The 204,944-nt window shown below is 34.1% G+C and overlaps 27 protein-coding genes and 2 long non-coding RNA genes across 62 annotated transcripts; 19 read left to right on the top strand and 10 right to left on the bottom strand.

Moving 5' to 3' along the window:
- The first annotated feature begins 1,113 nt into the window (after positions 1–1,113).
- LOC132799113 ((S)-coclaurine N-methyltransferase-like) lies at positions 1,114–3,699 on the top strand. Of its 2 annotated transcripts, none has more exons than XM_060817033.1 (8): positions 1,114–1,384; positions 1,778–1,886; positions 1,992–2,216; positions 2,366–2,465; positions 2,566–2,676; positions 2,817–2,921; positions 3,116–3,174; positions 3,312–3,351. In XM_060817033.1, the coding sequence occupies exons 1-8, from the start codon at positions 1,147–1,149 to the stop codon at positions 3,316–3,318; spliced, it is 954 nt and encodes a 317-aa protein (XP_060673016.1). In that variant the 5' UTR covers positions 1,114–1,146; the 3' UTR covers positions 3,319–3,351. The 2 variants fall into 2 exon arrangements, with proteins under 2 accessions (XP_060673016.1, XP_015884429.3); XM_016028943.4 differs by lacking the exon at positions 3,312–3,351 and adding an exon at positions 3,372–3,699 and having other exon boundaries at positions 1,120–1,384.
- A 351-nt stretch (positions 3,700–4,050) lies between these two features.
- LOC107420078 ((S)-coclaurine N-methyltransferase) lies at positions 4,051–7,353 on the top strand. The gene is given in 5 exon segments (XM_060817082.1): positions 4,051–4,071; positions 5,814–5,991; positions 6,094–6,487; positions 6,823–6,922; positions 7,006–7,353. Coding segments are annotated over 5 exon segments (834 nt in total). The 3' UTR covers positions 7,147–7,353.
- A 2,632-nt stretch (positions 7,354–9,985) lies between these two features.
- LOC107420043 ((S)-coclaurine N-methyltransferase) lies at positions 9,986–12,583 on the top strand. The gene is made up of 8 exons (XM_016028901.4): positions 9,986–10,340; positions 10,485–10,608; positions 10,722–10,946; positions 11,115–11,214; positions 11,343–11,453; positions 11,597–11,701; positions 11,929–11,987; positions 12,125–12,583. The coding sequence occupies exons 1-8, from the start codon at positions 10,115–10,117 to the stop codon at positions 12,315–12,317; spliced, it is 1,143 nt and encodes a 380-aa protein (XP_015884387.1). The 5' UTR covers positions 9,986–10,114; the 3' UTR covers positions 12,318–12,583.
- A 32,973-nt stretch (positions 12,584–45,556) lies between these two features.
- LOC107435521 ((S)-coclaurine N-methyltransferase-like) lies at positions 45,557–47,986 on the top strand. The gene is made up of 8 exons (XM_060817641.1): positions 45,557–45,805; positions 45,953–46,076; positions 46,201–46,425; positions 46,594–46,693; positions 46,820–46,930; positions 47,038–47,142; positions 47,353–47,411; positions 47,550–47,986. The coding sequence occupies exons 2-8, from the start codon at positions 45,964–45,966 to the stop codon at positions 47,740–47,742; spliced, it is 906 nt and encodes a 301-aa protein (XP_060673624.1). The 5' UTR covers positions 45,557–45,805; positions 45,953–45,963; the 3' UTR covers positions 47,743–47,986.
- Positions 47,987–51,455: 3,469 nt separating this feature from the next.
- Positions 51,456–52,611, bottom strand: LOC107420083 (uncharacterized protein At4g33100). Its single transcript, XM_016028948.4, has 3 exons — positions 52,452–52,611; positions 52,154–52,238; positions 51,456–52,000 (listed from the first exon to the last, which is right to left on the bottom strand). Exons 1-3 carry the CDS (start codon positions 52,544–52,546, stop codon positions 51,908–51,910), a joined length of 273 nt encoding a protein of 90 aa, XP_015884434.1. The 5' UTR covers positions 52,547–52,611; the 3' UTR covers positions 51,456–51,907.
- A 152-nt stretch (positions 52,612–52,763) lies between these two features.
- On the top strand, positions 52,764–53,959 carry LOC125423025 (uncharacterized). Its single transcript, XR_007241570.2, has 2 exons — positions 52,764–53,073; positions 53,362–53,959. It is a non-coding gene; the product is annotated as an uncharacterized LOC125423025 (long non-coding RNA).
- A 6,255-nt stretch (positions 53,960–60,214) lies between these two features.
- On the top strand, positions 60,215–66,341 carry LOC107420117 (aminopeptidase M1). Its single transcript, XM_016028999.4, has 19 exons — positions 60,215–60,526; positions 61,432–61,577; positions 61,787–61,889; positions 62,127–62,313; positions 62,386–62,479; positions 62,675–62,828; positions 62,937–63,041; positions 63,138–63,254; positions 63,325–63,438; positions 63,781–63,963; positions 64,087–64,420; positions 64,516–64,637; positions 64,717–64,814; positions 64,912–65,089; positions 65,174–65,288; positions 65,373–65,440; positions 65,532–65,606; positions 65,714–65,791; positions 65,931–66,341. Exons 1-19 carry the CDS (start codon positions 60,311–60,313, stop codon positions 66,114–66,116), a joined length of 2,673 nt encoding a protein of 890 aa, XP_015884485.3. The 5' UTR covers positions 60,215–60,310; the 3' UTR covers positions 66,117–66,341.
- A 684-nt stretch (positions 66,342–67,025) lies between these two features.
- LOC107420119 (protein phosphatase 2C 50) lies at positions 67,026–71,537 on the bottom strand. Of its 4 annotated transcripts, none has more exons than XM_016029000.4 (5): positions 71,312–71,537; positions 69,324–70,633; positions 68,914–69,231; positions 68,633–68,738; positions 67,026–67,730 (listed from the first exon to the last, which is right to left on the bottom strand). In XM_016029000.4, the coding sequence occupies exons 2-5, from the start codon at positions 70,230–70,232 to the stop codon at positions 67,396–67,398; spliced, it is 1,668 nt and encodes a 555-aa protein (XP_015884486.3). In that variant the 5' UTR covers positions 70,233–70,633; positions 71,312–71,537; the 3' UTR covers positions 67,026–67,395. The 4 variants fall into 4 exon arrangements, with proteins under 4 accessions (XP_015884486.3, XP_024930514.3, XP_015884487.3 ...); XM_025074746.3 differs by lacking the exon at positions 71,312–71,537 and adding an exon at positions 71,084–71,151; XM_016029001.4 differs by lacking the exon at positions 71,312–71,537 and adding an exon at positions 70,841–71,051.
- A 3,388-nt stretch (positions 71,538–74,925) lies between these two features.
- On the bottom strand, positions 74,926–81,142 carry LOC107420106 (uncharacterized). Of its 3 annotated transcripts, none has more exons than XM_025074831.3 (12): positions 80,734–81,142; positions 79,515–79,689; positions 79,297–79,380; positions 78,949–79,109; positions 78,563–78,806; positions 78,168–78,247; positions 77,794–77,878; positions 77,191–77,322; positions 76,991–77,104; positions 76,451–76,498; positions 76,081–76,168; positions 74,926–75,573 (listed from the first exon to the last, which is right to left on the bottom strand). In XM_025074831.3, exons 1-12 carry the CDS (start codon positions 80,877–80,879, stop codon positions 75,482–75,484), a joined length of 1,449 nt encoding a protein of 482 aa, XP_024930599.1. In that variant the 5' UTR covers positions 80,880–81,142; the 3' UTR covers positions 74,926–75,481. The 3 variants fall into 3 exon arrangements, with proteins under 3 accessions (XP_024930599.1, XP_024930598.1, XP_015884463.1); XM_025074830.3 differs by having other exon boundaries at positions 78,949–79,190; positions 80,734–81,139; XM_016028977.4 differs by having other exon boundaries at positions 74,926–75,570; positions 78,949–79,190; positions 80,734–81,138.
- Positions 81,143–85,096: 3,954 nt separating this feature from the next.
- On the top strand, positions 85,097–88,791 carry LOC107435525 (RNA-binding protein 1). 2 transcript variants are annotated; one of them, XM_025067981.3, is made up of 7 exons: positions 85,099–85,324; positions 86,056–86,148; positions 86,221–86,321; positions 86,406–86,715; positions 87,006–87,067; positions 87,942–88,023; positions 88,395–88,791. In XM_025067981.3, the coding sequence occupies exons 1-7, from the start codon at positions 85,282–85,284 to the stop codon at positions 88,502–88,504; spliced, it is 801 nt and encodes a 266-aa protein (XP_024923749.2). In that variant the 5' UTR covers positions 85,099–85,281; the 3' UTR covers positions 88,505–88,791. The 2 variants fall into 2 exon arrangements, with proteins under 2 accessions (XP_060673630.1, XP_024923749.2); XM_060817647.1 differs by lacking the exon at positions 86,056–86,148 and having other exon boundaries at positions 85,097–85,324.
- A 1,444-nt stretch (positions 88,792–90,235) lies between these two features.
- Positions 90,236–92,248, bottom strand: LOC107420105 (protein ALP1-like). The gene has a single exon (XM_016028975.4). It carries the CDS (start codon positions 92,055–92,057, stop codon positions 90,501–90,503), a length of 1,557 nt encoding a protein of 518 aa, XP_015884461.2. The 5' UTR covers positions 92,058–92,248; the 3' UTR covers positions 90,236–90,500.
- Positions 92,249–95,567: 3,319 nt separating this feature from the next.
- Positions 95,568–99,691, bottom strand: LOC107420107 (peptidyl-prolyl cis-trans isomerase CYP57). Its single transcript, XM_016028979.4, has 10 exons — positions 99,332–99,691; positions 98,961–99,139; positions 98,731–98,832; positions 98,498–98,601; positions 98,243–98,378; positions 97,661–97,880; positions 97,402–97,441; positions 96,614–96,809; positions 96,097–96,240; positions 95,568–95,921 (listed from the first exon to the last, which is right to left on the bottom strand). Exons 1-10 carry the CDS (start codon positions 99,549–99,551, stop codon positions 95,781–95,783), a joined length of 1,482 nt encoding a protein of 493 aa, XP_015884465.2. The 5' UTR covers positions 99,552–99,691; the 3' UTR covers positions 95,568–95,780.
- Positions 99,692–99,880: 189 nt separating this feature from the next.
- Positions 99,881–103,960, top strand: LOC107420108 (U-box domain-containing protein 51). Of its 2 annotated transcripts, none has more exons than XM_025074828.3 (9): positions 99,881–100,838; positions 100,990–101,063; positions 101,146–101,267; positions 101,386–101,565; positions 101,717–101,990; positions 102,076–102,177; positions 102,377–102,805; positions 102,909–103,694; positions 103,821–103,960. In XM_025074828.3, exons 1-9 carry the CDS (start codon positions 100,670–100,672, stop codon positions 103,836–103,838), a joined length of 2,154 nt encoding a protein of 717 aa, XP_024930596.2. In that variant the 5' UTR covers positions 99,881–100,669; the 3' UTR covers positions 103,839–103,960. The 2 variants fall into 2 exon arrangements, with proteins under 2 accessions (XP_024930596.2, XP_048331328.1); XM_048475371.2 differs by having other exon boundaries at positions 100,703–100,842.
- A 1,201-nt stretch (positions 103,961–105,161) lies between these two features.
- On the top strand, positions 105,162–106,202 carry LOC132803830 (extensin-1). Its single transcript, XM_060817444.1, has one exon. The coding sequence runs from the start codon at positions 105,463–105,465 to the stop codon at positions 106,042–106,044; it is 582 nt and encodes a 193-aa protein (XP_060673427.1). The 5' UTR covers positions 105,162–105,462; the 3' UTR covers positions 106,045–106,202.
- A 1,090-nt stretch (positions 106,203–107,292) lies between these two features.
- Positions 107,293–111,785, top strand: LOC107420104 (conserved oligomeric Golgi complex subunit 8). The gene is made up of 12 exons (XM_016028974.4): positions 107,293–107,714; positions 107,830–107,982; positions 108,562–108,710; positions 108,922–108,999; positions 109,104–109,197; positions 109,303–109,377; positions 109,533–109,829; positions 110,178–110,245; positions 110,347–110,401; positions 110,655–110,793; positions 110,932–111,116; positions 111,206–111,785. The coding sequence occupies exons 1-12, from the start codon at positions 107,592–107,594 to the stop codon at positions 111,512–111,514; spliced, it is 1,725 nt and encodes a 574-aa protein (XP_015884460.2). The 5' UTR covers positions 107,293–107,591; the 3' UTR covers positions 111,515–111,785.
- Positions 111,786–112,136: 351 nt separating this feature from the next.
- LOC107420064 (uncharacterized) lies at positions 112,137–116,034 on the top strand. 2 transcript variants are annotated; one of them, XM_016028929.4, is made up of 13 exons: positions 112,137–112,290; positions 112,376–112,498; positions 112,623–112,684; positions 112,942–112,992; positions 113,099–113,125; positions 113,255–113,359; positions 113,625–113,732; positions 113,882–113,953; positions 114,088–114,138; positions 114,297–114,359; positions 114,460–114,584; positions 114,678–114,855; positions 115,117–116,034. In XM_016028929.4, exons 2-13 carry the CDS (start codon positions 112,396–112,398, stop codon positions 115,831–115,833), a joined length of 1,662 nt encoding a protein of 553 aa, XP_015884415.1. In that variant the 5' UTR covers positions 112,137–112,290; positions 112,376–112,395; the 3' UTR covers positions 115,834–116,034. The 2 variants fall into 2 exon arrangements, with proteins under 2 accessions (XP_015884415.1, XP_048331330.1); XM_048475373.2 differs by having other exon boundaries at positions 112,190–112,498.
- A 2,034-nt stretch (positions 116,035–118,068) lies between these two features.
- Positions 118,069–119,757, bottom strand: LOC132803863 (uncharacterized). The gene is made up of 2 exons (XR_009639110.1): positions 118,894–119,757; positions 118,069–118,607 (listed from the first exon to the last, which is right to left on the bottom strand). It is a non-coding gene; the product is annotated as an uncharacterized LOC132803863 (long non-coding RNA).
- A 9,289-nt stretch (positions 119,758–129,046) lies between these two features.
- Positions 129,047–132,401, top strand: LOC107435539 (eukaryotic initiation factor 4A-9). Its single transcript, XM_016047173.4, has 5 exons — positions 129,047–129,258; positions 130,183–130,252; positions 130,360–130,466; positions 130,870–131,300; positions 131,482–132,401. The coding sequence occupies exons 2-5, from the start codon at positions 130,185–130,187 to the stop codon at positions 132,115–132,117; spliced, it is 1,242 nt and encodes a 413-aa protein (XP_015902659.1). The 5' UTR covers positions 129,047–129,258; positions 130,183–130,184; the 3' UTR covers positions 132,118–132,401.
- A 6,456-nt stretch (positions 132,402–138,857) lies between these two features.
- Positions 138,858–139,604, top strand: LOC107420071 (uncharacterized). The gene has a single exon (XM_016028935.4). The coding sequence runs from the start codon at positions 139,037–139,039 to the stop codon at positions 139,394–139,396; it is 360 nt and encodes a 119-aa protein (XP_015884421.1). The 5' UTR covers positions 138,858–139,036; the 3' UTR covers positions 139,397–139,604.
- Positions 139,605–141,851: 2,247 nt separating this feature from the next.
- LOC107420016 (uncharacterized) lies at positions 141,852–144,954 on the top strand. Of its 3 annotated transcripts, none has more exons than XM_060817418.1 (6): positions 141,852–143,010; positions 143,250–143,445; positions 143,552–143,746; positions 143,876–143,941; positions 144,102–144,278; positions 144,387–144,954. In XM_060817418.1, the coding sequence occupies exons 2-6, from the start codon at positions 143,296–143,298 to the stop codon at positions 144,600–144,602; spliced, it is 804 nt and encodes a 267-aa protein (XP_060673401.1). In that variant the 5' UTR covers positions 141,852–143,010; positions 143,250–143,295; the 3' UTR covers positions 144,603–144,954. The 3 variants fall into 3 exon arrangements, with proteins under 3 accessions (XP_060673401.1, XP_060673402.1, XP_060673400.1); XM_060817419.1 differs by having other exon boundaries at positions 143,547–143,746; positions 143,876–144,007; XM_060817417.1 differs by having other exon boundaries at positions 141,854–143,010; positions 143,876–144,007.
- Positions 144,955–145,112: 158 nt separating this feature from the next.
- Positions 145,113–149,718, top strand: LOC107420015 (probable magnesium transporter NIPA9). Of its 2 annotated transcripts, XM_016028876.4 has the most exons (9): positions 145,113–145,397; positions 145,871–145,969; positions 146,390–146,519; positions 146,873–146,961; positions 147,622–147,678; positions 147,766–147,824; positions 148,109–148,229; positions 148,567–148,715; positions 149,044–149,718. In XM_016028876.4, exons 1-9 carry the CDS (start codon positions 145,287–145,289, stop codon positions 149,261–149,263), a joined length of 1,035 nt encoding a protein of 344 aa, XP_015884362.1. In that variant the 5' UTR covers positions 145,113–145,286; the 3' UTR covers positions 149,264–149,718. The 2 variants fall into 2 exon arrangements, with proteins under 2 accessions (XP_015884362.1, XP_048331883.1); XM_048475926.2 differs by lacking the exon at positions 145,871–145,969.
- Positions 149,719–150,958: 1,240 nt separating this feature from the next.
- LOC107420079 (cytokinin riboside 5'-monophosphate phosphoribohydrolase LOG8) lies at positions 150,959–154,070 on the bottom strand. Its single transcript, XM_016028944.4, has 7 exons — positions 153,415–154,070; positions 152,814–152,911; positions 152,647–152,677; positions 152,152–152,251; positions 151,972–152,042; positions 151,747–151,890; positions 150,959–151,187 (listed from the first exon to the last, which is right to left on the bottom strand). The coding sequence occupies exons 1-7, from the start codon at positions 153,526–153,528 to the stop codon at positions 151,095–151,097; spliced, it is 651 nt and encodes a 216-aa protein (XP_015884430.1). The 5' UTR covers positions 153,529–154,070; the 3' UTR covers positions 150,959–151,094.
- A 2,150-nt stretch (positions 154,071–156,220) lies between these two features.
- Positions 156,221–159,568, bottom strand: LOC107420034 (uncharacterized). Of its 16 annotated transcripts, XR_009638910.1 has the most exons (8): positions 159,059–159,229; positions 158,873–158,968; positions 158,700–158,776; positions 158,470–158,525; positions 158,300–158,363; positions 157,527–158,221; positions 157,122–157,243; positions 156,563–157,031 (listed from the first exon to the last, which is right to left on the bottom strand). XR_009638910.1 is itself a non-coding variant. In XM_048475242.2 (6 exons), exons 2-6 carry the CDS (start codon positions 159,074–159,076, stop codon positions 156,981–156,983), a joined length of 510 nt encoding a protein of 169 aa, XP_048331199.1. In that variant the 5' UTR covers positions 159,077–159,123; positions 159,474–159,568; the 3' UTR covers positions 156,563–156,980. The 16 variants fall into 16 exon arrangements, 8 of the variants coding, with proteins under 8 accessions (XP_048331199.1, XP_048331205.1, XP_048331204.1 ...); XR_007241369.2 differs by having other exon boundaries at positions 158,300–158,525; XR_007241370.2 differs by having other exon boundaries at positions 157,527–158,363.
- A 662-nt stretch (positions 159,569–160,230) lies between these two features.
- On the top strand, positions 160,231–164,045 carry LOC107420134 (mitochondrial carrier protein CoAc1). The gene is made up of 7 exons (XM_016029022.4): positions 160,231–161,229; positions 161,575–161,660; positions 161,745–161,952; positions 162,484–162,616; positions 162,859–163,043; positions 163,462–163,590; positions 163,758–164,045. The coding sequence occupies exons 1-7, from the start codon at positions 161,038–161,040 to the stop codon at positions 163,854–163,856; spliced, it is 1,032 nt and encodes a 343-aa protein (XP_015884508.1). The 5' UTR covers positions 160,231–161,037; the 3' UTR covers positions 163,857–164,045.
- Positions 164,046–166,720: 2,675 nt separating this feature from the next.
- On the top strand, positions 166,721–170,813 carry LOC107435537 (IQ domain-containing protein IQM1). 2 transcript variants are annotated; one of them, XM_048476297.2, is made up of 10 exons: positions 166,721–166,843; positions 166,977–167,154; positions 167,714–168,270; positions 168,379–168,493; positions 168,616–168,681; positions 169,126–169,214; positions 169,337–169,424; positions 169,528–169,758; positions 169,853–169,954; positions 170,111–170,813. In XM_048476297.2, the coding sequence occupies exons 3-10, from the start codon at positions 167,771–167,773 to the stop codon at positions 170,576–170,578; spliced, it is 1,659 nt and encodes a 552-aa protein (XP_048332254.2). In that variant the 5' UTR covers positions 166,721–166,843; positions 166,977–167,154; positions 167,714–167,770; the 3' UTR covers positions 170,579–170,813. The 2 variants fall into 2 exon arrangements, with proteins under 2 accessions (XP_048332254.2, XP_048332255.2); XM_048476298.2 differs by lacking the exons at positions 166,721–166,843; positions 166,977–167,154 and adding an exon at positions 167,272–167,399.
- Positions 170,814–172,310: 1,497 nt separating this feature from the next.
- LOC107420144 (protein IQ-DOMAIN 6) lies at positions 172,311–175,440 on the top strand. Its single transcript, XM_016029034.4, has 5 exons — positions 172,311–173,132; positions 173,254–173,499; positions 174,053–174,280; positions 174,393–174,506; positions 174,596–175,440. The coding sequence occupies exons 1-5, from the start codon at positions 173,067–173,069 to the stop codon at positions 175,241–175,243; spliced, it is 1,302 nt and encodes a 433-aa protein (XP_015884520.2). The 5' UTR covers positions 172,311–173,066; the 3' UTR covers positions 175,244–175,440.
- A 218-nt stretch (positions 175,441–175,658) lies between these two features.
- Positions 175,659–179,330, bottom strand: LOC107420143 (cytochrome P450 711A1). Of its 2 annotated transcripts, XM_048475549.2 has the most exons (6): positions 178,811–179,330; positions 178,666–178,701; positions 177,580–177,732; positions 176,376–177,168; positions 176,179–176,274; positions 175,659–176,076 (listed from the first exon to the last, which is right to left on the bottom strand). In XM_048475549.2, the coding sequence occupies exons 1-6, from the start codon at positions 179,074–179,076 to the stop codon at positions 175,747–175,749; spliced, it is 1,674 nt and encodes a 557-aa protein (XP_048331506.2). In that variant the 5' UTR covers positions 179,077–179,330; the 3' UTR covers positions 175,659–175,746. The 2 variants fall into 2 exon arrangements, with proteins under 2 accessions (XP_048331506.2, XP_015884519.2); XM_016029033.4 differs by lacking the exon at positions 178,666–178,701 and having other exon boundaries at positions 178,811–179,329.
- Positions 179,331–192,080: 12,750 nt separating this feature from the next.
- On the bottom strand, positions 192,081–194,639 carry LOC107420051 (heat shock factor protein HSF30). Of its 5 annotated transcripts, none has more exons than XR_003056364.3 (3): positions 194,054–194,638; positions 192,819–193,796; positions 192,081–192,595 (listed from the first exon to the last, which is right to left on the bottom strand). XR_003056364.3 is itself a non-coding variant. In XM_016028908.4 (3 exons), the coding sequence occupies exons 1-3, from the start codon at positions 194,348–194,350 to the stop codon at positions 192,547–192,549; spliced, it is 1,182 nt and encodes a 393-aa protein (XP_015884394.2). In that variant the 5' UTR covers positions 194,351–194,639; the 3' UTR covers positions 192,081–192,546. The 5 variants fall into 5 exon arrangements, 1 of the variants encoding a protein (XP_015884394.2); XR_001581652.4 differs by having other exon boundaries at positions 192,081–192,754; positions 192,873–193,796; XR_001581654.4 differs by having other exon boundaries at positions 192,081–192,751; positions 192,873–193,796.
- A 7,148-nt stretch (positions 194,640–201,787) lies between these two features.
- On the top strand, positions 201,788–203,164 carry LOC107420156 (glutaredoxin-C6). Its single transcript, XM_048475532.2, has one exon. It carries the CDS (start codon positions 202,156–202,158, stop codon positions 202,582–202,584), a length of 429 nt encoding a protein of 142 aa, XP_048331489.1. The 5' UTR covers positions 201,788–202,155; the 3' UTR covers positions 202,585–203,164.
- The last annotated feature ends 1,780 nt before the right edge of the window (positions 203,165–204,944 follow it).

Raw genomic sequence — 204,944 nt, 5'->3', positions numbered from 1 at the left:
TAATAATATTGATGATAGTTTTTTCGAAAATTATTATTTCTGTAAATATTCCTATTATAAAAATATCATATATAATGAAGAAATTTATAACACATCTTACCAAAAAAATTTTAAAAAAATTAAATAAAATAAAAACACATCTATAGTTGTATATAAGATAACCAACGTGCTTGTTGACCCTCTAATGACCAATAGTAAATTCGGCCAATGTTATGTTTGATGTCAAATTCGACATTAAATTTGCAAATTGATATTTTATAATAGTGAATCGTATTCATTAAAATATTGTAAAATTATGTAAAAATTTGAGAATAGATTCCATTTTATAATAGTGGGCCCAATTAAAAAGGAAAAACAACTTAATTAAATATTTAAAATTTGGTATTGTTATTTTTTTAACATTTGTAATTAAAAAGCCAATACTAAAATTTAACATTGGTATAACATCTGTTATTAAAGGGATCATGCGAATGCCAAAAATTTAAAATAAAATTTATTATTGGAAATCAATTATACATTTGTTAAAAAAAACAAAAAACAAAACATACGAAAAATCCAAACCTTCGGCTTTTAGAGCGTATCAATACCAGTCAGTTGAAATTATTCTCAAATTTTGATCCCCTTCCATTTTGAAATACCAAATAATAAAGGTCAGGGTCGTTTATCTTCAAATTAATTTCCCAACTATGCATCATGCTTTCTCACATAATATGTTCTCCACCTCTGAATAATAACTATTTTTCTATTCTAGACAATCAAAAGTAAAAGAAAACCGATGCACAAGTAGAATATATAGAGCTGATAATCGGTATCGATCGTTATTCATTTATTTATTTTAAATAAGCTTATACCAGTATTGATTGGTATTGCTGATAAAAGAAATTCGAGAGATAGTGATTTCTCTCTCATTCTTTGTTTCAATATTATTCTATTTTTAAGTTTTATCTGCACGCATATTCCAAACCCACTTAAGTGGACAAAACGTACCAGTTACACTTCGAAAATAACTGTAGCTGGTGGGGCTGTAACCTATATTGGTTTGGTAATATTCTCCACCATTAATTTGATGTGGGCTAGCTTTTCCATGGAAACAGCACTGGGATATCAGTTGGTTCATTTGGCGCTATAAATACCAGTGTGACAGCTATGGAGGAAAACCAAACGAAACTAAATAAAAGAAAAGCCATGGAATCAACAATTTATAGGATTCTACAGGGACCCTACGATTCAACAATGCGGCTGGTGTTAACTTCACTGCAGCGCAACATTGTACCCGACGTCATCATAAGAAGGCTTATACGCATGTTGTTGGCCAGTCGTCTTCGCCATGGTTATAAACCTTCATGCCAACTGCAACTCTCTCAACTCCTCCAATTTGTACGCTGTAAACTCTCTACTCTTACTTAATTGTATTCACACACTTTAAGTGCTGGTTTGTTTTTTTCCTTTTTAAATTGTGTGTAGTTTGTTACTTTAATAATAATATTATTTAATAGATTATTAATATTAGTTGATAGTAATTAGATTCTGTTAATTATAAATGCAACAACATATATATATATAAATAGAAAATGAAGTACAATTTATTTAATTTTTTCTTTCATATTTGTTGTTAATTGATATGTCTAATAAATTCTAACTACCACTGGATAATACTAAAAAACAATTTAGAAGAAGGAAAAAAAAAAAAAAAAAAAATCTGAATATATCAACAAACGGCACCTTATAAGTTTCGGTTCTCTACTGCTAAATGTGTATGTAAACAATTGTCGCACAGCTCTCAAAGAAATGCCTATACTCTTGAACACGGATCAGCCAACGTCTGACCCTTATGAATTACCACCATCTTTCTTCAAGCTGGTGCTAGGAAAAAATCTCAAATTCAGGTACTTCATATGATTAATGTTTAATGTGATGATTAAATTGAATCCAAAAGCTGTTTTTTTTTAAACTCTCATTTGTTCCTTATCATATTATATCCAAAATTACAGTTGCTGTTTATTCAAAGACAAGACCACCACCTTAGAAGATGCAGAGATAGCAATGTTGGAGCTCTACTGTGAGAGGGCCCAGATTAAAGATGGTCAAACTGTATTAGATATTGGATGTGGATGGGGATCACTCTGTTTGTTCATTGCACAAAAGTACAAAAACTGCAGAGTTACCGGGATTACCGATTCAACATTGCAGAAAACGTCTATTGACGAGCAGTGTAGGTAATGTTTGATGCACATATATCAGCTTAATTATTTTGAGATTCTAAATAGATATTTTTGTGGAAGTTGTCTTTGAGTTTGGGTTCGGTTCTTGCATGGTTGCGTCTTGGAAATGACTCAGAAAACACTTCTTTCTTACCATTTCTCAGGGATCTTAAGCTAAAAAATGTAGATATCATCGCTGCAGATGTTAGTACATTGGAAATGGAGGCATACTATGATCGGATTTTTTCTATTGGAACATTCGAGGTACATAGTTAACCTTAGCTCTGTGATTAATTGGTATAATAATTCTCATGTATATTGTTTCCTTAATTTGGTTGAAGAACTGGTTTTGGTGGTTGAACAGCATATGAAGAACTATAAAGATCTTCTTAAGAAGATATCAGGGTGGATGGAACAGGATGGTCTTTTATTTGTTGATCATATCTGCCATAAAATATTTGCATACCACATGGAGGTATACATTTTTCATTGTCTAAGTAGTGTGTATAAATATATAGGATAAAAAGCATAGCCATTTACTTTAAATGGAAACTTCATCAAAATCAAAAATTAATTTACAAAGTGGTTTTTGGTCCTTTGTGTGTGCAAGTATAGAGAGTAATAGAAGATGATTGGATCAGTAAGTATGACTGGCTCACCAAGAACTTCTTTGATGGAGGATGTACGGTGCTTTCAGCAGGTCTACTACTTTATTTCCAGGTGCTCATATTTCTACTTTCCACTCTCAAGCTTGTGATATATTTTCTAATTATTTCAAAAATCATAACTAATCAAAATGATAATTACATAAACTTTAAACTACATGTATAAATGTCTAAAAATATATATGGGGTTCAATAAGTTCAACTCTTGCTTAATTTAGAATGATCATACTGGTGATAATTTCGCTGCAGGATGATGTTTCTGTAGTAGATCATTGGCTTGTGAATGGGAAGCATTTTGCTCAAACAAGGTAAGAGTACAATGCTCTATAAATTGACTTCAATTGAAGTTAACTAAGAAACATCAATGAATTCACTGAGGAGGGAGGTCTGCTCTAGTTTAACTCATACTCACAGAAACACTTTGATTGGTTTTACATGCATGCAGTGAGTGATAAATTATAAATTAAAGAGATCTCTAAAAAGTAAAAACCAATTTATGTTGCAGTGAAGAGTGGCTGAAAAGAATGGACCAGAATATTTCTTTCATAAAACCAATAATGGAGACGACTTATGACAAGGATTCAGCCGTGAAGTGGACAGTTAATTGGAGAACATTCTTTATATACAATACTGAATTATTCGGATACAACAATGGAGAAGAATGGATGATTTCTCATATCTTATTCAAAAAGAAATAAAGCAACCAAGGCTAGCTAGCGGGCTTCACTTCAATCTAAAAAAGATGGCCAAAAAAATAAAATAAGAAACAAGCTAATATACAAACCATCATCTCTAATAGTTTTTTTTTTTTTTTTTTTTTTTTTTTTTTTTTTTTTTTTTTTTTTTTTAAATATAAACCAAGTTTGTATGCTAGTTTACTTTATGAAACTATTTACTGAATAAATAAAGAGGCTTAAATATTTCATCCTTTTTAGACTTTTAAAGGCATTATTAATTTAAGAAGAGAAGCGTATGGGAAAAGCGGGATCTATTTTGTCAAACCAAAGAGCAAATCGAAAACTTTATCGCCTTGAAATGGCTCCGTAATCTAATAGTTTCCTTTTCTTACCAAGCTCACGATGAAAACAAAAAAACACATTAGAGATGTAATAAACTGTATCGTAACCGCAAAATTAATTGGTTGAGAATTCAGTTTAAAATGGTGATGATTTTGTTGCGGGATGATGTTTTCGTTGTCATCATTGGTTTGTGAATGGGAAATATAATGCACAGACAGGGTAACGGTAGGTTGTTGATCTCCTTGTATCTTGTTAGTGGTAATAAAAAACTTAGGTGTCATTTGCTAACATAGTTGTTTTTTAGATTTTGTTTTTTATTTTTCTTTACTTAATTGTGTATAATTTATATACATTTATATGTGTGTGTGTGCGCACTTTCTTATTTATATCAAATCACTTATACATTTATATCAAATTAGCTTATATAAAATAATAAACTCATTTAGAATGATTATATTTCATATATTTATGCCACATGCAAACTCCCTTATATTCAATTTAAAAAATTAATAATATCTCCATCCAAAAGCCATTATATATATTTAATTCGACTTTTTATTTTTTTAATATATTAATTCACTGATTGAGTAAAAGGGTCCAAATTCTAAAAGAGTATGGCTAGGGAATTGTTTGTGGAGACATGATAAGATTGAAGGGAAAGACAGAGATGGGAGTGGGAGACAGCAAGGGAACAGCTCATTCTAAATTTCTCACTAAAAAAGAATGTAATATATATATATATATATGTATATATTATCTTCTCAAGAAAATTATAATCACACATTTTATCCAAAATAATAAAAGTAATAATAATAACACATCTACTGTGTCAAAAATAAAAAAATAAACCTTCGAAATCCACTGGCTTTTAGTGGGTATCAAAACCAGTTAAAAGATCCTCAAATTTAAATACCCTTCCATTTTGAAATATCAAATGTTGCATGTGAGGGTGGCTCGTCTTCAAATTAATTTCCCAACTACGCATCATGCTTTGTCACAGAATATATTCTCCACCTCTCGATAATTATTATCATTATTTTCTAGAGAAACAAAAGTAAAAGTTAACTAATGCACAAGTAGAATATATAAAGCCGACAGTCTGCATCCTCCTTTGATTAGTAGAAGAAAAGAATTTAAGGCTCTAAACAATCCTAAGACATATATCATCTTAAATGAAAATTTTCTTTAAAATTTAAGTAAAATTACACTGTTAGTTACTATTGTAAAAGCTTGTTTGTTTCCGATTGCCGGATATTTGACCTCATACTCAGCCAACCACTCCAATTATATAAGTTATATATATTTTTAATATTTATGAATTTCATTTACAAAAGAAACCTGTAAACCTAATCTTTCATTTTTTTGGCAGCCGCCACCCACTAACCCTTCATTCCTGCCATTCTTTAATTAATTGACATGTGTATTCTTTTTTCGACATCGAAAAGGCTGCACTTTCCTGTGTTTTTCACCGTTTGTTCCCTTTTCGATTGTTGCATAACATATCGTATTAGGTGAAGAAAAGTTTCAAAAGTAGTGCATGCCAAGTTCAAATGTTATTAATAATAATAAAAAAATAAATAAAACAAACAAAACAAGACAAAACAAAAAAACAAAAACTAGTGCCCAAATTAACCGACCTTAAGCAAACACAGAAGCAAACGCTTGAATTTCTTTCACCGTTACCAATTCAATTTGAGCTCTGCGTTGCTGATCGATCCTCTAAAATTTAAGGGCACAGGCACTCCGCTTTCCTAGGCATTCCCAAACCCAAAATTCAGCCTTTTTATACCTCAAATTGAGGGGACTCTGCTCCGTCCATCTATCCATAGTCCATTTGTGAAGACCAAAATTTTCGTTCCGCTGGGCTGCCGAGAAGGAGAAATTGGAATTAGCAATAATAATAATGATAATAAAGTATAAAGTATTAGATTCTACAAGCACCGCGCGATGCAACCATGAGACTCATGCTAAGTTTACTGCAGCGTAACCTTTTACCTGACGCCCTCGTTAGAAGCCTCATACGGAGGTTCTTAGCCAGTCGGCTTCGCTACTCTTACAAACCTTCATGCCAACTCCAACACTCCGAACTTCTCCAATTTATACATTGTATATATATATATATATATACATCTATATATTTAGCAACTCCATTATATTCACATTATACATATGTAATACATTCACTGAATCACTCTGCTTAATTTACAGCACTGAAAGAAATTCCTATGTCACTTATTAATATAACCGATCAGCGCGCCAACATTATGGTCTCTGGAGACAATATCAAATTAAGGTTTTCTCATTCTTATCATCTACCATACATTATTACTATCATTTCCTACTAATTCTCATTTTTGCTGATTCTTAATAAATGCAGTTGTTGTTACTTCATCAATAAGTGAAGCACCTTAGAGGATGCTGAGGAAGCCATGTTAAAGTTGTACTGTGAGAGAGCCCGGATCAAAGATGGTCAAACCATTCTGGATGTTGGATGTGGACATGGATCACTCTGTCTCTACATTGCACGAAACTATAAAAGCCGCAGGGTTACTGGGATTACCGATTCGACATCACAGAAAGCATATATTGATAAGCAGTGTCGGTAGTATCATTTTATACATACTTATCTACCAAATATGCCTCTCACCTCAATTTACCTTGATATTTTCATTTAGTTTCGTTAGATATTGGATTTCAGCAACTTAATAGTTATTAATTAATACAAATTAAACTTAATTTGCATAATATGTCCATGACTTTTTTATTATAGCATAACATTAATGGAAATAATTGATGTACTATGCGACCAATTAAATAAAAATATTTTTAACTTTGCTTATTTCCAAGAAATTTTAATGTAATATATTATCATTGAGTTTGGCTTTGCTCTTACAAGAAAATGAACCACAAAGCACTAATCTTCTTACCTTTTGATAGGGATCTTCAGTTACAAAATGTAGAGATCATCGCTGCATATATTAGAACATTTGAAAATGAAGCGACCTATGACCGAGTATTATCGGTCGAAATGTTTGAGGTAAACCCATTTAAGCTATATGCGGTAAGTAATGTTTTCTCATTGTTTACTTAGTAGAAGAATCACGTTTTGTTGTTGCACAGCATATCAAGAACTATAAAGATCTTCTCAAGAAGATATCAGGGTGGATGAAGCAGGATAGCCTTCTATTTTTTCATCATATGTACCATAAAACATTTGCCTATCATTTGGAGGTGCCCTTCATTCATATTGCTAATTTTTAAATGGAGCAATAGTTAAGCAGTACTATTAACTTAATACTTCAAATGAGAAATGCATAAAGAACAAATTTAGTAAAATGGCATTTCTGGCCCTTGCCTAAATATACAGAGACTAATTGAAGATTACTGGATTAGTAAGTACGATTGGCTGACCGCAAATTTCTTTGGCGAAGGTGTAATGCTTTCGGCTGATCTACTGCTTTATTTCCAGGGGACCTCTAAACTTTTGATCGCTCCCAAGATTCTGACTCTAGACTATTGAAAGTGAACTAAAACTCAAGATCTATTACTGATACTGACAAAAGAAACTATAACTAAATTATAGAAATAGTTAAGAATTTAGTTTATTAAGTGATTTGATTAGTGCTGTGAGAGTATCTAGGTGACAAATTTCCTGCAGGATGATGTATCTGTATTGTTGATCACTGGCTTGTGAGTGGGATGCATTATTTGCGGACAGGGTAAGAGTGAACTACTTTATAAATTGATTTTTCAATAATTAGCAGAAATGTATTCAAAGCTTCTTATTAGGTTATGCATTGAGTGCCATAAATTCTGAAAAAAATCCGGAAACCATTTCACTGATACAGTGAAGAATGGCTCAAAAGAATGGACCGCAATTTGCCTTCCATAAAACCAATTATGGAGTCAACTTATGGGAAGGATTCAGCTACGAAGTGGACTGTCTACCGGAGAACATTATTTATATATATTGAAGAAATGTACGGATACAACAATGGAGAAGAGTGGATGCTTGCACATTACCTATTTAAATAGAGATGAACAGACAAAAGCTCCATTCTGCGACTAGTGGTTTTTATTTTAGAGAGAAATAACTTGTATGTTAGTCTACTTTATAAAACAATAATTGTTCTTAAAACTCCATTTTATTTATGCATATCAAAGTACGAATGATTTCAACCAATTATTTCAAATAATATTATTGTTAACAGACGAGAAGAGTAAACTGATCTATTTTTCTTTTCAAAATGAAAACATGACAGAAAATATAATTATATGGTTATAGCTGTTGCCTATTCATGATAAAATCCCGTTCTGTCTTGATTACCATAGATAAGAACCCTTTCTTATAACATAATTGCTTTTCAGCCATCAAAATCTTTCCAATGCGTAAAAACTTTAATAAATTGGCAATAATAAAAATACCTAGACTAATTAAAGCCGTCAAAGTACACAATGTTTAATAAAGCAACAAAATTTTGCAACCTATCAATAATCACTAGTATGATATTTTCATTCTCTGCAAATACTATTGGAAATCTCTAGATAATTAAGGTGGCAGGCCATTCTTCCAGTCTTTTCTTCTTTGACAGCGACGAGGTTCTTCTATATATAATTGAATGTTAGGTAGAGTGTATGCTAGCTTTATCGTCAATAATATCAACCTCTTTGCAATATTTTTCATTTTGAATGATCTTTTTTGGAGAAATTAAAGATTTGCATCCTCTTTTAGGTGAAAGAAATTTGAGCATGGTGATAGAAAGCTTGATAATGCTGATCATATTAATTGGCATAGATAAACCTTTGCTTGTACAGCTATTAGCTCTTTTATTCTTTGTGTGACACCTGTACAGATATTTTCTACAATAGTCTTTTGTAATTGTATAACACAACTCACTTTGTGTTCTCCTTGGTATAAGAGCCTCTGTCACAGAGCTCTTTTGAATCCTTATGGCATTTTGCTGGTGGAACTCCGATTAATACTCTTAGTGAAACTTCTTCTACTACCAACCCCCAAATTTCAATCTTCAGCTGGGCAAAAATCAATCTAATGGTACAGATCAGATTTTTTTCTCAGTTTCAACTGCTGCCAACTTTTGCGCTCTTAATCTTAATTCCACCTTCTCTATTAAACTTGACAGCAGTAACCGTCTTCTTTTGAAGCTTTCTTTCACATAGTAAGAAAATACTAATATGGATTAGCATTGATGATTAAAAAAATTGGAATTACAATATTCCATGCCATTCAGTAGTTAACTTTTTGGTCTATGCGTGTTTAAAAATACGAAATGAGTATGTCCGATAAGACAAAAAGAAAGGACAGCAAATTTACCAATAAATAAATAAAATAACAGAAGGATTGATGAGACATAAGAGTAACCGAGTAAGAGATCTGGACAGGCAATCTTCAACTTGGTTTTTAACTTAAAAATACTATCTGTCTTTCTTCCCAAAAGAATAAATAAATAAATAAATAACAACAACAACAACCATCCAATTAACATAGTTACCTTAAAAACACAAAAATGAAAATTATCTAAGGAAAAAATAAAAAATTACATACACAATTGTTATATGGAATATAATTATATGATGCAAGAAATGACAAAAATCACAAATTTCATAAAATGACACCACTGACACGGTATTAATAATGCCGACACGATACCATTATGGCTGGTGGGGTATTCAGGTTAGAAAATGTTCTCCATTATTGGTAGTCACTTACATATGGGTGTATCGTTACACTTGACATTATAAAATATAATATAATCCTGAGACATATATCATTTTAAATGAAAATTTTCTTTAAAACTTAATAAATCATGAAGAAGAATAAAAATTAAAGAAAAAAAAAGAAAGTAAAAGCATGAACAAAAACCATGAAAATAAAAATTAAAAAAAAAGAAAAAAGAAAGTAAAAGCATGAACAAAAACCATGAAGTTTTTCCCTAAAAAAATGAAAATTCGTTGAAAAGAATTTTCATATAAAATTCAATCAATGAATATTTTTAAAAATCTTGCACATTGTATAATCATAAACATATTTATTTAATTATATATCCACTCAGGGCCCAAGTCCCCAAAAAAAGAAAAAGGAAAATCCGAAAAAGCATTGCCTCTCGAATATTCCTATCCTTATCTATCCAATTCTATATAGCTTTGTATAATTGCGAAATATTTGTGCTATTAGTTTTGTTTTTGTTTCTAGTGAGTAGGCGGAAGTACCATGCGTATGTCTGGAGCGAATAGTAATGCAACCATGTCCATGAATGGAATATTTGAAGCACCACGCGATGCAACAATGAGAATGATGTTAAATTTACTCAACCGCAACCTTCTACCGGACGCCCTCATAAGAAGGCTCATCCGCAGGTTCTTAGCCGGTCGTCTCCGCCATGGTTATGAACTTTCATCCCAGCTCCAACTCTCTCAACTCCTGCAATTTGTTCGCTGTAATTTAATTATATACTACTACTTTTTTCTCTATTTCTCTCCTTTTTTTATTTTTATTCTTCTTTGTATTTTTTATTTGATGTGCATAATATGATGTATATATATATATATATATGTACATCTCTCTGCCCTGCACTGCACAGCTTTGAAAGAAATGCCTATAACCTTGCGTAATTCTACTACTACTACGGATCAGCCAAAATCTGACACTTATGAATTACCAACATCTTTCTTCAAGCTGGTGCTTGGAAACAGTCTCAAATTCAGGTACAATATCCTTAATATAGATATTAAGCTCTCCTTTCTTCTCACTAATATTTTGACTTTAATATTATTCACTTTCCTTTTTCATATCTTTTTTGTTTCTAATGAGAGTGCAGTTGCTGTTACTTCCCCGATAAGTTAACGACCTTGGATGATGCTGAGAAAGCAATGTTGGAGCTGTACTGTGAGAGGGCTGAGATAAAAGATGGTCAAACTATTCTAGATATTGGATGCGGATGGGGATCACTCTGTCTTTATATTGCACAGAAGTATAACAATTGCATGATTACTGGGATTACTGATTTAATTTCGCAAAAAGAATATATTGATGAGCAATGTCGGTAATGATCCACCTTTGGCGCTTAATTACAATCTCAGATTCTACTTTTAATTTTGTGGGAATTGAATTGTCCTCTGAGTTTGGCTTAAGCTATTCTTGCTTAGTTTAATTGTAGTGTTCAGGAAATTATCCACATAAGCACTAATTAATTTCTTTACATTTATATAAGGGATCTTCAACTACGAAATGTAGACATTATTGTTGCTGATGTTGGCACATTTGAAATGGAAGCATCCTATGATAGAATATTTTCAATTGGAACATTCGAGGTATAGAATATATCTATCTGTACATAAACTGTCCTCAGCCTGGCCTAGCGCGCCATGTGATAGATGTAACTTTGTATATTGTTTGCTTAACTCGGTTGAAGAATTGGGGTTTGTTGTTTAATAACCAGCATATGAAGAACTATAAAGCTCTTCTGAAGAAGATATCAGAGTGGATGAAGCAGGATGGTCTTCTGTTTGTTGATCATATCTGCCATAAAACATTTGCATATCCTTTAGAGGTACACTTTCCGATTGCTTTTTTTTTTTTGGATTAAGCAGCACTTAGGCACATATTAACCCATTTTAAATGCAAAATTTACATATACATATATATATATATATATGTATATATTTTTTTTTTCTTGTTCCTGCATAAATGTAGGCTGTAGTTGAAGATGATTGGATCAGTAAATACGATTGGCTCTCCACAGAGTTCTTCAATGGAGGAGGAGTAATGCCTTCAGTAAATCTTCTACTTTATTTTCAGGTGATCGATTTCTACACTTTTCCAACTTCAAAACTAGTGATATTTTAGTTCTGCTCTGAAATTGGAGATTTTTTTTTTTTTTTTTTTTTTTTGGGCTTTTTATCCATAACATATACACATATTGCTAAATTTAAGGTTAAGTTGTGATCATAACTCAGACCGCAATTGATCTGCATAGGTGCATATATACCTAATTTAAAGTTATTATATTCATGATTTTTGTGCAGGATGATGTTTCTGTTGTCAATCATTGGCTTGTGCATGCAAAGCATTTTGAGCGGACAGGGTAAGAATGAAGCACTTAATTGGGAAAAATATTTTCAGTGAGAAAGTGTTCCAGTCCTACCATTATCCCTTGTTAGTTCATACAGTGAGTGCACCAATTCTTTAAGAAATCTCAAAATCATTAAACTTGACTTACAGTGAAGAGTGGCTGAAAAAAATGGATCAGAATATGTCTTCCATAAAACCATTGACGGAGTCAACTTATGGCAAGGATTCAGCTGTGAAGTGGACGGTTTACTGGAGAACATTCTTGATACATACCGTAGAATTCTTTAAATACAACAATGGAGAAGAGTGGATGGTGTCTCATTTGCTATTCAAAAAGAAATGAAGCAAGAAAAGCTTCAATATTTCAATGTGATGCAATGTCAACAGAGAGAAGATAAAAGCAATATATGGCATATCTTTGTTGTTCAAGGAGCTATAATATTACTACGGGCCACTAGTATAACTTTTGCTTAACTTTTCTCTACTAAAATTTCATGTAGTAGGTATAAGAGATAATGACTTGTATTGTATTGTTTGTTATAGTCTACTTTTTCAAAATTATATATGTTCTCTCAATAATAATAATAATTATAATAATAATGGCCTTCACCTGGTGAGCATGCAAAGCACGAAAACCTATTTATAATATATATATATATATATATATTATATAGTTATTTCATCTTTATAAGCCTTGAGGCAGAGCAGGGTAAGAGAAACCTATTTTGTTAAACAAAAAAACAGAGCCAGAGTCCTAGGCATGATATTTCCGAAGCTTTCTTGCTTTAAATTGTACAAAATTTTCTTATAATATAATATATATATATATTGTGGTAAACTGGTAGTTTTGAAATGGTTAAACTATCCGTTTACCTTATCAATCAACTAAAATAAAATAAAATAAATCAATGTCACACGTCATTTGACACCACCACAGTTTACCTTATCAATCAACAAAAATAAAATAAATAAATCAATGTAACATGTCATTTGACACCACCGCACCAACTTATTGAAAGCTTTCAATTTTAATTTCCTCCATCAACAAATAATATATTTTACTCAGTCCAAAAAGAAGAAGAAAAAAAAAATATTTTATTTTTATTTTCTTTCATTAACTAGGCATTTAATATATCCAGCAACGTATGTTCATTGGCCTATTGCACAGGATACAGGAGGTTGCTGATGCAAAGGAACGAAAAAAATTTGTTTTACAATATTTATTTATTTATTTATTTTGTTTATTAAATTTGTTTTGCCATATTTGTATACGCAAATAAAAACCCAAAAGATAGAATGAAAAACCATGTATCAAATAAAGAACTTCAATAATTTCCCAAGGACAAAGTTCAAAGAAAATGAAACTCAAATTCCATCAGAGCGAATTATCCAAACTATCCCCATAACCTCTTTTTATTCACAATTAGAGCCCGAATTTAATACTCCGTATACAATATGGTATTTATGCACTTTTGCTAAAACATGTATGGTTTTAACTTTATCGTCCGAGATGATTCCTCGGTGATTGATCCAGTTATCTGTATAAAGTTTTGCAATTATTTTGTAAACAAGTCCTCACATAATAAACTTTTACCCAAAAAAATAAATAAATAAATAAAATTCCTTGCATAACAAACAGAGTCCAATGAAGTCACTCTCTAACGAAAAAATTATAAAATGACAAATTTTAAATTATATTAAATAAAACTCGATGAGTTCAGTTGCTAAATTATTTTTATCTATATGTAAAATGTTTTGCGGTAAACCCATTTAAGCTATTGGCGGTAGGTATAGTTTTCTTATTGTTTACTTAATGGAAGAATCGTTTTTTTGTTGGACAGGATATCAAGAACTATAAAGATGTTGTCAAGTATGATATCAGGGTGAATTTAAAATATTTAAAAAGTTATGAATTTAAAATGTTGAAAAGAAAAAAAGAAAAGAAGCAAACAAACCAATTATAATGAATGGACAAGCGTGTGGGACGCGATATAAGATTGATACGATGCACACATCTTATCTTATTTATTTCTTTTTATCTAGCTCCTATTACTTTCTGAGTGTCGTTTTTCTGGATGAATAAAAACAAGTGTCTCCGAGTTGATGTCGCACTAAAACTCCTGCAATACGTGACATTATTATTTTCGCTAAGTTAACATCATCGGTGGTTAGCATAGGGTGTCATTGATTTGTCGAATAGCCAATAAGAGAAGAGAACCTGCGACCACCAAGTACCTACCCACATAATTGTCACATTATATGAGGTCTTACACAAGTTTGTAAGTAGGGACTTGGTAGCCTAGGTGAATGCAATTTTTTTTTTTTTTTAAAGAAAATAATTGGTAATATGAGCATAATAAAAATAAGTAATCAGTCACCACCAGTCACCACCAACGCAGGCGTGAAAGGGCAACCAGATTCAAGTCCTCCATAACAATTAATCTTTTTCTAATAAAAATAAATAATTAATCCCTTTATTTTAGGTGGAGGGTGCGTGTTGTATATATATATATATATATATTATATAATTATATATCAGTCAGTCGTTATAGCTTGTCGTTGGAAATTAATTAAGGTGTTGGGCGATTTGTCTTTATATATCCAGCTAAAAATCTATTCCCCCGTGACTTTTTATTTATTTATTATTATTATTATTATTTTTTTATAACTAGAGATTACAAGGTCCCGGACCATTCAATTTTTACTCTATATATCCTTGCAATTAATTACAGCCTTTCTCTTTTATACATAATATCCTTGTATTATTGTTGACCAAAAACATCGATATTGGAATTGAAGTGATCATCTCAGATTATTAGAAATTGGAATTGGATTTGGAATTAGCAGCAGCAATAATAAAGAATATTAATGTATAGGATCTACAGGCACCGTGCGATGCAACCATAAGACTTATGCTAAGTTCACTGCAGCGCAACCTTTTACCAAACGTCCTCATTTACTATGCAAAAATTAAGATCTAGCGACACAATAAAAAAAATACATTTAAAAAAATAAAATCACGACTTTGAAATTAATGCATCAGTAAAAATTTAATAAATAGACGGCGCATCTGAAAGTTGTCGTCGTCAAGAAGTCACTAGAAACAACAACACACGACACATCTGAACAAAATCGCTTTCAATAGCGTGCATATATTTGCTATGAATTGTATTATTTAAATGCTACACTAATAAAAAATTATTAACCAAACACTTATCTATGTTTACATAACAACAAAATTTAATTATACAATATTCTTGTTCAAATATATAATTTGTCACATACAGTTTATTCAAGCAAATCTCATAAATAGTATGTTATGCATATATTTTTTTTGTTTTTCTTTTTTTGTTACAATATCAATATCCGGAAACACATAATCATATTTTAGGTCGCCTATTACCATATATAATTTTTCTTTTTGATTTTTTGTAAATATTAATCAATCTGATTTTCTATCAACTTTAAATAACCAGTGAAAATATTAAAGGAAAATAACTGAGTTGTTCTTTTTGTTACAAGATCGATATCAGGCGACGCATAATCACCTATTGCGTTGCCTATTAACTTATTAATTTTTTTTTTGGTTTTTTGAAAATATTAATCAATTTGATTTTCTATCAACTTTAAATAACAAGTGAAAATATTTAAGCAGCATCACAGAGCTTTTTTTGTTCTTTTTTTTTTTTCAAAAATATTTATATCAGGCAACTCACAAGCATATTTTGGGTCGCCTGTTCCCAATTTATTTATTTATTTTTTTCTGTAAATATTAATCAATCTGATTGTCTTTCAACTTTAAATAACAAATGAAAATATTTAAGAAAAACAACTGAGTTGGAATTTTTTGTTTTTTTTTTGTCACGATATTATTGATATCCAGCGACGCATAAGCACCTATTGCGTCGCCTATTAATTTATTAAATTTTTGTTTTTTTTTTTTTGTTTTTTGTAAGTATGAATCAATCTAATTTTCTTTCAATTTTAAATAACAAGTAAAAATATTTAAGCAGCATCAAAAACCTTGTTTTTGTTTTTTTCTTCTTTTTAAGTTCAAAGATATCTATATCCGGCGATGCACAAGCATATTTTGCGTCGCCTTTTTCTTTTTATTTATTTATTTTCTTTTTACATAAAATATTAATCAATCTGATTTTCTTTTAATTTTAAATAACCAGTGAAAATATTTAAGCAGCATCAAAGACCTTGTTCTTGTCTTCTTCTTTTTTTTGGTTCAAAAATATCTGTATCCAGCGATGCACAAGCATTATTTACGTCGCTTGTTCCCCTTTTATTTATTTATTTTCATTTTGCATAAAATATTAATCAATCTGATTTTCTTTCAAATTTAAATACCTAGTAAAAATATTTAAGAAAAATAAATAAGCTGGATTTTTTTTCCCCATATTGTTGATATCAGGCGACGCATAATCAACTGTTGCGTCACCTGTTAACTTATTAATTTTTTTTTATTTTATGTAAATATTAATCAATTTGATTTTCTTTCAAATTTAAATAACAAGTGAAAATATTTAAGCAGCATCACAGAGCTTGTTTTTGTTTTTTTTTTTTTTAAATATTTGTCTCAGGTGATGCATATGCATATTTTGCATCGCCTATTCCCCTTTTATTTCTTTATTTTTCTTTTTCATAAAATATTAATAAATCTGATTTTCTTTCAACTTTAAATAACCAATGAAAATATTTAAGAAAAATAACGGAGGTGGATTTTTGTTTCCATACATTATTGATATTAGGCGACGCATAACCACCTTTTGTGTCTCCTGTTAACTTATTAATTTTGTTTTTTGGTTTTTTGTAAATAATAATCAATCTAATTTTCTTTCAACTTTAAATAACAAATGAAAATATTTAAGCAGCATCACAGAACTTGTTTTTTTTTTTTTTTTTTTTCAAAAATATTTGTATCAGGCGACGCATATGCATATTTTGCGTTGCATGTTCCCTTTTTATTTATTTATTTATTTTTTTTATAAAATATTAATCAATCTAATTTTCTTTCAACTTTAAATAAACAGTGAAAATATTTTAAAAAAATAACTGAGCTGGATTTTTTTTTTCACCCCCACATTATTGATATCAGACGACCCATAATCACCTTTTGCGTCACCTTTTAACTTATTAATTTTTTTTTTCTTTTTGTAAATATAGATCAATCTAATTTTTTCTTAATTTTAAATAACAAGTGAAAATAATTAAGCAGTATCACAGAGCTTGTTTTTTTTTTTTTTTTTTCAAAAATATTTGTATCAGGCGACGTACAAGCATATTGTGCTTTGCCTGTTACCCTTTTATTTTATTTTATTTTATTTTATTTGTTGATTCTCTAAAAATATTAATCAATCTGTTTTACTTTTAACTTCAACTAACTAGTTAAAATATTTAAGGTGCATAACCGTGCTGGTTTTTATTTTTTTTGCATTATTTGAATCAGGTGATGCATAGACATATTGTGCGTCGCCTATTCCCCTTTTATTTATTTTTTTTTTTGGTTTTCTAAAAATATTAATCAATCTGTTTTACTTTTAATTTCAAATAACCAGTTAAAATTTTTAAGCAGCATAATTGTGCTTTTTTTTTTTTTTTTGCAATATTTGTATCAGGCGACACACAAGCATCTTTTCCATTTTGTGTTTCAACTCTTTTAATTATTTTTAATATTGTTTGAATTTTTATAAAATTGATACATTTAAAACCAAAGTTTATGCAAAACAAATATTACCTTACGTCCTATTTTTACAAATTGGTCTACTATATTTTATATGTAGAAACAAAAACTATTAAATATTTTCACTGCATATTTGATGTTCCAGAAAATCAAATTTATTAAAAAACTAAAAAAACTAAAAAAACTCATTTATGTTGCTTAAATATTTTCACTGGATATTTGATATTGAAGAAAATTGATTAAAAAAAAAAAACTCATTTTATGTTGTTTAAATATTTTCACTGGATATTTGATGTTGAAGAAAATCAGATTGATTAAAAAACAAAAAAAATTAAAAATTCATTTACGTTACTTAAATATTTTCTCTCAATATTTAATGTTGAAAAAAAATCAGATTGATTGAAAAAAAAACCAAAAAAAAAAAAAAGTTGCTAACAGGCAACTCGAAAATATGATTATGCATCACCTATTATCAAATTAAAAAAAAAAACTCACTTATGTTAAATATTTTCACTGGATATTTGATGTTGAAGAAAATTAGATTGATTAAAAAAATAAAAAAATAAAAAACTCATTTATGTTGCTTAAATATTTTCACTAAATATTTGATATTGAAAGAAAATCAGATTGATTGAAAAAAAAAAAAACCAAAAAAAAAAATATTGGCTAACAGGCAACGTGAAAATTATATTTTCGCATCGCCTGTTAACAAATATTTAGAAAACAAGAAAAAAAAATCATTTATATTACTGAAATATTTTCACTAGATATTTGATGTTGATAGAAAATCAGATTGATTGAAAAAAATCCCCAAAAAAAATAAAATATTTGCTAACAGGTGACGCAAAAATATGATTGATGCATCGCCTGTTATCAAATTTAAAAAAAAAAAAAAACTCATTTATGTTGCTTAAATATTTTCACTGATGATTTGATACTGAAAGAAAATCAGCATGATTAAAAAAAAAGCACCCAAAAAAAAATTGCTAACAGGAGACACGTAATAATGAATATGCATCACCTGTTACCATGCTTTTGTACCAAAAAAAAAAAAAGGTTCAGTTAATAAGTTACTTAAATATTTTCACTAGATATTTGATATTGAAAAAAAATCAGATTGATTGAAAAAAAATCAAAAAAAAAAATTATTTGCTAACAGGCGACGCGAAAATATGATTATGCATCGCCTTTACCAAATTTTTTTTATTAAAAAAAAAAAACTCATTTATGTTGCTTAAATATTTTCATTAATGATTTGTGCTAAAAGAAAATCAGATTGATTGAAAAAAAAATTAATTGCTAACAGGTGACGTGAAAATATGCTTATGCATCGGCATTTACAAATATTATTAAATATATATATATATATATCTCATTTATGTTGCTTAAATATTTTCACTGGTGATTTGATGTTGAAAGAAAATCAGATTGATTAAAAAAAAAAACCAAAAAACATGAATAAATATCTAACAGGCGCTCTTAATTAAGCTTATGCGTCACCTGTTAGTAAAATTTTAAACAAATAAAAAAAAGAAAAAAAACTATATCATTTATTTTGCTTTAATATTTTCACTAGTGATTTAATGTTGAAAGAAAATTAGATTGATAAAAAAAATAGAAAAACAAAAAAAATAATGTTTAACAAGTGACGCGTAATAATGTTTATGTGTCACCTATTAGCCTTACGAAAGGGTCGCCTTAAATTATCTAGCGACCCATGTATCATTTAATGCGTCGCTTCTTATTTCAAAAGAAGAAACAATGTAATCTATTATTTTATTTGAGTTCAAATAAACTATCATTGATAGCCAAAAATATGAAAGTTCAACTCGTTGAACATACTTACATCGAGCAATTGGACTATGGGTCTTTGTTGCGTTAGATCAATTTACAATTGTTATATCCTATCTCAAATTATGTCGTGAGATGTGTTTTTATGTTTGTGTATACACATATATGTGAATAATTGAAAAGAGCATTGACAAAACTATTTTCTATTTTTAAATCAATTGAATTGATGCTCATTGGAATGCTATGTGAAAATATTTGTAGATGAAATTTAAAAAAAAATAACTAAAATTAAAAAATAAATTTTAAATACTATTGGATAAGGTGACCCTTTTATATGTAACTGCATCGTCTGTTCTTGAAGAGACATGACAGTATCATTTATGAGATTTGCATATTTTAATAGCAAATGCAAATTTTAAACTCAAATAAAAAAGTAAAAAAAAATCCTATTTTAAGGGTATAAAATCTTATATAAATGAACAGGCGACGCTATCTGAAGACAATGCGTCGCTAGTTTATCTAGTTTCTTAAACAAAAAATTACAATTTTAGAGTTATTGCCAAAAGTTTAAGAAGGAAATACACAGTACTTGGAGAAATTTTCTTTTTTAAAAGAATTAAAAAAAAGGGGCGACTCTAAAACTGTTTAACCTTTAGCGACATAATTTATTTGAATACGTTGCCTGTTTAGCCATTTTCTTAAAAATTTTGGCCTATTTTAAAATTTTATGTGGGATTTTGAATACCATTTCTTTTCACAAAATATATGTTAGTACACTACATAATAGGTGTTAGAATTGGAAGCAATCTAAAAGAGACTTGAAGAGTGGGATAGTTCGTGTTTAAGTTTCCATTTGCATGCGTTACTGTCTGGAAGTTGGGTTTCTCTGTGGCGCCCTCATTGTTAGCTTGGCTTCTTCTTTCTTCGTCTCTATGGTTTTGATGAGTTTCTTTTCTCTTTATGATTGGCAGTGACATGTGGTAGGTTGGGTTATTTTTTATTTATTTATTTTTTCATTATAACCGAAAGTTAGGTTAACTGGGTTTTCTTAATCTTACTTTTGTCGATAATTTTTTTTGTAATATTGTTTGACATTGTTCTGCTTAGATTGTTAGGGAAATGAATAAATCGTGGATAACAAAAGATAGGACCTCAAGCGATTTTGCTAAGGGGGTGAATGAATTTTTGAAATTTAGCATGGAGAATGCCAATGATTGTAATGTCATACGGTGTCCTTGCATGCAATGTGGGAATATGAAAATCCATACTATTAGGGATATTAAAGGCCATATATATTGGAATGGGTTTGATGTCAACTATCGGCGATGGATTTGGCATGGTGAGTCATGTGCTGATGGTATTGGACCATCTTCTCATTTTGGGAATATTAATGTAGAATATAATGAAAATGATAGTGCTAGTAAGGAAGACGTGGCTTTCAATAGCTTAGAAATGACTCGTGCTACATTAGAAACTTTTGATAATGATCCTAATGAATTTGCTACATTATTGGAGGATGCGGAGAAACCTTTGTTCCGAGGTACGTTGTACCGAATTTACCAAGTTGTTGGTCTTGATTAAATTGTGCAACTTAAAGACAAGATATGGATATTCTGATAAGAGCTTTGATGTACTGTTGCAATTGTTATCCAAAATGTTGCCAAATGACAATGTGTTGCCAACATCCATGTACAATGTTAAGAAGACTTTGAGTGCTTTGGGAATGGAATTGTTAGCAATATTCCAAATAAAGTTTTATGGTACTTTCCTACTATTCCTCATTTTAAACGCATGTTTCGTAGTGTTGAAACAACTAAGAATTTGAGAGTGACTATGTTCGTAATGACTGTGAGAGGATATGGATAAACAATATCTTATAAATAAATTTGTATGTATATTTATTAACTTATGTTTTAAGTAATATTTATTTATTCATTAAATTATTTTTTTCTTATATGTTTTCCACTTTTAATTAGGAAAAATGTGTCACGCCAAATCTTAAGAAGGTAATATTTATTAAATTTTTATTTACCAAATTATAAATTTAATAATGATTAAGTTTTTATTAATTTATTTTGCATAAGTGTTAACAAATTTTTTAATTTTTCCATATGCAGTATGAGAGTGTAATATCGTCAACATGAGGACGTCAACTTCCTATCTCAATGAGTATGCATATGTAAAAATATGTCAATGAGATGATATTTAATTATATTGATAATTATTTTGTTATGAACAAATATTTATTTTAAATTTTTGTATTCTAATTATTTTGGACGAAGCTAGTTTTGGTTTTTTTTGTATTTTAATTATTTTTATATTTTAACTATTTTAATCAATTTTTAAAAATTTTAAAAAAACAAAATTAAAAAAAAAAAAAGAAATGGCGACGCATTAAAAATATTACAAAGTCGCCAAAAATATATAGCGACATATAATTAGATAATTTTAGTGACTCATAAATTTCGCGACTCTTTAGAATATGTCTTTAAAAGAATTTCTTCCCATTTTAGCGACATAAATATCTAGCAACTCTTAACGACAATGTCGCTAATGAATTTTTAACAACTCTTTCATAAAGAGTCGCTAAATATATGAGTCGCTTTAAGTTAATTGGTCAATGTGTCGCTAAATGAAAACATGGGTCGCTAAAAACATACAAATATGCGACTATTATAATTTGTCGCTAAAATAACTATGGGTCGCTAAACCGACGACACATAAAATTTGTCGCTAAAATATAAATACGTCGCTAAATAGGTGACAAATATAATGCATCGCTAAAAATAGGTGCGTCGCTAAATAGGAGACTTACATAATACGTCGCTAAAAAAAAAAGAGTCTCTAAATAGGCAACAAATATAATGCGTCGCTAAAAATATGTGAGTCGCTAAATAGGAGACACTAATAAAGAGTCGCTAAAAATATGTGCGTCGCTAAATAGGAGACTCACATAATGCATCGCTAAAATAAAAAGAGTCACTAAATAGGCGACAAAATAATGCGTTGCTAAAATATATGATGCATCACTAAAAGTTTTGAATAGGCGATTGTTATGATGCGTTGCCTGTTATCTTATGTATTTAGCGACAGGATATTAGGCGACTCCGTCAAATGTATCGCTGCTTATTTTGTGCGATGCAGTAGTTGCATCATTTATCAGTGCGATTCTAATAGTGATTAGAGGGCTCATAAGGATGTTCTTAGCCAGTCTGCTTCGCAACTCTTACAAACCTTCATGTCAACTCCAACACTCCCAACTCCTCCAATTTCTACTATGTATATATGTATCTATATATATATACACATTTATACATCTTGCTACTCTTCCATTGTCACATACATATTTATGTAATACATGTACTAAATTACACTGCTTAATTTACGGCTTTGAAAGAAATACTTATGGCACTTATCAGTCGGACGGACCAGTCCAACACTAACTTGTATGACTACACTTGGTGTAACAAAAGGAGTGGTAAGGCTAATATCAGGGAAAGACTAGACAGAGTGATTGTCAGCTCAGAGTGGAGACTCATGTTTGATCAAGCGGGAGTTCTGCACTTATCCAATGAACTTTCAGACCACTCACCTATTCAGCTCAAAATCTATTTGGACCACCCTCCTAAACCTAGACCTTTTAGGTTTCTGGACGTTTGGACTCGAGACTCCCTGTGTGAGGAAGTCATGTACGAGGCCTGCAAAAGCGCTGACTTTCGAGACCGTCCGGCATCAGTTAGATTTAAAACTCACAGTACGGCATTGGCTTTGAGAAAGTGGAACAAAAATGTATTCAGCTTCTGTCAAACTAGAGTGAAGGAACTGGAAAGGCATCTCCAAATGCTTCAAGGGAAAGCTCCCACCGAGCAGAACATATCCAAGGAAAGAAAAGTGCAATTGGATCTAAACGAATGAAGGACAAGATTCGAAATTTTGTGGCGTCAGAAATCCACAGAAATGTGGCTTACTGCAGGGGACAAAAATTCCAAGTTCTTCCATGCTGCTAGTGTAACTAATAGAAGAAAGATTTTTATCCCCGCTCTAAAAGATAGCAATGGAAAATGGAAAGAGAATTGTGAAGACATTGGCAACCTCTTAATTAAGGAGTTTTCAAATCTGTTCAAAGCTGATACTCTTCAGAGAAGCAAGCATCTTGGACATTTCATTACTAATTGCATCTCCAACAAGGATAATGTAAGTATGGAAGTAATTCCGACAGGCTGTGAAATTTGGAAAATGATACAAAGTATGCACCTAGACAAAGCTCTGGACCAGACGGGATGACAGCATTGTTTTATCAAAAATACTGGAGCATTGTTGGTAAAGATGTGGTGAACATGGTTCAAAACGTGTTTAGATTAGGATTGCTCCCAAGAGATATCAATAAATCATTTGTCATCCTGATTCCCAAAGGAAATGGGGTGTCCAAATTTAAGCATCTGTGGCCAATAAGTTTATGTAATACCACTTATAAAATCATTTCCAAGATTCTCATTGATCGGATCAAACCTCTCCTGGAGAAATTGGTGTATACGCACTAGTCAGCGTTTATGTCAGGGCAATGGATAGGTGAGAATGCTATTATAGCAAATGAAATAGTCCATTCTATGAGATGGAAAAAGGGCATCAAAGGCATCGTTGGAATAAAAATGGACATGCAAAAGGCATACAATATGATTGATTGGGTAGTGCTCACTCGTATCCTTACCTTGTTCGGATTCTCAGACAGATGCATGAAATTGATCCTTAACTACATATCTTCTCCTTCCATGGAGTTAATGCTTAATGGTAATGTCTTCGGGAAAATCCCAATGGAAAGAGGACTCCGACAAGGAGACCTTTTGTCTCCTTTTCTGTTCATCCTTGTTATTGAATTGCTGTCCAGGTTACTGCACTCTTGGGAAAGTGAAGGCAAGTTCAATGGAGTTAAACTAGGTCGGTTATCCCCTTCAATTACGCACTTACTATTTGCGGATGACATATTAATTTTCTATCAAGCCAACTTAGAGGAGGTTAGAAACGTTCTCAAATGCCTTCGAACTTACTGTAAATGGACGGGATAGGCCATGAACGTCGAGAAGTCAGGTTGCTTTTTCTCGCAAAATGTGGTTGGCAAGTCCAAAGTTGTGATCAAAAGCCTCCTTGGAATGAAAGAGCTTAATAAAGATTCTAAGTACCTCGGCTTCCCTCTATTCTTGGAAAGGAATAACGTGTGTGCGTTTGAAGAGCTGAAAAGAAATTTAGAGACTAGAATTCAAAGGTGGAAGGCTAAGTTGCTGTCCCAAGCAGGTAGGGCTACCCTCATTAAGCACGTAGCAACATCGATTCCTGTATACACTATGTGAACGTTTCTCCTACTGAAAGTGTGGTGTGATAATTTCGAAAAATTAGCAAGATCCTTTTTCTGGAATAATGATCATAAGGTAACTAGAAGTTTCATGCTGATTGCTCGGAGGAAAGTTTGTTCTCCTAAACAGTGTGGTCTTGGTGTTAAAAGGATTTGGAGTTTCAACAAGGCTTTGATAGCTAAGCTTGGGTGGAGTATGGCTACTAAACAAGACAAATTTTGGATGAAAGCCCTCAAGGCCAAACATTTCCCAAACACCACTTTCCCGAAATGTAAAAAGAAGAAAGGTTGTTCATGGCTTTGGTCTGGGGTCTTGAGCACTAAATCCCTTTTAGCTAAAGTTTTTTGCTATCAAGTTGGCAAGGGAGATACTGTAAATTTTTGGGAAGACCCATGGATTCCAAACTCCCCGAGGTTCCTGCCTAAACCTACCCACCATGGTCAACTCTCTAAAGCTGAGTAATGGTTGCTGGAATGAAGCCTATCTGGCTTCCCTTTTTGATCTAGCATCGGTGGAGAATATTAAAAGAATCTTCTGGGCTAAAGATGAAGAGAAGGATAAGATAGTGTGGTTGGGATCCAAGACAGGAGCTTTCACTGTTAAGTCAGCTTATAGCCTTGAAGAGGGGTTTATTGAAAACAATTGCGCATGGTGCAAGACTGTCTGGAGAAGCAGACTACACGAGAGGTCTAAATTATTCCTTTGGTTTGCTAACCCTTGGAGTATTAGATGGGAGAGAACAACCTGCAATAATTTGGAATCTTTCCTAAATTGTATTGTGGAGCCGCAAGGAGTTCTTCCAATGCATTCAGATGACAAAGAAGACTTTTTTTATGTTTAGCAGCATCCTTTTGGAACATATTTGGTGGATTTGAAATCGTGTAGTGCACGGGAAAGACATTGAAAGCCTGGAATTTTCCGTGCAGACAATCACCATCAGGTTTAACGAAATTAAAGACTCCATATCGCAATTTTACGGGCCGTCCAACTCTTTCATCCATTAATAGTAGACAAGGTTGGAGCAGACCGACAATAGGAACAATCAAAATCAACACCGATGCTGCTTTGAGCAAACGAGGAAGCTGTCTGGCCATGGTTGTGAGAAATGCCGCAGGAAACATCCTCCTCATCCGACCCTTCAAATCTAAGATTGATATTCCTGAGGTGGCGGAGATGGAAGCTATTCTGAAGGCTTTACAGGTGGCTTCTAGTTACGGATGGAGTAATATCTGCTTAGAATTTGATGCTTCCGCTGTCATTGATTCCTTAGCTACCAAGAATAGAAAGGCTCTTCATTGGCAAGCTGAGCACCTTGTGAATCTTATATTTCAGTTGACTCCCTTGTTTGCTAATGTGTCTTTTGTCTGGATTGCGAGAGAAAACAATAGGTGTGCTCACCTAGTTGGGCAGTGGGCTAAGAAATTTAGTTTTTTTTGGAGAGGTGGATTTATATTCTCTGCCTCCTTATTTTGTAAGTCTGTTGATTCAGGAAAGCGATCATGGTGTAGCTACCTGAATCGGGATTTGTCTGTTTATGACCCTTTCGTTTGGTTTCTCAATGAATCCCAGTTTAAGTAAAATAAAAAATAAAATAAAAAACTTTTATGAATTGCCAACATTATTCTTCAAGATGGTCTTAGAAGACAATATATCAAATTCAGGTTTTCTCATTCTTACTATCTACTATATATTATCACTTCCTATTAATTAATACTTTTCTAATAAAAATAAATAATTAATCCCTTTATTTTAGGTGGAGGGTGCGTGTGGTATATATATTATATAATTATATATCAGTCAGTAGCTTGTCGTTGGAAATTAATTAACGTGTTGGGCGGTTTGTCTTTATATATCCAGCTAAAAATCGTATCCCCTCGTAACTTTGTGATCCTAGATACAAAATTATGTACAATACCTATATATATATATATATATACAGAGATTACGAGGTCCCCGGACCATTCAATTTTTGCTCTAAGGAGTATGGCGGGATATATATAGAGATTACAAGGTCCCCGGACCATTCAATTTTTGCTCTGAGGAGTATGGCGGGGAATAGTTTGTGGTGATAAGAAAGTATAGAAGGGAATGACAGAGAGTGGAGTGGGGCACAACAATTAGACAACCAGTCATTCTAAATTTCTAACTAAAAGAAAAGAAATATATAAACATATATATTAGAAACAAGCCTTTGGTGTGGACGTTATTATGATTTGATCGTGCAAATATCTATAAAGATGATGGTTTTTAAAAAAATTATTTTTGTATAATAATATTGATAATGTTTTTTTTAAAAATTATTATATTTATAGATATCTACATTATAAAAAAAATATAAATAAATAAAAAAAAACTATGTATATATATATATATGTATTTGAGAAATTTATAACATATTTTATCAAAAAAAATTTAAAAAAATAAAATAAAATAAAAACACATAATTGATATTTTATAATAGTGAATCGTATTTGTTAAAATATTGTAAAATTATGTAAAAATTTGACAATAGATTCCATTTTATAATAGTGGGCCCAACTAAAAAGAAAAAACTACTTAATTAAATATTTAAAATTTGGTATTGTTATTTTTTTAAAATTTGTAATTAAAAAGTCAATATTAAAATTTAACATTGGTATAACAGATCATCTGAATGCCAAAAATTTAAAATAATGTTTATTATTGAAAACCGATGATACATTTGTTAATGTGTGCCAAAAAACAAAAAATCCAAATCCTTGGGCTGTTAGAGCGTATCAATACAAGTCAGTTGAAATTATTCTCAAATTTTGATCCCCTTCCATTTTGAAATACCAATAATAAGGTCAGGGTCGTTTATCTTCAAATTAATTTCCCAACTATGCATCATGCTTTCTCACATAATATGTTCTCCACTTCTGCATAATTATTATTTTTTTTATTCTACACAATCAAAACTAAAAGGAAACCGATGCACAAGTAGAATATATAAAGCAAGGGTTGCTGTGGCAGCTCACGTGCCTTGGGGCCATGCCACACTAGCCAAAAAAAACAAAAAAACAAAAAAACAAAAACAAAGTAGAATATATAAAGCTGACAATCGGTATCGATCGTCACTTATTTATTTATTTATTTATTTTAAAAAAGCTTATACTTGTATTGATTGGTATTGCTAATAAAAAAATTCGAGAGATAGTAATTTCTCTCTCACTCTTTGTTTCAATGTTATTCTATTTTTAAGTTTTATCTGCACACATTTTTCCAAACCCACTTAAGCGTACGAAACGTACCAGTTACGCTTTGAAAAAAACTGTAGCTGGTGGGCTGGGCTAGCTTTTCCATGGAAACAGCACTGGGATATCATTTGGTTCATTTGGCCCTATAAGTACCAGTGTGACAGCTATGGAGGAAAACCAAACGAAAAAAAAAAAAAAAAAGCCATGGAATCAACAATTTATAGGATTCTACAGGGACCATAGATGCAACAATGCGACTGGTGTTAACTTCACTGCAGCGCAACCATGTACCCGACATCGTCATAAGATGGCTCATACACATGTTGTTGGCCAGTCATCTTCGCCATGGTTATAAAGCTTCATGCCAACTGCAACTCTCCCAACTCCTCCAATTTGTAAGCTGTAAACTCTCTATGTTGAATAAATTAATATTTGTGGATTTGACATAATCAATTACTCACTTACAGGACCTATTTATGCCATTAATGGGATTGATTTATTTTATTATTTTGTAGTAGGACCCTTGATCACACACTTTCTATAAGACTCCAGTTGGTCCATTAGACTGGAGGACCAACTCTCTTTAAAAGCCTAATGACTTACTCATATTTTTCCTAGTATTATTATATTATTAAATTATTAGTATTTTGTATGTGTCAAAATTAATAGATAAGTTTGACTTGCAGAGACTATTTAAAGGGTCTAGGGCAAGTAGACATTATAAATACCATACGGTATTTTGATATTAGGGTTTTCAGAGATCTGAGAGTGGTTTGAGAGTAGTGTATCCATAGGCACTACTTTACGTTGTTTCTATTTTGTAGGATTAAAGATCTAATTTATCAATGGCTGCGTTTGGAGGTTAGTAATTTATGATTTATGAAATTTATTATGTATATTTAGATCCATAAAATTTCTAACAATTGGTATCAGAGCATGGTTAATATGTATAATAAATTTCATGTGATTATTCGGATTATTACTGTATGATCGGCCATTGAATAATCTATACATGTTTTTTGTTTATTTTTCCTTCTTCTCTTATTCAAATACATGTGTAGATTAAGAGAATCAAAATTACATATCTTGTGAATATATAAGATTCATGCCCGATTGTGTTTGTGATGTTTATATATTTGCTGGAATCTGTGTGATAATACTTTCGATTATGTATGCATATCTATATATAACCCGATTGCTATTTCTTCATAAAATTAAAAAAAATAAAAAAAAATCAAATCCTTAAAATCCGAATAATGGTTATTGATGCTATTTGAAAACTGGGCTATGTTTTATTGGAGTTTATGGATTGCATGTAGTAGTTTAGACTAATCAATTTGGTTCAAAACCTTATAAAATCGGTTGATTTTGAAACTTCCTTGGCCGAATATAAACCTTGCTTAGATGTTTATTTTGGGTTGATTTTGAATCAAATTAATTTGTGGGAAACGTTGCCCAAGGGAAGACAAAACTATCGCCGCTGGTATTGCCGGAAACGGAGTCCGGAACGGCGAGATAGAGCCGGGTAAGAAATCGGGTCACAGGACCCGTACAGGTAGGAATCGGGTCAGACCCGACCCGGCTAGCTGAGGAAGAAGGTGCGAACGACGTGCCGTTTTGGGCTGATTGCTTACATCATCTGCTGATGTCAGCAGATGATGTCAGCAGGCCAAAAAAAAAACTTATTTTTTTATTGATTTATTTGTTGTTTATTTATTAATTAATTTAATGATTCAATTGTTCAATTGTTCAATTTATTTATTTATTGTTTATTTATTTGTTTAATTATCACATTCCAATTTTATTAAATTAAATTAAATATTTGTGATTGGAAAATTGGATTGTATGAGCTTACCCAAAGAGGCTTTGTGCCTAGTTGGTATAGTAGTGTGGGAATTTAGGTACTCACCTGTCGTGAGACTTATGTTATCTGCATTATGTGTACTAATGTAATGTGTGTTGGCATAGTGGATGGGTTATCTTTTATTTACCTATATTATGAAATTGCCAATATGTTATTTTTCTCCCACTTATTAACCAGGGTCTATACGGGTAACTAGGCTACCCTGTTAGTAGTTTTAGTTGTTTTGTATGACACCTGAAATGGCAGTGGAAGTTAATTAAATGCCATGTATTGCAGGTTCTGAGTTGCCCTGCTGGTGATTCAGTTCAATGCATTTGATTGTGGTTATTTGGTTGACTGTCCCTAGCCCGCGTAAGGGTATCTTTAGTGCTACAAAGACCCTAAGCGATATTTATGTTTGTGTTTTTGTGTTGAGGGGCTGGAAAATAGTAACTGGATTGTCTTAAATTTTTTGAATGTCTTGTTGTTTACTATTTTTGGAGCTAGTAGCACCCCAAACCTTCTGCCCATGACTGCCATGATGAAATTGGATGGGACAAATTATCAGAAATGGAAGAAAACCTTAGTTATGAATTTGACATTTATGAAATTGGATTTGCCTTTGGAGATAGATTCACCCAAGATACCAACTAATGATAGTAGTGCAGTAATTAGGAAACTTTATGAGGATTGGAAGCATTCTAATAAGTGCTGCAAAATGATGATGGAGAATTACATGGATGAAGTTATATATGCTAGTATTCCTAAGGTTGATATAGCAAAAGAACTTCTCGAGGAGATAGGAAAGAAATTTATCAAGTTTGATATGAATGAGAAACATCATTATTTGGACCTTTTGAATAATACTGATGATGCTTATTATATAGGAGAAAAGAAAGAGTACTTCAATTAAAGGTGTGGCTACTGCAATAAAATTAGACACAAGAAGATAGATTGTTGGCATTTGAAGGGAAAGCAAGAAAAGAAAGGGGATGATAAGGCAAATGGTGCCAAGCAATCTTGAGCAGCATGTTTATATGGGAGATAACTCGAGAGTGAAGGTGAATATCATGGGAACAATCAAGTTAAAGCTTGCCACTGAATATGTTTTAGAATTATAAGAAGTTTCATATGTACCCTCAATTAGGAGGAATGTATTATCTATTTCACTTTTGGATAGTCAAGGTTATAGTTTTTTGTTTGGAAATAACAAAGTTGAATTATTTAAGGATGGTAAAGTTGTTGGTTTTGGAACTTTATGTGGAAATTTATATAGACTTGGTTTATTTAGTAATGGTCTCAATTCTTCTATTAATTCTGTTGTTGACCTTGTTATTGTTTCTAAACGTTCAAGAGTTAATGATAATTCCTCAATGTTGTGGCATAACCGTTTGGGACATATTTCTAGGCACAGAATAGAAAGGTTAGTGAAGGATGTAATTCTTCCTAATCTTGATTTCTCTGATCTGTTGACTTGTGTTGAATGTGTGAAAGGGAAGTTAACTTCTAAGGTTAGAAAAGATAAGATAGCCAGATGTGGAGATGTTTTGGAGTTAATTCATACTGATATATGTGGACCTTTCACTCCAATTGCTTTGAGTGGTTACAGGTATTTTATTACCTTCATTGATGTTTTTTCTCGTTATGGACATGTTGAGCTTATCCGTGAGAAATCGGATTCTTTAGTTGCTTTTATGGAGTTTAAATTAAAGATGGAGCTTCAGAAGAATAAGAAAATAAAAGTTGTGAGGTATGATAAAGGTGGTGAATTTTATGGTAGATATGATGAAACTGGAAGGAACCCAGGGCCTTTTGCTATTTATTTGCGTGAGTGTGGCATTGATGCGCAATATACGATCCTGGTACACCTCAGTAAAATGGCATAGCTGAGAGAAGAAATAGGACTTTGTTGGATATGGTGCGGTCTATGTTGGCAAATTCTAGGTTGCCAGATTATTTGTGGGGAGAGGTTTTAAGGACGGCGGCTTATATTTTGAATCAAGTTCCAAGTAAGTCCATTCCTAAGACACCTTTTGAGTTGTGGTCAGGAAGAAAGCCTAATTTGCACCATTTTCGAGTATGGGGTTGCAAAGCTGAAGTAAGGATTTATAATCCCCAAGTTAAGAAGTTGGATCCTAAAACCATTAGTGGATATTTTGTTGGCTATTGTATAGGATCTAGGGATTCAAGATTCTTTTGTCCTTCTCACACCACCAGGATCGTGGAATCAGACAGGGCCATTTATTTTGAAGATGATTTTGGATTTGATAATAATAATGGAACAAGGGTGCCTCAATTTAGAGAAGAAAATGTTTTCATTCCCAGTATAGTTGTTCCTGATAGAGATATTATTAATCCAGTAGTTGATGAACCCGTAGTTGATCAGGATGAACCCATCATTGAAGAACAGAATACCCCAGCTATTGTAGATGCTGATGTGCCTTTAAGAAGGTCACAAATGACTAGGAGATCAGCTATTCCTGATGACTATGAGGTTTATTTGCAGGAGCATGAGTTTGACATAAGTGATGATTCAAATGCAGTCACTTATGAGGAGGCCATAAGCAGTTCAAACTTAAATTTTTGGTTGGATACAATGGAAGATGAAATGAAATCCATGGCATCAAGTGGAGTTTGGAATTTGGTTGAGTTACCTGAGGGTAGCAAGCCATAAGCAGTTTAAGACTAAAAAGGACTCCAATGGTCAAGTGGAGAGGTATAAGGCTAGACTTGTAGCCAAAGGGTTTAGCCAGAAGGAAGGAATTGATTACACAGAGACATTCTCTCCTGTATCCACAAGGAATTCTTTTAGAATCACTATGGCGATTGTGGCGCATTATGACCTGGAGTTGCATCAGATGGATGTCAAGACTGCTTTTCTGAATGGTGATTTATATGAGGATGTATATATGGTTCAACCAGTTGGTTTCCAACAAACAGGGAATGGTAATTTGGTTTGTAAGCTTAAGAAATCTATTTATAGTCTTAAGCAAGCTTCAAGACAATGGTATCTTAAGTTTGATGAGGTTGTCACCAAAATTGGCTTTAAGGAGAATGTTGTTGATAGATGCATATATATGAAGGTCAGTGGGAGCAGTTTTATATTTCTGGTGTTGTATGTTGATGACATACTTTTGGCTACTAATGACACTGACCTATTAGCTGAGACAAAGCAGATGTTGTGCAACCATTTTGATATGAAAGATCTTGGTGAGGCTTTTTTTGTTTTGGGCATCAAGATTGTTCGAGATAGGACTAATTATGTGTTGCAATTGTCTGATAGAGCTTATATTGATAGAATCCTTAAGAGATTTGATATGCATAATTGTTCTCCTGGAAGTGTACCGGTTACGAAAGGTGAAAAGTTTTCTAAAGATCAGTGTCCCAAGAATGATAGAGAAAGGATGGCAATGAAGAATGTTCGCTATTCTTCAGCAGTGGGTAGTTTGATGTATACTCAAGTTTGTACACGGCCTGATATAGCTTTTGCTGTGGGTGTGCTTGGTAGATTAATGAGCAATCCTGATCCTATTCATTACCAAGCAGTTAAAAAGGTCTTTAGGTATCTTCAGGGTACTAAAGATCATATGTTGACATATCGTCGCACCAACTCTCTTGAAGTATTGGGTTATAGTGATGCAGACTATAAAGGTTGTGTAGATGATAAGAAATCTACCACTGGTTATATATTTATCATGGCAGGAGGTGCTGTGTCTTAGCGGAGATCCAAGCAGTCAGTGACAGCATCCTCGACTATGGAGGCAGATTATGTGGCGTGTTATGAGGCTACTCGTCATGCAGTTTGGCTACTGAATTTTATCCGTGATTTAGGAGTAGTTGATTCCATTGAGAGGCCTATTATGATGTATTGTGATAATACTGCAGCGGTGTCTTTCTCCAATAATTTAAAAGGTACTCCTGGTGCGAAGTACATTGATGTGAAATGTTTTGTGGTAAAGGAGAAAGTTGAAGAGGGCTTCATTACTGTTGTTCACAGGTCGACTTATAGCATGGTGGCAGATCCACTGACCAATGCTTTACCGGTAGGCATATTTGAGGAGCATGTGTCCCGTATGGGATTGTTAGGTAGTTGAGACTGCTGTGGGTCAGTGGGAGTTTATTTCTTTGAATATTTTAATACATTGATGTATGTGGATCATTATTTATTTATGAGATGATTTATTACACATATTATTGCTCCTTGTATTTACAGGCCTGTTGAGACTATTAGTCTATGTATATGTGTATGTTGATCCACAGGTGCCATGGTGAATCCCTACTACCTAGTTTGGGTATATTGTTGTATCCTGTCGATACGCAATGTGCTTGAATGAAATGGTTTTGTGTGTTGGGGGATTGCACATGGTTAGGTAAATCTCTACTATCTAGACTGAGTTTATGGCATGCAAAGTACTCAGTTGAAATGGTATAATGTTTTGGGAGATTTACTGAGATAATCTCTACTGCCTAGTCTAGTATATTGTTGTGCCCTGTCGGTATACTATATATTTGGATGAAATGGCATTATGGTTCGGGAGATTCTATAGTAAGTGAGTTTGGATTTTATATGATGATGATTATGCAGTCCAAGTGGGAGAATGTTGAATAAATTAATATTTGTGGACTTGGCATAATCAATTACTCACTTACAGGGCCTATTTATACCATTAATGGGACTGACTTATTTTATTATTTTGTAGTAGGGCCCTTGGTCACACACTCTCTATAAGACTCCAGTTGGCCCATTAGATTGGAGGACCAACTCTCTTTAAAAGCCCAATGACTTATCCATATTTTTTCTAGTATTATTATATTATTAAATTATTAGTATTTTGTGTGTGTCAAAATTAATGGATAAGTCTAACTTGCAGAGACTATTTAAAGGTTCTAGGGCAAGCAGACATTATGAATACCATACGGTATTTTGACATTGGGGTTTTTAGAGATCTGAGAGTGATTTGAGAGTAGTGTGTCCATAGGCACTACTTTACGTTATTTCTATTTTGCAGGATTAAAGATCTAATTTATCAATGGCTGCATTTGGAGGTTAGTAATTTATGATTTATGGAATTTATTATGTATATTTAGATCCATAAAATTTCTAACACTCTACCCTTAATTAATTGTATTCACACACTTACTTTTTTTCTTTTTAAATTGTGTAGTTTACTTACTTTAATAAGTTGTTGATATTATTTAATAAATTATTAATATTAATTGATAGTAATTAGACTCTATTAACTATAAATGCAACAAAAAAAAATATTGTTACGAAAATAGAACAAAACAATAGCAATAGAAGAATAAAATTTACACACAGATTTGTGGAAAATCCTTGATGGGAAAAAAACCACGGGTAAAAAAAGGTAAAAACTTTTATTGATCAAGATTAGTATAAAATGTGAGCAAATAGAGTGGCTAAAAACACAATACAGCCGAAAACCCCTCAGAAGCATAAAAATATATTGTACGGAATAAACCTTAAAACTAAACAGGTTCCTAGGTCTCGGGCCTACCACCATAGAGCTCCAAATTTTTTCACAAAATAAATTTCACCAAATGGGTCGCACCGTAAGCTTTTCGGGTCGGATCAATAAGAATTTAGGTTATAAACTCTAACAATCTCTACCTTGACATGAATTCCATACAAGGAATGAACAACACAAAACTCCAATCTTTGATAGAAGCTGCCATCCTTTTCCACAAAAGCCCCTAAGGGCAAAGCTTAGCAACGAACACCAACCAAGTCCAAGCAATGCTCAAACTTGGCTACTGGAAGTGTCTTGGTCATCATGTCAGCAGGATTATCATGAGTACTCACCTTACTGACACAATATCACCACGAGTAATAACATCACGCACAAAATGATATCAAACATCTATGTGCTTCGTCCTCTCATGAAACATCTGATCTTTCGTGAGAAAGATTGCACTCTGACTGTCACAAAAGACTGTGGTAATCTGCAAATCATCACTAAGCTCACCAAATAGTCCTTTCAACCAAATAGCTTCCTTACAAGCCATGTACTTTGCCTCAGTAGTTGACAACGCAACTGTATTCTGTAAAGTGGCTTTCAAACTAATAGCACAGCCATCAACGGTAAACACATACCATGTGAGAGATCTTCTTTTATCCAAGTCTCTAGCAAAATCAAAATCTACATACCCAATGACTCCATCTCTAATCCTCCCAAACTGCAAACAAACATCAAAAAAGCCACGCAAGTATCTGAAAATCCATTGAATTGCTTTCCAATATTCTTTACCAAGGTTTGCCATGTATCTACTAATTGCACTCACTGCATATCCTAAATATGGACGTGAACAAACTATAGCATACATGAGAGATCCCATTACACTAGAATATAGAACTCGAGATATATAGTCAACATCATCATTTGATTGTGGAGATAAAGCAGATGAAAGCCTGAAATGAGCTGCTAATGGTGTACTAACCGGTTTGGCATTCTGCATATTGAATCTACTAAGAACTTTCTCAATATACCCTTTATGACTTAAATACAGTTTGACTGTCTGTCTATCTCTAAGAATCTCCATTCTAAGAATCTTCTTCGCTACTCCCAAATCTTTCATCTCAAACTCTCTACTAAGTTGGGCTTTAACTTTTCTTATCTCTCTCTTATCCTCGGCTGCTACCAACATGTCATCCACATACAAGAGTAAGTAAACAAATGATCCATTATCACTCCTTTTAAAATAAACACAGCTATCATAATTGCATCTCTTAAAACTGTTAGAGATCATAAATAAGTCAAACCTCTTGTACCATTGTCTGGGAGACTATTTCAGGCCATAAAGGGACTTTTTCAACAAGCACGCATAATCCTCTTTACCTGAAAATACAAAGTCCTCTGATTGTTGCATGTAAATGTCCTCCTCAAATTCTCCATGTAAAAATATTGTATTCACATCTAACTGCTCAAGCTCAAAATCATGCATAGCTACAACACCAAGCAAAGCTCTAATTGAGCTGTGCTTTACAACTGGTGAAAACACATCTGTAAAGTCAACACCTGGAACCTAACTATAACTCTTTGCAACTAGTCTTGCCTTATACCTGGCTTCTTCAACTACAGGTGTCCCTTCCTTCCTTTTGAACACCCATTTGCAACGAACAACTTCTTATCCTTCGACAATCTCACTAATTCCCATATGTCATTCTTATAAAGAGACTTTATCTCCTCCTGCATAGCGATCATCCACATGCCAGAATCATCACAACTAACTACCCCTGAACAAGTAAAAGGTTCTTCACTTGAATCAATTCTCTCTGTTACATTTAAAGTATAGGCAACCAAATCAACTTCAGCATACCTTTGTGAAGGTCTAATATCTCTTCTAGGCCTGTCTTTAGTGATAGAATACACAATGTTTAATAAAGCAACAAAATTTTGCAACCTATCAATAATCACTAGTATGATATTTTCATTCTCTGCAAAATACTACTGGAAATCTCTAGATAATTAAGGTGGCAGGCCATTCTTCCAGTCTTTTCCTCTTTGACAGCGATGAGGTTCTTCTATATATAATTGAATGTTAGGTAGAGTAGGGTATGCTAGCTTTATGGTCAATAATATCTACCTCTTTGAAATATTTTCCATTTTGAATGATCTTTTTTGGAGAAATTAAAGATTTGCATCCTCTTTTAGGTGAAAGAAATTTGAGCATAGTGATAGAAAGCTTGATAATGCTGATAATATTAATTGGCATAGATAAACCTTTGCTTGTACAGCTATTAGCTCTTTTATTCTTTGTGTGAAACCTGTACAGATATTTTCTACAATAGTCTTTTGTAGTTATATAACATAATTTACTTTGTGTTCCCCTTGGTATAAAAGCCTCTGTCACGGAGCTCTTTTGAATCCTTGTGGCATTTGCTGGTGGAACTCCGATTAATACTCTTAGTGAAACTTCTTCTACTACCAACCCCCATATTTCAATCTTCAGCATGGCAGCAATCAATCTAATGGTACACATCAGATTTTTTTTCTCAGTTTTTCAACAACTGCCAACTCTTGTGTTCTTAATCTTAATTCCACCTTCTCTCCTTGACAGCCGTAACTGTCTTCTTTGAAGCTTTCTGTCACATAGTAAGAAAATACTAATATGGATTAGCATTAATGATTAAAAAATTAAATTGGAGTTAGAATATTCCATGCCATTCAGTAGTTAACTTTTTGGTCTATGCGTGTTTAAAAATACGAAAGGAATATGTCCGGTAAAACAAAAGAAAGGACAGCCAATTTACCAAAAAATAAATAAATAAATAAAATAACAGAAGGATAGATGAGACATAAGAGTAAGAGAGCTGGACAGCCAATCTTCAACTTGGTTTTTAACTTAAAAATATTATCTGTCTTTCTTCCCAACAGAATAAATAAATAACAACAACTACCATCTGTCTTTCTTCCCAAAAGAATAAATAAATAAATAACAACAACTACCACCCAAGACACCTAGTTACCTCTGAAAATAAAAAATGAAAGGCATCTAAGGAAAAAATAAAAATCATATACATAATTGTCATATGGCATATAATTATATGATGCAAGAAATGACAAATAATCGAACATTTTTCATTCATTTTTATAAAATCACAAAATTAAGAAAATGTCACCACTAATCAGTGATAAAAATATCGTTATCGATAAAAATATCAAAGATATGATTTTATAGAAATATTGATAAAAATATCGATAAAATTATAGAAACTGTAAATAGTTAATTTAGAATATAAATTTTTGCATATGATATAATTAGTGTAGTAAAATAATATAAAAAATATAATAATTAAAATACAATGATGATAAAATACTTATCCAATTAGACATATATACTAAAATCCTATATATTATATAACACAAAAACTAATAAGATTATTTATTTATTTATTTATTTATTTAAATAGATAAAATCAAATTAAACATAAAAAAATAAAAAAAAAATATGTATTAATATACTACAATCATACAACCTTTAAAAACTTTAGATTTTCTAAAAAATCCATTACTACAACTTAACCAGCCATAAATTTGATATTTGAGCATATGAAAAAATCCAATATAATATTATCATATTATTATTTTATATTATTTTATTTCTTTTTATTTTTTTCCTTCTTTTTTCTTTTTCCCCTACGTGGGAATAAAGATATTTTTGTTCTCCTTTCTTCTTTTTCCTCCCTCTCTTTCTCTTTCTTCTCTCTCTGCATTTCTCTCCCACTCGTTCTGTTTCTTTTTCTTTTTCTTTTTCTTTTATTTATTTATTTATTTTTATTTTTATTTTTTGCTTCTTCTTCACCTGTTCGGACAGCTCATCTCCCACACAAATACACAGAAACCGATCTCTTCGCAGACCATGAAAGAGGGCCGATCAGGATTTCCACGGACAATTTCATCGACAACCAGCTTCTCCACATCGTTTTCCACCATTTTCCACCCTAAATCCGGAAATTCTTTCCGATATTCGACGATTCAACCGACATCCTTTGATTCCAGCAACATTTCTCCGGCACTGCATGGTATTAATAATGTCGGCATTTTTACCCAAAAAAATAATAATAATAAATAATGTTGGCACGATACCATTATGGCTGGTGGGGTATACACGTGTTAGAAAGATACCATTATGGCTGGTGGGGTATACACGTGTTAGAAAATGGTCTCCATTATTGGTGGTCACCTACGTACGGGTGTATCGTGCGTTACACTTGACATTATAAAATATCATATAATCCTGAGACATATATCATTTTTAAATGAAAATTTTCTCTAAAACTTAATAAATCATGAAGAAAAATAAAAATTAAAAAAAAAAGTTTTCTTCTAAAAAAATGAAAATTCGTTAAAAAGAATTTTCATATAAATTTCAATCCATGAATATTTTTAAAAATCTTATACATTGTGTAATTATAAACATATTTATTTAATTATATATACACTCAGTGTGAAGTCCAGCCGTACCACCACTGCACCGACAGTGTAAAGACTGCACAGCCACCATCTTTGACAATGGTTGCTGCATTTAACACCGAACTCCAACTTGCTCAACAATTGTGGGCTAATGTCAGAAGCTGTTCAAGATTGTGGCCATGCAACCGACCTTGTAAGCCTATAAATAGGCTCCATCCCGGTGCATGCAAGCCAAGCCAAGAGAGCAAGCTCAATATTATCCCAAGTGAAGAATATTGAGAGAAAACTCCGAGAGAGAGAGTGTTTGAATTCCAAAGAGAGCTTGAGAGAAGAGTGAGCAATTCCAGAGAGAATTTGACAGTGTAGAGAGAGGTTCCACGTGAGAATCTCCACGAGAGAAGTTTTTTATTTTTGTATTCTATTTCCAAGAGAGTAATAGAATTCTTTTTATTTTTCTTATTATATTTCTTCTCTAAAGTGGTCAGAGAACCACAATAAGTGGTATCAGAGCTCCAGGTCGAGAGCTTGGGTTCAAAATTTGAAGAAACAGAGCTACTGTTCTTCAAGTTGGTGTTTCGAAAAGTTGCTCAAATAATTAATTTGACAATACCAGGTGAAAGTAGTAGACGAGACGAGAGCACACAAGTTCGCCAGAGAGAAAGACAGCGGCTCACGCGCCCGCACGCACCGTCTGAAATTTTCTGCAGTAGTTCACGCGCCTCACGCGCCGCACGAGCCGTCTGGAGGTTGAAGACGACCACGTCAGCAGACACGTCAATGCACCCTGCCACGTCATCTGCCACTCGATCCGACACGTCGTCAGCCACGCAATCGCCACGTCATCTGCCACGTGTTGACACGCCAACATAATATGCCACGTCATCCGAAGTTTCTGAAATTACGGAACAGCCCCTGAATTATTGGAAATTACAGATTGACCCCTGTAGTTTCTGTATTTGCAGGTTGACCCAAATTTTTGTGAAATTACATTTTTACCCTAAAATTTCTGGTAATTATATTTTGACCCCGGAAGAGTCAAGTCCACCATTTTCGGCCGTTCCGGACGCAACGGTTAACTCCGTTTTGCCAAATTCGGCTCCATTTTTGGTCAAGCCATAATGTCAATGGAAGAATCATCTTCGGGAGCTATGGTTAAGCTCACTGCCACAAATTATACACTTTGGAGACCTCGGATGGAAGATCTCCTCAATTGTAAGGATCTGTTTGATCCTATAGAAGCTAAAGGAGAAAACCCCGATCCCAGCAAAGAAGCAGAATGGAAGAAATTAAACAAGAAAACGATCGGTCAGATCAGGCAATGGATCGACCACAGTGTCTTCCATCATGTAGCGAAGGAAACGATGCATATGCCCTCTGGACAAAATTGGAGGACATGTACCAGGCCAAGACTGCTCGGAACAAAGCCCTGTTGCTTAAGCGATTGGTAAATCTAAAATTACAGAGTGGAAGTAGCCGAGCATACCAGTGAGTTCCAGAACTTGGTAAATCAACTATCTGCTGTGGATTACCAACTAGGGGATGAGGATCAAGCCCTCCTACTTCTAAGCTCTCTTCCAGACAGTTGGGAGACATTGGTAGTCTCTCTCAGCAATTCGGCCCCGAATGGCAAACTTACTATGTCTATGGTTAAGGATGCCCTATTTAATGAAGAGGCCAGGAGAAAGGACATTGGCATGGATCAGTCACATGCCCTCGTCACAGAGAGAGGAAGACAGCAAAGAGGTGGTCGAGAAAGGGGGAGAGGCAGGAGCAAGAGCAGAGGCAGATCTACAGACGGCAGAAAATCATCATATAAGTGCTATCATTGTGGCTTGGAGGGTCACATGAAGAAGAACTGCAGAAAGTTGTTGAGAGAGCAGAGGCTCCAAGGTAATCAACCGAAGAAAGATGGAGAGACACTAGTCACTGTTACAGGAGAAGTGGTGCTCTGCTCCACCGAAGAAGAGACATGCCTTCATATATCAACCCAAGATGTTGAGTGGGTAGTCGATACTGCAGCATCCTACCATGTCACTCCACACAAAGATTTCTTCAAAACGTACAAAGCAGGAGACTTTGGTACGGTAAAGATGGGAAATTCCAGTTTCGCAAAAATTATGGGAACTGGTGATATTCAGGTAAAAACGAATGTTGGTTGTACAATCACTTTGAAGGATGTCCGTCATGTTCCAGATCTTCGGCTTAATCTACTTTCGGGAGCAGCCTTAGACAAGCAAGGCTATGACAACTACTTCAGCAAAGGCACATGGAAAATGACGAAAGGTGCCATAGTTGTCGCCCGAGGACATATTTGTGGAACGCTGTACAAGACTCATGTGAAGATATGTGCAGATAGCCTCAATATTGCAGAAGGAGAGGCGTCTCAAAATCTGTGGCACCAGAGACTCGGTCACATGAGTGAAAAAGGATTGTCCACTTTGACAAGGACGAAGCTTATCACTGTTTGCAAGGATGCTGCGCTAGATCCTTGTAATCACTGCTTGTTTGGTAAGCAACATAGAGTCTCCTTCAGTTCCTCTGCATCGAGAAGATCAGAGTTGCTTAGTCTGGTGCACTCTGATGTTTGTGGTCCCATGGAGGTGGAATCATTAGGTGGCAACAAGTATTTCCTGACCTTCATTGATGATGCTTCTCGGAAGGTGTGGGTATATTTCTTGAAGACAAAGGACCAGGTATTGGATTACTTCAAACTGTTTCATACCATGGTAGAGCGTGAAACAGGAAAGAAGCTGAAATGCCTCCGCTCAGATAATGGAGGCGAGTATACTTCCAAGGAATTCGATGCCTACTGTAGAAGACACGGCATTCGATATGAGAAGACAGTCCCTCGCACCCCACAACATAATGGAATAGCCGAAAGAATGAACCGAACCATTATGGAAAAGGTCAGAAGTATGATCAGTATGGCTAAGCTGCCAAAGCCATTTTGGGGAGAAACTGTTCGTGCCGCCTGCTATTTAATCAACAGATCACCGTCAGTACCGTTGAATTTTGAAATTTCGGAGAAAATGTGGTCGGGTAAGATTCCCTCCTACTCTCATTTAAGAGTGTTTGGTTGTTTAGCTTATGTACATGTATCCAAGGAGCTCAGACAGAAGCTCGATGCAAGATCTACTCCATGCATCTTTATAGGATATGGAGATGAAGAATTCGGATACAGGTTATGGGACCCGAAAACAAAGAAGGTTATTAGAAGCAGGGATGTAGTATTCCATGAAAACCAGAAAATGGAAGACATTGAAAAGCCTAGAATGTCTCCTAATTGTAGTTCTAGTGCCGAGAATGTTTGTCTTCATCCAGCACCAGCACAAATAGCCACAGAAGATAATGAGGTGCATGAAGATATACCAGAAGCAGACCAGGAGGAAGAAGGGGATATTGAGCAGGGGGAGACTCAATCCTCTCAAGCAGCTGTAGGGCCATCACAGCGGTCAGATGATGGTACACCTCCTGAAACTAGTGGTTTACAAGTTCGGAGATCTGAGCGAGGCCGAATTCCATCAAAGAGATTTCCAGAATCTGAGTATATTCTGCTTACTGAAGAGGGGGAGCCAGAGAGTTTCCAGGAAGCTGTTTCTCATCAAGAGAAGGAAAAGTGGCTGCAAGCAATGCAAGATGAGATGGAATCCTTGCAGAAAAATCATACTTATGAATTGGTTGAGCTTCCAATAGGAAAGAAGGCACTAAAGAATAAATGGGTGTTCAAGCTCAAGAAAGATGGCAGCGGAAGGGTGGTGAAACACAAAGCTCGATTGGTGGTCAAAGGATTTCTTTAGAAGAAAGGAATTGACTTTGATGAGATTTTTTCACCAGTGGTTAAAATGACTTCAATTCGAGTCATTTTTGGTTTAGTAGCAAGTCTAAACCTAGAGCTTGAACAGATGGATGTGAAGACAGCATTTCTTCATGGTGATTTACATGAGGAAATCTACATGGAGCAGCCAGAAGGATTTGAGGTTTCAGGGAAAGAAAACCTCGTATGCAAGCTGAAGAAGAGCTTGTATGGCCTCAAGCAAGCACCAAGACAATGGTACAAGAAGTTTGATTCGTTTATGGTGAGTCAAGGCTATAAAAGGACTGCAGCAGACCAGTGTGTTTATATTCAAAAATTTTCAGATGGAAACTTCATTGCACTTTTGCTATATGTGGACGACATGTTGATCGTTGGATAAGATGCAATGAAGATTAGTCAGCTGAAGAAAGAATTGTCTAAGTCCTTTGATATGAAGGATTTAGGACCAGCTCAACAAATTTTGGGAATGCAAATAATCCAAGACAGGAAGAATAAAAGGTTATGGCTATCTCAAGAGAAGTATGTTGAACGGGTGATAAAGAGATTCAACATGGATAAAGCCAAACCGGTCAGCATTCCACTTGCAAATCATTTCAAGTTGAGCAAGAGATTGTGCCCCTCATCCAAAGAAGAGATAGAGGAGATGGCTTCAGTACCATATTCTTCAGCGGTAGAAAGTCTGATGTATGCAATGGTGTGTACCAGACCAGATATTGCTCACGCAGTAGGTGTTGTGAGCAAATTTCTTTCAAATCCTGGAAAGAAACACTGGGAAGCAGTCAAATGGATTCTCAGGTATCTTAAAGGTACATCAAAGCTGTGCTTGTGCTACGGGGTAGGTGCTCCAATCTTAGAAGGCTATACAGATGCAGATATGGCTGGAGACCCTGATAATAGAAAGTCTACATCAGGTTATCTCTACACTTTTGCAGGGGGAGCTGTGTCATGGCAGTCAAGATTGCAGAAGTGTGTTGCTTTATCCACTACTGAAGCAGAGTACATAGCCGCAGCGGAAGCGGGTAAGGAAATGTTGTGGTTAAAGCGTTTTCTCACAGAATTGGGCATCAGGCAAGAAGACTACAAGATACATTATGATAACCAAAGTGCCATGGATTTGAGCAAAAACTCAATGTATCACTCCCGTACAAAGCACATTGATATCCGCTATCATTGGATACGCGAAGTAATAGTTGCTGAAACTGATGAAGATCCACACAAAAGAGAATCCAGCAGATATGCTAACAAAAGTTGTTGCTCAAGAGAAGCTGAAGCTATGCAGAGACATAGCCGGAATAGATGGCAGATGACCATCGGTTTAAATGCGGCTGGAGGGGGAGAATTGTGAAATCCAGCCGTACCAACACTACACCGACAGTGTGAAGACTGCACAGCCACCATCTTTGACAATGGTTGCTGCATTTAACACCGAACTCCAACTTGCTCAACAATTGTGGGCTACTGTCAGAAGCTGTTCAAGATTGTGGCCATGCAACCGACCTTGTAAGCCTATAAATAGGCTCCATCCCATTGCATGCAAGCCAAGCCAAGAGAGCAAGCTCAATATTATCCCAAGTGAGGAATATTGAGAGAAAACTCCGAAAGAGAGAGTGTTTGAATTCCAGAGAGAGCTTGAGAGAAGAGTGAGCAATTCCAGAGAGAATTTGACAGTGTAGAGAGAGGTTCCACGTGAGAATCTCCACGAGAGAAGTTTTTTATTTTTGTATTCTATTTCCAAGAGAGTAATAGAATTTTTTTTATTTTTCTTATCATATTTCTTCTCTAAAGTGGTCAGAGAACCACAACACTCAGGGCCCAAGTAACCGGAAAAAAAAAAAAAAAAAAAAAAAAAAAAAAAAAAAGCATTGCCTCTCGGATATTCCTATTCTTATCTATCCAATTATATATAGCTTTGTATAATTGCGAAATATTTTGTGCTATTATTTTTGCTTTTGTTGCTAGTGAGTAGGCGAAAGTACCATACGTCTGGAGGGAGTAGTAATGCAACCATGTCCATGAATGGAATATTTGAAGCACCACGCGATGCAACAATGAGATTGATGTTAAATTTACTCAACCGCGACCTTCTACCGGACGCCCTCATAAGAAGGCTCATCCGCAGGTTCTTAGCCGGTCGTCTCCGCCATGGTTATAAACTTTCATCCTAGCTACAACACTCTCAACTCCTGCAATTTGTACACTGTAATTAATTAAATACTACTACTCCTCTCTCCATTTCTCTCCTTTTTTTTTCTTTTATTTAATTTTTTGGTATTTTTTATTTTATGTGCATAATATGATGTATGTATATGTATATATATATACATCTCTCTGCCCTGCACTGCACAGCTTTGAAAGAAATGCCTATAACCTTGCGTACTTCTACTACTACTACGGATCAGCCACAATCTGACTCTTATGAATTACCAACATCTTTCTTCAAGCTGGTGCTTGGAAACACTCTCAAATTCAGGTACAATATCCTTAGTATACATATTAATTGCTCTCCTTTCTTCTCACCAATATTTTGACTTTAATGTTATTCCCTTTCCTTTTTCATATATCTTCTTTTCTTTTTTTTTCTAATGGGAGTGCAGTTGCTGTTACTTCCCCGATAAGTTAACAACCTTGGATGATGCTGAGAAAGCAATGTTGGAGCTGTACTGCGAGAGGGCCGGGATAAAAGATGGTCAAACTATTCTAGATATTGGATGCGGATGGGAATCACTCTGTCTTTATATTGCAAAGAAGTATAAGAACTGCATGGTTACTGGGATTACTGATTCAAAATCGCAAAAAGAATATATTGATGAGCAGTGTCGGTAATGAACTGCCTTTGGCGCTTAATTACAATCTGAGATTTTACTTTTAATTTTGTGGGAATTGAATTCTGCTCTGAGTTTGGCTTAAGCTAGTCTTGCTTAATTTAATTGTAGTGTTTAAGAAATTATCCACATAAACACTGATTTATTTCTTTACCTTTATAAAAGGGATCTTCAACTCCGAAATGTAGACATTATTGTCGCTGATGTTGGCACATTTGAAATGGAAGCATCCTATGATAGAATATTTTCAATTGGAACATTCGAGGTATATATATATATATATATATAAACTATCCTCAGCCTGGCCTAGCTTTCCATGTGATAGATGTAACTTTTTGTATTGTTTACTTAATTCGGTTGAAGAATTGGGGTTTTGTTGTTTAATAACCAGCATATGAAGAACTATAAAGCTCTTCTAAAGAAGATATCAGAGTGGATGAAGCAGGATGGTCTTCTGTTTGTTGATCATATCTGCCATAAAACATTTGCATATCCTTTCGAGGTACACCTTTTATATTGCTTTTTTTGGATTAAGCAGCAATTAGGCACATATTAATCCATTTTAGACTCAAAATATATTTATATTTTTCTTGTCCCTGCATAATGTAGAGTGTAATTGAAGATGATTGGATCAGTAAATTCGATTGGCTCTCCGCAGACTTTTCCAATGGAGAAGGCGTAATGCCTTCAGTAAATCTACTACTTTATTTTCAGGTGATCGATTTCTATACTTTTCCAACTTCAAAACTTGTGATATTTTAGTTTTTCTCTGAAATTGGAGGTGTTTTTTTTTTTTTTTTTTTTTTTGTCTTTTTATCCATAACATATATACAAATTGCTAAATTTAAGTTGTGATCATAACTCAGACCGTAATTGATCTGCATAGGTGCAAATATAGCTATTATGTTTATAATTTTTGTGCAGGATGATGTTTCTGTTGTCAATCATTGGCTTGTGAATGCAAAGCATGCTGAGCGGACAGGGTAAGAGTAAAGTAATTGGTTAGCAAAAATATTTTCAGTGAGAAAGTGTTCCAGTCCTACCATTATCTCTTGTTAGTTCATACAGTGAGTGCAACAAATTCTAAAAGAAATCTCAAAAATATTAATTTTGACATACAGTGAAGAGTGGGTGAAAAAAATGGATCGGAATATGTCTTCCATAAAACCATTGATGGAGTCAACTTATGGCAAGGATTCAGCTGTGAAGTGGACTGTTTACTGGAGAACATTCTTCATACATACTGCAGAATTCTTTAAATACAACAACGGAGAAGAGTGGATGGTGTCTCATATGCTATTTAAAAAGAAATGAAGCAAGAAAAGATTCAATATTTCAATGTGATGCAATGTCAACAGAGAGAAGAAAAAAACAATATATGGCATATCTTTGTTGTTCAAGGAGCTACAATATTACGACTGGCCACTAGTATAACTTTTGCTCAACTTTTCTCTATTAAACTTCATGTAGTATTTATAAGAGATGAATGATTTGTATTGTTTGTTATGGTCTACTTTTTCAAAATTATATATGCTCTTTTAACAATAATAATTATTATAATAATAAAGGCGCCTTCAACTGGTGAGCATGTAAAGTACGAAAACCGATTTATATATAAATTTTATATTTTTTTTATGTAGTTATTTCATCTTTGTAAGCCTTGAGGCGGAGCAGGGTAAGAGAGATCTATTTTGTCAAACAAAAAAACAGAGCTACAGTCCGAAGCATGATATTTAAGAAGCTTTCTCGCTTTAAATCGTAAAAAAATTTCATATAATATATATATATATATATTGTGGTATGAAATGGTAAACTATCAGTTTACCTTATCAACTAAAATAAAATAAAATAAATCAATGTAACATGTCATTGGACACCACTGCACCAACTTATTGAAAGTTTTCAATTCTAATTTCCTGCATCAACAAATAATATATTGATTTTCTTTCATTAACTAGGCATTTAATGTATCCAGCAACCCATGTTCATATATTTTCTTTCTATTGATTTTCTTTCATTAACTAGGCATTTAATGTGTTCAGCAACACGTGTTCATATATTTTTTTTCTATTGATTTTCTTTCATGAACTAGGCATTTAATGTATCCAGCAAAACATGTTCATTGGCCTATTGCACAGGATACAGGAGGTTGCTGAAGCCAAGGAACAAAAAACTTTTGTTTTGAAATATTGATTATTCATTTATTTGTTTATTAAATTTGTTTTGTCATATTTGTGTACCCAAATAAAAACACAAAAGATAGAATGAAAGACCACGTACCAAATAAAGAACTTCAATAATTTCCCAAGGACAAAGATACAAAGAAAGTGAAACCCAAATTCCATCAGCGCAAATTATCCACGTAACCTCTTTTTATTCACAATGAGATACCGAATTCTATACTGTATTTTTGCTAAAACATGTATGGTTTTAACTTTATCGTCATAGATGATTCGTTTTTTCGGCTAAAACATGTATTTTTGCCAAAACATGTATGGTTTTAACATTATATGAGTCTTATACAAAGTTTGTAAGTAGGGACTTGGTAGCCTAGGTGAATGCAATTTTTTTTTAAGAAAATAATTGGTAATATTAGCAAAATGAAAATAAAAAATCAGTCACCGCCACCAAGGCAGGAGTGAAAGGGAGACAATACATACAGGACGGCCAATCAGACTCGGGGCCCTCCATGACAATTAATCAAAATAAATAATTAGTCCCTTTATTTTAGGTTGAGATTGCTTAAGGTGTATACATTACATAAAGGTGCTTGGGGTGTATACATTTTATAATTATATATCAGTCAGTCGCTACAGGGTCCCGGACCAATATTCAATTTTTGCTCTATATATCCTTGCAATTAATTACAGCCTTTCTCTTGTACAAATAATATCCTTCCATTATTGTTGACCAAAAACATCGATATTGGAAGTGAAGTGATCATTCTCAGATTATTAGAAATTGGAGTTGGAATTGGAATTAGCAGCAGCAATAATAGAGAATATTAACGTATAGGATTCTACAGGCACCGTGAGATGCAACCATAAGACTCATGCTAAGTTAACTGCAGCAACCTTTTACCTGACGCCTTCATTAAAGGGCTCATAAGGAGGTTCTTAGCCAATCGGCTTCGCTACTCTTATAACCCTTCATGCCAACTCCAACGCTCCCAACTCCTCCAATTTCTACATTGTATGTATATATATATATATATATATACACATTTATATATCTAGCTACTCTTACATTGTCACATACATATACATGTAGTACATGCACTAAATTTGGCGGCTTTAATTTACAGCACTGAAAGTAATACCCATGGCACTTATCAGTAGGACGGATCAGCCCAACACTAACTCGAATGAATTGCCAACATTATTCTTCAAGATGGTCTTAGGAGACAATATCAAATTCAGATTTACTATCTACTATACATATAATTATTACAATTTCCTATTGTTTCTCAGTTTTGCTGATTCTTAATTAATGCAGTTGTTGTTACTTCACGGAGCACCTTAGAGGATGCTGAGAAAGCCATGACAGAGTTGTACATTGAGAGAGCCCCGATAAAAAATGGTCAAACTATTTTGGATATCGGATGTGGATGTGCATCACTCTGTCTCTACATTGCACGAAACTATAAAACTGCGGGGTCACTGGGATTACGGATTCAACATCACAAAAAGCATATATCGATGGGCAGTGTCGGTAATATCATTTTATATATCTACTAATCTACCAAATATGTGTCACCTCAATTTACCTTAGTATTTTCATTTACTTTTTTTAGGTATTGGATCTCTTAATTGTTATTAACTATCACAATTTTAACTTAATTTGCATACTACGTTGATGACTTGTTGACTAAACCATAACAGTAATGGAAATAATTGATATACTTTGCAACCAATTAAATAAAAATAGTTATTACTGTGGTTATATCCAAGATATGTTATTGTAATGTTATCATTGAGTTTGGCTTATGTTCTTAATATGAAATGACCCATGCACAAAGCACTATCTTCTTATCTTTTGATAGGGACCTTCAGTTACAAAATGTAGACATCATCGTTGCAGATATTAGAACATTTGAAAACGAAGCAACTTATGACCGACTATCATCCATCGAATTTGTTTGAGGTAAACCCATTTAAGCTATACACGATAGGTATAGTTTTTCGCTTTGTTTACTTTGTTGAAGAATTAGGTTATGTGGTTTTGTTGGACAGCATGTCAAGAACCATAAAGATCTTCTCAAGAAGATATCAGGATGGATGAAGCAGGACAGCCTTCTATTTGTTCATCATATGTGCCACAAAGCATTTGCCTATCATCTAGAGGTACCCTTCATATTGCTAATTAGTTTTGATGGAGCAATAGTTAAGCAATAGCATTAACTCATATTTCAAATGGAAAAATGCATAAAGAGCAGATTTTGAAAAAATGGTTTATCTGGCCCCTGCCTAAATATACAGAGACTAATTGAAGATGACTTGATGAGTAAGTACGAATGGCTAACCACGGATTTCTTTGGTGGAGAAGGTGCAATGCTTTCGGCAGATCTACTACTTTATCTCCAGGTGATCTCCAAACTTTTGATCACTCCCGTCTCCCTGTATTCTGACTCTAGATTATCGAAAAGTTCCTGTTCTTAGAAAAATTCAAGATCTATTCATGATAATGACAAGCATAGAAATAATTAAAAATCCAGCTTATTAAATGAATTGACTAGCGCTTTAAGAGCAACCTGGCGATAATTTTCCTGCAGGATGATATTTCTGTTGTTGATCACTGGCTCGTGAGTGGGAAGCATCATTTGCGGACAGGGTGAGAGTGAAATACTCCATAAATTGACTTTCAATAATTAGCAAAAATGCATTCATGGCTTTTAGGTTATGCATTGAGTGCCACAAATTCTAAAAGAAAATCTGGAAACCATTTTACTGATACACTGAAGAATGGCCTTCCATAAAACTCACTATGGAGTCAACTTATGGAAGGATTCAGCTATGAAGTGGACAGTCTACTAGAAAACATTATTTATATATATTGAATAAATGTTTGGATACAATAATGGAGAAGAGTGGATGATTGCACGTTGCCTATTCAAAAAGAAATGAACAAATATAAGCTCTCCATTTTGTGACGAGTGGCTTTTATTTTAGAGACGAATAATTTGTATGTTAGTCTACTCTATAAAACAATAATTGTTCTCAAAACACCACTTTACTCATACATATGAATTTGTCAAATTATAAATGATTTCAACCAACTGTTTCCATAAAGAAGTGTTAACAAAGGAGAAAAGGGTACATTGATCTTTTTTCTGTTAAACAAGAAAACAAAACACAAAATTTAATGATATGGTTATAGCTATCGCCTATTCATTATAAAAATCCCCTTTAGTTTTCATCACCATAAATAAAAAACACTTTTTTTTTTTTTTTAATAACATAATTGCAACTGAAAATTACTACTAGCGTTTTCCATCGGTAACAGGAATGGAAGGCTCCAAAGGCCCTTCATCAGCTTCCAAGAATCGACTGAGATGTTTATCTTCTAAATGTTCCTGCCCTCAAGAAAGTTAAATATTAATGGAAAACCAACACCCCCACAAAGATGGAAACCAAATTAACAAATTTATCAAACATATTAACAGTCAGAACGATTAAAGACAGAATTTTGGAAGAGTTTGTAAAGAGAAACAAATCAATAAACATACAGAGAGACAAGCTTTGTATTTTCGCCATTCAGAAACACAATCCTCCTTGTCCCATTGACCTTTTACAAACTTTTCCGAATACCACCTGAACATAAATAATCAATAAGTACCCTTTAATTTCACAGCAACTAGTACAACATAAACCCGTTAAAATGTTAACGGATTAGGGGGGGGCAAAAAAAAAAAAAGCATAATTAGGGTTTAAGGATCTGGAAATTAGAAAAAGGAAAATTATATAAATGAGAGCCGCATAGAAAGCCGGCGGGAAAGGAAGCAAGCGAGAGACAGAGAGTGTGACCTGTTGAAGCAGTTGTGGTAAGCAGCTCTGAGATTGGCGCAAGGTGATGTCGAGGACGACGGGGAGCCTTTTTTGTCTTTACCTAGGATCCCCATTTCTTAAACCCATCCAAAAAAAAAAAAAAGCGACAGTCCAAATTTATCATCTTTCTCAAAGCAATATGTTTTTGGGCCTTGAAGTTGGGTTGGTAATGGACTGTTTTAAAATTGGTAGTGCTTCTATTTGCATTAGCTGAATTTCTCTTTCCACACGTGATTTTCAAGATAAATTTAAATTTACAAAAAACCCCTTGATTTTATCTTATGCTGCCTTTTTTTTTTCCTATTATTTATTGGATTGGATTTTATTTTCCCCAGCCGGCACAGGATTGGCAGCTTCTTGTGGGCAAACGCGGGGATGGGTTGAAGAAGAAGGATTTGAGGAAAAAAGAAAGTCAGCCGCTTCAGAAGTTCTATTCGTTGAAGCCGAGCTTAGCAGGGTCAAGCTCTCTAGTGCCAAAGAAGTTGGCTTCGTCGTCGATGGTGGTGCGGCGAACATGAAGAAGGTGTCTCCTGTGTATCCAATTCTGGCGTCCTCGCTTGGTTTAAATATGATAAAGACGATATCCGGGTCGCTGCATTAGGTGAGCTTTTCCCGTGATAAAGTGTCAAGAGCTAGGGACAAGCAAGCTGTCGAGGTATGGTGGTGGTGCCGGCGGTGGATGAATATTTGGGAACGACTAAAACCCTACAGAGAAAAAAAAAAAAAAAAAAAAAAAAAATGACTTGCTCTTAGTAGGTGTGACTTGCGCTTGTTTCACTAATATACATAATACATAATCCAAAAACTTGATCATACTTCTAATTGGAGATTGCCTTTTTTTTTTTTTTGGTTTTATTTTATATATACATAATAAATACTCATATTGCAGCAGCACAAAAAGCTTTGTTTGCTGTTTCGCTCTCGTCCATGGCGGCCATGGTCTGAGCTTCCAGAGGAACTGTTGGAGTTGGTCTTCAAAAGAGTTGGTTTTGTTGATATATTTCGTATGAAATTGGTTTGTTGCGCCTGGAATATAGCCCTGCGATCCTGTACGGCCAGCTCCCGATGTTACACTCTATGGCTGATGTTTCCTAATGATCGGCACGCCAAAATTCGCCCCTTTTTCAGTCTTGCAGAGAATAAGTTTTACGACATCGACAACCTCCGTCCATACGACGACTCTAATTATTCTAATGATTATGGTGTTGTGGGATGGTTGGTGCTTTACACCGTATTAGGAAAGCTATATATTATTAATCCATTTTCATCATGCATAGTCCCACTTCCAAATAAGATCATCATCTCCAAAGACAAGATGAGAAAGCAATTCGTTCAGTTTCTAAAGCCATTATCCCATTTGATTTATCATATGGTGGCAAAAACAACTTTTGTGTTGTGATAATTTATGGACAATGTCCAAAAAAACTAGGACTCACTATTGCAATTAATGCTGCACATTTCTAAAGAGAAATTAAAAATAAATATTTTCTATAACTATTTAGATGGCAAATAAGATATGGAGTTTGATGAAGATATTTTGTATAAGTGTTTAAGTTTAACTTAATTTTTGTATAAGTATTTAAATTTAACTTGACTTTTGTATAAGTGTTTAAGTTTGATTTGACTTTCTCATGTGTACAAGTGTTTAAATTAAACTTGACTTTCTAGAACCTAAAACATTTATAAATGGTTTTGTTGGTTAAAAACTCACATTGTACTTGTATAAATAGGAAGCTGTTGCTTCCACAACATATATTGCAATTACATTAAAAATATATATATATTAGCCATTTTCCTTTCTCCACCGAGAGTATCCCACCTTTTTACTCAAATAATTCAACTTATTTCTATCTTACCTTTTTACTCAAATAATTCAACTTATTTCTACCTTCCTTTGTCACCTAAATCAAAATACTCTTCAACAAATTCCATCAACTCGTAAAGCATACAGGCAATACATCCTGGACTCACATAGATGGTGGATATGAAATATACATTGATGCATATAATATGTCACAATGATCTGCTGATCTATTCATGCATTACTCTGTGGAGGCCTGATTGAAGTTCGGGATTTTCTTTGTCCTTTTCTCAACAAAATTATGGATCTTGAATTTTCTCCAACAGTAAGTCAATTTTGTAAAGCAATATGTTTCAGTAGTACATACAAAAGCATTTTTTGTGGAATCAATAGGAAAGCTTTTGTTTGTTTTACCATTTAATATTGAATCATTGAAAAAAAACATTTGAATTTGTTGTCTATAATCTAGATTACGGTGTAGAAAGATAGGTAACCACGGAAACTAGATTAGATCAAGCTCTTTTTTCTAAGCGGAAACGAATGTATTTCAGTATTCACTCGGGATGTGAGAGAAAATTCAATACACTTGAAAACAGTGCGATTTGACCGGGGATTACATTATTGGAATTTAAATCTTAAAAGAAAGAAGGATGCTCAACGAGACTTATCCTTCGGATAAATATTGTCTGGCTACTGGTGCACCAATTTAGTTTGTCCTTAATCCTTGGATCCTGCATGGTGTAGATCATCTAACTTTTAGGTAAAATTTCATTAATCTCAAATAATTTTATAATATATATATATATATATATTGTTCCATTATTTTCTTTTACGCGTTAGAGTTGCATGTAAATATCATTTTTAAAATGAATTATTTGACTTAATTTAAGTAGGGTATTTAATTAGGTATAATAATTAACTTAATTATTTGTTTCAAAGAATAATATTACTACTCTTTGGATATAATACCCAGCTATATAAACTTACAAAAGAATGTAAAACTTATTTAACATAACATATATACATATATAATCTTGTTATTATTTGTTATCATAAGTAATAATTACTATTTTATATAGTAAATTTTAATTGAAATATTTATTTATATTATTTTTTATTTTAAAACGTTAAAAGATAATTTCTTAATTATAATAATTTAAATTGTTATTTGGTGTATAGGTTTACTGATGATCATTCATCACTAATGACAAATATAATATTTAAAAAAAAATAGCAAAGACTAATAAAAAGTAATTAGTCCTATACAAAGGGTAATTGCTTAATCAAAAGATCAAGACAATCTATACATACTTCGGTTCGCAAAGATAAATGAACAAGTACAATAATTTACCAAAAAGAACGTACAACGTAAAGAGAAAGACTAAGTATGCGAGCATAATAATTTTTGCAGTTCCAAACTATATGGACGTTCATGGTTTGCTGACTGGCTAATACTTAAATCTTTGAGTAATTTCACATCAATTCAAAAGTCATATATACATAATGAGGCATGCATACATGTAACAGCTCAGTCTACCCGCATGCGATATTATCCGTTTTGGGCCCAGCCCGCACGGTTTTGTCAAAACGCATTGCAAGGGAAAGATATCTACACCCTCTTTTAAGGCATGCTTCGTTCTCCTTTCCAACCGATGTGGGATCTCACAATCCTCCACCCGCATGCGATATTGTCCGCTTTGGGCCCAACCCGCACGGTTTGGTCAAAACGCATCGCAAGGCTACACCTTCTTCTTTTAAGGCATACTTTGTCCCCCTTTCCAACCGATGTAGGATCTCACAATCCTCCCCCTTGGGGCCCAGCATCCTCACTAGTACACCGATCTGGGTACTGGCTCTGATACCAACTGTAACAGCTCACTGATACCAACTGTAACAGCCCAGTCCATCCGCATGCGATATTGTCCGCTTTGGGCCCAACCTGTACGGTTTTGTCAAAACGCATCGCAAGGAAAATATATCCACACCCTCTTTTAAGGTATGCTTCGTTCTCATTTTCAACCAATGTGGGATCTTACATACATGTATAGTGTAAATGTGACTGGAGTTTAAGTTTTGTAAAATAATAATAATAATAATAAGGACTAATTGACATATAAAGCTAATTGATTGTGATCTAGTTTCCCAGTCTCGATCGGCTGCTAAGTTATTTTGATTGTGATACAGTTGCTTTTGCCCATATGTTATATATGATGAAAAAACATAAACTATAATAGTATAGCAAACTCCTAGCCACAAATGAAAACTCAGTTGCCGAGGCCGTGTGGTAACCTGTGGTAAGAGGCACCAACAGCCCAATTTATGAGCTGGGTTTAAGTCTCACCAGCCACAAAAAAAAAAAAAAAAAAAAAATGAAAACTCAGTTGCCAATGATAGAAGAATACTTGCAGCGGTAGTCATTTTTTTAGCCAATACAAATTATTAAACTTTTGGGGTTGAAAATAGTTTGGGCAGGCACCAACAAGATTCCTCCTTTTGCATATGAGTCGGCGGAAAGGTAATTGGAAAATGTCAAGAATCTATCAAGAGACTCATCAAAACCGTCCCAGGAACATACTCATGATCGGGCAAGAACCACCCTCCCTACATCAACAAAAGGGAGAAAACCTTTTCTTTTTCGCTATACCACAATAAGTTTAGGTTCAGAGTCTAAGTCCAGTGTTTCAAGCCCTACTCCAGTCATTAAATGATTTTGTCGTTATTAAATATCCTTTGAGCACTCCATTAGAATACTACAAGATGTGGATGCTTTTAAAAGATGCGACAGAATTAGCACAATTGTTTTGAAGAGTACTGGTTATTGGAAAACTTTTTAGACAAAGGGTACATATGAGAAAAGTAGTATTGTCCCTCACATGATTCACAACATTAGCTCAAAGATACTGGAGAAAGATAATTACATATTCGTCTAAGCTCTTTGTTTAATGTTTAAGAGACATGTAGGAGGATGTATTCAATTTAGAATTTGAAGGATTTTAAAAGTCTTTTAAAGTTTTGAGGTATTCGATTTAGATTTTAAGATAATCCATACAAGTCTAATGATATTCAATTCAGATTTTGATGGATTTTATAAAAGTCCATTAAAATATAGATGTATTCAATTAGGATTTTATAGAATTTTTTTAAAATCTGATAGTATTCAAAAAGTCATTGATTTTAAAAGATTTTAAAAAATGATGGATTTTAATGGATTTGAAAGGATTTTAACAGGGAAATTGTGAAGAAAATTGTCAATATGAAATCCAGCTTTAAATCCAAAGATTTCATTGGATTCTTATAAAATCTTTATGGAGTCTGTAGAATTCCATAACAATCCATCAAATCTTTTAAAGTCTATAATTCATTTTAAATCCATCAAATTCTAAATTGAATACATCCCTCGTAGTTTCTAGCTGCACACTCCCAAGTGTAAAATCAACAAATGGTTTTCATATAGCATATGCCTCCACCCTCAAAAAATATAGTCTCTAAGGTATTTATCGGACAAGTAGAAGTGATATTAAGAAAACTGGGTATAAAGGTGATACTAGTACGACTTTAATTAAGTTCATGTGCGGAAAGCACGCGGAGAGCTTTTGGCTATACCGGCCATGACAATAGCTGAAGAAATGTATAAATGGACTGGCTTTCCTCTTGATGTGTTTGATACCACTCTGTTCCACTTAAACTTGTACTAGTTTTATCATTAGGAGTGAATTTTTTTTTTTTTTTAATTGACCTATGTGACTTTTTTAATCTACAGCAATGAAAGCACCAAATGATATACATTCTTTATAACCCCAGTTTATTTGTTGACCCAAAAAAATGCACAATTTACCATGTTTGGCACCAAATGATGTACATTCCTTATAAACCCAGTTTATTTTTTGAAAAAAAAAAATGCACAATTTACTATGTTTGGCATAGCTTTTTTTAGGTTTAAAAATTATCTATAGAAGTATTTAGATAATTTTTAAAAAATATTTTTTTATTTTTAAAAGTATTTCTAATTAAAATCATTTGAAAATCGTTTTTATAAAAAAGAATTGAAAAGAAAAAGCAAAAACTATGTCAAACAGAACCTTATCTTATTTTAAAATCACTTTAATTTTTAAAAACAGATTACTTCAAGTACAATTATTCCCTTGGTAATTTATATTATATATATAGTATGAATTTTATTTAAAAGAAAACTCAGCTGCCAAACATATGTTTGTGACAATTTTTTATTCAGTAACTTTTGTGGTTGATAGGAGAATATTTGTAACTGTAGTCATTTTTTTAGCTACAAACTATTAAAATTTTGTGGTTGAAAATCTTTTGATCAGGCATCAACAAGATTCCTTCCTTTTGCATATGAGTCCGAAGGAAAGTTAATTAGAAAATGCCAAGAATATGAAGAATGAACATGCAAACATAATACAAGATTGGCTTGTCTGAAATCTAAGAATGCTGATAATGCTTGAAACATAGGAAAGTAATATGCTGAATCAACAAAGAAAACTATTCTAGGAATCCAAACTAGGAATCATGGTACACAAAATTCCATGCGGATAAGGTGCTCCATTTTCATGGTTAAATTTTTTTTTTACCTCTTTCTTCTACTTTAAGCATTCCATTTAAAGCAGTAAGCACCAATCAAAAAATTATACCATTTGGCCTCTAATATTCTTATCTTGCCTTCAAGAGCTACAAGATTACTTTTTAAGAGTAAATTACTATAGTACAATTATTCGCTTGCATTGATAGTTTTTATATATAGTTTGAATTTTATTTTAAACAAGGAGAAATATAACAAAACTTTGCAGTTGTGTATTTATTTATATTTTAAGAGAAATTAGAATTTACATATCGGTTACGATCATATTGCTCAATATTTTTTTTTTAAAAAAAAGATATAAAATAAATAAAATCAATTAGAAGTTTTATCTTTTACTTTTTTTTTATGTTGATAATGATATTGAGAAAATAAATAAATATTATTCAGTTCATCTTTATCCGTTTCAGGCTATAATCCAAACTAGGAGTTTATTATTTGAGATTAAGAAAAAAAAAATAATAATCAAGTTAAACAGTTTAAAGAACGAATGCAAACAAAAACGGCTTGTTTGAAAATTTAAGGAATACAATGCCGATAATGCTTGAAACATAGGAAAGCAGTATATGCTGACCCAATATACAAAACGATTGAAGCAATCCAAACTAGGAAGCTTGGTACATAAAATTTAATGAGTACAAGGTGCTTAGTATTAAAAATAATAATAATATAGTTTGAAATGAGGTTAACTGGATTGATAAATGTTTTAAAAAATAATAATAATAACAATAATAAGGTGCTTTATTTTTATGGTTAAAATGTCTCATTATCATTATCATTATTATTATTACCTTCTTTTTTCCCCCTATTTTAAGCCTTCCATATGGCACTTTACCGAGCAAAACATTCCATTAAGCACCAATCAAAATAAATTATTCCATTTGGCCTAATATACTTATCTTGCCCCCAAGATTCCTTATTAAAAAAAATTTACGAGTACAATTTTTTATTAAAAAAATTACGGGTACAATTATTCCCTTGCATTGATAATTTATATTATACTTTATAGTTTGAATTTTATTCAAAGGAAGGAGAAATATAACTCAGCTATGCAGTTGTTTATTTATTTATTTTAACAAAAGTTAGATAACATTGGTAAATATCTTTTCTGAAAAAAATGTAAAATAAATAAAAAAGATTTTTTTTTTATTCTCTCTAATTGTTGATAATGATATAAAAATAAATAAATAAATAAATATTATGCAGTTCAGCTTTATTCGTTTCAGGCTACAATCCAAACTAGAAGTTTATTTGAGATTTAATATGAATAATAAAATTGAAGCTGCGTCGTTTTAAAGATTTTCAAAGGGCCAAAGTCCTCCTAATCCCTCTCTTTAAAACGGTTACGAGTGTCACCCTCTTTTCTCAGTTTCACTCATAGTCTCACTGGGTCGCAGAGATATAGGGCACAGAGAGAGATCCAAAATTTGAAGCTTAACAGAAATGGAGCAGTTCAAAGGTCAATCTCGGCTACCGAAATTCGCCGTCCCCAAGCGATACGATATAAGACTCAAACCGGACCTCATCTCTTGCAAATTCGCCGGTTCGGTCAACATCGACCTCGACATCGTCGCCGATACTCGCTTCGTCGTTCTCAATGCCGCCGACCTTTCCATCCGATCAGGTTCCGTGTCGTTCAAGAGCAAGGACTCCTCCAAGGTACCTCTGATCTGTTTAATCTTCGCATCGGTTTCCTGTTCTATTTTCTGAATTTTGAATCGCGGTTTGGTGGTGGGGTTTTTTTTTTTTTTTTTTTTTTGGGGGGGGGTTGTTCTGAGAGATTTTGTTTATGCTTGGAACTTAGAATCTGCTAAGGAAATAGAAAAAAAAGTGGAGAGATTCTGTTTTTCCATGTTTGAATAAAAGAAAAAAGCAAGAAAAAAAAAATGCAATCGAAACTTAGGAGGAAAATGCGGTGCTTTTGTGGATTTCCGTTTTCCCTTCAAAACAAAGAAGAAAAGGTAGGGAAAAACTTCTCTGCTTTACTCTCATCTTACTCTCAGCAAAAATTAAAAAAATAAACATTGGATGATTTTCAATTGTCAATTTGCCTGACTCGATTCCTTCTTAGGCTTTTGTAGTTTGATGTTTTTATCCTTATGACGTAAAACACATTTTCAGTGGTCAGATGGAATGGAATGTCTTTGTTATAACACTAAGAGATTTGTTGGTTTCATTGCTCATTTTTTGGCTGCTGATCAATTTCTTCGAAAGAATTGATGAAATTTGTCATTTTGTTTTTGAACCTCAGCCTCTACGTGATTCATTTCATTGTACAACTATTCGAATTCCATGTACCCAGTGAACGACTGAATTCCTGGCTCGTGGTTTTTTGTCTATATCACTGTTGCTTTGTTTCCTTGTTAAAAAGTGTGTATTATTGAAGTATAAATATTTAGCATCTTGACGATGGTTATTTTTTGCTTTTCAAATGATCCATTATTAGTAACAGTCGTTCCGATAGTGAACCCTATTGTGACTCAGCAATTTTGTTTACCTTTTTTCGCGAACCTCTACCGACCATTAGAATTTTTTGCTTACTTAGTTAATGAATGCTGGTGCAGGTCTTCCAGCCTTCAAAAATTGAGATTTTTGAAGAAGATGATCTTTTGGTCTTGGAGTTCTCAGAGACACTGCCAATCGGGCTTGGAGTTTTGGCTATTGAGTTTGAAGGGATTTTGAATGACAAAATGAAGGGTTTCTATAGGAGGTAATAAGAAAGTGGGATATAGTAATACAAGTTTTCTTTATTGACCAGTTCTATTGAAAACCAATTTTGAGGGTGACTAGTTGCTGATTTATTAGATTTTAAGGATATTTTATTTATGTAGCTAGGTGTGCTTTTGACTTGTTCCTTTTTTTTTTTTCTTTTCTTTTCTTTTTTTCCCTTTTTTTTTCTCTTTTCTTTTTCACGTACAGCACTTACGAGCATAATGGTGAGAAGAAAAATATGGCTGTTACACAGTTTGAACCTGCTGATGCAAGGAGATGCTTTCCATGTTGGGATGAACCTGCTTGCAAGGTCCTCTCTCTCTCTGCCCTGTTGTCTCATCTCAGTTCCTACCATCGACCAGTTTTCTTTTTTCCTTTTTTTTTTTTTTAAATTTCAGAGTTTGGTACTGGATACTGTTGTAAAAGCTTTTCATCTTTTGAGAAAATTTAGCTACATTACTTTGTGGTAGGCAGTCTGGTTTAAGTAATTGCAAGTTCAAGCTTATGGCTGCACCTCCCTCTTTCTAAGTGGCGCTTTTGTACACAGGCTATGTTTAAGATTACATTGGATGTGCCAGTTGAACTAGTAGCCCTTTCCAACATGCCAGTTATTGAAGAAAAAGTGGATGGACTTCTCAAGACAGTTTCATATCAAGAATCACCAATTATGTCTACATATTTGGTGGCCATTGTTGTTGGTTTATTTGATTATGTGGAAGATCATACATCTGATGGTATATTCACAAACATATCTGTTCTCTTATACAAGTATAATCCTTGAGTTGAAAGTGGTATGTTTGTCTCAGGGGTCAAAGTTCGAGTTTATTGTCAAGTTGGCAAGGCAAACGAAGGAAAATTTGCATTGCATGTTGCTGTCAAGACCCTCAAATTATACGAAGAGTATGTTCTGCAATAATAAAATTTAGGGAGATTACCAGTCATTATAGGGCCTTCCTTCTTCTAACAGACAATTTCATTTTGTGAATGCTGTTGGACTATATAACTAGTAGTTACTCCATAACATTTTCCCAGTTTGGTGTTTTTCATTAATTTTCTTTTTTGCATGTTTTACACTAAATGCAACACAATCTTCAGATACTTTGCAGTGCCATATCCTTTGCCCAAATTGGATATGATTGCTATCCCTGATTTTGCTGCTGGGGCCATGGAGAATTATGGTTTAGTTACATATCGTGAAGTAGCTTTGCTCTATGATGATCAGCATTCTGCAGCTGCAAATAAGCAAAGGGTAAGCTTATGGGTATTGATTTTTGTCTGTCAGAATTAGTTTACAAACTTGTATAATCACACCTCACTCAAATGTTTAATCCTTTATTTTCTGCTGTACTTGTAAAAGGTTGCGATTGTTGTAGCCCATGAGCTTGCACATCAGTGGTTTGGAAATCTGGTAACCATGGAATGGTGGACTCATTTATGGCTGAATGAGGGATTTGCAACATGGGTACATTTCCTTTGTTCATTAGTTTTCATGTCAAACCTGCTAGAATACATGCTTGTAGTCTTAATTTTTTATTATTATTTTTTTAAAAATTTCTAGGTGAGCTATTTGGCTACTGATAACTTATTCCCTGAGTGGAAGATATGGACTCAGTTTCTTGATGAATCCACTGAGGGTCTCAGGCTGGATGGACTTGAAGAATCCCACCCTATTGAGGTATGTCTGACTAAAAAAGTTTGTTTTTACCCCCTCCTGTTTCTTTCATGTTAATGTATTTTTCCCCCAGGTGGAGGTAAATCATGCTCGTGAGATTGATGAAATATTTGATTCGATAAGTTACAGAAAAGGTGCTGCTGTTATTCGGATGCTGCAAAGTTATCTTGGTGCTGAATGCTTTCAGGTTGGATACTCAGTTTGTGATCTCCTATGGTTTGAAGCTCCTATTATATTCTATGAGAATTTTTCTTGAAGATTTTTGCCATACGAAGTGCAAACTTTGAAAGACCACAGCTTTCATGCACACACTAGTTTTGGGGCTCACTGATGAGCTGAATAGCATATTATTCGTTCAGCAACTAGTGAAATATTTAAGCATTGTTAATTCATAGAAGTTTCGGTTGCACTTTATGTCCCATATTCTTTGTTTTCTTTTCTTTTAAAAATTCGTTAAATACATTTATTGAAGCCATCCCTCTCAAAAGATTGCATAATTAGTTACTTTTGTGTTATTTCATGTAATCAGAGGTCTCTTGCTTCATATATAAAAAGACATGCATACTCAAATGCGAAGACAGAAGATTTGTGGGCTGCCCTTGAGGAGGGGTCTGGTGAACCTGTGAACAAGTTGATGAATTCATGGACAAAGCAAAAAGGCTATCCAGTTGTCTCCGTCAAAGTCAAAGATCAAAATTTGGAATTTGAACAGGTTTTCTTGTGTCTGATTACCCTAGCTATAGTGAAAACTCACTTATTAAATTGTTATTTAATTTTTTAATTTTATGATGGTAAATTTTTTTAGAGTTCTTACTGAATAATTTTGTAATGGCAGTCGCAATTCCTGTCAAGTGGTTCCCATGGGAATGGGCAATGGATTGTCCCAATAACAGTCTGTTTTGGCTCATATGATGTCCTCAAGAATTTCTTGTTAGAAACAAAGTCTGAAACTCTTGACATAAAGGAATTCCTTGGTAGCTCAGTAGCTAAAGACAAGCTTTCAGGGAGTGGAAGTGGATGCATTTGCGATAGAAACAATGGAATAAGCACTTGGATAAAACTTAATGTGGATCAGGCTGGTTTCTATAGGGTGAAATATGATGAGGTCCTCGCGGCTAGACTTAGATATGCTATAGAGAACAAATATTTATCTGCAACCGACAGATTTGGTAAAAAAAATAAATAAATAAATAATGTATTTCATACTTGATTATATTCTTCATGGTGGAATTTAGTAGATTTACATTATAGATTCCTTAACCAGGTATCTTGGATGATTCATTTGCCCTTTGTATGGCTCGCCAGCAGTCTTTAGCCTCTTTGCTTACCTTGATGGGTGCTTACAGGGAGGAACTTGAATATACCGTGCTGTCTCATTTGATTACGGTATTATTTCCTCTATATCTTTTACAATGTTTATTTCAATTATTACATGAATCCTGATTCCATTCCCTACATTTTACAGATAAGCTATAAAATAGCAAGAATTGCTGCTGATGCTGTACCTGAGCTGCTGGATTTCATTAAACAATTTTTTATTAGCCTTTTCCAGAATTCTGTAGAGTAAGTTTATATTTTTATACCATCTATTTGTCTCATGTTTTTATTTATATCCTATTGTTTTATTGATAACCCGTTTACTATGTTGTGATTTATTCAGGAGGCTTGGTTGGCAACCTAAAGCAGGTGAGAGCCATTTAGATGCGATGTTGAGGGGAGAAGTTTTGACTGCACTTGCTGTATTCGGACATGATCTGACACTAGTTGAAGCGATAAGGCGTTTTCATGCATTCTTAGAAGACAGAAATACGCCACTTCTTCCTCCTGATATAAGAAAGGTTGCTGACTGTAAAGCATTAATTGGCACTAGTACTTATCTATTTAAAACCCCATTGATACTTATTATGGATTATGGTTTGCAGGCAGCTTATGTGGCTGTAATGCAGAAAGTAAGTGTGTCGAACAGATGGGGCTATGATTCTCTTCTGAGAGTTTATAGAGAAAGTGATCTGAGCCAGGAGAAAACACGCATTCTAAGTAATTAACAATCATTTGTTGAATTGAGATGGTATATTTGGATTTGTTTAGTTTTTGGCAATCTTATATATTTCTGTCTTGTAGGTTCTTTAGCAACTTGTCCAGATCCCAATATTATATTGGAACTTCACAACTTTTTGTTGACTTCTGAGGTACTACTGAATGAAAGTTAATAGTCTATACAAGCAGATAATTAATAGCAGCTTGAAGCTGAAGTCTGAGTTCTTTCCAAATTTCATGTAGGTTCGTAGTCAAGATGCTTATTTGGGACTTGCTGTTAGCATGGAAGGGCGTGAAACTGCTTGGACATGGCTGAAGGTATAATACTCAAATCCACTATACTATGTGGAGGAGAAATATAATCTAATATGAACTGAATGATTTTTTTTTTTTTTTCCATATTTTTGGATTTTGTTAAAATATAGGATAACTGGGAGCACATCTCAAATACCTGGGGTTCTGGACCTCTAATAACTCGATTTGTTAGTGCAGTGGTCTCACCGGTTCGTCCTATCCCTCTCTTGGTTCAATCATATATATTTTTAGTTCTTATTAAATTCTTTCCTCTTTTTTTTTTTTTTTTTTTTTTTTTTGCCTTTTTCTTTTTCTGGACTTATCTTTTGTGGTCATCTTCTTCTATAGTTTGCTTCATTTGAGAAGGCAAAAGAAGTTGAAGAGTTCTTTGCAAGCCGGAGTAAGCCCTCAATCGCTAGAACATTGAAGCAGAGCATCGAGAGGGTTTGCATCAATGCAAAGTGGGTTGAGAGCGTTCGGGGTGAGAAAGATCTTGCTGAAGCTGTGAAGGAGTTGGCACATAGAAAATGCTAGTCGCATTCTTGTTTTGCTTTTAATATATCGAAGAAGAAATCCTGAGAGGGAATTTCACCACCTATGTGACTAAAAAATAAAATACAAATAATTTAAATTAAAGATAATCTCCTTTGGTGATAATATATATTTCGTGCTATGATGTATCCTTTTCTAAATTCCGGTTTGATGATGTTTGTGTAATTGTTTTGTTAGTGAACGAGTACCAAGTATTTCCCTTCTCCATCAACATCCCACTCTTGTGCGTTGCATGTATGTTTACTTGACAAGTGGATAGGTCCGAATTTATAATGTTTCAAAAGTGAATCAGCAACACAATTGGGGATATTCCCAATCCTCTTCGTATTCCCAAGAAAAAAAAAAAAAAAAAATTCCTTCTTGATAATGGGTCTTCTGGTCCTATGATGATAAGCACACAATGCTTCCACTACTCATCTCTCATATGATAATAGCACCTAGGAATAGATATACATATGTTGCATTTTTACTATGGATTGTCTATTTCAGAGAGCATTACAAGAGAATCAGAAAAATACGAGACGAGTAAAGGAACGCATCCTCATCCACTCTGGCTCAGCACAGCCTCCATTGTTTGCCTCCTCGGCGACAAACTACTTTGTGCCCCAATCCGCTGCTGTTTCCACCACTCCATTACTGCCCACATTGTCGCTCCACAATTGCCACTTCCCATAATTTTTATCAACCCTCGTGACTGTTGGCAGTGCCACCACCATGAACTGTTTCAAGACTAGTCAGCTCACTTCCATCTACCATAAACACCACCACCATCTCCATCATTGCGCCAGATATTTTTGTAAAACTGCAACCACACAAATTAAGCAGAAGAACAACCTACAAAAGCAGAAGTCTTTACAGTAGGATTGGAAAGATTATGGCTACTCACAACACTAATCTTCAAGTTTTGCTACTTTTATAAGCACCACGTGGTCGAAATAATACCAAAGTAACTGCCTCACAGAGCCTTTTTAACTCGGAGGCATAATGAATACAATTTGCCATCAAGTCAAGAGCTTCATAAGTGTCACCATCTCCTATTCCTACAACAACCATCTAAAAATTTACACAGCCAGAACTGGACATGGTATACAACTAGACACATCAGTGAATGGTTCCAGAATGGCGAATGTTTTTCTATAGTACATACAGCCTGCGGTTTCCAATGAAGAGATATAGCCCCAGTGAAAAACAAAAAGGGCAAAAACTATATCAAGTTTATATCGAACCAGCCATGGGTTAATACAGAGCAGAGGATTGAACTTCACGTTTTGCTCTTAAACTTTCTTTGAGCTTTCAAATCCACCACGATCACTGTAATGTTGTCCTTGCTGCCTTTCTGAAGTGCGCGGTTCGAAAGATATTCTGCTGCTGCTTGAGCTGCTGGGTCAATTCCCTCTCCCCTTTCTGAGGGAAGTGAAACACCATTCTTTTTGTGCCAAAGAAGTATTCTTCTCCGTGCCAGCTCACAAACTTCCTCATTTGTCATGACATCCCACAGACCATCACTTGCCAGAATGAGGCATTCATCATCTTTTGCCCGAGGAAGAAACATCACTTCTGGTTCAGGAATGATCCATGGTTTCAAGTATCTATCACCTGCAAGTCACAATCATGCTAAAAGTATTAATTAAATTCAATTAGCATGCATTAATTTCTTCCGCTGCCTGACATTAGAATGGTTTCCGTAGAATGACAGATGCTTAAATGTATACAAACCAAATGTAATTTACAAGTTTTGACATAGCTATGTCCAACACTAGCGTGAAAATAATTTTCAAAATGACATTTCTTGAGAATACGAAGTATAACAAGATTCCATTAAAGAAGCAACTCTTGCCATGTCTGCATAAAACCATTAGCTTGATGAAAGGAATTCTGCAACGCTTTGCACAAATAGCATGCAAGTTCGATTTCAAAAAAGTGTGCACATCCCAAGCCAATTGAATCAATTATTTAGATCCTTAACCAGAGGCCTAAATAAAATTCCAAAAAAAAAAAAAAAAGGACTCGATTAAATATTACTTATATAATCACAGAATAGTCAAAATACAACAAAATGACAGTTTCGTTGATCCACAGGCCATAGCTTTTCTGCTGTTGCAATTAAAGAGAAAGACATATACTCAATCAGGAATTTTAAGCTGTAAAATGCTAACTGTTAAAAGTCCTTCAGTACATTCCCTTTTTCATATATATATATATATATAAAATATATTCCTGATCTTTAAGTACATTCCCGAGTTGTACATATTAATCATGTCTATATATATTCCTGATCTTTAAGTACATTCCCGAGTTGTACATATTAATCATGTCTATATATATTCCTGATCTTTAAGTACATTCCCGAGTTGTACATATTAATCATGTCTGTTAAATTTAACAAAGAAAATTCCAATGAGGGGGCATTCCCTAGGAAGATTATGTCCATCCAATTCAAGCTAATACCACTTAAAAGCAGGCAGATAAAAATAAAAAGTTCATGTTGAAGCACATACCAATAGACCTTGACATAGCAAGAACGCCAAACACACGATGCCCATTCCACTGTATGACCTTGCCTCCAGCTGCCTCAATTCTTGCATATTCATCTTCCCGGTTTGGCTGAAATCAGATGTGCATAATCAGTTATTACATGAAAAATATAACAAATGGAGATCAGTTCCGTAGAGCCAGCCAAGAACTCCGTCTATTTCTTTTTTATTTTTTATATTTTAGTTCTGGATAAGAAGAGAAGAACTATGTCATGAAATATAATTTATAATTTGAGATCTCTTACTTTATGATCCACTGACAATGCCATGGGTTCTTTCCCCCGACACAGAACTGCCCTTGAATCTCCACAGTTTGCAACTATGATATGTGAGGAACAAATAATGGCAACAACCGCGGTAGAACCAACAGTTTCAGGGGCAACAGGATCATGACTAGCTTTTCCTCCAACTTCAGCATCAACTTTAAGAAAACAATTGGTGAATGCCTTTCTCCACTGCTCTTGGCAATCATCCTTTATACCACCATCAATCAACCCTTGCTTAACCAATTCTATCTCCTCAGCCAAAGCCAAATGGACACGATCACGACAATAATTAGCAACCTGAACAAAGAAAGGCCAATCACATGAAAATGGAGTTACTTGCATGGAGATACATTATTTACAAAAAGGCCTTAAGAAATAATGAAAGATACCTGAAAGCCTCCATGACCATCATATACTCCAAAGAAATGAAGAGTCTGATGAGGCAAACCCTTGCTCATGCCATCAAGTACTCGATCACCAATCAACATTTGAATAGGAATCTTCAAGAACCGGGGAACAGTTGCAAATGCATCTTCCATCTCAGGTCTTCTTCCACACATAGATGTAAATCCCCAAAGAGGCACATAATCCACCTCAAAAACACTTCGGCTGACTGTTCCACTGACCACTTTTTCCACAGGCAACTCAAGAAGAACAGCGGATGGCTTTGAGTCAGACCCATCTCCAATTTTTTCAAGACTGACTGCTACAGAAAGGGAATCACTTGCTATATCTGTCTCCACATTCGATCCCTCCAAGTTAGCAGCAGCCTTAGCAACAACATCAACATTGTATATGCTTTTGTCTACGTCTACAGAACGCGATGTTCCTACATCAAAAGTGGCCTCAAAACCCAACAAATCCTCCCCGCATATGCTACCATTCTCACTGGCCACAGAAAGAGAACAAGAGCTATCAAGAATCTGATCACCATCCAATGACAAAGAATCATCTTCCTCACTTTCCCGAGCTATCAAATCATCACCAGCAACCCAATTGCTTTTGTTTTGAGATATCATATCCAACAAAGGAGCTAATTCTCCCTTGTCCTGTTCGGGAACCGCTATAGCAATATCTTCATTCTCCAACACACTACTACAATTATTACAATCCTCGTCACCAGCCGCAACAACAGGGTCAGTGGAAGAAGCTTTAGGCAGAGAATCGGATAACAAGCCAGCCGTGTCGGTCATTAGCTTAAGTCTTGTGATATCCATGTGGGCAGCTATGGTTGGGTTATCACAGACTGAATTACCTACTCTAAATGGCACCGCGACCGCCGGGGACATCTCCTCCATGAAAATCCTTATCTGGGCAGTACAAAAAGTTACCCTCCAAAATCACACAACCTGTCATTTTTCAACTAATTTATTACCTCCTCTACTCATTAAGAATGATCCTGGAATGTGGACGGTGGGTTCCAATGGACCATTTTCCATGCCTAAGCCACAGCTCAATTAAAGACTTTAAAAGAGAAAAAAAATATATATATATATATAAATAAGCAAATTCAAGGCTTTGCGAATGTATGGACAAGCTAAAAGGTGCTGAAAAGGAAATGGGTTAACAGATCTGGTCAACAACAACGGATCCAAACTTCCATTTGTAGAAATTATAACCAAAAATAGTTAAAATAGACGACACGTTTAGGCCTGTCAACTTCTTCTTCTCTGGACTCTTCTCTATCTACCTCCATCAACTACAGCAAGAGAGAAACAACCAGAAAACCACTTTAAATGGAGAAAAATAAATGAATAAATAAACATAAAAAATTAATTTCTAACTTAAATTTGAAACCATCCCCTTTTCTATAAACACAAGAAAGGCAGTGAAAAAGGGTCATGAGAAAGAACCCAAGACAGGCATAGTCCCAAGAATCACAGGAAAAACCTATAAAAGATAGTACCCTTTTTTCCTCACATATCATTTGCGTTCCCTGGATCTGAGGCAACCCATCTGAGCCTCTTGTAATTGAACATAAACACACACACACACACACACACACACACACACTCTCTCCCTCTCTCTCTCTCTCTCTCACTCTCTCTCTCTCTTTCTCTTTCTCTCTCCAAATAATTATCGCAATTATTAATTAAAAAAAAAAGAAAGTAAGAAGGTGAAAGAAAAAAAGGAAAAGAAGCGTCACTACCTAATTTGTCAACTGTAGAGTCTTCTCTCTAAACCTCTCCTACACACAAACAACAACACCCCCCCCCCCCCAACCCCCCAAAACACCACCCTCGCTTCCCCTTTCCCTCCGCTTCTTTCTCTCTCTATCTCTCTTTCTCTCTCTGTTGAAAAAAACTTGATTTTTAAAACATCTTAAATCCATGAAAGGATCAAAGAATCAATAAACCAGATATGGGGATACGCTTACCATTTAAAATATAACACCTCAAATGTGATTACGCTCTTCTTTTTATGATTCTTTTAAAAGCGTTGAGACTTGGAGAAGCAAGAAAGGGAGTGGATGAGAAATATATAAAATATTATGTAAATCTAATAAAAACGGAAATGACTATGGAGAGAGAGAGAGAGAGAGAGAGTATGTGCCTATGTGTGTGTGAGAGTGTGTGAGGAGTGAGAAAGCGATGGACAGGTGTCAAATCTTGGAGAGCATATTAAAGCATCTCCACCCAACCCATGTCTCCTTTCCTTTCCCTTTTCATCCTCCAATCCAAAAAGGTTTTATTTTATCCATTGATTGCTTTCATATTCAATTGCCCTTTTCCTTCACACTAAATACCATAAAAAAAATTATATATATATATATATTTTTAAAAAAAAAAAAAAAAAAAAAAAAAAGAACACCATAAACCTTACATGGCCACTGCCACTCTTCACTCCGCATTCTTCTTTTCTTTCCCACCTCCTTCCTCATATCATAACCACTGACTTTCTGGAATATCAAAAAAAATATAAAAATATAAAAAAGCGCCTCTTAGAGAATGTATTCATTTTTCAGTATGAGTTTTAAAAGCTTTTTACAGGGTTTTAAAATTTTGGATGTGTTCCGTATACATTTTTATTCATGGCATGGCCATTCATTTATCTTTTAATTACATTGATGAATTTGTATAATAATCAATTAGTATTTAATGGTTCTGTGAAAGTTAGATTTACCTACACGTATCCTTTTATTCCTTTTCTGTTTATTTTTGCTTTAAAAAAAAAAAAAAGTAGTTAGTTTTCTTTATTGTTTAATTAAATATTCAATATATCATCCTATCATTCTATTTTATAGAAACTAACTAATTTCTTTTATTTTTTATTAAACAATATGTATTATTAGTTGAATATAATTAAAATTCAACAAATCGATATCGATGAAAATATCAAAAATTTAAAATATAAAATTTTTTATAAAAATATCAAAAAATATCGAATATCGAATATCAATAAAAAATTATAAGAAATGATGAAATTTATTTAAAAAAATAAAAATTTTTATTGAAAATTTAAAATTAACTTATTTAATCCATTAATTATCAAATTGATTATAAAATTTGCTAAAATATTGAATGGATTTTATATTTTTCTTGGTGAATTAATTTATAATAAACATTAATAATCATAGATGAATTATTATTAATAAAAACATGTCAAAAAATACATATATAATAAAATTATTTATTAACTAAAATATTTAAAACAATTATTACAATTACATTATAATTCATAAATGTCATCTTAATACACATAGAACTTTTGGGTGGTTGAAAATTATCTGTTTCTTCCTCATTTTAATTTTGAGATATAAAATGTAAGAAGTAGTTATGAAAAGATATATCTCCCTAACAATTTTCTATATAATTATTAATATGTCAACTATATGGATTTTGCATTATTGATTGACTATGCGCATAACTACTACTTTTCTGATGATTGAGTTTGAGATGCTACCCATAAATTGCTACTTGATGACATTCCATAAATACCTATTGAATAAGGGCTATGAAAATGACTTCCAACTCTCATATATCTAAAATTCACAAAAATCGAATCTTTTTCTTGTTACACATCTCCATTATAGATTTCTCTTTACATATATAGTCTTTTCCAACAGTACTGAATCCTTAACCTGCATCTCTACTCTCATGGTCTTCATCTTGTGTTGCATGTGTGTAATATTGTTCACCAGTATATGGATTTAATCCAACTTCTCGACTTGGTGATTCCTTTTGACCATTACCTTTTCTAACTTTTTCAAAAATGTAAACAAAAAAAAAAAAAATTGTGAATTGTCAGGAATTTTTTTTTTTTCAAACAAACGTTATTATTTCACATGTATATATTTCATCATCTATTTTTCCACATTTGTAAAACAAATATTCCCGATAATAAGATTTTCCAGGTTAAAAAATGTAGTTTACAATCTTTGTATTTTTCCTTTATCGATATTAAATAAGTAGAATGTATATGTTATTCAATTTAATTCATTATATTTTGCTTATATCACTAAATGTATAAAAAGTAATTAAAGAATAAAAAAATAATCAATGAAGTTAATTTGATAAATTTTTTTACTAAATATCAATAATAATGCAAATTATAGATTTTTTAACCAAATAATTAAAGATTTGATATCGATATTTTACGAAAATTTCCATGGCAATTTTGGCTAAATTTCAAAAATTTCAATAGATATTATAAAAGTTTTATCTATTTCCATTTCAAACCTAAATTTTATTTCGACCCCTACAAAAAGTGAAAATGTCAAAAAAATTTATAGAAAATATCGGATATGTTAAACTTTGAATATAATAATGTGGCATTAATAGAATTTAGTTAAACAGTATTTTATACTAGATTAATATATTTTAGTTTAACATGCTAAATGAATGCCTAGAGATTAAAAATTAAAAATAAAAACAAGTAGTCTATAAAAAAAGGAAACCCAACTTTACTTTCACTTTATTTGAGTCATATCCATGCAAGTATTACATGAAAAGTCATTCAAAACAATTGGTTTAATTTTTTTGTTTTATTTAGTTTATGCATTAAACTACTGTATTGCTTGTTAAAACTTAAAAGGTAAGTGTATTCAAAAAATTTTAAAATGCAAACAAAAACATAATCATCTTTTTTTTTTTTTTTTGGTTCTGTCTGAGTTGCCTTTACATAAAATTAGTTAAAGAGTATTTCCGTTTTATATTTTGGATGAAAAAGGGTTTGTGGAAATAATGAAAGGTCTTTGACATGACATCCAATTTTAAAAAAGTTTCCCATTAGTGGCTTTGGGCTTTGTGGGGGAGCATGTCCCAGACTAATGCAAACGAAATGGAGAACATGGCCAAACACTCTTATGAACAACATCGAATTTGCAGAGACCCAAAAAGTTTTAAAAAATAAATAAATAAAAAGAAAAAAAAAATATTTTACCTATAAGAATAAAATTAAAATTGGTATTTCATACATCGTCGTTACATCAGGCACGAAACGACGCCCACATAACTTTGACAGGGTCGCAGTTGTGGATAGTATTTGAATCCGTTCTTCATGTTTAATGGCCCAAATTTAACCCACTTTCCGGATCAATTATTAGGTTGGGTTTCTAAGGACCAAGCCTGACCCACCTTAAATTTTCATTTTGGGCTAGTTTTTATAAAATATCGATGTTGCTGGATCCACTAGTTTCCACATTTTGCTGATGGGGCAATGTTCCCCACAGGGTTGCCTTCCAAAATCTTGACGATTTTATTCAAATAAAAAAATAAAAAAATAAAAAATAAAAAATAAAAAGAAGGTTTCCTTGACAATCAATGAAAGGAAAAGCTGCATTTTCCCGACTTTTTTCAATTAAAAGTCGGTCAAAATGAAATGGCTCTTTTTGGGATTTGACTTTGATTTAAGAAGTTAAAGCTTACAGATCCAATCTAATCGGACGGATAAAAATTTTACTAGCAAAGACAAAATGCATGAGAGATACAGCTCAGCAATAAAAAGCCACAAAATTCATTCACCCGAAAAAACGATTTCAACATCAAGAAAGAAAGAAAGAAGACGAATCCACAAGTACATTACTGAGTAAAATATAAGCGATTATAATTTAACACTTTTAAAGAGTTGGGGCAAGAGTTATGAATTGAGGCAATAAGTTCTCTCAAACTATTTTTTCTTGATAGCTACTAGCAAGTTTTTTTGCCCATAAAAAATTACACAAGGAGGAAGATTCTTCTGTGAAAGGGCCAAAATAGAGTTCCTTAGTAGTTTGTCCTCGATCATATTTTGACCAGATAGATACTGCCACTAGAGAAGGCAAGAGTACGCTCCTGCCAACCTGGGCAGCCAGGACACAAGCTCCACATTTGTCTGTCCTACATTCTAAATTCTAATTCACAAAAAGCTTTTTCACCAACTACTAAAGCCCTTCCCTGGGCGCTTATGAAGCTCTTCAAAACTACTGTACACATATAATGAGTTCTGCAAATAGCATGGCAGCTAATCCACGAGAAATGCATAATACAAAGAAGCACTTCACCAAATTAACATGGCAAGTGCTCTGCATCCTGGGTTTTTGCCAATTTTGTTATACCATGATTTCACATTATGGTAACATCGGATCACCTGATGATGCAAGCATTTCTACTTCTGTTTCCTCGGCTGTCCGTTTGTTAGAATCTGCCCCAGAATCACCTGCTTGGATTTCCAAAAGTAATAAGATAATAAGATAAAGTACTACATTAGAAAAATGTGATTATGGTTTCTCAAAGTTCAAAATCATTAATCAAATAGGTGGTTGACTGGTATACTAAAAGGACGTTCTGGGTTCAACCTATGCCAATTCTAAATTATTCCTATTCATCCCTTTCCCCATCCTTTTGTTCATGGATAATTCCTGGATTGGGATATCAGACACAACATCCATGACCAGAAATAAGATAAATGGTAATTGAGTTGAATGCATTTCCTTAAAAATTAAAATGGTCTATATAACAAAAGAAAATTATATACACGAAGCAATGCAAAAACAGTTTACAAGTAGAAGTTCATAATAGAGAAGCACATGGAAGTTGGAACCTCCTACATGTTGCCACAAAATTACAACGGACCCTTATTCTGAAAATATATACTTATATTATATATATAAATATATATATTTCAGAAAAAAAAAAAAAATGTAGAGAACATTCACAATTTACATACCTAATGATTGGCGAAGTGCCCCTTTTACAGCATCAAAGTTCTTGTATGTATAGCCAACAAAGCTTAGATCTTTTGGAGTTAATAACAGCTGCAGAAATAGCCAACAGTGGAATAGACAAACATCAAATTTCATATTAAATTATAGATGCCACACAAGATTATGAGTTCGTAGAAATAGCAAGGCATAATTCTGCAAAAACCTCTCCTTGGGTATGATCTACTTCCAATTACTACCCAAATCACATAATCTTCTTGCCTTGAACATAAAGATGAAAATGAAGCATTCTTCCAGGGCACCAAAATAGTAACAACCAATAATGCAAAGTAATACATCTTGTGAGTATATGGACAAAATACATAGATGACGAACCTTCCGAGATGGTCCTGAGCTAGTTCTTGCTGGCACTGGAGCATCTAACTGAAAAGTAACACAAAAGTTTCATGAGTAAGGAAATCAAAGAGTAATCTAAAAGAATTGATGGTCTACAGCATCTTCAGTAGGTGTGTGTCTATCTGCTTAAATAAAACTATATATATATATATGTAGTATATTATATTATTTAATGCCTCTTGAAATGCCAATAGTAGTCGGGTTAACAATTGTAGAACCACCACTATTTCTGAGCATGCAATGTCAAATCCTATAATAGAGGAGAAAAGGCGCTATTATCAAAACCTATGTGCTTGGTCAGAACCATGGATGATGACAGATTCCGTGAGAATATCATAAAATTTAATGTAATCTGCCTGCATATTTAGCAAGTTATGTATTCTAGGAGCTAATATGGTTCCAAAACTGAATCAACTGGTCAATGTAAATTAGCAATTGAAGCATAACAGTGAAACACTGCTGACTAAAAATAAATAAATAAATAATCCAACAGATATGAAAGGTGAAATTATATTATACTTCGTCAAACTTCATAAAGTTCTGGGTATCAAGCTCTCCATTTACTTCTGGTTTGAATGCTGCCTCCATTTCATAGAGTTTATCCCACACAACGTCCTTGAACCAAGGATGAGACTGATACAATAGAGTCTTATTAGATATAAAACAAAGAACAGATAGATGAAAGTCTTGATAACAATTTAATTAATATGAAAGCTTACTTTAATTTGATGTGCTCCTCCAGTGCCCAGTCTATGTTCAACATCGCAGAGCAACCTACAAATAAGATCCTTAGCCTCTGGTGTCAATCTTGCATCTTCTGGGAATTTCAGGTGGTTTCTCCAATGAACAATCTGACAGATTGACAACAGAATAAGAAAAGTGTGTACCCATCCACTTATTTTAGTGACCATATGGACTATAGAAAATATGCTAGAAAACATGATTAGTGTAACAGAGCAATAGTTTCACCTAGACAGAAAATCAAGTCACCCGTCCAAAGATTAAAGGTGATCATTCTCAGTGGCCAATATCTACATGAAACACCAAGACATGTGCAATCTTTCTAAAGTTTCTCCACAACTAGGCCTAATTGTAAAAACAGGACCAGTTAAGTCTCAAACTTAAATAATCAATTTCAGTCATAGTTGAGGTTGGTATCACTCTTTTTATTTATTCATCTTTTTGGAAAACCAAGGTTCACTCTTTTCCCTCTGAACCCTTACATCGTACTACTCATACAAGTATCTTGTCCTTAGACACATACAAAATGCAGAAACTCATCCTCACTTCAATTTATGTAAAGAGTTTGCTGAGCATGTTACCTTTCTGCAAGTAGTTAAAGGGTCATCTGAATAAAATGGAGGATACCCAACAAGCATTTCATACATTATTGCACCCAATGACCACCTGAATCAAATTGAACAACATTATTAAATACACAAAATAGAACAAACAAACACATTATGACACAAATGACTGAGAAACAGATGCAGTGGAAGTCTTTGGTTTGAACAAAAAAATATAGAATGTGAACATTATGTTATATTACCGATGAGAACACCATGACATTGAAGTTGAAAAAAACCATGTTTCAAGAAAAGACCAACTCAAGACTGAAAATGGAGAAAATGAGTGTGCAGATCATGAACACAAACTACAAGTGAATTGAAAATAGAAAAACAATGTACAAACTAACCAGTCGCACTCCATTCCATATCCTTTCTTCAACAGCACTTCTGGAGCAATATAATCTGGTGTTCCCACAGTTGAAAATGCCTTCCAAATGAAATAGAAATTACACTGAGTAATATGCACACACAAATGTGCTAACAATTATATGACCATATTATAAACATCATTGTAGATATGACCAAAACAGAAAAAGAAACAGGAAAAAATAAAATAACATAAAAATCCATCATTGTAGATGAGTCTTGATCCTTATGGTATTGAATACGAATCAATTATGAAGTAATTTATCAATACATTTCCAAGTTCAAACACCAAAATAACCACTGCTTTCAGGCTAGACATATGAATATGTGCAAATATTACACTTGTATAAGGAAAAAAGAGGTGCTGTTATCATACCAACTTCCTTCTGTTCATCTGCCAATGCTGAAGCTGTTCACGAGGACTTTTCCAACTACTCCTATTATCAGCATCAGGAACACATCCATCGATATCCATTGGTTCTGTCAAATTTTCACCATCCATGGATCTATTTTCATGCAATGCAGATAAAGTTGTACAATCAAGAGGCTTACAGAGGCCAAAATCTGAGAGTTTCATGTGACCATTTTTGTCCAGTAGAAGATTGTCAGGTTTTATGTCTCTGGAAAGAAAGTGCATATGGATTAGTAAGACAAATTAAATACCTGATATGGTGATATGTATCAAATATCAATCCAAATGATCAATAATCCAACATTTAACACAACATGTTGATAATTTGACCAAGTAGGTGAATTACCTACCTGTGAATGTAATGATGTCTGTGTATTGACTCTATGGCTAGGACACTCTGTGCAATGTAAAATCTAGCCACATTTTCAGGTAACGTGTCTTCCCTCATCAGCAAAGTCATCATGTCACCACCAGGCAGATATTCCATAATCAAATATAAGAACTCAGCATCCTGAAATGAGTAGTAAAGTTTAACTATGCAGTGGCTGGCAACTTCTGCCAGCAAGTTTCTCTCAGCTCTAACATGTTCTACCTATAGAGCAAAAGAGAACTAATTAAACAAACCAAGAGTAATACGTAAATATGATATAGCAATAAAATGCAAGGACTTGTAAAAGTGCTGATAATTTATTTCTCACCTGTCCTCTCATAAGCATTTCAGATTTCTTCAGCTTTTTCATGGCATAAATATTGCCAGATTTTTTCTCCCGACACAACCGAACCTGTACTTTGAGAATGAATGAGCTAACACATAACAAATAAACATATGAAAAAAAAGTAAAAAAAAAAAGAATAATAATAAATAACAAGGAAGATATGAGGACCAATCAGCATATGCATTTCCCAGAATACTAACCTCACCAAAGGCCCCCCTCCCAATAATGGTTAAAAGCTCAAAATCATCCACACAAATTTTGTGCCTCTTAAGCCTCATGAACTCTGTCTCTTTGCGCTCTAAATCTTTGATCAAATTAATCTGCACATCCTTGGGTACATCTGAGGAAGCCAATCTCCTTTCTAACACCCATCGTCTGTGAGAAAAAAAATCATATCATAAACCCGAAAAATTAATTTTTGAAACAGAAAGTAATGCAACAGCCTATAGAGGTTTCCATGAAAATGCAAAGAATATGGTGAGGAATACTGAACAGAAAGCACATTTTCAAGGTATATCTCATGTAACATAAAATTTATCTTCTAGCACCCATTCATTTGTTTATGCAATTTTCAGTAGCACACCTATTATTCTAGATTTCCAATTTCATGAACTATAGATTTAACTTATCAGCTATATCACTTGGTGGCTTAAGGAATACTTGTCTTTTTTGTCATGATCCTCTTCAATTAATCAAGTCAGTACGCATTACAGCAGTAGATGATCGACCAAGTCAGATAAAGACAATTTTATTTTTATTCTTTAATAAATAACTATGTTCGTAAAGATAATAAAAGGAAAAAAGTAACAAAAATAACTAATGATACAATCAAAACCCAGCTGGATCAGATTTAATAAACCCCATTTTAGTGACTGAGCAAACTAAGAAAAAGAATCTGGTATCTTCAATCATATGGTTTTTGCCGCTTTAAGCTTAGAACAATAGCGTATGCATTTATGCAATTAACAATGACATCTGAACTAGCCCAAACAGTGAATTTACCCTATTTGAATCTCATTGGTGCTAACGTGCTTGTGTTTCGAATGTGCCGGCAATTTTGGTTTCTTTGCTAACGCCCTGAGTTCCTCAGCTACCAAATAGGACAAATATAAGAAAAAATAGACGGTTTAATTGCCCAGACGACACAGTTATGGTAGGACCAGTGGAATACAGGCTCTATTTTATACACATTTTGTTTTTTCTCACTCTTTTCTCAGCTACCAAACAGATTAAAACTGAAAATAATTGATCAAAAACGATCTTAGTTGCGTGATTTATGCTAGGAAATACCCCAAGGTCAAGACTCGAACTACAGAAATTTCCAAGATTCGTAGTTCAAATTACTCTCCTTCATATTTTTCCCACAGCTAAACAGAAACAAATAAAATAATAATAATAATAAAATTAACTCCAAAGTACCTCTCTTTTCGCTCTTGAATGTTCTTCATCTGAGCTCTGTAGTGATTCTCTATAAACTGCTTGGCTGCAGCGACTTTCTCCATCGTCAAACTGGACCCCAGCACTTCCTCTTCTTCTCCGTTCTCCTCCTCCGGTAGATCCTCCATTTTCTCCTTCTCTTAAACCCCTTCCCGCTTTCTCTTATTATATATATATATATATATATATTTATGCTCTGAAGCCCTCTCTTTCTTCCTTTTTCCTCTCTCTAAAGCATATCAATTTTTTTCTCTCTCTACAACACCAAAACTCTCAGAAGCTCTTATTTATTGCAACAGCGAGAGTAGACGATGGCAGAGAACCTCAAAACACCCCTCTCTCTCTCTCTCTCTCTCTCTGCGCATTGGCCTACCCCAATTTTGTTTATGCACCTTTTCATCATCTGCGGCTTCGGTGTACCCAAAACCACTCGTCGACCCGCCAGTTCACGCCACGTTGGCGGGACAATTTTCACTCTGCGCTACTTCTTTGGTGAACGTGTCATTTTTCAATTGGCTGAGTTGGAATTGAACAAACATCATTTGGGAGTATCTGATAAAAGCTCCCTCATTAAATTATCAATTAGTTTCACGATTGCTGTCAATAAATGAGTAAGGAGGTCACGCGCCTGTTGGTAATGTGCGTGGGAGCAGTCCAATTTAAGACAGCGGGGAAATGTGTGGTGGTCACAATTTTGATGACGTCCCAGCACCATTTTGTTTTTTAAGTAAGTACATGAAGATTACAAAAAAAATTAAAAATAAAAAATTAAAAGAAAATAGTCCGTACTTAGCTGTGATTGGAGCGTCTCATGTACTTTCCTTGAAAAGGATGTGGTTTTTGATAAATTCTTTGGTCAGTGATTGGCTGTCTTTTGCTTTTCGCACCCCCTTGTGTCCTCCTGTCTCCGTTAAACTCTGAGATGTTCTAATCGCCGAGTAATTACTCCGCAGAGTATCAATCTCCTGTGCACCGTACACACCGTTTCCCCACTGCACCCTTTCCCTTTGTTTTTTTTTTTTTTTTTTTTTTAACTTTTTCATCTCACGCCGATGTTTAGAATTACTTCATTATTTTCCATGTAAATTAATTTGATATTTAATAAAATTAACAAGATTCCTAACATCCAGATTATAGTTGAAAAACAAAATCACTTTCTGGAATCTATAGAAGGTAAAACGTTTAAAACGCTAGTTGATTGTTGATAGTACATAAGGATACGGAATCACAGCCGTAGATGCTGCCAACCTCTTGATGAGGACTGAGGGAGGTGACTTAGAGAAGGGGGTCCACCTAAGCAGTAAGCACTGAATAATAGCTGTATTACAAGACAAGAAGGGCAGTGGGTCGGGATTATATTTATACTTAACGGGTAACGTACATGGTGCTTTTTATAAAAATAAGGAATTTCACAGTGAAATCCAAGCTCAATCTAGCTGTGAATATGTGTGAACCCGAACCGCCAGCCTACTACTCTCTCTCTCTCTCTCTCTCTGCCAAATCAATTTCACTATTTATTATCTTGCTGCGTATTTGTACCACAATGGAGAAGGGTGATCCGGTGCGTCAAACGTCGATCGAGCTCTACGTTCCCCCTTACGTGGCAACCTGTAGTTCGCTGTCATACATGTGTAAAACCGTGGGGGTTGGTGATGGAATGGTTTAGTGGGGTCAGGAGCAGCTCGATGAGACTAGAAATGTGGTTGGGGTGATTAAAATGGGTACTTTGGCGGTACACTAGCAGCTTTTCCTACTTTGATAATTTTTTAAAGAGAAGAGAAGCAACTGGAAGAGGCAGCAGTTCAGCATGAGCTCTCCAACACAGCTGTTAGATTGGGTGTGATTTTGAGATCTGTTCTTAAAAAAAGGACAGTCTAGCATAAATATAATATACCTTTTTTTATTATTTTATAGATTATAAACTTAAAATATGATGTAAAATAAACGTGGGATAGCCATGGGAATTAAAATTTTACAAATAAAATAAAATAAATCGGAGGCAACAGCATGTGAGATTGAATACTTGAGAGAGACATGCTGCATATAACTCCAAAAACCATAAGTACGGCAACTGATTTAGCTAGTTTTTCCCTTATTTATTTTATTGGATCGGGAAATTTAAACAATAAGCTATGCTGGACAATTTTCTCACCATTTATTATTTGTTAGCATATATTAAAGTGGCTCAATGAACAAGAACTTTTTTTTTTTTTTTCAATAAATTTGGAATGGAACATTTCATCTCCAAGCAGAAGATTTGAAGATTAGTATTAGTGGTCATTGTTAATTGTTAGTTAAGTTCTCCAAAAAAACAGTAAATTAAAAAATTATCACCTAACAAAACCTTTTTGGATTTGTATATAATTAAACAATGGAATTATATGGTCAGTTTTACTAAAGCATTTTAAATGTATAATAGATAGAGACGGTTATATTGCAATATAATTAAACGTGAGGTAAGTTCAGGTAATTTATCTGCATTTATTTTTATATATAATAAATTTATTCACAAGATCAATAAAACATATACAGGTCATTGGCTTTAAACAAAAACACAACAAACAAAAAAAACGCATAGGGGTATGCTTTCAATTATCCCGTTATAATATATAACATACTTTATTATTATTTTTTAATTATATGCTCCAAAAATATAAAGTTACACATTTCTTATATCCGTACATATCCTTAAAATATATGTATATACACACACGTATATCCTTGCTAGAAAAATGAAATTAGAAGTGTTTCATATGTAATTTTATTCTCCTTGTATATCTTAAATACAAAACATATTCTACAAGTTGTTGTTTTTTTTTTTTTTTTTTTTTTTTTTTTTTGGGAAGCCTAAGAAAAGCTTTACGTTAACATATTCTATAAGTTACATATATATATATATATATATATATATATGTAGTAATTTGGAAGATATTTAAAAATGGTTATCTACTTGGGTGATGATTTGAGTTCAAATTTTTCACTTTCGGTATTGAAAAAAAAAAAAAACGAAAAAATCTCAACCCTATTGAAATATGTTTCAAATGCAAAAAAAATTAATAATAATAATAATAAATAAATAATATATATGTATCTTTGATAGTCAAGCAAGGTTACTTGCTAAATTATCTACATCTATTTAGGAGGTTATGAGTTTCAATTAATACAGGAGAAAATTGTTATAAATTATAATATGTATATATATGATAAAAAATAAAATAAATGAACAATATTAAAGGTATTAATAACTTTTTCAATATGCATACTAATAATAAGGGTTTTTGTAATTGGTTTGGGTGAGCCAATGAGCAACTGCATTAGCAAACACATCGAGGACAAGCATCATTGGGAAGTTTATTGCTAATTAGTTTCTATGATGACGAGCCTGTTGATCCTAGAGTGAAAACTTCAGCAAAAGCCCTTAATGGCTGCTTAAAAAGGTAAAGAGGCTGAGAACAAAGCAAAAAGAGAAGGCTGTCCAAAGCCTACGTCTAAATGCATCCTTGCTAGGTGTTGACTATCAGTGAATTTGGATCATAGTTTATAGATGCTTTTCAATTGCAGAAGAGTTTTCACAATTAGATTCGAGAAAATAATTAGAGTTATATCACAATTATCTTTCTTTGATAATTGACATTTTTTATTGAATTTAAAATGGAATTATTTAACTTTTTAAATTTGTTTTTTCTTATGTTTTTGTGAGGAGTTGACAAAATAGTTAATCTTCTATTAACAACTGGGACTTACCTATTGAATGCCTAATTGAATGGGTTTTAAAATCGATTAAATTGCAAAATACCGAAACTAAAAAATATTAATTTGTAATAAATTTAAAATAATTACCATATCATTTTGATATTTTTTTTTTGTTAAATCAATTTTGATGAAGTTTTCAATATATTTAGCATTACTACTAAATATACATATGAATATATATATATATATATATTAACATATGATATAATAAAAATAATGCCATACACATCAATTTGTTTTCAAAAATATTCATTAAAAGTAAATATTTTAAAAGATAAAATATAATTAAATATACAAAGTAATAATATAATGATACTTGTGTATATATATATATTTGTAGTCACTTCAAACATTATGAAAATTGGTATTTTATCATTATTCATATAATAATATTTGTGTGATCATATAAAACATATAGTAAAAGACTTTTTTCTTTATGAAAAAAAAATATTCTTTTTTTTCTGAAAAAAAAAATATTATTTTTTTTCATATAAAAAAAAAGATTTTGAAACAAAAAATAAAAATGTTGCCCCAAAAAAAAAAAAAAAAAACTAAAAAATAAAATAAAAATAATGATGAAAATTACATGGAAATACAGTCGGCCTTATTACACGGCATGCTTCTCGCTCTAAAGCTTCCCTTCAAAACACTGCGTCGTTTCGAACTATCAACGAACAAAAAGAAGGCGTATGCTAAAATTATAGTCTGGGATTCGAATAGAGAGTGTATGAGAGACTAGAATTCCGTATAGCGAGAGAGGAACCGGCTTACAGGGCCATGGATGATCCAAAAACCAGATATGGAGCACCCGGGGACAGCGGTGCGTTTTCTGCCCTAATCCTAATTTCCCACTTACTTTTTTGTTTTTTTGAAAATTAATTTTAATTTTATTTAATAGAAAGCTTCGAGTATATATATATATATATATATATTATATAGCTTCTTTTTGTAACATACACTTAGTGAGCGAAAATGGGTTATATATATTATTTTGAGACGATTAGTTAGCCTGCTAAAAAAAAAAATGCATATCAAAGGAGAGATGGAAACAATGTTCTACGTTTATTTGCAGTTTCTTACATTGTTAATTTGTTGCTTTTCCCTTCTACTCACATTTACATATATCTTATCTCATTCTGCTGCTCTTATATATTTATTAATTTATTTACAAATTCTAGATTAATTTTAAAACTTAAGATTGGAATCAACCAGCCAGAAACCTCCTTTTATGCTCTTGCTTGTACTGTGCAATTCTCATTGGTCACAGTTTTTCTTGGACTTAGAATTAGACTAACCCTGTTTTGAGCTTAAGTTGACAGTTACTTAATTTTGGTACAAGCTATAGAATTAGACTAACGCTGTTTTGGGCGTAAGTTGACAGTTACTTAATTTTGATACAAGCTATAAATATGCATCTAGCTTTATTGTACATTAGAAGGTGTGTCAGTATGGATGACTTATCACTTATGTTGATTGAATAATCTTTCTCTTAATGTGTTATCTGCAACTTACAATGACACATATTTTCATTGATAATTTTTATTCTAGCAGCCACCGTTGCCAGACCCCATGTGCCTGGTTACTTGTCGTTGGAAGCACCCTTGTTGACGCCAAATAATTTTTACGACCCTACCGATTTGCAGGGTGTGTCTTCATTTTTTATGCAGAGAGATTTATCAAGGAGTATGTTTTAATTGGTTCCTTTCATTGTAACAGGCAGTGTTTTGAGACCTTATTTTCCTGGTTATTTGTCATCTGAACCGCCTTCGTTACGAGCACAGCATGCTGATTTTCCGGGTGCGCTTCTGCAGAGAGATGTAAAACTTTGCTTGGGACAAACTTTCAAGTTATTATCGATAAAATACATATAATGTGGAAATTAAATGTTTCTTTTCCTGCAGATAGGATCATTCGGGCCTGGGGCATATGCTGCAGATAATATTTCGGGTGTTGGAGTTCGTCCTGAACTTGGTAATGGTGCTACATCGGGAGTTAGCACACAGGGTTATCCTTCTGCATTGGATGTTCCAACTTTGCCGAACCAAAGGCAGGAATTTTCTATAGGCATCAGTCCCTGTGAAAATGTTGAAAGAAGTACTGAAAGTCCCAGCTACTTGAGAAATGATAATGGTTTTACACACCCTAAGGGTGAGTCAAATGTTTTGTTTGTTGATGGTCTTCCAACTGACTGTACCAGAAGAGAAGTAGGCCGTATCCTTTTCTTAATCTATATTTGACTGTCTGTGGATGCTTTAGTTGCGCAACATATTTTAGGCTTATTGCATTGTTTGACAGAACTAATTTGGAAATATGAACTTTGCCTAGTACAAATTGCATCTATCTTCAAACTGGGATCCTTTTTCCAATTCCTATGTTCAAGTTTTTAGTTTTTAGATACAGCATATGCACTTAAAATGTTATGAAAATTGTATATGATATGCTCAATTTATGTTATATTACATGCTTTCTTTTGTCATCCCAAACCTTAACTCCTATGAAAGATCTTTTCCGTCCTTTTATTGGTTTTAGAGAAATCAAAGTTGTCCACAAGGGGTCTAGACGTGTAAGTCTACTTATCAGCCTTTTTTTGACTTCTTCAGAGAAATGCTTTACGTACTTAGAGTCTCTCTTACTCACTTACGGGAAATACATTTCAAAGCCTGCTTATTTTTATATTGGAACTTAGAAGTATCGCCAGCATTTCATTAGTTGTCTGCCTTGAGTGTAGTGACAAACGTTCCAATGAGGGTTTTATGAATTGAATAGGATTCAACTGGAGATATGTTTGAATATTCATAAATGTTGAACTCATGCGTAGAGCTCAGAAGAATTTAATTTCATTTGTTTTTAATTTCTGAGTTTGGAAGTTTAAGATGTTATACACTGTAAGTTAATTGATGGTTAAAATGCATTAGACTGTACTCTGCTTTGGCAGAAACAAAAATAGGACGATTACCTGCTGAGAAAAGGAAGGTTTTTGGCACGATTTTAGAAAACAAGATTATCAATTGAATTGGATGGTCTCTGGATTTTTCTTTGTTATCTTCTCTCCTTTTAGGTAGTGTTAACATAACTTTAGTCAAGGTAAACAAAACCATTTCTCTAACATTTGGAACTGGCTATTAATACAATGGAATCTCCCCCTCCTCTACTTTCTTTCTCTGTTTTTTGGTTGGTTTGCTCTATGATAGTTGGCCTTCATGTTCTGTTACTTTGAGACTTTCGAGTCAACAAAATTGAAAATGGAAATTTAGGTGAAAAGATGAATACGAGTTCAATTCAAGATTGAACTGCTAGGTTTCAACTTTTATGAAGCTTTTTAATGTGTTTATTCTCATTGTGACTATTAGTAAATAACTGTGCTGGTGGATTATTTCTGTCCTACTTTAATATAATAATGGTATGTTATAAAACATGTACAATAATGAAAACTGCAGAGTGGAGATAAGGCCATGGTTTTGTGCTTTGTGGAGTTTGTTGATGAGAAGTGTGCTCTGACTGCTATGGAAGCTCTTCAAGGTAATAAGTAATATTCTCCTTTCATATATATTTTTTATTCCTTTTGGAGATGAACAAAGCATTGAAAATTCCTATGCTATTACTAGCATGCTAGTTGTATGGAGATCTATACATCAATTACTTAGACCATACAATTTGACAATGATAATTCTATGGCATAAAGTTTGTAATAAAGTCCAAATCCACCTGGGCAAAAGGTTAGTGTGATATATTTACCAATGGCAAGCATAGTGTGATATATTTACCAATGGCAAGCATACGTTGTATGTCTATTGTAAACATAATTTTGTAATCGTGTTGTTAAAAGTCTTCTATAATGATTCAACATAATTCTCCAATTAATCATGATCTGAAGTTCGATATTCATGCAGGTTACAAGTTTGACAACAAGAAACCCGATTCCCCTGTCTTGAGGATCCAATTTGCACATTTTCCTTTCAGTCTACCATCTTATCATGACGAGAAACCAATCAGACGCTAAACTGACTACAACATGGCTTCGAATAATAACAAATCAGAGTTGCCAAGAGTTATAAATGTCAAGGAGACAAGGGTGATAGATGATTAATTGGAATACTGTATATAGCTGTGGAATTATTCACTGTCAGTGCAAGAGGCTAACAGTGGAATATGGGTATACCATTTACTGTATATTTGTCTTGTTGCTTCACTATTATTGTCTGGTTAAATTTCAGAAAATCATGTCTCATAATTGAATTAGAGCATTTATGATGATGAGATACCAATTCTACCTTTTACGACGAATAATTTCTGAATGTTTTCTGACGTCACTTTGTAATATACCATTTTCCTTTTTCTTTGATAAATTGTAATATGCTGCCATGTAGGTTATCCTGTCTTCATGCGCCTTATCATAAATATAGGATTTAGGCAAGTTTTGTCTTGCGACGCTGAGTGACTGAAGACGCTATAATTATTGCTTAAAAGTTAATGTATTTAAATTCTTTTCTGTTTTTGGTTTTTTTGGGCTCGATGCGTAATGAAAGTCTTCCCAGTTGTTGGCATGTTGCTTTGTTTCTTGGCAACAGGTGACCGGACAGGTACCACAGACAAGCCCAAAGATGTGGCAATGGTTCGACCATGTCTCTTGCGGCTTATATCATGTCATGCAGTACATATTTTCTGTGTCGGGGGTGGGGGCAAAAAGTCTTCAATTGTTGGAAATTGGAATGGGAAATATATGCATGACATTGATTATTCATTTATTTTTTCTGCTATAGGATGTCTACCTAATGAAAAATGATTTAAAAAAATTTCTTATTCCTTTTTCCTTTTTTAAATAAAGGTTAAATGTTGTTTTAAGGGTAAATCAATATTCAAATAAATTATATTTGTTTCCTTGAGGAGATAAAGCTGATGGTCTTTGCTGGAGAAAGAACGTGGAACAATATGGTCGATTTCTTTATGGTGGATAGTTGACGAGTATGCTAAATAAAAAGATTATAATAAGCTACATATATATATATATATATATTTTTTTTTTTTGTATATATTTTGCTGATAATGATACTCAACAGGACGAAGACAGCTCAAAAAATAATAGAGATTATTAATATGGATAATTAAACATGGATATTTATACAAAACTGAATATCTTGGAAACGGTGAAGAGTATAGTGAAAGTAAATTCTCATGGCATGTAACACACCAAAACTTTAGGTGATACTTAGTTGGACAATTAAACGTGCTATAATTGATGATTTGACTTGATCTTGTCAGAATAAGGGTTCGAAGTCGGCAATCTTAAAATAATTCCCCATTATATAAGCATTCAGATTCCCTAAGTAACTATTATAGGATAGAAATTTAAAAAAAAAAAAAAAAAAGTGTAAGAATTAGTGCCTTTTCAGGACTTCAATGGATGATTTTTTTCCCACATAGAGGGAGGGAAAGCTTAAGAGTATCAACAATACGGTCAGTTACAAGGAGAACCGCCTCAATACTTAAAAAGGGCTTATGATCATTATTTGCAAAGTAGGCTTAATAAATATGTATAGTTGAAACAAAATGTACAGAAGGGAAAAGGAAAACCCTCATTTTGACACAGAACACAAGAAATTGTTAAATTTTGAGGCAATATTGACTTTCACCAAGGTTGATAAACCTTGTAAATATATATATATAATAGTATTCCAAAGCACTAAAGTCATTTGCCATCACATCAGAAGGAAAATAATGATACAAGAGAACATTTTGATGTTCAATTTCATTTGTCTTATTAGGTAAATGGAGTGTGAGGTACCTAAGGTTACATGTTTCTGTAATTTTCAAGTATATGAAAAGCCTATAAAGACTAAAAGCATTCACTGGCTGCAGGGGCAAATCTATCTAATCTAATACAGAACCCCTATACAACAAATGAAGAATGGCTTCCTAGGTAAACTACCAGGACAGAGCCATATAAGCAAAAGAATTACAATATCAAAAAGTACAGGATTACAAATTTTCTATCCTCTCTAAAGAAAAGCAGTGCCTGCAAGACCGTGGTGCAAAAGATTATGAGCAATAGCATCTCTTGCCTTCATTGAGCTTGACGACCTCAAAGCAACCTCTGGGACCATTTCATCATCAACAAGCTCAAACACAAGTTCTGGATCGATTTCTTCATTCTTCATTTCACAGATATTATGCAACACACAGCAAGCCCCAAGAACAACAGGCAAATCTTGGAGTTTCACTTCCGTTCGTTTCTGCAAACAAGACCACCTTCCTTTCAATCTGGCAAACGCGTCTTTTGCAACCTTTTGAATCTCCCCAATTTTCTCATTGAAGGCATGCTGAGTCCAAGTCAGATGCTGCTGAGTATAAGGTACCAAAACCCAATCCATTAGTGGGTACCCTGAACTCCCAACGATCCAAACTCCTTTCAAAAGACCCCCATTGGCCCTCTGATAAAGAGCCGATTTTTCCAGCACTTGATCATCAGGCATTGAACCAGGCCAGCCAATACAAACATCTGTAAAAACCCCTTTTGGATCAACAACCCCTTGAACCGTAATCGAATATGAAGTTTTCTGGTTCCTCTCAGTATGACGCTTATTGAAATAGGCCGCTACACTAATCTTCGGAGCTATAATCGGAATATGCGTAGTATACATGGACCCAACAACATTGGGTATGCCTGATATCGTTTCGAATTCGTCTTTTATATCTCTCAAGGCACTATCTTCAGGCCATTGCAAGTACTTAGGCATTAGAACAGTTCTTATAGCAGAACAGACCTCAAGAACCAATTTATGGCAGGTGGATATCCCCAAACCAAAGCGTTTGGACACAACCCGAAGTGGGTCTCCAGTGGCTAGCCTCCACAAGCAAACGGCGACCCTTTGCCTGACCGGAATTGCAGTTCTCAGGGTCGTGTCCTCTTTGGCTATTACCGAATTGAGCTCTTCGCATATCATATCGAATGTGGCTCTTCCCATCCTAAACGCTTTCTTGAATTCCTCTTCTGGGTAATCAGGACTATTGCACTCATCCCACCATGCTTTGGACCGGTCCTTGACCCACAACCGGCGGTGGTGACCCGCGGCCGGTCCACTACCGGTAGCGGCAGAACCAGCCGAACCGGACTTGATCTTTTCCAACCCATCAGAGGCCGCGGCCACAGCCACCGCACTGGACATGGCCCTCGATTTCTTCCTCTTCAAACGCTCTGATTCTTCGACCTCAGAATTACAATATTGGAAATTGGAGTAGTAATCAAACATAGCTCTGGTCTTCTTCTTGTGGTTCTCGTCCAACGACAACTTGTCATCGTTTGAGGCCTTATCAAGCTGTTCTTGGTCATGCTTTTCCTGCTCATCCAATAACAATATGGAAGTGACTATACCCTTTAGACCCGTCGTCTTATCGTCTTCTTTCTCAGGCGAATCATCATCAGCATCATTTCCGTCTTTCCTTCGCCGCTTCCTAGTATTGCCATTATCACTCATTTGGTCAATCGAGGATCGAAGCAAACTGAATATGTAAGAGAGATCTTCTTCGTCTGGTACAGAAGGGTATTTGTGTTTCATATGGTAAAAGATGCAGAAAAGCCAAGAGTCTTAGAGCAACGAAAACAAGGAAAGGAGATGAAGCGAAAGAGATTAACAATAAAAAATTAATAATAATAATAATAAAAATAGAAAGAGATGGAAAAGGGGTGGAAAGGTTAAGTGTATATGATAATATGTGTGAACCAAAGTGTGAACGCGGAAATTGAAAAAATTGAGAAATCGGTGATGCCTGGGCTGGGCTTATTTATGGTGTATATTATGTACAAGTTTCATAACTTGTGACAACGGCTAAGTATCATCTATGATCAAGTCAAACCTATCATATTCTTTGATGAAAAAAAAAAGAAAGGATTTCCTTAACTGTACAAATGGAATTTTGCTTTCTCATTAGTTGTATCTATTTGTTTAGTCAAGTTTACATGTGAAAATCCATTTTGTAGTGACTGTTTCAAACTATTAATTAAAATTTTTTGTTTTTTTGTTTTTTTTTTAATAAGGATCATCAAAATGAGTCAAAAAAAATAGAAAAAGGTCAAAACTAGTTGGCCAATTGATGAGGAGGAGAGCATGATGGATGATGTGGTGGCGAAGTAGGAAATGGAAAAGCGTATCAGAGTGAAAATAAAAACATGGAATGTGAAGAGGGGTAGGGGGCTGGGGCTGTGGGGGGTGGCGTGGCAGGTCAGTTCAGGTGTGAATGCGGTTTTAGGATTATGGGCGTTTTGGGAGAGTCGTGGTGGTGGTGGCGGTAGGTGTAGGACGGTGACTACGAATTTTACGCGCTTTGCCATTTGTTTGGGTTTTGCTTCTGCTTTGGATTTTCGGATTTTGTTTTTTATTTTTTATTTTTTATTTTTTATTTTTTATTTTTAGTTTGGAAACCAAAGCAAGAAAATATAACGAAGCATGTATGTAACTTGCCTTTTTGTTTCTCAAAAAAAAAAAAATATATATATATATATATAAAATATATTCCTGCAATCTTGTTAGAAGCAACTGGGACCCATGACTTAATTGGGCCAGAATGATTTGTGGGACCCGTGATTGGTGGATCTCATGCTGACGTGGAGATCCAAATGATATTGATTGGAACAGTAGAAAAAAGGCATTTATAATTTTTTTTGTCATTTTTCCTACTGGTTTGCTTTATCCAATTCCACATAAGACAAAATTTTTTCAATTAATTAGCTTGCTTCTGCCCTCTGCCTCTGTATTTTACGTGTTAAACTTTTTAAACAAGATATTAACTTGGTTTATGAAAAGTAAAATATAAAAAAAAAAGGTTTGTTTGCTCAGTAAATTAAATCCTTTTATATAGCAAAAAAATAAAAGAAAAGAAAAAGATGAAAAAGGTTTGGGATTGCAATTACAGTGCATTTGTTGTATTGGATTGAATGGAATGTGATTATATTATTTTAAATTAGATTCAATTAAATTAAATATAATATAAAGCTGATTAAACTAAATTTAAAATAGTTAAATTCAATCCTATTCAACATTATAGGAAATAAAAAAAATAAGATGATAATGATTAAAATTATAAAGTTTATCCTGATAATTTTATCCAAAAGTTTGATGATTTAACATTGAAAATTTTCTTTAAAGTCCTCGATAATACATAGGACTTTCCAATCTTGTAAGCATTTGATTTGCCAGAAACTTGTTCAATAAAACCATTATCCACCATGTTTAATTTAGTGTCATTGTTACATCATGTAATGCAACATTTTTGGGTTAGGGGCATGGTAGAGTCATACGCGTACAATTCGGTATAATGAATGGGCCCTACCTCGACATAACAAATTCAACATTATACACTACTTTTGACCATAATTTACAGCACCACATCCGCACATCCATCCAGAAATGAAGAAAAAACACGAAAGCGGAAAAATCACAATTATAATAATTCCAAAAAAAAAAAAAAAAAGAATGTTCATTGCCGGTCCTATTAATATAAAAAACGTTGGTCTGCGAGACCTTTCCAAAATTCCAAGTCTATTTACGGTGAAACAGAAAGAGCAGAAGAAAAAGGGCTCGGCCGAAAAAATCTTCCATTCGAAATTTCAAATTCTGTTTAAATGCCAGTTTTAGACGATATATATATATATATATATATTTGTTTTTCTGGGTTGGTTGCAAAGCACAATGCTGACTTTCTTTTCCTTTTTTAGCTTGAACGTATCCCATAAACCAGCTTATAGAAAAGAGGGAAAAAATAGAAAAGAGGGAAAAAAAAAAGCGGATTAATTTTGAATTCAAATTTAAAAAAAAAAAAAAAAAAAGTAGGTCACCTATTTGGAATTTCCAGAAGCTATTTACAGATAAAAAAAAAATAAGTTTGTGAGGTCTAAGGTCTTCGCTGGTCCGACAAATGTAACATGAGGCATGTGATTTTTTTTTTTAACAAAGGTTTTTTTTTATAATAGAGGCGTGCCTCATACTACGACATGGTCATGGATGTCCATTATTAGAATAGAATAGAAACAGTCTTCCTAAATCTTGGTCACATTAAAATTCTGATTCTTCCACCTCCACCCAATACCAAACATAAATTGCCTTTTCTCTTCCAAAGAGTTTATTCGTTGGTCAAAATTCATACGCCGCAAAAAAATTGTGTTCAAATTAATTTGTTACAGTTTCCAAATTAAACTGTGAACCGTTTTGAGAGTTTTGGCAGCATAATCATGTATTGTGCTTCTCTCAGTCTTTAGTTACAGATCATAAATTTGGTCTTTGAAGAAGTAATGGTTGCCATAACTGCACTTCAAGCTCCAGTTCCAACAACATTTTGTTCCTCTTTAGTTCCCTTCAGTTAGTCGTGAAATGCATGAAGCTGAGTTTGATTTAAGTCCATGCTTGTTGCGTAACACGTGTTTGGTAAAATTGATGTGAAATAGAAACTAAAATTACGGAAAGGATTAAATTTGGAGAAAAGAAATGGAGGACAATGACGTTGTGATAGAGAAATTATAAATATTCTAACTTAAAAAAAGGAGATATTTTTAAGTTTTTTTATTTTTATTATTTTTAAATAAATATTAGACGTAAAGTTCTAATTTTCAAATGAAAAAAAATAAAAAATAAAAATCTTAAACATTTAAAAGAATTGAATAACAAATATGCTGCAAAAAAATGATATCTCAGTATTTTTGCTCATTACGAATTTAAAAAGCATAGCATGCGTATGTTATATTTCGAAAATTGTGTTACCATTCATTGTTATAATTTATTTTTGCTTTTGATGTTTTATGCTTCTCCCAATTATCAAAACAATGATAAATTTTTGGTGAGGAATATGATTTTCTTCTTTTTTTTATTTGTGTAACCAAACGTGGAAAATAATTATTTTTCTCTCTCAGCAGCCTCGTCTTTTAACTTCCAATTTCTTTTTCTTCACCTAAACATATTTATCTAGAATTTGTGAAATAAAAAAGGCATAGTTATATTTTTTGGGTAATGTAAAGAAGCATAATTATAAAACGTTACTAAACATACTTAAAAATTTTACATTCTCAACAACAAAAGAAAATAATAACTAATTCATATGAAAAATAAAAAATGTTTAAGAGACAAACAATATGGTATTTTCATTTTGGGCCCTTTTTGTCTGTGGCTTTAGCCCTCTAGCCCGCACTGAATCCAACTTGTAAGTTAGATTTGAGTGTCAATATTCACAAGCAAACTTGGATAACAAGATGACAAGTTGACACCCAAAAAAAAAAAAGGGAACATTAGAGATCAAGTAAGAGATCGGCCAGCCCATTCCCGTTCTCGTCGCTTTTGCTTGGCTTGCATCCGATTAAACTTCTCTTTTCCCTTCTCCAAAAGAGGGTCAACGACTACATAGTCATTAGGGTCATCGCTGCGAGACATGCGATCCTGCAAATTGAATTGGATGAGAGCTTTACATTCACTTTAAACAAGAAGCAGACATTATAATAATATTGTTCAGGAAAACATCTAAAACATAGAAAGAAGTTTATTTTCGTTAACAAAATTAGTGAGTTTACGTATAGATCATCAATTTCAAATTGATATATGCAAGTAGTTTTACCTTGCCAGTTTCGGGAGTAAATTTTAGCCGAACAGCTTTCCAGTCGGACAGATCCTCATTATTACCACCACCTTCAGATTCACTACTTGGGGCCGCAGGTCTTTCAGATATCATACTCTTAAACTTCTCAAGTTTTGCTAGAACCTACACATAGCAAATTCATGATTTAAAAAAGGAAAACAAGAAAGAGAGTAACTTAACACACAACCCGAAAAGAGACATTTTGTGAAGAAATGCAGTCAAGTATTCACTATTCATTTCATTTGTCTAACATGTAATCTATTTTCATGTTTCAAGGATGCACGACATCAGTTTTAAATTTCATCAACACTTTAAATGCACAATTTTGTATATTTGTCTATTATCATTTGCTGATTTTTTAGGATACCATAAACTGCATATTTGAAACAGTTAAAATGATAATTACCAGGTCTACTGTAAGATTTTCAGGGAATCAGATAGAAGAAATTAGGTAAATAGGGGAAAAACAACCATGAATCAGATAAGTCTAACATACTTCATCTTCACGTCCTTGAAGTCTGCGTTTCTTTTGTTTTTGCAACTGCCTTCCTCTTTCAGCTTCACTCAACAGCTGTAAGTCCACATTTGCATTGGCCATGCGTTCTGCTCTTGCCTCTGAGCCTATCCCCTTTTTCTTCAAGGAAAGCTTTTCTACCCTAGGTTGATCATCAGCAACACTTTCAGCATTTGACCTGGTGTGGACAAAAAAAAGAAAATAATGGTAGTCTCTCTTTATCAATTATCAACAGAAGCTTCAACCTTTGGTAAGAAGGTTCCAAAAATTCTAGGAAAAAAAAAAAAAAAAAGAACTGTCAAAATAAATAATATAAAAATAAAAACCATGACTGGATCTGTATCATCATTCATGCAGCTAACAATAAAACAAGACAAGCATTAAGTGAGCTTGAAATTAGATGAAAAATAAACTAGTCTGCCTTAACGTGTATATTTTTCACATTATGCTCATACAGTTCGGTTCAAAATCAAAGATATTCTAAAGATCCTCCTCATGTCACAGTTCAAGTTATGAAAACATATCCACTTAAAAGATGTATAATTATACAACTGAAGCCCACAATGAAACCTGTCAACAGTAACCTAGTCGAAAGTCTTAAGTTTTTCCCTAACATTTTACTTCAACATATACTACTAACATGCTTCAATCTAAGATGCTTCCACATCTGCATATGTTTGGATGAAAATTATACAAATATTCGTACACAAAAAGAAAATGATTTTTGGAGAGAAAAGCACTTGCAAACAATAGTAAGATTTCATTTTTACCTTGGTGGAGATTTTTCATAGCCCTTTGTGCTAGAACTCCCTGCATATGCATATGTAGATTAACAAACAAGCTACAACAATTAAGGCAACATTATAGGAAAACCCAAAAAATAAAAATAAAAAAGACGTATAAGAAAAGGAAAATGACATAAAGTTAATTATAGAGATAGATCTCAAAAGAAAAGGAAAGGATATGTTCATGCTAGCTACACATGTTGGGGAATTTACCATCTGAAAATACTTCGGAGAATTCACTTACCATTCCGCAGCTTTGGCTTAGGTGGAAGAACTCCTAATTCTTTCCTCTTCTTAAGTATTTGCTGACGCATTCGTGAATCAAAGTTTGCCTCATCATCATCATCGTCACTATAATTAAAAGAATTAGAAAATTCAGCTTCTGCATCTTTGTGAGATTCTTCTTTCTTTGAGCTTAAAGCTTCTCTGACAGATAACTGCACATTCCTTGTTTTCTCAGGATCCTGTGTTCAAAACATTTTGTTAAAGACACGTCCTTTTGAGACTTAATTGCTTACTACAAAACACAGACAAAATGCGACATCTAAATTATGTATAGTCTTAACAAGTAGGTAGATATTCTGGTTAAGATAAGTTTTGGAAGTCATTAACTGGGCCATCTATATGCCACCACACAAAGCCAACCCAAGTAATTTCACCTAATTAATCTAACTGATCCAAGAAGTAACATTAAGATCACTAAAATTCATACAAGTCAAAACAGGCAATTAGTTAAGATGACCCCCTTGGACCTAAAAACCAGCAATATGTATCACTACAGTTTTACATGATCATAGTAGACATTAAAAAAGTGATGGATAACTACCACTTCTGGAATTGCTTCCTTTAAGAGACGAGGATCATCCAACACGTCGTGACTGCTCTTGATTTTTTTCCTCACAGCTGCCAATTCTTTCTCTTCTTCTTCAGCTTCTTCTCCAAATGAAAGCAAGTTCAACTTTCTGCGTTGATATATATCACACGTATTTCATAATACTGCTAGAATATTGACAAATATAAGAATCCATCTAAATACAACCACATATATACATTTCAGAGTGCAAGGACAAAAACTGCTTACTTCACAGCCTTTTTCTTTGTATCTTTATCAGTCTCACTTGCTGATTCAAGAGAAGGCTTTGAAGGTGCCCGTGGAACTATATCATCAAATGGATTCCACAATACCTAAAAGTGGGTTTTTCAAAAGGAAGCTCACTAATCAAACTCTCTAGCGAGCAAAACTGATAAATCACATTAGAAGATTAATAATAATAATAATAGTAATACTATTCAGCAACATGCCTCTTAACCTACCTCAACTGATAATATCTTAGGTGGTTGTTCCAAAGGACGATCATCCTTATCTGTTTCAATATCGCCCAACCTCGCAAGATTATAAATTGAATCCCCAGTCACCTGGAAAAAGAGGAAAAATTTAAAACGAAAATAGAAAAAAGAAAAAAAAAAAGTTGAATAAGTTCTATAACCTTTTTTTTTTTTTCTCCCCAGGCAAAGGAGTTGGGGAAGAGAAAATTCATCGTTACCTTTCCAAAAATGGTGTGCTTGCGGTCAAGCCAGTCGCAGCGATCCAAGGCTATAAAAAACTGACTTCCATTGGAATTGGGCGAACCAGCATTTGCACATGCAACAATACCTCTATGCTTGAATCTTAGACGCGAATGGAACTCGTCAGCAAAAGGAGCTCCATAAATACTTTCACCGCCTGCAAACAGTGATAAGCACCAATCTTTTTCATGAATTGAAAGTTACTTGCATCCATCTTCAACTTTAGCAAACAATTTACAATCCCTAATGCGTCTTTATTCAACTGGAGCACCAAAAAAAAAAAGAAAAAAAAAGTAAAAAACAATAACCAGGGAAAACAGCTCTAGAGTAAGATTGTGTGTGTACGGACCTGTGCCGGTACCGGTGGGATCGCCGCCCTGAATGAGAAAATCCTTGATAATGCGGTGAAAGATGGTTTTGTCGTAGTAACCTTCGAGGCAGAGCTGAACGAAGTTCCTGACGGCCTTAGGTGCTTCTTTGGGCCAGAGCTCGATATCCAATGGACCGTGCGTTGTCTCCAGAACAACCTTACCTCTCGTCGGTGGCTCTAACACGTATATCGTCGACATAACCGCGCACGTTGGATTTCAAGCGCCAAAGCGATTCACAACTCTTTTGTCTGAATTTCTGATTTGGGGGAGAAGCTAGCTGATGCCCGATGGTTAGCGCTCAAAGTCTCTCTCTGCAATCGAATGTTGCCGGATAAAACGACGCCGTCTCTATTTTAGACAGTGGCCCATTTCATTCTAGGCTTAGCATTTTAGTGGGCTGAGCACAACTTAATGGTCTCAAGTATTGGGTTCATCCTTTTTTTTTTTTTTTTTTTTTTTTTTTTTTTTTTCTGGGGGAGAAATTGGGTTTTTTCTTTTTCTTTTTGCTCTGCTCCCAGGCATCTTTTGTTTTCCAGTAAACTCGAATTCAGCGTAATAAGCATAGGGAGAAAATGGATTTATTAGTTTTATTTTGTTATTTTTTATGTAATTCATGTACCTAATTCAAAACATAGGAAAAAAAAACATGCATAGGGTTTTCTTTTTAATGAAAAATTATTTTTATGAGTATATTTGTCATCATAATAATAATAATAAGAAGAAGAAGAAATAACTTCAACCGGAAGTAAGTCCATTGGATATTTTTAGCCATTTGTTGATGTATGACCTAATCCTTATGAACATAATTACATAATTAAATCACAAGGTGATATTCGAAGTCATTTTTGTTTCATCTACCATATCAAAATCAATTAGTTATAGGAGAAAAATGAGTTGTATTTAATTTTCAAAAAGAAAAAAATTCAAAGAATTTTCCAAGTTGCAAATTTTGAGATTAGAGGGTGACGATGAGGCTTTACCCAATGTTAAGATGCTGTTGACCGGGTCAAAATGCGGAAATAAAGGGGTCCGAGGGAGAGACATATTTAAAAGTTGGTTATTTCCGTTTTTCCAATTTAGGCCACATGGCGTTCCAAGTCTGTATTGACAGCGCCAGAAAGGAGCGCTAATCTTCTTAGCATCCTTGATTCTCCTTTAATTTTTGCTTTTTTTAATTTAATTTTTCCAGATTATAGAGTAGCCGTGGTTGATAGAGAAGGCTGGAGTTGGCAGTGGCGGTGGAGCGGCAGCCCACGGCGTTAGGTGGTGCAAATTATAACAACAACGACAGCAGCACAGCAGCAACCACGACTCACATGGCCCCACAAACCAACACTGATGAAAGCCTTCCGCCGATCAACTCTACTTCGGTGGCCGTTGATAAGGACAACAAGAACAGCATCGCTGCCGTCCGATGGGCTATTGATCATCTCCTCATTAATAATCCGTTTCTCATCCTAGTCCACGTCAGGAACAAATACAATCGTAGGTACCCTCCCTCTTATCTTTTTCATCGATTTTTATTAACTAATTATATTCATGCATGCATGATTCTATGAAATTAAGTTGGCTGTTAATCTGAATTTTTTTTTTTTCTTCTTCTTCTTCTTCTTTCTTGTTTGAATTAATCATGTAGAGGGCTCAAGCGATGCTGATCCCGATGGGCAAAACGTTTTTGCTCCATTTCGCACATTTTGTGCTCGTAAAGGGGTAACATTATATTTACCATAAAGTTTATGTCATTTAATACCATCCAGAGAATTAATTTTTTATTTTTTGGACATATATTCAGGTCCAAATGAAAGAGGTACTCATCGAAGATTCTGAGGTTCCTAAAGCAATATTGGAGTATACCAATAGGAATTACATCAATAATATTGTTGTTGGTGCATCGACAAGGAATGCTATTACTAGGTTTTCTTCAATAATCCTCAACTTCTTCTTCCTCTTCTGTATATGTTTATATATCTGTAATAAACTTATGCAAGGGGTACATGATTTCCAATATTAATTGTTATGGTTTTGATCACAGGAAATTCAAAGGTTATGATGTGGCTAGTAGCCTAGTAAAATATGCACCAGACTTTTGTTCTGTGTATGTAGTTTCAAAAGGGAAGCTAATGCAAGCCCGAACTGCTCAACGGCCTGTGCTCAATACTGTTGCTCCGCCTAAACAACTAACACCACAGGGGCCGGAAGAAAATGTACCCAGGTACATTTTCTTTTGCGCAAGCAAAAAAAGAGGAAGAAAAAAAAAAAAAAAAAAAGAGATTATATAATATGCATGATGACTGCCTTGTAATTGTAAATATTAAAGCTTACGTCATTATTTTTCTGAATGGTTGTCCGGTAATTTGGAATAGACCACAGCTTACAAGGGGAGCATGGAGAAATGGAGGATCAGAGAAACTTAACCCAGTGAAGGATAGGACTCGGAGTGCTCCACCGAACCTGTCATTGGATCATCTTGATATTCCAAGCCAAAGCGCTAGGTCTTCATTCAGCCGTGATTCCATCTCAGATATTGATAGTGAAATATCAGGGTCATTCAGTGCATATGGGTCATTGGATTTCACAAGCCATAACTTAGATTTCAGCTCTACTCCAACTTCTCCTGTGGAAACCAGACAATCCGCGGTGAGTGTGCGAAGATTATGGCGTTTGATTAGTCCAACCAAAGAGAATTGTTCATTTTTGTTCACTACTAATGGTTTTGTGGCAGCGAGACCTTGAAGCCGAGATGAGAAGATTGAAGCTCGAATTAAAACAAACTATGGACATGTACAGTTCAGCTTGCAAAGAAGCAATCTCAGCTAAAAATAAGGTATTGATGTTGCTATGCCATTGTCATCAGTTTTTCTAGAAAGAAACTTGTCAAAGAGCTACCTTGTTGAATGCCATTTTTCTATTTGCTTCTATACTCTTAAAATTGATTGCTATCATCAAATATCAGGAGATGTTCATTTTCTGGTTTATGGTTTAGAAAAGTTATAATAGAGCAACTACACTGGCTTTAAATTCAGGCTAAAGAGCTGACCCAGTGGAAAATGGAGGAGGCTCGAAAATTTGAGGAAGCCAGGCTCTCTGAAGAGGCGGCTCTAGCCATTGCAGAGATGGAGAAGGCCAAGTGCAAAGCTGCTATGGAAGCGGCCACAATGGCACAGAAGCTGGCTGAGAAGGAAGCTCAGAGAAGAAAACAAGCAGAGAAGGCAGCAAAGCGAGAGGCAGAAGAGAAGAATCGGGCACTGACTGTTTTGGCGCATAACGACGTCCGCTATAGAAAATACACCATAGAAGAAATTGAAGAAGCCACTGACAAGTTCTCAGACTCACTGAAAATAGGTGAAGGAGGTTATGGGCCTGTGTATAAAGGCAAACTCGACCACACCCCTGTTGCCATCAAGGTCTTAAGGCCTGATGCTGCTCAAGGAAGGAAGCAATTCCAACAGGAGGTATGAATTAAAGAATTTTACGAAAGAAAATTCAGACAACCTTGTTAATAATAATCACATGAACATGCATTCAACTTCTTCTAATTCAAGCAAACATGTACAGGTTGAGGTCCTGAGCTGCATTAGGCATCCACACATGGTCCTCCTTCTTGGTGCCTGCCCTGAATATGGATGCTTAGTATACGAGTACATGAACAATGGGAGCTTGGAAGATCGACTGTTTCGAAGAGGAAATTCCCGTCCGATTCCATGGAGGAGACGATTCAAAATAGCTTGTGAAATTGCAACAGCGCTTCTATTCCTTCACCAAACCAAGCCTGAACCACTTGTGCACCGGGACCTCAAGCCGGCAAACATACTCATAGATCGTAACTACGTGAGCAAGATAAGTGATGTTGGTCTAGCGCGGCTAGTCCCTCAATCTGTAGCCGACCAAGTCACGCAATACCACATGACTTCTGCTGCAGGGACATTTTGTTACATAGACCCAGAGTACCAACAGACAGGCATGCTAACAACAAAGTCAGACATTTACTCCTTAGGGATAATGCTACTCCAAATTATTACAGCAAGGCCACCAATGGCTCTTTCTCACCATGTTCAAAGGGCCATTGAAAAGGGTAAGTTTGAAGAGATGCTTGACCCTGCTGTGCAGGACTGGCCCGTCGAAGAAGCTCTAGCATTCGCTAATTTGGCATTGAAGTGCACGGAATTAAGGAAGAAGGACAGGCCGGATCTTGGCACGGTTATATTGCCAGAGCTTAAACGGTTAAAAGATTTTGGAAAGAATTCTGGACCAGACGATATGAGCTCCTTACGCAGCAGTAGTGGTCACTCACAAAACAGCATGCAACGACCACCTATAGCAAGAGTATCATATAGAAGTCAGGTACTAATCACTAACTAGAGAGCTAAAATCATCTTGATGTATATTCTATGTAGGCCATATAATAAAACAGATGGCTATGAAAATTTATTTGATTTGCTTACTTGTGTTTCATTGTTGAATGGCTAGGATCGAATTGAAGAATGATTTTGACTCGAGAAGATGATGGCAACTGACTCGATTAGAAACAGAAAGTGAAACAAAAGCAAGAGTTGCAAAGACACTGCATTTTTTGAGTTGAATGGTAAGACTGAATTTGTAACAAGGTGAAAAAAAAGGAAACTGGTGGAATATGTATATTGAGAGGTTTTGTTACGAAGGCAATACTCTGATTTCAGGTGGATAAATGTTGGGAGAAACCTGCTAGCTAGTTGGATGGTGCGCTTAAGATAAGGTTCCTCTACGAAATTGGCCCTGGAAAAACTTCCACTGTTGTTGTGGTTGCTTTTCAACATTATAAAAAGAAATATTATTCTTCTTGGCAATTCTTAAGAATGCTTCACGCATCAAAAGACAAATCTGTTCTATTTTGAGACGCATATATATAATATTTCTAGGGATATATGTAGGTAGATTTGGCTAGCTGGTGTTACAAGATCATGTCATGCAAATTTCTCTAAAATATTTTATTCGTCCATCACAATCACTGACTCAGAATGGACCATGGTAAACAATGACACAAGAAGGAAAAAGATTAAAAAAAAAGAAAAAAAAGAAAAAGAAAAAGAAAGTTGGTGAATTGAAAGCTCGAAAGGAACCAAAATATTAATCCATAGAATGGTTATATTATTAATCCATAGAATGGTTATATTAATCAAATTAAGCTGTAGGAAAACTATTTGTCATGTGATATGCACTTTGTGGAATATCATTACCATCAGTATCCAAGCCAATTGATTAAAAAACTAGAAGTTGCTAGAACCCACAATAGACAAGTGGGAATTATTAGAGAAGCCCAGCTTGCAAAGGAAAGTATAAATAAAAGAAGCAGCATAAAGTGAGGCCATTGCGAGGAGGGAATTGATCCACACAAAGTTTGGATTATGTTTGCAGAAAGGCATTTGAGAAAAAAAGTAAAGAAAGGAGATTGTCAAAGAAGCTTTGCTTAGGATTCCTTCTCCCACGAAAAATGAAATAATACAAAATATACATACTCCAAAGTCCTATCTAATATAAAAAGGAAAAAAGATACAAGTGTCCTACACTTGTTTACATATGAATATCTTAATGGGAAAGGTTTCTTCTTCATAAGACTGTATAAGTCGTTGATGAGCGTGGAATCCGCGTCAATGACACGGACAGCCGCTCATTTAAGGTGGCCCCACACCATGAGCGATGCGGATTACACCATGTAATATATTATGTCTCCCAAAATGGAGGTTTGATTAGTATAACATCACCCAAAAACATCATCGACTATAAATTGATAATCAACAACAACAACAACCAACATATAAATATTTTATTAATTGATTAACTCATGATTTCAACGACAGTGAAGAAAAATGAAAAAGGAGTGGAACTAAACGGTCTCTTTACAGCAATATACCACTCCTCCATAAGAAGAGAAGTATCCAAAACTCACTTTTTTTTTTTTAATTTTTTTTTTAAATTTTCTCTTCTGAAGAGCTATACACACGCATGTATATGCATATAGAGTAGAGGCAGAGACTTATGACCTATCTACCTACTATTAGGCCTCACTTGCTCTTTTATCTTCGGAAGCCGCTCTTTCAAAACCGTTATAACTTGGTTTCCAATTTCCAAGCCTATGACACTGCAAGGTTTGGTATCCATGGCAATAAACCCTTTATGCCTACCTTACTTCATTGCTCTGCTCACGTTAGCCACGCTAACATATGGAGGTCAAGTTGGGGATCCCCAAGCCGGATTACTATGCATCAGTGACTGCGCCACGTGTCCAGTCATATGTTCACCGCCGCCTCCTATTTTACAGTCACATCCACCACCATCACCGTCATTGCCAACATCACCTCCGCCAGAGCACCACTCGCCACCCCAATCTTACTACGGCTTCCCGCCGCCGCCATCAGCACCATCGACCCCACCACCATCACCTCCGTCGCCACCACCCTCGCCGCACAAAGAAACACCGCCAACATCTCCTCCATCACCGTCTTGGTATCCTTCATGGGGCACTCCTCCGCCTCCTTTTAACTATTTCAATCAGCCACCTTCAGGTCCGCTGACACCGACAAGAGGACCACATGACTATTCCTATCCTTACTACTATTTTTACTCCTCTGAGGCTTCTTCTCTTTTCTCTGTTCATGTTTCTTCCTACTTCCTCATTCTGTTGTTTTTTCAATTTGTGTTTTGTTGCTGGTGGTGAGATGCTGTACATATTTTCCCCTGTTTATAGGTTTCAGTTTATGTAATTTGTTACAATTTTTTCTGTCAATCTTGTAATGTTTGTAGATAAACCAAAATATATATGATGTTGTTTGTTTCAACTAATATGATTTTTCAGATAAATTTGTTTATCGTGTTTATGTTGCTTGCATATTATTATTTGAAAAAAAAAAAAAAAAAAACTAACTAATTGTGTCCTATCATTATGTTATCATGAAATAAATATTTCACAAGATCTGTAACTAATTAATCAGCCATGCATTCCGCTTGGAAATTAATTCTTAGGACAAAAGAAAAAAATATATATATATTTGCATGCTCTGTAAACAAACACATATATTTCGTTCCCTGTAGAACAACTCTGTCTCTGGACACCAGGAAGCAAAATGAATTAGGAAGACCAATGGAGAGAAAGAGAATCAATCAGCCACCTATTAAAAATTAGTTTAATTCAAAGCTAAACCGAAGAGTGATCACGATCAAAAGAGGGGTTAAAAGAGGGGGGAAGAAAAAAAGAAAAAAAAGAAAAAAAAAAGAAAAAAGAGAGCAAAAGACTGATTGATATTTTGCATAAGGGCGTTTAAATATAGAAAAAGGAAAAAATAGTCTTTGCTTCAGGCAAGGTCATGCTGCACTAATATCCTACGTGCTATTAGTTGAAGATTGCAAAAACAATTTTCAATAATTGTTTTAAAATCTGAAAATTGTCTTAATATGAATTTAAATTAGTTTAAACTTAATGCTAAATTTTAAATAATTTATATGGCATTTAAAAACCAAGAAAGAAAAAAGAAACATAGCATGTTTCCAATATTAAATAAAATTGAGCTATGACATAATAATAATAATAGTAATAATAAAAACAAATGTTGAGCTACACTTAGAAAAACATATTTTGGAAGTGGCTGAAAAAATAAATATTGATATATTAAATGCAGTTATTTTTTAAAATAAAATTATATGCCATATTGAAAATAAAAAAAACCATCTTCGAAACAAAAATTTTAACTACGAAAAGAGGAGCAATTAATTATAAATATAGAACCAAATTTAAAAAAAAAAAGAAAAAAAAAAGAAACACTTAAGATAGCCCTTTATGAATTAAATTTAAATGAAACTTTTAAGAAATAAGAAATTCCCCTTTTTATATTATTTTTTTCAGAGCATGTATTATCTATTATACAAACGTGGGGAGTAACGTAGTGGAATTTATCTTCCGATTTTTGTCTAATCGCGCGAGGAAAATTATGTAAATCTAACGGCAGCTGTTACGCCGATTAGCCAATTCAACCGTCAAAGGCACGCAGTAGGGGCCCACTACTAACTAGGTCCGGCAACTCTGCGCTGAAGGAAGTGACAGAGCCTTATTGAATTCAAGTGGATCCAGATCCGAATCTCCAAACAACCAACTTACAGAACCGAGCGACGAAGCTCGGTGGCGCTGCAGCAGATCTACAATCCTTCCGGTATTGGAACCAGAAATTGGCCGTTCAGTCCGATAAATCAAGCATTTTGGAGCTCTGATTAATGGAGTCCAATAATGCGGCGGAGGAGATGCCGACCGTCGGCAGCCTCCTTCCCCTTGCCTCTGTCTCCCAGCAACCCTACGTCTCCGAGCTCCTCTCCTTCACTCTCGATCGCCTCCACAAGGTCCGTCCTTTCCCCTTTCTCTCTTTCCACTGAATCAGTGTCCGGTGCTCGTCGTAGGATTTGATATTGTTCGTTTCGCAGATATTATTAAATAGATTGTTCTTCAATTGTGTAGGAACCGGAGCTTCTTCGGGTCGATGCGGAGAGAATACAGAGGCAAATGCAAGAGGTAGCAGTTGGCAATTACCGAGCGTTTATTGCTGCTGCCGACGCATTGCTCGCGATTCGTGACGAAGTGTCTTCAATTGACAACCATCTTGAATCTCTGGTATTCCATAATTGTTTCATAACCGATTGTAATGTTTTCAATTTGTAGTTTTGATGTTCAATCCTATGTAGTATTGGCTTTGAATTTAATTTTGGTGCACCTTGTTACAGAATCAGAGTTTGGACTTCAAACTAAAACTAGCATCATGCATGCATTATTATGTTTCGGATGGGCGCTTTCGATGCATTTGATATTATTTCATTTTACACCAAAAAACGTATAGAGTCCCTGAGTGCTTAAATGTATCACTTCCTTAGGGTTTTGGTGGGTCCCTGAATGTGTACAAGTTTTCAACAGGAAACATGAAGTTGTAGATTAGGGTGTGGAATTAGGTAAGAGAGGTGTATATGGGTGGAAGTGCTAGCTGTGCACACCGTAAATATTCTACTTAGATTGGTTTAACCTTAATACATGTTATGGATGGAATGATAGCAGAATGGTTGGCGTTTTGAAATATATAAAATATTGAGATTTATAATTAGCTGAAGTAGTTATATATAAGCTTTTCTGGTATGTATTTGAGCTTTCAGGAATATGATGGATTGAGCTCTGCTGAAATATTATACCTTTCCTTTGTAGATAGCTGAGGTCCCAAAATTGACATCTGGATGCTCTGAATTCGTTGAATCTGCAGAAGAGATTTTGGAAAAGAGGAAGATGAACCAAAAATTGCTGGCAAATCACAGCACTTTGCTGGACTTGCTTGAAATTCCTCAGTTAATGGACACGTATGTGCTTTTGTTATTTTTGGCTAGGCTCATCATGACTTTAGAGATAATAACCTATAACACTGAAATTATTGTCCATAAAATGCTGGTTTTCTGATTTGAAATGACCGTGAATGACATTGTTATGATAGTATGCTTTCATTATTATCCAAAGGATAGCTAGGCGTTGAATATATATTATAAGGCTTCAATGATTTCTATATTTCTGCAGATGCGTGAGAAATGGAAATTATGATGAAGCTCTTGATTTAGAAGCATATGTTGGCAAACTTTCAACAATGCACCCCAAGTGAGTTTCTTCCATTCTCTTAGTTAACCCATATTTGATATTAGTTTTTCTACTTCAAGAAAGGCCATCACTCTGATGCTATTTCACCTCCTGCCTCCTCTAAGAATATCTGTTATTCAAGCACTGGCTGAAGAAGTTGGGCAGATCACCAAATCTCTTCTTTCTCAGCTTCTCCAAAAACTCCGTTCAAATATTCAGGTATCTTGGATTTGTTTAACGTATGCTTGTAATGTAAAACTGATTCATCTAGAACATGCTTCGGAGAATCTTATGTATTTTCTACCTAATCTTTGTTTGTTGCAGTTGCCAGAATGTCTCCGCATTATTGGATACTTACGTCGAATAGGAGTATTTAGTGAGTATGAAATGCGTTTGCAGGTAAAGATGATGAGTGCTTTTTGTGCTAATTTACATACATGTTTTATCTGATTAACACTCTTAATGATCATTTGCTGGTGAATGTATGTTTTTAAAATGCTTGTATCAGGCCATTATCCTTTTTTTCCCCCCCTAAGATATATTTCCTTTTCTAGTTTCTGAGATGCAGGGAGGCATGGCTTACTGGAATTTTGGAGGATCTGGACCAGAGAAATGCTTATGAGTACTTAAAAGGGATGATAAACTGTCACAGGATGCATCTATTTGATGTTGTTAATCAGTATCGAGCAATATTTGCTGATGATACATCAGGAAGTGAAGAAAACTATGACGGTGGGCTTCTCTTTAGCTGGGCAATGCATCAAATCACCTCACACCTTAAGACACTAAAAGTCATGCTTCCAAAGATAACTGAAGGTGGATCGCTATCAAATATATTGGATCAGTGCATGGTAAGCATCTTCCTTTATCTTATTGCATTTGCATGTACCAATCAATCTTTTGATGGAATGTCATAGGATGTAGTTATTTGTTGATATTTTTCTGATTTATGGAGAAACATAATAGGTCAATTAATTTAGATTTGTCTTGCCCTACATGGGCATATTGTCATAGCTAAACTAAAGTCTTTGGTATATATTTGTATATATATATATATATATTAAATGTCCATGGAAATAAATTGCATGTGGTTGTGGCATGCAAGGCATGATGAATGAGGCTCAATTCTAAGGGGAGCAATGGAAGTTTCATTGGGTTCAGAATTTTATTTTGACAAAGTTCACTTGTGTCATTGACAGTATTGCGCTATGGGGCTTGGTTGGGTTGGGCTGGATTTTAGGGGATTGCTTCCTTCACTTTTTGAAGAGTAAGTTATGGTTTTTCTTTTTTATATTTGAAATTTATCTAGACAATTGTGACTTTTAAAGGTAGTTTTCATATTAGATACTGAACTTGGTCACTTTACAGGGCAGTTCTTAATTTGTTCTCCAAAAATATGAGTACAGCAGTTGAGAATTTTCAGGTACTGATGATGAATTTTAAATCTTTTGTAATATGATTAATAAAGTAAACAAGTCATGCTTAGGCTGGGAACAAGCTGCGTGTTGTTCTTTATGTAGTGATCTCTTACATTTTACACATTCCTCCAGTTGGTCTTGGATTCACATCGTTTTTTGTACCATGATTAATTAAGTAAAAAAGTCATCCTTGGGCTGGGAACAAGCTGCGTGCTGTTCTTTATGTAGTGATCTCTAACTTTTTACACATTCCTCCAGTTGGTCTTGGATTCACATCGATGGGTCCCTCTTCCAGCAGTTGGCTTTCCAGCAAATAGTGTTGGTGAAGATACTCATGAGGAAGTGACACCGCCATCTTATCTGATGGAGCATCCACCTCTTGCTGTTTTTGTTAATGGTAAGCTATAATTCCCCTTTTAAGCGTAGTGTTGCTGTTGTAAGTTTGCAACTTTTCTACTATTCATGTAAGATTCAGATTTACTGATTATTGTTATTCTAATAACTTTGGCATTTCTCCCTCTCTCTCCCACTTTAGGTGTTTCTGCGGCAATGAATGAGCTGCGCCCCTGCGCCCCACTAAGTTTGAAGCACGTGCTTGCTCAAGAATTAATCAAGGGGTTGCAGGCTGTTTCTGACTCTTTACTGGCATACAATACAACTCGTATACTTAAAGAAAGTGAGTCTGGACTTTTCCTCTCGCTTTGCCGGGCATTTATTGAGGTATTGCTTCTTCGCTAATTTGATCTTATAACTGGTGCAAACTTTGTATATATTGACATCATATTAAAAGCTTGTGTACTGTTATGTAGGTTGCATACCCGCATTGTGCCACATGCTTTGGTCGGTGTTACCCTGGTGGATCTGCTATTATAATGGATGCAAAGAATTTATATGATGGAATCGGCCGCCTAGTGAGGGTTTTTTCATCTAGAGAAGTCCCAAAACCTGTTAATAATGGAGAGGATAAAAGCATAACAGAGAACGGTGACCTGCCTTCACAACCTTCGAAGGAAAATGGGGTAGCTCCTGTTGAACAAACTGAAGATGCCAATGCGGATGTAATAGAAGAGAAAAGCCCCACTATGCAGAACGATGAAAATCCTAGTGCCACTGTATGATCAATTTGATCTCCTCAACAGTCCCAGCTTAATTTTGTAGGTCGCCCATTCTTTCATTTTCTTCTTTTTGAAAGAGTTAAAAAAAAAGAAAAAGAAAAAAAAATTGATTTTTCATCAGGTGCTTGTAATTAACATGTTGAGTAACACAAAAGAAAAATCCATCTGATTAATATTTTATAGAAGCGAGAAGCAATATGATTGTACAAGTGAATAATACTACTTCCATTCATGTAACATCCTTGATAACAAGTAAAACACTTGTAATTGATTACGACGCTGGTAGTTTTTAATTGCTATCCAATTCCATCCATCTACAAAAATATATGGATTGAAGAACTAAAAAATCTTAAAAGACGGGAATATTTCATGTTGGAAGAAAACTGCCATGGAAGTAAGTGCAAAGTTTCTGGTTTTTACCCATCGTGAAAAGAAGGGTGAGCCATGCAACGCAGCAAGTAGGCAATCCGTGCTGTGTTGGGTTGCGTTATAGTAATTGGGCTTAGATGGCTTCTAGTCGGTCTTAATACAGGTACTTAACACAAAGGTCAGTCCATCCAAGGCCCGATGCCATTGGGACTGCCGCCGCAGTTTTTCAGTTAAGATTACCGTTAAACTAAAACACTCACTTTTTTTTTTTTTTTTTGAAAAATAAAAAAGAAAAGGAAAAATCAAAAATAGACAACGACAAGGTAAGACTACGCGTTTCATATGGAATGTGCTAAAACCCTAACTGTGCGACTCTCTCCGTGTGTCTACCGAACGGTAAAGTTTAACGGGTACGAACTTCGTGATCTGAAATTTGGTTACCCTTTGAACAATTTGAAGTTCCGAAACTGATGTTAACGGTGGTGGCTGTTTTAGTTTGAGGAAGCTCGCAGGCTATGGCTTCTAATGTGCAAGATACTACTATAGAAGAAAGGCAACCAGCCACTCGCATACAGATATACCCTACCTCTGCCACTGGAGTCTCTCCGTTCTGGAGAGGTTATTCTTTTTTTTTTTTTTTTTTTTTGGCACTCCATCTCTCTCTTTTTTGGATATATATATATATATATATATATTTTTTTTTTTGGCTCTAAGAAATTGATGTGTCTTTCTCTTCTTGCAGAGAAGTACGAAAGAGAAGCAAAGAAATATTGGGATATATTTTACAAACAGCACCAAGACAAGGTTGGCTTTCCCTTTTGGGATATCTGCTATAGCTACTACGACTAGTTCTTCCTACTGCTAATTCTAACCTCGTTACCCTGAAAAACTAAGCTGGAAAATGACGGTTTCAATTTAGTTTTGACTTTTGTTTGTATTTTAGAGTATTTATGAGCCTTTTGGCTCACTTCCTGATATTGGCATTGGTCATTGGCATTTAATTTGAATATTCTGAAATGTGCTGTTCTATTGATATGCTTTCTGTCTTTTCAACCCATCAGTTTTTTAAGGATCGCCACTACTTGGATAAAGAATGGGGTCGGTACTTCAATGTAAGTTTTAAATTTAACTGTGTTATGTATGGATTTTTATTTTTATTTTTTTGTTGATTGCTTGGTGGATATTATAACAATTTTATGTTAATTTTTCTGGTTTCAGGGAACGGGGAGAAAAATCATTTTAGAGGTGAACATCTGCACTTTTTAATTTCAAAACCATGTAATTGCCAGTCCTTTACTTTGTAAAGGATAATTGACACTTTGTCCTATCAAATTGCTGTATGTTGGGTTACTCATAACTATTGTCAATAAGCAGGTCGGCTGTGGAGCAGGAAACACTATTTTTCCCTTAGTTGCAACATACCCAGATAGTTTTGTCTATGCGTGTGATTTTTCTCCACGTGCTGTCAATTTAGTTAAGGTTTGCGTTTCTTTCCTTCTTCTAGTTTCAGCTCATGGATTTCAGTCTGTTACCGGCCAAATGTGGTTAATATCTTTGAATGGATCATGCATGATACATAATTGATTTAAAACTGAAGTTATGTGTGTCTTAATCTCCTTAGGTGTTCTGTTTTTATGTTGTGACTGATCAGGGCCAGTATAGATTTCTGATAGGTTTTACCTTATGTAGGCAATGTGAAGACTTGACAAAGGGGTGTAACTGTTTTCTGTTTTTATAATTGCAGACGCGTAAAGACTTCACTGATAAACGTATCAGTGCCTTTGTTTGTGATCTGACTCTTGATGACCTGAGAGATCATATTCCTCCTTCTTCAGTTGACATTGTAACCATGGTACTTGACCAAAAAGTTATGGACATTAATTTGTTCAAATTCTTTAATGGATAGTCTTTGTCTAGTTAGTTTCTAATAGTGCAATTTTCTGGTGCATAAGTTTTTTGTTGCTTTTTGTTATATGGTGGATGGCTGACCTGTTAAGGCAGATTTTTGTATTATCTGCAGTGTCCCCGGAGAAGATGTCTCTAGTTGTGCAGAATGTGCAAAAAGTTCTTAAGGTAAGAATATTTATGATATCTGCTAGATTTCTTAGACACCTGATCAGTATACTTTTTCATTCATGAAGATTTCTGTTCCTGATAAATTTTATTATTACTGCTTCACATATATGAAAGTTTCATTTTCTTTTCAGCCAAAAGGTTATCTTCTGTTTCGCGACTATGCCACTGGTGACCTTGCCCAGGTTGATATGCAAAGTACCACATTGATTTCCTCTTGGTTGTGTGCATGCATATTTTTGTTTTTCTTTGCAATCTGTGTTCAAGAATTTTGGGACTATGATAATTTTTCAAATTTGATCTTTATGTTGGCTCTATTGCTATCACATTGACAATTTGACAGGAAAGATTGATTTGCAAGGACCAAAAGATAAGTGAAAACTTTTATGTCAGGGGTGATGGCACTGTAAGTTTAAACATGTGATTTTATTAGGATTTTAAGTAATCTGCCTTGTTAACTGGCCTGGTTGGGTATAATTTTGCTTATTTTTTCGTATTTTTTCCAGCGTGCTTTCTACTTTTCAAATGAATTCTTGACCAGTTTGTTTAAAGAAAATGGATTTGTTGTTGAAGAAATCGGTGTGTGCTGCAAACAAGTGGAGAATCGTTCAAGGGAGTTATTAATGAATCGGTAAGTAATCTTATCTTGCTCTTACAGCAGGGTACTCATGGTGTTAGTTTGGCTTTCCTCTTTGATCCAATTGTTTCTGTTCTCTCTATTCAGTCGTTGGATCCAAGCGGTGTTCCACCTTTCATATGGTACAAACTATTCTATAGATACTGAAGCTGCTATTCAAGTCAAGGAGAACATCTTGAACGAAGCTAAGAATGATACTGAGGTTGACATTTCTGATGGAGTGGCGGCAGAAATGTTTGGAATTTTGCCCTCCGGTGACAATGAGGTAAGGTTCCATTATGTATATATTTTCCAAAACTCTTTAGTTAATGTTTCTCAGGTCACATTTCTTTCACAGTTTCTGTAAACATTTCTTTAATGCTATGCGCAAGATTCGAAAGTTGGATATTTTGCAAATGGAGCTTCCTTTTCTTTTAGAATATTTTATATGTTTGTTTATTTGTATTTATCATCCTCTATTTTATAAACTTTTCCTGTTTTATTTCAAGACTCCAATTTCTTATCACTCTATATTGTTTCTTTTTAGACAACTGAGATCAACTTTGAAGACTTCAATTTCAAGATTAAAATGCTATCAAAAGAGTACCAACATACTTGCAAATCCACTGGCCTGATGTTGTGGGAATCAGCCCGTTTGATGGCTTCTGTGTTAGCAAGAAATCCAACTATTGTTGCAGGGAAAAGGGTGTTAGAGTTGGGGTGCGGCTGTGTGGGAATCTGCTCTATGGTTGCTGCTAGGTTTGCTGAATGTGTTATCGCAACCGATGGAGATATAAAAGCACTTGATCTATTGACCCAAAATGTGGCTTCAAATCTTAGACCACCATTCCTAGACAAATTGATGACAATGAGACTAGAGTGGGGCAATAGAGACCATATAGAAACAATAAAGAAAGTAAATAGCAGAGGTTTTGATATTATTCTAGGCACAGATGTGACTTATGTTTCTGAAGCTATTTCACCCCTATTTTCCACTGCAAAGGAGCTGATTTCAACTACCAGAGGCAGTAATAGTAAGGACCAGGAAGAACCAGCATTGATTCTGTGTCATGTTATTCGTCGGGTGGATGAGCCATCTATACTTTCAACTGCATTACAATTTGGCTTCAGGCTGGTTGATAGGTGGCCCTCAGGAACTTCTACTAATTTATCACAAGGAATCATAAACCCTTGGTTCCCAGACAATGCCTTCCTATGTATTCCAGATACGGCATTGAATATATGGTACTTCCGCATGGAATGAGATTATTTTATAGACTTTCTTTCATCCTTTTTTTTTTTTTTTTTTGCTCTCCAGTAGGGTTTTGAGTATTTATCCATTGTTTCGTAACATGAATCCATTGCCTGCATTTATTGCGACATTTTCCCCTTGGGACGGTGAAGATCTGTAATTTACTGAAAACTTTTTCACAGTTGCTTTTAAATGCAAGCGAATTTTTATTTATTTATTTATTTTTACTTTATTTTATTTTTTGGTTGCTTGAAACTATTGTGTTTTGTCAATTTGTGCTAGACCATCAACTTTGGGTAGTTGTGGCTGACGACTTGTGAGGATGACGGGTCAACCGTCAATGATGATTAATTTCTAATAATGGACCTGAAATGACAGATGGTGTAACATCTCACCTGCAAGAATAGGAAGCAACAGTAGTTTAGGTTATAAAATTGTCTTCTGGAATATCATAACGTCTAATTTTTGGAAACACTTTTCTTCCTGAATTATATTCTTGAGGATTTTGTATGCTCAAAGTGGTGATTACGTAATTCACCAAAAATAGAAAAGTGATGATTACTCATGAGAACATTTTAGTGCCAATGTAGAACTCTTTTCTTTTCTCTGATAAAGGTCTATAATTCGATTCTAAAAATAGTGATGTTTGTACAAAATGATACTCCAAATGCTAATTGTAGCGGAAAAGAATGAATAATTGGTGTACGGGCTCTAGTCTAGCTGATATGTGCAGGTACAAATCAATTGGGTTTCTTTGATACCGAGTTCAATGATCTTTACCTTCACAGTAGATAGATACCACGTAAGTACGTATGACCTTTAACGAATTAGTACCTAAGAAAAGACCTCCATTTTTTACTGTTTGAGCTTTTCCTAATACGTTTGTTCAGAGCTTTCCAAAGGGCTTCATAACAAATTACTTTTGTTAAAATAAAAGCTAAACATAGTATTTAAAGAATTTTTCCTATTATAATTTTGAAGTTAATTCTTGGCCCAATCGAGAGAAGTCGCCACCCTGTAAAAAGAAAAAAAAAAAATGGTAAAAACAATCGAAAAGAGGGTAGTAAAGACACTCTCAAGCCTTAACCAATATTGCTTGGTAACCAATATTGCTCTTGGTAACCAATATTGCTTGGCTATTTGTTTATTAGAGAGTTTCATTATGAGAATATATAAAATAATCTTCCAGAAAAAAAAAAAAAAAGTTGTTCAAAATGACTGATTAATTTGTTGTTAAAAAAAAGTTGAAAAACGAACTTAAAAAGTCTTAGACCCACCAAAAATTAATTTCAAACTAAAATTTATCGTATTTGTCCTATATATGTATTGGGAATTTTGACACCGCGTGACAAATATATATATATATATATATATCTTTGAAGTGCACAGTTTCCATGCATATATAGGTAATAAATTCAATTAATATATAGGTAATAAATTCAATTAATTGTTGCCTGTTTGAGGTTGAGGAAAAATAAAACAAGTTAGCCATTTCGAGTCATGTTTGTTATACCCACATAGATTTATACATTGAAAGTCCCATTGAGATTTGGTCCTATGTAGTATAACTTTTATTTCTGTTTTTGTTTTCACAAAAATATTTTTTAAAGAAGTCATTCTTTATTAATTTGAATTTAAAAGTTTTTACAAAAATCTGAAATATTTCTAGAAAATTATCTAAATATTTTCAAATCTATCTTTTGAATTTTAAAATTTGTTTTTAACTTCTTAAAAGTTATTCCAAACAAGATTTTAAAATTACAAGATACATAAATTGGTCACGAATAATTTCATCTTCACTTTCATTATTATATTAGGGTTACTGGAATATGGTAAAACATTCTTTTTCTTAGACCACGTTATCTCTTTTAGTCTTCCATATCTTACAGCACAAATATATAAGGAATATTTGATGACTTAAACATTGAACTTGACCCTTTTCTAGATGATGACAAATTGTGTTATCTACTAATTTCGATGAATAAAAAAATGCAGCCACTAATTAATATCCTGGGTGGGAATGAATCAATGAAACAGTGTATTTAACACAGCCCTCTAAGAAGTAAAAAATGTGTCTTTGTGTTGTCCAATCCCTAGGCAACCTAAATCACATTGCAATATAAAACCTTTAAACATGCACTCAATTCCTCCCCCACCCCCCCCAAAAAAAAAAAAAAAAAAAACAAAACAAAAAAGGAACAGAAGCAACATTAAACAAAATAGATTTGAATCTGGAGATGATTAATGTAGAAAGAGAGAAATGAAAATTGATTTTATTGTATGTTGGAAAGAGATGGGATTAATTACTATGTTTCACAGTGAATACAGATCATAGACGTGAACTTTTTGCATCAACTTGTTTTATATACATAACAAATTACAAAGAAAAGAACCGCAAGGATTGCAATCTTCATAGCTGGAACCTACTCTCTAATTAATCATTAATAGTACTGCTAGAGTACCCTAGCATGTACAGGTTTTAGGAATGCAGAGATGCTAAATTGCTAGTTGTAAAGAGAGTTCCCATATTTGTCAATAGGCGGCATTTAGGGATCGAAGTGTTCTTGAAACATTTGCATTTTGGAATCAGATTCGTATAGAGGATGTGCCCAATGCATTTTTACCAAAGCTCCTTCAAAAGGTTCATCGACAATGTCAGACAGATGTTAAACTGATGTTTGAACAGGAATATTAAGTTTATATGCATAGCTATAACTAGCTGATTCTTCTTTTCCCTTTCTGTTTCTCTTTTTCTTCCATTTCTTATTAGATTTTGAGTTAAACGCCTACAATGATAAGCACACACCAACTGAAATATCAATATACAAAACACATTAATTGGAACATCAAACCGCAACTTATAAGCCTAAAATTAAGGAAATTAAAAGAGATAACAAATGAAATCTATAGCTAGCAGACAGATTTTTAAAATCAATATGCATATATAATACTTAAGATCCGATTTGCACGTATCTATATATATATATATATATATATATATATATGTATTTCTGATTGTGACTGAGGAAGCATGATGAATAATCAATCCATTAATGAGAGTCAAATCAAAACCTTTAGTTTTTGCCTGTGAAGCGCTTTCTGATTTTTGAAACCAATTGTACAAGACCAATTAGACTCATCATCAGGCTGCAAGTCTACAATCAATTATCAATTGGAATGGCATAAAAGACTACACAATTTCACACTCAGTGTCTAAACGCATCACAGATCCACTTATATATTTAGGTACAAATTAACAAAGAAAAGCGAAGGACCAACGCTGCAAAGACATACAAAAGATATTAGATATATAAATAATTATGAGTTCCAAATGAGTGAACTTGATTTGCTGGATATCCACTGCAAATTAACAAATGATAATGAAACACAAAAAAAACTTGATTTCCAAATTAATATATAATAACCCTAATGTATACATACATATATATATCGAGAGAGAAAGAGAGAGAGAGAGAGAGAGAGAGAGAGAGAGAGAGATGTTGGTGGGGGTGACAGTCAGAGAGTGAGCACGCAGAGCTTCAAGCATGAACATGCAAGAAAATGCCATGTGTGCTCACTCTCTTCTGTCACCTCCCCTTACCCTTCTGCAATTTTAAATCTAAAGACCTCTCGTGGTTGCACCTGACAAACGCTTGAAAAGAAAGGAAGAAAAAAAAAAAAATTTGTTTGGCTGCCTAGCTATATACGCATGCATCAATCTCCCAAACCCTAAAACTGTTCCACTGAATTGGAACATGTAGCTTTACTTTGATGGTGTAGGGAAGAGGGTGGGCTGCTGGGGTTTATATAGAGGTACAAACACAAAGAGAGAAAGAGGTGGGGGTAGCAATGGCACCACGTATGGAATAAATGTGGGTTTATCTTCTATTGGTCATTGCCTATTATTTTATTTCTGCAGACACAATAGAAAAGTAGTAGTCTAGAAAAACTTTATCTTTCTGATTTCTTCAATATGCATACAAGCCTAACCTAACCACACAGACACCCCATTTATTCATTTTACCGTTACCAATGCATCTCATATCTTGTGATTCTAAATATCTTATCTTTCATCCAATCTTTGATCTGTGTCTAGATTTTGTATCCTTTTTTTTTATCATTATTTTTGTCCATATCTTCTCGTTTAAAAATATTAATAAAATTTAAAATTAATTAATGATATCATCTCATTTAAAAATATTAACAAAATAATAATAATAATAATAATAATAATAATAATAATAATAATAATAAAATAAACAAAGTGAAAAAAATTACTTTTTAAATAAAGTGAAATTTTATCACCAGTCAAACATAAATGGAAATAAAAGATTCTCAATATCTTTGATCTCTCCTCTCAACCCTACTCTTTCCTCAATGCTCTAATTCCTCTCTACTCTATTTAACGTTTTCATTTATACATTACCTTCATGGAAAATGTTTAATTACGAAGAATATTACGTATAATTACAATATCTATTTTTTTTTTTCCTTTTGCAATATATTATTACCATATGTAGCGTCCTATATTATACTTATTATATATATATAGATATATAACGTTTCATCATTAAATATGCATATATGGCCATGTTCACAATTTGAATTTAATTTTAGACTCATCTTGTTACGATTAGCACGCGCATTGTTTGTTGTCATGATTTATGTTACTTTTATTGGTTCTTTTGTGCCTTTACTCGATCAAGATCTTTTCCACAACTGAATTTTAAAAGTTAATACGTTGATTTAGAAGATTAAAGAAAAGGTAAATAAATCATAATCATGATCAGTTCCACAAACCATATATTTTATTTAAGATTGAAGGTAATTAATCTTTCAAAAAGGAGAGGATCGTCATTTATAACAAATTACTGGTCGTTTGCTAACATTTACGTTTGGTTTTCAATTCTTGAAGATTTTATTAATTAGTTATATGTGTAGAATTTTTATTTTCATATATTTTTAGTATAAATATATATACATATATATATATATATATATTAAAATTTACAATAATTTTCATCTTACTTCAGTATCCTGAACTTACAACCTTCCGGTTATATATGTGAACAGCTTATCAATTTAGCCAACTTCATTTAACTTAGTTTGTTTTTATTAGAGTGAAAGAATTCAAACTTAGTTCATTGTCTAAGAAAATAATAACTTTAACAAATTTGGTCGTTGTTACGCTGGTATATGTACAACTGGACTCCTATTAGGTTAATTTGATAGTTTAACCATCATTATCATTTCAAGTATTGAGATTTAAAAATATATTATGGTTATCTAGGAGATTTAAAAATACATTATGGTTATCTAGATGATTCCTATATGATTCACTTTACCAAAATATAGTTTATGATATGAAATTTATAATTAATGATTAATTAATTTAAATTATAGTCATTAATATGATTTAACGGCTAATAAAAAAAAATTATTGATAACATCATCAGGTAGAGAAAATGTGATATTGACTCATTCTACACACACATATATATTGTATATGTAATATAATATAATATGATAAGGATGTGACAAAACACATTATTTTAATAAATAAATCCTAAGTAGGGATGTAACCTGTCATATTTACCTGAACTGATCAATATTTGTTCTAAAAGTTTAATTATATACTTTTAAAATTTGATTAATTTATTTTTTCTATATGGCAGTCAATATGGATGACAATGTTTACCTTTACCATGTATGATAGTTCTTACGATAAGATTTTCAGCCTGATTTTACTATATCAAAATCCTATAAAGAAAAAAGGAGTCAACTCACATTAAGTTGACCAAGCAATTAATAGATGAAATCTGATGGTTTTAAGTCGATGTGATAGTAACCTCATTGTATATACAATTGGCTTTTCCTTTAAATGATAAACTTGATTTTATGTTCTAATACTCATGAGTGATATAAAAGTAATGAGATAATAAATATTCATTTTGATATCCGAAATAGAAGTACTCATTCAAGTCAAAACAGATTAATGGAAATAGAATGCAAAAGGGGATGAAAAAAATAAAGTGGGAACTGCATTTAGAAAAACCCGAATTAAGTAATTGAAGAGGATAGTAGCTAAATGATTATTGTCATTACAATCACATGCAGAGAGCAAGATTATATTTGGGGGCAGATCTAGACGGCCGGTACATGCCGTGAATATCCATGACAAACAAAATGGAATGCAACAATGTCTGCAAAGAACATGCAAAGTTGCTCCTAATCTGGATTAGTTTAATAAAAATCATAATTAAAACGGAGAATGAGAAGAAATTAAGAAAGTATATATAATGGGAGGAGGGCCATCTCCCTTTGAAAAAAGAGAAAAAGAGAAAGAAAAAAGGGGATTGCTTTCAAAGGGGATCAGCCAATGAAAGCGCAACACAGCCTCATAAACATAAAGCTACGCAAAAGATCTAATGCGGCGCTAAAGCAGCTTAAAGTATATATGCTTTATATTTGTTTATTACATAATTGTGCTGAGAGAATATATGATTGACAATGTTCCCATCTATCACTGCAGAATGCGTCATGACCCTTTTCTACATTCCGTATTGATTTGCATAATTAGCCGAATTAATCATATTTTCATAGTTAACCAATTCCCATAAACTGACTAAGTCAATCTCAGATCAATCCTTCTCTTAATTACATAATCACATATATATATCATTTATCCTTGGTGCATGTTATTATATATATATATATATATATAACCAAATCAAAACCCTAATTATTTTTAAGCAAATTGGGTTTTACCCTTCATAATTTGTAATCTCATTTACAGGTTCAATCGCTGTGCCATGGATCTGATGTGAAATCAGATCACTGGGTTTTTCACTAAGCATATGATTATCATAAAAATGGTGGGTACTAGAAAGAACATGGTAATTTTCCCTTTCTGGACGTGGGCATTTTTTTATTATTTTCAGGACTTTCTCTTTTTGGAGTGGAAGATGAGACGAGCGCTAACCTACTCATTGATTCCCATCAAGCATTTGAGAGGAACCAAAAAAAAAAAAAAAAAAAAAAGGAAAAAGACTGGAAATTTTCCACTTTGCATGCTTCACCAATTATGATGATAAGCATCTTTGTTGTGCTGCCATAGATCAGAGATGGAAACGACTTTGGACTAACCATGTTCTAATCCTATCCTCTTCTGCCACTTTCGGCACCCGAGCATGTCACGCTGACCTCTAAAACTGTGCCAAATGGCATTCCAGGGTTAGCTACATTATTGCTACAGTTTAATAAAGTTTGGTCTTGATTAGCTATCCCTTCATCTTCTTCTTCATCATATCGTATTTCATATGTATATGTTCTCAGAGAATGATTCCTATATGGGGTATATATTTTGAGTTGGGCTCTAAGAATCGTTGTGGTCCAATGGCTTCCATATTGTGTGGTTGGGGTGGATTTTCAAGTAATTGAATGACCATTCTCACCTTTTCAAGAGAAGACCTATTTCCAGCATGCATTTTTAACTTTTTATTTTTGGTGAGGTGCTAGCTTTTAAAAAAAATATGCAACATGGACCACCCACTTCCATACACATTTATATTAATTATATGTCATGCTTACTCATATCTTATGCTGTATATCTGCATAAAATTAAACTTTTGCTGCCTAGACTATTAGGTTGGCAGCTCAACCGTGCCAATTATCTAATAATATATAACCGTAGTGTGCTAAAAAAAAAATATATAATAATTACCCAATTATCATCGAAACTATTTACAAGAAAATATTTAATATGAAGTATTATTCATGAGCTTTCTCTTTTACTTTTTCATTTTTTGTTTGAAATAAAGTAGTATACATGAACTGAAAATAAACAATGATAATAATAATTTTAAAAGCATGATGACCTTAATCAGGCTATGCTACATTTCATCATTTATATCATGTAATTATGTGGATTTCATTGCAAAAATGGGAACACTAATTGAGAATTAAGAATATTGAATAATTAATTGTACACATGGAAGGTTAGAATTTCTACAAGTTATATATAGATATTGTAGGGGCATATTTTATCATTCCTTCAAAATTTGGACAAATCAAGAATGTATGTTTAAATTGTTTAAAATAATTAGGATTTTATGGTTCAATTTATTTGAATTGTTTAAATCTAAATATATTAGAATTTTAATTAAAATATTTTCTATTTTTAAATAATATATATTTATTTATATTTCTACTGAAATGGCCTATAAAAGAGTTCTAAATAATCAACAAATATATATAACTTATTAAAAAGATGTTGGAAGTTGTAAGTTTTTATCTCTGTATATAAAGTTTTCATATATAACGAAATAGTGGAATAGAAAACAAAATTTTTTTTAACTTTAAAATCTCACTACTTTTTTAACCTGATATATTTTAATATAAATGCTGCATTAATAATGATATATAAAATAAATTGGTAATTGAAGAGGGAATCGAAGTTGAAGATGGGGAAGCATGCAATGCATGTGTGGTGGATTCAAATGAATCAGAGGGCACGTGGTTGATCACATGTGCAGCAGCAGCATGCAGGCATTGGCGGAGTGTGGAGGTGCACCACCCAATATCTGCTAAAAATTCAAGGCAAAGCTGCACCTGTTTAATATGGCCTTCCTCGCACACTCTCTCTTTATTTTATTTAATTTGGTGTCTATGTATCCCCACACCCATACGTTCATCCCTTGCCCTCTTGTACCTAGCCATCTACATATTCTGTTTCTTTTTTCTTATTTATTTGTTCAAGATGGTAATTGATATAATGTCATCTTCTTCAAAAAATATAAAAACCATAAGAAATAATTAGAATTAAGCATATAAAAAGATAACTAGTTTTCAATTGAAATTATATTTTATCATTTATTTTTTATTTTTTATTTTTTGGGATAAGTAGACTAGTTTTGTCATTAATTGAACATAAATGGGAACCGAGAAAATAAGACCGGAAATCTCCATCTATTAGCTACAATTACCCAATCCATTTGGCAGATCATCTAGTATGCACATAATCACCCTTTTGTGACCTGCGCTCCCAAATACTTTAAATCTATATTATTTATCAGAAATTGTATAACAGTCACTGTGTATGTAGCTATGGAAGTTGTGCAATTATTTGATTGTGAATTTAAACCCTTTTATTCAATATTTCACTAAAACCAACAAATTATCCGAATTTAATTATTTTATTCTTCCCAATTAAAATCACAATCTCAAGATCAAGCTCAAGCTCTCGTTCTATCCGAAACATATTGTACAAGCTGATGCTGTTTAAATATCGAAATTTTGTTGCGAACAATTTTAAGGATCGGATTCGAAATTCCATAGACTCGTATTGCATCCAATTAAGAACCAGGATTTTCTAGTCCAGACCCCCAGACAACCAGTTAATTTTATGCTTTGTTCCAAGTACGTTTTCAACGAATGAAAATTATGGTCAACAAATTCTTGTCTCATTTGGTATAACTTTCAAAAAGCTACTTTTAAATTTTAAAATTTAAAAGTTATTTCTTAAACTGTTTGGACAATTTGATTTTGAAAGTATTTTAAATTTTAATAAAAACTTGTAGTCAAAACTAATAAAAAGTATTGCTAAACATAGCTTTATTTTAAGCTAAGCATAGTTCTTTATCGCTGTGTCCAAAATCATTTTTAAAAAAGAAATAAAATCTATGCCAAACATAATCGTTATGTCGCTATTTCCAACCTCAAAGCATCGCCATCAACTTCACGATTCGGATTGAAAACGATTCAAGCTGGGGAGTCGGGACAAACCCAAAATTACAGATCCACACTGGTCACTACTGATAGGGCTGGGCCTGGGTTTGCACGCGCGCGTGCATATATATATATATATATATATGCGAACGGTCCGGTGTTTTTAAAAACAATCAGAAAGAATATTGAAAATAAATTTTGATTTTTTTAAAAATTATCGTTAATATTTATAATCCGTTGGTCTGCTATATATATATATATATAATTTTTTTTTCTGTAAAAAGTTTCCAAAAATTCCGCTAACCTTTCTTATTTCTTTTTATCTTTCTTCTTTTATTTTGGATGCCGACAAATTTTATTTTCAAAAAGCTCCAACCGACAGTGACATGCAAGATTATAACTATCAATACAATATTAGTGGGTGTATAAAGTTGTTTGAATTTAATTTTGTACATAGATTCGGAGAGACAATCATGCATCTAAAAACTTCATAAGGGCCCAAGTCTCTGTCCAAGTTGTTTCCTTACTTCAATGGTAAGAAATGGTCCCAAAATGGCCAACTCTCAGCCTATGTTTTTTCATTCATTAAAAAAAAGAAAAAAAAAAAGGCCCGACAGATATCTTTTTATACAACGTTCCTGTTTGTTTGTTTGTTTTTTTTTTTTTTTTTTTTTTTCCCCTTCTTTTATTACTATTATTATTATTGTTATTTTATTTCTGCAAAAGTGCTAATTCCAAATGATTAAAAAAACAAAGTACTGATTCCATTAAAAAAAACATTAAAATTAAAAATAGAAACAGATACCAAGCTCACTTTACAACGAACCTAAGAGCCGTGGAAACCGTTCCCGTTCCTTTTGTCAAAGATTAAAAGATATATATATATATATATATATTAGTAATTTATATTCAATAATGCACTGGTAATGGTAAGAATCAAGATCGCCAAACAACTTTATCATCGCAAAAGTCATCTTCCAGTACGATTAATAAATAAATAAATTTAAACTTGACGAGAATAATCTTATCAACAGTAACAGTATTAAAAAGAAAAATGGTTATTATCATTACTTCCACGGTTAAAGGGGTTTCCCATGAAAAATTGTTTGTTTCTAACCAAAATAATGTTCCACTCGGTTTCTATCGATCATCTCAACTGGAGTTTCGCATAGTTCTGCCTAAAATAAGAACATTATCATTGATGATTATTTTAAGTGGAATCTTTTTGTATATGATAATTAATAATTGATTATATTTAAATCAAATTTGATTTTTTTTTAAAATAAATTCCTTCCTGAAAAAAATGAATTTTTAGCATGAATTAGTTAAGAATTGACATATAAATGATAAATATGATTTTTGTTAAAATAATCCTGCAGTTTTGCTACTTTTAAAATGGCAATAATTGATATTTATATATAGTTTTTTAATTTTGTTCTCCTTTAGAAAAATATGCTATCTTTGAAATGTCTACTTTCAGAATTTATCGAAATAGCAAAATGTTAAAACGCTCAAATCAACGCCCTATTCATATATATATATATATATATATATATGCAAATATCCAAAAATTTTTCAAAATTTTTAATTTTTAAAAGGTTAAAATAAAATTTAAATTTCAAATAGAAATAGATAGCATGTTTATAATATCCATTAAAATTTTTAAAATTTCACCAAAATTTCTATAGAAATATCTACATTAAATTCTTAAAAATTTGGTTAAAAAAATATCTATAATTTTCATAAAAATTTCTGAAATTTCCATAAAATTTCCATTGAAATTTTGGAAATATATATGGATTTTTTTTATTTTTTTTTAAATTCATAAATATTATTGATATTTAGTAAATTTTTTTATCAAATTAAATTTATTGATAATTTTTTTATCCTTGAATTGCCTTTTAAATATTTAGTGATATAAGTAAAATAGAATGCATTGAATTGAATTGAATAACATTAATAAGTTTTACTTATTAAATATCGATAAAGCAAAAATACAAATATTATGGATTATATTTTTGAACTTATAAAATCTTATTGCTGGGAATATCTGTTTTACAAATATGAATAAATAAATGATGAAACATATACATGGAGATGTCATAATAAGAAAATGATTTAATTTCTATGAATTTTGGATCAATGAGGGTTCGAAGTCATTTTCATAACCCTTATTCAATAAATATTTATGGAATGTTATCAAGTAGCAACTCATGGATACCATTTCAAACTCAACCATCAGAGAGTAGTAGTTATGCACATAGCCCACCAATAATGCAAATCCATATGGTTGTCATATTAATAATTATATACAAAATTATAAAAGGAGATATTTTTTTTTATAACTACTTTTCACATTTCACATCTCAAAATCAAAATGAGATAGAAACCGATAATTTTCAACTAACAAAATATTATGTGTGGTATTAAGATGATATTTATGAACTATAATGTAATTATAATAATCGTTTTATATATTTTAGTTAATAAATAATTTTATCATATATGTATTTTCGACATATTTTTATTAGTAATAATTTGTCTATGATTATTAATACTTATTATAAATCAATTCACTAAGAAAAATATAATATATATTCAATATTTTAGCAAGTTTTATAATCAATTTGATAATTGATGGATTAAATAAGCTAATTTTAAAATTTCAATAAAAAATTTTATTTTTTAAAATAAATTTTCATAATTTTTTATAATATATTTTTATAAAAATTTTTATATTTTAAATTCTCAATATTTCAATCAATACTGATTTTTCGAACCTTGTATATATGCAATTATCCAAATAAAAAAAAAAAACAAAAAAGTCCTCGACATGTATGACATATGAGAATGAAAACCAATCTCATATTTTGAGTGGCTATACTGTCATGTCTATGGAATGATAGAAATAGAATAGGAAGAGAGGAGATGTGAGCAAGGAATAAGAATATGGAATTTCAACAAGATACCGCTATCTTTAAATTAGATTTAGTGATGCAATCGAACATGGTATTTTGTAATGGTAGAAATATATTATAATGGGAAAGAATAATAATAATAATAATAAGAATAATCCAAGTCATAAGGGGAAAAAAAAAAAAAAAAACAATGCATGTAAGTAAGAAGGGTGGAGAATTTTCATATGTATTATTATAGTTTTTCTGCTATACCGTGTACTAACCTCGTTTACTTAACGAACAAGTTCCATTATCATTAGCCATGTCTCGAATCTTGCTTGTAGTAGATGTATTTGAAATTTGAGCTTCAAATTCAATGAACACCGACCAATTATGAAAAAAGAAATAATAAATCAAATAGAAATGTTAGCCAAGTCAATCTAATTTTTCCATCATTTTCCAAAAATGAAAAATAAAAACTAATAAAAAGAAAGGATAACTAGGCAACTGAATTGAAACGGCGTCGGTTAGGGGAAAAAAAGGGGGCGAAAAGGGGTGAAAGGGCAAAATTGGAAAATGGAAAAAGCGAGGCATCAAAAAGATCCCTCGGATTTCCCTAATCCTCAGAGAGAGAGAGAGAGAGAGAGGCATTTGGTTTGGTTTGGTCTGGTCTCTGTGAATTTGCTCAGCGGTCTGCGTTGCGTTGCGCTCCCTCAACTCCTCAAAAAACACACAGAATTCCAGAGATCCGAGGAGTTTGGGAAAGAAGCTCTCTCTCTTCGACAACCCTTCTCGCACGATCGATAGCTTTCAGGTACTCCCCCACTTTCAAGTTTTTGGCTTCTCATCCATTGCTCTGCTCTATCTTGCTTCTTTGACATCTGATTCTGGATTCCTTTACTTTACTATACCTTATCTTCTTCTTCGCAGTTAGATCCTTTTTTTTTTTTTTTGGTAAAGCTTTTAATTTGAATTTCGATCACTCGCTGAGAATAGGGCATTTCTGTATGAGATACAGTTACGTTGTGTCCACACTTAATTGAGTTGGTTTTGGTTGAAGCCCATTCGTTTTCAAAAATCCGATCTGTATTTGCTTGTTATATGTGAGAGGACTATTTCCTATGCTTTGTTGTGATGTTTGGACTAGGTTGGGCTTCTGTTTGTTATGTTGATGTTGTTTTAATACCTGTACAAGGTTATATTTTATTTATTTATTATTATTATTATTTTTTTTTTCTCCCTTAGTGTATGAGTTTTGTGGAATAGGTAGCAAGAATGGGGTTTGGGATGTGTGGGTAGGCAATAACCAGAAAATTTGGCATTGTAATGCAAGCGTCGAAACCACCTCTAGTAATAGGACAAGTTCCAGCACCTATTTGTACAATTCCTTGTGTATAATTAGCATGCTTGCCCATGCATATATGTCTACAGGCTTTGTGGACATGTATGTGGACCTTTTTGCGGATTTGCCAGGAACTTTTTTCAATTACCTATCCTCTTTTCCTCTTTATATCAATAACTTGTAATTTTATAATTCTTCATATAGTAGCTGTGAGTTTTCATTGGCCTCCTTTTAATGGGAATACTGGACCTTAGTTTGCTTATTGCAGTGTGATTTTAAACTTTTAACGAATGTGGACACTTATTTTACAAGTTAATTTTTCTTGACTTGTTAATCGAACTTTTGCTTTCTGGTAATGTGGTTTTTGAGTTTGATGCATTCTTTTTCTATCTGTAGTCATGGCAAGTTTTGCACCAGAAGGATCCCAGTTTGATGCTCGTCAATATGATTCAAAAATGAATGACTTGTGAGTTTCTTTGCCTTATTCAACTCATAGATATATTGTGTATGAAATATATTTTGTTTTTCGGTCACAAAATCTCATTTTTGGTTTAATAAATTGATGGTATGCAGACTTGGCAGTGATGGGCAGGATTTCTTCACAACATATGATGAGGTTTATGAAACTTTTGACTCTATGGGATTGCAAGAGAACCTCCTTAGAGGCATTTATGCATATGGTACATTAAATCATGTTGTATTTCATTTACTTTTCTTGTTGGACGTTGAAGATTTTTGGATATGGTATTTTATGTAGCTTTTTATCAAGAAAGTTTGGTAATAGAGTGCCTCCTCAGATGAATTTAGTTTATTTAGCATTTCCAGAGAATTATAATATTTCTTTTAAGATTTATGGGTTATTTTGCTGTGGCTTATTTGTTTTTCATAATCAAATATGGTGGTCAAGACTTATTTCTCTTTTTAGGCATGCAATGGATGGTTTAGCTTTAGTTGATGTGATATTTTATGCCATTTCACACTATGAAGGATTTATCCTGTAGTGTAGTTAAATATTATACACTCTATCTATGTGAATCATTGTTTTGAGAAATTGGGAAACTTACAAGTTTCCAAATTTTAAAGGTTTTGAGAAGCCATCTGCAATTCAGCAAAGGGGGATCGTTCCCTTCTGCAAAGGACTTGATGTGATTCAGCAAGCACAGTCTGGAACTGGAAAAACAGCTACTTTCTGCTCTGGAATCTTGCAGCAGCTTGATTATGAGTTACTTGACTGCCAAGCATTGGTTCTTGCTCCAACTAGAGAACTAGCTCAACAGATCGAGAAGGTTATGCGTGCATTAGGTGATTATCTTGGTGTCAAGGTTCATGCATGTGTAGGTGGCACTAGTGTTCGTGAAGATCAGCGCATTCTTTCTAGTGGAGTACATGTTGTTGTTGGTACCCCTGGTCGTGTTTTTGACATGTTGAGGAGGCAGTCACTTCGCCCCGATCACATCAAGATGTTTGTGTTGGATGAAGCAGATGAAATGCTTTCACGAGGTTTCAAGGATCAGGTCCTGACTGTTCTTTTTATTTGTATGTTTTGATTTGATGTTCCTGCATGTGGTATTCATTTGTATGGAGAGTATCTATACAACAAATTATATCTATTCCATGATCACACCATCTCTTGCGTTTTTATTTGGTGTGTTGCTTATGATCTTGTGTATTAACAATCTTATTTCTTACTTTCAGATCTATGACATTTTCCAGCTGCTACCATCAAAAATTCAGATTGGGGTTTTCTCTGCCACAATGCCACCTGAGGCACTTGAGATCACTAGGAAGTTCATGAATAAACCTGTGAGGATTCTGGTGAAACGTGATGAGCTTACCCTTGAGGGTATCAAGCAGTTCCATGTCAATGTTGACAAGGAGGAATGGAAGCTGGAGACACTTTGTGATCTTTACGAGACATTGGCAATTACCCAGAGTGTTATCTTTGTGAACACTAGGCGCAAGGTTGATTGGCTCACAGACAAGATGCGTAGCCGGGATCATACAGTTTCTGCCACTCATGGTGACATGGACCAAAACACTAGGGACATCATTATGAGGGAATTTCGGTCTGGTTCCTCTCGTGTGCTCATAACTACTGATCTCCTGGCCCGTGGTATTGATGTGCAGCAGGTTTCTTTGGTGATAAATTATGATCTTCCAACACAGCCAGAAAACTACCTCCATCGAATTGGTCGTAGTGGACGGTTTGGGAGGAAGGGTGTTGCAATCAATTTTGTCACCAGGGATGATGAGAGGATGCTGTTTGACATCCAGAAGTTCTATAATGTTGTGATTGAAGAGCTGCCGGCAAATGTTGCTGATCTCCTTTAAAAGGGTTTTGGTTGGGTGTAGTAAAAGGGTTTTAATTCTGAAGGCATAATTATTATCTTCTTTCTTGTAGGTATAAGGTCCTTTATTTAGCATTGGTTTGAAAATTATTGCGAATTTTGTTGCATGATTTTGTATTGTTAGTGTCTGAGACAAATCTGCAGAATGCTGTCTGGATTGAAATCGTTTTGTCTGAAACCAGGTTTTTTATGTCTGTATGAGGGGGAATATTTAAGTTTCAAAACAGTGTGTTTATGTTAGGATACAGCCGTTGCTCCATTTGCTCATTGAGTTGCGCTTTTTACATCTTTTCCCGCTTTCTCTCTGTAGGTGCGAACATTTCTTGTTCTAAGCCCCCTTCTCTACCATGTCAGAAACTCTTTGTTCTGTGCCACCAAAAGTTTGTCTGTATCACTTGGTAAGTTGGACACGCGTTCCCCCATAATACCTGTTCCTAAAAATGTTAGGTTTCCTTTGTGCATTGTTTTGGTTTCTGTACCTTTAGTGTTGTGAGTGATAGTGAGCAATGAGCATAGGTGGAGAATGATCCCTTAATAGAGCTTTTCACCGAAAGACCGAAAGCTGTGTTCCTATAAGAAAAGGTAAGAAATGATTTTTGAGGTGAAAGGATTCAATCAGGAACAAGGGAGTGGTGGTACCCATAGGACCGTCGTACTCATTTGGCATTTGAAGGTGCAATTGTTAAGGGTATTAAGGTTTTTTTCAACAAGACAAAGAATAACGGCATGACTTACATGCCATCGAGTCCGCCAAACTCCGCGACCAATTTTATTATTGGAAATGCTTTTTGCATACGAATGAGGATCTGTTTCCTGTCACAAATTCCTAGTTTCTTTTTATTTTATTTTATTCTCTGTGTGTGTGTGTGTGTGTGTGTGTTTTTATTTTTATTTTTTCATGTGTAAATGGAGAAGTGGTAAACTGAAAGTTTTGCATTGTGGTGTTTAAGCAGACAAAATGTATAGGTCAATTTGGTGTTATTTTGACAGTTATAAAATTGATTTAAGAATTAGGTTCAGGGTTGCTTCGTAAATAACATCCTTACTTGTCGCTAAAATTACATCTATATTTATCTTTTAACACTCGCACTCAAATTTAAATTCTCGCGTAAAACAAAATAAAAATAAAACAATCAATAACTTAATATATTTTATAAAAATATATTTCATTATTTGTATAGATAAATATTTTGCATAGCTTACGATTTATCATTACGCATATTCTTACAATCTAGAAGCATGATAAACTTTTAACTTTTTTTAATTATAAATTTAATGTAATCTAGAAGCAGGACCCAAACATTGCAGGCACAGATTCAAATTAAGCCTCACAGCTTCAAATGGGCTAATCAAATGGTAGTCACTATGGAACTCCTTTTTTCTGCTGATGATATACAGAGTGTACTTTTGCGCTGCCACTTTTTCTGTGAAGTACTTGATGGGTGGCTCAAAATCAACATGTTGCTGGTGGCTGATATTCCAATTTCTCGAGTGAACTATAAGCAACGTGGTCGTGGACATTTTCAAGCCTTGCGTCTTCATATGCATTTTTGGTTCTCCGACAATGAACTTGTCGATGAAAGAATCCAACGACGGCTTCCCAATCCTAGCCGAAGAGAACAGAGTACCATTGTTGAGTGAACTACAAGCAACGTCGCCGATGACATATTTCAAGCCTTGTGTTTTCATATGCAGTTCTTGGTTCTCTGACAACGAACTTGTCGTTGAAAGAATCCAATAACGGTTTCTAGTCGAACAAAGTAAACTACCTAATTCCGACAACAGAGTATCAACATTTTCAAATTCAGGGCTCTTGATTCCCTCATGACAACGAACTCGCTATCAAGAAAATCCAAGAATTGCATCCTAGTCCAACGAAATAAAAGACCTGCAAAGTAGTGGTGGGCCTTTCCATCATGTTTCGCTGGCTGTTAACAGTGCTTTGCAATTCTTGATTCTCGACAATAAACTTGCTGTTAAAAAGATCCAACACAGGCTCCCTCATCCCAACGACTGAACGAAAAACTAGGTTCCAAGGATATTTCAATTTCAGGCATTGCCGTGTTGTCGTTAATTCTCTCACCACAACAAACTTGTTATCAAACAAATCGATAGCCAGCTTTTTGTTCTTGAATAACTTAGTAGTCGACGTGGCCGTACGTTGAGACGATGTTCTTGGTCCAATTTCCCATGCATTACTGCTACCGTGACTATGAAGCTCTCCCACACTTTCTTGATCAGTCGCTTATTCTATCTTGGAGATGGTCACTTTTATTTTTATGAATTACTCTGTCTAATCTTGAATTGGTCACTATCATTTTTACGAATTGGATGAAATGGAATGAAAATAGGCTACATCATACTATATATACATATACAACAGTACTACAAACTAAAATGTTATTTGTACTATTTGTCATTATTGCTGAACGATTATCAATAGAATCTATATGTTATATAATAATTTAAATACAACTATTAAATGGTTCATTTTTAAAATTTTAATATAAAAATTGAAAAAATTAGATATTCTAATTAAAATTTATAGCTAAGTTGATGACTATTACAATAATGACAAAAAGCAAAATCAGTAACAGAAATTACTACTCACCCATTTGAAAATTGGTAACAGAATATTCTCAATCCATTTCATTTTCTACCAAACTTGCAAGCAAGTGTAATTTGGCTTTGCAGTCTTTCACTTTGTACAGGAAATTACTACTCAACCATTTGAAAGTTTTTCATTGGTTGTTGGCTTTCATCTTAATTGGGTGCTTTGTTTGGAAGCTGTAAGTTGGATTGTCATGTGTTAACAACATTTTGGAGTTTCTTTCTCAATCGTCCCAAATTTCTTACCTCACTTTTAGATTATAGAACTTTGTATCATGTTTTATTTGGTTGTTTGGGATTTAAGCTATTGGGATTGGACTTTGTATCATGGTCGATTTTGTTGCTCAATAACCTGCATTGGTTTGTGATTTAAGAAGGCCTTATGCTTTGAGAATGAAGCTTGAATTTTCGTGATTTAAGGACTTATGCTTTGAGAATGAAGCTTGAATTCTTGTGACTGAAAACTGGTTGTGTATAATACTTGGACAAATCACATTTGGCTAAGAACGCAGCATGTTGATCGGTCTAATATTATTTCTAATTCATTTATTGCATCATTTTTTCTTTTTAACTGATCAATTAATATGAAAACAATTTGCATGCTTTACTTAGAAATCCTATAACGTAACACATGGCATTACAAAGAGTAATGTCAAATTTAAGGGAAAATACTAAGAACAACCAAAAATTGTTTTTCATCTCTGTAAAGAGCAAGTTAAATGCTCAGGACCATGTCAAAGCCATCCATTTTTACTCCAAATGAATCACAAGAGAGAAAATTGTGGTTGATCTGTCAAAATATTTGTAGGCAAGCAGGTATATTCAATAAAAAATCCAGGCATTTGAAAACTAGTTCATTGTACAATTTAGAAATAACCATATAAGCTTGCAAAACCCCTCAAACCTCAATGCAACATTTTTTGCAATTTTAACCACTCAGACAATACCAAACCTATAAAACAGAGGATTCATTCTTAGAAACATGTGTACAAATAACAAAGTATATCAGAAAATTCACCAACAAAACACAAATCCATCATTCAATCTGTGTCATGATCAGGAGCTTGAGAATACCAAGCAGGAAACCTTCCTTTGGTTCTAAGCATTCTTGTATAGGGGCAGTTAGGCACTCTACCTCTCTTTCTTCCTTCAGCTCAGATGCTTGACCAACAATTTCAGCTGTCCATCTGGGAAGGTTCTTTCTCCTTTCTCTGAATCCAGTAGCTTTGACAGACTAATTTCTTTCTTCTTCCCTTTTTGTATTGCTGCTATACCGTGTAAATATCCAAGCTCTTCATACCTCCTAATTGAAGAATTAGCTTCTCTATGTCTTCTTTTGGTGCTTCCCTTTGAACAATATTTTTTCATCACATAAAAAAGTTGATATTTGCACTAATTAAATACATAATCCTTCATTAGTTCACTTTTTTGTTTTCTTTCAAGACAAGAAAACAAGTTCCCCGCAGATAAAATGAAAAAACAAATACTAATAAATCCTATTCCTCTGTCAAATTAGTAAGAAAACGTAGGAAAACAAACACATCTCAAACCGTACTCTCTACAATTTTTTTTTTTTTTTTTTTTTTTTTTGGGTTCATTTTGGGTAAGTGGGTTATAGTTTTGAGTAATGACATGCTGGTTAAAGAATTTTTGTACATAAAAAATAAATAAAATTCAAAGGACATATAGAATTCGTATATCAATATTTCTATATTCATATTTTTATTATTTGCTTGTAATTTAAAGATCAAATTTACGAAAAATAAAAATTATTTAAGATTATTATAGATGTTTTCTGGTTTATACACTTAAAGGACAAATAAATCGCAAACTTTTTTTACATTTAAAAAGTTTTACTGGCTTTTTATAGTAGCTATAACTTTTCTTTTTTTAAAAAAAAAAAAAAATCTTGTTGTTTCTATTGTTACCCAAAAAATATTTTTGTTTTCATATCTTTTGTTTTATTTTTAATGATCTCTCTTTTTTTCAATGTTCTAAAAAGCGTAAGACCTCGCAAGATAATAAGATCAAATCTTAAGTTTTACGAGCCTAAGCATGCTTAGGCGAAACCTAAGTATGTTTCGACGAAGCCGAAGCTTGAAAAGGAGTTTCACAATTATATGATTATTTTAATTATTATAAGGCTACTAATAAACAAAATAATTCATATTTTAAATGTCAAGATATATATAAGTCTATATTACTTTTGTATGTACAATAAACATGAATTAGCATATAATTAATCATAATAGATTTATGAAAATTTATGTTTTTCAAGTTTCCAACAACAGATTAGTTTTAAAACATATATATATTACAAACCTACAAGTACCTAATAATTCCTAGATTAATACATACTTTAGTTATTATCATAATCTACCTCTTGTTTAATTCTTTATCGGCTTCAATTCAATATCTACATTTTTATCCAACTCATCTTCCGTACCATCTGATACAAAATTATTTTCCTCAGGTTTTTTAATTTCAACTTGAGCATTTCTAAAATCTTTTTTAGGTGGTAACATATCATTCTCCATTTCATCACCATTTTTATCATCATTACAACCTTTGGCAATCCGTGATTGTACATTATTAGCATCACTTGCTAGTAAAGTTTCTAATTTATTACTCTTCTTTTTCTTATTCATCATTTTTATTTTTTTATTTAAAAATAAAACTTAATCTTAAAAAAGTTTCCATTTTTTAACAATTTTTTTAAATTTTTTAATTTCTCATTAATTGTTTTTTAATATTTTTTAAAAAATAATCTTAGAAAATAAAAAATTTTGAACAAAAGAGCTCTCATCTTTTAGTTTTTATGAACGCATTAGACGGTCAACACAACATTGATCGTCTTTTTTTATTGTAAAACATTATCTAAAAACATCATGCATAGATGACATCTTTTTCCGCTTTTTAGAACTCTGCTTTTTGTTCTTTCTTTTTTAGCATTTTGTTTTTAAGCTACAAAAATATTATGATCCCTTTATTACGTTGTGCGAGAAATGTTATGATCCCTCTAATGTTGCCTTGAGAAGTTAAGACGCATGTGACACCGAATAAAATCCTTATAGCTCTTTGGACTCCTTTTGAGAATTCTTCTATATTATTCTCCTTGAGAAAATAAACCGAAAAAACAAATTCAACCAATTTCCATTTTCTAGTTAGCCAAACAGCAAGTACTAACTATTTTTTTTTTTTTTTGGTGAATAGAAAATACCAGCTATGTAATATTGAGCTTGTAGATTTTCCTTTGATACTACATATAAATTATCACCGTTTTAGATTAATTACATTAGAATAAAGTCATTTTAAACATATATATTTGATTGTTTTTTATTTCCTTAATTTTTCAGGATTTGGAACAATTCCTTACCAATTAAACCATTAATTCTCTCCCACCTAAACAAGAATTTTACACTCCCACCTTGCTTGTCTCTTCCATTATCTTACCAGACTGGATTTTATTTATATGCCGAGCTAATAAATTTCTAGTAAGTTGCAGTGCATATGTTGTAGCACTTATTCTCACATGGATGCTTTAGCTTTTGATGAATATGAAAATAATTTATTAGAAAGTAGATTTAAAACCAAGTGAAGACCAATGTTATATAACAAAAAGTAGCAAGTGAATTGTGACGATGAATTAGCTTGCTTCTTCTTAGCTATCATTTTTAATGGTTACCTATTTGGTATGGAAAAAATTTTGTTTTTTTGGTAATCATATGGACAACATTTTGTTGTAAATTTAAAATATTGCAACTTCGGGCTGGGTAATTTGGCCTGCTGCCCGTTTAAAAATGGTTACAAAATAACCGAAAATGGAGCTTTACAGACAAAACCCTCAAAAACAAAAGAAATGGTGTTTTACAGATTAGCAATTTGAAAAATGTAAAGTAGAACCAGTATCCATCCAAAAAGTCTTTTTTATTTAATTTTTTGTGCTTTTTGAAAATGGTAACTTTGTGGGCTCAAGGCCAAACTGGTAGTGGATTAAATTGATTAACTTTCTTGGTCAGTGGAGAAAATTCCCCATCGACGAAAAGTTGAAAAAAATAAAAATAAAAACATGCAGTAGACAAAATGATTCCCCGATCAACACGCCATCTGATAAAAACGATCAGTTTTTAAAGTCAGCCGAAGTCTCCAAAAAGATAAAAACGAAGCCACAGCCAACGAAAGCCAGAGCCTTTTTCATGTATATATTGGACCCTACCAGGCAACCACCATTACTTCTATAAGACCTAATAGTCTCTCTTTCCTCCCAATCTCTCTGCCAACCTTCCATCATCATGGAGGACTATAACAGATCAAAGTCGTATTCGTATGGAGGTGGGATGATGCAGATGGAGACCTACTATGGACCTCCTCCCGGAGCTCCAACCTCGTATGACCTCAGGAGCTACAGTGCTTCCTATTCACAAACCCAGATGGGTTACAACACAAACAGAGACATCAAGTTCAAGAAAGGGAAAAGCACTTCTGGGTCTTCTTCAAGGTCTTGGAACTTCACCGACCCTGAGTTTCAGAGGAAGAAGAGGGTTGCTAGCTATAAAATGTATTCTGTGGAAGGCAAAATGAAGGGCTCCTTCAGGAAAAGCTTCAGGTGGCTCAAGGATAAGTACACCCAAGTGGTTTACGGATGGTGGTGATTGGTGGGTATTTTGTCCTATATTCTGTTCTGTAAGTTTTGATTGGCAACCATGAAAATCATTTCATAAGGAAAATTTTTATTATTATGGGTTTTGATCATTAGTAGCTCATGGTAATTGTAAATTGGGTAAAACGATTACTCTATTGCCTCCTGGGTTTCTTTTTTTCTTCTGGGTTTAATTCTATTCTTATGCCCTTTACAGTTCTTACTGGTTTTCGGTGATCTCTACTTTGTTAAGCTTAAAGTATAGTGTACTCGTCATTTTGCCTCTGGTTTATGTGCTAGTTTTTTGAACCATTTTAATCTTAAGATGTAAGATCGATCCGCGAGAGCATGGTATCAGAAAAATTTACTTAGTCATGGGATTGTCGAGATGTTTGAATCCAGGGAAATTTTTGCTTTATTGTTGACAGTCAATAGGAAATAACGTAACCATTGAATATTCTTTTTCCACAAATTGGAAATTTCAAATGGCCCTTCTAATATACTAAAAACATTGTTAACTTAAGCAAAGTTCTTGCACGATACTGAGGCTTCCTCCTTCTGATAGATGCTTACTTGTAGTAGACTTTATTGACTGGGCGACTTACATCCAATATGTCCATTTCCAAAAGACCAAAACGCTTTACCATATAAATCTACTTTCATTGCTTTGGCTTTAAATTTTTTTTCAAAGATTCACCCTGCATTTAATTGAAAATTTCATTTTACTGTTATTAGCGGTGGTCCAAATGGTTTGTGATAACTCTGTTGCTCCTTTTAGTTATAACTCTGTTCTTCTAGTGCATTTAAAATTTATTTGCTGCAATAAAGTGCCAATGAATGAGCATGAGTAGCTCTCAACAATTGCGTAATAAAAATATTAGGACTTTGCATCCTTCAGTTTGTCTATTTGTTCATATATCTTCAATGTGTGAAGTAAAGTAATATTTGGGCCAATAAAAAGGTTCATCATAAATATTTTGCATTCATTAAAACTATAGCCATTTCCTTGGGTTGGTGATATCTCCATGTAGGAATGAATGAGCATCCCTTTCCATAACCCACAAGTAGGAAACTTGTAGCATGAATTTGTTATTATGTTTGATTAGCATAATTGTGTGCAAAGTCACTTGGCATCAGCAACAACTGTTGTAAAACTTTGCAGCCAATTTGATGTTTACTTACCTGTTACCATTGTTGGAAGTTCTTGCTTTTCCCATAGAGCTCCTTTGGAACCATGTCATGTGAACCGTGTAGACTGATGCTAGTATGTGATCTTGGAATTTCTTAAATATCTGGCTTTGGATTATTTCCTGGTCTTGAGAATCAAAAGATTAACTGATTTTTAACATTAGTACTAGTGGATGAACCGAGCAGGGAGTTGAGTGTAAATCAAGCCTAAATTTCCTTGTGAGGTTGATGGACTAGTGAATCCAATCTCAGATATTACATTTTTCTGTGGTCGAAGAACTCCATCCATGCCCTATATATTTCTGTCTATTTTGACCGTTTTGAAGTTTATATTTTAGAATTTCGGTGCTTGTAGGCTCCAATATTATTATTCCCACAGTTTCTTTTTAAATCTAGGAATTATTTGTTTAATACAGTTAAGAAATTAATCACCTTGCCACTTAAGCCCTGATAATGGACATATTAACCTTAATGATTATATATTCAGTACAACAACTATGTTTGAAATATTTTCACTTCTTTTTATTTATTTATCTTTTTTTTGAATTTTAACCAAAGCGAAAATTAGGTCCCTGTTAAGGTTCTAATGTATTTAGCTTACAAATGTAAAATTTTCACAATCAATTCGGATCCCTCTTGTAAATGTAAAATTTCTCAGTTTCTCAAATTGGTATGAGTCACTGGCCATTAATATTATCATTTTCTTAGGCACAAAAATAGATGTTTTGCCCACCATCGAAGGTAGTAGTTTAGTATAAAAAAATCATTCAACCTTCACATTTGCGAGCACAAAAGTTAAAATTTGAATTTTAGTGAGTTTTATTATTATTTTGGGATATCTCATGCCCGACAATTCGGGTTGGTGGGTCGTGTTCGTGTCAACCCGTTTAATAATCGTGTCAAAAATGCCTAACCTGAATACGACCCATTTATTAATCGTGTCAGGTACCTAAAACACTAACCCGACCTGTTTATAAACAGGTCAACACGACACGACCCGTTTAACACGATTATTTTAACGGGTCGTGTTGACCTATTAACCCGTTAACCTGAAATTGACCTATTAACCCGAAAACTAACATATTAACCCGTTAATCCGAAAATTAACCTATTAACCCGAAAAAAATTTTTATTTTATTTTTATTTTTATGTTTTTGTTTTATTAAAAATGTATTTTTTGTTTTTAAAAAATTAGTAATAGAAAATTATTTTTATAAAATTTTTAATTTATAATATCTTTTAGTTATTAAATATTATATTAGTGATAAAATATTAATTTAAAATTAAATTTAAATGGGTTGTAATAGGTATATAATCGTGTCGGGTTGAAACTGACACGTTTAATAAATGGGTCGTAACGGGTCAATTTCGAGTTAAACAGGTCAACCCGAAAATGACACGATTAATAATCGTGTTAAACGGGTTGACCCGATTATGACCCGAACCCATTTATAATAAACCCAAACTCATTTATTCCGTGTCGTTTTCGAGTCGTGTCGCCGTGTCATGATCCAAATTGCCAGGTCTACCGAATATAGTGTACTGCAGGGCTCAACGGGACGTAGTTGGAGGGGCGAGTAGGGGAGTGAACAAAATAATGGTCTGTGTATGTTCCCCCTTGTTTGACAGCACTAGTGCGTACTCGGTCCCCTATAAAAAAGAAAAAAGTTTGACCGACCGTAATTATAATTGCGTGGTGCAAATTGGAGCTCGTACTAATTACGAGTTTATGATCCAAAAAAAAAAAAAAAAACAAAACAAAACAAAAAAATGTTGATGGTAAGTCGGATTGTGGAACATTATGCGTTGTAATTGTAGTAGTGGGGTCAATTTCAATTGATGGCTTCATCCATAAATATTATCAAATCTAATACGCATCTCTTAAAATGAAGTATTCCACGCACTGTGCAATTTATGAATCTATCATATATTTAGTAAGCCAAAAAAACTTTGTTTTAGTAATTAATTTTAAGGAAGTAGTGGGGATTAATCATAAACTATATGTAGATAATTTTTTGGTAACCAAATAAATAAATAAATAAAAAAAATTGGAAAGGTGTAATATTCGTTATACCAACTTATACTTTTTCGTCGTACTTAAGCAATCACAAATCATATTCTTTTTTCATATATATATATATATATATATTTTGCTAAAATCATTTATCATAATCTTAATCTTAAGCTATTATTAAATAAATATTGAATGCCTCATGTCCAATGTCCATTTGCTAAGCTGTAATAAAAGTTTGACTTTTCTTAATTTATATTTTATTGACAAGTGATGAATATATACTTTGACAAGGTATTCAACTGACTTTGCGTGGGCGGCAAGTGGAAATGAGGCTAAAGCCGAACCTTTTGAATTGCGATTCAGATTAGTCCAAAACATCATCAGAAAGAGCTCAAAGGTCATCATCATCGGAAGTTAGGCTTAAGGTAACTTTGACTTTCTTTCGTTCTTTCTTTTTTTCTTTGTTGTGTCCAAAACTTCATTCTGCACTTCAACTCTACAAGAAATTTGATGTTGATGTATTTCAGGCTTACCTAATCATTCTTCTTCATATTTCTTTCTTATATAGCTCTGCCTTATATGTATGTTTAAAAGTATAAGGTAATACATATTTATGCATACTACTAATTCGAACCACTTATGACTTTGCTCTTTTTATTGTTAGCTTGACGATCGAATCTCAGTTGTCTTATATCAACATTTGGAAACACATGGAAGATGCAGAAGCTTATAATAATTTAACTCTAACAAGCCAAGGAGACGACAGCATTATTCAACTCAGAATTGAAGAAACCAAAAAACTGATTCAAAAGTTGAGTCAAGAAAAATTTGAAATCACCACAAAAATGAAAGAGAAAACGGTATTGCCCAAAATGTTCTCTCAGCTTGCATTAAATAGAAAGATTAATGATCTTCATTTGCTTCTTGTTAATTATCTAATATAATCTGATCTATTTTCAAGGACAGTTTGATCGAAACCACATTTGCAATCGATTGGAGAGGCTAAGCTACCATGAAGAGGGAATAAGAGAAACAATGTCTCGGTTGAGGAAGGAATTGGATATTTTGGAAATGTGCGAAGACAAACTGCATTTTGCAAACAATGCTTACCAAGTAAAACCCATGAGTGCCTCCTTCTCAAACCAACAGCTCGATAACCATGTAAGAAAAATAATACTCATATATATGTATATATATATATATGTATATTGCAGTGTAAGCTCAATCTAAAAACTAAAACTGTTTTTTCATACTTTGGGGCTTATTGGAATTTGGGTATGGAATATTCAGAAAGCACATTATCGGATGCTGCATGGAACCGATAGTATAGCCAAGGAAAAGCAGCTTCTGAGAGAGGTCAGAGCAGGCCAAGATTCCCCTGAGGATGAAACGTCCTTGTCAATGCAACAGATTAAATATGCAGTAAAGATTGCTAATTAGTAATTAATATGAATTAACTCAAACGTTAATTATTAATAGAAGTTGATTATATGATATGTACTTGTTAATCAAACAGACTTGGTGGTGGCATCGATCACTCCGATACGAGAAAGATCAAAAGAAAGCCAAAGATGGTCTCAGAGAAATCAAACAGCATGAATGGTGTAGAGATAGAGCTATTGCCAATGCTACTGTCAAAGGACAGATTTGGAACTCTTTGGGTTCCAAAAAAGCCTTACGAGACCAAATCGAAGTAATATAAACTATTACTATAGATTATCTTTTTAACATCTTGCCTGTATAATACTGATTTTTATATTATATAATTAATGTGCTTCTCTATAATCATATGCATTTGTAGGTTCTGAGGACCGATTTAGAAGAATCAAGGAAAAGGCATCTGGAAATCAGGGCCAATATTACGAGTGTGAAAAAAGAATTGAAGGGTGTGGATAGAGAATTCAATTTCTTAAAGAAGCAAATTGTGGATATAGATCGTAAGAAGCTCGAAGCCCATTTGCTTGTCCATGCTCAATTGAAGGAAATAACAATGTCTGTCACGCAAGTTGAACATTAGTGACAAATATCATTGAATTTTAATTTATGTTACTTTTTTTTTTTTTAAATTTCAGAAAAATTGTACCAACTACCAAATAATTAAAAAAAAATAAAATAAAAGTTTTTCGATGCCGTTTAACTAAATTTGAAAGAGGAAACGATGTAGTTTTATACGCAGACGGGGCAGGATGTGATAGATTAACAATCAAAACAATGTACGGCGGAGGATTGGCCACGTGCCTTATAAAAATACGGTGATCAACGGTAAAGATCATATAGATCCAACAGATAAAAAAGTTGGAAGAGTGTAAGGCACGCTATTTAAACCAATAAGTCGCTGCCACGACCCAAAAGTGAAAAATAAAAATAATAAAAAAATTAAAGTAGATTAGATTAAGATTAAAATACAATTCACGGTGCAGAACAGTGTATGTAGGGTGTAAACAATAATCGAAGGAAATATAATTAAAATTAAAATGGAATGAGAGTAGAAACATAAAAGCACAGACGACGGACGACCCAGATAAAATAATAACATAGGATTAAGACCGCATCAAACTACAAAGAGCAGATTTGGCAAATATTATTTTAAGGACAGAATTGCAATATTTTTTGTGTATATCTCTGTCTTTATTGGTGAGAGAAACTTGTTCTCTGTTTTGGTTAATTTTTGAGAGAGAGAGAGAGAGAGAGGGAGGGAGGGATGTGGGAGTCAATCTGTTTAACGTTGGCGGCCACTGCCGGAAACAATATTGGCAAAGTGCTTCAGAAGAAGGGCACCGTCATTCTTCCACCTCTCTCTTTCAAGTTCAAGGTAACCCCACAAATCAATCTTTTCGTTTCATTTTCATGGGTTTAGATTTTATTGCGGTGTGAGTTGGTGGCCCTTGTTTAATGTCTGTTGCAAAATTTTTCGCTTTTTGATCTGGGCTTGTTGTAAAAATGGTAAATTTTAATTCTTTAGACAGGAAACTAGGAAAGTGGCCATTAGGTCATGTCAAATGACATTAATTTCGCGTTTCTCCAATTGCATTTTCCCTTTCTTCCTCTTTGCTAATAAATATTATCTTAATCATATTAAATAAAGGTATTTTTATGTTAAAGTTGGTGTTATCGGAGCAAGATTGGATCTTGACTTTTTTTTTTTTTTTTTTTGGGGGTCGAATGTGGAATTGAACTTCCAAATCTAAACTGGGTTTCAAATTAATTGTGCAATGGAATGCAGCATGATTGTTCTTGTGCATGAATTGAAACTGCTTCTAAATAATCACTGATTGTATTTTGTAGGTGATAAGGGCATATGCCTTTAATAAAGCTTGGGTGATAGGTTTTCTTATGGATATATTGGGAGCTTTGTTGATGTTGAGAGCTCTATCTCTGGCTCCTGTGAGTGCAGCTACAAGCTTCCATATTATTATTTTTTTATTAGCATTGCTGCAATCAATTCGTTCAATATGTTCATTTTCATAGTGTAATCAAAGCAATTGCTTTTCCTGTACATTTGTATGTATTCGTTTAATAATATTACCTAGGTCTCTGTTGATTCATAAGTGAGACTAAAATAGTTATATTAATGATCATCAATTTATTTGTTAACTAAATACCTGAATGTATTCTCTCTGACTTCCAAGTTATCTAAAAAAGAAATAGCATTTGTGCTTTGTTCTTTTTTGCTTTTTTTTTTTTTTTTTTTTTTTTTTCTGCCTCGATTTTAGGATAAATATTTGCAGCAGTTTCCAGAGTGCTTTTGGGTCTCTGGGAATTTATGCATGTCCTTCGTTTTGATAATTCTGTTGGTGTACTTAGGTATCTGTTATCCAACCGGTTTCTGGCTGTGGACTTGCTATTCTTTCTATCTTTTCCCACTTTTATTTGAAGGAAACCATGAATGCTGTTGACTGGCTCGGAATTACTTTAGCAGGCATTGGCACCATAGGTAATGTAAGTTCTTCCTGATTCTTTGCTGGTTTTTGTTCTTCCATATATATAAATATATATGTAATTTATATATCTGATACTTTCGTACAACCTGGTAATATGTATATAAAAATGATTAAGATGATATGTTTTTCTTGGTTAATAATATTCACATAGGACTTCTCTGGTGTTGGTATGAATCAACAATATCTTATCTTTGTACTTTACCGTTTCTTGAAACTGAAAGTTTTGCAGTATGATAGTTAACTCTTTGGGAAATTATATCTTTTGGTTTGTTATGAAAACTGTGCAATTATCAGCTTTTGGTTATGATGTTGTCTACATGATTTTTACAATGCTTTTTATTTGCAGGAGTTGGTGCTGGAGGTGAGGAGCAAGAGGCTTCTGCCATATCTATATTTCACTTACCATGGTTGGCCATCATTGTCGCCATCGTGTTTGTAGGTACCTTATCCCATGCATGATCTGATAATTGTATTTGTATGTCATTGTAGTCAGCAGTATAATGTGCAAGCCTACAAATTTGCTAAGTAATCCTCATGTTGCGATATATTGCTGATGCAACCTTTGTGACCTTGAAGCTTAGGGGAATTGTTCTGAAAATAGTAAATAAGACCCCTGTTTTGCAATTCGAACGTCTTGTTTTGTGAATTTCCTAATTAGATAAAAGCCAAAGCCTTAAAGTGTCTTATACGTTTCTTTTGATTACTTTTGGTTGAGATAAGAATAAAGTTTCGCAGTAAGAATTTTTACCATTTAACATTGAAAGTGTAAAGCACACGTATGAACTGTTGCAACTTCTAAGTTTTCTTCTTGGCATTATGTACCACTGGGATGTTCATTGATGGAGTTTCCTCATAATACTGGTTTAAACATTTGTATTAGCATATTAATTTTTATGCATCTTATTTCAGTTTATTTGTGTTTGGATGGCACTTTGTTGTGGGCGCTAGTAACTCCCATGGAAAGGGTGCCATTCATGCTATATCCAGCTTGTTGCATCATAGCTGGTCATGAAGTTACATTTCATGTATTGTACAGTTGCATCCTTCTATTTATGCGATGCTCTGATTCTAAGTTATAATTAACCCCTTGAATAGGTACTCCTTAATGGTTGGCTTCGTATCTGCAGACATCAACGAAGAGAACAGGAATTGGTTAGTGAATTATGCTTTTAGTTTATAAGTATATGGAGATTAGTATTGTCTCTCTGACCCATAATTGACAATTTACCCATGGTGCAGATGGAATATGAAGTTGTTGAAGAAATTATATATGGCCTGGAATCTGGCATTTTGTTTGGGTAAATTGAGATCTTGCACTAAAAGTGTGCTTCTATTTTGTTCGTTATAAGCTGTAGGTTGCTACAATTTTGTCTCCCAGCTCTGGCATGCTGCCCTTGTGTTGAGCATGTTGATTGTAGTAGTTATGGTCGTCCACATGCCATGATATGTCATTTATGCCATTGAGTACGATTAGTTTATTGATGTTGAATTAGAATGAGCGTTATATGGCAAACATTAAGTTGCTGTAGTTTTTAATCTATGCTTAAAATTTCACATGTAATGCTTACACATCTAATTCCAGGATGGCATCTGTAATATCAAAGATGGGATTTCTATTTTTGGAGCAGGGTTTCCCTAGGATGCTGGTTCCTACATGTATCTCAATCAGCATTTCTTGTAGTGGTACAGGATTTTATTACCAGGTACTTTAATCTCTTTATTGGATTGTTGATTTCCATCTCAATATGCTGGCAAGTAGAAGATGCAGCAGGTGCCAGTACCTATTAACAAAATGTGGTTGCTTTCGTTTAGTTAGTTTTTTTTTTTTTTTTAAATGTATATTAACATGATATAGTACCCCTGTTGTTTGGGACCATAGGTTGGGTTGGACATTCAATAACAGATAATTCCATATCCGTGCTTTTCTTCATGTATAGCTGTATCAAGTGCAGCCTTTCTTTTGAGGCTATTAGATCTGTTAGGCAATTGCTGCACAGACAGCCATCCTGATAATATAAATGTATTATTCCCATTAAACAGACTAGGGGTTTAAAGCATGGGAGGGCGATTGTAGTGTCTACATGTGCTGCCGTGGCATCAATTGTTACTGGCGTACTTGCTGGCATGCTTGCTTTGGGTGAAAGATTGCCGTCAGCACCAACAGCTCGCCTTTCACTTCTGCTTGGGTGGTAAGTTGCCGAGTTAAACTTTTACTCCTTGATCTTAATTGAATAAGCATCCTATAATATCAGCTTCAGGATGTTATATTCTTAAACTAAAAAGTTTTGGCACGTGTATGCAACATATTAAAAGGATCTGTATAGGCATGCTTCTAAAATTTTATTATCTATACTAATTGGATGCAATGGTCCAAGTCTAACAAGTATGTGATCCAGTTTGTTTGATTGAATTCTTACCTTCCTTGTATGACCGTAGAACCTTCAGAAACTTTTGTCGCTGTTCTAGAGGTGCAAACCTACGATCACATGGTTTAATTTGAAGAACTTTCTACTGCAGGTTACTTATCATTGTTGGTGTAATCTTACTTGTGAGTTCAACACGGTTGGTGCGACTCCTTCCTAAGCCATTACGGCATTTTGTAGCAAGTGGTGTTGATAGGAATTTTGTCGTCAGACAATCTGGGTCTACCCGTTCAAGGGATCCGAGTCCTAGTACAGTTATCCAGGCAGCAACATTGCATCATTTAATATCGAACCCTTCCAAAGAGAAGGCTTGAAACTGACAGATGATAAATGCTGCTGCATATGTATAGAGCACTGATAGACCTAACAAGGGAAATCTTGTTGGGGGTTGCACATAACAGAAAGCCAGCTCCTTTGGTCCCTACTTGGAGGCCGGGGTGTATAGTAGACTGCTACTGGCACATCAGTGGGCTTGAAATTTGTGGAGGTCCTATTCTAGGACAAATCTTTGTTACTTGTGTGTGAAAATTTTTTTGTAACCTTCCATTTCGAATTGTTTTATGAAATCAGTCTCAATGACTTTTTTAAACTTTTTTAACTGGCGGTCGTATAATAGGTGTATTAGAAGGGCTGCTTTGATTTACATGGACCTTAATGATTTCTTGTTTGGTGAACAGTTTTGTTTTGTTTTTTTGTGTGTACTGTTTTGAAGAATATTGGCCAGACAGAAACATTTAAACTAATAATAAATAATAATAATTTTGATAAAGTTGGAAGTCGTTGGGTAAAAGTTTGGAATATTTCATAGGGAGACAGGTCTGGGTTTCTCTGGGTTTCGTAAACAGCAGAGATAAATGGAATGATTGGACAAGAGAAAAGCAATGAGCAGTGAACAATGGGGAGGGAAGGTGTTGGATTTGGAAGTGAATGGGAAAGAAGTCAATCAGCAGTTGCTCGTTCGTGTGTTATGTCCACTAAACAGTGAATGGCTTTTGATTTCATCAAAACTCAAGCACCCCCAAAAATTCCAACAGACATTTCCACATTCCAGTCCCACCACACCACCTCCATACCACCAACACCAATTCCCTCATATGCCTGCCCTTCCAAGCACCCAACATTTCCAGACCAAATGCAAATGCCATGGGGGTCCACGTCATTATGGAGGGGGCAAACAGGTCATTTTGCTAACCAACCAACATGGGTTTGTTCCTATGGTTTCAGAAAGGTTGCTTTGATTTTAGACACTCAGTACCAGTGCTACTCTCTCTCACCCTTGAGTCTTTTCCCCACGTCCACGGACCAACGGTCTACTCACTACCCTCCTTGCTTCCTACTATCTGGAAATAACCTACGAACCCACTTCTAACTTCTATATCCATATTTAGATGACGTAGGTGAAATAAATTCCCCATTTTCATCTTTGTGGGACCTCTAAATGGCTGTTCAAACCATGAGGGAGAGAGAAATATTGAGGGCCGGAAAGGGGAATAAAACTCTTAGAATCAAAATTTCAACTTCCTAGTCCATTAAGCTTTAGAAAAGCAAGGATGTGTTTTCCAGTTGTAATCAACTTACACACTGATTTTTACAAGCGGCACTGCACAAACTCATCACACTGTAATGGATGGATCAAATTAATAATATAATAAGAAGTGAGCCTACTTTCCCCTTCACATCACAAAATCCCACTCTTCATTTCACTTTGAAAAGAAAGAATCCATCCAGAATAGCTTTGAGATTCTTGGAGTTCAATAAACTTCACCAAAAGTCTAAGTTGTCCTCAACTCACCTATCAACTACACCAATTAACTCACTACCTCGTGGGACCATCTCAACAATAACAATCACTTGAAGTTGAGGATTCTGTTCTACAACTTCTCTTTCTTTCCATGTCATAGCATCTTATTTCATTAACAATTGATATAAGAAAATTATGACCGACGGAATAGTGTTCCAATTGACGTCGAACCAAAAAACAGCCAGGATGATTTTTGCTAGAATCCAAATCACAAAGAAAAATAGAAACACATTGCAATGAACAAAAACTGGTCCCATGTAAATGGATCCTTCTACACAAGTCAAACATTGATAACTAATGAATCACATCAGGAAGAGAAAATGCCTATCGACTAATAACAATTTTCACCTCGCATTTTCTTGGCTTGGATAATTACCGAGTTGTTCCATCTGCCAGCTTTCATGAGGAGCAACATGTTCATGGGAAGGAGTGTATTGCTGCAAAAATATAATAAAAGATCAGATATTTAAAATATGTTAAAGCCCTCGCTCTCTAAATCCAATCCATCTGCCTATAAGAACAATTCTAACCAAAATCTCCCATAATCCTGCTTATGGGACTTCTACCATCAATTTGGCCTTCATTTAATATTGCAGCACAAATAATTTGCCAAAAAGGACAAGTAGGTATCTGAAATATGTCGTCGCCTCTCTGCATACTACTACGATAGCAAATAAAGGCAGCCATGTGACCAGGACAGATAGATTTTTACTTCCAAACCCATTTGTAATTTTAAGTTTAGATTAGTGACTTCATTAAACAGGACATTATTAAAATCAATGTGAAACCTAGTCATGTTTTGATGAAAATTAGAAAGTTCTTGATATGGACAACTACTATCCTTCTTTATTTTTTGTCCATCCATTCAGAGGCAAGAAATTGCCATTGAAGGACAGCCGTGCAATTTTTTCCTTTTCTTACAAAAGAAGCACTTTCGACATTAAGACAAAAATCAATTTAATGAACAGGAGGAAAAAGGCATGGTTAAGAAAATACCTCCATCTTTATCATAAGTTCTTCGGCTGTTGGAGCAGAGATAACTATATGCCGAGCACCAGGCTTAATGAATCCTTCTACAACACCATTGTCAAATAGTGAAAGCAGAGAATTATAGTATCCATCCACATTTAGCAAACCCACCTGTAAAGAGTAAAATCTAGTTAAAAGTCTGTTAACCTATTGCAGATTGAAGAACTTCAACAACAAAGATCAGTATATTACAGTTTTTTTATGAATGCCAAGTTGGGCCCATGTGATCATTTCCAGCAGCTCTTCCATTGTTCCATACCCCCCTTTAAGAACAATGTATGTAAAATTGTGTAAGTAAATAAAGATAATAAAGATCGTTGCACTTTTCTCAAGAATATTATTTAAATTAATTCTCTATAACCGTGTTAGTACCAGGTAGGGCAATAAAGGCATCAGCTTCTCGAGCCATTTCTGCTTTACGCTCATGCATGTCTGACACAGTTCGTACCTCTCCAACAGTTTCACCAGATATCTGTCAATTTATGCATAACGTTGTACCAATTGAATCAATCTTTTTTTTTTTTCAATCGTCAACAAAACACTACTACTTTCTATACAGATTTCTCTCCCAAACAAGCGCTGCTTAAAATTAGCATACACCATACAGAAAACTTCAAAAATAAAGACTATGTAGATATACATTTTTCCCTTCTTGAATTTGCTTTGAAAGAACAACTGTAAAGCTATGAAAATCTTGATTTTCAAAACATAGTTACAAGTGTCAGATGGTTCTAAATTTTGTAATGTTGGCTACAAAAGAACTTAAGGAAAAAACAAAGAAAGAAAAGAAAAGTGGAAAAGAGCAAGATGGTTAGGTATATTGAACATGGAGGAAAAATAAGAACATGAACCGAGAACAAAAGGTACCTCGAGAGGCATGAGAGCTTTGGGAATCACCCTGCAAGAAAAAGCAGTTACAAGTCTTATGAAGGGATATAATGTGATTAAAAGAACATCTTTCTTGCAGTAGAAAACAGAATTATCAATAAAAGATAGCAATCAATATACTCAAGGAGGCATATTTCCAGTTATACCCGAGAACATGGCAACCTCCATCATACACTGTCTGGGATATCAAACCCATCAAGCCGACACTTCCCCCACCATACACTAAATCGATCTTCCTCTTCACCTGCAATCCAAATTCATAAAGTTAGACACGTAACACACATAGTAGTTCTTTAAAAGAAACCCCAATCATAGAAGCCAAAAACCTATATTACCAAATATAATCAAACATATCATACCCTCCTGGTCAGTACATGGAACACTCAATTTACGGGTAATCAGCGTATAAAAGTTAATGTTCTTGATGGGAAATCTTAGAATAATAAAATTCTCATTATCAAACGGAACAAACCCTGTTCAAGACATAAAACACCCTTTTTGGAATTCTTCAATTGAAATACAAAACAAGCATTAAACCTCATGTTTTGACGCCAGAAAGCCCAGGCCAAAATACAATCTGAATACCCAGAAAAAACAAAAAGACGCTGTTGAAATCATCAAAAACCCAGCACCAACCACCGCAAAATGAAATTAAATAAAAAATCATCAAAACGGTACGTGCTTGAAAGACCACCAACAACAACCGAATAAAAGTCAAAGCAAAGTTAGTGTAAGAAACGAGCAAACCAGTTCATTGCCCAGTTCAAGAGCAGCATCACTGAATACTTTCCTATGACCAGAGTTGCTTCCACAAAAGACACAAATCCTCCTGAACTTGCTTCTTGCTTTGTTTTCTTCCATTGACAGTTGCTATTTAATAATATCTTTAATCAATCCGAAAGCATTGGAAAGACCAAAAAAATAAAAATAAAAAACTTTCTTTAATTTGCAAAAACTACAAAAACCTTTTTTCTTTTTTTTTTCTTTTTTCCTTTTTTCTTTTTTCCCTCTTTGAAGAATTAATAAAAGAGAAGAGAAATAAGAGAGGGATTCTATAAAGACAATCTGGGTTGATCCTTAATCGGTGTATTAGACAATCCAAATGCGAGAATCAATGGGTCTTATATATCCGGCGAGTGAAGCACCGGGAAACCCACATGCTCCATTCCCTTTCTAATCCAACGTCTCTTTGTCGGCTTTAACACTTGCTTGTTAAGTATTATGAATATGGAAAATTAAATAAATTTCGAAAAAATTTAAAATAATCAAATAAACTATGAGTTTTCTCTGTCGAGTCAGAAGAAATATCAATCAGAATTTCTATTCACAAAAAAGTTGGGATTGAGAGAAAGACAGATTAGCACACACTCAGATTAGAGCACAAATGGTAACTCCCACCCACTAGTGGACTTTGACTTTCATCTATATATACATTTATATTTTTTTCTATATATTAAGATAACATTTTAATTTTCGTAAATAAAAAAAAAGAAAAAAAAAAAAAGATAACATTTTAATTTTACAGAACAGTTTCCATGATTTTAAAATCTTCCTTGTTCCAAGAATATTATTGACAACTAGTTATCACGTTTGGTGCTTTTTAACAATGTTATTAGAGTAAAATGGAAGCAAAAAGAAAATTCCATTAGAACAGAAAAAAGAAATTCAAAATTAAATGTACAATGTTAATTGCAATCCAATTAATTCAATACATATAAAAAAAAACCTCAAAAATTACATAAAAAATATATTTTAAAAAATGGTCTCGGCCTAATTTTCATTATTTGATGTGACATTCTAACTAAAATGTCTTCTTACATATTTTTTTCCCTTTGAAAAAGTTCAAAGAATAAACTATTTGAGACAAAACTATTAATTGGCCCGAACAAAATTAGTGAAAATGACAGAGGCATTAATGGCCAAATCATATGCATGTGTGGAAGATGAATTATTTTTTTGGGGCTGAAAGTTTGCAGCATAAATAAAATCTAATGAATTGAATGCATGCCAAACTTGAGGAATTAAATTATAAGCCTACTTCCTAGAATTAATATTCATAAAAATAAAAAACAAAAATGCTACAATTTCCAGTTTCCCAGAAGAAGATTTTGGTGGAAAGGCAATAATCTACAGTACCCAACAGTAACAACTCTAGTACACTAATGAGATCCATCTCTAATACACTTATATTAATGGGTCCCACCATAGTATTAGATGTTGGTACTCCAGAAACTTGTTCGGTGGAAATATTGTCATTTTTTTATTTTTTATTTTTATGTCAAATTATTTGAGGATGACTAATGGTGAGTACGAAAGGTAAAGGACATATAATGTTGGTGCTTTAATAATTTTAGGGTTGAAAGTTTGAAACTTTAACTGCCATAACTGTCAAAACATAGGCTTTTCCAAGTATAGGAAGACCGATAATTATGACATATTCACAACTCTTGTCTCTTCACCTCTTCTTCTCTCCTCTCAATCCCTAAGTTTTTGCATTCTGTTTCGGATACTTATTGAAGAACTAACTAAAACGTCCATTATTCCATATCCAAAAAACAAAGAACTCTTAATTTTCTCTGGGGGAAGAACAACACCACTCTCTGGCATCTCTTTTGGACGTCAAATTTTCAAAACCGACTTAAGGAAACAATAAACCCAAGAACAGAATCGAAACCCCTTCAAAAAAAAAAAAGAAAAAAAAAAAAAAACAGAGTTGAAACAGAGAAACGATTTCCATACCATTATCAAAAAAAGTTAATAAATTTTAGATGTCTTGAGTAATGGGAAGGAAAACTCCATTGGATGAGAGCTTTTTGGTTCATCCAGTGCTATCTTTCTTAGTCCTTGCCATTGGAATGGCCGCTGCAATTGCTATGATAACAGGTCTTTGCGGTGTTCGATCTCGGAAAAAGTCTTCTACTTCATCATCAGCAGCAGAAGACAAGTCGGTTGCATTTAATCCGCCATCAACGTTGCCAAATGTAGCCGCGGAAAATGCACAAACAGAGAATGCAACAGAGAAAGCAGACCCAGTAATTAAAGAACTACCACTTCCTCCTGCAATGAAGCTAATGGGAGAGACTTCTCCGAACAACCAAATCTCTAAGTGCATGTCCGAGAGGAAACTGAAGATAAACATGAGCATGAAAGTCCCGAGAAGCTTGTCTGTATCAAGACATGGGGACCAGAAGGATGATAATGGTCGACACAAGAAAGGGAAGATAAAGGCTGATGACTCTGTTTGGATGAAAACAATCATACTAGGTGAGAAATGTAAAGTCGCAAATGAAGATGAAGCTGTGATTTATGAAGGACAAGGTAAGAAAATATCTGCATACCACCCGAGAACAGCGAGTTCGATATCATTTTCTAGGCAATCTTCCTTCATTGATCCAGACGCAATTACCATTCCCAGCCAAATACCAACTAGAATAGAAAAAAGCTAAAACTTCCAGAAATGAGACAAGAATTTTCTCTTGATTTAAATTATGTTGTCCTGATTTGTATCTGGTGTTAGATATTTCGTTTTTAATCAGGTCAATTCGGCTGAATTGGGATGAGAGAATGAATATTTTCTTTATTTCTTTTTCTTCTTTGTTCTTCGTTCTTCGTTCTTCGTTCTTCGTTCTTGACTGTGTGATCAATCTCATTTGTGATTTAGCATTTTTAACATCCATGCCAGGGCCGGATTCTATAAAAAAAAAAAGAACATATTTTTATGTTTAGGAAAACTCTCAATCAGAATATCTATGCCCTTAAATTACAAAAGCCGAAACATCTACAACAAAGGCCTCTAAAGTTCTGTGCAAGATTAACTATTGTGATTATATAATAGAAAATCAACATTTTAAACTTAATTTAAGGTCAAAAATTTGCAACTAATCCAAAAACAAAATTTTCGATCTGAAATTGGTTGTAATATATACTAGATTATGAGGTCACTTAACATATGAACACGGCTTGCCACACTTTTTCCTAGGCAGACAATGCATAAATTTTACACCAGTATGCAACCAAAGGAATTTCAACCTGTTGGTAACGCAGTTATGATTCTGAATATTGGATCTGTTGGTGCTAGACACTAAGACGTTGGACTTCGATGACCTGCTGGAAGGGCTTCTTTGCTCACTATCTGTGTTATGGGCTCCTTTAAGGTTTGCTTCTGTGATCTGTGTTTGAGGGCGGCTGAAACATGATGCACCTGCCTTTGGTATATCATCACAGCTGCTGGAGACATTGGCTTGCCGTGACAATCCTTTTGATTGTTTTGTATGCTTGAAGCTTCATAATTGCACAATTGATCATTGCATCTTTCACTCATGGAAAATAGAAAGTAGGCAGGACATAAAGAAGGAAAACCATGTCTGCACAACAAATACACCAGACTTTAACAATGACAATAATTTGAACATGTCATAATAATTTACCCTATCTTCTTTAGTCATCACAGAAACCTTCTCCTCTGGAGTCTTCGCTCTTGTTATGATGCTGTCAGCAGCATCAATCCCTTGCCCTTTTGATATACTGCTTGAATCGTGCACTTTAGATTTGCCATATGGTTTATTTTCTTTTCCATCTGCAACAGAATGGCCAAGTCAAAAATTTTGTAATCAAGAATTAAAAGTGGAAGAAGAAATTTCTTACACATTTAAAACAAAGATGAATTTCTTAGTAATATAGTTCAAGCAAAATAATAATAAATTTAAGCTGTGCAATCAAATTGACTTGTAGATATAAGATTGTCAACAAAGAAAATGTTCACATCCACCACGAGTGCTTGATAAAAAAGCAAAGAGAAATAAGAACACATAGATGGAGAAAAGATTGGCATATTGAAAAACTATTGAACATTTTGTTACCACTGGCTATGGAACGGGATATCTGACTGCTTGTTTCAGCACAATGGCCCTATCAATAAAGGATCAGTGATTTTAACAAATCAAAATGTGATACAGCATTTTAGCCGCGAAGGAAAAAAGAAAAGAAAAAAATGTATCAAACATGTGAAAAATCACTTAACTCGTTCAGGAGAATCAGTAAGAATTGATTGTTGGTGCTTCAAAATGGTCCAGGCAAACACATAATCTAATCGGAATCTTACAAAGTATGGAAAAAAAAAATTAAAAAAAATAATTAACATACTAAAAATATGTTGTTTTTGACATGGAATATGACTGCTGTGGCTTTGATACTACTGTTATATCACTTATTAACTACATGTAAGAAATCTATGCCTTTGCGATAAAAGAGAGTACTGAACATTCTTTTCAGATAACCATAATCTGGCTTCTCATCAAAGAGCAGTGAACGACAGTAATGCAAATAAGAGGCAAAATCTTTTAACCGCAACACTTTGTTAAATGATACGGTGAATTAGTTACATGAAATTACAGTATGGGTTCAGACAATGAAGAAAGAAAGAAACAAAGGCACAAATAAACATCCATAGTGGCTCCTATTTCGTGCTACCTCAATAGGTGTGCACATCTTTATTTCTTTCACCTTTTCTCAATTCTTCTTAGAATTTCCTGTTTGCAGTCCCTGCTAAGGAAGACTGCCAATGGAGGGGCTTTTGAATTACAATAAGATTTGGAATTAACAAATAAATAAATAAGGTATCCACTGATATTACCTGCCCCTTAGAAAATATAGAAGGACATATCCAAGGGATTCTAAGTCATCCCTGCGGCTTTGTTCTATCCATTACAGGAAATAAAGTTATAAGCGCTAGGTGGGGCTAAAAACATCAATTATGAAAGTTTTTCATGCTGCCAAATTAAAAGAATTAAAATGTAGCGATACCAAAGTGAGCATTAAGGCTTGCAAAGCTTGAAGTTCCAACAAAAATGTTAATTTTTCTGCAAAGCCAAGAACCACGTAATGAAATCAATTAAGCACTAATATTATGGAAACAGCAGAACAACAAGAATAATTAACTATAATGTTTCTAATCAAGATCAATCATCGACTGAACTCTTTTGGCATGATGGTAATAGTAATTTATTGAAGACTGGAATTAGAGCTCCACAGACCTGCAGGGTATATGTTCATCGGTTGAAGGACGTTTATACATTCTAGCTAAACCAAAATCTGCGATGAAGACCTTTTTCTGTGAAACATGCACTCTTAAGAACTCAAATGTTACAATGTGGATAGTAATACCAATATCAATATTTGACATAGAACAAAAAGAAACAAGAACAACCTTATCATCACGAGTGTTCCTTCCCATAAGAAACTTAGCTGGCTTGATGTCACGATGTAAACAAGATTTGGAGTGGACAAATTCAATCCTATCGATCTGATGAGCATGCTTAAGTTAATTAGAAGAGACTGTCTATAGTAAGAATTCAAAGATGCAAAGTCCACAAGCATTAGATGCAATCCTTACCATCTGATCCGCAAGCATGAGAACAGATTTCAAAGACAGTTTTTCGCCTGTAGTGATATCAGAATCTGCACAATCCAAAAAGAAAATTCCTAAGACCAATTACAACCCCATTAATCAAATCCTCTCTTAAGTGTGTGTGTGTGTGGGGGGGGGGGGAGGGGTGGGGGTGTGTATATATATATATGTATTTCTTTGTTTTTTTTTTTTTTTTTTTTTTTTTTTTTTTTTTTTTTTTTCTTTAAACTCTTGGATAGGTGACTCGAATTTAGAGCTTCTACCCACACTGGGCTGGGCTACCCGGATAGGACGAGTTTATAAGCATTCAGAAGGTTTTATGCACACACATTAAGCATGTATTGCACTTTCTTAGGTAGCAAGCAACAAAAGTAGTGTAACAGAAATCATTACAAATTACCATAGTGAATCTCCCAAAAAGACCACCACTTTCAACCTTGGGACCTACTGTGTGCTTGTTCCTAATGCAAGGCTCCATTGAAACCCAATAATAATCAGAATTTGGAAAATCTACCAACTAACTACCTAACAAAAATAAATTAATTAAAGAAAGCAATATAATTAATTAAAAAGAGTGAAGTGCATGTTGATGTGGTACTAATTAAGCCATTAGTTATTGAGCAATAAAATAATGCAATACCCGTTGATAAGGGCTTCTTTTCCTGTAGTTTTCTGGGGTGGTTTTGATCACCAAGATCTTGTGATTGATGGTTTTCAGGTTAATTGAGAGAACAATTACATTTTGGTAATTCCAGAAAGAAGAGAAAAGAAGAGGCAGACTAAATATGATGCCCTTAATTTATTAATTATTATTTATAAAAATTCGGAAAAGCCATAATTTATTTTTATTTTTGGTATAATTTTTATTTATTTATTTATTTTAATAATTGTGTTAATATTGGTTTGTGGGTGTAGACGTGTAACACACCTCCTTCGGGGGTCACGTTTATGTGAAATTGAGGCTGACAAACAGACACATTTACCGCTTTCACGGGGATTCCGAGATGATACCCAACCCAACCACGCGCGTAAAAATGAAATCCTTGAAAAGGGCTCTAAGATCGTGCCACGTGTACGGATGCCTAGTCATTGTTTCTTAACCCGGAGCAAGCAAAGCGTATCTTCTTCCATAAATACCCCTTTGAAATTTCATATGACACCGAAGAGCTGAGCGCCCTGTGGAAACAGAAAAGAGAGCGGAGAAAAGTTTAGGAAATAACCAGGAAACCTCCTCTCCTCCTTCCGACTGCCAAGGAGAACGGGTACTCGAAATTCAATATACTCCGTGTGCCTGTTCTCCTCTCTGACTTCTAAAACCCATTCACTCTCTCAATCTTTTTTTTTTTTTTGGGTAGGTTTCGTCTACATATTCGATTCTTCTTTCTCCGTTTTTCTTTTTTTCAAATCGTTCTTTGCGTTTCGGCAATTTATGAATTAGGTTTACCTGGAAAATCGTTTGTATCATAGGGTTTTGAATATTCGGTCCATTGTGATTGTTTCTGGGTCTGGTGGGTACTGATGATTTTTGCGCTAGATTGATAAAGATTGTTGCTTTAACTCAAGGGCCGTGACTGTTTATGATCTTGTTTGCTGATTTTCGATCACCGTATTCTGTTGTACTTCTCAGTTCTTTGGAATCGATGGGTTTTGTGATAGATCTATGGAATTGTCATTGTAATTGAAGGGGCTTTTTGGCATTTTGGTGTTGTAGGTCAGCTTCCTTGTGTTTCTTTGGATGTTGAATCTTATTGTTGAGGAAAATCGGCTTGTGAACGTGCCCAACTTGTTTCTGGGACTTCTCAGGCCTTTTTGGCTTCCCTTTGAACAAAAAGTGTTCTCGTTTTTTGTTACAAGAGATAGATGGGATAAGGAGTTGTTCAAGCTGCAGAGTGGATAGCAAATACTTATCGAATTAACGAAGGCTTTCTCGTTAGAATTGTGTGATTTGTTCGGAGTGATTAGAAATGGGTTCTGCACAAAGGTCTACCTTGTCCGGGAACGTGGCAGGATTAGTTGATGGTTCATCCTCCCGTGAAGAGATTTCCTACATTGATACTATGCCTGTTTATGTTAAGGAATTGATTGCTGGAGGTGCTGCTGGCGCATTTGCTAAGACTGCTGTTGCACCTCTTGAACGGATCAAAATATTACTGCAGGTAAAACGAACGACTATATGCACCCCAACCGATCCCTTCCACATCTACCTTTAGTTGTGATGACTTTATTGAGTACATAGTACATCTCTGATTTAATAAATGGGCAGCTTGATTTGTTTTCTCAAATATAAGTTCAGCTGACTGGTTAATTTCTTAAATATGATTGTTTTTGGTTTTGGTAGTTTATAGACATGCTTTCTCATTCTCTTTCTTCGAGTCTACTTGGGTATTTTGCTCTTTTAGATAGTTGCTATGCTTGGTAGCAATTGCTTGTTTGTTCCTTCCATAACATATCCTAGATTTTCATTATGTGTATCATGTCTTTGCATGCATGGACAAACATAGACAAGGACAGACGGGTTCCGTTCTCTTGGTGTGTGCCAATCTTTGAAGAAGTTGTTGAAGCATGAAGGTGCCCTAGGGTTCTATAAGTAAGTTGGAATTGATGAATTTACTTTTCTTATTCGTACATGTGTCCCCCACGAAATTTTTTCAACATGTTTTCTATCATGTAGGGGAAATGGAGCAAGTGTCATTCGAATTGTTCCTTATGCAGCCTTGCATTACATGACATACGAGCAGTATCGAACTTGGATCTTGAATAATTATCCTAACCTTGGTTCAGGTCCTCATATTGATCTTTTAGCTGGTTCAGCAGCTGGAGGAACAGCAGTTTTATGCACGTACCCCTTGGACCTTGCTCGTACTAAACTTGCTTATCAGGTCAGTATCAAGCTTTTCTTTTACCTTAACCATGCTAATGTATCCAGTTAACTAATATTGTTGTGTTGGTTAAATTTTGGCCTTTCTCTTTAATGTTTTGGTATAACTTCTGGATTGACTCAGTTAATATCTAGTCTAGATCTGTCTTAGAAAAGGATCTTGTACATATTTCATATATGCTACTCCATTTCAAATAATGTTATCCTGTTTTAGAAGTTTTGTTTATTTGTTCTTCATTTATTACTTGTAGTGAGTTATGTTGTTTAATCATGTTCCAGAATGAGTTGGTTTTAAGGAATTGAGGGATTGAGCATATGATCTAGATGTCAGCTTGTAGTATTTTTTATTGATTTTGCCTTTTTATTGCTTACAATTTAAATGATATATACTCACAGATAGTTTGGTTATAGTGAACTTAGCCTTCTCAGGTCTAATTGTTGAACTAAAAGATGCTACATACCTGGATGAGAGAGATTGTATATTAAAATTGATGATTTCTTTAATAAGTTCCATATTTATGGCTTTGTATAGGTTGTAGACACCCGAGGAAGCTTTAAGTATGCTACAAAAAGCGTTCATGCTGAAACTGCTTATAGGGGCATAAAAGATGTGCTTTCCAGTGTATACAAAGGAGGAGGAATTCGTGGGCTTTATCGAGGTGTAGGTATGTTTGTGCTTCCCTTGTTTCGTTGTGGCACTAACTTTTGTGGCCATGTTCATTTTTATTAAAAATATGTTTTGATGATTGCTTTATCATTATTGTTGTTATCTCACTGTGTTTGGTTTTGGTGATTGTTGCATTTTTTCGTTATTGATGAAGACTTTTAATTGGGAGTTCATCTCTTGTTATGTGATGTGATATTCTAGGTATGCCAATCATTTTGAGCTTTTAATTTCTTTGAACAGGCCCAACACTTACTGGAATACTCCCTTATGCTGGTTTAAAATTCTATATATACGAGGAACTTAAGAGGCATGTTCCCGAAGAGTATGAAAAGTCAATTGCAATGCGTCTTTCATGTGGAGCTCTAGCTGGATTATTTGGGCAGACCTTCACATACCCATTAGATGTTGTTAGAAGGCAAATGCAGGTATTGCCTCATAACTAGTCTCTTATACTTTCAGTAGAATGGAACTGGTGTAGTTCCTGACTTCCATAAATCTTATAGATCTTTTATCGGGCGCATGAAGTGTGATGCAAAGGGTAGCCTTAAGGGCTACAAGTTATTGATGTCACTTGGTCTGTAGATTTAGGTTAGCAGCTAGATTTTATATTTGAAATGCTAACTGGATAAGATAACTTTAGCAATGTAAATGAAATACATTTTATTTGCTATCTGTTTCTTGTCAAAACAGCTAAGAGAACGTGCGACATTCAATTTATATTTATTTTTTTACATTTTAGTTATGATGATGTCAGAACCGACATATTGGAGTTGTTCCATGTGTTGGCACTGAGGTAGTAATATAATTTAGGAGTTTGACAGTAGCTGTGGGATGTTGTGGCAGGTTGGAAATCTGCTACCCTCAGGTCAAGGTGATGCTGGATACAAGAACACATTAGACGGACTTACTTCTATTGTGCGGAACCAAGGATGGAGGCAATTGTTTGCGGGCCTAAGCATAAACTATATCAAGGTGATTGCTTTTTGCTCGAATACTGGGCTCAAATCACAGTTCTCTGATGACTGGTTATCATATTTGCATGTTTTTGTTTTTATCAATCTCATTTTGAGAAACTTGAGCAAATATGATATCGTTTTCCTATTCTTTGTTACTGATTTGCTGTTGAACTGTATTGGCAGATTGTTCCATCGGTAGCTATTGGTTTCACTGCATATGACACGGTGAAGATGTGGCTCCGTGTACCGCCCCGACAGAAGTCTCAATCAGTATCTGCTTAGTTTAAGGACACACTTTTTTTTCCTTTTTTTTTTCTTTTTTTTTTTTCTTTTTTTTTTTAATAGTTTTAGGGTTTGTGGGGTGGGTGGGTCAATAATACACTTTGTTTCTCCATTTACGGTGATTGATGGAACACAAATGATGCGAATGTTGGAAAGTTGCGGTCTAATAGCAGTGATGGGATTTGCGCCTTTTTCTTATTATTATAATTATTTTTTCCGTAAAATTCTTTCTATATACCAAATATACTTTCAATAAGACGAATCAACATGATACATTCTTCTTCTCCTTCCTTGTAAAAACATAATTATATGAAGACATTTTTTAAACCAAGAATCCAAAACACCATTTATTAAAATTTTGTTTTATTAGAGTCGTTTAGTTTTTATTTAGGTTATATAAGTACCATATAATACGCATATGTGCTATAAAATATTTGTAGAATTAATAAATAATGAACGTACGTTTTCTATTCCATTTAGATCTTTGCCTTCAGAATTAATAATAACTTGCACGCATTAAAATTTGAAATAGAGTATGAATTATATAAGAAATTCTCTTTTAACTAATGATGCTCGTAAATAATCTATTAGATTATATTTGTCTCGAAATAATTATTGCGCCACTATTATTTATTATAAATAAAGCGTCTTCACTAAAATTTTTTAAAATAAAAAAAATATTTTCAACGATGGCATCTTTTAAAATAAATATAAAATTTTAAAGCGATTCTTAACAACATTTTTTATTCATGATCGATGTTTATTTATTTTTCGATTTATTTTCTTATATTTCCTCTTTGTATTTTATATAAATTATTTTTTAAATATTATATAGTGACACATAAATTTGTGTTAATATAAAAATAAATAGTAAATTTGGTTTTCTATGTTTAAAGAATTATAGTCATTTTTGTTTTAAAAAGTTAATATAAAAAGTTTGTTTAAACTTTATTTTTAAAAGGAAATTTTTTAAAAATAAATAGTAAAAAAAAAAGAATATTATTTTGAGGATGCTTTATTATTTTGTAATAGAGAATGTTATTTGTCATAACTAATAATTTATTACAAGAAAGATTGGACAATTTAAATATATACTTTATGATAAAATAAAAATGTAATTTATTACTATTAGTGACCTATTATTGGTGGGTTCAACACGTTTATAAGACAATTTAAAAGGCTACTATTCAACTTTATTTTCTTCGGTTTTTGTTTTAAAAAATAGATCACATTAAATGCAACAAATTAATATTTTGTCTAATCAATATAGATCACAACGGTGATAATTACCACCTAGTGACAAAATTGCAGAATTTATAATATTTATTTGTCATTTTATATGGTTTGGGAGTGTTATTGGTATCTAATTAATAGTTTAAAGGATTTTATGCATTTTTTTTTTAAATATTGTCACAAAATATCCATTCAGCGTGCAAGAGATGAGTCGTATAGTCAATGTAATTTATTTCTCTTTTCATGTACGAACCGTGGACTACAAAGGAGAAAGGTCTTGTCTTCTAGACAGCATCTAGAATATTATAAAAATGAACATAGAATTGAGTTTTATTCATCGAAAAAATAAATTAAAATAATAATGTATAGAAATATAGAAATTGAAGTGGTAGTTTCCAATTAAAGTTAAAGCGTTGACTGCAGATGGTGCCAAATTTGAAATTTTAGAGATCAGGTAGGAAGGGTTGGCTGGTTATGCTTGGTTGATTGTAAATTGGGTAATGAATATAAAAAGTCTCCTACACATGCTCATAAGAAAATCCATTTACAGTCTCCTACACATGCTCAAAACGACGACTCCATTCTTGGAATATTGCAGAAAACACTGTCTTAGAAGGAAAAACCAATAAAACGACTGAGAAAAAAACTTTCTTAGAAAAACCTTGGTCGTCAAATTTTCCACGTAAAAAAAAAAAAAAAAAAAAATGTTAGAAGAGAATTATGATTTCTAAATTCCAATTGGAATGGCTTTTTAGCAACTTTCTAACGCCTTATTTTCCACAAAGAGAAAATTCGGGGAAGTGAACAATGAAGACCAACTTTCATATTCGTTCCAATAAACAAAAAATAAATATATGTCTGTCAATAATGGATATTATTACGGTCAACTTCTTATATAAAGTTGACTGAGTTAAGTCAAGTGACTAAAAGAATCGAAATTCCATAAAATAAACACCTACTTTATATAATTTTTCAGTGAAAATAAAAGGATGATGATAAAAATAAAATGTAGGGATGCCACTCAAGAAAAAAGGAATATCGCGCTCCACACGACCAGAGAAAATGAAAGAAGAAAGATCGGAAATTAACTTCTTCTAGTCATATTTGATATATAGTAAAAAGTGCACGATAAATTAAGAAAAAATAAATAAATAAATAAAGGACTTTGTTTTTTTCGTAGTAAAATTAAAATCATAAAAATATCTACGACGAATATATACCTTTGGCACCTTCTATATCTAGGTCAATAAACTTATGCAAAATGCCAAGTTTAATATGCAGCTTTATAAGTTGAATTTGAAAAAACATAAGGTGTCAATTTTAACTTGGAAGACGTGGATACTTGCATGTAAACATCTAAAGCGCTTCGAATTGTCGATTCATGTTTCAATTTCTGAAGCTCTTAAAGATGGATATTTTAAGATGGATATTTCATAAAATATCCATCTATTAATAAGAAAAAAAAAAATTGCCTACAATATAAATAATGGTGGAGCTGGAAAATAAATTCGATAAAGAGTCAATATCAATGACTCATCAAAGTGAAATTATTATTAAAAAAAAATTTAAAAAAAAAAAAGGAAAAATGAAAAAAGAGTGGCCCAAAGGGAGGCTGTTTTTATTTTTTATTTTCATGCAACAAACCCCACCTCCATATTTGGTCACAGAAATTTAAGCACGAACGCTAAAATTGATATTTCTCTAAAACTTCCTTGAAGGTCCGGTGAACCCGACACAGTCTTAAGTCTCCACTGGTATTTACTTTCTCACCCACCAACTTTGATTTTTCAAACTGCTTCTACTCTCTCTCTCTCTCTCTCTCTCTATATATATATATGATAAAAGCCCAGCAAGAACTAAGGCCTAAGCCGTGTGTGATTGGTGTAGTGGTAGCTAGCCTCCCTGTCCTGTCGTGGGCTGGCGGTCACCGTTGTTTGTTGTGTTCTAAGTTCGTAGTTTTATATGGTTGAAAGTTGAGAGAGTTGATAGTGAGATAAAAGGGGAAAAGCCAAAACAAAGACAAACAGTGCTTGTTCAAGTCCCAAGCAGAGTTTTGGATTTTCGGGTAAGGGAACCGATTGATTCTGATTTCTCAACTTTATTTCCCATTATGTTTCATTTGCATGTGGACATTTGTTTGGATGTGTATGGGCGTTATTTAATTTGGGTTGTTCCCATATATATATATATATATATATACTGGAATTTGCGGTGCTCTAAAACTGGGTTGTTGATGCCTCTAATCATTTCACGGGCTAGTTCTGTAATTCTTAATCCGATACTTCAACCTTCGATGTGTTTCACTCCCAAGTATTCTTTCATTTCCGGCCTCTCCCGACAAAGATTTTTTTTTTTTTAATTTTAATTTTAATTTATTTATTTTTTATTTTTATTTGTAATGGTTCGCAAGATACTAGCATGTCAGCTGAATTGAATTGTAAGTCTTCAATTCTTGCTTTGTTTTTTTTTTTTTTTTTTTTTTTTTTTGTTTTTTCCTGCTTAAAAGTATATATATATTTGTTTGACTGATTATATTGGCTAAATCTATGTTGAGAAAAGATCAATGAAAAAAGGATTGTTGAGATTTATGGCAAAGTTTATTGATAATTCTTTGAATTGAGCAGGTTTTGGTCATCATTGAGTTGCAAATTGAAGTCTGTTTCTAGCTGTTGGCAAAATATATGGGTCTGTCTTTTTCCTTACTCCTATCCGCGTGTAAGGAAATTCTGAAGCACAAGATTTTTAGATTACCGGAGAGCTTCGATGCCGTCCTCATGAGGTCCATGAGCTTCGAAGGCAAAGATGAAAAGGGTGTCTTGAAATCATCTAGCTTCAAAAAACAAGATTCAGAAACTGTAACAACTTCCAATTTTGGGTCAGGTAAAATGGTTACGGAGAGGTCAATGAGCTTCAAAAATGGGGAATCCAAAGAATTGAAGCCTGAACATAATTCCGTTCCTGATCACCAAAAAGGTTCAGGGTCAAAAGCTTCAACGCTTAGAAGCCCAGAAAAAGTGCAGATACAGAAACCCACAATTCTGCTTCCGGAACCAGTGATAATGTTTTCACCAAGGCCAGTTAGTGAGCTTGATGCTGCTGCAACCAAGCTTCAGAAAGTGTACAAGAGTTACAGGACCAGACGGAGCCTTGCAGATTGTGCAGTTGTAGTTGAGGAACTCTGGTTTGTATCTTAATCGTCTCAGATTTTTAATTGTAGGTTTTCTTTCTGGTTTTTATAAGTAGTCCTCTATTTTCTCTGTTTGCTTATATTCATGTGTGGTTTTTGAAGGTGGAAGGCCCTGGACTTTGCTGCTCTAAAACGGAGTTCAGTGTCATTTTTCAACATTGAGAAAAATGAGACTGCACTGTCCCGATGGTCACGTGCTAGGACAAGGGCTGCCAAGGTATATTATTAATTGATCATGTGTATTATTGGAAATTAAGTTGTCGAAATAAGCTTTGATTATTAAATTTCAGGATAAGTTTTATGCTTTAACAGCCAAAAAAACCTTTTGTGCATATGCAGGTTGGAAAGGGCTTGTCTAAAGATGAGAAGGCTCAGAAATTAGCTTTACAACATTGGCTTGAAGCTGTAAGTCGTTGCACTTCTTCCTCTCTATTTTCTTTATCATGTTTGGCCCTTTTATTTTGCTTTTATTCTTTTCATCTTTTAAAAATGGATAGAAATAGACTTAAATAAGGTTCATATACTTTTTTTTTTTTTTCTAACTTTTTTTTCATGCATGTGATGTATATTGCACTTTGAAAGATAATTTACATGGATCCACGTTTAGCCCTGTTCATGCATCAATCTTTGTTGGTTTGCTTGTCTTCAAAAGTCTTATAATCAAATTCATGGGAGATATTTGATTGACTGGTGAACTTCATGATTGACTGCCACGTCTCAGAAGACTTAAAAAGAAGTCAAGAACTATTAAGCCAACTTTGTTTGCCATCCTCAAAAGTTTTAATAATGGAAGCCTTAAAGTCAATCTATGCACTTACATATCATGCTCCATTCTTTTCTTTTCTACAGATTGATCCACGACATCGATATGGACATAATCTACACTTCTATTATGATGTTTGGTCCGAAAGCAGGAGCACCCAACCATTCTTTTACTGGTAAGTCAGCTTTTAATTGGATCTTGATACATAAATCGCAGAAGCTATAAGTACTAGTAATTATATATATATATATATATATATACTCATCACTAATTTGGTTTACCTGGAACTGAATTCAGGTTGGATGTGGGTGATGGTAAAGACTTCAACCTTAAGAAGTGCCCCAGGACTGTTTTACAACATCAATGCATCAGATATCTCGGACCAGTAAGCCTACTACTCTGTATTGCTCAGAAAAATTTCCCAAATGTGAATTTGTAATTACTAATTAGAATATTGATCTTATTTCGGTGGCGCAAATGTATGACAGAATGAAAGGGAGGCATATCAAGTAATTGTGGAAGATGGAAAGCTAACATACAAGCAAGCTGGTGTGCTTGTTGACACAGTAGAAGGGTCAAAATGGATATTTGTGCTGAGCACTTCAAGAGCTTTATACGTGGGGCAGAAGAAAAAGGGTGTTTTCCAGCATTCAAGTTTTCTGTCTGGAGGGGCCACAACCGCAGCTGGAAGACTAGTTGCACATGATGGGGTTCTTGAGGTAGGTTCATGTATAGTTTTCATTTCCATGCTCAAATTAAGTCTTTTATGGCCAATTTAATGAACATTAATGTTATATAAACTCTGCTTTTCAGGCTATATGGCCATACAGTGGTCACTATCTTCCAACAGATGACAATTTCAAGGAATTCATTAGCTTCTTGGAGGACAACCATGTAGATCTAACCAATGTCAAAGTAAGCTTTGCTAATTTACTTTACAGACCTGCTTTTGCCTTTTAATTTTATTTTTTGTTTTTTTCTTCTTTTTTTCTAATTGGTACAATTAATGAGTTATTAATCGGTAGCATGGCTCAATTATGTCCCTCTTGTTTTTTGTTTTTATGTATGCAGCAATATGCAGTAGACGATGACAGCCGCTCATATAATAAAGCTAAGAGTGACAAGTCGAAGTCAGAGGAGGTGGAAAGTTTATCCACAACAGCAACACTGACATTGGACATAAATTCTGCTGTGAATGGAAATGGGCCCATCAACGACAACCAATCTTCCATCCCAGCTGTTGATCAACAAGATATGGTGGAGAACAGATCAGAAGCGCCAGTGTTCGACTTGGCCAAACGTTTGTCTTGCAAGTGGACGAGTGGAGTTGGTCCACGTATTGGGTGTGTGAGAGACTATCCTACAGAGCTGCAATTCAGAGCACTGGAGCAAGTGAACCTATCACCCAAACTTGCAACGGGACATGTTGGGAACTGTGGTCCTATTCCTTCACCGAGGCCTAGCCCAAAGATGCGAGTCTCACCTAGGCTTGCCTATATGGGTCTCCCTAGTCCACGGCTACCTTCACCTGCAACTTGACACGTGTCCAAGGCTCACTGCTCAATACCATTTCAGAAAATAAAATAGTTAGGCACCTCTTGTGCTCTCTATAGCATGATCTTTATTCTATGGGAGTTAGAATTTAATGTTATTCGTTCATTTTATTAATTTTTTTTTTTTTTGGGGGGTAATAATCTCAAGTTGTACATATGTTCTTCCTATGTATTACTGAATTTAGATTATAGAAAGAGAATTTTCTTTTATTTTGTTTTTATTTTTATTTTTACTTGTAGACCGACAAACTGATACAGTGCAGATTCTGTGTGTATGAGAAGCCCCAAGCCACCTCCAAATTAAATAAAAAATAAATAAAAATATGAGGCAAAGGTAGGATATTCCGTTGAAGCGTGCACTTTGACCATTGGCTCAGATGTTGACCAACACTCTTTTTTTTTTTTTTTTTTTTTTAAATTAAGTTGTTCCTAGACTCTCATAGTATTATTGATCATCAACCCATGCAATGGTGAAGCAAGTAAATGAAATAAATTTTATTTCATTCCTAAATTAAAAGCGGTTAGGGAAAAAAAAATGTTATGAAAAGCCCACTGGTTTCCAGTTCTCATTCCTAAAATAAATTTTCCAATTCCTTATTAATTTAATAAATATAAATATTTTACTATACAATCTGTGTATACGAATCATATTAAAAATTAATATTTTTTTTTAAAATTATCAATTTTACTGTATATATATATAGCATATATAATAAAATTTAAAAAGTTTAACTTTTAATGCTATCTCTCTATACAGATCTTCCCTATCATAAAATTATAAAATTTTAAAAAATTAACTTTTAATGCTATTCCTATACAGATCTTCTTTACCGTAAAACTACAAAATTTTAAAAAAATCAATTTTTAATACTATCCATATCCAGATCTTCCATATCGTAAAACTATTATATATATATATATATATGTGTGTGTGTGTGAAAGGAAAGCAAAAGCCACATCTGAGCACTCTCTGCATCCATGTTATTGAAAGCGAAAAAAGAAAAAAGAAGGAAAGTAAGAAGGTTAAAGAAAAGACAAAGTTGTTTAGAATTAAATCGGTATTAAAGAAGCTGAATTTATATTGGTTGGAATGTTTTAAAAAACTAAGGGGTAGGTAGAAGACAAAGAGAGTGGACACTTTGAAATTCAATTTCAAACCTCGATGTCAACGCCTGATGAATCACCAATAAAGACTTTTAATTAATTAAAAAGGCCAATAAAGTCCTGCTGCTCCTCACCTTACACTTACACACCCACCTCGACCTCTGTAATTTCAGTCAGTCCGTCCCACTTCTTTAAAAACTAAAATCCACTGTTTCTCTCCTTCCAAAGACGTGTCTGGGCCACAAAATGAGTGAAAAACGTTAATATGATATTTCAAATTCATTATAAAGATCAAAATAAAGAGAAGGAAGAAGAGGAAATGATCTGAATTTATCATAGATTCTGCTTTCACCTGTTTGATTCAAATGGAAGTAACTTGTTCATGATTTCAAACCGTAATGATAAGGACTTGAAGTATAAATTCAAATATCTTTCCGTGCCTATGAAAAAGGTAGAAAGCTTTTACAACCAAAAAAAAAAAAAAAAAAAAAAATTGAAAATGGAACTTCCTAATAACTCATTTGAATTCATCAAGATGGGGATAATGCCATAACAAAAAAGTGGTAAAAATCATATCTAAAAGGTGCAGAGGATTGCCAATTCAGCACTAAGAATTGGGACCCACTGAAAAGGATGCCCAATGAGATTGAATTTTTGTTATGAAAATGGAAAAAGGTTCGGGTGGGGAGAAGGCAGAAATCACAAGATGATACAGGAATGCACCACAGAGTTGGATGGAGTTGGGAAGATCTTTGTCGGTATGCTTTTTGGACGTTTCATGTAAGTTTTTTATGAGCCTGACTGACACAAATTGTACAACGCCTCGTGGTTTTTTATGAATCATGGATTTTTACAGTTTTACACAACTCCCAAACACTAAAAGCAGTGGACCTATTTTTGTAATATTTGACAACCCACAAGGGCAAACTATCTAGCCATTAGAGCGGGCTTGCGATTTGTCCGTTGTTTCTTTTAAATTTCAAAAATCGAACGGCTTCTTTGGACCAGTAACCAGCCCCCACCAATACCACATCACCCACTTCCTCTATCTCTTTTCCCCACGTCTCTCTCTCTCTCTGGTACTTCACGTTTTTTTTTTTTTTTCCTTCTTTTTCGAGTCTCTCTCTGTTTTTTCTCTCCCCCCAAACTGTTTGTTCTTTGGGTTTAATTTTCTTCAGCCCCAAAAAAAAAAAAAAAAAAAGGAACGAAACTTTCATTGGTATAGTGAGTCCATGATTCCAGTGATACCCACCTACTTTCTCTGATCAAGCTCTGTTTTCAGGCCTTTTTTTTTTTTGTAGCTCAATCTCTTTTAGAAGTCAAACATTGTTGTTGCTTCTTCTGCTTGAGCTGGGATTCTATTTATACAAATGGGTGCTTCAGGAAAATGGGTCAAAGCTTTTATAGGTCTCAAAAAGCCCGAGAAGGACGAGCATGTAAGCTTAAATCTTTTTTTCTTTCTTCCTCTTTTTTTTTTTTTTTTTTTTCCTCCCCATATTTTGTGTATTTCGCTATGTTTTGGACAAACTGTCTATAATGCTATTTTTGCTACTATAGGAGAAGGTGAGTGGGAAAAGCAAGAAATGGAGGCTATGGAGAGGTTCATCGGGGGATTTGGGATCTGCATGGAAGGGTTTCAAAGGGAGCCACAAGGCTGCTTCTGAGGGATCTGATTCTCCACGTCTCGCTGATGCTTTTACTGCTGCAATGGCTACAGTAGTTCGAGCTCCTCCCAAAGATTTCCGAGTTGTGAGACAAGAATGGGCTGCTATTAGGATACAAACCGCTTTTCGTGGTTTCTTGGTAAATCCACTTTCTCTGCTTTCTTTCCTTTTTTTTTTTTTCGTTTGCTGAGAATAAGAAACTGAGCTTCCGTCTAGTTCCGTATGTTTCTCTACAATGTCTAAGCTAGAAAATGGACTTCTTTATTATTTACGAAAATATGTATTTCATGGGATAGCATTTGTTTAGATTGGCCGCTAAATCTTAAATCTTATATCTTTTAATTTTTTAATTTTAGTTCTCTTGAGGAAAGTCGGGATCTTGCCCTATTTTAGTCTACTGTAATACCCAACTCTAATCTTTCTTAGCAATTAAACATGTGAAAAACTTCGTATGAGAATAGAGAGATTAGCTTTTCCCAAGATTTTAACCTAAGTTGGTTTGTTATCGTTGGATCCCATTTTCTTTTTTTTACTGAGGTTTGCAATCTATATAATAATTGCTTGATGAATTTAACTGATTGTCCATTGAGGTTGTAATTTGATACTTGGATGCTAATGCTGGTAGTTTTTAAGTTTTCATTTCTCTGTTTGTTTTCTGGGAAAAGTAATATAATAGAGTGAACTTATTGCAGGCAAGAAGGGCTTTGAGGGCCTTGAAAGGAGTGGTGAGACTTCAAGCTCTAGTCCGGGGTCGCCAAGTGAGGAAGCAGGCAGCTGTGACGCTTAGGTGCATGCAGGCTCTTGTTCGAGTTCAGGCGCGTGTCAGAGCTCGTCGTGTGAGAATGTCTATAGAGGGACAAGCTGTGCAGAAAATCCTTGATGAACACCGCAGCAAGGCTGAGCTCTTGAAACAAGCCGAGGTATAACGTCTCATTCTGGTTTCATTCGAAATGGCATATGAAGATTTTTTTGATTTATCCAAGTTCAGCTTGTCCATTTGAATTCAATTGTTTTGATCTAAATACTTTGCAGGAAGGATGGTGTGATAGCAAGGGTACGTTAGAAGATGTCAAAACAAAGTTACAATTGAGGCAAGAAGGAGCCTTCAAAAGGGAGAGAGCTATTGCGTACTCTCTAGCTCAAAAGGTATCAAAAACTTCACCAAGTTTTCTTTGTTTTTATGGTATCTTTGTCTTTTCACTTTACCAAGAATTTTCAACTTTTTTCCCTTTCAGCAATGGAGATCGACGCTGGATTCAAATTCTCGAACAAATTCTTCATTGTATTCTCTCAAGAATCAAAAGTTTGACAAGCACAGCTGGGGATGGAGTTGGTTAGAACGATGGATGGCAGCCAAGCCGTGGGAGACAAGATTGATGGAACAATCCCATGCTGATTCCTCAGAGACCACTCCACCTTTAAAGAATAATTCTGCTGACTCCCTTGTTGGCAAACGCTCAAAATCTTCAGAACCATCCTCTGTGAAAGTAAGAAAGAACAATATCACAACCAGGATCTCTGCAAAACCACCACAAATCGGGCAAGCCACTCGCTCATCTTCAAGCCCCAGTTCTGAATTTCGATATGATGAGAGCTCTGCTTCATCTTCATTCTGCACTTCTACTACGCCAGTTTCTGGAAACACTATGTTAGCTTCAGATAGAACAGATGATAGCAGCAATAGTCGGCCAAACTACATGAACTTGACTGAGTCTACTAAAGCCAAGCAGAAAGCATATACTCATCCATCTCATAGAATTCAAAGGCAGTCTATGGATGAGTTTCAGTTTCTGAAGAGGTCAGCTGTTTTCTCTAATGGGGATTCCAAAAGCACTGCTGGTTCTGACGCGCATTTGGAAAAGAACTCCATGAAACTAAGGTGAGAAGGGTGACCTGCTCATATGGTCAGCTGGGCTCATTTAATTTTGCTTTAGAAGATCAACAGCTTGTTGTTCCCTTTTCCCTATGATGTTGAATCTGTATCAAATTTACTATGGTAGTGCTGTAATAGTTGTAAAATATTTCATTTTGACTATGGAATGTTTTGAGTACAAAATTCAAGCCAGAATTTTTAAAACAACAGAGCGCCACGATTTTAAAACCATAGATTGATTGTTCCTACGGCTGATGGCCTTGAAAGTACAACATTTTTAAACTACAGAGAACCCACAATTTAAGCTAGCAAGTTCTTGAACGTCATTCTCTTCCATCTCTGTTGTCATCGTGGCTTATCGATTGATATGTTGTTCAAAAACTATAATTCTATTACAAATATACATTTTGCGCAATGAGACTAAATTTCCTGCAAGCAAATAATTCAGCCTTCTTTATTCGATATACTATGTTGGAGAATTATTTGATATACAACTTATAGTCAACACTTTTTTTAAGTCCGGCATATAACCCTAAGTTTGATACCATGCTTGAAATTGAGAATAATGCCATATTCAAGCTCCAGAGGTTTTTCCATATGTGGAGAATGCCTAAATACATATTTCCTGTATAAATGAATCAGCGATAGCTTTAGTTCCTGAAGGGAAAATTTCTGACCAATGCATGATCTAGGCCCAATTCCAAAAGGTATAAAAGCGTAAGGATGCCTTCGTTTCTCTTCTTCACCTTTTGGATCAAACCTCTCTGGCCTGAACTTCTCTGGCTCTGGGAAGTTCTTTGGATCTTTTGCTAAGACTCCAAGTGCCAACCATACCCATGTTCCCTGCTCCTCAAAGAAACAAATCATGTTAGCTAAAAAAAACAGAACCACTCCATAGTTTATTAAGTTCCTGTATATATGAGAGTTGTTGACAGTCATTACTACCTTTGGAAGAAGATAACCTCCAATCTCTACATCTTTTGATGTTTCTCTTGCAACCAAGGGAGAAGCAACATAAAACCTCATTGCTTCTTTAATCACCTGCATTGAAAAAATGTGATTGTCACACTGAATTTCAGAGGTAAAAGAGAACCAAAAACATTAACTGAATTAGATAACACTAAGTTTGGAAATATACTAGCCTGATCAAGATAAGGAAATTTGTGTTGAAGATCATGGGCAGTTGGGATACGATCTGATGGGCCAAATGCATCAATCTCTGCAAGCAGCTTTTGCTCGACTTCAGGGTGTCCGGAAACTAGATACACAATGGAAGACAAAGTAAAAGCTGTTGTGGATGAGCCAGCAAGTAGATGCTCATATGTAACTGCGCTGACATAATCAGGGGTAAAAACATTCTTTGAAACCGTCTCTTTCTCTCTTGCATTCAATATGACTGACAAGAAGTCCTTTGAACCTCGATCTTTGTCTCTCATCCTCTTAACCACAATCCCATCAAGCCGACCACTCAGTTTCCTATTAGTTCTCTCCACTTTCCAGTCCATGGTACCAGGAATTCTCTTGAGGATCTGTCTGAAAGGCTCTTGGAGAATTGGAACAAGTAGACCCAGAATGATGGAGAAAGAACCTGACAAGTCCATCTTAAGCTGTGTTGTGGAGTACATATGTTGATTTATGAAGTCAGAGACTTCATCAGTATTGCTCTCCGACTTTTTGTTGAATTTGTTGGTTGAATCAGTAGTGGTGGATTGTGGTTTAGACACTCCAAAAGTGACACCAAAAGCAGCTTGTCCTATAATATCTGTTGCCAATCTGAGGGAGAAGTTAGAAAAGGTGATATCTTTCTCTTTGTAGGAGTGAAAATTTTCAGTTGCAGATTGAATGAACTCCTGCATGGTGGGCACTAGGCTGGCTAGGTGTGATGGCTGGTATACTGATAATATAGTGTTTCGCATGGTCGACCATCTTGAATCCCTGAAAGCTCATATTTCACCCATAAGAACACACAATCATAATGAAAGAGCAAACTTTTTGAATTTTTTTCTTTTTCACCTTATCCTAAGTAAACAAAATATTTTCTAACGGACAACGTTCAGTTTGCAAACTTTCAGTAAAATAAGTTTTAAGTGGCTAAGATTTATTTGGTTATAGGTTATCATGACCTATTTTGACCTGATAAGAATCGTATAAAGTGAGCCATCAAATATTTTACCAAAGAGGAATTTTTCACGCAGTAAAACCAAGCAATGAACTTAGTAAGATGCGTTATTCTATGATTCTAGATAAACGGAAACATACTCAAAATAATTTATCAAGGAAAAAAAAAAAAAAAAGAGGAAAGAAACATACTAAAAATATGTATGTTACTACGTTGGAAAGTAATACCTGGTGAAAAAGAGACCCTTCTGATGGAGAGGAGAAGCTGAGATGGGAGATGGGATGCTTCTATTTGGAATGTCCTTGAATTTCTTAATACCAACTTCTCTACAAAGCTCTGGATCTGCTACAATTATCAATGGCTGCCTCCCCATATGAAACCTGCACAATTTTTACATTTAGTAAAAACTATGAGATCAGAGATACTGTGGAAGTAGTAAAAAGGACAGATGGAGCAATTAAGAATATATGTTAAAAAATCAACGTATGCAGAAGCAATCATTCTCAAAGATGGGGTTTAAGAGGCTTTAGAAGTCTCTATCACACTTAGCAACTAAATGCGTAGTGGAGCAAATACATGAACCAATCCCACCCAAAAGGCAAATATTATTACTGAAAATATTAATATTTGGCCATGTTGTCAGCAAAAGTGGGTGAAATGAGAGTGAGACGCAAAATTATTCAATCTAACTCATGGGACAAACTCGGCCAACCCTTGAATGTGGACATATATAATATTACGATGAAATTTGCAGCCCATATGTGGAGCAATGGAAAGTTTTTATTGATTTCTCTCGCTTGCTTGTTGAGTTCTTTTCATCAATCTTCGAAGTTCAGTTACAGATAATTAGAAATTAAAAACAAATAAGGGAAAAAAAAATAATTAGGAAACACACAGTGGCGAATAGTAAATAATTTGTTGGGCCTGTTTTTCGGCTCCACATAGGGTCTCATCAAAAAAGGTCAATTCTATCCAATTTGAAAAATATGCACAACTTGATGTCTTTTGAGAATATCTTCCAATAGAGAGTGTATCACTTATCATGCATCTTAGTCAAGATTTTTCTTTTTGGGGCTATTAGTACCAGTCAAGTTTCATGTAACATATAGCTAGCTAGCAACTAGGACCTTGATAGTATACTTGTCACCTCAATTCTTCTTAATTAATCATCACCCAAAAAAAAAAAACACGGGCAGAGAGATTTAAAGTTTGAAGAAAACAAGGAATGAAAAAAAATCGTTGTTTACTTTCCATGAAACACCCAAAAAAAAAAAAAAAAAAAGATACCAGAGGAAACTAATAAAGTTGTTAACCTCTCCATGTCATGGTCTTGATTAATTCCGACCTGTCTAGACAAGTTGATGATCTCCATGAAAATAATGAAAATTTTAAAATAAAATAAAAAAACAAATAAAAAATGAAGCTATACATATCAAGTGGCATAGACTAGGCACTAACCTGAAGATAGGGCCATATTGTTTGGCAAGAACAGAGAATAAATCAGGACCGTACTTGGCCAGCAAAGGAAGATGGCCTATGAAGGGAATAGAAGGTGGACCAGGCACCTTTCTTACACCCCAGTACGGCGCATACAAATAAGCCAACACTACTCCTGCTGCTACTGCCAACAATGTGTAGATGGTTGGTATCAGAGAAATACTCTCAAAAATCTGTTCCATGCCCATCAACAAGCTCTGGAAATAAGTCTCTGCCGTTGCAACCATTTTATTTATTTATTATTATTTTTTTTTTTTTTGTGTTTTTCAACACAGAAAGAGAGAGAGCGAGAGAGAGAAAAAAGAGATGGGTACAATCGATGATGTGAGAACGAGGGCTAGTTTTGGCGTTGATTTATAAGGTTGGTGATGGGAGAGAGGAATGGGAATGGGGATCTCACATGGACACTATGTGTTTTTGTCGTCAGGTAAATGATTTGATTTGTGAAAAAATTGGTACCCGGTGCAATATTTAAACCAGACCCAAAAAGAAAGATTGCAATATTTAAAACTATCTATCTTATGGGATTTATATTGGTCGTTGGTGGTGAAGTAGTTAAAGGCGTGCAGGTCTACTTTTTTTCTAATTTATTTATTTGAAAAGAAAAATTCCGTTTGAGATGGTGAAGACCACAATGTGATGGAGTGAAAGAGGGGGGGGGGGAGGCAGAACAGTATTCCCCACTATTGTGCCACGGTGCAAATTCATATGGTTAATTTGTTGATTTTGCAACACATATCTTATATGGATAAGAATATATATGGCATCGTTTTCGAAGATGAGGCACAAAGGAGTTAGGTTTAAAGCCATGGTCTTGGTTGCTTTGCTTTTTGGCTTTTTTGGCAAGCACGAGTGTACTACTACTTTGGCCTAAAAGATTTAAAAGGAGAGAAGCTATTAATTTGTTAGTGTTTTTATCTGGTCAGCTTGCCGACAATGAGATATAGGTACAGATATTGATATATAGGTATTGTCATTCTTCAGTTTTCAACGTTTTTATTATTATTATTATTATCATTATTGTTTTTTTAATTCTGTGTCCAAGATTTTTGAGTCGGACGTACAGGGAATAAAAAGTTGAATTGAAAGCTGCAGATAGAAATTGGATAAGAATCGATCCAAAAACACGAAAAGAAAAGAAAATATGTGTTTCAAAGGACTGAGTATCAGTGGTAGTCTTCCATACACTCATCTTAAACCATTAAAGCTTAGATTCGTAAGATTACGACAAAACTATTGAAATTGATATTCGTGAAGAAGATAAGCCCCAGATTGAGACACAATGCTTTCTTTTCCTAATTATTTATCAAATTCATTAATGTACAAATTAAATTAATTAACTGTATTATCTTATTTTTCGTGGTTATAATTTTCAGTGGCAGGGATTTTTAGCTATAGGTTTACGCACCATTTTTTGGTTAAGAGAGGATCTATCTACTTCTTTTGATAATTGGATTAATTCAAAACTTTTGGAATTCTTTCTTGTGTGTGTTTTGTCTTAACATAAAGCATATTGTTTTGTTTTGTTTTTTTTTTTGCTTTTTCTTGAAGCGTGCGATTAAATTTGTGCATGTTGACAACAACATTAAAAGCCTTGCATATATAAACAAGTTGACAAGATTTATATTTATATTTTTTGTTTTTTTCTTTGGTTTCTGTGATCGATATGTTCCTTTTAACCTTATTTTTTACTATGAATATTAAAACATTTGTTTCATATTGGACTGCACTAGATTGAATTAACTATTTCAACTTTTTATTCGGCCAAAATTAAACTAATCGAGCGTCACAATCCAATATAATTTTAATAAGCAGAGCCTAAAAGAATTAGTCAAATAAAATTTGTCAATTGGGTCTGGTTCACGGGGAAACTTGGAGCCACAACTTTTCAACAAAATACTAAAAGAGAATCTTCTTCTTTGGAATGACATATTAGTTTTGGAGATTTCTACTTATGTGTGTTTTGTCTTTACATATGCATAAAAAAAAATTGTATTTTCTTAAAGTGTGATTAGATCCGTGCCTGTAGACAAAATATTAAGAACTTCATAATGCATACACATGTTGATAAGGATTTTTTATTACAAAAAAAAAAAAATATATATATATATATATATATATGTATATATGTTGATAAGGATTTTGCTTTGTCTCTTCTGCTCATTCTTCTTCTTTTTCTTTTTCTATTTTTTTTTTTTTAAATTAGCTTCTTTAGATTTACATGGCACAAATTTCCTAAACTGCATCGAGACACCTCAAATTTGTTCGCTTTATTCCATCTGAAATAAAATCAAAGAGCTTAAGTTGTAAATTATCAAAACCTTCTTGCGGAAAAAAAAAAAAAAGGGGAAAAGAAGGAAGAAGAGTATGGTGAATGATTGTTAGTTTTAACTTACACGGCATTTTAGATACATCACTCCGAGAAGAAATTATAAACTTTTGAAAAATACTATTTCTACACAGAGAGAGAGAGAGAGAGAGAGAGTCAGAGAGAGAGAGAATCTTTCCTCAAAATCCTCCATATATGGGCATCTGCGTAATTTAGTTGGATCACATGCAATGAAGGATGATCCATTCGTTGCATTATATCGAGCCCAATGTTTGGCTACACAAAATGTCTGTACTAAGTATGGTCCAATAGCAAATATAAAGATCGCAACCCAGCCCACACAAAAAATAAAATGGCTTCCCAAATCTCTGTAGTGCTTGACGTCTAATCTACTTGGCTAACTCGATTTGACAGGCTTACCAACTGAGCCAAAGCCTATTACAAAAACTAATGAATATGGGAAAATTGTGATTTGCAAACTCCAGACTTTACAATAAGCTAACTATTCCATCGTACTTCTATGGCTGGCTTCCGAGGTTATACATAGATAAATCCAATGTCCTGATCAAGATTGCTTTATGACTGCCATTTGAAGGTTTTTAATAGCAAAATATAACATTAGCAATTTCTATTCTGCTTCCCAAAGTAATGAAAGACCTTTCTAAATTTACATCACCCTATTTCTAGTCGTTGAAGGGTGAAAATGTGATAAACAAATGAAGGAAAATTCCAAGTTAGATGGAACTTTCAATTAGGGAAGTGTCACTAGGGTAAAATTCCACTCAAAAATTTTTGGAAATGTCACTGGGGTAAAATTCCACTCAAAATTTTTTGTCTATGTGCGGCCTAAGACACCAACCTTAGTTAGCCTTTCTCACCCACACTTGCACTCACATGAGGTTTTATATGCAAAACCCATGCACACAATCTAGTTAGGTGATCTAAGGCATCCACCTTAGTCAACCTATCACCTGTATACTCACACACAACCAAGGGTCAATGTGTAACTCACGCACAGACTCACATAATTGAGGGTCAATGTGCAACTCATGCACACACACCACCATGTTTTGGTAATCCAATTACAAGGCACACAACAATTATAGGGTTTCAGCCTCAACCTTTTCTCTTTACACACTAGAAACAAAGGAACACCGACTAAGAACATATGCAAGGATCACCACAAACCCTCTTACCCTCATTGGATCTAGAGTCCCAGACATTGTTCCTTTATATAGGCTGCAAAATCTTGCAGTTAACACCCCTAACTGCATAGGTATGCTGAACCACTGGCACCACACCATCTGACCATAAGGTGATCCTCCCATAACCATCTATTACATGCTGTCATAACCATTGAATAGCCACGTGTCTATGGATCGAGTCTTCAGCATCCTTAAATCACACCACCAAGGAAACAAACATGCAAACCGCTAGGAACCACTAGTAACCATCCCACAAAGCTCGCTCAAAACACACCAAATGTCAAGCAAAGCACCTCCACGATACTACATGTGCCAGGCATTCGTTCCCTTGCTCATGCTCATAACTCGCGCACCTGCACACACTTGCAGCTTCGCACCCCCACACATGCCTTCAGACATAAGCTCACTACTGTGGCTGTAACTTGCGCATACTCATTGCTACGCACCAATGCTGTGCGCTGCTTAGTGTTGCACATGATTGCTGCATGCTACCACTAGCACTGTGCATATTTCATGACTTACCTATACTTGGCTCGTCATGCCCACGTTTGTGCACTTGTGTGCATGCTCTGCTCACCATGCATACCTCATAGCCACACTCACCCATATGCCCTCCACACTCATGTATGTCAGCACCATCACGCACGTCTGCACTATTACGCATGCTTGGCTACTCATCAAGCCACCATCGCTAGCACACATGCATGCATGGCTGCCCACACCATGCATTAGCTCGATCTATCCATTGGCACCATGTTGTGCCACACATCAATAGCCATTCGCCTGACAACATGATTCACCCTCATGGGCATGCTAGGTTGAACTTATGCCATACCTTGAGCATGTTGGACACCCTCCCATGCCATACCCGAGGGGGCCAGGCACCACCCCTTAAAGAGCTTATCTAGTCATATTTAGTCTGGTAGGATTAAATATACAAATAACCAAGGAGTCATAATGGTCGATATCTCCTGGATGGAATAATCTCGCCACCAAACTTGACCCCACACATATTCAATCCCAAATCAAGCCAAACCACATTACCAAAACCCAATTGGTTGACATTCCTCCGAACACCTCCAACCAATGCTCACCATACCATGTGCTGTAGTATTGTGTCATGCTGTGTGCCACCATCCTAGGCACACAGCTCCACACTCCAATGGCCCAAGTATGACACATGGCCACCATGCTTGGCCCAACCCATGGCTCAAAGGGCTAACAAGAAACCACCTTAAGATTTTAAATCTGTGAATTAGTTTGCATGTCAAGAGACCAAACAATAGACAACTACATTAGCAAGAATTTGTTAGCTTAAGTCTCTCCAAGTTTGCTGAGATATTTGAAAATCCTTCATCAATTGCTTCATAAACCATTCATCTTCAATGAAAGCTAGAAGCAAATAATCAATATACATATTGAAGGCCATATTATTTTTTTATATTGGATGGCTTGTTGAATTAAGCATTCCAAATGGGTTTGTCGCTTCAAAACCTCTAATTTTAATTCACCAACAATCTAAATCACCATAGAAATAAAGATGCAAAACACTAAAATCAAGCTCTACTTCTACCTTAAAATATACCAAACAAAACCAAAACATCTTTTTGATTAGGCATCAAAAACCTAAGTCCAGACCTATGGTTACATTTGGATGAAATTATCGGTGACCCCAGCTTTCTTAAATATGTTACGAATAGCATACTTGTTTAACAGAGCCTTCATCAGATGCTCTATCTCCATTAACAGGGTGCTAGTTCTCTATATTACCACTCTGGGATAAGAAGCTAGTGCATCCCAAGCCATGGTAGAATCCCATCCAATAAACGAAACTCATCCTATGGACTAAAGCCAATACAGCTTTGCAACAAACAATGGGTCGTCTCGATTTATATGATGGTAAATTCTCTCCATCATTCTCTTTCCCTTTTGATCTCCTCAACTTACATGGGTTTCCAGGATCATATAGGGTATCCAAAAAAAAAAAAAAAAAAACAACTTTAGCCAAAATAAAAATCGATTCATACCACCAAAATCTTTTGCCACCATAAAACCTTCCTCTTGGAGAAGGATCCACTATCCTCCACCAACTAGTATCGAATCCACTCATTTCTCCTCCCTTTAATTTTCAGCAAAATTAAAACATATCATCAAAAGAGTTTTAAAGGCTTTTATGCATTTAAAAAATTTAAGTATATTTAATTTAAACTTTTAAAGACTTTATATTTGACAATTAGTATGGGCGGATACGAAGCACTTTAGGCTATTTGATGTCCAATCCCACATCATTTGAGTGTAGATAAGGAGATAATTCAAATGTAATAATAGTTACTTTCATAATATTGAGACTTTTTCAGAGCGATTGGCTTCAGAGTTCAAAAGAACTCCAAAGTTAAATATACTTGGGTGAGAGCAATCTTAAAAAGAGTGTCCTTTTGGGAAGCTCTGAATATAAAAAATAAAAATAAAAATCATACCGAATGTGATAATTAAATTGCCACAATATTGGCAGAAAATAATAGATTCGCAAATGAAGGCGGACAAAAATAATAGAACCATCAATAAAGACAGAGTGTTATGTCATAAGTATTAAATATAGGCTTTTAAAGTTATTAAAAGTCATAAAATTGATAAGGTATTCAATTAAGACTTCTTAAATGACTTTTAACTTTTTTAGATATAGAACTTGTATAAAAATTTTAAGTTAAAAAATGAAATATTTGCTCTAAAATTTCTCCACAAAACTTATGTGAACTTTTGAAAGTCTTTGTTGCCTCTGGCTCTTGTTTTAACTTTTGTACATTTGCCCACAAATATAAACCGTGTTGCAGGTTCAACAATTTTGTTGAACCTAGTAAATATATACTAATTTTTAATTGATTCTATAAAACCTGCTACAAATAAAATTTTAAAACGAAAACATATTAATCTTCTCTATTTGAATCCTTCAAAATATTAAAACTTTTATGGTATTAGGACAAAGATTGTTTTGAACATGTTATATCTTGAGCTTCTAAAGATTCTTTGGTTTTGAACTTCATAAAAAGACGTAGTGTTCTTTCAAAATACCTGCCTTTGAGTTCCTTTTAAAATATTTTTTGTGCTTTCTCCACTTCTGAGGCCAAAAATCATCATTTTTTTCATGATCTCAAGGTTGGGCCAATAAAAGTCCAACAACCCCGTACTACTCTATTAAAATTATAAATAATTAATATATTAGTAAAAGAAACTAACCAAAATTTCAATTAACATCATAGCTCAGCTGGTTTTAATTTTACTTATTCTTTATAACTCATGTTGCTACGTTATAGCTAATGAATAGTGAACCTATTCAATGGACGATGACCCCAAAAATAGAATAGTTTGCATTTGATAAGCGACCATCTTAATGCCAAATAGTAGCCTATGGATTATGTCCTTCCTGCTGCACAGGTACTAATAGCGGTGTTGCTACTATACGGGTCTGTGACTGTCGAGAATAGCTTGAGGCCATCACCAAAATCACAATAAAAAACATGCAATACCAAAATGTTCCAAGTAGGGGTGGGCAAAAACCCGATCAAACCGAGCCGGATCGGTCAACCCTACCGAACCAGAATGCCTACAGATCGGATTGGTTGGGCTCGGTTAGGCGGTCCGGTTATTCTTTAACGAAGAAGGAGACAGTTCGGTTCGGGTGCGATTTTAAAACTAAAAAGTCATCAGACCTTCGGAACCGAACCGGATACTTTAAATATTATAAAAAATATATATAATTACATTTTTATATATATAATAATAATATGTTTATAATTTATTAATTTTATTTTTGATATTAAACAAAGAAAAAAAAAACACTCTCTCACCCGGCTCAGACTCGTCTCGAAAGTTCTCTTCTCGTCTCCCTTTTTCTTTCAATCTCTTCTCTTGTCTCTAGTAAACCCTAGTTGTCACTCTCGGTCACCACTCACCGTCTCTCAGGTCAACAAGCACCCATCCTTTGCCATCTCTCGGATGACGATAATCTCCCTTATCTCTTTCTTCCATTCTCTCACTCGCAATCTCTCACCATGTAACCCTGTCTTGCAGATCTCTTCACTCCCTCACTCTCTCTCTCTGCCTCTCTCTCTCTCTCTCTATCTTTTTAACTTTCACTCTCACTTTCTCACTCTCCAATCTATCCATTCTCAGCTTGAGGTAGCTGTCCGAAACCCTAACTTAGACATCGTTACTCTACAGTGGGCCGGTAGCTGTGAGACCATCAAAAGCCTCGATTACCACCATCTAGTTACCAACGATTATGTTAATTCTAAGGTAATTTTGCAAATTTCCATTTTCCCCATTTTTTTTTTCCTTTTAAGGTTTAAGTTCTAAGAAATCACTATTTCAAAATTATATATTTTTCTTTGATTATCTCCTCAATTCTGAAATATTAAATGTTTAATGACTGTTGGATTTTAATATTAAAGAGAAAATTTGCCATTCAAGTTGAAGGATTGAAGGTGAGGCAGGTCTGTGGCTTATGGCTATGTCATACTCATGGGTGGCTCTGTGGCCTGTGTTTAAAGCTGCAATAACTTCAGGTAAGTTGTTCTTTTCTCTTAAACTCTCATTGGTTGTGAATGGATAAATTGTGATTGCATAAATAGACTATAAATTATGTTCTTTCTTTGTAATTTTGTGAAGGAAATAATCGGATTAGCTTTTATGAGACTGAACTGTCTGTGAAATGTTGAATTGTATCTGTGAATTGTCTTTGAAACACTTTTCTATGAAGTTTTGAATTCAAATTGTGGGATTGCTTGCATTTCAGAGTCTTTGTGACTCCAACATTTTTGAAATTGCAATTTTAAACATGTTAGCTTACATTTCAGAGTCTTTGTGACTCTGAACATCTAAAGTTGCCAATTTTAAATAAGTTAGCTTTCATTTCAGAGTCTTTGTGACTCTGAATTTCAGAAATTGCTGTTTAATTGTTAGTTTTTTTTTTTTTTTTTTGGACCTATGGAATATTGTGCAATTTCTAAATATTGTGGAACTGAAATTGTGTAGTTGGAATTGTCCAATTTTTAAAGGTTAGCTTACATTTAGAGTCTTTGTGACTTTGAAATTTTAAAATTGCTATTTAATTTATAGTCTTTGTGGAATTGTGGAATTTTTTTAGTTGCTGTTTAATTTTGAGTCGTTGTGGAATTGTGGAATATTGTATGCTTGGTCTTGGATTTAAATGGAAAGTTTTAATGTGAATAATGCATGTAGTTGGCAAATTTTCATGTGGTTGTGTATGATAGTTTGGTTTAGGAAAAATGTATTTTGTTGGTAGTTGCTATCAATTCCGAAAACATGCTAATTACTGGCAGGGAAAATGTATAGTTGTTGGTAGTTTGGTTTAAGGATTAATGGGTTTGGATCCGATGGTTCTATGTTATTATTTAAGGAAGCAAGACTATCATTTGCTGTTTAATTTATTGTAATTTAATTTGATTGAGATTGTGGAATTTGTGGCCTTGAATTGTTATGTAATTGATGTCTTGTTTCTGTTTGTTTCCTCTTATGTAAACAGTGTCCTAGTTATGCTTGATATGGACACAGATTCTCCATCATCAGTTAATGCACCTTCCTCTCACACCCTAATAGGTCAAAATCCATCACCATCACTGTCAAACCCTACACTTTCTGATGCCAAATCTACATTACCTCCACGGCCTCCATTAGGGAAAAAAAAAAAACCTTCTAGGCCAGCAAGTAATGTATGGGATCACTTTGTTAAAATAGAAGGTGGTGATCCTGATGACCCTGGATGTGAATGCATTTATTGCCATAAGAATTATGCATGTGGTTCTAAGAATTGTGAAACTAGTACCTTAAGGAACCATATGAAGCAATGTCAGAAAAATCCTTATAACTTAGATGAAAAAAAGCAAAAGACCTTAACTTTTGATAGAAAATCCGATGGTAGTGGTAGCAATTTGTTAGCTACTATTTTCAACAAAGAGGCATGTAGGATGGCATGTGCTAAAATGATAATTTTGGATGAGTTACCTTTTAGTTTTGTAGAAGGCCGTAAGTTTAGACACTTTTGTAGTATTGCATGTCCTAAGTTTGATCCTCCATTTAGAAGAAGCATTATGAGGGACATTTATCAATTGTATTTGGAATTGGCTTTAAGATCAATGTTTGTTGCAAAGCAGCAAAGGGTTAGTCTTACAACTGATACATGGACCTCTATTCAAAATGTTTGTTATATGTCATTAACTGCCCATTATATTGATGATAATTGGATGTTACATAAAAGAATTTTAAATTTTTATGTGGTTTCTAATCATAAAGGAGAGGCAATTGGGAAGCTAATTGAGGTTTGTTTGCATGATTGGGGTATTGAAAAAGTGTTCACACTAAGCCTTGATAATACAAGTGCAAACAATAATGTAATTGCATATCTTAAGAGGAAAATGGTACATTGGAAAATTTGTATATTGGATGCTGATTTTTTGCATATTCGATGTAGTGCACATATTGTCAATTTGATTGTGTGTGAGAGTTTGAAAGAATTAGATGAGGCAATTGCTAGCATTCGTAATGCTATGAGATATGTTAGATCATCTCCTTCTCGATTGCAAAAATTTAAGAAGTGTATAAGTCAAGAGAAAATTGATAGCATAGCTTTAGTATGTTTGGATGTTCCAACCAGATGGAATTCCACATACTTGATGTTAGAGTCGGTTTTGAAATTTCAAAAAGTTTTTGAGAGAATAGAGGAGGAAGATGGACATTATGCTTCCTATTTTGGAGAGGATGATAGTGGTAGAAAAAAAGTTGGACCTCCTTTAGCTTGGCATTGGGATGATGTCAAAGTTTTTGTCCAATTTCTTAAGGGCTTTTATGATGTAACTCTTAAATTTAGTCTCTTTACATGTTAGCTCTAACATATACTTCCATCAAGTTTTTTCCATACAAAAACAATTGGATGATTTATGTGTTAGTGAGGATGACCGGTTGTATGTTATGGCAAGGAAAATGAGAGAAAAGTATAATAAATGTTGGGGTTCCATGGGAAATGTCAATAAATTGCTTCTAATTGCAGCAGTACTTGATTCAAGATATAAGTTGGATTATGTGTCTTTTATCTATGAGATGCTTTATGACAATGATGAAAGCAGGGTTACTAAATTGACAAATGGTTTGAAAAAGACTTTAATGAAGCTGTATAATTGGTATAATGAAAAAGAAATGCGTTCAGATGGTAGTTGTCAATCTTCCACTGGTGTTGAGTCTTATGGAACTAGTTTGGATAGTAATAATAGTGAATTAGAGCATGCCAACTATGCTGACCAGGTTTGGATTGCTTATTTGAAGAAGAAAGAACAAAGCCAATGTAAGGAGGTCAAAAATGATGTGGATAGGTATCTGGCCGACCCTTGTGAATCTGGTTTAATTAAGAATTTTGATATCTTAAATTGGTGGAGGGTTAATGGAGAAAAATATCTTATGTTAAAGAAGATTGCAAAGGATATCTACGCCATTCAAGTCTCCACTGTGGCTTCCGAGAGTGCTTTTAGCAGTGGAGGCAGGATACTTGATCCCTTTAGGAGCTCTTTGACTGCTAAAATGGTGGAGGCTTTGATATGTTGTCAAAATTGGCTTAATACTTCTCTAAGTTTTGACAGATTCTTTTTAGAAAAGATGGAGTATTATGAAAGTTTATATGCAAGTAATGTAATATGCAATTGAGATTATTTTCTGTTTGTATGCAAATCATATTTTTTTGAATGTTTTTATAATATTTGCTTCTATTTGCCGTTTGGTGTCACTCCAAGACTTATGCCAAAGTCAAACAGTAGCAGTGAGTCCAGATAGCAGCAACAAAAAAGATTGATGGTGCATTGAGTGGAATCAGTGGATGTACTTGAAACTTGAAAGCTTTTGAGTTTTGACAATGATTAAAGTAACTCTCTTTGTTTATTTTTCATTTATTAATAATCATCACATTATTAAACTAATAATGTATTGGTTTAATTTATTTTGGTGTCCTTTGTGATTGTAGGTTTTGTAGCAGTGGTAATGGAGAACTTGGCAGTGCTAATTGTAGGCTTCTTATATTTTTTTTCTACTGTTTCATTTATGTTTACTGTCAATGTATTATCATTGCTCGTAAGTCATTTGTAACACTTGCTTATTAGTTGCTTTGATAGTAGTTGTTATTATTTTTTTCTTTTTTATTTCTGTCTCTTTGGGAACAGATAGAGATGTGGTATTGTAATTTTGATATTTGTATTTTGTGTCTGCATTTCTGATTCTCAATTTTGGTGAGTGGCAGTGGCATACTAGCATTGCATTTTTCAATTTCAATTTTCCCTTTGATATATATTGAAGTTTTGATCGTTTCATACTTAAAAAGATTTGCCATTTCATACCTAAAAAGTAAAAAATTTGCCATTTCATTTTCGTTGGATAGTTTTTCAAAAAATTTTAAACCTTCAAAATAATTGAAAAACAAAACTAATGAAGGTAATTTCTAATTATATATTGGACAGACAAAAAACTATAGGTCCAAAAATAAACTCAGCCCGATCAGCTGAAAGTATGCCCAAAATTATAGGCCCGAATATAATTTCTGGCCCACTAATTCGAAAACAAGCCAAAAATCGTAGGCCCAAACATAAGTCCAAACAGACCAAACCGAACCTGAACCAAATCGTTCTGTTTCTTCTGTTAAGTGCTCGCTTTTCCACTACTCCACAGGTCGGTTCGGGTTAGTTTTTGTTTGTAACCAAATGATCGGTTTGGTTGGAATTCTCGGATGGAACCGAACCGTGCCCACCCCCAGTACCAAGCATCCAACCTCGTGTTCTATTAAGTTGCACTGGCCAACCTAAAGTCTAACCGAAAGCACGTTAATAAACAATGCTGCCTATCGAGCTCTTGGCAGAGTCCTCGACACTAAACAACATAAGAAAAATTAGAAGTCTCATTTCGCAAAATTATTAGTATTAAACAAATAAAAACTTGCCATTCCGATGGGAAATATAAGGCTTAATTTAAAGACTTTAAAGATATGTTAAAACCGAAAAAAACTTTTGTTCCCATAAACAATGTTTGTGATCATGTAAATGATAGTAAATGATAGCGAAATGAACCTCGTTAGATCTTGCAGAGGTACTGCATTAAAATACATTTTAAACCCTGTTATAGTTTGCTTGTTTTGACAATAACACTAACAATAACAATAAATTAATTTGTTATTCAGGTAATCAATTTATTATTCATCATTATTAACATCTGAATTCTCCACACTAAACAATGCAAGAAGCATTTAATAAATAATTATAAAACACTACAGATAAGCCGCAGTCCAAAAAATTTTGGTGATAATAACGACATTTGTGAACAGAAACCATGCGAAAATAATTTTTTGGGCTTATATTTTTTTTAATAAATTTCTTTGAAATCTTTTTAATTTGTCATAATTACAATTAAATCCACTAATTTTAAACTAAACATTTATCATTGTCTTTATTTCTTTTTACATGTATCAAAATGAACAAATTTTTCTTTAACTCCTTTCATCAAATTTTTTTTTTTTTCTTTAACTCAACTTTTACCATTAAAGACAAAAAAAAAAATCAGAAAATAATATTTTTTGATCATTAATACAATGAATATACAATTATTAGCCTTTAAATGTTAAAATTGATATGACAAAAATTGAAACATGAGATATGAATGATGATTTTCTATAAGCATAAAATCCAGCTGTATTACATTTTTTAACCTAGACTTGTCTAACATCGAGCCGTCCTACAAAACGATCTCGATCAGGCATTAGGAGGACTACAACACCATCCAAAAAACCATGAACTGCTGGGTCGCTGAGAGAATGTGCATACTTCAATACACTAAAAATGGCTTCTCAAATCTCACTGTTATGATTAAGATGTTTATCTAGTTGGTTTACTCCGCTAAACTATATTACAAAAACTAATGAATATGGGAAACCTGTGATTCCAAACTACAAACCATTTCTCAGCAATTACAACAAGCAGACTATTCCATCTTACTTCTATGGCTAGCCTATCATGCCAGCCGCTTTTTACATGAATAAATCCACTGCACAAAAGCTTATAAGAGGCCAAACTATAATTACATCACGGTATGAAAGACGGAAACAGTTGCTTGAAAATGGATCAACGAATGGAACTCCTGTTCCTCATAGCACTCTGTTGGCGAGTCCGCCTGCAATGAAAAAGACAGAATCAAAAACCAGCTGCACATTAGAAAAACGAAAAAAAAATATATATGAAGGAAAATTTCATGGAACTAAAATGACTGTTAAAAGGATACAGAAGAACAGCGACACCCGTTGGCCTGATTGCAATTTCCACAATTCCCCTGCTGCATAAAAATAAAAAACCATAATATACTCTTTTAATCACTCTAAAACAAATTAAGAACGTACATGGTCGGTAGAAGTTAACAAACAATCCAGAAAATTCTACAATTTGAGCCATACCAACATCAAGTGCAGGGATGGAGTTGCAAACGACCAACTTTTTAGCATACAATAACAACTACACTATTTCCATCATCAAGGCTTGGACCTGAGATAACCCATTTGATCCACAAGATCTTCCAAGTCCTCGCCCCATTCATCAGGCTCTGCAACCAAATCCTCCACCTCCACATCCAGTTCTGATTCACCACCTACTACTACAGCTTCTTCATCTGCGTTTCCGCCAACCAGATCATCACTCAATAGTCCCTCCCATATTCCCTGATCATCTACAGAGTCTAAGTTTCCACCAATAGCTGTTGGTATTGAACTTTCATTAGGATCCTGTATGGCACTGCTGGATTCATTGTCTAAGGCAGCAGAGAAAAATGTCTCGATCTCTGACTCCATCGTTGGAAACTCTTCCTGCTCTTGTTTCGTTCCATAGTTCATAGCTTGGTCAGAAGAAGCCGCAGCCAACGATACAACCTCTTCTTGAAAATTCTCCACACTGGGGCTCGCAGTCAGTCTCCTTTTCCGTCCAATTTCGACCCCATGTAAGTTTCTTCCCTCGGCATTCCTCTGAAGGAATTGCTGAATGAAAGTTGGACTGTGTAGTGCTTTAGCAAGGAAAGCCATTATCTGGTGCTGTTTCTTCTCGGTGTTCTGTAAGCGATTCTCCATGGCAAGGACTTGCTCTCTTGAACTCTGCTGTTGCTGCCTCAACCTCACAATCTCTGCCATTAACACGTTCCTATCTCTTTTCAGTCGGTCAAACTCACCTTCCAAACCAAATTGACCCACTTCCACACAAGCTCCTCCTTGTTGGTTCACATTCTGCGAGACGTGTCTTCTCCTCTTTATAGTCTTGAGTAGATGCCTCTGCCCTCCTAGAAACCCTTCGTTTGCAAATTCCCATCGGTCAGGATCAACTTTTCTGAAACCCTGCATTTAAGTTGGAAACATAGCAACAGTGATTAAGCAACAAACCCTCCTCAAAATTCAAATAAATTAAAATTGAAACTAAAAATTCATGATCGTCTCGTTTTAACAAGCTTCTCGAATTCAGAAAACAATATATAAAAAAAGACAAAAAAAAGTTCATAATTTAGCAAAACCCAGATGGCATTTCAGGAAAATTGTAAAGAAGAACACAGGAAAAAAAGAAAATCAATGAAGATCACGATTATGGGAGCACTTACATAAGTGTTTAGCTGGCGAATGAAGCTGGAGAAGTTACTGTGTTTGAAGTAGCGAGGAAGAAGGTGGGTGGATAACCTGTGGGAATCCCATACGATGAAGCTGTTGCGAGATGTGCTCCATGACACAATGGAGTCTGTGGTTGGGTCTTCAACCATTTCGAAGGTCTTCGTTAGAAATGGAGGCGGACCAACCTCATGTAAACCTTCAATCGGTTGCGGTGTCACGCTTGAAGATGAAGACGATGAACCCGCCGTGCATGTCAGCGTTTCTTCCTCTTTGACGATCACTCCTTCCATGCCCTTAATTTGCTTACTTGATTTAGGCTCCACTTTCCAATGACTCTTTTTGAAACAGAGAGCCGAAACGGAGTCTTTTCTTTCCCCCTTATACGATCACGAAATTCGAAAGAGTTGAGCGAGTAATTTGAGGCGTAAACGAAGATCACGATTTCGCCTACTGATATTTGTGTTGTGATGTGGAGGAGAGAGAGTGTGTGAGGGAGATATTAGATTTTAAAGGCGGTGAAGAAGAAAGTTCTAGAGGGAGTGAGAGGTATGAGATCGTCAACAACATTTCATTCTCAATTTTGTAAGAAGTTTCTGACATTTGTCACGGTCTTATGGCCTTGCGATCTTTTCATTTGTTCTAGAAACTTCTCAAAAGATCTTCCACTATAACCGGGACTTGGAGGAAATTGGGTAGAGAGACGGAGCCCGAGTGAAGGACAGGCTGATTTGTTTTCCTTTTGGGTGCTAGAGATAAAAGAGAAGCCCAAATAAACTGCTAGTGTTATATTCCTATTTCGCGGTTGTAAATCCAAATTCTTTCTAAAGTCCAGACTGCATATAATATAATTTTCCTAATTTCTTTGGTTTGCTAATTAATTTTCTCTCATCCACTTGGGCTGCTCTTGGCCACTAGCCCAGTTCACATACACCCTTAATTTTGATCCAATTACTAGAAAATTGGGTGCAAAATTTAGAGCATGAAAGCGAACGAGGAGGTCTGTATACGCTTTGCCAATACAACTCATTTTCATATAAGATAAAGTGCCGTCTATTGTTACATAGAACAAAATTCTCTCTCTAAATTTCAGCCTAGTTTTCTGCCCAAACTTTGTCGGCTTACAAAAGGAATGCTCCAAAAATATTAAAAATAAAAATATTATCCCCTCCTTAAAACTGTTTTTTATGATAAGAAAAAGTATATGTACATTGTATGTAACACTTCAGAGCCCCATATCCCATACATAATTACAGTAATAAAAAATTTCATAAGACTGGGAGTCCCAACTGATATATCTTATGAAATTGGAGGTATTTTTGTGAGGTGAAAGAGAGAGTTGATTTTAAAACGGTGGAGATGAAAAGTTGCAGAGGGAGTGTGACCAGTGATAACAAAAGCCTTTTATTGTTCCACAAAAGTTCTTACAGTTTCTCCATCTCTGCTTCTATTAGGGACTTACAATTGGGTTGTGACAGAGCCCAAATAAAACGGAGAGTTTTGAGCCGCAACCCAACCCATGTCAATTGCCAATTTTTAGCGAATAATGTTTTATGTAGAGTAGAGATTCCAATTTCGTGGTTGTAAACCCAGATCTCATTTTATTTTAACCATATAGTAAAACAGCATAAATCATAGTTTTAAACGTGGTGTAAAGAAGGACAAGTCAAATATTTGATTTAAAATCACTAATTTATCATGTGGGTGCTCCACTAATTTTTTTCAAATCAACTAACCATATTATGTCCCAAAATGTACATATAAATAAATCAAATTATAGCATGCTTCCATATAAAATATTAAGATATTAATTCCTTTCGAAGAGTAGTGGGTTCTATAAAGAAAGAGGAGAAAGCATAAATTAAACAACGGATGATTATGTACACCAGTTATATAATTATTTTTTTAAAAAAAAAAAAAGAAAAAAGGAAGAAAATATTGGTGAAACTTGTTTAATTTTTATTATAATTATCAATAAGGAAGCTCACTTGTACATCGACTTTACCAGAAAGAGATTTTGTAAAGGAAAAAAATAGAAAAACTTTAGCTGAAAAGACATATCCACTAAAGCACGAATTGCGCAGCGTAAGCAAAATGACATTTGGATTCATTCGATGAGGCTTAAAACCACCGAAGTTTGTTTAGAATTTGGAAATGGTTGGGTCCACGTCCTTGGGGATTTGTAAGGGCACCCACAAACACAAAATACTTAACAACCATCCACTTCATTCCTTGATACCACAAATACTTTGAAATGGGAATAACTTTTATACCACAACTTACACACTCTTTTCTCCTCATACTCACTCCACCACAAACCCAATTTCCTCCATTGTTTCTTTTCATTCTCTCTCCACTCATACTTAGACTACTGGTCTGGATGTGTGTATTATATTCTGCCACTTTGATTGGGCTTTTTACTTGAAAAGACCTCCTTTATTAGGCTTTTCCTAATGGCCCAACATTCCACGATTTAAATCTCTGTGTGTATATATAAATACATACATATATATATATATATATTAATTTGTCTCTTCAAATGCAATAGCCCAACATTCCATTTCTCCCTTGACCAAAATCATTCTTCTTTACTTTCTTATTTGGTGGTGCAAGTATGCTGTGTTACCAAGCGTATAGTAAGAAATTAGAAATATATATAGTGATTTATTTCCTCATATATTTCAATTTTTTATTTTTGTCAAAAAACCGGGTGTAAATGCTCAGGATTTTGCTATAAAAAACTCCTATTTGTGGACGTCTAGAATATTTAAATACATATTTTTTAGAAGATATATCTATATATAAATATATATATATATATATAAATTATTTATCCACTTATGAATTGGAAAATATGTGTATAAATGATTAGATACGTAAAATATTATAACATTTACTATATAACATTACTGTATTCTCATGTATGTATCATTATTAAACATCAATTTATGGTTAATTTGCAAATTTCAATATTGACCTCAAAATATTTGAGGCATAATCTGTAATTTTTATTTTTATTTTTTCTCTTTTTTCATCTCCAGTGATCAATCGTGTTCATTTATTTGTCTCGAGATGCTTTTCTTTAAAGTCTGGTTCTTTTTCTTTTTTGCCTCCTTTGGCACGTTCTCCCATGCATGTAAGAATACTAAAGAGTCGCCCATAAGAAAACGTGTTTATTTTTATTAGAATTACATTCACAGTTCTTCATTGCATTGGGTAATTATATCATATATATTACCCCAAACAATTATACTAACCGATTTTAATATTACGTGTAGTCCAAAGACCGAGGCAAGTCTGAGTTAAGTTAGCTCATCTCGTTTGAACAAAGTACTGGACAACTACGACTTTACGACTGAATCACTTTAAGTAGGATTTTTTTTTGGTTGTGTACCTTCCAAGCATTTATACCAAAAGTCATAACACTTAGGGAATTTTATATATCACTAAAATATGCTTCAAGAATTTCTTTCCAATGCTAAACAGGCTCTCTGCCCTTTTCTTAATCACCACCGTCCATCTGACCTTCAATATATATATATATATATAATCAAAAAATAAAAATAAAAATTAGAAACAAGATTACCTTCTCTATCTGTCACCTCATTGCCCCACGAGGCCATTTTGCAAGAGACTGGAAGCCATGACCCCTCACGTCTTAAATTCATTGAATTAATCACGATCGTCCCTGTTATGGCCCCCAAATGTAACTCCCACCACCCTTAGATTACGTATTACGAAAACATTACAGCCAAACCATCAAAAATTGCCACGTGTACGGCCCAACTACATCCACGATGAGTAATAAAAGAGTTGGTAACTTTAATTGTACCAAGCGCAAGGACAATATTACACACTCAAAACTCACCCCTTTGAAAGCGTCAAGACGTTGAGGTTGAGAGAAGCGAAGAGAAACTTACGTAACCTTATAAGAGCCGACAAAGATTCAGATCGTGACGACATCTTGCCCCAATCCAATGACATGCGACAGTCATATCAGATTGCGTCACCCATGTGTCATACTCACCCAGTCAACGAGATTAAAATAAAATAATACCAACTAGCAGTACTAATAAATAATGGTCCTCCTGCTAAACGCCAAAATTAACCAGCGGCGCCGACAGCGTCATAAAGCCAAGATGACAACCAATACCACCACCGATCTACCGGTTTATCCGCTTTTGCGTGCCGTGCGCCTAAAGGAACCATACGCACACCACCGGGTCAGATCCGTCGGGAAATTTTTGTAGATCCGGATGTAACACAACCCACTCGGGTTCCTGTACCTGACACAGGTTGAGGTACGGTTCGCTGTATTTTGTGGATTCAGGAAGAGGATGGTACGTGCATATGGCCGCGTACGTGGGGTTTGTCGTAATCATCTTAACGAATCGTGTAAGATTGGCAACCCGACAAATGAAAGACTCAGCGCCACGCTATTGATTTGCGACTGGGGTCTCTTTTTTTTTTTTTTTTTTTTGTAGTAAATATTAGCGAGTGGTGTGGTGTGTTACCCTTTGCTTTTCTTGTCATTTGTTATTATCTAATTGATTGCCTGGCCACATGGTCATTTGGTTATATTATCACAAAACAAAACCAAACAAAAAAAAAAAAAAAAAAACTTTTCTGGATTTATTTCTTTAAAAATGCTTCTTTTTTTTTCAAGTGAATAATAAATGTGATAATTACCTTTCGTTAAGCATGCTTTTTAAAATTTTTTTGATTTATAATCTGTTTGATTTATTAAGCATGACATAAGTGCGGCTTTAGAGGAAACTGTTGAGAATTTCATTAATCCTTTGCATAATAGAATTAAATTCAATCAGACTACAAAAAGTCGTTAGGTTTTCTATTACCCAGCCAATACTGAAAAAAACTTTAATTAATAGATTATCTTTAAAAGCGGAACTTCATGTAGCTCAATAAATAAATATATAAATAAATTTCTTTTTCCTTTCCTCGGATGTTTATTTGTTAAACAAGTAATTGATTTTATAACGTCAGCATACGAGTGCAAATTGACCAATTCAGATCTCAAGCATTTAAAGCAAGTTTGACGTGCAAATGCTTATAGTTTACCTGTGAAATCTGTATATTGATGCTTCATTTTTTTGGGGTGTGATTAATATGCTTCGCAATATGTATTTATTTACCTGATTTTTCCATCATATACCCTTTTTTTTTTTTTTTTTTTTTTGGGGGGGGGGGGGGGGGGCGGGGAGCGAAATGATAGTGAAGATAGTAGTAATAAAGTCATATAACAAATGAAGGTTCCCTTTAATAATTATCTGCCGCAACAGTTTTTGCCGGTTCTGAGCCATCAAATTGAAAGCCTTTTTCTTTATCCCATTTGGACATTCGGGGGAAAGAAAATCCCAACGAAAACCTCTGGCTATGGAAATTAAGATTTTTCGACTATTGACATTATTAAAGAGGACTCTATGAATGGCTGATGTTGGCCATGACGACTTTATATATAAATGACTTGAGATTCTTGAGAATTGACCTTTATACATATGTATATGCATGGTGACAATTACCCACTTCTGGATTCTCTTAGATACTCTTCCTCCTTTTTATTTTGGTCCACACCAACCTTGCTTCACCTCATCTTTCTCACCCTTTTTTTCTCAATCTTATATATATATATATATATATATATGAATCTTGTTAGTTTTATACGTACGTAGCACTCCACCACAATTTTTTTTTTTTTTCAAATAATTATGCAACCAAAGAATATTCTTTCCAGGGCCACCCGAATACTCTCTACTTCCCATTTTCATTTGCATGTCAACTTCATCATCATTGCATTCAAGTTTTCTTTGGTTAGGTTTCGTTTTGCAATTTGACAAAAACCCATTAAAAGTCCATTTCATTGAAAATACATAACAAATTTGTGTCAACGCACCATAATTTATTTACAATTTTGAAATAACTTTTAAACGAAAACACGGTAATGTTTTGCATCTGTTTTTTGCTCATATTAGCAAACGCAAAATTGGATTTTGCTGCAACTTCAGTACGATTAGTTGGGGTTGTACTTATTTATTTATTTTTGGTTGAACTGGTTTAGCTCATTAATAATGATATTTGAAAGACTAAAAATCTTTTTTGCTAACTACTAAAAGTGATCGTGTCAACCAAAAAAAAAAAAAAAAACAATTGTTTAAATTATCCCATGCAATGCAAGCCATTAGATACTTTTTGAGAAGTTCAATCTAATTGGATGTAATTTAATTTGTTTCATTTTCAATGAGATTTTATTTCTCAACCATTAATAACGCCAAGTAACATAGAATAGAATATTATTTGATGTGTTATATGTGCGTGTGCGTGTGCGTGTGCGTGTGTGTGTGTGTGTAAATATAATATAATGGGGGGTAGGCCTAGGACAGCAAGTAAAGCTCGTTGAATTTTTGTGGGTTTCCGATTTCCAACCTCGTTTTGATTATTTATTAATTAATATTTATTATTATTTATAGAAAAGATGAAGGGAGGGGAGAAATAAAGGAGAAAACTGAAACTTGGTTAAGATGGGTTTTAAGTGGGGACCATTTCCAATGGGAGTGATGCAATCTCTTACTCAGCTCACCACATATGGCAGACACCATATTTACCACCATCGACGGTGCAGCTTTAAGGACTCTTAAGTCTTAATTCGTGATGGTGGGGACCACATTCCACATCGTTCACTCCCCTCCATTACCATCCTAGCATACTGATAAACCACGTGGTCCACTCTTATTGGCCTCCGCTGCTAGAACCAAAAGCGAGCTGGGACCCCCAGCAACCCCCCCCCAAAACACATCCTCCATGCCTGAAGGAAAGTAAAATGACATCGCCACGTGTCTATTTAGAACGTCATATGACGAGGAAAGTGTGATTTAGTTCCGATGATTATGTCACCTTAGTGGGACCCAGCACCTCCCGGGGTCTATAAGTCCACGTCAGCTGACCTTTTTTTTCCCCCCCTCACTACACTGGCACTTTAGCTTTTCGTTACGTCACGGTTCAATCTTACCGTTCCACGTCTAAGTCAATGTGACGTCACCTTTATTTACTGCTACCACCTTCCCATGTGACTGCTCCACGCTAATCCACCGGCAGATATCCAGTATTTCCGAACTACCTTATTATATCTACGTTGCTCTCTCCCTCACGCGCTTTTCTCACACCGTACGTTTCCCCATTCCCCAATCCCCAATCATTCATTCATTCTTTTTTTTCTTTTTTTTTTTTTTATTGGAACTACCACTTTTTCGTATTTTCGTTATTAATTTTTTTTTCTTTACTCTGTCCTATGCACAATGCCTAATTAATTCAATTTTCTAATTTGTGGTATCGCAACAGTTTTACTTGGATCTATTTATGATTACTTGGTTTTTTTTTTTTTGGGTGATAAGATAAATTTATGATTCCTTGTTTTAATTTTTATTTTTTGTTTATCAATTTTATATTTAAGCTAATTTCTTTATTTTGTATTATAAAGGAAACTGTTGAAAACATTGAATTTTTAAAATATTTAACATCTTCCTATGAGAATAATCACCACGTGATAAAAAATCATTAATATTTTGAACAATAATTTTAATTGGAATCTCTAACATTTAATATATAAAAAGAGAATAAACAATTAACTGTAGTTTTAGCCATATTTTAAAGCACCAAAGAAAAGCTGTGGTAAAAGGGAACAGGGTCTAATGGGCTAAAATGAAACAAGAAACTAGTATGGCATTATTAAGTGGATTTTAATGGACATGGGGTCAGGACAACTTTGGGTAGAAAATTAAAGATGAAAAAGGAGGGGGGGTTGGCGGTGGGAGCGTGGGCGCGTGGGCATGGAAAATTTTGTAGAAAAGGGGTTCGGATTCTAACAAACGTATGTAAAGCACAGTAGTTTGTGATGTAAGCAACCACACCCTCTACCCCTCCTCCCTCCCCACCACATTTTTATTTTATAAATCTCTCTCTTTATCTCTCTCTCTCTCCATTTCCTAAACCCAACCTCCAACCTCTCACACCTCCCCAACTTGCCACCGTTGACATCCCCAATTTCCCACAACACAACCCTCATCTCTCTCTTCAGACTACGGCGATGCAAGGCCTACGACGTTGCTCCAACGACGTCGTCCATGTAGACCTGCCTCCGGCCCCGGCTGCCACCACCACCGCTTCGTCCCTATCCATCGACGTGGCTGAATCGGCCGAGACGCGAATCCGGCGACTGATATCGGAGCATCCGGTGATCATCTTCAGCCGAAACTCTTGCTGCATGTGCCACGTCATGAAGAAGCTCCTGGCAACCATCGGGGTCCACCCAACCGTCATCGAATTAGACGACCACGAGATCGCCGCTCTCCCTTCCTGCTCCCCAGCGCACGATAATAGCGACCACCCTCGGCATAGTGCGCCGGCCGTTTTCATTGGCGGTTCCTGCGTCGGTGGCTTGGAGTCCCTCGTCGCTCTCCATCTTAGCGGCCACCTCGTCCCCAAGCTCGTTGAAGTTGGTGCTCTTTGGGTATGAATTGAATGTTAGTTTTCTCAAGCATATAAATTATATATAGATATATATTGTTATTTTTGGCCTTAATTTGGGTTAGTAATATAGTTACTAAAAAACCAAAGGAAAAAGAAAAAAGAAATAACCCCCTGTGTTTGGCTCTCTATGTTTGGCTTTGTTTGGTGGTCAAATACTGAATACCTGGAGATTGCGATGAAAAAAAAAAAAAAAAAATTCTGGTGAGTGTGTTATAAGAAGATATGATGATAGCGTACTGGATAGTCGCTTTTGTAGATGGAACACGTGCGTGCTCGGAATACGTAGCTTGGGATCGACGTTAATCATCGATGATGAGCCTGAACCTGATCTAGTTTGCAAGGTCAAGTTATGTGGGTCCCATCGTGGTGGGACCTTTTTGCAATTATTGGGTAATCAGAGCCGTTCAACATACGGACTTGCTTTGCTTTGTAGCTCTTAGTTCTAGACTCTCTCTCTCTTTGGCCATGGAAATCGAATTGAATATATTTGTAGTTTTTTATTTATTATTATTATTATTATTTGTAAAATTGATTCGGTTTTATTTTATTTTATTGTTTTTCTTGCTTGTGGTATTTGTTTTTTTCACTTTATTTGTAGTCACTGATGTTATATGGGTTAGGACAATAAGTATAATTAGGGACCCACATACAATTATTAAACAATCAAAGCCGTTGAATGGGTGGATTCTTTTTCCAAGTAGGTAGTAGTGAATGGTTAATATCATGATCTAGAGTGCGGAAAGAGGTGCTTAGGAGTACTTTGGTGACTGAGACAAGCTTTGATGGAAGAAGGAGAGGAATGGTACTGTTAGATATTCTGTCAAAGTGTGCCTCTTCAATTATTTTGCAATTTATGACCAAACAAAACACGGCTCTTTATTTTTATCCCCTTTTTTTATCCCTCTACCATCACATCTTATTTCTCTTCACTATTTCATATGGGTAATTTCAAAGGGTTTTTGCAATTTCACGTTTTTTTTCTGTATTTTCCTCTGCTTATTTTCCTTTGTATTTATAATTTTTTTTTGAAGTGACACTTTAACAATAATTAGAGCTGCGTTTTTTTATTAGAAAGTGACAGATGGGTTCATGCCTAAAACTGAAGGCAGAGAGACAAACCCAAATTTGTCACCATGCCATGGGACAGAATTTAATGGACCTTCAAGCACCCGACAGCCCAACTCGCATGATGAGCACCACGACTTTTATAATTTTACCTTAATAAAGTTGCGGGGCAAAATTCTAAATTACCCACCAAAAGAGTAGACTTTTTAAGATTAAGTGAAAATGTGAACTGGTATGCATAAGCAAACCACAAAATTCGACTCCAATTTTGAATAATTTTTTTTCTTTTTTTCTTTTGTTTTTTGTGTATTATTTATAGGGTAGGTTTCGGATACCAATTTATAGAGAACCTCTTTCAGAGATGGTTTTTTTTTCCCAATTAAGGGAAGGAGAATGAAATGAATTTTGGGGACGTGAAAATAAGGGGTAAGTGCTCTGAACCCCACTTTCACATCAATGTGGGACCCCTTTTATTTATTTTATTTTATTTTCCTTTGGGTATGGAAAAGACAGCTTAGTGATGACTGATGTCAACAAAACCATCAACCACCAAAAACCACAATCCAAGGAGTGCGTATCCGCCTTTAAATTATTATTTTTTGTTTTAATCGTGAATCTACGTGGCAAACATGCAGTGGGCTTGATATACACCGGTGGGGGACCCTTCAAATAGAATCTTTACAGCCCAACGTAAGAAGAATCTTCCTCTGATTCTCTTTTTTTAAAAAAATAACTGAAAGAGAAAAAATATACATATAAGAAATAATACGGAAGCACCTTCAGTATATAATAATATGAAGTGGTAACAATATAATAAAAAAATTTCAGGGTGTGTATATTTTAAGGAAAAGAAAGTGAGAACTTGGGGAAGCAAAGTGCGTCCAGTAAAAGTTCCTTAATGGTAGGGTTTTTAGGTTTCGCTTTGTCTTAAAACTCAGTCTAAAGTTCCAAAAGTGTCTTTAAATACTTTTATCAGCTAGACTTATATTTACTATACTTTTTTTTTTTTCTGTTATTATTTGTAAATGTTTGCCCTTTTTGGATTGGTGAAGTCATGCTTGCCTCGGTTCCTTTATGGGGATCCCACTTTGCCCCGCCCACACATGAACTTTATTTCATTGGTTTATTATGCTCATCCATCAATTGAGTGAAATTACTATTATGCTTCCCATTTATATCTTTTTGTTCTTTTCCTTTATTTGCACATGGAAACTCTAAATTGAGTTAAGACATAAATTAATTAGACCCACAAGTAATAGAAATTATACTTCTAATTCTTAT

Source organism: Ziziphus jujuba, chromosome 5 (genome assembly GCF_031755915.1).
Source record: "Ziziphus jujuba cultivar Dongzao chromosome 5, ASM3175591v1".
Taxonomy (NCBI): Eukaryota; Viridiplantae; Streptophyta; class Magnoliopsida; order Rosales; family Rhamnaceae; genus Ziziphus; species Ziziphus jujuba.
Note: the sequence above shows the minus strand (reverse complement) of the source record. Positions and strands in the feature narration are given on the sequence as shown.

What these genes read in the sequence shown, in the direction of transcription:
- LOC132799113 (XM_016028943.4), top strand. Translation starts at nt 1,147, where the DNA reads ATGGAGGAAAACCAAACGAAACTAAATAAAAGAAAAGCCATGGAATCA. An exon ending in ACTCCTCCAATTTGTACGCT is followed by an intron (nt 1,385 to 1,777) that starts GTAAACTCTCTA and finishes ATTGTCGCACAG; the next exon opens with CTCTCAAAGAAATGCCTATA. An exon ending in AAGCATTTTGCTCAAACAAG is followed by an intron (nt 3,175 to 3,371) that starts GTAAGAGTACAA and finishes TTTATGTTGCAG; the next exon opens with TGAAGAGTGGCTGAAAAGAA.
- LOC107420043 (XM_016028901.4), top strand. Translation starts at nt 10,115, where the DNA reads ATGCGTATGTCTGGAGCGAATAGTAATGCAACCATGTCCATGAATGGA. An exon ending in ACTCCTGCAATTTGTTCGCT is followed by an intron (nt 10,341 to 10,484) that starts GTAATTTAATTA and finishes TGCACTGCACAG; the next exon opens with CTTTGAAAGAAATGCCTATA. An exon ending in TTTCAATTGGAACATTCGAG is followed by an intron (nt 11,215 to 11,342) that starts GTATAGAATATA and finishes TTTAATAACCAG; the next exon opens with CATATGAAGAACTATAAAGC.
- LOC107435521 (XM_060817641.1), top strand. Translation starts at nt 45,964, where the DNA reads ATGCCTATAACCTTGCGTACTTCTACTACTACTACGGATCAGCCACAA. An exon ending in TTTCAATTGGAACATTCGAG is followed by an intron (nt 46,694 to 46,819) that starts GTATATATATAT and finishes TTTAATAACCAG; the next exon opens with CATATGAAGAACTATAAAGC. An exon ending in ATCTACTACTTTATTTTCAG is followed by an intron (nt 47,143 to 47,352) that starts GTGATCGATTTC and finishes ATTTTTGTGCAG; the next exon opens with GATGATGTTTCTGTTGTCAA.
- LOC107420083 (XM_016028948.4), bottom strand. Translation starts at nt 52,546, where the DNA reads ATGGGGATCCTAGGTAAAGACAAAAAAGGCTCCCCGTCGTCCTCGACA. An exon ending in TACCACAACTGCTTCAACAG is followed by an intron (nt 52,239 to 52,451) that starts GTCACACTCTCT and finishes ATTTATGTTCAG; the next exon opens with GTGGTATTCGGAAAAGTTTG. An exon ending in AATACAAAGCTTGTCTCTCT is followed by an intron (nt 52,001 to 52,153) that starts GTATGTTTATTG and finishes TCTTGAGGGCAG; the next exon opens with GAACATTTAGAAGATAAACA.
- LOC107420117 (XM_016028999.4), top strand. Translation starts at nt 60,311, where the DNA reads ATGGAGCAGTTCAAAGGTCAATCTCGGCTACCGAAATTCGCCGTCCCC. An exon ending in TTCCTCCTGATATAAGAAAG is followed by an intron (nt 65,090 to 65,173) that starts GTTGCTGACTGT and finishes TATGGTTTGCAG; the next exon opens with GCAGCTTATGTGGCTGTAAT. An exon ending in CTGCTTGGACATGGCTGAAG is followed by an intron (nt 65,607 to 65,713) that starts GTATAATACTCA and finishes GTTAAAATATAG; the next exon opens with GATAACTGGGAGCACATCTC.
- LOC107420119 (XM_016029000.4), bottom strand. Translation starts at nt 70,232, where the DNA reads ATGGAGGAGATGTCCCCGGCGGTCGCGGTGCCATTTAGAGTAGGTAAT. An exon ending in CATTGTCAGTGGATCATAAA is followed by an intron (nt 68,739 to 68,913) that starts GTAAGAGATCTC and finishes ATCTGATTTCAG; the next exon opens with CCAAACCGGGAAGATGAATA. An exon ending in TGCTATGTCAAGGTCTATTG is followed by an intron (nt 67,731 to 68,632) that starts GTATGTGCTTCA and finishes TGTGACTTGCAG; the next exon opens with GTGATAGATACTTGAAACCA.
- LOC107420106 (XM_025074830.3), bottom strand. Translation starts at nt 80,879, where the DNA reads ATGGAGGATCTACCGGAGGAGGAGAACGGAGAAGAAGAGGAAGTGCTG. An exon ending in AGACATCATTACATTCACAG is followed by an intron (nt 78,807 to 78,948) that starts GTAGGTAATTCA and finishes CTTTCTTTCCAG; the next exon opens with AGACATAAAACCTGACAATC. An exon ending in CTTTAACTACTTGCAGAAAG is followed by an intron (nt 77,323 to 77,793) that starts GTAACATGCTCA and finishes TCAATCTGTCAG; the next exon opens with ATTGTTCATTGGAGAAACCA.
- LOC107435525 (XM_025067981.3), top strand. Translation starts at nt 85,282, where the DNA reads ATGGATGATCCAAAAACCAGATATGGAGCACCCGGGGACAGCG. An exon ending in CGACCCTACCGATTTGCAGG is followed by an intron (nt 86,149 to 86,220) that starts GTGTGTCTTCAT and finishes TCATTGTAACAG; the next exon opens with GCAGTGTTTTGAGACCTTAT. An exon ending in TGCTATGGAAGCTCTTCAAG is followed by an intron (nt 88,024 to 88,394) that starts GTAATAAGTAAT and finishes ATATTCATGCAG; the next exon opens with GTTACAAGTTTGACAACAAG.
- LOC107420105 (XM_016028975.4), bottom strand. Translation starts at nt 92,057, where the DNA reads ATGAAACACAAATACCCTTCTGTACCAGACGAAGAAGATCTCTCTTAC.
- LOC107420107 (XM_016028979.4), bottom strand. Translation starts at nt 99,551, where the DNA reads ATGTCGACGATATACGTGTTAGAGCCACCGACGAGAGGTAAGGTTGTT. An exon ending in TAAGCCAAAGCTGCGGAATG is followed by an intron (nt 97,442 to 97,660) that starts GTAAGTGAATTC and finishes ATGCATATGCAG; the next exon opens with GGAGTTCTAGCACAAAGGGC. An exon ending in TTCAAGGACGTGAAGATGAA is followed by an intron (nt 96,241 to 96,613) that starts GTATGTTAGACT and finishes TGCTATGTGTAG; the next exon opens with GTTCTAGCAAAACTTGAGAA.
- LOC107420108 (XM_025074828.3), top strand. Translation starts at nt 100,670, where the DNA reads ATGGCCCCACAAACCAACACTGATGAAAGCCTTCCGCCGATCAACTCT. An exon ending in CAATCTCAGCTAAAAATAAG is followed by an intron (nt 102,178 to 102,376) that starts GTATTGATGTTG and finishes CTTTAAATTCAG; the next exon opens with GCTAAAGAGCTGACCCAGTG. An exon ending in GGAAGCAATTCCAACAGGAG is followed by an intron (nt 102,806 to 102,908) that starts GTATGAATTAAA and finishes AAACATGTACAG; the next exon opens with GTTGAGGTCCTGAGCTGCAT.
- LOC132803830 (XM_060817444.1), top strand. Translation starts at nt 105,463, where the DNA reads ATGACACTGCAAGGTTTGGTATCCATGGCAATAAACCCTTTATGCCTA.
- LOC107420104 (XM_016028974.4), top strand. Translation starts at nt 107,592, where the DNA reads ATGGAGTCCAATAATGCGGCGGAGGAGATGCCGACCGTCGGCAGCCTC. An exon ending in ACAACCATCTTGAATCTCTG is followed by an intron (nt 107,983 to 108,561) that starts GTATTCCATAAT and finishes TTTCCTTTGTAG; the next exon opens with ATAGCTGAGGTCCCAAAATT. An exon ending in ATTCCTCAGTTAATGGACAC is followed by an intron (nt 108,711 to 108,921) that starts GTATGTGCTTTT and finishes ATATTTCTGCAG; the next exon opens with ATGCGTGAGAAATGGAAATT.
- LOC107420064 (XM_016028929.4), top strand. Translation starts at nt 112,396, where the DNA reads ATGGCTTCTAATGTGCAAGATACTACTATAGAAGAAAGGCAACCAGCC. An exon ending in AGTCTCTCCGTTCTGGAGAG is followed by an intron (nt 112,499 to 112,622) that starts GTTATTCTTTTT and finishes CTCTTCTTGCAG; the next exon opens with AGAAGTACGAAAGAGAAGCA. An exon ending in ACAAACAGCACCAAGACAAG is followed by an intron (nt 112,685 to 112,941) that starts GTTGGCTTTCCC and finishes TCAACCCATCAG; the next exon opens with TTTTTTAAGGATCGCCACTA.
- LOC107435539 (XM_016047173.4), top strand. Translation starts at nt 130,185, where the DNA reads ATGGCAAGTTTTGCACCAGAAGGATCCCAGTTTGATGCTCGTCAATAT. An exon ending in GATTCAAAAATGAATGACTT is followed by an intron (nt 130,253 to 130,359) that starts GTGAGTTTCTTT and finishes GATGGTATGCAG; the next exon opens with ACTTGGCAGTGATGGGCAGG. An exon ending in TAGAGGCATTTATGCATATG is followed by an intron (nt 130,467 to 130,869) that starts GTACATTAAATC and finishes CAAATTTTAAAG; the next exon opens with GTTTTGAGAAGCCATCTGCA.
- LOC107420071 (XM_016028935.4), top strand. Translation starts at nt 139,037, where the DNA reads ATGGAGGACTATAACAGATCAAAGTCGTATTCGTATGGAGGTGGGATG.
- LOC107420016 (XM_060817417.1), top strand. Translation starts at nt 143,296, where the DNA reads ATGGAAGATGCAGAAGCTTATAATAATTTAACTCTAACAAGCCAAGGA. An exon ending in CAAAAATGAAAGAGAAAACG is followed by an intron (nt 143,446 to 143,551) that starts GTATTGCCCAAA and finishes TTTCAAGGACAG; the next exon opens with TTTGATCGAAACCACATTTG. An exon ending in CCTTACGAGACCAAATCGAA is followed by an intron (nt 144,279 to 144,386) that starts GTAATATAAACT and finishes ATGCATTTGTAG; the next exon opens with GTTCTGAGGACCGATTTAGA.
- LOC107420015 (XM_016028876.4), top strand. Translation starts at nt 145,287, where the DNA reads ATGTGGGAGTCAATCTGTTTAACGTTGGCGGCCACTGCCGGAAACAAT. An exon ending in GAATCTGGCATTTTGTTTGG is followed by an intron (nt 147,825 to 148,108) that starts GTAAATTGAGAT and finishes ATCTAATTCCAG; the next exon opens with GATGGCATCTGTAATATCAA. An exon ending in CTTTCACTTCTGCTTGGGTG is followed by an intron (nt 148,716 to 149,043) that starts GTAAGTTGCCGA and finishes TTTCTACTGCAG; the next exon opens with GTTACTTATCATTGTTGGTG.
- LOC107420079 (XM_016028944.4), bottom strand. Translation starts at nt 153,528, where the DNA reads ATGGAAGAAAACAAAGCAAGAAGCAAGTTCAGGAGGATTTGTGTCTTT. An exon ending in TTGAACTGGGCAATGAACTG is followed by an intron (nt 152,912 to 153,414) that starts GTTTGCTCGTTT and finishes TTTGGATTGCAG; the next exon opens with GTGAAGAGGAAGATCGATTT. An exon ending in TTGGCATTCATAAAAAAACT is followed by an intron (nt 151,891 to 151,971) that starts GTAATATACTGA and finishes TACTCTTTACAG; the next exon opens with GTGGGTTTGCTAAATGTGGA.
- LOC107420034 (XM_048475242.2), bottom strand. An exon ending in GGAACACTCGTGATGATAAG is followed by an intron (nt 158,777 to 158,872) that starts GTTGTTCTTGTT and finishes CATGTTTCACAG; the next exon opens with AAAAAGGTCTTCATCGCAGA. An exon ending in GATGAACATATACCCTGCAG is followed by an intron (nt 158,526 to 158,699) that starts GTCTGTGGAGCT and finishes TTGGCTTTGCAG; the next exon opens with AAAAATTAACATTTTTGTTG.
- LOC107420134 (XM_016029022.4), top strand. Translation starts at nt 161,038, where the DNA reads ATGGGTTCTGCACAAAGGTCTACCTTGTCCGGGAACGTGGCAGGATTA. An exon ending in GGTGCCCTAGGGTTCTATAA is followed by an intron (nt 161,661 to 161,744) that starts GTAAGTTGGAAT and finishes TCTATCATGTAG; the next exon opens with GGGAAATGGAGCAAGTGTCA. An exon ending in TGGGCTTTATCGAGGTGTAG is followed by an intron (nt 162,617 to 162,858) that starts GTATGTTTGTGC and finishes TTCTTTGAACAG; the next exon opens with GCCCAACACTTACTGGAATA.
- LOC107435537 (XM_048476297.2), top strand. Translation starts at nt 167,771, where the DNA reads ATGGGTCTGTCTTTTTCCTTACTCCTATCCGCGTGTAAGGAAATTCTG. An exon ending in CACATGATGGGGTTCTTGAG is followed by an intron (nt 169,759 to 169,852) that starts GTAGGTTCATGT and finishes TCTGCTTTTCAG; the next exon opens with GCTATATGGCCATACAGTGG. An exon ending in TAGATCTAACCAATGTCAAA is followed by an intron (nt 169,955 to 170,110) that starts GTAAGCTTTGCT and finishes TTATGTATGCAG; the next exon opens with CAATATGCAGTAGACGATGA.
- LOC107420144 (XM_016029034.4), top strand. Translation starts at nt 173,067, where the DNA reads ATGGGTGCTTCAGGAAAATGGGTCAAAGCTTTTATAGGTCTCAAAAAG. An exon ending in CCGCTTTTCGTGGTTTCTTG is followed by an intron (nt 173,500 to 174,052) that starts GTAAATCCACTT and finishes AACTTATTGCAG; the next exon opens with GCAAGAAGGGCTTTGAGGGC. An exon ending in AGCTCTTGAAACAAGCCGAG is followed by an intron (nt 174,281 to 174,392) that starts GTATAACGTCTC and finishes AATACTTTGCAG; the next exon opens with GAAGGATGGTGTGATAGCAA.
- LOC107420143 (XM_048475549.2), bottom strand. Translation starts at nt 179,076, where the DNA reads ATGGTTGCAACGGCAGAGACTTATTTCCAGAGCTTGTTGATGGGCATG. An exon ending in CAATATGGCCCTATCTTCAG is followed by an intron (nt 178,702 to 178,810) that starts GTTAGTGCCTAG and finishes CAACTTGTCTAG; the next exon opens with ACAGGTCGGAATTAATCAAG. An exon ending in AAGGGTCTCTTTTTCACCAG is followed by an intron (nt 177,169 to 177,579) that starts GTATTACTTTCC and finishes ATGAGCTTTCAG; the next exon opens with GGATTCAAGATGGTCGACCA.
- LOC107420051 (XM_016028908.4), bottom strand. Translation starts at nt 194,350, where the DNA reads ATGGAAGGAGTGATCGTCAAAGAGGAAGAAACGCTGACATGCACGGCG. An exon ending in TTCGCCAGCTAAACACTTAT is followed by an intron (nt 193,797 to 194,053) that starts GTAAGTGCTCCC and finishes ACTTAAATGCAG; the next exon opens with GGTTTCAGAAAAGTTGATCC. An exon ending in GATCAAATGGGTTATCTCAG is followed by an intron (nt 192,596 to 192,960) that starts GTCCAAGCCTTG and finishes TTTTCATTGCAG; the next exon opens with GCGGACTCGCCAACAGAGTG.
- LOC107420156 (XM_048475532.2), top strand. Translation starts at nt 202,156, where the DNA reads ATGCAAGGCCTACGACGTTGCTCCAACGACGTCGTCCATGTAGACCTG.